The sequence below is a fragment of the Lontra canadensis genome, unplaced genomic scaffold (genome assembly GCF_010015895.1).
Source record: "Lontra canadensis isolate GAN:19392208 unplaced genomic scaffold, GSC_riverotter_1.0 scaffold33, whole genome shotgun sequence".
NCBI lineage: Eukaryota > Metazoa > Chordata > Mammalia > Carnivora > Mustelidae > Lontra > Lontra canadensis.
Window position 1 is genome coordinate 6,330,463 of NW_022631027.1, and position 278,625 is coordinate 6,609,087.

At 37.5% G+C, this 278,625-nt stretch overlaps 2 protein-coding genes across 14 annotated transcripts; both read right to left on the reverse strand.

The window, feature by feature from the left end:
* Nucleotides 1–18,217: 18,217 nt before the first annotated feature.
* GFI1 (growth factor independent 1 transcriptional repressor) lies at nt 18,218–29,359 on the reverse strand. 4 transcript variants are annotated; one of them, XM_032867127.1, is made up of 7 exons: nt 29,288–29,359; nt 26,820–27,026; nt 26,345–26,527; nt 24,094–24,581; nt 23,852–23,989; nt 22,324–22,489; nt 19,673–20,084 (listed from the first exon to the last, which is right to left on the reverse strand). In XM_032867127.1, exons 2-7 carry the CDS (start codon nt 26,932–26,934, stop codon nt 19,846–19,848), a joined length of 1,329 nt encoding a protein of 442 aa, XP_032723018.1. In that variant the 5' UTR covers nt 26,935–27,026; nt 29,288–29,359; the 3' UTR covers nt 19,673–19,845. The 4 variants fall into 4 exon arrangements, with proteins under 4 accessions (XP_032723021.1, XP_032723018.1, XP_032723020.1 ...); XM_032867129.1 differs by lacking the exon at nt 29,288–29,359 and adding an exon at nt 27,870–27,936; XM_032867128.1 differs by lacking the exon at nt 29,288–29,359 and adding an exon at nt 27,174–27,819.
* Nucleotides 29,360–55,146: 25,787 nt separating this feature from the next.
* EVI5 (ecotropic viral integration site 5) lies at nt 55,147–243,410 on the reverse strand. 10 transcript variants are annotated; one of them, XM_032867133.1, is made up of 21 exons: nt 243,092–243,409; nt 226,818–226,891; nt 206,133–206,362; nt 187,012–187,201; nt 186,146–186,370; nt 184,919–184,993; nt 180,699–180,824; nt 178,920–179,063; nt 177,532–177,621; nt 177,222–177,319; nt 165,718–165,778; nt 157,912–157,965; nt 156,039–156,071; nt 155,314–155,460; nt 141,414–141,548; nt 132,305–132,445; nt 131,033–131,191; nt 123,870–124,016; nt 107,797–107,892; nt 82,323–82,418; nt 55,147–55,984 (listed from the first exon to the last, which is right to left on the reverse strand). In XM_032867133.1, the coding sequence occupies exons 3-21, from the start codon at nt 206,279–206,281 to the stop codon at nt 55,673–55,675; spliced, it is 2,478 nt and encodes an 825-aa protein (XP_032723024.1). In that variant the 5' UTR covers nt 206,282–206,362; nt 226,818–226,891; nt 243,092–243,409; the 3' UTR covers nt 55,147–55,672. The 10 variants fall into 10 exon arrangements, with proteins under 10 accessions (XP_032723024.1, XP_032723023.1, XP_032723031.1 ...); XM_032867139.1 differs by lacking the exon at nt 226,818–226,891 and adding an exon at nt 63,425–63,434 and having other exon boundaries at nt 55,817–55,984; nt 243,092–243,410; XM_032867138.1 differs by lacking the exon at nt 226,818–226,891 and adding an exon at nt 63,425–63,437 and having other exon boundaries at nt 55,817–55,984; nt 243,092–243,410.
* Nucleotides 243,411–278,625: the final 35,215 nt, after the last annotated feature.

Below are 278,625 nucleotides of genomic sequence, written 5' to 3' on the forward strand. Positions count from 1 at the left end.
GAAGGACAAGCAGACTCCCTGCTAACATGGAGCCCAATGAATGTATTCATCCTAAGACCCTGAGATCATGACCTGAGAGGAAGTCAGACATATAAGTGACTGAGACAGCCAAGTACCCTGATATCTCTGACTTCTAATTGGGATCTTTGTTTTTTGTGTTTTTTTTTTTCTGTTGTTTTCTTTTTTTAGAAAGAGAGCACAAATGGAGGTGGGGGGGGCAAAGGAAGAAGGAGAGAGGATCTTAAGCAGGCTGGAACCTGATGCAGAGCTTGATCTTATGACCCTGAGATCATGATCTGAGCCAAAATCAAGAGTCAGACACTCAACGAACTGAGCCACCCAGGCTTCCCCTAATTGGGTTTTTTGGAAACGTGCTATTAATACAGTAGCCACTAGCCACTTATCCCTATTAAAATTAATTAAAATTTAAAAATCAGGGCGCCTGGGTGGCTCAGTGGGTTAAGCCGCTGCCTTCGGCTCAGGTCATGATCTCAGGGTTCTGGGATTGAGTCCCGTATCGGGCTCTCTGCTTGGCAGGGAGCCTGCTTCCCTCTCTCTCTCTCTCTCTGCCTGCCTCTCTGTCTACTTGTGATCTCTCTCTGTCAAATAAATAAATAAAAATCTTAAAAAAAAAAAATTTAAAAATCAGTTCCTCAGGCACACTAGCCAAATTTCAATAGCCACATGTGGCTAGTAGCTGGTGTATTGGACAACACTGGTTTAAATCATTCACCTTTACATATAATGGAATTACTGATATGGTTAGGTTGGAGTCTCACATCTTGCTATTTATTTTCTACTTATCCTATCTTTTCTTTGTTCTCTTTTTATTTCTGGAAGTTCTATTTGCTTTCAGATCTGCTTGGTCACTCTTTATTGTCATTATTCTCTGTTCATAATTTCACATAGTCATTTAATTTTCTTAAATATATTAAACATAGATAGTTCATATTTTGTGTCAGTTTGAATATCTGAAATGTTTGTGTGTCTCTATTTGCTGGAATTTGTTTCTGATGGTTCTCATTCATGGTGTCTTATTTCCATTGTATATTTTGTGATTTTTTTTTTTTTCAAGGCTGTCCATTTTCATTGGAATCAACCAGTAGGAATTCTTTTGAGATCTGAACTAAAGTTAAATTCCTCCTGAGAAATTTGCATTTGTTTCTATCCGTTTCCTGGGGTGCTACCAAAGTAGAACTACAATTAGATTAAAATTTTAACTTAAAATCCCCCATTAAATTAAAATGAATCCTGACAAGAGCACATGAATCCTGACAAAAGCACATGTGAGAACCAACTGGCTTTATGAATTCTCAAGGGGGAATTCTGTCCCTTCCACCAGCACCAAGGTCAATATAGGCATTTCTTCATTATCTTCTGTGCAGTGTGATTTCTTATTCAACCTTGCACTGAGGGTGTGATAAGGTAGCTTTCCTATCAGATTCTCCACCTCTGTCTGCCTCCTGTAACTCCTGGCTCCATGCTCTGCTTCATACAGCTGTCAAGGAGGAAAGTCTGGTGATAGCTGGGTTGGCACTTGTTTCCTGACCATATTTCCTACTTTCATTACTGGTTTTGAAATCAACAAATTCTTTACTTTGGATGTATTTACAATTATTAAAAAATATTTTTACCCAGAATTTTAGTTGCTTCAAACTGGAGGGGTTGTTCAGGATATTTAATCCACGATACTACCACAAGAAATGGAAATTTCCAGCTCTATTATTTTTCAAATTGAATGCTAGGTGATAAATTTCAGAGCCAATTGTTAACCCTAATAGCATAATAACTATTACATGTTGAATGCCTGCTGTGGTTCAGGCAGTTTGCACATATAATCTCCGATCTTCACAATAATCCTACAAGTAGGTATTATTCTTTCCATTGAACAGATAAAGCAATGAGGATTGAATTATCCAGTCACAGAACTAGTCAGCAAAGGAATTTGAATTCTGCTCTTTGCAGTCAAACCTGATCTCTCTTTGACTCTGCAGAATCTTTTCTCTTAATATTGAAAATACACGGTGGCTTTTATATTGAACAGCAGGCAGTGGAAGCAGGTTGAGCAGAGAAGAGATTTTAAAGGATACGATTTTCCCAATATGTAGGCTCCTGTCATTTCACCCCATATCCCTGAAACACTTCATCAGATTCCAAATGCTATGCAGTGAAATGGCCATGCAGAAACTTGCTTCATAACATTAAAAGCCAGAATCTCCCCATTCCCCTTCTATTTCCAAAGCTGCAAGTGGTCTTTATTTGTGTGAGACACAAAACCAATTCTTTCATCTGAATTCTGTTTTAGACCCTAATATACTAATGGGACTTTCTCATAACTGCAGCCTATAGATGTCATTTTTCTTCATTTTGGGGGTTGGTGGCTTTTGTCCTTAGCAGCTGTGGCCTTCAACTTTATCTGAGTTTGCAATCAGGAAGCTGTGATACTTCCTGAGACTGCTCAGGGTACAATTTACACAATACAAACTGAGTTTACTTTCTTCACTTTGGAGTTGCTCTGGGGTCCTGAAAGGGTTGACTGTACTTTGTCCAGTTTTCTTTCTACAGGTTGAATCCAGCAGTTGGTGAGAACCAACCTCTGTGGTTTACAACCACTTTTATTTCCTGAGCAACACAAGTAGAGAATTTGGAAAGAAGGCAATGATTAGGATTGGAGTCTAGAAAACCGTTAAGAAGGAGGAAGTTTATCAACTCAGTGGGAGTAAATCTCCAAACCACCTTCAGAATGCTAACACGCACACACTGTTTCTCATTGCCATGACCAATGAGCAGGTTGTTGAAGAAAACCAACCCAATACCAGAGGCAGAGAGAAGTTGGAGAAGAATCATCATTTTTAGATATGCAGATTTCTCGGCCAAAGAGAGCCAGGAATGGCATTGATTGGTGCCACTTATTATATACAAGCTTTTTCATTTGTGAAATGTTCCCAAAACTTGACCACCATTCTGTTTTTAAAGTTGTTTCCTTGATAGCTACACTTTGAAACTCTGTGATGACTTAACCTGTTTTTATATGTATTGATATAATATTTATACCACTTTTAAATACTGTTAAATTTTTTGATTAATTATTCCAATGACTAAAAAGAAAGGATAATTATGCAACATGATAGAAGTACTAAGTATCACTGTAATGGCAATAATAGTACAATATAAAAATGTATCAAATTAACATGTTGTGCACTTCAAATTTATACAAGGTCGTATGTCAAATATATTTAAATTAAACATATCTTTAAAAGCTTATTACTGGGGTGCCTGGATGGCTCAGTGAGTTAAAGCCTCTGCCTTCGGTTCAGGTCATGATCCCAGGGTCCTGGGATCGAGCCCCTAATGGGGCTCCCTGCTGAACAGAGAGCCTGCTTCCCCCTCTCTCTCTCTCTGCCTGTCTCTCTGCCTACTTGTGATCTCTGTCTGTCAAATAAATAAATAAAATCTTTAAAAAATAAAAATAGGGCGCCTGGGTGGCTCAGTGGTTAAAGCCTCTGCCTTCGGCTCAGGTCATGATCTCAGAGTCCTGGGATCGAGTCCCACATCGGGCTCTCTGCTCAGCAGGGAGCCTGCCTCCTCTTCCTGTCTCTCTCTGCCTGCCTCTCTACCTACTTGTGTTCTGTCAAATAAATTAAAAAAAAAAAAATAATAAAAAAAAAATAAAAAATAAAAATAAAAAAACAAAATAAAATAAAATAAAAGCTTATTACTGAGTTTGGGTGCTAAGAGTCTTATTTCTGGGCCTTCCTCCTTAGGGTCCTGTCTTTGTTCATTTTGACGAGAAGACCAGGGTAGGAAAGGGACAAAGGCACAAGTCAGAGTCTCTGTAAGCAGATTTGGTAAAGAGAAATTGGTGAGCACAGGAGTGGCCTGAAATTAGGGATCACGTCTGAATTAGAGAGGTTCAGCTTTGCTGGTCTCCACAAACAATGATGATCCAGAACTCAATGTCCACCACTCACTGCCTGACCACCAGAAAATAACATGGTGTTTTTGATAGCTATAGTGTCTGTCCTCTGAAATCCAAAATATTGCTTCCCTAAACCCCGCAAAGTCCCTGTGAAGTGAATGAGTAGTATTGGTATTACCATTCCCACAGAGAAAGGGGTAGGGGCAGATATGTAGGCATGAGACTACTGATTCTCATTAGGCTGAACTGTCTCCTCACCCATCACAGCCACAGAAGACTAGACTTCAAGTCTTGACTCCAACACTTAGTACCTGTGTGACCTTGGACAACTATCTTTCTGGGTTTCTTTTCTCATCTATAATACAGGCATAATGACAATTACCTAACAGGACTTTTGAATTGGGAAAATACAGGCAAAAACTTGACACATTATTAGCACTTAAGAGATGTATGTCTTTTCCCTTCCCCCACGGTTCACAGAGCCTAAATTGTCATTGCGAGTCTTCTATACTTGGAATGGAACAAAAGTATCTGAGTGTCCCTGAGGCTGGCATATATGCAGTCAAACCACACTCCATTGAAAACGTGCTAAACGAGGTATTTAAGAAAGTGACCACATGGGGGAATAAAAGAGACATTTATTATGGCAACCAAAACAGAAAAACCCACAAGGACACAATGAAAACTGAAACCACAATAATCTCTAAATAGAGAAGTAATAATTGAAGCCTATATTTAAGTGTACGGGAAGCAAGGGTTTGGGGAGGGGGGTGCCTGCTATGGAGATCATGCTTATTTTTTCCAAGTTTGTGGAGAGAACTAGAGCTGATTTTTTTTTTTTTTTAAGTTACAAAATGTTTCAGCTCTTTCTAGTCTTACCTTAAATGTATACAAATAAATGAAGAAATAAAGCATGATGCTGAAGGGAATGGACTAGGGGTAGAAATATACAGGTAGAGTCAATTGTATTAAATTCTAGTTTTTTAGCTTGGGCTGGGATCATAGTTGTTCAATTTAATTATTATACCCACAACTTACAATTTCATTACATATGTTCGTCTTTATGTAACAAATGTTACATAGTAAAAATTTAAAGTGAATTGGAAATGGCTCAGTGAGTTCCACAACAATTAAAGAGAATAATCAGTATCTAAAAGGAGATTTTTTAAAATTTTATTTATTTTTTTGACAGAGAGAGAGATCAAGATCACAAGTAGGCAGAGAGGCAGGCAGAGAGAGAGGGGGAAGCAGGCTCCCCGCTGAGCAGGGAGCCCGATGCAGGGCTGGATCCCAGGACTCTGAGATCATGACCTGAGCCGAAGGCAGAGGCTTAACCCACTGAGCCACCCAGGTGCCCTCTAAAAGGAGATTTTATCTGCAATCAAAATGATACATGTAGCCCCACTTCCCAGATGCTGCCAAAAACATATTAGCTTTTCTGATTTTAGAATCAGTAAGTTAGTGAACAAAGAGAGTGTAGCTTTACCTCTGGACATCAGTAAAGCCCTGGATCGGATGTCTCATACAATTGTACTTATTCAGGGACACAGAGAAGCCTGGGTCTCCATCAGGTAGATGGAAATAACTCAGGTGATGGGATCAAAGGGCACCAAGCAGGGCAATAGTCTCAGGCTGGGGAAGATGTCTAAATTGCAGGCCTCAGAAATGAGTGGCTAATTTTTATATATCCTCGTGAATTGTTTGAAAGAAGAAATACACTTCTGTTAATTGAATATTTGTGATTTAGTAATTCAGATTATCAGGATTTCCAGAATAAAAATTTGTCATGACCTAATTGAGAAATAAAACCAATCAATGACATGAGCTGGCCCCAGAGAAGGGTGCAAATCATCTGAGATCAGCCTTGAGAGCCAGATTGCCTGGTTCTGTCTCTAAACAGCCTGATCAATATAGTACATCATAGGAATATTGTTAGAATTAAATGAGAAAATGTATGCATGCTGAGAACTTAGCGCAGTTTTTGCAGAGAGTATTTTTTATTTTGAGAGAGAGAGGACACATGCATGTGTGTGCATATATGTGCCTATGCTAGGCGGAGGGCAGAGGGAGCGGGGAGAGAGAGAATTTTAAGCAGGCTCCATGTCCAGAGTGGGACTCGATCCCATGACCCTGAGATCATGACCTGAAATGAAACTAAAAGTCAGTTGCCTAACTGACTGAGTCACCCAGCCACACCTCAGACTAATTCTTAATAAGTGGTGGTTACTAATATTAGAACATAACAATAATGATAAAAATGTTAATGATAATAGGGCTATTTATTGAGGCTCTTCCCTGTACCAGACTCTTGACATATACAATGTGATATTTTTGCTCCTTTTTTCTTTTTGCTCTAGATTTATCTTATACAGGTGTTTAATTTGTAAGGTGGGTGGTGAGTAAAGGAAACCAGATTTTTCAAAGAGATAATGATCACAGTGAAACTGAAAGCATAAGCTAAGGAGAGATCAATCACACCATTTTCTCAGGGACCAAAAGAGCTTTTGGATACCCACAGTGTATTTGATACACAAATTAGGAGTAAAGCTAATTCCTATACACCATGGGACTAAAAAAAAGACAAGAGTTACAAGACAGCTGCTTATACTCTGAAACTGGCCATCATCCTGTGTAGGTACAGCTTGGAACATGCTCTACTATGATAACGTGGAGAAAGTGCCGCTCAACTAAATACTGACAGCAGATGCTCTGTGGCCTAGAGAAACAGTACTTGCACTCTTAATGGTAACCTTTCTGGGCCCCCACACTTCAGTTAAACCGTGAGGGATAGTCCGTTACTAGCCTCTTGCTCATTATTCTGAAATTCTTAGTGTCGATAGTAGACTCAGGCAAGATTAAAACACTACTCAGTAGGTAAACATATGATTGTTTCTAACATACTTCCCCCCAAGAAATTCTATTGCCCTGAACTTAGACTAAAACATCAACAAGGTTTAAAATTTTTTCATTCAAAAAATATTTGCTATATGCTAGGCACATTTACAGGCGCTGAGGATGCAGCAGTAAGTAAAACAGACACAATCGCTGACTTCATAGAGTCTAAAATTCAACAGGGAGTCAGGCAATAAACAAGAAAACAAATTGCAAGTCATCAGAAAATGCAGAAAAGAAGAAAAGTTGTGAACATAATTACTTTGACATAGCTCAGCCTTTTGTGAAACCCTCTTCTAGACTGTCTGGGGCTAGGTATATATAGTCTTGATCCTCTGGTACTCTAGAATCCTAGGGAAGAATCCCAAGTGATCATCGCTTTTCAAAGAAGAAGAAGAAGTTTCATGGCCACATTAATATTTGCACAAACACCTGGTAAAACTGGGCTGGCCCCATGGCCCAGGTAAGGCTACACCCTGGGAGAGGTGGTCACCTTGATCTCTGAGAACTTCAGGAAGTGAATAAACTTCTTGGTGAATAAAATCCTTGGGGACAACCCCAATCACTCTTCTTCGCTATTGGACTGTCTGAGATCTTTTCCAAGCTTCATGTTTTCAGGGCCCAGCCAAGGGTTTTGATAGGCTTACAGAAAATAGATGGTCAGAGGTGGAAAGTCCCTTAGAGAGCACTTAGTCCATCCTCCTCACTGTACAGAGAAGGAAACAGGCTCAGAGAGGGGATAAGCCCAAGGTCAGAAGCTAGTTAGGACTCTGGTCCTGCAAGATGCTCACCAGTCCCCATATTCTCTTCCTTGGCACAAAGGAAGATTACATTTTCCAGCCTTCTTTGGAGATAAATTGGAATCATTTGTTGGTATTCTGGCCAAGGGAATGCAAACAGGAGTGACCTATCCCATTGTCCAGTCTGTCTTTATAAAGTCCCCTTATGATTTTCTAAATATTCTCTAGCTTCATCATCAGCCAGCTAAATGCAGGTAATCCAGCAGAGGGTCCCAAGAAATCCTTAGAAGATGGCAGCACCATTCGACCACAGATAGGGGTGGAGGTCTCTCAAACATCTGTGAAAGCACCAATCTGAGCACACCCAAACCAACAAATAAGCTATTGTGTAAGCCACTGATTTTTGGAGCAGTTGTAGCAACTAGTGCTCCTTACTCTGACATACACATACACTGGAAGTTTAGAGACTGTGATGGTTAATTTCATTTGTCAATTTAACTGGCTCACAGGGTGCCCAGACATTTGATCAAACATTGTTCTGGATTGTCTGTGAGAGTTTTCTGGATGAGATTAACATTTGAATCAATTGACTGAGTAAAGCAGATTTTCATTCTTAATACACAAAGGTTTCACCCAATTAGTTGAAGACCAAACCAATTGAATAGAATCAGAAGACTCCAATGGAACTTTGCCTGCCTAACTGATGAGCTGGGACATTGGTCTTCTTCTGCCCTTGCACTAGAATATACATCATCACCTCTCCTGGCTCTCAGGCCTTTGAAATCAGACTGGAACTACAGCAAGGGCTCTCCTTCCTGGGTCTCCACTTTCTGACTGCCAGTCTTAGGACTTTTCAGCATCTATAATCCCATGAGATAATTTCTCATAATAAGTAAGTCTCTCAATCTCTCCCTCTCTCACAGAGAGAGGGAGACAGAGATGGATCTCATTGGTTCCAATTCTCTAGAGAACCCTGTTTCATATAGAGCCTGTACAGCAGACCTCTTGACTCCTGATTCAGTGGTGTTTTTCACAAAACTATACTGTTTCTCCAGGCTAAAAGAGACAAGATTATCCTCAGGAAACTTCATACTCACTTCCCATACTTGGAACCTCCCCATCTTGAACCAAGAGTGACCAGTGAAAAATAAATCTCCATGTGGATGCCAGGGGATCCTTAGGGATATACAAAGTATAAGTTCATGGGTGCCCTGGGATCAGCTATACCTCTGACACTAGTGATTGGACTGCAAGGTGTCTTCCAGTCTACTATCCACTATTTCGTGTGCCTGTAAGGGCACATGTGCCTTCAGTCTGTCAGCTAGAGAACTCTTTTTTTTTTTTTTTTCTCCCAGAGAGAGAGAGAGCAGGGGGCTGGGACAAAGGGAGAAGGAGAGAGAGAATCTCAAGCTCATGCTGGGCATGGAACCTGATGCCAGGCTCAATCCCAGGACTCCAAGATCATGACCTAAACTGAAATCAAGAGTCCAGGGGCACCTGGATGGCTCAGTGGGTTATGCCTCTGCCTTCAGTTCAGGTCATGATCTCAGGGTCCTGGGATCAAGCCCTGCATCAGGCTCCCTGATGAGCAGGGAGCCCTCTCTCTGCCTGCCTCTCTGCCTACTTGTGATCTCTCTCTCTTTGTCAAATAAATAAATAAATAAATAAAATCTTAAAAAAAAAAAAAAAAGGTTGGGTGCTTCATCGACAGAGCCACCCAGGTGCCCCTAGAGAACTCTATCTTAATCAGTACTTCTACATACCAATGATGACCTAAGGCTTGATTTGTGAATCAAGTAAAAATTCAGTAAAGTTTTAGTGTAGTATGACTTTGGTCTAATCTGATTTTACCCATACATGGTACAAACATAGAATCACAGTCCATTAACATAAACTTATAAGCGTCCACTGACTAGAATTGCTTACTCCTGTCCTCTCTGAATCACAGATGAAGAGACAGATTTCCAGATGGAATAGCTAGTCACAAAGCTTCCATCCTTGGTCAACCAGCAACATGGAACAATCTGGATCTCTTTTTCATAGCTCCCTGATATTAACTCTCTAAGGAGTAAAAGGACTTAGCTGGACACTCCTGAACTGTGCCTCTGTAGTTGTTAGTTTAGATTAAACCCTTATAAAAAAAGGAAGGACTTAAAATGAGAGAAACTTCAGATTGGAAAAATTTTAGAGTTCACTTGATTCTATCTTTAGTTTAAAATTTTTATTTTATGGGTTTTTAAATTTCATTTCATTTATATATTTTATATTTTCCTTTTTAAATTTAAATTCAATTAATTAATATATAATGTTATTTTATATAGTACCTAAACATGATACAACCAATGACCATGCAAAGATAAATGAGAAAGATGGTATGTAAAAATATGATACTGTCGTAGGATTCCCTTGGCTGAGTTAAGAACTTGGGGCTCTTGCTTATTGGAGTCCCATGAACAATTTTGGTAAAAGGAAAGAGGAAGTTGAATTTGTGTGAAATCTCTGGGAATGTATGTCCAAGAGATGAACTACTGACAGGCCTTCCAAAAGGTAATGAAAGATTGGTTTCTGACTCTTCCAAAAAGTCATAGGAGAGATCCTGTTAGCCTTCCTTATCCTAAAAACGACTAAGGAATTGAAGTTGCAGCAAAATCTTATAGACGCTAGCCATTCAGTTCTATTTCTCAGAAAGTGCAACCTAGAAGTTGTCTAATTCATGTTAAAAGACAGAATTGAAACTATGCTTCCTATTTCACCAAAAATAAAAAAAATTCTCAATGAAGTTCATAAAACTAACATCAAGAAGCAAATCTAACTTCCTGCTTTCGTTTGTCCTCTACAGTTACCATAAATTCAGGCTTAAAAAACTGAAAATTAGGTTTTTTCCTTGAATACTAGAAAATGAACAGACAGAGTAAAGCAGTTCTCATTCTTTTGCACAAAGTAATTGAGTACTTTTTTCCTCTAAATGTGTGTGTGATCAAAAGGACACATACACACACACACACACACACTAGTGTGCACACACGCGAAATCAAACAGCTACAGAAACCAAAGTTTGTTTACTGGAAAAAAATTACTGGAAATTTTATTTATTTTTTTAAAGATTTTATTTATTTACTTGAGAGAGAGAGAGAATGAGAGAGAGAGCATGAGAAGGGGGAGGGTCAGAGGAAGAAGCAGAGTCCCCACTGAGCAGGGAGCCCCACGAGGCTGGGCTGGATCCCAAGACTCTAAGATCATGACCTGAGCCAAAGGCAGTTGCTTAACCAACTGAGCCACCCAGGTGCCAATGACTGGAAATTTTAAATGCACTTCTAAGTACTCCTTTCAAGTTAAGAAATATTAGATAAAATGTGAAAATAAATGACAAGGAAAATATGCTGTAAAAATTGTTAAAATAGAGAAGTTTGACAAAATTGGCAAGGAAAAGATAATGGCACCAAAAAAATATTACTATGAAGTACTGAACATAATTTTAGGTATAGAAGAGATTTTTTTGAAATCAGGGAATACTCTGATTTTTTATACTATTTCAAACTGTTAGCGTGTTTGGGTTGCTCAGTCGCCATCTGCCTTCAGCTCAGGTCTTGTTTGATCTCAGATGTTAGGATCAAGCCCCACATCGGGCTTCCTGCTCAGTGGGGAGTCTGCTTCTCAGTCTCCCTCTCTCCCTCAAATAAATAAAATCTTTAAAATTTTTTTAAATAATAAAAAATAAAGCATATACTATTTTGTACTGGTTTCATATTGATTTTTAAATATAGTGGCAATTAACTTCTTAAAGGAAACAGAACATTCCCTGAAAGATGTCATTATAGCTGGTTTAAGAAGAAAGCAAAAGCCTAAATAGAACTATTATAATGAAAGCTTAAAATATACCCTCCCCTTTCCCCTTACACACACACACACACACACACACACACACACACACACAGGCCCAAATGAGCTCTATCAAGCATTCGGGGAACATATAATCTCAATCTTTCACAAATTGTTCCAGAAAACAGAAAAAGAGGAAATGCTCTCCTACTCATTTTGAAATGAGTTAAACCTTGATATCAAAACGACTTATGAGTAGTATAAGAAAGAAATGTTAAAAACATAAATGCAACAATCCCAAATAAAGTTCCGCAAACCAAATCAGTAACATAGATTTTCAAAATAACCCAGCTGAGGGGTGCCTGGGTGGCTCAGCGGGTTAAAGTCTCTGCCTTTGGCTCAGGTCATGATCCCAGGGTCCTGGGATTGGGCTTGGCAGGGAGCCTGCTTCCCCACCCCACCCCCCACTCTCTCTCTGCCTGCCTCTCTGCCTACTTGTGATCTCTGTCTGTCAAAAAATAAATAAAATCTTAAAAAAAAAAAAATAACCCAGTTGAGGTTTATTCAGCCCCCCAGAAATACAAGGATAATTTAACATTAGAAAATCTATAAATGTCATTCACCACACTGACAAAGTAAAGAATAAAAGCCATCAGATTTAGAAATTAGAAATTAGAAATTAACACACTTTTCTCAACGGATGCCCCCATATCATAGAATAAAATTAAATACGCAGACACACAAGCAGAAGTTCTTATCAAACAGAAATAGAAATTCTTAACCTGATTTTTAAAAAAGATTTTATTTATTTATTTGACAGAGAGAGATGATAAGTAGACAAAGAGGCAGGCAGAGAGAGAGGGGGAAGCAGGCTCCCTGCTGAGCAGAGACCGCCCCCACACCCCATGCAGGGCTTGATCCCAGGACCCTAAGATCATGGAGCCAAAAGTAAAGGCTTAACCCACTGAGCCACCCAGGCGCCCCCTTAACCTGATTTTTAAAAAGTTGTCTACCAAAACCTACCCAACGTATCAAATGAAATTACGAAAAATTAAAAGAATTTCCCTGGAAGAATAAGACAAGGATGTCTCCTATTCTGTCTTTGTTCAATACAACCTTGTCTTGTGCAGCAAGTCAAGGAGAGTATGTTAGAAAGACCAAACAAGGGGCACCTGGGTGGCTTAGTCATTAGGCATCTACCTTTGGCTCAGGTCGTGATACCAGGGTCCTGGGATCAAGCTCCGCATCAAGATCCCCGCTCCACAGGAAGCCTGCTTCTTCTCCCACTGCTCCGGCTGGTGTTCCTGCTCTCGCTCTCTCTCTCTCTCTCTCTGTCAAATAAATAAAGTAAAATAAAATAAAATAACCAAACAAAGCTATAATCATTTGCGTATTTTATGACTATCTTACATAGAAAATCTGAAATATCCACAACAAGCTACAAAGAAGTTTCGGCAAAGTTACAAGACACAAAGTCAATATACAAAAATAATAATAATAATAATAATTTTGTTCCCATATACCAGCAGCAGATAGTTAGAAAATGCAATTTAAAAAAAACAAAAACAAAACAACAGGGCACCTGGGTGGCTGAGTTGGTTAAAGCCTCTGTCTTCAGCTCAGGTCATGATCTCAGAGTCCTGGGATCAAGTCCCACATCGGGCTCTCTGCTCAGCAGGGAGCCTGCTTCCTCCTCTCTCTCTGCCTGCCTCTGCCTACTTGTGATCTCTTTCTGCCAAATAAATAAATAAAATCTTATACAAAAATAAATAAAAAATAAAACTACAATAGCAATGAACAAATAAAAAAAATTATGCCAAAAATTAGTAAATGTTATTAAAAGATGTAAAAGAAGACCTAAATAAATGAGTAATATACCTTATTTATGGATAGAAAGGATTAATATCAAAACGATTTCCATTCCCCCCAATTAAATAATAAATGAAGTACAAATGAAAAATCCAACAGAGTTTTTCACAAGCAAGAGCCAAGATATTCCTGAAGAGAACAAAATAGGTCAGAGAGAAACCTTCCTTACTAGCTACTGAGTTTATTATAGGTTTAATTAAGATGTTGTGGACAAAAAAAAAAAAGACATGGTGACTTTGGCATACAGATGGACAAATGACCAATGGAGCAGATTACGAAGCCCAGAGATAAAACCATACGGAAATAGAAACTTGACATATGACAGAGGTGGCTTTACAATTAGTGGGAAAAGGATATATCTGTAATAAATAATTTTGGAGTAATTGGTTATCTATGTGGGAAAATCTTTTAAAATTAGATTCTATTCATACCTGTATAAGTAGATTAAAAAGCTGATGAACCTGGGTGGTTCATTCAGTTGAGTGTTCAAATCTTGGTTTCAGCTCAGGTCATGGTCTCAGGGTTGTAGGATCGAGACCTGCATTTTGATATCTGCTTGTGATTCTCTCCCTCTCCCCTTTCCACTCTCACCCAGATGTGTGACCATGCACATACACACACACTCTCTAACATAAATAAATAAATAAATAAATAAAATATTTAATAAAAACCTAATGTTATAAGCCAACATTTTAAAGTTTTTAGAAGAAAATTATAGGGAATGAGCTTATGACCACCAATCTGGGAAGAGTTTTTTATTTAGGATATAAAAAGCATAAACCACAACCAGAAGACTGATGTATTTGACTACAATAACACACACACACAAAAACAAATCTTTCCTTCAACCAAAACAAAAAGGCAAGCTACAGACTGGGAGATGTGGGCAACACATTTAAACTTGAGAACAGTGAGTGCTTAGGACGCATTTTAAAATATAAGTTGATATGAGATGCCTGGGTGGCTCAGGTAATGATCTCAGGGTCATGGGATGAAACTTCATGTTGGGCTCTGTGTTCAGGAGGGAGTCTGCTTCCCCCGCCTGCCACTGCTCTTCCCTTGACCATGCTCTGTCTTTCTCTCAAATAAATAAGTAAAATATTTAAAAAATAAAATATAAATTGATGTAAAACAACCCAACTGAAAATGGATAAAGAACATGAACAGGTATTTCACAGGAAAGGAAAGCTGTAAGGCCATAAACTTATGAAAGGATACTCAACCCCACTAGAAATCAGGAAATGCAAATTACAATAACATTTCACTTCCATCTGATTGGCAAACATTTTTAAAGTCTGACAATACCAAATGTTTGTAAGGTGCAGAGAAATAGGAATTTTCCTACATTATTGGTCAGAATGTAAATTGGTACAACCACTTTGGAAAGCAATTTGATAATATCCATCATTTCCATTCCCAGGAATATACCCTAAAGAATCTTGCTCACAGGAGATATGTGAAAGATTGCTTACTTCAGAATTTTGTGTAATAGGAAAATTGGAAATAACCAAAACTCTCCCAACAGGAGCATACAAAAGTAATCGCCAAGTACTCATACAATGGAATTCTTTATGCAGCAGTTAGATAAATGAACAAAACTGCATGTACCAAATGGACAAATCTCAAAAAGTGTTGAGTGAAAAAAAAGGTAAGGTGGCAGAAGGATACATACACTATGATACAATACAATACAATATGATACAATACAATACTAAATAGTATTATATGTAGTTTACGGTAATATGTGTAAGTAAAGGTATAAAAATAGTCATGGCGATGGTATGTACCTATTTCGGTATAGTGGACGCCTCTGACAAGAGAAGAAAGGGAAAAAAGTTAGGAAGGAACATATTCCACCAAAATATTCAGCCATGTCTGTAATATTTTGTTTAAAAAATAAACCCTGGGGGTGCCTGGGTGACTCAGTGGGTTAAGCCTCTGCCTTCAGCTCTGGTCATGATCTCAGGATCCTGGAATCGAGCCCCACATCAGGCTCTCTGCTCAGTAGGAAGCCTGCTTCCCCCCTCTCTCTCTGCCTGCCTCTATGCCTACTTGGGATCTCTCTCTGTCAAAAACAACAACAACAACAACAACAACAACCAGACTTAAAATAAATAAATAAATAAATAAATAAATAAATAAAAATTAAAAATAAACCCTAAAGTAAACATGGCAGAATTATGTTTATTATATTATTTGTTATTTCTCATATGTTTGAAATGTTTTATTTAAAAAGTGAGTAACTTCAAAGTAAAATCGGGAAATATGTTAATGATTGATAAAATCCTAATAAAAATACATTTCAATAAAATGTAATCATTAGAACTATCAAAATTCTCATTGTAAAATATAGACATTTCAGTTTTAAGTATATGTCCATATTATAAATAAATATGAGTTATCTAGACATAAACTGCAAATTACCCTGATCATGGGGTTTAAAACATAAAATCTAAATATACACACACATGGGTAAAGATTGAAAAGCAGCACTAAAAATAAAATAAACATAAACTTTTAAGCTAGAAGGGTTTGGGGTGAAATTTCTTTAATTTTTAAAATCTGACTTTGTAAAGGAAATGTTGCTAAAATAAGTGTATTATGTACTTTCTGAAAAGTTTTTTCCATAGAAATAATATAGCTGCAGAGATTTAAACAACAGTTCTCTAGAAACGTACAGTACAAAGTAGTCAGGTCCTTTCAGGCCTTCTTCTAAATTCTCTTCTTTCTGTTAAATTATCAGGTTAAACAAACAGGAACACAACAAAATGATGTGGGTCAAATCACTATCGCCACCCAATTTTTCAAGGGTGACGGCAACTCAAGAATTTACCTGGGAGTGGTGATACTTTGCTATGCCTTTAATTAAGGTGGGCCTTTTAAAACTCAACTGTTCTATTCGTGTCTCAAATCAATCAGATGAAATTCACCTTTTACGTGGCCTGAATCCTGATAGCTCGGCACACTTGATAGGTAATTTAATCATCTCTGGTGTAGATGAACGCAAACTCAAATTAGCTAGTGAAAGAGCTGGTCTTCTCTGAGATAGCTGTGCTTTTCCACTTTTATGCAAGAGCTGAGCTTCACCAACTGGCTAGCTGGAGGTGTTATTAAAAATTTAGTGAAAGAAACAAAGGTGTGCTCTGGTGTCTCTTGTTACCCTTTCTACTGTTACTCCGGCAGACAAAAGGCATAGAGCCTGCCTCATGAATAATGTGACACGGAATATTCACGATCTATTTTTAATGGAGTCAGGTAATAACATTAAAAGAGATATTTGCAATCTTCAAATTTCACACGGTAACAGTCACAGTAATTTGTTTTGATTCTGAACTGAGGATATCAGGATGTGGTTTTTTTTCCCCTAAAAAGGCATACTGTTAACATCAAAATTACAACTTCTCATTATAGCATAAACAAGGATTATGAAAATGGCCCAGAAGTTCTATGTCATAAGAGAAGGATAGGACAGATAACTAGATTTCAATCAGTCTACTTACCTCTCGATGCAAGTTCTCTACTTTTCAAACCAGGTCGGAAATAATCAACTAGTGTGCACAGTGAATTCTGTGGGAAGGATGTTTTGTGATCTTTATTCATTGGGAATTTTGTTTTCCAGGACACTAGGAAGAGGTTCATGGATGCTGTACTGGTTCACCCATCAGTTCTGGAAAATTATCTTAAACTGCATTATAAACAAATTTAAATTTTGAATGACAGTAAACTGACATGAAAAGACATGGTGTTGAAAACCAGGTGAACACAACCAAGGACTGAGATTTGAAGAGAATGGAGAAAAGCAGTGTCAAAGCCCCCTTACCCACCAGCTCAAGCGAGTCCTATGTTCATTTGGTTTCCTAAAGTCTCAAGCAATTTCTCTTCCGATTGTGCTCTAGAAAGCAGACATGGGTAAAGACTTGACTGTCAAGATGAAGCAGGATTTTATTTTCTTTGCTTATTTACCCATTATCTCAGCAAATGCCTGCTGATCTCCTATTGTGTGCCAGGCACTGTTCTGGGAGCTAAAGATTCAGCAGTGACCCAATAAATGAACCTCTACAGGACACGGTGCTCACTGCTGTGTCCCCACCACCTAGAACAGTGCCAGGCACATGTTAGGTACTTAGTTAATATGTGTGAAGTTGATTTGAATTGAAATGGACAGTCTACTCATGGTCACCATTGAGCCATGCATAGCTTGGCTGGGAGACATTAGAATGAGCACAGGTAGTCGGCATATAGGACAGGACCTTATTCCTTTATTCTGGTTTCATTCTCATAAAGAACTGATTCATGCAAGAAACTCCCACAGGTGGGATAGAGCCAGAAAAAACCCAAATTCCAATTTTACTGCTCCTGATGGGTCTTTAGATTGAGACTTGCCTTAGGTGAGGCAACTAACCAGTATCACATACTTTCTCTCCCTTTCAGTCTTGACAGAATCAAATAGAGTTGGATTGGAATGACAGAATCATATCCACATTTTACAGTCAAGGAAATTGGAAGCAGGGAGGCCAAAGAAGGTACCTAAGTCACACAACATATTGGTGACAGAGCTTTGACTACCACTCAATTTCTGGACCTAAGTAAGACCTGTGATTTCTTTGTCTGGAGCGGTCTGGCCCATAAAAAAAAAAAAAAAAAAAAACCCCAAACCCACCCACCAACCAACCAACCAACAAAAGCAGCCCTAAGTCCTCAGAAGCACCTGTGTTCATGTGGACCCACTAGTGACTTTATACGGCAGGAGCTTAGTTTTGTATACCTAGTTTTTCTGTTGAGAAAGAAAGGATCTTAGAGGTATAGAAAGAGAAAGCAAATGAAAATCAGAGCAATTGGATTTTACTCTCTTCTGGATATTGGCTTGTCTGCTTTGCTTTTAATACCCCACTGTGGTTTCTTTCAGTGCCAACTCCTGCCACAGACTAAAACAAAGGTCTTTCCCAAATTCCCTGCCTAAAGGAAAAGCAATAGGTCGGAGTCTTAATACTTTATTAACTTAAAACGTCATTCTAATAAATACGTATTAACAAACATAATGAACTCCAGAAGATCTAAAAACATTTACAAACCTCATCGAAGTAAAAACACCACTTTTTTTCTTTATAGTACACATGAAGGGTCACTCCACATGCCTGCTAGCTTAGACATCTTAAAAATACCAGCTTAACAGTAAAAAACTGAATATACACACGCATCTTGGAAGTATCTCTTCAGCTATTTTGTTGTTGTTTATGTTTGATAAAATCCAAACATGTCAGAAAAGAAGAGTCAAGATTTTGTTTGGTCTTCTCTGAATTCCTTAGGAGGGAAAAAACAGATTCAGTCACTTGGGGGTTCAACTGTTAGCTTTTGAGGGCAGGGGCACAGCCGTAACTTTAATCTCTGGCTCCCCAATGCCTAACACAGGCCTGGGACCTGGTGGTCAGTAAACACCTGCTGGGTGAGGGGATGGGATCTTGTCCAGAGGTGGTGTTCTATCCTTCCGCCTCCAGTGATGGAGCCTTCACAAGCCTCCTGCAGAGAGGACTCTCCTCTCCTCTCCTCTCCTCTCACCAACAAGTCCATGTTTCTTCTGCTCCTGCCTGCAGCAGGCTGCCCAGGGTACTTTGTAATTTCAAAAGTATGAAGCTCCTTCCCCACATCATTTCCTGAACCAGTCTTCAAGTAGGAGAATTGATTCCTCCAAGATTGATAGGCAGCACCCAGTAGAAAGGGGTTAACAGACTCCCCAGAAAGAAAAAAAAAAAAAAACAACTCATTTTTCATTCTAGATAAAAGCATTAGCACGTGTCCACCTTGTAAATGATGACTTCTCCTCCACACAAGTATCTGGGGTGGGGCAAGAGGAGGGAAAAAACTCGAAGGACTTTCCTGTCTGTGGAGCAGGGCTGGGAATGGGAAGAACTGCAGGACCCGAGATTTTAGCTGATCCCCTCTTGACTTCGAGGCTTCAGGTGTCCGGGAGCCTATTCGACATGTCCAAAGCCCAGTCAGTCATTTGGTTCCCCCTCTGGGCTTAACTTTGAAAAGGTAATTTATCCCTTCTTGCAGTTTCCGGAAGTGAGGTGAAGGGGCTCACCCTGCTGGGAGCTCTGGACTGGACTGGAGGGTCCGAGAAGTCAGACGTGGACGGTGGCAAGTGGGGAGGCTGCCCTCCGTAGTGTTGTGTAACTGCTGCTTGCAGCCGGCCAGGGCCCTCATTTGAGCCCATGCTGGGTTTCCCGGTGCCGCCTGAGGTCCACCTTCCTCTGGAAGCCCTTCCCACACAGGTCACAGCCAAAGGGCTTGAAGCCTGTGTGCTTACGGCTGTGGGTGATGAGGTTGGAGCTCTGGCTGAACGCCTTCCCACACACCTGGCATTTGTGGGGCTTTTCACCTGCGAGGAATGGGGGGGGAGGGGAGTGTGAGTTTACGTGAAGCTGGAGGGGACTCACTGTGGCCCACATGCTCTTGGCAGCAGCTGGCTGCATCACAGTCTGAGACCTTCAAGCGACTTGGAGGGTGACGCGTGGCAACCAAGTCCTGGGAAGTCACGGGTGCACCAGGTGAAAGGGAGACTTTCTGAGTGTGGGCTCCCAGCAAAAGGCCTCAAACCGTTTCCTGCTAAACGGAAACAGCAAAGGCCACGTGCCCAGACTCACAGCTGAATCCACCCTGGCAAGACACCCCTGACTTTAGAAGCAGAGAGCACCCGCAGCAGATGTTCAATGTGGGGGTGGGGGCCATGTGACTCTGCTCTAATTCAGAGGAAGTTTTCAAATCTGTGTTTCCAAGTGGGTGTTGGTTTGTATGGACCAGTGAGCCTGCACTCTTTCTTGCTCTTGAAGGACAATAGAATGTATCTGAAGCATAGACATATTTCAAAGTCTTATTTTTAAAAATCCACATTTGGGTCACAAAGAATTTCTTAAATAGTGGATCCTTTCCAACTTGATTTTACTTTCTTTTTATAAGGATTCTTTATATCCTAGCAAGACTTCACCATAAATTAATAAGTAACAAAGAGAAAAAGTTTAGGGGGCACCTGGGTGGTTTGGTTGGTTGAGCCTCCAACTCTTGGTTTCAGTTCAGGTCATGATCTTAGGGTCATGAGATCAAGTCCCCTTTCTGGCTCTGTCCTCAGCAAAGAGTCTGCTTGAGATTCTTTCCCTCTTCCTCTTCCTACCTGCCCCCCACCCTCTCTCTCTTTCTCTCCCAAATAAATAAATAAAAATTCTTAAAAAAAAAAAAAAAGGAAAGTTTTTTTCTCCCCCCCCCCCCAATTCATGTGCTGTTTAATATTTGGGTAAATAGCATGAATTTCCAAAAAGCCTCAGCATGGCTTTACTGTCAGAGTTTGGTCTTAGAAAAGTGCACAAAATAGATGAGGTTTGTTTTTGAGGAAACTTCTGTCCCTCTTGCTGTGCCTCTTTCTGTCTTCATGCTTCTGATTTCTTTGATAAGGAACCACCCATCAAAACTTAGCTTATCCCTTTAGGATCAAACAAATCTGAGAAACCAATTCTAGCTATGAGGTAAATGTTTGATAAAAACTTAATGTTTCATTGAGTCATGATCCTAGTTGCATTTTGGTAAGGGTCTTGAACACTTTTACTTAAAAGGAGTGAGTTACAAGGAAATTTCAGGTAAGGGTCATGATTAAAGTAAGATATTTTTCTGGGTTTTCTAAAGGGATATCTACACTGCCCAAACATATTTATAAGCATCAAATTTAGGTGTTTGGAACACACTGAAATTTGTTTTGAATCCTATTCATATTCCGGAATAAAATAAAATTCTGGGTCTCTTGTACTTGTCTTATTTACTATTAAAGAGACTGCTCCTGGCATAAAAACTCCCACTGATATACAATCAAAATGTTAGAGAAAGATCCCAGGATTAGAATACAGAGCATTCCATGGCCCTAATATTTACTCTCAGTCTGATCTTTAGTAAATCATTTCATCATCATGGTTTCATCACCCTAAGGTTACTTACTGGGGTGGGAGTGAAGATCAAAAGAAGGGATGGGGTGCCTAGGTGGCTCAGTGAGTTAAGCGTCTGACTCAGGTCATGATCACAGGGTCCTGGGATCAAGCCACATGTTTGGCTCAGCAGGGAGTCGGCTTGTCCACCTCCCAACCCCACCATGCCCTTTGTCTCTCTCTCAAATAAATGACTAAAATCTTAAAAAGGGGAGGGATAGATTTTTTTAAAAGAAGGAATAGGTTTCAAAGCAGTTTGTAAATTATGAAGTATCATAATAGGTAAAGAATTACCATTATGGCATGAACTTGCTGATATTTCAAAAAAGGCAGTAAGTGAACAGAAGCTTTCTACATCTACCAACCCTAATGACTCTGAAAATAGAAAACAGTAAGTCTTCAAGATAATAGATATTAGAGGTTAGAAAGACCTGAATTTAAGTCCTGGCCCTGCCGCTTGCTGTCAGGGCCAGGGCCCTGGACAGGTTACCTGACCCTTCTGTGCCTCACTTTCCTCAGCTCTAGAATGGGGATAAGGAATAGTCCCTACCTCCCAGAGTTCTTGTGAGCATAAAATGAGATAATACATTTAAAAAATGCTTAGCAGACAGCTTAGTAATATTTACCCTGCTTTTTTCCTCCTCAATCAGAGTAAGCTCTTAGACTGCAAGAAATTCAGCCAGGAGACCACACATAATGCCTCCTGCTCCCCTAAAAGGCTGGGAGGGAGCCCTGGGGAAAGACCTCACTTTCTGGAGCTTAGTATTTCACCCAGAGCAGGCAGCAGTTGGAGCAGCAGCTAAACTAGAGGAAAATAGTCTTTGCAAAGATGGAGAACCTGAGGTTGACCAGCTGAGTGGTTCTTCAAATGCAGTCCCACACCAAGTCCCCTCTGGGGAGAACCTTGTATGTAAATGAATCTAAGAGAATCTGCTCCCTTGTTTTCTTGAACACAATGCAGTGATTAACTCCGTCTAGAAGGCCTCATCTACCATTCACTCTGTAGCCAGAGTATCACAGCAAAAGTGAATTATATTGGCGTCAGGGGGAAGAACAATGCTCTTCCATGCCAGCCTTCACCAGGTGTTTTCAGACAAGCCAAGGGCCTTCAGCTTACCAGTGTGGATGAAGGTGTGTTTTTTCATGTCTGACTTCTGGTGGAACCTCTTGCCACAGTACTGACAAGGGTAGGGTCGGGTGTCTGAGTGGATGAGCAAGTGTGTGGACAACGTAGATGACCTCTTGAAGCTCTTGCCACAGATCTTACAGTCAAAGCTGCGTTCCTGTGGGTAGAAAGATGTGGCATTCCTATTGTAGTCATGAAGGCTGCCATCTTCTTCACCACTACATCAACCACAAAATCCCCCAAACCAGGGCTCTCCCTTTCTTCGGGCTCCCCTTTCACTTAGCCCGCCCCATCTTCCCTCTCCCCAGATTTATTTCCAGCCTTTGCTCTCCCCACCCCAGCCTCTTCCCCTTTAACACTTTTTCTACCCAAACACTTTTCACCCACAACCCTCCACACCGCACAGCAAAAAAGTATCCCCACCCTGCTTTTTTGACACCCATTTACAAACACTTCTCCACCCTCCTCAACAGGGGGTTTAGATCTCAGTCACTTGAGACCACCACCCCCTCCAGCTCCTGTTGAGATGGAAAAATAGTACTCTTTTTAGTAAATAAATCTCTGTAAGTAAGCATTTGCTTGTCATAGTTACTTGTGTACTTAATTGCTTATCTACCCTCTGTCACTCAACTAAACTGAAAAATTCAGGAGTGGCACCCTGTCAGGGACGCGGTGTGTTATAGGAGCCTAGCAGCTGGAAGTTGCACAACAAATACTAATCAAGGACTGCATGAAGTAATGGCAGGACAGATATGCTACTGGACGCTCTAAATGAGCGAACATGCCTTCTTTTCAGTTGGGAGGGGTCAATAAAGATTAAGTGACAGCCATTTAGTGAAAAGACTCGAGACAAAAAAATCCAGAGCTGGGGCGCCTGGATGGCTCAGTGGGTTAAGCATCTCCCTTGGGCTCAGGAGATGATATCTCGGTCCTAAGATCGAGTCCCCCATAGGGCTCTCTGCTCGGGGGAGCCTGCTTCCTCCTCTCTCTCTCTGCCTGCCTCTCTGCCTACCGAGCACTTCGCGGTCCCACAGAGAAAAGCGCGCCAAGCTGTCTGTGCTGCAGAAATGTTCTGAGCTGAGCTAAGCGGGAGAAGGTGGCCACCGTTGTGATCTCTCTCTCTGTCAAATAAATAAATAAATAAGATCTTAAACACACACACACACACACACACACACACACACACACACACAAACCCAGAGCTAATAAATCTGATATATCCGCAGCAAGAGGGCTTAGAAACCCTCCTCAAACCCAGAGTAGAGATCTGGATCACCCTCTGGAGGCTTAACAATGATGCAACACCAAACTCCAGGGCTGCCTCGAAGGCGGATCCGGCCACCTTTCCTTACACACCTACCTCTGGGCAAAGGGACATGGTGGAGGAGACTGGGGGCAGTCCGGGGAAACCCAACGGAAAAGCTGCCAGGAGAGTGGCCGGTGCTGCACAGACAAGCAGAACACCCCCGAATGCGAAAACCTGAACACGGTCGCGCGCGGCCATGCGCGCCGCGCTTACCTGCGAGTGCACGGCTTTATGCTGCTCCAGGCTCACCGCGTGCCCGAAGGTCTTGCCGCACATCTCGCATGCAAAGGGTCTCGTGCCGCTGTGGGACCTGCGCACGTGCACCTCGAGCCCGTGCGGCGTGGAGAACACCTGAGGCGGGTGGGGCCGGGGAGAAGGCCGCTGAGAGGGGCCAAGGGGCGCGGGCCGGGGGCGCGGGCGCGGAGCCGACAAAGCCAGGCGCGCGAGAGCCTCACCTTGCTGCACTTGATGCACTTGTAGGAGCCGCCGCCCAGCAGCAGGCGGGTGCACAGCAGTTCCGACTCCACCTTGACGCCAGCGCCCTTGTCCGCGTGCAGCCCGTGGCCGCGCTCTGAGTACAGCCCTCCTGCCGCCGCCGCCGGCCGCTCGTACAGCCCTGCCGCCGCGGGCCCGAAGTCGCCGTACAGCCCCAGGCCCGCGCCGCCCGCAGCGCCGCCTCTTGCGCTGCCTGCCCCAGGCGCCCCGGCCCCCGCGCCGCCCGCAGCCCGCTCGGGGCCGTAGAGCGCCGCCGGGTGGCCTGGCTCCGGGGCGCGCTCGCAGAAGAGGCCCAGGCCGGCGCCGCGCTCTAGGGCGGCGCACGGCCGGTAGCTGTGCACCAGGTGCCGCAGGTCAGAACCCGCCAGACCGCTCCAGGAGTACGGCTTAAAGGGCAGGGGGAAGGGCTGGGCTTCGTCCAGCGACGGGCACGCCGACTTCTCCGAGGCTGTGGAGGCACAAGGGGGCGTCGGGTTAGTCTTCAGACGGCGGGGCGGAGGCCGCTCGGTGGCGTCTGCCAGTCGCCGGGCACTGGGCGGAGTACTCGGTGCGCCCGGCGCCGCACTAGGTGCCATAACGCCCCCAGGATAAAACGCGCACCGGGCTCTGGGGCCTCGAGGATCACTGGAGGCGGCAGGGCGGCAAACGGATAATTAAAATGACATCGGTCGAGGAGGTGGGTAAATTCGGCGCCAGGGGAGCGGAAGTGTTAGGACGGTCTTTTCTGGCGGGACCCAAGCACTTCGCTGTCCCACAGAGAAAAGCGCGCCAAGCTGTCTGTGCTGCAGAAATGTTCTGAGCTGAGCTAAGCGGGAGAAGGTGGCCACCGTTAGCGTCTGGACAGTGCTCCTACGCAGAGGACTCAGCGTCCAGCACCAACACTCTCCCGGGCCCTACAGGTTCCCACTCCGTCTTTTACTTTCCCGGGTAGATAAGAAGGGAAGGAGAGGACCAGTAAAATACGGCCTGGCCTAGCGAAGACATCTGTTTGAAAAACAAAAAACAAAACGAGAAGGTGTTAACATTCTTAACAGTTATTAAATAGCCAGTGCAGGTAGCAAACAGGCAGAGGGAAGAGGGTTTGGAGCTTGAACTTCCTGCCAAATACTCCTATTCTCATTACTGTCATAGTTATATGGGGGACCCCAAATTTCTCAGAGAATAATAACAATTTACAATTATGGTTTAGCCACCACCTGCCGGGGACATAGCTTTCCCATATTCGTGGCTTCTGCACGCCCTGCCCAGCGTGAATTTTTATAAAACCAAATACCCAAGCTATGCTTTCTGCATTTTGCATACGGATTTACAAATCTGTTTCCACCGCACACTCCAGGCTAGCGGTTAGTGTAACAGGCTGCACCCCAGGTTTCTGTCGGAGAGATTCTGGTGGCATCCAGTCTTGCAGGCCTTGTCCTGAACAGCCAACTAGAATCCTCCAGTCTCAGGCTCCCAGACACACTCCCTGGAGTTACGGCTTTAGCCAAGTCAATGTACTGAGTGTGGGATGGGGTTGGGGTTATCTTTTAAAACTAGTAAATGCAATCTGGAAATAACAGGCACTTGGCAGAATCTGTCTGGTTTGCGTTCTCTTTCCCTGGCCAGAACCCAAGACTTGCTCCCACCCAACGTTTGCTCAAACCTCAGCTGCTGTCTAGAAATTAAGTCAATGGCCTGGTCCCCAAGGCTGGGCCAACCCGGCAGAACGAAAACTGAAACGGGCCCCCAATCCGCACATAGGAAGACTCAGAGAAGGGCAGAGATTTTCGTCCCGACCTGTCCTTCCCGCTTGGCGCCCAGCTCCACCAGGCCCGATGCTGCGGGAGCCAGAAGAAGTTTTAAAGACTGCCCAGTTCTCCGTTTGAGACTCAGGGATCTGGGTTTTGGGATTCCAGCTCTTTCTAAACAGTCAACTGATGAGAAAACGAAATGTCGAGGTTGCTGCCGGTCAAGACGACTTATTTATTTTCTCTCCCCAACGGTCTCCGTCGAACGAATGTTAGGAATGAACAACCCGGGTCCAGCCGCCGCGGATCCAAGCAGCAAATAGTCCCAGAGAAGCCAGATGCCTCCCCCACAGGCCCTTTACCCCATGAACAAGCTCTCTCCGCTCGGAAAGACTCTCCGCCACCCATTTAACATTTCTCCACCCACAGCCTCCTCAGTTTATTCCCTGCTGCCCTGGCCCCAGAGCTCCCAACAGGTTCCTACCTGGAGACACAGAAGGCGATGGAGGCCTCCAGAAATCCTCAAACTCTGAGCTCCGGTCGCAGACGCTGCCCTCACAGCTGCCGGGGGATACGGAGGATCTCTCTGGGGCCTCAGTCAACTGTGACTCGGGGGACAGACGACCCCGGGGCTCCGTCTTCGCCCCGCCTGCGCTCGAGGTGCTGCCTGCGGAGAAGAGGGAAGATAGGAGCTCAGGCTGGGCCTGATTGGGCCCGGTGGTTCTCAAGTGGCCCCCCCCAGACCGTGGCACCCCAGCGTCCTCCTCTTTTCCCAGACCTGGCGGGAGCAAAGAGGCCCTAGCATCTCGGCGACAATCCCGGAAGGCACGCGGACAGTAGAAAACGAAAAGGCAGCAAAGGGGGTGTCAGGGTCTCCCTGCCGGGTTCCTGGGTGATGGTGTGGCGGGGCTCAGAATCTATATCCCTTGGGGGCTCCGTCTGGCCCTCACACTCCGTACCTGCTCCGCCTGGCGCCAGGACATTCTCCAGGAGGAGGGAATAGTCGGGTCCCGGGGAGCGCGGCTGGTGGTAACTGTGAGCCTTCTTGCTCTTGACGAGGAACGAACGCGGCATGGTGGTCGGGCGCGCTCTCCACTCCGCTCCCTGAAGCGGCAGTCAGCCCACTGTTACCCTGAGTGCTTGTTCAGCCCCAGTTCTCCGCAGACCTGCGAGAGGAGAAGAACCGGATGGAAACTCGGGTCCGCACGCCCCGGGGCCCGGGACTGGGCAGCCGGGTGGAGAGAGAGCTCCGGCCGGGAGGAGGGAGGAAGGCCCGCGGGAGGAGGGGCTTGGCCCCGCTGCGCCGCGCTCACCAGGTGGCACTCGGACAGGTGGCGCGAGCCCGCCGCCGCCGCCACAGCTGAGCGGTAAAACCCGTCCCGGGGCCCAGGCTCAGGCCTCTTCCTTCTGCCCTGCCCACACCCCTTTGGCCCCTCCCCTTCCCTAGCAAAACTCGCTCTCACAATCAAAGTCACCGGAGAGCCGATGTCCCCAACTGTCCAGTTACCCTAAACTCGATCACTCACTGCCTGCCTGGCCCTGTTTTCGGCCTGGGGAGGAGGGCAGGGACGCGCTGATCAATTTAGGGCTGGGAGATGTGTTCCTGGTGGAGGACCGAGAAGGGGCTAGGAGGCCAAGCCCTCCAAGAGCCCGCTAGAAACTGGAGGGGGGTGGGATGGGAGGAGCGCACTAGGCCGGCTGAGGAGCAGGGTCGGGTGACAGCAGCAGAGGGGCTGAGGGCAGCAGAGGCTGAAGAAAGAAGCCAGGAGAGAAAAGGAACAGGAAGGTGGTGGGAGGGGGTATGACTGAGGACCGACCCCGGCCCCCGGTGGAGCTCGCATCCCGGTGATCTCCCTCCCTCTTCGCTCGTGCCTTACGCGAGGAAAATGTTGGTTTGGAGACACAAGTGCGGCGGAGGCAGGCAAAGTCTGGGGCAAGACATTCCAGACCATGGAGACCTAACCTCGGAAAACCAAGTCCTAGGAAAATGCACTTTTCGTTCTGCTCACCGAAAACCTTCTTTGGGGGAAGTCGAGCCCTATTCGCGCGCGCCGGCTCTGAACGGCGCGGGGTCTGGAGTCGGAGGAAAACCAACAGTTTAGCGGACCGGGAGAGCGCAGGGTGTTCCGCCGCGGCCAGAGCGCGGGGGTCCAGGCGGGGGCCTGAGAGGGAGCTAGCAGCCTGCGGCGCCGCTCTCATTAACCCCCAATCAGTTCACCTAATCCCGGGGTCGAAACCTGAGCCGGGCGGTTAGGCGGGGCAGCGCCTCCAGCTCAGCGCGGGGCTGCTGGGGGCGGAACCAGACCGGCTCCTAGGTCTGGGGAAAACGAATTTGCCTTCCTCTCGATGGAGGCCGGGTTCACATGGGAGCGCAGGCTCTTCGGGCACAGCGGCTGTCCATGGTCTTGTCTAGTTCAGAAACAAGGGTGCTGGGGTCGCAGCAAGACCCCTCGTCCTTGGCCTTCGCGAGGTTTAGGCTGCCAGATTAGGAGCAGCGCGGCTCTCAGGGCAGGATGCAGGACCTAAGTCTGCCGGTTGGCGCTCCGAGTTCAAAACGAGTTCTCAGGGACTGGTTCCCTAGAGGGCATTCCACGTCCCACTGTGGTGGGGTGCCACCTGTCCCCGTCTGAGTCCGCCCCTAAGGTCAAGGCTTGGAGGTGCTGGGGCTGCCCCAGGACGCCGTTCTACCACCACAGTTTCCCCTGGGCCTCTGCGTGAGCTGCCACTTCGGCCGTATAATTAGACACCACAAATGCAAAAACGAATTCCTTAGACAGCAGTGAAACTCAGCGGTAAAGGAAAATGGGGTGAAACCGTCTCGAGGGCCCTGCTGAGGTGTGGGTCTGCGTCGGCGCGAAGTCGGGCGGAGGGGGGGGGGACGGAGGAGGAACTGTCCCCTCGGGCGCTGAGCCTGTGCTGCCTGGGACCGCGCAGGATCAGGCGGGCACAGAGGCGTCCTCTCCACCCAGGCCTAGCCCCGCGCCCCTCTCTCCTGCTGGCTGGCCAGACCCGATCCTGGGAGAGCGGAATGGATTGGGGGTGGTAGGGACGAGGGCTGAGCGCGTGGGAAGGCTACTTCGCGCAGCAGCTGGCGGAGGGAGGGCGGGGCGGCCCCGGGGCGCACGCGGGCCGAGGCCTCTCTTCACAGTTCGGGCCCGGGAAGGCGGGAGTGGAGGCGCCGAGGGACAGCCTCCCGAGCCCAGCTGCCACCGCCTCCCCACCAGATGTTTCCTTCCCGGATGAATCCTGCTCCCCTGCGCCAAAATCCCTGGCGGATAGGGTTCTCGGGGCTCCCGCACAGTGGCCAGCAGCGGGGGGCAGGGAACCGGCAGCGCCCTCTTGTTGCCCCCGCAGTGGCGGTGCCGGGTTAGTCCCCGCGGCCGCCCCCAGCAGGGGGGCAGGCGCAGAACAGGCGCAGCGGACCTACCTGCGGGGTCAGGGCGCGGGCACTGCGCTCCGAGAGTTTTCAAACTGAGTTGCTTTCGGGAGAGACTGCGCTCTTTTTTTTTTTTTTTTTTTTTTTTAATCTCCTTCCGAGCTCAGCCCCCAAAACCACAAGCTTCACTTCCTGAGCGTTAAGGAGTAGCTCTCTTAGACCTCTCAGACCTGCCCCCCCCAACCCCCAGTCTGGGCGCGCTCCTTTGCGCAAGGGGCTAGGAGGCGGACAGGGGGCCCGGCCTTTTCAGCCGGTCTCCCAGGAGGTCCTCCGCGTTTTTGCTCTGTGGGACTGCGGGGGATGGGGAGACCCGGGGCACTAGAAATGGCTCAAAAGACAATGAACCATTCTTGGCTCTTGGGAGACTTCCGCAGCGAGAAGAAGTCACAGATTCAGGACACAGATTGACTGGAGAACCAGCTCTGAGGAGGTCTCCCCGCCCCTCTGGCCCGGGACCCCCCACCCCCACCCCAACCCCGGCCGCCTGCTTGGGCAGTGCCGCCCCCGGGTCGGGGCCGTGAATCACCCGCGGGTGGTGCCGCCGGCCTGGAGCCCGGCAAGTGGCCGCGGCGTCCGCAGAGCGAAACCTGCCCCGCTGCCCCGAAATAGCTTGTTGTGGAAACACTTCGGGATAAATACGCCCAACAAGGCTGAAAATACCTTGACACCCAATCCGAGAGGTTTGCTCATTTCCCTTCGGATTTAGGTAATGGTTAAATTTGGAAGAGGTGGGCGAGCGCCGAGCCCCCGGAGGAGAGGGCGCTGGCGGCGCGTCCCGCGGGCGCCCGGCTAGGTTGGCGGGCGCGCCCTCCCCACGCGGTGTTCACCCGCGCTCTGCCGCGTCCCCTCCGCCCGCGGCTAATTTCCGGTGGTCGGAGCTGCGAAATTAAAGACTGCGGCGGACGGAGAGAGCGGGGGCAGCAACGCAGGCAGCGATGGCCGAGGCTCGGCTGACCCCGCCCTGCCAGGGCCAGCCCGGGAGAGCGGTACCTCGGGCACCTGGTCCCGAGAGCAGCGATACGGCGCCATAAAGGCACCACCCTGATGACTCTTGAAGAGCAAATCTTCGCTCAGGCTGTGTGTTCCTTGAGGGTAGGCATGGATCTTCTCTATTATTTCCCTGGTACGCTCTTAAGAAACGTCTGTGGACTGAATAAATGAATGAATGCAGTTAGTTCTATTAATAGAACAGGTGAAAATATGTAAACCTCACCCCTAAATAAACAAATGCAGCAACTTCCAACGCTAGGAAGTCTGCCATGATCCAAAAAGGGTGGCCTGCTGTGTATACGTAAACCTGAACCCTTTCCTGACGGGGGTGAATATCGTTGTAATTACGTTACTTACCTAAGTGAATTGAGTTAGCTTTTGGTCACTACGTGCACAGTAAGTCTCCAATGTCAGATCCCGGGAGAAGGGAGTGTTGCTCCTCAGTTCTTGCAAAACAACGTACCATATTTTAGATTAACCCAAAGTTGTCACGGAAAAATAAGATCCTTATAGCCATTTCGCTAGAGAGAAATGTTTTTTAGAATGATTTTTAATTTGTCTTGTAAACCGGAAGATTTACAGAAAATATTTGGTTACCATGGCAGTAGTCCAAGCACGTTTTAATAGATTAGACATTTTATAAAGCAATGGTCCCACACCTACTGTGCGCCAGGCGCTGGATTAGACACATCTTAATAGTCTGCTTAGCTATTTTCCTTACAGGACTGTTCGTTTGTTCAATACCCCTTTCCTTATAAATTGGTTAGCACCCAGAGGTAAACAATCTTAACCATAAGAATTAAAAATACTGAATAAACTGAAGGGAAATTAAGGCATTTTGTACATAAACTTAATTCTTACATGTTTTGTCCTGGTATAAAGTATAAAAATCTCAAAGCAGTCCAAAACAGATCTTTCCCTTATTCCTTCTATCTTACGCAACAGTAGAAAAAGGCAAAATTTCAAAAAAAATTATAAATGGAACAAAAGAAAATGTATTATCAACCAAGTTCTAGAGAAAAGGTTGAACCATTTCCTTTGCACATGAGCAAGTTCAAATTTCTTGAAAAGGCACTGTGACTAGTAGTTTAGTTGAGTGTTGCTATTTGAAGTCTCAGAAAACTTGAGGGAGGCTATGAAGGGAACAAATAATCACCTAAAGTGACACCTATAGTGTCACTTTAGAATAAATCCCTTTCATTCAGATTAAATCTAGTCATCTTGCTTAGTTTGCCATTCACATCCTCTGAATTTGCAAAATAAAACTGAGGACTGGAACAGGGACACCAAGAGAAAAGCAGGCGGGAGTGAGATGGCACAGAATTTCTCTTTCTGCTCTTTTTAAGTTTTGAACCATATGGATGGATGTATTAGTGATTCAAATAAATACACATAAAAATATCTGACTAGAGAGATCAGGTCATTCCCCAGGTATATGGTCCTGACTGCCACACTTAGGGGGAACAGAGGAGAAAAGTAAGAAGAAGCATACCCAGAAAGGTTAAGAAACATGCCAAGGAGTGCTAGCTAACAGCTAGCACTGGAAATGATGATACAATGAACTTGACTTCCCGCTACTTCAAACTACCTCTCATTTACCACTAAATGGAGAATGAAGACAGTTAAGTCACCCCTGCCCCCAGAGTACACATTTTCAAAAGCTAGAAAGAATCCCTCGCCAAGTGTGCTCCTTTGGAACTGAAATAGATGGTAAGCAGAATTAGGCTTGGAGCATAGTTTTTCTATACATACTGGTTTTCCAAAAAGAGGGTGTAAAATTTACTATTTTTGTCAGTAATTTGATTTTATTAAATAATAACATCTGTAGACGACAAAAACCAAATGATGTTCTTTATACCACAAACATTTCCAAGCCCTGGCCAGTGGCCCATTTATTTCAAGTAGCATCTCAAGATCAGAATTCCCCTACAACAAAAGATTTGAGACTTAAGAAGAAGAAGAAGGAAGAAAGGAAGAAAGAAAGTAAGTAAAGTAAAGTAAAGTAAAGTAAATTGTAACAGGCTATTACCAGTGTATTTTTTGTATTTTCACAAAGCTTTACAGTTACCTTCTCTGTTCTATTTGGGATAGGCATAGGAAGTGTGGGGTTCTTGAAACCACAGAGAGGGGCAATGCCTCCATTTTCAGCATACTTTTCTGTAACGTTTGCCTCATTTGATGCTCATAGCAGGGCTACCAGGAGGGGAAAGAGTCTGGGCTTTTTGCAGACAGTCTTTTGTGGAAACAAGTCTCTGTTCTGCCATTGACTAGCCCTGTGAGCTTGGGCAAGTTAGCTCAATCCTCCCAGCCTCAGTTTCTCACCTGGAAATTCAGAATAACTACTTACCTTATAAGACCATGGAGCAGCCCTGTGATACCCAGTCTTCATGAGTTCCTCTGCGCACCAAGAATGGAAGAATTCTCCCAGTGAGGGTGTGCTAGGTTTAGCCTTCTTGTTCCATACCCTTCTTCAATTTATTCAAATTTGCATAAGTAAACTTCATTATAGTAATTTGCAGGGACTTGGATTTTTTTTTAATCAAAGGTTAGAGGAAAATGAATCAAGGATCAATTTCCATTTCTAGATATTCTATAGATTTATTTAGGGGAAGTTAAGGGAGTCACTGTCAGGACTTAGCATGCCCATCTTTAAAATGAGATTCCTCCCATGTGTCAAATACCCTGAGCTATTGGCTGAGATTAGCTATGGTAGACATACTGAAAGTAAAAATCAATGTTTAAGAAACACAGTAAAAAAAAAAATCACAGGATGGGACTGGACATGAAGCTTCTTCACAAGCCAGACAAGAGATTTTGTGTATAAGAAGGCAGTGGTTATGGGGAGTTAGGGGAAGGGAGTTGGGAGAAATTGGAAGGGGAGGTGAACAATGAGAAACTATGGACTCTGAAAAACAATCTGAAGGGTTTGAAGAGGTGGGGGGGGGTGGGAGGTTGGGGGAACCAGGTGGTGGGTATTAGAGAGGGCACGGATTGCATGGAGCACTGGGTGTGGTACAAAAACAATGAATACTGTTATGCTGAAAATAAATTTAAAAAATGATTTAAAAAAAAGAAATAAAAATGCAGTACAGGGGGAAATGTGTACTTAATACTCTCAAAATTAGGAGAAAGTAGTAGAATTTTGGGTTTATCTTAAGTCACCATAAAATCTATTAGCCCCTTTCTGCACTCCTTTTGATTTTGCTACTCTTGTTTATAAACTCATTCAAATGATTGAATAAAATACTGCCTGCTTTTGTTCTGTTAAAAAAATTTAAATAAAATAAATAAATAATATGTACTAAAAATGAAAAAAAAAAGAGAAGGCAGTGGTTTATTTTTTAAAAATAATTTGACTATAAATTATCATATATTTAATTTGATAAAGAAAAAAAGAAGAAACTCCAGTAAAACAACATACTAGTATTTTTGTTCTGCCTTTAAAAATCCACATAATTATAACCATATCATAGCTACAAAAGTGTGTTCTTTTTTCAGTGAATATTATAATCATATTTCTATTCTCTTTATTTTTCAGATTTTCTTTAATAGCAAAAAATAACAAAATTACTGAAATAAAAATCATAGCAATCATTTGCCTTTCTTTAATACTATCTTCCATCATTCTCAATTGCCAAAATAGGATTCTAGCATCTAGATTACTATAATTCATGCAATCACTCCCATCTCAGCATTTAGCTTATTTTCAGTTTTTACTACTTTAAATAATGCAATGGAAAGTTTTCCAGATATAGTTTTGCCCACATTTTAAATTGTTTCTTTAAGCTATATTTTTAGGGGTGGAATTTCGGGGTCTAACAATGAATATTTTTAAGGCTCTTGATACATACCAGAAAAAAAGTGTTTTGGATAGCATATTTATGTAATGCTTATGCCAAAAGAATTCATATCACTTAACAAACAGTTAACAGGTTATAGAAATCAACTATGGAAGAGAGACGGTGGTTAAAGACCAGACATAGAACAGGTCTTTATTTGGTACACAAGAAGCACTTGCTAGACAGTGGTCACACCCTGTCATATTGCCATGGTTTTTCCACTGGGTATTAAAAAATTGTTAATCTCTTGTTTTTGGATTAGCTTTTTGGTGAGTGTAGTCAGATAGAAATACAAGTTTTACATATTTTCTAAATTGTATCAGTTCAAAGAAAATAAATGCAGAGTGATAATTTTGTGATACTTAATTCAAATGTTAGGTAATATAATTGTCTTCCTTCTACTCTTGTTGAGTGGCAGGTTATCAAAATAAAATTCAAATGACACTATAAGTCAAAATAAGATTAGATGGTATCATCATTTATGGAAAATGGGTAATGCTTTTTTATCAACATATGCAAAAATTGGGAAATGGGGTAAAGGAGAAATTTGGAGATAAACAAATTAATGTAAGACTTATGCTATGAGTAAGACCTAATCTCGTATTAATATTTGGAACATTTTCTAACAAAAAGAAAAACACTGTTTTCTTTTAATAAACATTTTGCGACTGATATATTTAAATTTGTCATATTATAAAATATACTCTATTACTATGAAAAATTTAAACTTTTACAGTAAGGATTTCAAACATCTGAAGACATAGAGGTGCTCAGCTTTGGTGTTCAGAGTTCAAATAAGAACGTTGTTAACCTCACCACATATATATTTTTATATTGTTCCTAAGAACAGATTGACTGAATAAAGTGTCATCTTCTGTGTGGGCTGTATGAGATGACTCTTCATAGAAGCATACCCAGCGTGAACTTTTATGGAAAAAAGAAAGGGGGAGTAGATTTTACTGGTGAATGGAAAATGTAACGAGAGAGAAATGTAGAATTATTTTTCTTTTGAGTTTTTCATCATTTCCTCCAGGATGTTTGGTTATCATTTTACCCTACCCCAGATGAAACACTTCCCTTTAAAACAGAAAAGACTCTATCTTGTAATTTTAAAAATTATTGACAGAACACAGCTCCCCTAGAGGCAATGTCTGACCCCATACCTAAAGGGAAGGTAGGAGCTGGGGATCCTGGAAACCTTAGGTAAGTTCTGAGGCTCACATGACTGCCCCAGGCTCACCCTGAGAGGCAGAGCCCTGGGCAGATAGCATGAACCTCTAGTAGGAGGTGCAGCCCACTGGGTGTTCTAACCCAGCTGCTGCTCTGCTGACCTCATGGAGGAGAAGGGAAGGCTGAGAGATCTGTGAAGCAGGCATCAGAGTCTCTCTTATTTCCCACATAAGGACACCAGTGTTTAAGAAGCCCAGGTTCTGATAGCTATCAGCTTTCTAAAACCCAACCAAATCTCTTAATTCCAAATCTTGTCTCTTTCTATCAAACCACATTGAATCAGTAGATTGAGTAAAGAAGATTGCCCTCATCATTGGTTGGCATCATGCAATTTATTCAGGGCCCTAATAGAACAAAAAGGTGGAAAGGAAGGGTGAGCTCTCTCTCTGTCTATATCCATTTTTCTTATCTTGAGTTGGGATGGTCATCTTCTATTGCCCTCCTGGTTCTGGGCCCTCAGGGTCCAGGTCCACCAGCAGTCCTCCAGTTCTCACGTGTAACTGGAGTTACACCATCAGCTACACTGATTTCCAGGCATTTGGACAGAGAATGGGTTATACACTGCTCCCCTGGTTCTCTAGCTGGCAGAATGTGGCACTTCTCAGCTTCCATAATGGTGGGAGCCAATTCCTGTAATAGATCTCTTCTTATATACAGGTATCCCCGCTTTTCAAAAGTTTGCTTTGTGCCTCTTGCTTTTACAAAAGACCTAGTTAGTACCTGTTTTTGCTAACAGAAAGGAATCTGAAGAAGATCTTGCCTTGGGCGTTTATCTATGCAAAAATTAACCACGCTAGAATCTTAAGATTTATGTGTAGTTGGGGGATATTGGAAGGGGAGGTGAACAATGAGAGAATGTGGACTCTGAAAAACAATCTGAAGGGTTTGAAGAGATGGGGGGGTGGGAGGTTGGGGGAACCAGGTGGTGGGTATTAGAGAGGGCACGGATTGCATGGAGCACTGGGTGTGGTACAAAAACAATGAATACTCTTATGTTGAAAATAAATTTTAAAAAATGATTTAAAAAAGATTTATGTGTTTTGTTTGTATATAATTTATACATACAGTAAAATTTTATTTAAAAAAAGAATAAAGCACCAAAGACTTTATTTCTAGGGTTGCTTAAGAGGATATGAAAAAAGGCTAAAAAGCGAAAATTGTATTCAACATATCTTGCATCAAGCACTTACAGAGGCTATGCACACCCTGAGGAGTAAGAGTGGTCCCACCAAGCTCCTTGCTCAGGAGCTGCACTCAGCATCTCAGCATCAAGTTGCCATAGCTGTTTGGTTGTTGTTGTTCATGATTTATTTATTTTAGAGAGAGAGAAAGGGCACTAGTGGGAGGGGCAGAGGGAGAGGAAGAGACAATCTCAAGGCGACTCCCTGCTTAGCCCAGAGCCTGATGCAGAACTCGATCTCACAAACCCCAAGATCACAACCTGAGCCAAAACCAAGAGTCAGAAACTTCACTGACTGAGCCACCCAGGTGTCCCAAGTTGCCATAGCTTCAAGCAGTGTCTGTGAGCATCTGTGCTTTGTCTGGACTTATTTTGTTTATCTGTTAGCAAGATGTCTCCTAAGGTATTAGAAAAGCCTAAGAGAGGTTATTTTGGGGTCTGGGAACACTAAAAAGATGTTCAATATAAATGAATGATAATTGCTTTTTTGCTTTATACCATCTCAGCTTACAAAAGGTTTCATATGAATGTTATACTTCAGGATAGTGGGGGAAACCTGTATGTCTCTAAATATCCTATTGATCCTGCTTCTCTGGAGAACCCTGACTAATTCAACCGGTTGACCCGTTGCAGTTTGTGCTACAGATCTGAGACTTAAGGAATATGAAGCAAGGCTTAGGATTTTGGAGCATCAAAATATTCTGCTGGTTGCAGAAGGATGTGATCTACTTTTTCCATAAAGATATTTATGTGTCTGCTTTGGGAAGTATTTTGCAGTTTGGATTGTAGGAAGGCATCGATTTCAGCATATTCCATACTTCTCTTACCAAAACTTAATGTTTTTGCTAGGATTCTCTGAGGAAGGAGTCAGAGAGGGTAGATGGACAATTTCTTTCTTCCTTTCTTTCTTCCTTCCTTCCTTCCTTCCTTCCTTTCTTTCTTTCTTTTCTTTCTTTGTTTCTTTTTCTTTGTTTCTCTTTCTCTCTTTCCCTCTCATTCTCTCCCCTTCCCTCTCTCTTTCTTTAATTTTCTCTTTCTTTCTTAATTTCTAAATTGAGATTAATACTATTAACTATTTTTGGTACCAAGATCAGATAGAGTTTTCCCTGGGGTCCTAAAAAAATGGTTATTGTGATAGAAATAAACACCATTTTCAGATATCCTTAAAATAGATGCAACAAAAGTTGCTGTGTCTCATAACACTAGATATACATTGTTGACATCACACAAAAGTACAATTAGGTAAAATATATATGCGTTGGGAAACTATGACACTGTCTAGCAAGGTGCCAGCTGTCTATTGATCTGGTTTAATTCATGGATATGTTTTAGCCTAGATTATTTGAAAAAAATGCATAAACTGATGTATACTTTAAATAATCCTCCCTGAAAATTGCTTCTCCCTACTGAGTTTTAAAATAAATATTGGATGACAAAATGAGATTATACTCCCAGCTAAATCCTGGACTATAGCTGTTCTAAGTTGTCAAAATTCAGACACATATGCCTTAATAGACAATTCAGAGTAGAGTATACCCTATTATGAAAGCTGAGGTATAAAGGACAGCTAGCTGTTTTAAAGGTGTTTCTCACCTACAAGGGAAAACTGAAGTCAGGTGTAAGGTTTTCTCAAGGATATTGTTTTGAGTCTGCATAGCACACAAATGAGACCCTAAAACATTACTGCCATAGAACACAGCCAAAATAATATTCTTCCAATTTTATTATATTTTCATACAGAAAAGCTCAAAGAGTAGTATAATGAACATCCAAATAATTTCAGCTGGATTTAGCATCAATATAATCTTAATATAAAAACATCTTTTGGGCGCCTGGTTGGCTCAGTGGGTTAAAGCCTCTGCCTTCGGCTCAGGTCATGATCCCAGGGTCCTGGGATCGAGCCCCGAATTGGGCTCTCTGCTCGGCAGGGAGCCTGCTTCCCTTCCCCTCTCTCTGCCTGCCTCTCTGCCTACTTGTGATCTCTGTCAAATAAATAAATAAAATCTTTAAAAAATATATTTTAAAAAATATTAACACCAAATTAAAATCTTAATTAAACATGCCCAGGAGTCACAGCATGCTATATCCTGCCATATCTTATGGGATCAAGTATTTGTGGTGTGCCCGTAGGTAATTAAACAAATAACTTATATAACATTATTGTATCATCATAAACCAGTGACAAGGTGAGAAATATCTACCAAGTACCTACGAAATGTAAATTTATTTTGCAAATATCTAACTTTTTGGGCAGTGATTAGTCAAGAGAGTTTTATCAGGAGCTCTGAGTTTGAGATAGTAAGAATTATCTTATCTGCACATAGAATAGTGCTTGCCTTTCAGTTTTGACAACGGAAAGAGTAACCTTACTCATCTATAAAAACCATTTCGTTGTTCAGGTTCTTTCAGATTGAATATAAGTGCTAATAGGGGGCAGCAGAATAGATTGTGCCTGTGTTGAACTTGTGTAGTTAGCTCCATAACCAATTTCTGCCAACAGATCCAAAGGCTGAGAAAGTTCAAAGCAATAAATAGTAGAATGTTGGGAGAGAACAGAAAATTCATATCTAAAGTCTGTCTGGGGGGTGCTTGGGTGACTCAGTCGGTTAAGCATCTGCCTTCAGTTCAGATCATGATCCTGGGTCCTAGGATCAAGACCCACACTAGGCTCCTTGCTCCATGGGGAGTCTGTTTCTCCCTCTCCCTCTGCTACTCCCCTTGTTTGTGTGTGTGTTCTCTCTCTCTCTCAAGTAAATAATCTTTTTTAAAAATTAAAAAAAAAAAAAAGTCTGCCTGAGCCCAGCACAGGGCTTGATTCCAGGACTCTAAGATCATGATCTGAGCCAAAGGCAGACACTCAACTGACTGAGCCACTCAGCCACTCCAGTCTGCCTTGTCCTCATGTTCTCAACATTAGCTTGATAAACATGGGTTCGATATTTGCCAGTCAAGCTAGTAACTAATTTGTATTGGTTGTTAACTATGAGAGTGTGCCAAGTTCTTTCACCATATCATCTCATGGAATACAACAACCCTTGAGATAGGCACTGTTATTATTATTATTATTCCTATTTTATGGGTAGGGAAATTTTGCCCAAAGTCACACAGTAATTTAATGGCTTTCAAACCTAAGTGATTTTGACATTAAAGTCCAGATTTCTAACTCTTGTTATGCTGTCCCCCTATAGGAAGCAAACACACTAAATTGTCTTTTATTCAGGCAGGCTTTATAAAAGATGAGATAAATGATGTTATTCTGCTGGGTGTGATCATGCCTGTAGACAGAACAGGTAAGTAATACCACTTGTTTATAAGGATCAGAGCTTGTAATTACAGTAATTCTTAAACAACTCTAGAAATAGTCTTGGGTGCTTTATTCTCTTTTATAGACTTTATTGATGTATAATTTATATACAGTAAAATAGCTTGGTTAATTTTTACATAGATAAACATCTAAGTCAAGATCTAGAAGATTTCCAGCAAATCAGGTACCTCATTGAGTTCATATTTTTAAAAGATGTAGGTATTTGAGAGAGAAAGAGAGTGTGTGGGGAAGAGACAGAGGGAGAGGGAGAGAATCCTCAAGCAGACTCCCTGCTGACCTTGAGACCCTGAGACCATGACCTGAGCCAAAATCAAGAGTCAGGTGCTTAACTGGGTGAGGCACACAGGCACCCTGAATTCATATTTTTTAACCAGCTTCTTCAAGTGGAAGACCATTACTGAATCCAGTTAGAAACTGGCTTGTGAGCTACAAAAATCCAGGCCATTGACTATGGTTTGTAGAGTCAGGTACAATGAGTCTCCCGTGAGCCAACTCACATCTGGGCTACAACTCCATCATCTTGCCTCAGAGATTATGCTTAAATTGCCAAATCTAAGGGCCTAGGGGATATAGCTCAGGGGTAGAGCATTTGACTGCAAATCTAAGGGCCTAAAACACTTTCTCCCACATGTTCACAGAAAAGGAGGTTTTATTTGTGTGCATGTGTGTGTGTGTTTTGTGGGTAATATCAAACATACATAGAGAGAATAGTAAAATGTACCCTCTGTACTCACCATGGGCTTCAATAGTAAATTTACAGCCAGTTTTAAACATACCTCCCCACCCACTGCTCCCCTTCTTCACCTGACTATTTTGAAGTAAATCCCAAATATCATACCATTTCTTCTGTAAATATTTCAGGATGCATCTATAAAGAATAAGGACACTTATTAGCAATAGCTGTTGAGGCAAAGAGAAATTATAGAAGATCTTTACTTTTATAGTGGGGTTAGGTGGTTATTCCAGATTTAGGTGTTTTTTTGTTTTGTTTTGTTTTGTTTTTAATCATCACTAAACCTACTAAGATTTTGTTGGTTATCTTCTAGTCCTTGACAAATCAGGTCTAGGAAGGTGATTCCTTTATTTCTGGTGAACACTGGTTATGAGTTTTCTACAGCCAAAATAGTTTATTTAAAATTCAGCTAATAATCATCAATGGCACAGAATAAAGAGCCCAGAAATATACCCACAATTATATGGTCAATTAATTTTCACAAAGGAGGCAAGAATATGTAATGGTAACAAGTTTCATCAACAAAGGGTTTTGGAAAAATTGGATGGCTACATGCAAAAGAATGAAACTGGACCACTTTCTTACACCATGCACAAAAACAAACTCAAAATGGATTAAGGACCTAAATGTGAGACCTGAAACTATAAAAATCCTGGAAGAGAACACAGGCAGTAATTTCTCTGATATTGGCCATAGCTGCTTTTTTCTAGATATGTCTCCTGAGGCAAGGGAAACAAAAGCAAAAATAAACTATTGGGACTACATCAAGATAAAAAAAACTTCTGCACAGCAAAGTAAACAGTCACTAATAGACTACCTACTGAATAGAAGATATTTGCACATGACATATCTGATAAAGGGGTTGTATCCAGAATATATAAAGAACTTATACAACTCAGAATCCAAAAAACAAATAATCCAATTAAAAAATGGACAGAAGACATGAACAGACATTTCTCCAAAGAACACATCCAGATGGCCAACAACAGATACATGAAAAGATGCTCAACATCACTCATCAGCAGGGAAATGCAAATCAAAAGTACAATGAGGTATCATCTCATATCTGTCAGAATGACTAAAATAAAAAAACACAAGAAACTAGTGCTGGTGAGGATGTGGAGAAAAAGTAACCCTCATGCACTCTTAGTGGGAATGCAAACTGGTGCAGCCACTGTGGAAAAACAGTATAGAGATTCCTCAAAAAGATTAAAATTAGGACTACCTTAAGATCCAGTAATTCCACTACTGGTTACTTACCCAAAGAATATAAAACCACTAATTGGAAAAGATACAGGCACTCCAAAGTTTATTTCAATAGCCAAATTATGGAAGCAGCCCAAGTGTTCATTAATATTTAAATGGATAAGGTTGTGGTATACATCTATACAATGGAATATTACTCAGCCACAAAAAAGAATGAAATCTTGCCATTTGCAACAACATGGATGAAGTCAGAGAGTACAATGCTATGTGAAGTAAGTTCAATCAGAGAAAGACAAATACCATATAATCTCACTGATATATAGAATTTATTTTTAAAGATTTTACTTATGTATTTGACAGAGACAGACACAGTGAGAGAGGGGACACAAGCAGGGGGAGTGAGAGAAGGGGAAGCAGGCTTCCTGCTGAGCAGGGAGCCCGAGGCCGGTCTTGATCCCAGGACCCTGGAATCATGCTCTGAGCTGAAGGCAGATGCTTAACAACTATGCCACCCAGGCACCCCTGATATACGGAATTTAAAAAACAAATGAAAAGAGACAAATTAAAAAAAAGACTTTTTTTTTTTTTAAAGTAGGCTCCATGACCAACATAGGGCTTGAACTCACAACCCTGAGATCAAGCATCACTTGTTGTACCAACTGAGCCAGCCAGGTGCCCCACAAAAAAGCAGACTCTTAACTTTAGAGAACAGACTGATGGTTGTCAGAGGGGAGGTAGGTGGAGCGATGGGGAAACAGATGAAGGAGATTAAGAGTACACTTATGGTGATGAGCGCTGAGTAATCTATAGAATTGTTGAATCACTATACTGTATACCTGAAACTAATATAACACTGTATGTTAACTATACTAGAATTAAAATTCAAAAATAAAAAGTAAAATTCAGCTAATGGGAATCACTAGGTATTTGAAAGCTCTTGGCCACCTTACTCTCAGTGCTTTGGCCACCTTAGTAAAATGCCTCAGTATTACAGCTCTAGGACAAGGATGTTTTTCATTAAGCCAGAGAAAAGATAACTCTATGTGTAATCTGGAGTATTTGTTCTAAGGGTGGTTAGAAGCATAATAGTGTTAATATATGTTATAACTATGGTCTATGAAGCTATCTCTCAGATTAGAGATGGAAATTTCCCTCAAATATGTTTAATACCACAAGCTTTCATTTATAATGAATATGTCTTCAGTTTTAAATTAGCTGATCTGTTTCCAAAAGTATGTTCTATAAGGAAAATAAATATTTCTTCCTTAAAAAAAAAGATTTTATTTATTTGACAGAGATCACAAGTAGACAGAGAGGCAGGCAGAGAGAGGAGGAAGCAGGCTCCCCACTGAGCAGAAAGCCCGATGAGGGCCTTGATTCCAGGACCCTGGGATCATGACCTGAGCCGAAGGCAGAGGCTTTAACACACTGAGCCACCCAGGTGCCCCTATTTCTTCTTTTTTTAATACTTTATTTATTCGAGAGAGAGAGAGAGAGAGAGAATGAACAGGAGGAGGGGCAGAGGGAGAGGGAGAAGCAGAGTCCCTACTGAACAGGGAGCCTGACTCGGGGCTCGATTCCAGGACCTTGGGATCATGACCTGAGCCTACTGAGCCACCCTGGTGCCTGAAAAAATAATCATTCTTTTATATTACTAATGGAAATGTTAATTTGTGGAGGGTAATTGACATAATGTATCACAAAAAAGTATTCAAAATATCTAGGAATTCAGTTTTTAGAAAAGATTTTATTTATCTATTTGACAGAGAGAGAGAGCACAAGTAGGCAGAGAGGCAGGCAGAGAGGCAGGCAGAGAGAGAGGGGGAAGCAGGTTCTCTGCTGAGCCTGATGCAGGGCTCAATCCCAGGACCCTGAAACTATCTCCTGAGTCGAAGGCAGAGGCTTAACCCACTGAGCCACCCAGGTGCCCCAGAATTCAGTTTTTAGTAATATACCATAAAGAAATAATGATGTGTGTTATAAGTTACTTTAAGTAGTTCCATGGCAATAATAGGAACTAATAATAACATGCCCAACAATAAAACATTGGCTAAATAAATTTAAGATTGTTTCAGCCATTAAAATATGTAAAAAAAAAAGTTGTTAAAAAATCGTCACATAACAATGTATACATATATCCCAAATTTTCAAAAATGACTCACTAAATAAGAAAACCAAGAGAGAAAAAGACAGGCAAATTAGAGGATAAATCCAGGAGCCCCAGCATCTCACTAATAGAATGAGAAGGAAAATTATTATAGAAATAAGTTTGGATAAACAAAAAATGTTTCCAAATCTGAAGGACATAAGTCTCTCTATTGAAAGGATCAAGTAAGAGCACAACGCAATGAGTGAAAAAAAAAAAAAAACCCTATACCAAAGGACAGCATTGTGAAAGAATGCAAAGACATTGGGGGACATTGGGCAGTCTCTACCAAACTGCCCAAACTGTCAATCACATAGAATAAAAATGTTTTCAGGCTAGCAACATCCCATTTAACTCCATGCACCTTCCTTGGGATATAACTAGAGGATGTAGTATAATTTATCTACAATTTGGGATTGATGACAAAAATAAGAAAAATTGCATCTCTTATTAGCTATATAACCTTGGGCAAGTGACTTTGGCTCTTTATGCATTAATTTCCTCATCTGCAAAGTGAATTACATTATTGTGATGATTAAATGGTTTAACATAGAAAAAGTACTTAGCTAAATGCAGTGTGGTATCCTGAATTAGATCCTGGAATAGAGAAAAAGGGTACCTGTGGAAAAACTGGTGGGATCTAAAAGCCTACAGTTCAGTTAAAACTATCATACCATTAATAATCTCTTATTTTGATAGATGCACAATATTTATGTTAGACATTACATGAAGGTGGGTAAAGATTATAGGGGAACTCTCTGTACTATCTTTACAACTTTTCTGTAAATCTAAATTATTTCAAAATAAAGGTTTAGATTTTTAAAAAAGTACTCTACCCCTACCTCATATGGTATACAAAATGGATCACCAATCTAAATTTAAGAGCTAAACTCTCGAACTCCTAGAAGAAAATATAAGGACCTTGAATTAGGCAATAGCTTCTTAAGTATGACAGCAAAAGTATAAGCAACCAAAGGAAAAATAGACACAATGGATTTCATCAATACTAAACACTTTTGTGCTTCAAAGGATACCATTTGGAAAGTGAAAAGACAGCTTATGGGATAGGAGACAATATTTGCAAATCAAAACATGAGAAGGGACTTGCAGGCAGAATAAAGAATCTTACAACTCAACAAGAACAAAAAACCCAAACCCAATTTAAAAATGCATAAGGGCTTTGAATAGACATTTCTAAAAAATGATAAGGGTTGGTATCCAAGATCTATAAAGAACTTATCAAATTCAACACCCAAAAAATAAATAATCCAGTCAAGAAATGGACAGAATACATGAACAGATAATTCTCCAAAGAAGACATACACATGGCTAACAGACACATGAAAAAATGTTCAACATTACTAGCCATCAGGGAAAATGCAAAACAAAATCACAATGAGATACCACCTTACACGAGTTAGAATGGAAAAATTAACAAGATAGGAAACAACAAATATTGGAGAGGAGGTGGAGAAGGGGGAACTCTCTTACACTGTTCTTGGGAAAGCAAGCTGGTGTAGCCACTCTTGAAAACAGTACGGAAGTTCCTCGAGACGTTAAAAATAGAGCTACCCTATAACCCAGCAATTGCTCTTTTAGGTATTTATCCCAAAGATACAGATGTAGTGAAAAGAAGGTGCACATGCACCCCAGTGTTCATAGGAACCATGTCCACAATAGCCAAACTGTGGAAGGAGCCGAGATGTCCTTCAACAGATGAATGGTTAAAGAAGATGTGGTTCATATATACATTGGAATATTATTCAGCCATTAGAAAGAATGAATACCCACCATATGTGTCAACATGGATGAGACTAGAGGGGATTATGTTGAGCGAAATAAGTCAAGCAGAGAAAGACAATTATCATATGGTTTCACTCATATATAGAACCTGAGGAATAGCACGGAAGACCACAGGGGAAAGGAAGGACAATTGAATGGGAAGAAATCAGAATGGGGACAAACCATGAGAGACACTGGACTCCGGAAAACAAAAACAAAAACAAAAACAAAAACAAGGGTTACAGAAGGGACGGCGTTGGGGGTAGGGGGAGATGGGTATTAAGAAAGGAATGTGTTGTAATGAGCACTGGGTGTTATATGCAAGTAACGAATTGTTGAACACTACATCAAAAACTAATGTTGTACTATATATTGGCTAACCGAACATAATAAGAAAAAAATCTAGACTCTTCCCCCCCACACACACATAAAGATATACAAAGAGTCATTAAGCACATGAAAAGATGCTCAACATCATTAGTCATCAGGGAAATGCAAATCAAAAGCACTATGAGCTACCACTTCACACCTAGTAGGATGCCTAAAATTAAAAGGACAGACAATAATAAGTGTTGATGAAGGTATAGAGAAATTGGAATCCTCATACATTGTTTGTGGGATTGTAAAATACTGCAGACACTTGAAACAATCTGGTAGTTCTTCAAAATATTACCAAAAAACAGTTACCATATGACCCAGAAATTCCACTTTTAAGTATGTACCCAAGAGAATCGAAAAACCTACATCTACACAGCGGTAGCATCATTCATGATAGCAAAGAATAGTAACAACCTAAATGTTTATCGAGTGATGAAGGGATAAACAAAATGTAGTGTACCCATACACTGGAATGTTGCGGTGGAGGCGAGGAAGGAGATACTGATATATGCTACAACATGAATGAGTCGCAAAAACATTATGCTAAGTGAATCCCACACAAAAGGTCATCTATGTTTTCATTCCATGTATATGAGATGTCTCAAACAGACAAATCTATAGAAACAAAGTAGACCAGTAATTGCCTAGTAATAGTAGGGACTAGGGGAAGGAGAGAATAGAGGGTGACCACTCATGAGTATGGGGTTTCTTTTTGGTGTTATGAAAATATTCTGAAATTGATGTGAATATTCTGAAACTGGTGTGAGCCATTGTCATTAGTGATTGAATAACTGTATATATACTAAAAATTATGTAACTTTATACTTCAAAGGGCCCAATGTTTTGGTGTGTGACTTATGATAAAATTGTTTTTTAAAAAAATGTATTTAGAATAGTTAACAAATTAAGTACCATGTTTCCAAATATTCACCGCTTCTCTCTGGGGGAGTTGGATCATGTGACTTACCTCAGCCAATGAAATGTGGCTGGAAGTGAAGTGTATCACTTCCTGGCAAAAGTTTTGGGAGCATATTGTTTACCATATCACTCTTCCCTCATCCATAACAATCAGCAATGTTCCAAATAGAACTGGCTTCACCAGCTGGAGTCCTAGAATAAAAACAGTGGAGAGAAGAGCAGTGGGCAACTTTTGATGGACATGGGGCATGAATGAGAAAAGATGCTGTAAGCCACTGAGTTTTAGGATATGCAGTAACAACAAAAACAACAAAAACAACAACTGGTATTATTACCACTACTGGCAGAGATAGGAAACAGACGGTCAGGCCAGTTCTTCAAACAACACATTTATGTGGAAATACCCTGTTGATAGTGGGAATACAGAACTGAAAGGCAACGGGGAAGTCAAGGCAGGAGAAGGAACATTCAAATCAATAACTATTTTCTGAGGGGCTTGTATCCATTGGTTCTGGGGATTCAGAGATGTGACGCACAATCTCTTTTAGTTACCATTGATTGATCGCTTACTCACTTACTACGTGCCTAGTCCTTTTGGGTTTTGGCACATGTGTTGTCTCCTGTCTCACCAAAGAGCAGTTTGGTGATGAACAAGAAGCTTCTCCAATTTTGACCCACAAATAGACAATTCTATTTTAGAGAAATTAGTGAAGCAAATGAAAGGCTGTGGGATATGTTTAAAATAGCTACAGATTGTTCAGGGCTGTGAGCCAGACCAAACAGCACCTTCCCACATGCCCCACTTGGCCCTGTGATTACTCAAATCCCAGCATTGGCCCAGGCTGCTGCCCGCCACGAACATCCCTCCAAAGAGCACAACTGGAAGGTAGTTTGCCAGGAAAGGGAAGAGCTGGACTGTACCTGGGAGGGGGGAAATGCATGACATTTTCCTTTATATTTATAAGTTTAGGCTTCACATCTTGACTCCCCGCTGTTTGGTTTTCCACCTCCTCACCTGGCAGTTTGCAGAATGGGCTGGCACTCAGCCAGGCTGAGGAGGGAGAGAGGAGGGACCTGGCTCAGAGACCTCTTTAGGCTAAGCAGCCTAAACCAGACTGGAAGCTTATCTAGGAGCACAGAGGCTGCATAAATGAACATTTATTTATTCACGCACCAAAGGTTTTTAACTCTTTGTAAATGGAGCGTGGTTGGTCCAGTCCTGAGCTCTGGTGACGGACACAGGGACAGAAGCTGGACCTTGAGACATACAACAAAGAAGTGACAATGCAGGGCCGTGGGGAATAGAGGCTGTCTCTTTTCCCCACAGGAAGAATCAGCCTGGTCAAGGATAGGCAGGTCCCCGCACAATTGTGTCTTGAAGGTAGATGTGCAGCAAACACCGAGAGGGGCACCTGATCCATTCATGGGGTGGGAGAGGCAGAGGGGACACCAAAGACCAGAAGGGCCTCTGCCTGAAGAGGAAGAAGAGCCCTAGGCCAGAGAGGAGACTCTAGGTTCAAGGCTCGGTGACTTGACGGGTTGCTGTGCTCCACTCTCTGTGGAGGGCTGTGTGTGGTGGCTGCTGGTCCCACCCCCTGAAGCAGAGGCAAGGAACAGTTAGGGGCTCCCAGGTGCATCTCAACTGCCACAGCATCTTTCAGCCTTGGAGTCTCTCATGTGTACAGTATGCATTTCCTTTAAAAAAAAAATCAGAGAAACAACATCTTTAAAGCCAACTAGTTTTTTTCCAACTAGCCCTGATCTCTCCTGTTACTGAGGACAGCCTCAGAGAAGATCCCTCTCAGTCTCTGACAAGTGGCCAGCCCGGATGACAAGGGGGTGAGGACACTCACAGCCGATAGATCTCACCTGGACATGGTAGCCGCTACCTTGTGAGAGTCCATTCAGGAGGATTTAGAATGGTTCTCTGGGACCTTGTGAGAGTCCATTCAGGAGGATTTAGAATGGTTCTCTGGGCCTGAAATCTCACCTACTGGTTGAAGAGGCTTCATTTCTAGATATCCGTGGTGAAATCTAAAATGCAGGAGGGGTGTGGCCATGCGCTAAAAACAGGAGGTATCAGCACGTAGGTATGAATAGGCCATTAGATAGGAGATCGTGGGGCACCCCAGGCAGTTGTGAGGAATCACAGGCCCAGCCATGGGGCAAGATGGGGCTTCTGGATGAGTGGGGAGCAGGGGAAGGGGTCCTAAGCTGGACATAACCTTTGAATTCTCATGACATTGTATCTGTGTGTGAGGACAGGAGTTGGTCTTCTTCCTCTTTGGCCTCCTCCTCAGAGCCTGCTGGATGTCTTGTGCCAAAGCAGTGTTCAGTAATTAGAGGTCCTGGGAGCTAGGTTGGCTGCTTTGGGATTCTGGGGTTTCCACTGACATTTATGTTTCCAAAGATGTTGTTTAGCACATTTTAATAGTAAAAGTAAACAAACTGAGGTAATGTGATTTATTCAACTATTCATTCATTCAACAAACATTTATTGTGGGCTAAAGCACTATTCTGAGTAACTGGGGATAGAGCTTTCAGTCTTGAGTGGGCCAACGAAAACGAATGAAGACGTAAAATGTATAGGATGTCAGACAGTTGTCAATGCTATAGAGAAAAGTAAGTCGGGAAGAGACTTAAAAACAAATGGTCAGAAAAGGCCTCCTCTGGGGGCGATACCTGAGCAGAAACCAGGAGGAGGTGGGGAGTTAGCCTTTGGGGAACATGATCAAACACCAGTCCAGGACAGGCAAGACTCTGGATGGGAGTGTAGTATTCAAGAAGCAACAAGGAGGCCATAGAATTATGTGATTTGTACAGGTTTCATTAACACAAAGCTTGAGTCCCAGTCTAGTGTTAGAAATCTACATCTAAAAAAATTTTTTTCATGGGCACTGTAAATTTTACAACTATTCAGGTTTTTGTTTTTTCTCCCTTCTATCTTTATTTAAGCATACTTAATTAGAAGCTGGCTTAAAGTTATTAACATGTCTAATTTTTTTTTTACCATTTTAACAATTTTTAAGTGTACAATTCAACAGCATTAAATACATTTGATGTTCTGCAACCATCACCACCAAAGTCCATTTTCAGAACTTTTCATTACCCCAAACAGCAGTTCTGAATCAATTAAACAATAACTCCCCTTCGTCCCACACCCCTCTTCCCTCGTAACAGCTACTGTCTGTCTCTCTGAATGTGCTATGCTAGCTGTTTCTTATCAGTGGAACCATATTATGTATTGACCTTATTTTATTTAGCATGTTTTCAAGGTATATCCCCATTGTGGTATGTTTTAGAATTTCTTTTTTGGGGCGCCTGGGTGGCTCAGTCAGTTAAGCATCTGCATTCGGCCCAGGTCATGGTCCCAGGGTCCTGGGATCGAGCCCCGAGTCAGGCTCCCTGCTCAGCGGGGAGTCTGCTGCTCCCTCTCCCTCTGCCTCTCTCCCTGCTTGTGCTCTGTCTCTCTCTCAAATGAATAAAATTTTAAAAAAATTCTTTTTTATCATTGAGTAATATTCCATGGTATGCATGCCGCTTATTACTTACTCATTCACCTGTTACTAATGGTCATGTTGCTTCTATCCTTTGGCTATTGTGAATAATGCTATAATGAACACTCGTGTACAAATATCTGTTTGAATCTTTTCTGAGTATATACCTACAAGTGGAATTGCTGGATCAAGTGGTAATTAACTATTTTGAGGAACTGCCAAAATTTTTCACAATGGCTGCACCATTTTACATTCCCAACAATGCATTAGTTCCAATTTTTCCATATCCTTGCCAACACTTTTTTTTTTTAATTGCATTCTAATAAGTGTGACTGGCACCTCATTTTGGTTCAGGTTTTGCTTTTCTTACTGACTACTAGAAAGAGTCAAATTTGCAAACTGTATTCAATAGATGCATATATTTTTAGCTTTGGCCCTAGGGGGCTCATTGTTTCTTGACCCACTTCTAAATTTATACCACAGATTCTCAACAAGGGGTAATTTCCATTCTCAATCTTCCTTACTGGGGACATTGGCAACAACTGGAGATCTTCTGGGTCGTCACAACTGAAGGAGGGGTGGTACTGGCATCTGGTGGGTAGAAGCCACATGTGTTGCTGCACAGCCCTACAATGTGTGGGACAGCCTCCCGCCACAATTGGTCTCAAATGCCAATAGTGCCAAGGTGGACAGACCCTGGGTTACAACTATCTATTCACATTTCATTTACCTTTATAAAGTGTCTTCAATCCTTTAGGACCAAAGCAGAATATGTAGTGAACTACTGCTTCTGAAGTAAGCAATGTTAACATTGTGATAAAGATGCAGAAAACATAACTTCCTTCTCACAACAGTGTATTCAAATTATACATCTGAATATACTTATGGGCTTCATTGCTAATCACTTCAATGACCTAAACTACAATGTGAGATAAAACTATCATTATTAATATTTTCAAAAAGTTAGCATGTTCCTGGAGGAAATAGCAAATCTAGATGTCTTGCCTTTTGTTAAACTGAAAAATGTCATGTACCAGGCTCTCTGTCTGGCACTAATTATACATGGGTGGACCAGGTGGATATGGGCCCTTGTACCCACAGAGCACAAACCTCACTAATAAACACGTGGTGTTAGGCCAAGCATTGTTAATAGTGTTTTGATGCCTCCCCCCTTTTAAGTTGAACAGTTTAAGGAAACAAAAATTCTTATAAATTGAAAAACTTTAATAATTGTTTAAAGCAAAGGCACAAGTAAACATTTCAGGTTATCATACAATGTTACAAAAAGAAATTCCAACAGTAAAATGAAAAACATTATAATCTTGCATCTCTATAGTATACCTAATTTAGTATTCTATCATCTTTTCTTTGGAGTGAAAAGACAAGATAGGCAGATCAATGGATGTGCTGTAAAAAGTTGGATTATAAATAGCATCCACTCCACTTTTAACCAGTAATTTTAATTTCAGGAGAATGAATTAAAGTAAACTTAATTAGTTTAAAAAACTGTTTTTTTAATGATGGAGCAGCAATAACCTTCAGGCTAAAGCACACTGTTTTAATAAAGTAAATCACTGATTTCATAAAACATTAGCTGCTGACGTCTGGTACTACATGATAAATAAGCTGGCCATGAAAGGACTTTACTGAAATGCAATTCATATATTTATTTTACTTTAAATCTGAAAATGATAGTGTATTATGTAAAAGATAAAGGAGAATATGGAACCAATCCATTTCTTATGATGTTAGAAATAAAATACTTAAAAAGGTCTAGACCTTGTTTTCAAAGGCACTATCCGGAGAGTAACAGGCTGCACGCTCAGAGCTAAGTTTTTGTTTTTGTTTTTGTTTTTCTTAGGTGAGACTTGACATCTCAATTAGTCATCAAACACTGAGTACCTAATATCTATCAACAGAAAGGACAGAGATTGTGTAATGTGTATCTTTAACCGCTTTTTTCAGGGAGAAAAAAAAAATTTTACCATTGATTCTTAAAAGGCTGTTGAAATATTGGCTTGATCTAAAAGTTCTGTTTCATCACGTCAATGTGATTTCCATTTTATTCAGATCACCCTGTAGCTTCTACTTTTAGCTTTTCAACCTAGATGGCAACACCACCAGGAAGTAACTATCCTAAGAGAGTACTTTTGTGTGTGTGTGTTTGTTATTTATTCACTTATTCCTCCCTGAATATTCTCCAGCTCTAAGTGTTTAACTGAATAACATTTAAATGATACAAAGTAATTGTGTCAGGGATTAAATAAAATCTATCAAGAGGACATTTTCCAATATCTTGTAAATCTTAATTTAAATGTCAAATCAGAGCTTAGTATCCTGTTGCATACTAAAAACCAGGAAGATTCTAAACCCTTCTAGGGAGTATTTGAATCAAAGCTCTTGAATGAGATGATTGTTGTTTCTAGTTTTCCCATTTCCCAAATTACAAGAACATCAGTGGGTTTACGGTTCACTTACCATGATTCTTTTAACACCTAATTCCTAACCAGAAAACAGTACTTAGGAAATTCTCTAAGAATATCTTTCAGATTTAGAATTCAAACATGATTCTAGAAAGATGTTCTTATTTTAAGTCAAATTATAACATCGGCTCATTGACGCATACCTAAAGGCCAACGTGCCTGCTTGAGAGAGCAGTGCTGGGATTCTGGAATTCTTCCCTTTCTCCATTTCCAAAGGTAGAGATGTACTTCCTTTGGCATCAAAGACTTCATCATACAAAACAGCTGGAACATTTTCCATTTAGAATAGTTATGAGTTTAAGATCCACTAGCAAATTTCAGTCTTCAAAACCATTAGTTCAACACCAAAAGCAAATAGTTTGATCTTCTACTGAGACAAACTTAAGATGCAAACCTTCATTTTAGAGGGTCTGCAGACTTTTTCTCTAAAGTGCCAGACAGTAGATATTCGGGGCTGTTTGTGCCCTACGGTCTCTGTTGTAACTACTCAACTCTGCCATGGTACACGAAAGCAGCCACAGACAATATGTATATGGATAAGCATGGGTAAGCTCCAAGAACATTTTATTTATCAATACTGAATTTCATATGATTTTCATGTGATACGAAATGCTATTTTGATTCCCCCCCCACAACTATCTATAAATATTAAAAACTACTCTTAGCTTGTGGGTCATGTAAAAACAAGAAGCTGGCTAGAATAGCCTCATGGCCTATAGTTGCTGACCCTTGGTCTAGATCACTAGATTTCTTATTGTGGGGGTGAAAGCAATGTGGCCATGACTCCATCTCATTTTTCCTGGGCATCAACAGCCCCTAGGCTGACAGTAATGAACCCCAAAAGAGAATTCTAAAAGCACCAGACAATTCTAGTAGACGATTCCAGTAGAGCTGTGCAGAGTTTATGAGTGTTAATACATCTATACACAGATACTGATCTATATATATTCAGGAAACACATTTAAATCACATTAATTGAAGAAAAGCAGAGAATTGAGAAATTCACTAGCTGAACCTTTTCAGCTTGGTGTCAGAGAGATCTTGAGTACAATTTTGGCTCTGCTACTTACTAAACTTGTAACCACAGGTAAATTACTTAACCACTACAATTTGACCTGGTGGTATGGACACAACAGGCATCTGGTCAATATTGTTTCTCAAGCAAATAGCTACAAAGGGCTTGCTGGAAAAGCCTAATCTATCACGTACCATAAAGCCTGACTTTGGGCTTTAGACAAAAAATGATTTTGTCTCTTCTACTCCACTCTGTCATGTAAATTTTTTTTCTGCATGCAACATATTGTGCAAAATTGTACCTCCATACATACTGAATTCTACTTTCCTCTTATCCTTGAAGGCTATTTTTTTTCACAAGCTGCTGATGAAAATGGAAGTGGAAAGGATCCAGTCAACACATGTTTGTTATCTTTACGTCATCTCAGTGTAATTTGGTGTTTCCACCAATTTATCAATGACAGGCATTCAGGTTTCCAGGGAAAAAAGTCTGGATGAGAAAAAGGAAGAACTGGTAGGAAAGAATTCTTATGGCTTTATCTATGGATTAACTAGAGAAGCTGAAGATAATGTTCATAGATTATTTGCAGATATAGTTTTTGTGTATCTTGGACCTCAGTCCATTGCTTAAATTACATTAAGTAGATATTAGCACTAAGTAATATGTGTTATAACCTCTTTAATCATGAAAAATTTATTGTTATATACACATGAAGCAAAATACATCACCAATAGTGTTTTGAACAAGCATTAGTTCACTTATGAATCTGCTAGTGTTGAATGCCAAGCAAAATACTAAAGCTATTAAAATATTAGTGTTTGGTTTTATTTTCAATTTTCTTTTAACCTAGTATTTACAGAAGTCCTGTTAGAATGCTGAAGGCAGTCATTTGCAACATGTACATTCTCCATATAAAATGATTTTCAATGTGGGTGATGTAGATTTATAAATATGTACAAAACCCCCAATTTATTTGTAGTTAACCTACTACTCTGACTAGTAGGCAATACATGGAAGCATCATATGCACATCAAATTAGAAATTAAAACACAAAACTCTCAAGACAGATGATTGTTCATTTGTGTTTGTATAATTATATGGGGGGAAAAAAAGCTTTGTATTTGGGAGCTTTCAGCGGCCCACTACTAAAGCAGTAATTTTAACTGAAAAACAAAAAACCCCAAAAAACCCAGAAACACTCCCCCAACACAAAAACCCAAGATAAATTAGATGTATATCCTGGTCAAATGTTTGTAGACACCTGCCCTGAAAACAAATTGATAAATATGCAATTTGTTAAATGAGCATGAAATATTGCACTAGAGCAGTTTTGTCTGAAGAAAATTCAATTTTCCATAGTCCTGAACTTCAAAATGCTTCCCACATATAAATTGCATTTTCTAAATAAGAAACATTAATATTCAGTAATACTGTTAGAACCTTATTTTTCCCATTAACCATATACCAGTCTATTTTATGGCAATGGTAGTCAGTGGTGAAGATTTGGCAAAGATAAAAAGGCAGATAAGACTGTAAAATATATATATATGTATGTATATACGTATGTACATATGAAACAAGTATGTTCCAAAAACCCTTAATCATATGATAACTGATCCCTTAAAAAACCCCACAGTCTAGGTCACAGTGATGGTCAGACAGTGGTTGAATATGACTCTCTTCTTGGGGGCTGCTCCTTTCGAGCCACTCGGTTGCTGTCTCTGGTCTCCAACGCACTGTCTTCTGTTTCGCTTTCACTACCATCTGCCACAGTGGGGTCCAAAGACATCGGGCCAGACTTTCTGTGCAAAGGAAAACCAACGCCACTTTCCCGTAAGGAATCATCCATAAAATCTTCATCAGAGGAATGGAATGATTCATCATCTCCTATTAAATGGTTGACAATGTGGATTCCATCAAAAGGAGGCTGGCCTGAGAAGACCCTCTGGCCTTTTAGGCACCTGAGCTGTCAAAACAAAACCCATGTTAATATACTCAACTGGGGGAAACACATACACCAAGAAAGCAAACATTTCATGTTTAAAAAAGAAGATAACTTACCTTTTATTTTTTTTTTTTGCCATTTTTAGATAAAATAGTAACTACCAATTTTTATATGCCTCCTATGTGTTATGTAATGGACACATAACTTGTTCTTTTTTTTTTTAAGATTTTATTTATTTATTTGACACAGAGAGAGAGCGATCACAAGTAGGCCGAGAAGCAAGCAGAGAGAGAGGAGGAAGCAGGCTCCCCGCTGAGCAGAGAGTCCGATGTGGGGCTCGATCCCAGGACCCTGAGATCATGACCTGAGCTGAAGGCAGAGGCTTAACCCACTGAGCCACCCAGGCACCCCAGTAACTTGTTATTTTAATTGAATTATCACAACAGTCCTATGTGGTAGATTTTATCATCTTCATTAGAGATTAGAAAATGGAAACTCAGGTAGAGGTACTACTGTGGACACATAGGTAATAGCAAAATTTAGATTCAAATTGAACCTTCATTATATTACAGATAATATAATGAACTCCATGCACCCATCATCAAATTTCAACAACTAACATCATGGACAATCTTATTACATTATACCTCTTCTGTCTCTGGATTACTTTGAGATAAATCCCAGACATTCTATCAGTCTACCTGTAAATATTTCAGCATGCATTTCTAGAAGATGTGGACTTTAAACCATACTCAGAACTATCACACATATTGTCTCAAGAGCATGACCCCATAATAATGAAAATCAGTTACAAATAATGAAAATTTGCTATGAATCTCCATCCTATTATAATATCCCAAAGACCACCAAACCATTGTCACTCACTCACTCACTCAGGGCAGGAATGCTTCTTTCTACTAATGAGATCTCTCTCTGCAAGGAAGGAATGCCAGTAGTATATCATTTTGCCTTCTCTCCCCTACTCCTCCCCAGGGAGAAGGGGCAACTTCCTAATGAGGGAATAGGGGAGAGGAATGCCATGTATTGCTCAGCTATTTCTCTTCTCTTTCCACCTTTCAGAACCAGGTTTTGGCTATCCCAGGAGCTTCCCATGGCCACACCTCCATGGGGACATCATATGCTCCCTGTTACTGGCTGGGCAAGTCTGACTAATTCTAGAGTTCATTTTCTAGACAAAAACCCACTGTTGTCACAAATCTAAATCACATTCTCCAAAACCAGCCTTTTCAGGATTAAAGGTGACTTCTTTCTATCATCTCCCACTTCTTTGCCCCAGTTACCTTAAACTCCCAAACCCACTGCCATGGATACAACCACTTCTACTACCATAGAATTGAGACATCAGCCCTGTCGTCCTCAAGAGCTTATGTCTTAAATAGGAAATCTAATTTTGATATTGTCACTTGTTTCATTTCTCCCATACACCATGAATTTTCTCCTACAATAGAGCAGAAGAGCTGAAAACAAAACAACCAAAACAATAACTGAAAAAAACTAATTACCAAAATCTACCTTGACTTGCAAGAATTTGGCTGAAATAGATCCCATGCCTCCTACCCTTATCACTACTATTAACCTTCAACTTTGTTTCTCAGGGACAAACTCCTGGTCACTCACTATCTTTCAAATCTTAAGATAAAGCCTGTGTGAAATATTCAGGAAATATTACATATACTTTCAAAACTAACGGTTCTGAAAGTAAAGACATTACAGCCTTGCCATACACCTGCCAGCTATCCTGACAGACTTCCAGGAAGAAGTGAAGAAATGTCAGCACTTCCCTGCTGGTGTGTGAACAACGGGAAACAAGAAGGATGCTGAGACTTCAAACAGTGATGTCTGCCTCAGGCCGACCTTCAACCCTGAAGAAATCCCTATGCCCTAGGCCGAGAGAACAAAATTACAGTGATGTGCAATGTAATTTAAGTAACACTGTCTCCCTTGGCAGGGCAGAAAGGATCTAAACTCGAGGGTGAATTTTTAGGGAAAGGGCTCAGAGCACCACAAGGACCTCCCCATAGCTGTGATACCCATGGCAATACTACAACTGCCACGTTCTGATGCAACATCCTATCACCACATTGCAACACATGATTTAGCGCTCCAAGTGTTAGATTAAGTCAGTTAATCTCTTCCTTTCTTTTCTTCCCAAACCCTTTTGAAGAAATAATACAGAACATGTGTCTTCCTTTTCCCTGGCTGTTACCAAAGGAGTACAGCAGGGGAACCACAACTTCCCAATTATCTGGAAAGCTGTAGCTCTAACAAATATTACTGCAGTTAAAAAACTGCAGCCTCTTATCAGATGTCATAAGAGACCTCAAATATTAAATAAAACTAATTCTAGGTGGAGGGGTCATTTCCTCAATGTCAAAGGGGATGCAACAAGACTTTATTTGAGAACTGCTAATAAAGAATAGCAAAAAAAGGAATTTCGGAGGAAAAAAAGGTGAAGGTAAGGGACTCTCTGGTAAAACTGAAGCTGTCCCCTAGTTACCTCTTAGACGAAAGTCTGCATACTGGTTCTGAGGGGAGGGAGGCCTGTGTGTGTCCTGAAAAGGGACATCTGCTCACTGAGTTCCCATCACGTGGTCTAGAAGGGGCTGAACTTCAGGTGAGGATGTCCCGGGGGACTCCTCTTCCTATGGAGAGAGGTTTGGCTAGAGGAAGGCCAGAGCTGGGCCTTCTAATGTATAGTCTTGGGTGTCTGGATCTGAGAGCTGTACTACTGATCCTGTTACTAGACTTTTAAGAGCTAATTATATTTAAACAAACAAAAAAACCCAGACAATTTTCTCAACCTACACCCCTGAAAAAGACTTCCACAGATATTATTGTTGGTAGCACACTTAGATTAGCATATCTCAAAATATGGTCCACTGATTATCTCTATCAGGATAACCAAGGATGATTATTAAAAATTCAGAATCCAGGGGCGCCTGGATGGCTCAGTGGATTAAGCTGCTGCCTTCAGCTCAGGTCATGATCTCAGGGTCCTGGGATCGAGTTCTGCATTGGACTCTCTGCTCAGTGGGGAGCCTGCTTCCCTCTCTCTCTTTGCCTGCCTCTCTGCTTACTTGTGATCTCTCTCTGTCAAATAAATAAATAAAATCTTAAATAAATACATAAATAAATAAATAATTCAGAATCCATACCCCGATCTAAGGAATCAAAATCTGGAGAGTGAAACATTTTTTTTTAAGTTTATTTATTAATTGTTTAAATAATCTCCACTCTCAACGTGGGGCTCAAACTCACAACCCTGAGATCAAGACTGACAGGATCCACTGACTGAACCAGCCAGGTGCCCTGAGAGTGAAACAATTTTACAAGCATCTGAGGAGATAACGATACCTCACAGTTTGAGAATCACTGTGGTAGATCTGTTCAAACCAAATGAGGCTGAGTCAAAAAGGAGTTGATTTACCTGAAATGGAGCTCTTATTCACAGTAAAAGTGCTTCTGAACAGGGAACAACTGCCCGTGTGTCTGGTATACAGAAATGGATACCACCGTTCAGTAGTACAAGCAAGCTGTTCAGACCCAAATCCACTACCTGATGGTTGAAACACGGAGCAGTCTGTTTAAATGCCTTTTCCTGAAACTTTCTCCTGGCATAGGGTAGGATCCAGGAATGCGTATGTTCAAAAGACCTGAATAATTCTGATGTGCATCCCAGAGTACGGACCACTACTACAGGCAACATTTTGTCTGTTTGTTCAGCTTTGTTTGGTGTCTCCTATGAATCAATCATAGGATCAGGAATCTGACAAAAGCTACTGACTCTCTTTCTTGAAAAGTACATATATGTATTTTTGCATACCCCTCTGTAGCCCCTTGTCTTTTCTAAGTTTTGGTTAAAGACTGTTAGAACATTTTTATAAAGCAACAACAAAACAACTAAACTCTGTGAAATGCCAATAACACACTCCTATCATGAAAAAGATTTAAAAGGTATTATTTTCCTAGGTGAAATGAGACATAGGTTTTAAGGGCACTGAATGTGACTGGAAATACTTTTGAGATTCACCAAGGATTGGAATTTTAAGCAAGGGGACTCTTCTCTGGTGGAATCTTGGGATTTCCCCCAAAGAAGGGTCTCAGCTGATCATAGTCAACAAACTCTATCCAGGCATTCAGAACTTCCTGTTAGCTTTTTAAGTTCTCCAGACCTAATGTTTGAGCAGGGAGTCGGGTATTTGAAAAAATCATCTAAGAGATGCTGGGGGTAGGGGTGGGGGGACGACAACTAGGGGGAAACAGACTATTTGTGAAAAGAAAACTCTTTAAAAATCATTTATTTCCTCTGAAGAAACTGCATCCATGTAAAACAAAAAAACAAAACCAAAAACCCAGGACACTCTACAAGAGGTTTCAGACATAATTTTTTCTGACCTGAAAGACATGTGCTTTGAGACTGAAAAAGCCTACCAAGTATCTATCACAATGGATAAAAGTAGACTCATACAATGGTACCTTATAATGAAATTTCAGGACACTGGGAACAAGAAAAGATAAAGCATCCAGCCAAAACAAAAACATATTTTATATAAAAGATTAAGAATCACAATGATAGGGACACCTGGGTGGCTCAGTTGGTTACGCCTGCCTTCGGCTCAGGTCATGATCCTGGCATCCTGGGATGAGTCCCACATTGGGCTCTCTGCTCAGCAGAGTCTCCTTCTCCCTCTCTGCTGCTCCCCCCGCTTGTGCTCTCTCTGGCTCTATCGCAAATAAATTTTAAAAATCTTAAAAAAAAAAAAAAGGAATCACGATATCAGACTTCTCAACTGTAAACAGAATAGAGCAAGGCCTTCAAAATTCTGAGAAAATATTTTCAACGTACATTTAAAAAATTGAAATTATCTTAAAAAACACTTTAAATACATGGGATGATTTAATGGATTCCCATGTTGTCATCATCTAGCTATCTGGAAGCAAATGAAAAAGGATTTTTATTTTTATGGTTTTTTTCTCTTGATAAGTATGATCACATTTATTTTCAATAGATTATATTCTGCCACCAGGAATATTTGAGCATGCCTATTATATCCAGCCTTGGCCAGCATGACCATTACATATTTTTCTCCATCATAATTTGCACACTTATTGTGATTTTGTTTCTTTGATTACTGCTGGGATGATTGAGATTTTCTTTTCTTTTTTTCCAGTATAGTTAACTTATAGTATTATATTAGTTTCGGGTGTACAATATGGTGATTCAACACATTACCCACTGCTTGTCACAAGTGCCCTCCTTAATTCCCATCACTTATTTCACCCATTTCCCCCCACCCCTGTCCAGTAATCATCAGTTTTTTCTCTATAGTTAAGAGTCTGTTTCTTGGCTTGTTTCTCTCTCTTGAAATACAGTTTTTAAATAACGTTAGACTATTGAACTAGATGTTTTAGAAAAATATATAATCTTATTCTGTACTTCAGATTATTTTATTCTCAAACATGAATACATAAAATAGTAAAAACAAGCTTATTGTATGATAAAATGTTTCCTTCTAATGAGTGCCTTCTAGTTGTATAACATTTAAAATTTAGATATTAAGTAGATTTGCCATTTTCCAAATATCAGTTAAAAGACCCACAAACTATCACAGAGATGATCTCACAGACTATTCAACTCAGTAGGTCACTCTGGAGTCCTTACTTTGGGGAGAATGTTGATGTTAACAGCACCCTTTGACTCCCTAATTCTCTAGACCAGTAATTAATAAATTGTGTTATGTACAAGAACCTCCTGGGATTGTTTTAAAAATATATAGACTCTTGGGCTCTCCTCTCAGACACCTGGATTCATCAGGCAGGACTCAGTAATCTATTTTAAACAAGCACACCAGGGAGTTCTGAATAGGATGATCTGTAGATCACGTTCTGAGAGACACTGCTCTAAATGGATCATATTTAGGGATTTACTATATTAGGATCATGTTAAGAAAATTTGGTAAGGATAAATAAATTTGAACTCAAGATGTTCTTGTCAATTTATCACTGCCACACTGGCCATTGTCATATTTTAAAAATACAATGGTCTGATGTGGACACACAACTAACTCGGGGGGAAAAAGCAAATAAAAATACAAAGAACTATAAGGTAAATAAATATTTTAAGATAGGACACCTTCACCATCTAGTTTCAAATCTATTTCTCATGGGGTGTTTCAGGGGATTCATTACTGAGGAACAGCAACCAGTTTTAGACATCTCAACATCTGAGTTTATATCAAAGTGAGAGAACATATGTTTATAAAACAGAGTCAGAGCCTTCTCTTCTCTTATCGAATGTCAACCTTCAAATTCAAACTTTATGCTGAGGATCAGCTTCATATTCAGGTGACAAACTATACCTTTTGAAGGATAACATGCCTAACCTTAGGAGTATAGTTCTAGCTTTAAAACCCTTGATAGAAAAACGATTGCTTTTCTTTTCTTTTTCTTCTTCTTCTTTTTTTTAAAGATTTATTTATTTATCTTATAGGAAGGGGGAGAAAAGAGGGAGAGGGAGAGAGAAACTCAAACAGACTCTGTGCTGAGCCCAGTGCAGGGCTCAATCTCAAGACCCTGAGATCAGGACCCAGTCAAAGCCAAGAGCAGGTTGCTTAACCAACTATGCCACCCAGGTGCCTTTAAGTAGCCTGATATTAAAGAGTCTATTCTGTATGGTTCCATGTAAATAGTTTAAAAAAACAGTTTAAAAACAAGCAAAAAAAGGAGAAAAACTTGGAGTTCAGTGATAGATAACACAAAGTTCATTAAACTTATTCTCCCTGCATTTGTGAACATTTGAAAATTTCCATAATTAAAAACATGTACATTAAAAAAATAAGGTCATCAATAAAATCTCTCAAAAATACTTCCAAATTCATGTGTAGCTGACCATTTTGATAAGGAGTTAGACTCACCATAACAAAACCCCCAAATAATCCAATGGAAGAAAAAAACCCAAAAAGATAACTGCTTCCTTTATATTTGAAAGTATTTCTTTTTTGTTTTCTGGTATTATTTTGATATTAATAGTTTAAAATATTAGCATCTTAATAAATTTTTATAACATATTTAATACATCAATAGGGATAAATATTTTCATAAACTTTAATACTGTATTGATTGACACACATATATATTGGAGTATATTATTTATAGATAAGTTTTTTCTAAGTTAAGATGAATACTTAAAATCAGCATTGTCTGGATGGCTGGTCTACATATATTCTACCACTTCCGTTAGCCTCTGATGATGGTGACTGTTTCTTAATCATTTTTGTATCCTAGAACTCAGCTCTGACTGGACAAGAGTGGGCACGTAAGAAATATAGATGAACTACAGTGAAAAGATAACAGGATTCTTGAGAAAGCCCTCTGGTACTCATTATTCATTTCAGAGGGGAGTGCTAATATACGAGATGCCAATAATGTACTGTTTCTTACCTGATATGGACTGCTTCATCATGTTATGCATGAAGAGACAGAGTAAAGAAATAAAAACATACAGAATTTGTTTAAATAATACTTAAGTTACGCTGACATACTCATTATAGCTTAAAAAGCTAACAAAATCTTAACCTCTCACGAGCTTCAAAGAGATTGGATTTTAAGATTTCTCTGCATGTATTCAACAATGCTGACCCAAAGAAAGTATTTAGTAATTAGAAAAAGAAAGTGTTAAGATATTATACAACTTATAAAGAATATAGCACAAGAGGCAGTATAGCTAATAAGAAAACAGGAAACTGTCATGTTCATAGTCTGATGAACGTAGGTTTTGACAGGAAATAGCAGAGTTTCTAACTGCATGATAGTAAAAATCCAAACACTAAAAACTAGTATTAAAACCTATTACAGCTATTTCACATAAAAATTATCACTAAAATTTGAAAGCAGGGAGAAGAATCTGCAGCAATGAATGTTCTGAAGGCCCAAAGGACTTTATAATCATTAAAGATACACAAGTATTTAAAAAATTGTTCATTAGTCTACTTCATCAGCTAAACCTCTAGAGGTTAAGACAGAAGTTTCTTTTGTAAAACAGGGAAATGATATAGCACTAGAGATTTGTAGCCTTTAAATATAACTTCTCATAAATAACAAAGAAATCTGTGCTGAGAAATTTGATCATCTGGGCCAGTGTCCATGTGGAGAGAGTGTATGTATATGTTCCCTATGTGTTTGCTTTCTTCCAGTAAATTATAAACACTGAGAACTTGAAAAGGTTTGGGTTGATTTTTGCATTTGATTTTAAAGAGACACAACAGGTTATCCTTCCTCAATTTTAATGTGTAGGGGTAATAAAATTAATAATAAACCCTTATAATTATATGAGGTTTTACAGTTAAAGTGCTTCCATGCATATTATTTCAAGTAGTTAAAAAAATTTTTCCCCTGTGTGTGACTGGAGGCTGAATTGTACAGACAACTACCACTTTCTGAGATTCAAAAGAATAAGAAGCGCTGCCACTGAATATTCTGAAAGACAATCAGTCCACAACAAAGTGGAAAAAAGTCATCCACACACCAAAAAAACCCCTAACCAAATGAACTTTGATCACTACTAGACAGGGTTTAAACCATTTAAGTGAGTCATGTGATACCAAGTGAACTGCAAAACAGATGCAGTAAGTTTCCAAGACTGAGTCATATCAGATTATAAAAGCTTCTATTTGTACGTTTGGGTTTATATAATCAATCTTTGTAAAACACTGAACTATCACTGTTAAAGCAACATGTCTGTAAGTGATGTATAAGATATAAAATTTTAAATAACATTATCCTTTACATGAGAAGATGGACATAAAGTTCAATAATCACAAAGATTTGTATTTCTATGTTCTAGAGGCTTTGCTTTCTTCCTCCAAAGTATAATTGGTAATTTTGATGAAATCCTTACATAATAGTTTTAATAGTTTTTTCAGTTTGTGAAATGTAAATGTTTGTAAATATAAAAGGGAAATGATGTGCTAAATTCTCAATTATCAAATTCTTTCAAAAATGAATCGTACACATGACATAAAGATTAAAATTAGCCATAAGCACCCAAACCAAAAGATTTCCAGTGAATCAAAACAGGAAACCAATAAAAGCAATCAATTGGAGGTCATGACTTTTCGATCATTGTATTATATTGACAGGAGCAAAAATTCAGACCTAGAATACTCAAAAGTAGATTAAGTTGAAAAGTTTAAGAGTGTTTTTTCTAAAATAGTACAAAATAGACAATGTTGAAAATGGTTCTGGCTTTAAGCTAAGTAAATTATTTTTAAAAACCTGATAAAGCATTTAAATTTTAAAAACATACGGATTGTAAAAAATGTATAAAATGCAATAGTTAAAACGCATGCTTTTAGAAGCAAAGAAAAAATATGCACCCACAATAAGAAGTGAAATAGGTGGAAAGGAAAGTCTGGCACTGAAGAAATTTATACTGCGTATTTGTTACCAGAGAAGTAGAGAGGGGGAAGAATTAAGTCATTTACAAAGAACTCTAAGTCTTTCTATAGTGTATACTTAAGATTTATCCAGCATACTACGGCAAACAAAATGAAACTGCATCGTACTCTTCCTGGCAGCTGACACATCTTGATAAAATTGAAACCATTAACATTATTTAGAAGGTACTCTAATGTCAATGGTGATGAGGTTAGGAATATGTGAGCTTCTATGTAAATTTATGACCAATTACAGGAAATAAATCACTTCACACTTGTTTCACTCTGTACTTTTAAAGCTACATCAAAGTACATTTCATTTGATTTAACCTTCAGCTGAAGCACTGAAAAAATTCAAATGTTTAGCAAAACATCTCGTCAAAACAAAGTACTTCTTTTCTATCTGGACTGAACCGTTAAGAGGAATCATTCATCTCTAAAGCTAAGTCATGGGTTTTATCAGTCTATCTAATTACCCAAGTTTTAATCATTTATCTGATAAGGGACTTATATCTAAAATATATAAATAACTTCTACAAATCAATTATAAAAAGACAACCCAATTACAAAGTGGGCAAAGGATCTGGGTAAATATTTCTCTAAAGAAGATACAGATGGCTAATAAGCATATGACAAGATGCCCAATATGATTAGCCACCAGAAAAACACAAATCAAAACCAAAATGAGATGACCTTCATAGTTTCTAGAGTTGGCTGTCACAAAAAGGAGAGATAATATCAACTACTGGCAAGCATGTGGAGAAACTGGAACCCTCAGACACAGCTGGTAGAGATGTAAAATGGTACAGTTCCTTTAGAAAACAGTATATGGCAGTTCTTCAAATGATTAAACATACAGTGACAATATGACCCAGCAATTCCACTAGTAAGTAACATTCAAGACAAATGAAAACATATGGTCACAATGAAATTTGTACATAAATGCTCACATCAGCATTATCTATAAGTCAAGAGGTGAAAACAATCCAAATGTCCATCAACCAATAAATGGATAAATACAATGTGGTACCCATTTGATGGAATATTATCAGGCAATAAAAAGGAATGAAGTACTGATACATGCTACAAATAAATGAACCTTGAAAACATGCTAATAAAGAAACCAGTCACATATGACCACATATTGTATAATTCCATTTACACGAAATGTCCAGAATCAGGAAATCTGTAGAGGTAGAAAGTAGATTAGTGGTTGCCTAGGGCTGTGGGAAGGGAGCTTGTGGGAAATGAAGAATGTCTGCTAATGGGAATGGTATTAGCTTTGGAGTGATAAAAACATTCTAAAATTGTGGTAATGGCTGCATAACTCTGTGAATATACTAAAAACCACTGAACTGTACACATTTTATGGGTGAACTGTATTATATGTGAATTATTTCTCAAACCTGTTTTAAATATATATATGTATATAAATCAGATAGCCATTTGGTGGGTATATTTCCAATGGAGATATTGCCATATTGAAAATAAATAATTTCCTATTCAGGAAATGTAGAAAATTTAATTGATTTAAAAAAATTCATCAACAATGAGAATCTTCAACAACCAATTTTTCCTCAACAGAAAAAAGAAGTGGTGGCTACCTTCTCCAGCTTCATTTTAATAGGCAGAAAATATTTGCAGTAGAAAGTTTAATGCTTTAGACAGAAGTATTAAGTGAAAGGAGATTAATGCATTTGTGACATTCAGTTTTTTCCAGAAACTAATTTTAAAAATACATAATATACATATATAGCCACAGACCTACACTCTTTTGTCACTGAACACAAAATGAATTATCAAACAGAAAAGATTAGTATCCCTCTCTTCCTCATTCTGAGGTGCTCATAGGCTGCTTAGTTAAGATTGGGCACTTGTAAACCACATGACCTCATGAATGCTATCTTATCATATCACAGGTTCCTCAGACCGACCACAACAACTTAAATCAGACAGGCAGCAAAGTGTCAGACACATATTACTGGTATGACATTTTAGCTGTCCAGTTCATGGGGAGTGAAAATCTGATTATCTCAAGTCCAACTGCATCTGTGAGATAGGGTCCATAAAAAGCACATGATTTATGGCACTAAAGACTTCCAACCACAATTTAAAATTTTTAGTTTCTGTAAATCTGAGGGAGCTAGTTCATCTTTTATCAATGCTCCTTTTGTTGACACTTAGTAAGTTTGTAAAAGAACACATTTACAAACATTCCTAGTTTGAAAAACTGTCAATACTATGTTACTGTTTTGTTTTTTTTTTAAACTAGCATTTTAAAACTGAATTACTGGATGCAAAAGAAAATAAGGTTTTAAAAATGACTGGCTACATTTCAAGATCTTGGCATAGCTGAAGAAACTGGACTTTTGGATTTAAGAATATATAGCACTAAAAAAATAGGTGTGAAGTATTGGGTAGCTTCGGTAACAGGAAGAGAGTATCTAAATTAAATGGAAAAGACTCAAATTGGCTCTCAAATGCTTTGTTTGGGTCAAGGTCTTAAAGAGAATACAATACAAAACATAATCAGGGAAGAAGACTCTATTTTATGGATTTCCTCTTGTTTGATTAAGAAAGCTTTATCCTCAGCCATCAAATCAATCTCTCTGAATACTATTTTCAGAACCACACATGACGAACTGATCAGGCTAAGTCTCTGGTTTCAGAAGCGCCCCTCTCTACTGATTTCCCTGTTGTCTTTATAGCTGCTGCTTCTCTCTCTCCTGAACTCTTTACTTGCCTCCAGACATTTGTATATGATGCCCTCTCTGCCTAAACACTTTTCTACTCTCCTTTTCCTGGCTATCTTCTACTTCTCCTTCGACACAGTTCAGGTAGCCCCACACCCAGAGGCTTTTGGACGCATTTCTCATGGTTCTACCACAGCGCTGTCCATATAGACTATTCTCCCTACCAGTCTGAATTCCTTCACAAGTGGGACTATGACTTCTAGATACCCAGCGCAGGACTGGGATGGAACGCACTTTAAAGATTTCTTAGCATGACTGCTTTAGGATGCAGTAAATGAGGCAAGGCCTTAGGCATGTGTGGGAGCTAAATGATGTCCAAATGCTCACTGACTGAGTGACTGTATGAAGTAAACCGGCATCCTAAGGGCATACAGTTAACCAGTGATAGAACCAGGCCTAGAATCCAGGTCTCCTGACTCTAAGCCCAGTGTTCCAAAACTGATAGTTTCTCAACCATGTGTAGTAAGTTCTTTTTGGAGAACAAAGACACAAAATTCAGAAACAAAACTAAACATCAAATTAAAAAACAAACAAAAATCCAGAACTGTTATTAAGAATTTGATAAATTACACATATATCTATAATTTTCCCTCTCTTCTCCCTTTTATGGATGCGTTTAGAAATACTGGCATGATAATGAAAGGAGAAAGTAAGAGTTAGATGGAGAGTAGGAATAATTAATTAATTTTTTAAAGTAGGCTCCCCAACCAGTGTGGAGCCCAACACAGGGCTTGAACTCATGACCCTGAGATTAACACCTGAGCTAAGATCAAGAGTTGGGAGCTTAACCAACTGAGCTACCCAGAAGCCCCAGGATAATCAGCTTTTAAACAAATGAAACATTTTAAAAATGAGTACACAAGTCTTAAAACCTGAGTATATGAGTAAGGTCACTGGATTTTCAGACTCTAGCTCATTTGGTTGCCTGAATCAGGCTGAATGAAATCTTTAAGCATAACCTATTAGTTTCACTTAAATGTTAACGAGTACTTCTAATACTGTAGTGACATTAAAATCTTACTGGTATCATACATACTGATGAAATGGTTTCTTTAAAATAATTATATGGGTTATTTTGTGTAGTGTAAGTCAACAGTTAACCATGTAATTCATTGTAGGGGAGAGGGAGAATCTTAAGCAGGATCCACACCCAGTATTGAGCCCAATATGGGGCTTGATCTCACAACCCTGGGATCTTGACCTGAGCTGAAATCGAGAGGGGCTTAACTGACTAAGCCACTCAGGTGTCACTGAAATAGTTTGAGCATTTATATCTTATTTTTCTCATATCTAAGACTGAAGAATATGCTATTAGATGGTGTTTTCAGGGGAATGCTAATGGAATAAGTCTCTCCTATCCTTAGTCAATGAAATCTATTAAAGAACTGCTATAAGCAAACCTGTCACTACAGGTGTTATAGTTACTTCTAGTTCCTTTAAGAAATGCTTATTATTGGGGCATTTAGGTGGTTCAGTTGGTTAAGTGGCTGACTCTTGATTTCAGCTCAAGTCATGATCTCAGGGTCCTGAGATCAAGCCCTGAGTTGGGTTCCATGCTCAGCAAGGAGTCTGCTTGAGGATTTTCTCTCTTCTTCTTCCTCTGCCCCTCCCCTCACTTGCCCTTTCCCACTCTCTGTTTCCCTAAAATCAATCAGTCTTTAAAAAAAAAAAAAAGATGCTTATTATCTGTCTTTACTTTTCATGATCTAGGTGGTATCTGACACCCAGTTTCCCTTAAGTGGTTTTTAAATTTTTTTTTAAGATTTTATTTATTTATTTGACAGAGAGATCACAAGTAGGCAGAGAAGCAGGGAGAGAGAGAGAGAGAGAGAGAGAGAGAGAGAGAGAGAAGTAGGCTCCCCGCCGAGCAGAGAGCCCGATGCGGGGCTTCATCCCAGGACCCTGAGATCAGGGCCTGAGCGGAAAGCAGAGGCTTAACCCACTGAGCCACCCAGGCGCCCCATCCCTTAAGTGGTTTTTTATGACTTACATTTCCAATCTAATTGTTGGAACCACTTATTAAGCAATTTATAGATTAGCACTAATAGGCGTTGTCTCACAATGCATTTGAAAATCTAGCTATTCTTGTTTACTGTAAAGTACTATTTAAAAACTTGCCACTTAGTGGGGCACCTGGGTGGCTCAGTTGGTTAAGCGTCTGCCTTGGGCTGAGGTCATGATCCCAGGGTCCTGGGGAATTGAGTCCTGCATCAGGCTCCCTGCTTGGTGAGGAGACTGCTTCTCCCTCTCCTCCCTGCTCCTACTAGCTTGTGCTCTCTGTCTCTTTCTTCGTGTGTGTGTGTGTGTGTCTCTCTCTCAAATAAATAAAGAAAATCTTAAAACAAAACAAAATCCCCCAAAAAACCAAAAAAACTTGCCACTTAGCACCAGAAAACACAGAAGTGCTCAAAGACTAATGGGATTTTAGAAAGAAAAAAGAAAAGAAAAGAAGAGAAGAGGGGAGGGGAGGAGAGGAAGGGAGGGGTAGAGAGGAGGGGAGGGGAGGGGAAAGAAAGGAAGAACAGAAAAAAAAAAAAAAGGAAAAGAAAAGAGAAAGAGAGAGAGAGATATTTGAAAGACTTTCCACTGGTCAAATTCAGGACAATTTGATTACCAAGAGAACTGATTGGATCCAGGAGTTCATAGTACTGTGTTAGGATTTTTGAAAGACTCTTAGAAATATAAGGCTGACTAAGGCATAGTCTTTGCCTCAAGGAACGCACAGTTTAGCCTGTCCCTAAGCATCAAGGACAGTATAACAACCCTTAATTAAAATAAGCAAAATTGGGGCACCTGGGTGGGTGAGTTAAAGCCTCTGCCTTCAGCTCGGGTCATGGTCCCAGGGTCCTGGGATCAAGCCCCACATCAGGCTCTCTGCTCATCGGGGAGCCTGCTTCCTCCTTTCTTTCTCTCTGCCTGCCTCTGCCTACTTGTGATCTCTGTCTGTCAAATAAATAAATAAAATCTTTAAAAAAATTAAAAAATTTAAAAAAATAAAACAAGCAAAATTATGTGCTATGTTATCTCCCATTTCTGAACTATTAAGTATTCACTATCAGTATTAACCATATAGTCTTTGTTAAATTAAGTGTTCCACTTTCCCCCAGCAGACTGTAAATTCCTTGAGAGTGAGACTACACTGTACTTTGGATAGCACAGTATCAGAAAAATAGCCCACCGGACATAGTCTTGTATACAAGTCTGACTTTACAATTCTAACTGGTTCTGTTCCTTGGCCAGTGGAAGACTGTCTCTTAAGGTTATTTATTTTGTCCTTCAGTTCTGAGTACCAGATTAAAATCCCTCATTTCTGATTGATTCTATATTCTCTAATTTGGCTGCTCACCCAGATTTTACCCTAAAAATCTCTTAACTCTTTTGAGGCTTACCCTTCCCTAGTCAATGCCCCGAAGAAGCTTCTTTCCTGAGTATCTCATCCTCTCTAGGGTCTAATTCCTTCTCTTAGCTTGTTTTTTACTTTTAATTTCCCTTTTTTAAGTGATTTCATTATCTCATCTTACCCTCTTCTACTGGACCTATCTTTTTTGTCATGTTCTGAGGATTCAACTCTAGTTCTTCAATGAAATTATCATCATCAGAAACACATATTTTCATCAGCAAATTTAAACATCTTTTTTGACCTATAGTAGGAATAGGATACATACAGAGAGGCATATAATTGGGTCAAACACTGCCCCCCTTCTATGAATATAGCATAAAACTGGAATGTGGTCTAAAAGTCTTAAATAAAAAGTAGGGCACCCTGTATGGTATTATTATAGTTTTTCCTCTGTGTTTAATATTCTTTTCGGAGGCAAAGAATGAATGGAAAGATATACAGTCTTGGAGATTTTAAGAAATTAACCTAGAAACAACTGCTGAAAGTTTGGTTACAAGTTAAATAATAAACTCTTGCAGCAGAATGTATTGAATAGCTGAGCTAATTTATGTCCTTGGGTAAGCTTGTATTTCTTAAATAATAGGTATATCTGAAATGGGGTAACTATTTTTATTTAGTTCTATGTTTCTGGGAATGTCAAGTTTGGCTAGAAAAACTCAGTTGCCTCTGTTTTCAGAAAATCAACTAATATTTAAAAGTTAAGATTTTAGTAGCACCTACTGAAAACTGAAGCAGAATCTCTAGGGTCAAGTCACACAAATTCCCCAGTTTCAGATGGAAGAGAAACCCAGAACCTGATGCTGGAAGAAAAGTAAAGAATACTAGGTGGTAGTAGAGTTCTACTAAGTAGACGTTAGGTTCCCATCTGAGAGAAGTAATTAATTTAATTCAACCCTTATGAACCCCTACTACATCTAATATGTGACAATTAAATGGGTTGGCAGGACTGTGGTAGGACAGTGGGATGTAGCAGATCAGAAGTCAGAATGCCTGGGCAGTAGTTCGGGCTCTGCCACCAACTAGCTGTGTAACTTTGGGTAAGTCCCGTAACGCTTATGCCCTCAGCTTCCTCATTTATCAAGTGAAAAACCAGATAAACTTTAAGAATGTGCCTGGCTTTAAAAAATATGAATTTGAAATCTCAGCTTTATGTCTTCTACACAGTAATATTATTGCAGACATTAAATATTGTACACTGTACAGTTTTTTAATCTTATGACTTCAAATAAGATAAATTATCTGAGATTAAATGGCACATATAAAAGGAATAGGAATAACAAAACCAATTTAAAGAAGTCATTAAGAATGAATTTTTAGGGGTGCCTGGGTGGCTCAGTAGGTTGTCTGTCTGCCTTCGGCTCAGGTCATGGTCTCAGGGTCCTGGGATTGAGCCTCGCATCAGGCTCACTGCTCAGCCTGCGTCCCCACCTCCCTCTGCCTGCTGCTCTGCCTACTTGTGCTCACTCTTTACCTCTCTCCAATAAATAAAGTCTTAAAACATTTAAAAAAAAAAGAATGAATTTTTAATAGGAAGTTAAATGGAGGTTTTAAGATTTAAAAACAGTACTAAACATTTTTTTAAAGATTCTATTCATTTATTTGCAAGGCAATGCACAAGTAGGGGGAGTAGCAGGCTCCCAGCTGAGCAGGGAGCCTGACATAGGACTCCATCCCAGAACCCTGGGATCATGACCTGAGCAAGAAGGCAGATACTTAAATGACTGAGCCACCCAGGTGGCCAGAACTAAACAGTTAATTTAAAGAGCCTTAAAGCAATTTTCATAGGAGTACAAACACATTCTCTCATTATCTACATAAGACCTTCAGCAGCAAAAAAAACCCCAATTTTCCTACAGAAAGGCTTGTGAGAGCTCCTGTATGATATTTTATATTGCTTTAACTAGAGAAAAAAACAAATTTAAGGGAATACGTTCTTTTATTAAAAAGTTGCCACACTGTGGGGTGCGTGGGTGGCTCAGTGGGTTAAGCCTCTGCCTTTGGCTCAGGTCATGATCTCAGGGTCCTGGGATCGAGCCCTGCTTCGGGCTTTCTGCTCAGCGTGGAGACTGCTTCCCTCTCTCCCTCTGTCTGCCTCTCTGCCTACTTGTGATCTCTCTCTCTGTGTCAAATAAATAAATAAAATCTTTAAAAAATTGCCACACTGGGAAACTGGACACTTTTTACCATAACAATATGCATGAAAGCTTCTAACTCCCATCTATGGAAATTTTTTTAAACAATAATTCTAAAACTAAGATTCAGTTATCAACAGAATACTGTATTTATTCCTTATTTCTGCCTCCACCAGTATACTGTTGCTATCAATACAGTTTATAAAAAATGTCATTCTTATCCTCTGTAAACTAGGTAATGTACTTGGAGTTTTGCAAGATTTAAAAGGAAATAAAGACTGGTAGAAACAGGCAATACAGAATAAGCATACAGTTAAACAAAAATATTATTATTTGGTTTGAAATAAAGAGAAAAAAAATAGCTGCCAATAATTACAGCTGAATTACTAAGTTCCTTTCTACCTTTGATATTCTGATTTTAATGCCTAGATGAAGATCCATGTTAAATTGATCAATGTTATATGAGCCTTTAAGCTTCTTTATTAAAAGTTTGGGGTGCCTGAGTGGCTCAGTGGGTTAGAGCATTAGCCTTGACTCAGGTCATGATCCTGGGATTAAGCCCCGCCTGGAGCTCTACTTCTCCCTCTCCTCCCTGCTCATGCTCCCTCTTGCTGTCTCTGTCTCTCTCTCTCTCAAATAAATAAATAAAATCTTTAAAAAATAAATAAATTCAAGTTCAAGTGATTTTATTAACTACTTTTAAACTGGGAATGTAGAGCAAGGAAAAAAAGATACATAGTTACAGAAGGGTAGTCTGTCATTTGATTATAAAATCTCCTTATTTAAGAAATTCTAGTTTTGGGGCTCCGGGTGGCTCAGTTGGTTAAGCCTCTGCCTTTGGCTCAGGTCATGGTCCCAGGGTCCTGGGATCGAGCCCCACATTGGGCTGCCTGCTCGGTGGGGAGCCTCTTTCTCCCTCTCTCCCACTCCCCATTCTTGCATTCTCTATCTTGCTGTCAAATAAATAAATAAATAAATAAAATCTTTAAAAAAAATTTCTAGTTTAACAAGTGAGTATACACATTAAACATATTAATAATGGACAGGACATTCAAAATACTTTCTGGTAGATACTTTACTAAATCTATAGCTCAAGCACAAACAGTTATCAGAATTGAAAAAAGATTACTCACATATAAACATTTTCTAAGGCAAACTTCAGAATGGGCATTCTTTAGATTTCCTTTTATTTACTCAAACTCTTAATTTTGTACTTGGCTGGTAGAAATAAAAGATTCTTGTAACATACAGTAACTTAAAAAACTGTCTCCTTAACAAAGAAGACAGGATGACAAAAGCCCTGGGTACTGGGAATGAGCACACAGGCTATCCTTTAAATGAAAGTTGGCTTCATCTACCTGGGTTGTATGTTATTTATAGCATCCTATCATCGTGTTTTATGTAGTTTTGTTTCTGGCCAGCTTTGTCCTAAAATAGTTTATATTTCTTCAAGTTCTTCAGGAAGGGGGTCTCAGTAATTGTTCAGTGACAGACAATTCCTCCTGTCAAGTTCTTTCATAAATCATCCTTCATTCTCTAATAAATGGTAAAAAAAAAATGCTGAAGATATCTTTCTTAATATATTCATTCTTTAAGAGGACCAGAGAAGTTTATAATTTAATTAAAATAACTATGTTGAAATACTCTCTTCTTGAAAGTCTCCTTTCTGGGGCTCCTGTATCTACAGTCGCCAGTTTCCCTCCCATCTCACTGGTAGTTTTGATCTCCTTTATTGGCTCTCTTGATTTTATAGGTCAGGAGTACCACAGACTTGCTCCTAGAACCCCTTCCCTTTACCTATGAATAACATTTATAGGCCAATAACTACTATACCTATTTTTAGCCCCAACATCTTTTTAGAACATCATACATACCCATTGCCTACTTCATATTTTCATTTTAATGTTTAATAGTAATCTTAATTTTAACATAAACAAAACAGAGGTCTTGAGAGTCTACCCTTCTGAACCTCAGTAAATGTAACCAACCAATCATTAAGATGTCAAGTAAAGAATCTCTGGAGTCACTGACTGTTTTATCTTATGTCCCTCATACAATCCATCAGCAAGTTCTCAACCTCGAAAACCTATCTTTAATACATTCCACTTCTCCCATCCTTCTAAGGATGTGGCTAACATTTCCACTTCTCTCATCCTTCTAAGCCACCTTTGCTCTTACCTAGACTATATTAACAGCCTCCATTTCCCTGTTTCTATTCTTGCTCTCTTATAATCAATTCACCATACAGCAGGCAGGGCAAATCAGATCACATCACTCTTTGCTTAAAACCATCCAAAGGCTTCCCACTGAACCAAGAATAAAACAGTCTATTTATCCTGGCTTCTAAAGCGTTATTTAGGATTTGATTTCAAGTACCTCTTGAATCTTATCTCATACCATTTTCTTCCCCACCCTCCACTATACTCAAGCCACATTTTAGTATGATTTCTCACGAAGTCCACTACATTTCCCTCAAGGTCTTTGTACTAGTTGTTTCTTCTGCCTGGAATGTTCTTTCCACTGATTTTCTGCACATCAGGAAGCTTCTTTGTATTCCTATCACAACTTTACATTACCCTACTAGCAAAGTCTCCTGAAATAATTTATTAAAATTTTTTCCCCATGGAGTATCCATTACAGGGCAACATTGTACTAGGTACTGACTGGCGACGGGGGTCGAGGGGGGGAGTTACTCAAGTACACATTGAAACCATAATAAGAAACCTCTTCACAGCCAAAGAATGACTAAAATTAGATAAAGACAGACAATCCTACATGTTGATGAGGATGCAGAGTAAGAACTGTTTACACTGCTCATGGAGTATAAAATGGCATAACTGCCTGTAGCAATGTTCTTTCTTTCTTTCTTTTTAAAATATTTTATTTATTTATTTGACAGAGAGAGACACACAGTGAGAGAGGGGAACACAAGCAGGGGGAGTGGGAGAGGGAGAAGCAGGCTTCCTGCTGATCAGGGAGCCCAATATAGGGCTCGATCCCAGGACTCTGAGATCACCACCTGAGCTGAAGGCAGATGCTTAACTGACTGAGCCACCCAGACACCCCTGCAGCAATGTTCTTAACAGACCAAATTGGAAATAATTCAAATGTTCACCAACAAAAAAATAAATTGTAGTATATTTATACAAAGAAAAACTACACAGTGATGAGAATGAATAATCTATAGCTACATTTTAAAATAACATGGTTGAATTTCCCAACTTTAAGCCAAAGAGGCAAGACACAAAAAATATATATACTCTATGCAGCTATTTATATAAAGTTCAAAAACTTAAACTATTGTATGAAAGTTGAGATCATGGTTATCTTTGAAGAGGATGGAGTGAGTAGTGGTTGCAAGAGAGTATGAATGGGGCTTTGGGTCTATTTCTTGGACCTAGGGGGGTAGTTACATGGGTGTGATCACTTTGTGATAATTTATTGAGCTCTAAACTTGTCACCTGGGCACTTTCCTCCATGTTGTACTTCTATAAGAGGTCTTCAAAGAGTCTGTTCTTTAAACTGTTCAATTTTTATGATTATGAACCCATTCTATTATAGAATGTTAAGGATAACAGCTGGTCTATAATAGCTGATCATACTAGAAGGTTTCGTTCACAGATAAGCAATGAAGAAACTGTGGTTTGATCTTGCCATCAGAAATAGTTGTGTCTATCCTAACGATTGGTCTGTTTTCATTATACATTCACTCTGACATGTTTAAAGTGACCAGGTTTCCCATTTTTTGTGTGTAGTCTCCTGAAAACTTTAGAGCCAAGTTTAAGGTCCATTTATAAGAAATAAATAGACACTCCTGTGGTATGCGTTTTTGTATGGGTCTTATTCATGCCTCCCACATTATATTCCTATAGTTTTCTTTACTCTGTCTCACAAAATTGTAGTCTGCTATTTTGCATCATTTACAAACTTGCTTCATTATGTCTCGAACAAGGCAGGGTATTTATTAATGAACAAAAATGCTCTAAAGATTTTTTCTTTCTTTTTAAAAAGATATGGCTTGTTTTGTTTGCCTTCATATTCTAAGTTTAGTACATTGCAGTCAAATGAAAGTCCTGCTTCAAGCTTCTGCTACTTACTGATAGGTGGCTGTGGACATGTTATTTGGCCTCTCTGAGACTATATATAAAATGGGAATAATAATTTTCACAAGATAATTGTGAAGATTAAAATAATCAGCCAAAGTATTTACACCCAGTCAAGCAACTACCACTAGCAAGCTTAATGAAAAAAGGGAAAACTTGCTCTATGTATAAAACTTACTAAGCAAATATGACTAGAATTAATTTTTTGAGATTTTAAGGACATAAAGCACATTAAAACTATTATGACACAAAAATTCAGCAAAGCAGGGTCACCTGGGTGCCTCAGTCATTATTAAGCGACTGCCTTCAGCTCATCCCAGGTTCCTGGGATTGAGCCTGCATCAGGCTCCCAGCTCAGCAGGAGGCCTGCTTTCCCTCTCCCACTTCCCTTGCTTATGTTCCTGCTGTCACTGTCTCTCTCTCTGTGTCAAATAAATATATAAAATCTTTTTTTAAAAACTCAGCAAATTTTTATTAAACAAAAATCTTTTTGTTTAATAAAAAAAGATTTAATTTTTAGCATAAGTGAATTATCTTTAGACTGGAATAAATTTACCTATTCCTACAACATCTACCAGAATATATCACATCAAGAACAAGTAAAAACATAATTTATATCCAAAAACGTATTTAAATCAGCTGTTTGTATGCATTTTCCTATAAAATTGTACTGTAAAAGGCAGCAAGGCTCCAAAGGGCCCATTGAACCCCAGTCAACTGGTAATAGTTGGGTGAACAATAAGATTATACTTCTCAGTATGTCTATACCTACATGAGTCCTGAGTGTATTTCTTTTAGCTTCTAAATGAGAATAACTTTCTACCTTCTTCTATCTCCCCTTCCTGGCATTTAGAAAATATTCTTTGTCTTCAGTGGTCAGTAACCATAAGAAGACAGACCTATGTTGCAAAAGTACATGGCTTATTCATTCCTGGAACCTACAATTTTGGTTTATGTATCTGACTTACATGTTCCTGATGCTCAATCTGTGTGACAAATTTCTTCTCATTTTTCAAAACCCAACCCAGATGCTGTTACCATTTTATTCCTATATGTTTCAAAGGAGGCATAGCATATGGTAGTTAAGTGCATGAACGGGCTTGGAGTCCTATAGTCTGAACTAACCTCCTACTTCTATCACTAACTACTGTATGACCATGGGGAGTTATTTAATACCCTAGAACCTTAGTTTTATTACATTTGCAAAACACAAAAAATGACGATGCTTCCTATTTCATAGGAATGTCGTGAAGAAACGATATAAATATAACATTTAGGACAGTGTCTGGTACAGAGTGACTATTAAATGAATGATAACTACTATAATGCAGTATTTTTCATTACATATTATAATTTATTTGAATACTGATCTCTGTTGTAAGGCTGTGAGCCCCTTGGGGGATAGGAGTTGTGTTTCAATCTGTATCTTTAGTTCTAAACATAGGGCCTAATAGGTGCTATAATGATAGATGGTTGGGAGGGCAGGAGGTGGGGAAGATGGAATAAGGAAAGACTTGAACTGGGATCCAGGTTCTTGTCTATGTATGCCATGAGGACAGGATGTACAGATAGGGGAAGATTTAACCAAAGCTCTTGCCAGATCTGGGGCAGCAAGCATTTCTACAGTGGCTTCTAGGAGGGTCTTCGCAGGGTGTAAGAGGCTCCAAGTTAAAATATCCTTAAGTGAAGTAGGCAAAATTAAGAGCATTATTAGCTAGGTGGTGACAGTAGGAACTGCTGGGTCGGAAGTCAGAGTAGGCACTCGGATGGATCACAGTACACTGCAGTAAGTGAAGATAAACCTCCATTTGCAACACTGACAGGGAGGGAGAGGGAGCTTTGGGCACTAGGTCAACTGCAGAATTCACTTCTAATGTTTCAGGGAGGAACAACACAGTTAAAATATTGTCATTAAGTGCCATTCTTTAGATTTTTAAATATTGATGACATGTTTTCTAATCTAATGTCTGTAAACAGCACAGAAAAGTACAGGCCAAACTCGATTCAATCCTGGCTCAACCATTTACTACTTGTATAACCGGGTCAAGTTACTTAATTATTGTGACTCTGTTTTCCTATTTATTCAACTGAGAATACTACCATCATGTGGGAATATGATGAGGGTTAGTAATAATATATGTGAAGTATCTGACATAATGCCTGACCAATAGAGAGTATTCAATAAACAGTAACTACTATTGTTATATTATAGACCTGCAAAGTTTCTCTCAACATTTCCTTCAACAGTTTAAGAAGTATAATAGAGTGACTACTAAACAGTCACATGTTCACATATAACCTTAATATCTGAAAGTTAATTTTTTGCTGAAAGCTAAAGGTTCTGGCAAATTCTAACACAGAAGGCAAAAGTTAAGTTGGAGAGATTAGACTGTCTTTGGTTATGGGCTTTTTTCTCCAGTGTGAAGTGCTATAGCACAAGAATGAAAATCACTAGAATGAAAAAGTGATACCTTATGTAACCCTCTTAAGAAGCTGGTCTAACCAATAATATATGTATAGTTAGTGCACTTACAACCATTACCTTGATTTAAAATTTCATTTGTTTTCACTTAACCTTTCTTTAGTTGTAAAACTTTGAAACAAGTCAATGTACTAAAACCTGCTCTGAAAACATAATGAAAAGGAACCCATAACTGAAGACCTATAATGATTTTATTTTATCTAGTAAATTTAATTTTGTCTAGCTTTGAAGATTCACCATAAACTGGTTCTATTCACTCTGCCCTCACTTCCCACCACCTAATCACGTTAATTTTTAATCGAGTCTGGCCTCTAAATCCCATACCCATGCTGGCTTACTCTCACCTCTGCACTCTTGTGTGGTCCCCAGCTGCACTGTACTTAGCCTTTTCTCTACACATTTTTTCACCGGGGTCTACTTAAGCCCAGGACCTGCGTACTTTGAATAACACAACTAGCATCTCATCACAAACTGTTCTAGTTTTTACTTTACACAATCTAGCTCTTTACTTTAACAGTAGAAAATTCTACTCAGTTAATTTTCTTTCCATGTTCATGCAACACAAAAGATTACTTTCACAGCCCACACATACAGAAGTGATATTAGAGTGAGACCTCTCATAAACTGTTTTCTGCCAGTCCTGATGAGATTATCCTTATTTTTAGTTAGGGTACATAACAGGCAAAATTAATGTTGGCTTATTTTTAGACGAGTCTTGGAAATAAGGTCAATCCCCATACAATTTTCTTAATTCAGCAACATTAAAGCTTTCTAACCACTCTAAGTCAAAATCATAAAGGGAAGATGGCTTTATTATAGTCAAAAATTCCTTTGAGAAAAGCTTTTGAACACAAGGAATAATTCCTAGGGTTCTCAAAACAATAAGAATTTCTAGAACATCTTATTTATAATTTGTTCTTTTATGCATGGTTATTAGATCAGAACAGATTATAAAGACTGCACACAAATAAGTAAAGATTATACATAATCCTGATCCCTTAAATGCTATCATAGTTGAAAAATCACAGGAATGACCCCCAAAATTTCAGGATAAGTCACATTAAACTACATTTAGGATTTATCATTTTTGTTAATGTTTTGTTTCTCCATTCAGAACTTAACTTAGATTGACTACCTCCGGGAGGTATTACCCAAAACACCCAGCTTTAACTGAAGGGTGTAATACCAGGAAAGAGTAATGTCCAAACTTTTTCCTTTGAGGTTTAAATTAATTTAGGGGTCAAAATGAGTTTCTTTCTTAACAAATGAGGTTGTATTGCCCACTCAAATCTTATCATTGTGAATAAACCTTATTGTACAAATAATTCAAGATAAGAAAATGCTTTTATATTAATGTTTGGATAAGTCCTTATCATTAGAAAATAATAAAGGACAAGGAAACTGACCTAGAACCACATTAACAAAAAGTATCTCTCTAATCAAACACATTAATTTGAATTACTTGGAGTACTTAATAATAGTATTTGACAATTTCATGAGTTGAATCTCACAGATTCAAGGTAGTGCCAGTTTAAAAAGTGTTTAGATACTAAGAAATCTGTTAACTGATATTAGGCAAGTATCCTTTTTTGCAATCTCAGTAATACCACCATAAGGGAATAAGAAGACAAGAGTAAAAAGACTTCCCTCTATCCACAACGGTGAATAACACAAATCTATTTTAAAAGTATAAAGAAAACTTAAGTTTAATTGAAGTAACTTAATGACACCTGGACAAACTATCAAAGATTTTTAGATCACAATTAAAAAAATTATTTGCTATGCAAATATTAATTGAGTACTTTTAGATCATGAAAAGGTTTGAGAAAAATTAATTCTCAATATTGGAACAAAACAATTCTTACTAAAAAGACAAATTTCTAAAATATTATTATTTAATTATAATCAGTGATCCACAGATAATATTTATCATAAAAGAGTCAGTCATAACCAGTAATAAACCAGTAATACAGTGTTGTTACAATACAGAGGAAGGAAGAAAGAAATATGTGAAGATCAAAATTTATCACTTACCTCATGATTCAGCTCTGCTATCTGATCTTTCAGTTCCCTAATATACTGGTTAGAATCAGACTTGTTAAGCTGTCCTTGAAGCTTTCCTTCTTCTTTCTGTTTTGTGACAATAAAACAAACCAAAAACAAAAGACAAATTTCACAGCATGTACTCAAATATTTGAAGATATACGACAGGATAAGGGCATATCCTTTAAATGGCTAAATTCTGAACTAATCTGTTCTCAAACTATCTCTGAAAAGTAATTTATAGTAAACTATACCAAGTACTTCTAAATAATGCTTAGTGGAAGCTGTTTACAACACATACAACTTATAAAATGTACTTTTGGAGACACTTCTAGAAACCGACAATTGAATGAGTCTAGAGTGAAAAAACTACCCTAGAATTTCAAAGGCATTCTAGTTACCTTGAGCACAAATGATTTTCTATCCATACCATAAGGTATTCAACGTTTAGTTGAGAAGGTAGTAAGCTTCCCACAGCTACACTGGGAATCAGCTTTTGCTTGGTGAACACAGAAGAGAAAAAAGAAAGGTTCTGCAAACCACTCTTAAAAGGGGAAGGAGAGCTCTGAATCTCTTCTATTTAATTAAACTTAGGAATGTATATTGGGAGTCCTAGATATAGCTAATTAAAAGGTGCTCCAATACTAACAGCTAGATCCAGAACCATAATGTGATCATTTTCCAGGCATACAGATTGGGAGGGAAGAAGCTGCCTTTTCCTTTACCATTTGAAAACAAATGTGAATTTTAAGACATAGGGCTGGCACCCAGGTGGCTCAGTTGGTTAAGCATTTGTCTTTCGCCCAGGTCATGATCTCAGGGTTCTGGGATTGAGTCTGCCCAGGACTCCCTGCTCACCCAGCAGTCTACTTCTCTCTCTCCATCTGATGCTCCCCCTACTTGTGCTCTCTCTCTCTCTCCTTCCCTCTCTCGTTCTCAAAAAAAAAAAAAAAACCAAAACCCAAAAAACAAAAAAAAGACATAGGGCTTATTAGAGGATGAAATTGAATTGTTTTTGACATCTCCAGATTCTTTTTTTTTAAAGATTTGTTTTTTATTAAAATAAATTTATTTTTATTTAAAGATTTATTATTTATTTATTTGACAGACAGAGATCACAAGTAGCCAGAGAGGCAGGCAGGGGGTGGGGGAGGAGCAGGCTCCCTGCTGAGCAGAGAGCCCTTTGCGGGGCTTGATTCCAGGAACCTGAGATCATGACCTGAGCCAAAGGCAGAGGACCAACCCACTGAGCCATCCAGGCACTCCAAAGGAAGCCATTATTTTTAAAGAATGTATTTTCCAAATCCCATATGTGACGTGAGGAAACAGCCACAACTGAGTAGGTAGATATATTTCCAAAGGGGACTAATTTGATGAGAATCACTCCTTTGGGTATGTGTTCAGCTGTCTTCTTTGATGGTCTTTGAGTCTAATTTTAGCATCATGCCATATTAATTGCCTTGAAATCGTTAATTAAATGGAAAGTGCAATCAACTACTAGGAAGAAATCCTTGTGGATGAGATGGAAAGGCCAGATATTTGTGGGCTGAAATCAGATTTACAAAAGTTGCCTTTAAATCTGGTTCCCAGTGAAGGTGAAGTTCTGAAGGATTTTGGATATCCCATAGCATGAATATCATGCAGGACAAAATAAAATTCTCAGGGTGAATAAAATTATAAAGTCCAAGGTAAGTTCTAATGTGGTGAGACAGTCATTCAAGAATGCAAAATACTTTAGGTTTGAAAGGCTGTCAACTGACCATAACCAGAATTAATACCAATTCTTTCCTGGGACGCCTGGGTGGCTCAGTTGGTTGAGTGGCTGCCTTCAGCTCAGGTCATGATCCCAGAGTCCTGGGATTGAGTCCCGCATCGGGCTCCTTGCTCAGCAGGGAGCCTGCTTCTCGCTCTGCCTCTGCCTGCCACTCTGTCTGCCTGTGCTCACTCTCACGCTCTCTCTCTCTCTCTCTCTCTCTCTGACAAAAATATAAATAAAATCTTTAAAAAAAAAAATTCTTTCCTTTAAGGAAACGTGTATGAAATAAAAATTTGGTATGATAGGAATCACTAAACCTGTTTTACAAAAAGGTTAGTGACTCCAAAGATCTGTTTTCTCCAAAGGTGGATCGTAGTAAGGTTTAGCCAAAAATTTTACACCTTGATTCCTTTAGAGGAAAGGCAGTATTTAACAAAAAACAGAGCAATTGAGAAATTTTACAATAAAGTAAAGGAATGTTTTAACTTAGGGGGAACAAAAAGACTCCTGAAAGGTATTTGTGAAAATCAAAGAAGCCCTCTTTAAGAATTTATGACTAAAAAACCCAGGTGTTCCTTGAATTTCTATTCATTGTAGGAAAAAAGGCAGAATTTCAAAGAGAAAAACTTTATATATTTGACTAACATGACTGCATATAATTGTTCCTTTAAATTTAAATATAACCGTATATAATGTTAATAAAAGGGTTCTTCTGGAAACCTTTTACATACAGAAAGTCAAAAGTTTACAAAAAAAAATCTCTGATGCCCATTAAACCATTATTTCTGTAGACACACAGAAACACACACATACCCAAGTAACAATTTGTAAGGACAAACTGAAGGCAAAGGAAGGATAATTAAGCAGCTCTGGGCTCTAGCAGTGACCCCATCCCTGCACAGTTGTCACACATTAGTAGCAAGCATACCAGTGTGACAGACACACCAGTTGGAAAGCTCTGCATACGGTATTCTGATTTAAGTCTACTTTAAGGGAATATAGCTGGTATTTCAAAAACTAAAGTAATCTGAGAGATGTCCTAAATGCTATTTAATAAATTAAAATATATAAATAACATTTTATCTAAAAGTCCATGGTTTTTATGTTCTGCAAATGGGCTCTCATTTAAATATATTGATTCGAAGCTCTTTAGGGTCCTTGATAAAGATAACTAAACACATTTACAATGCCAAAAAAATACCCAGTTAACTATTATATTCTAAAAAGTGGGCAACTGAATTTCACTTTTGAGACAGTTTATTTAATTACCTAATGTTTAAGATTCTTTTTTGCAAACATTTTTATAGCTTCTATTTTCAAGCAAGTCCACATGGTTCTTTCTGATAAGCAGGTGGGAAAATGTCAGCTATCCTAATAAATTTACCAGTAACCTGGATTTTCTTGGATGTTTTCTTTTGGTCTAGCTGATAACAACAACAGATTGCCCGTTAAGTGGTTTCCTAAGCAAAACTAATTAGGTAAGTGACAAACTTAAAGAGCTCCAACACATCAACAAGTTTGGTAATTCTGTAATTTCAGTGAACAGACCTTAAATATATACCTTTTTGTCTTGCAATAAAAGAAAACTCTGTATTAAGAGAACATAAAGTAATACTTATAAAAGGCTTAAATTCACTTTCACTCTTGGATCTTTCAGTAATTATTTTAGCAATTACCTTCATGATGTTTATAATAATCTAATTCATATTAAAGCCTTATGCTATAGAGTTCCATGTATGCGTTCTCTTAGTCAAAAGGTCATCAAAAACCTAAAGATGTGCATGTTTAAGTGATTAGGGACAGAGTATAACTACGTTACTTTAACTTACTCTAAAATGCACCAAAAAAATAAGACACCTTCAGTGGTAGATGGGTAAGTATTTAATAAAGCTACAATAAAAGAAATATATAAAAATATTAATTCCAGAATGGAGGTGGTGGATGTTCACTGTACAACTCAACTTTGGTATTCTTGAAGACTTTTATAGTAAAATACTGGAAGAGGTCATCAATAAGAAAACAATACACGCCTGACCCTCCCACCACTAGAAAGCAAGCATTTAGTCCATACCATAGTTCATTTACATATGTGAGAGGTATTTATCTCCCACAGGTTATTTACTGATTTGTCGTCTAAAAATCTACCTTTTGCTCTAAGATTAGTACTTTCTTCATATTTTACTAGAAATGTAAGAAACTGAAAAATATTAAATCATAAATTAGTACCTCATTAAAACAATATAATTTTAGACCAGGCTGAGTTACAGTTCATCTCTCTAATACTTTAGAGTAGATTTTATGGTTGTTACATTGAGATCTATTTTCTCTCCTTCATTACATAGTGGTCATACAATAGGAATTATCCCCATCCTTAACCCCACAGGTAAGGCCCTGATTGGTAGGGTTTAAGCCAAACAGGACAATCACATGTTTGCGCTGTGGTGGCTGGTTCAGGTTTTGCTCAAATAGTGTGACTCTCAAAACTTTTACTGGAAATTATGGGTTATAGCTTCTTATTCTGGATATTATAAGTAGGTACAAGGCTCATTTGTTAGCCATTTTAACACAATGAGAAAAACCTCCTAAGGCTAAAAAATGAGAAGCAGAAGGGTGCCTGGGGTCGCTCAGTCAGTTTAGTGGCTGAATCTTGATTTTTGACTCAGGTCATGATCTCAGGATCTCATCCAGCTTTGTGGTCAGCGAGGAGCCTGCCTGAGGATTTTCTCTCCCCCCACTCTGCCCCTTCCCCTACTACTCACATGCGATCGTTCTCTAAAATGAATAGATTTTTATTTATTTTAGATTTTTGACTTTTTAAAAAAATGAATAAATCTTTTTAAAAAATGACAAGCAGAGAACCTTCAGACTCATGCCTAATGCAACAAGTTGGAACCCAAATCAAACTTTTCCTGAAATATATCCTATTTCTGGACTTTTCAGGTACCTGAGCCAATAAATCCCCTTTATTATTTAAGCCATAAATAAACGCAGAATGTAGTTTTCTATTATCTGCAATAAAAAACATCCTAACAGATATTTTTAAAAATATGGCTAAGTAAATGAATACAATAATATAAACAACATTAACCTAGGAAATGCTTAAAACTGTAATTCCCAAAGATGACTATGGTTGGGAGTTTTGTAAACACACCAATTAAGACAATCTATTTCTGGCCTAATGAATTCTAAATATCTGTGAATGGGGTTTGAAAAATCTGCACACTTTGAAAGCTACACGAGTGGTGGTCCTGATACAGCCAGTGTGTAGACCTATACTTGAAAGACACTAGTTTGTACCACCTTTGAAAATGAACTATTTCTTAAACAGAAATTCAAAATGTATTTATATGCCAGTTATAAAGTACTTTTATATTTTAAGAATCCCAAATAATATTTTACAAGTCTATACTCATTATAGAATTTACTCAGTATACTTTTACACATAAAAAAGAGGTAAATATTTCTTTTAACTACCACCACAATGGCAAATGTGGTAAATGACCAAGACTCATAAACAAATAGTCTTTATATTCCCAGAGTGAATATATTTTTAAAACAAAGGAAAACTGATAAGGGCTCTTAAATTAATTTCTTTTCAATTCTGCTACCAGTTTCACTTCATATTATTTCTGTTAGTTTCAGCCGGTCAGTTCCCTGTCTACAGAGGGTGGTTCATTTTGAACTCTAATCCCTTTCTTGGTTAACCTAGCTCTCAAACAGATGATATTACTATTTTAAAGCTTAGTAATATATGATGAGGAACTAAATAATGTTTAAGATCAGGAAAAAAATCTCATATATATGACCTCTATGACTGAATAGTAAGATAACTGTTCAAAAGAATAAAGAAAAACCAAAGATTTGAGGACCAGCAGAATAATTACTGAAAAACATAAAAGTATCAGCATCTATGAGGACAATGCCAATAAATAAGGGATCCAAAATTTTCTATAGTTTTTATTAGGTAACGGGTTGATACAGTCAAAAAACTTAATTTTTTTCAGTGCTCCAGAATTCACTGTTTATGCACCACACCCAGTGCTCCATGCAATACGTGCCCTCCACAGTACCCACCCCCAGGCTCACCCAATCTCCCACCCCACTCCCTTCAAAACCCTCAGTTTGTTTCTGAGAGTCCACAGTCTCTCATGGTTCGTCTCCCCCTCCAATTTCCCCCAACTCCCTTCTCTTCTCCATCTCCCCATGTCCTCCATGTTATGTTCTTTAATATAACCATAAATGTGTGTAGAGGAATATTTAGCAAAATACTTAGCAAAAAAGAGCAGTGATTCTGGTGTTTGACTACCTGCACTGTTTTTAATAACCTTAGGTATACACATTCATCTGTTTTATCCCTGCAACCACGGGGAGCTGTAATCCAGGAAAGGATGCGGTAGAGATGGAACACGCCCAAGATGTGTCCCATATTCTGTTACAGTTGATTGGAAAATCAGTACATGGTATAGTCAGCAGAAAAGAAATGAGTATTTATCCACACAATGTGTGTTTAGTCACAGTAGAAAGTGGACATTTTAATCAGAGTGATCATTGCCTACATCTGCTGTACTCCAACCTACTCTTTAAGAAGTTGAATAATCAAATGTGTTGGTGGATCAAGCTAGAAGAATTAAGTAAAAATGTGAAACGTTTTCTCTATAGCTCTAAGCAGCTTGTTTTTCATGTGTCATATTGTAGCAAAACTGAGACAAATATGATGTTAACTTGCTTTAAAAAACTGGGGGAAAAAGTGGGGTTGAGTAGCATATAATATTGAAAAATACTGCGGAAGTGAGAGAAGAGGAGGCAGAGGCTCAGGTTTGTTTAAACTCACAAATTAAGCCTCAATTTTTAAAGTGACATTGTAATAGGCATGTCTAAGAGTCCATTCGTGTTTGTTTCTTTATCTATGCTTTTAATGCTGGGTATAATTTACCCTATCTTGCCACAGGAAGGACACTTCCTTAGAGACAGGAAGATAGCAGATTTTAAAAGCTGTGTTCAAGCCATAGGCTTTTTAATACTCTGTGTGACTGAATAATTTGCTTAGAAGTTTTTGGGTTTTCTTAGAGAATTTAACCAGTTAATACCCAGTTAATGTGCTAGATGCATATTTGAGACAGTTGAAAATACAAAACATAAAAGCACCTAGTCTATCATATACATCCTTCAAAAGTTTCCTTTAGCTTTTCAGTTTTCAGAATTTTCAAATCTACAGAGGAGCTGAAATAGTATGATTTCAGCTATATTCACTTATCACTATTTTGCCACATTTGCTTTCGTTCCTTCTCTCTGGATATACAGATATCTTCTGAACCATCTGAATGTAGATTGCAGACATGACATTTCAGTACTATATATTTCAGCATGCATTTCCTGAGAATAAGGAACTGTTACACGTAAATAAATGCCATTATCACGCTTAAATAGTTTAATTCCACAGTATCATTGAATATGTAGCTCCCATTCAAATTCCCTTAAAAGGGCCCCAAATGGATTACTACTGTCCAGAATCAAACTCAGGTTTATGGTTACATTTGGTTATTATATCTCTTTGCCCTCTTTTACTCTGTAATAGTCCCTCTGCTTTTTTTTTTTTTGTCATGACTCTGTTAATATTTTTAAAAGTCCAAGTCTAGAGACTATATTATGCAAGGTAAAATACAAAAATCTCCCATTCCAACCAAACTCCAAGTACAATTCTGTTTTTATTCCTTCTTTTCAAACCAACTAGGCAGCAGGATAAACCTAATATAGTGTATATTTAATGGTTGGTTAAGGGAGGAAGCATAGAAGATAGAAGCACAGAAACTTAGGTAACTGAAGTCAAAGACTAAGAAATATGTAGGAACAGCACTAGAAGATAGCATTTTATTTATTATTCCAGTAAACATTTACTTATTATATTATTTATTATATTATTATTATTAATAGCATATTATATAATTATATTTTATTAGATACTTGATAAATGAGAAACATAATAAATATTAGTAGTTATATTTTTTGCCTCTTATTAAGAAGCAAACCAATAAGTTTAACTCTTCAATTCTTCTGAGATCCAAAGAACTCTCTCCATACCTCACAACACACAAAAGCCCTTTAGCCTTGCTTTGTGAAAATATTCTATGTTGTAGACAGATGACTTCAAATTCTGGGAAGAGCACAGGGATAGTGACAGAGAAATCACTGAGAGAGAAGACTTGTCATAAAAGGAAAGCAACAGCCACTTATTAAGCTTTACCTCATTCAGTGAGACAGTGCTCACAGCTGGAGAAAATGATAGCTGAAAAAAATGTCATGCATCTGCTGGATGGCTGGAACATCTTATTTTAATATTCTCATATTCCATTATGAGGGTTTATCATCTCAGTGAGAGATTCATCTCTGCTTTTGTTTCTTGGCTTAGTGTTTTGTTTTTGGTTTTTGTTTTGTTAAAGATTTATTTATTTATTTGACAGAGACAGAGGGATCACAAATAGGCAGAGAAGGAGGCAGAGAGAGAGGAGGAAGCAGGCTCCCCACTGAGCAGAGAGCCCGATGTGGGGCCAGATCCCCGGGCGCCGAGATCATGACCTGAGCCGAAGGCAGAGGCCCCAAACCACAGAGCCACCCAGGTGCCCCTTGTTTTTGTTTTTAATACCACAAAGTTAAACACCAAAGAGGTGTGCACCATACAGCAGCTTTTGTCTTGCTCCTTTGCCTATGAGGAAAGGATAGATGATGATACCCTGTTTACTTCAGGCTAGGCTGGGTTAAGACCTGCCAAGTCCTTTTGGAGTGCTGTCTTGGGATACTGAGACTTTTGAAGAATTAGTTTCAAAAAGCCTTTCTAAATCTAAGTATACATCATTTCATCTTCTTGCCATTCTACTACCCAGCACTGTTATTTCTCAAGATCCTCTTCTGTTAGCTTAAAGACCATTTGCCCTAGACTATTGTTTTCATACTCTGGATTCTTACCATTTATAAGAATTATAATTCTTACCACTTCTTTCTCTTAGCAGCATTTTCTCCAGCCTGATAAATTAATAAGCTGTCCTCTTTTTTGGCATGGCCCCTGTACCTGTGCATTACCCTCACAGGTGGCTTTACCTAAGTATGGCCTAGACCCAACAGCACTAGAGGACTAAACAGACTCACTGGCTAACATATCAAGGATCACATGGAAAAAGCTGGTAGAAATCAGGTTTTGCTCCTACGTCCATATTTGTGAGACAAACCTCGGCAGGATTATGTGTTAGAATTGTTTTTCTAAAAATGGTGTTGATAATTTTGTTTGATTCATAGATCTTTTCCTAGACCCTCCATAAAGAATGACACTCAGCCAAAGTTGGGGAGTACAATCCTTAGCTGTCAAAGTTTGTCATGTGTTCCTTAGCATTGAATGACTAGACAGCTTCCTATATATTCATCTCACTGATACCAGATGCTCTTCTCTCATTTTTTCCCCCAAATGCTTACTTAAATTCCAGTTAGTTAACATATAGTGCTATACTTGCTTCAGGAGTATAATTTATGACGTGATTCATCACTTACGCATAACACCCAGTGCTCATCATAACGAGTGCCCTTCTTAATGCCCATCACCCATTTATTTTTTAAAAAATTTTTAAATTAACATATATTACCTACCACCCATTTTAATGCATCCCCACCTACCTTCCTCCATCAACCCTGTTTGTTCTCTATCATTAAGAGTCTCATGGCTTGCTTCCCTCTTTCCTTCCTATATGTTTATCCATTTTGTTTCTTAAATTCCACATATGAGTGAAATCATATGGTTGTCTTTCTCTGACTTATTTCACTTAGCATAATACACTTTAGCTTCATCCACGTTGTTGCAAATAGCAAGATTTTTTTGATAGCTGAGTAATATTTCATTGTATTTGCAGTGATTATTGTTAGATATGAATTTAGTGCCATTGTAAAGCTGGTGTTTCTGGTGATGTTCTCTGTTCCTTTCTAGTCTTTATTGCATTTGGTCTTTTTTCCCCAAAGAGTCCCCTTTAATATTTCTTGTAGGGCTGGTTTAGTGGTCATAAACTCCCATAGTTTTTGTCTGGAAAGTCTTTCTCTCACTTTCTATTGTGAATGACAGCTTTGCTGGATAGAGTATTCTTGGCTGCACATTTCTTTTCTCATTTGTTTAAAAGAAACATAAAGAGCTGATTTTGCCAACAATAAGTTTTATCAACTTATTACATAATTATAATACTAGAATTTGACAGGGAGCCAGCCATTTTTATCATGTAGAGGAGAAGGCCAATATGAAAAACCAAATTATAATTATTTATCAATTTGGTAACTCCTTCCCTTATTAAGTCAAGGGAGAACAAGGTATAAAATCAAAGACAGCCCATATAAAGATAGTATCAATAATATTTTATATATTTGAGATTATTAACTAGTACTACAAAATTAATTTCCTCTCAACAATTTCAATGAGATGGTTTGGCTTGGCTGTGAATAGTACAGTTATTGAGTCATTTTTTCCCCCTGCATATGCTCCTCCATCAAACATTCATCACCTTTAGCTTATGATTTGGAGTTCACCTGTTATACAGAGGAATTTAAATCCTGAGGGGAAAAATGTAAAGAAAAACAATTTCAATGATCAATGTTAACATCTTAGAGTATGTACACCCAGCTTTTCTTTTAAAAAGAGAAATAATTGTTTCTGTAAAGTTAAACAGGTTTACCTTAAATAATTCACACAAAAGAAAAAATAAGATGAAAATTAAATCTTAAACTTTAGCTAAAATTGATAGAAAATACAAGGAACATGAGTCAGGTTTCTATCTAAATCTGTGTCCCTTGAATTGCAATTCTAATTTTCCAAATAAATGTCCAAACATGAGGTTACTGAGCTTATATGACTGAGAGACTGATTTTAATTTTGTTTAACTTAAATCAATTTAAATTTAAATCACCATTATGTGGCTAGTGCCTATCAATGCAGCAGAGCCACTGCTTCATTGGTTTCTGGCATTGAATATGCTATGAGAGATGTGGACAAGTCTTAATATTCCTTACCACTTTGTGCATAATCTGCTTTAAGTGTTTATGGAGTATTCTGTCAAATTTTCCTAGAACACAGGGTATTCTTTTGATTTGTGTATTTGAATCTTTCTGAATTTCAGGGATGACTTCTTGTCTCTATATTTTTTTAACTGAAGTATAATTAGCATACAGTGTTATATTATTTTCAGGTGTATAATACAGTGATTCAACAAGTCTATACATTACACAGTGCTCATGAAGGTAAGTATACTCTTAGTCCTCTTTATTTCATCCATTCCCCTACCCTTCTCTCCACCGGTAATCATCAGTTTGCTCTCTGTATTTAAGTCTGGGTTTGTCTCTTTTTTCTTTCTTTGGTTTATTTATTTATTTACATAATCCCTACAGCCAACATGAGGCTTGAATTTATGACCCCAAGATCAAGAGTTGCACACTCTTCTGACTGAGCCAGCCAGGTCTCCCTGTGTTGGTCTTAATTCCACATATGTGAGAAATCATGTGGTTACATATACCCAGTGGAATATTACTCAGTCATAAAAAAAGAGAATGAGATCCTGCCAATGTACCCAAAGAGTAGAACGCTAAGTGAAATAAGTCCGTTAAGGGAAGACAAGTACCACAATCTTACTCAAATATGGAATTGTTCATATTTTTTAATATATCTTCTTTCCACTTGTTGTGGGACACCAGTTATCTTTATGTGTTAGATTATCTACCTTTCATCCATACCTGCTAGCTTTACTTGTTTTACATTCTTAATCTCTGCATTCACTATGATTATCTCAAGCTTTTCAGCATTATATATTGAACAGACTATTCTTTTATTGTTTCCGTAATGATATATTGGGTTTCAATTTGTTTCCTTAGCAGTAAATCTTATCTGGGTTTTTTAAAAAAAATCATTTTTTCTTTTGATTTCTTAATTTTATTGAATTCATGGTTGTTTTATAGTGGGCAGCAACTGTAATTCCTCTCTTATCCTTGACTTACCTTTCTTCTTGGCTGGGATCTTTTTAAAATGGTATTTCTTTCACTTTCTCTGCTATAATAATATAAATCAAGTTGCCATGCCATTTCTTCTTCTCATAGCTAGGTGACTACCCAGATATTCCTAATGATTTAAGAATATGGGTTACTTATTAACTCCCCTTCTACGATATTTAAAATCTATTTTCTTTGCCCTCCAAGTTCAAGTTTGTTTTGACTTTTCTATAGTCTGAGGGATAGCACAGGGAGGGAAGAACCTGGCTAAACAAGGGCTCTGTTTATTCCTCTAAAATTTTGTTAAATATCTGTATTACCTAACTGGGGGATTGTATGTCAAAACCTGGATTTAGGATTCATATAGTTCCCCAAATTCAGTGTGTTGTCCCCAAGTTCTTCATATAAGTTAAAAATCAGATGTTCACTTTTTAATATCTTTGACTGGGTTGTACCCTCCAGAAATTTTTACAATTCCTCAGTCAGAAAATTACATACTCATTTTCTTTCTCTCCACGTTTGGGATATGATGAATCGATATTTCTGGGGATTTTGCTGACTTACCTATATAGCTTGGTGAGGGAAAGGAGAAGGAGACAGTTCAGGTTAGAAGCCAAGCCCTGCTGGGCCTCTTTGCTCTAGTCTAGTCTATTTCTTTCTTAAGCTGTCATGTTTAAAGTTTATCGTACTAGGTTTTGCTCTTTTTCCTCTCAGGCTGCTTTTAGTAGAAAAGTATTTGCCTTTAAAAAAAAAACCCTATTATTTACTATTTTGTTAGATGGTTGGATAGGAAATTATAGGATCAATTTCAATCTACTTCTGGGGCACCATCATTTAAATAAATAAATCTTTACATATACAGTTCTTAGAACATTCTACCACCTCTTATGGCATAGAATATCAAACTCCCTTACACATGGCTGTTTTCTGTCCTAAGATTCATCCTGCAATTATTTTTTTAAAGGTTTTATTTATTTATTTGATAGAGATCACAAGTAGGCAGAGAGGCAGGCAGAGAGAGGGGGGAAGCAGGCTCCCTGCTAAGCAGAGAGCCCACTGCGGGGCTCGATCGATCGCAGGACCCTGCGACCATGACCTGAGCCAAAGGCAGAGGCTTAACCCACTGAGCCACCCAGGCGCCCTCATCCTGCAATTATTTTTTGAGCTCCTGTTATATGCCAGCCAAAAGGCAAACTGCAGTAGATAAGATAAACAAGGTTCTAATATATTATATGTGGGAGTGATTTAATTCTTAAGGTGAAGATAATTAAAGACCCTGAGAAGAGTCGTAAATAATATAAAATATGATGATGAAATAGAGAGTAACGGTGTGAGGGGCCAATTTTACAAAGGTGGTCAGGAAAACTCTGAGTGGGTGACTTTTACACTGAGATAAAAACAATGAGAGGGAACCACCAGAGGAAGCTCAGGGAGTGTAATGTTCCAAATGTAGGGTAGAGCAAGAACAAAAGCCTTAAATTAGGATGAATAACCTTGGTTCAGGAAATGAAAAGAAGGATGAGGTTGCTAGAACATAATATGTGAAGCAGAATGTGATGATACTGTAGTCAGAAAAGTAGGCAGGAGCTAGAAAACTCAGGGATGTCAAGGCCGCAGAATGAGTGTGGCACTTTTGCTAGGTGGATCAAGTTGTCTTTGTTGCTATTTTCCTATGATTATTTGGAAGTTCTAATTCTTATCTCCTTTCTAGCAATGATTACTTTAAAAGTTAGTTAAATGTATATTCATTTTAAAAATTAACATAGTAATAAGTTCATATAGTGTAAAAAGTGAATTCCGGTCCCTTACTCTTTTGCACCAAGCCCTCTACTCTCCCCAGAGGGAACATTGTTAACATCTTTGATAGGAATCACACCAGACACCCTGACGTATTTAAGTATGTGTAAAACAAGTAATACACACACATATACTTTTAAAAACACACATGGAATTATGATCTACATTCTGTCTATAATTTGTTGTTCTCATTTACTATGTCTTGCAGATGTTTATTCTTTTGTAGTGGATTTATTATGGCTTAATAATTCTCCTATTGATGAGTAATTACCAGTATTTTTAAATAATAAAAATGATGTTGGATTTAGGCATCCATCTTAAGAAGTTATATAAAGAACACAAAGTAAGTCTAAAATGGAAGGAAATAGTAAAAACAAGAACAGCAATAAAACAGAAAAAAAAGTGGCTTATCATTAAATTTGCATTTCCTTATTAGTATTCTTCTAGCCAGTGATATCAGAAGTATTGGCTACTGGAAGTAATAGCATTTTTTCTTTTTTTGAATGCTCTACAGATGTTTAATATATCACCCAATTCTCAATTGAAATGTATAGTTACTACATTTTTATAACTTTAGGAAATCAATACTTAATATAGTTTAACATTTTAAGCCTCACATGTTAAAACTTAAAACAGTTTACAAATAGACATCACACCCTTAAAGGAAATAACAGAAACAATTAGTAATCTCTCTATGCTCTCTTCATAGAGATTTCAAAATAAATCTAAGGTTATACATAGGATGTGGGTTTTTCACTGGGAGTAGTATTACAGAAAGTTTGTGGTATTAGAAGGGTCATGACACAATGCAGGTTGCTTAGTCTCAAATGCAAGTGTAAAGCTTGCGTTTTAAAAATATTTTAAATTATACTCACAGATGAAAAATGTAACACAAAGACTATGCTAAAAATATATCAAGTTCTCTCTCTCCTTTGTAAAAGTTAAACTATTTCAGAGACCATAAGAAGGCATTATCTTGACTGTTTTTAAGGTTAAATAATACTTTTTTCAAGGCTATATTATGAAACTATGTTCAACGGTCACAGAAGCAACCATATTAACTTGTAGCAGGGGGACAATTTTTAAGTCCTAATTTGATATTTTCAATGCATATATTAAAGCAAAATGTATTAAGCAAATTATAACTGCATATGAAATTACTATAGTAGAAGAAAACCAATGATTTGAGTAAATCCCTGACAGTTGATAAGTAATCACTGTGATTAATCAACATAACCTTACTGAAACATCAATAGCAACCACTAAGCTCTAGTAAGTTATTACTGATTTGTACTTTGCCCTAAGAAAAATTAATCATAATAGTAAATGTGGTAAATGGTAGCCTCCCTGTGACTTCAAGGTGACTCATTTGAAACATGTAAAGACAAATCATACTCATATCATGTACCATTCTAAGTTTCTAAAACAGATTCCGGTAATTTAAAGTCATGGACAAAAAGGTTTGAATATTTTTTATGGTTTAGTAACTAGGGGAAAAAAAGTACATATAAATACTTTTAAGAAAATAATAAGGTAATTTGTAAAAGTATGGAAGAGAGAGAATAAATTCAAAATTTTATTAATGTTAAGACTGATTAATTCTATTTGAGAAGAGAAACATACAAATACACACATATTTTAAAGTGATCTTTCTTACAGGATCAACTACATGCCCACATGAAAAATAAGCATTTGCACAAGGTCCAAAAGCTAGAAAATATTTCTTTAAGTCATATTTTAATTAAAAGCAAAGCAATTTTGTGACAAATACTTAAATTTATATAATTCCAGGGGTCCCTAAAAACCATGAAATTACATAAAATATATTTTTTTAAAGATTTATTTATTTATTTGACAGACAGAAATCACAAGGAGGCAGAGAGGCAGGCAGAGAGAGAGGAGGAAGCAGGCTCCCCGCTGAGCAGAGAGCCTGATGCGGGACTTGATCCCAGGACCCTGGGATCATGACCTGAGCCGAAGGCAGAGGCTTTTAACCCACTGAGTCACCCAGGCGCCCCACATAAAATATTTTTTACAACAGACTTCTTAAAGAATAGTTTTGGGTTTACAGAAAAAATGAGAAGACAGTTTCCATATACCTCATGCACTCAATTTCCCCTATCAATAATATCTTCCATTAGTATGGTAAATTTGTTACAATTAATGAACCAATATTGATGCCTTATTACTAACCAAAGTCTATGGTTTGTTCAAATTTTCTTAGTTTTTTGTTTGTTTGTTTTTAAGCTAATGTCCTTCTTCTGTCCTAGATCCTATGGAGAATACCATATTACATTACATTTTGCTGTCATGTCTCCTTAGGTTCCTCTCCTTAGGTTCCTCCACTCCTTAGGTTCCTCTTTTTTTTTTTTTTTTTAAAGATTTTATTTATTTATTTATTTGTCAGAGACAGAGGGAGAGAGAGAGCGAGCGAGCACAGGCAGACAGAGGCAGAGGGAGAAGCAGGCTCCCTGCCGAGCAAGGAGCCCGATGTGGGACTCGATCCCAGGACGCTGGGATCATGACCTGAGCCGAAGGCAGCCGCTTAACCAACTGAGCCACCCAGGCGTCCCCCTTAGGTTCCTCTTGATAGTTTCTCAGACTTCACCTCTTTTTGATGAGCTTTGAGGAGTCTTGGTCAAGTATTTTGTAGGATGCCCCACCATTGAAATTTGTCAGGTATTTCTTCTCATGTTAAGACTGGGATTTAAAGGTTACTGGAAGACTACAGAAGCACTATTTTCATCACACCATAGTACATACTATCAATATGATAGATAACTACTGATGTTGACCTTGATTATCTGTGTGAGGCAGTGTTTGTCAAGTTTCTCCACTGTAAAGTTACTCTTTTTTTCCTTCCCTTTCCATACTATACCCTTTGAGGGAGTCATTGTACACAGTCCACACTTAAGGAAAAGGACTTCTTCTTCCTCTCCTTCAGAATACAATATCTACAACAATTATTTGGAATTCTTCTGCATAGAAATTTATCTCTTCTTTCCCACTTGTTAATTTATTTAATCATTATTTATATCAATGGACTCATGGGTATTTATTTTATACTGTGAATTAAAATCTACTATGATTTTAAACATTTTTTCCTCATTTGTTCTATCTTTGGCCATCAGGAACTCTTTCTGTTGGTTCTTCTGTCCTTTTAAGATACTCCTATTAATGTAGGGTTTTGTTTTGTTTTGTTTTTAAGCCCTTCCTTTCTCTAGTATTACAAGGGGTCTAGGCTCATCTTTGTCCTTACTGTATTTCCTCTCCCAGTATTGGAATCAGCTATTTCTCTGAGGAGCCTTGGTTTCCTTCATTAGATAATGGTATGAGAAACCAAGATGTGTATGCTAGGTGTACACAAATGAACTTTTACTAACACCAAGATGATTGCTGATATTATGGTCTTTAAGAGTCTAATCCTCCATCACTAATTCTTCAGTTGCTACAATGAGCTCATCTTGGGTATCTGAATGATATTCTTCATTTCTAAATACAGCAATACCTTAAAAGCTTCTAGGTACCTAATTTCTTTATATTTAACTGTATACTAAATTTGGGTACCAAAGAATCTGAGCACTTAAGTAAAATTTTAACTGAATTTTAGAATCCTTAATGACTACATAGCAAGCTGAATCAAATATCTTACATAACTAACTTCTTCTGTTGAGAATTACTGCTAAAACTAGATAAAATTAGAGAATAGCTAATTTTTTAAATTTAAAAGTGTTTAAAATTTTGAGAAAATCATTTAAGAAAAATGAAAAATACTTCAAGCAAGTTGCTCAAAATGGAAACCATTGTACTTAAAGGGGAAAAAAAATCTTCCAAAAAGAAGTTTGTTAGCCAAGAGTTGGCATATCAACTACCACCTGTTGTGAAACTATTAACAAATTAGCTCAGGAAATTGAAAAGCACAAACTGATCACAAAACTTTATGATAAACTCCATCACTTAGTAATGTCACTGTAATTTAACATTTATTAAAACATGTATTTTAAAGTACAGTGATAAAGATTTTATCACTTCCTCTCCATCTCTGCCAAAACTGCATACTGATCTGGGCACACTGATTTAAACCTAACTCATTCATTTTAGGTCAGAACAGAATTTTGAGTGGGTGTTTCTTAAGCCTAGAGTGGTTGGGGTATTGCCCATCTGAGGCATCCCTAGAGGTTATCTGCTGGGCAAACTAACGAAAGTGGGTAAATGTTACTGGGTACCAGGAAAAGAAAAAAAGTTGGATTTGAGTAGAACTATACAGTTTTAGATTAAAAATTTTCCATTACTTATAACAAAGCAGCATTAATTTTATAGATGCGCTTGACCCACAGAAACTTTTAATATGGTTATGACAAATTAATATGCTTATCTTTATAATAACCAAAATACAAACTCAATTCTGGGTAAAATATCAGAAAGCTTGAGTTCAATTCCCACGTGTTTTCTTCAACTATGAGCAAAAATTAATTTTTCTGTGTTTTGTTCCACCACCCGCAAAGCAGATCAAGTTTTATTCAGTGTGAACATAAAAATTAAGCCTTGGACTAAAAAATAACGTTTGGATCAATAGAATAAAGGTGGAAAATTCCACCAAGAGGAGGAAACACTTTTTAACCACCATTTCCTCCCTCCTAAATACTATGAATTACTCTTACAAGAATTTTTTTTCTGAATCAAGCTCAATTAAATTATCTTAATAGGTTAAATATCTACTAATTGATCACTCCTATGCTCAAAACCCTCTAATGACTTTCCATCTTACTCAGAGAAAGGCCAAAATTCTTAGGCCCTATATAATCTGCCCTATTTACCTCTCAGACTTCCTCTACTTCCTCTCTTACTTCATGCAGGGACTCTACTCAGACATGCTCCTGGCCTTAGGCTCTTTGCCCTTACTAGTACCTTAGCAGACAATTCTTTCCCCAAATCTGCATGACTTACAAACGCTTTCTCATTTAATACCAACAGCTCTAAAGCAGAAAACTTTCAGATTCTCTGTTCTGAATGAATAAATAAGATAGGTTAAGTAACTTAGTAAGTAGTTTGACTTCAAAATCTTATATTCTTAAATACTAAATCTCTAGCAATTATGAGAAAACAAAAAGACAAAAAGTTGTGACCACAGAGTCATTTAGAATTTAAAATCTGCTTATTCTTATTAATAATTAAATTTCTTGAAGCTTTTTATTCTGATCAGTTTCTATCATATTTATTTTTGTAGGCTATTTAAATAGAGAAACAAGAAAATCAGCTTGTAAAGTATATGTGCAGATAAGAAAAAAACAAAATTCTCCCTTAAAAGGTAACAACTCGCATCACCTCAGAGTAACTCAGATGTAACTGAAGCCACTGGCGCCAACAATAAACATACGTGAATTTTCAGAGGTTTAAATTCTATTCAACAACCTTTCAAAGAAGAGACCCACATTCAGTCCCTCCTTCTATAAGATGACAAATACATTTAGACAGAGTCTTGAGATCATTCTATCATCCTCACCAGTGACCTAATAATAAAAAATGTATGCAAATTGATGCATGTGTGAAAACAGTGATAATCTCTGAACTTTAAAAATTGGAATACTCAAAGTATATACAGTAAAAGTCACTTGTAGAAACAGCAGATGAGCGAATTATTGTATCACTTTAACATCTAATACAAATAGTTGAGCGATGGCTATGTACCAAGCATTATATACCAAGTGCTGAGATATACAGCAACTGAATGACTGGCTAGAAATTTCTCATACTGAGCTTCCACTGGTGGAGAATGTGGACAACAAGAATAACAAGAAATGTATATTTTATGGCAAGAAATAATTGATTTAATGAAAAATGAAGTGGCAGAAGAGCACAGTCATCAGAATAGTAGTATTATTTTGGATAGAAATATAGCCAAAGGAGTTTTATCTAATAAAATCATAGAGATCTGAATGAAAGGATTATATAGTATTTAAAATTCATAATGGTAATTCTGAATGGTCAAAAGATATTAAAATGACATACATGGTATAATTTTTATGTTTAATGAAAACTTAGAGTTTAACCTCTTAATTTTATAGGTGCATATCTGCTTGAAACAAGCATTATAATAGAATGATGACTAAAATCCATCATTTTGATGTAAAGTGGCATTTTGTTTGTGAAGGAGGAAACCTAGCTAATAACTTTCTCAAATAGTTCTAAGAAAATGACTAAAATTTGAAAATTGCTACACTTAAAGGTTAAATCCATTGTGAGACACTAATATAAAACAGCTCCTCCAAAGACAAGGAGGAAAAGATTATAAAAATCTTAAGTATATTACAGATACAGATACCTCAAATAATAACATAGGGAAAAATTATAAACTTTAAATCAGAATGAAGGTTTCAAGATGACTAAAGAATCTTTGAAATCAAATTTAATAAACTTTAGCCTCACAAGTGTGTCTACCACTGAATGCTAGTGTTTATAAAAATGAATATTTGTTCATCTAATGTATTTCCTTATCTAAATAGGATACTTTTAAAAGTATAATTTTCATAAATACTTTAAAAAGCAGATCTTAATCATATCAACTGATTACATAATAACATAATTTATTAAATGAAGAGTTGGAGAGAAATTGGTTTACAGGGAAAAATTTATTCACAAGAGAGTAACATTAATTGGAAGAGTTGATCTGAAGAGATATGAAGTACAAAATATTTGACAGAGTTCTCCCCCTAGTGGAACTTGAAAATGATCTAAAGTATTTCCATACTTCCATACTAAGAATAACCTAAAATGTACTATTCTTATAATTGAGAAAGGAGTTTCAGATTTTAGCAAGAGATCTATTATGGATCTGCATGTAATAAGTAAATAAATGCATGAAAGTTGAATCATCAAGACATTTACTGAAAACACATTTACTAAATGTATTAATAGTAAGGTAGCAAAGCACAACTCAGTAAAAAGAAATACCTTAAAAGCAGAGGACTAGGGATACAGAGAAACACAATTTAGGAAGATACAGCAGCTTGCACAATGGTACAGAATTCTGAAAATATGTGAAATTTTTGAAAAGTGTGTGTGTGTGCGTGGGTGTGTGTGTAAGGGGTAAGGAAGGAGTATGAAGAGATAATGCTGAAAGATGAGATGGGCAATGCAGGTTTGGGAAGCAATGAAAAGGTAAGCCATTTTAGGCTGAGAAATTCTGAGATGATTTGCTAGGTAAAAGGCAGTCAGTAAAAATTCTTATTTTATAGAAAGCTAACTCAGGATAGCTCTGTGGAAGAGCTGAGGCTGGAGAAGTGAAACTGACTAGGAAGTTACTACAATAGTTCAGGTAAGGTTGTGGACAAAATAATTCAGGGAATGGCCAGGGGAACAGAAAGGCTAAGAGAGATTAAAAGAAAAGTTTCTGAAATTAAAATCACCTTTGATTTAGTTTTAGATTTATTCCAGACTTTCCTCTTTTGAAGGAACTGAGGAGTTGGGCAAGACACTTCAGTCTTCATGAGTTATTAAAAATTATCTGAAAGTGGGACACCTGGGTGGCTCAGGTGGTTAAGCAGCTGCCTTTGGCTCAGGTCATGATCCCAGAGTCCTGGGTTCGAGTCCCACAGTGGGCTCCTTGCTTAGAGGGGAACCTGCTTCTCTCTGCTTCTGCCTGCCACTCTGCCTGCTTGTGCTCTCTCTCTGACAAATAAATAAATAAAATCTTTAAAAAATTATCTGAAAGCAAAACTACAAGAGTATGTGAGAAGGTAAAATGTTGGTTATGTTAACTAGCACAAGCACTTTGTAAAAGAATTTGATATTATCTAGTAAAGTTGAAAGTTTACATATTCTCTATATAGCCTTCATGTAGAGGGTTAAGAAAGGACTAAGTGAAGTTCTCACTAGGTTGAACAATCCGTTAAGAGATGCTACCACTGATCAAGACTAGAGATACAGAAAGAAAAACAAAAATTGGATGAAACAGGATCACATAATTTTAAACATGTTGAATTTGAAGTGCCTGTGCAACTTCCAGGTGGAGTGGTCTAGAGTCCATTAAAACTACTGGTCGACTCATCAAAAGACACAATAAGTTAAAGAACAACAAAAGACCAGTCAGAGCGGAAACAGGTATTTACAAAACATAACAGCAATAAGTAAATAACTATATATCCAAAGAAAAAGACAAAAACCTACCAGAAAAATACATATAAAAAGACTTTAGCAGACCTTTACAAAAGAGGAAATCCAAATGGCCAGCCTCATTAATAATCAGGTAAATGGAAATTAAAACCACAACAAAATATCACTGCATACCCACCAGAATGGCACAAGTTAAGACATCTGACACCACCAAGTGTTAAGAAGGATATGGAATAAGCAAGAACTTTCATACTTTCAAGAACTTTCAAACTCTTGGGAGTTTAAACTGGTACAAGCACTTTGGAAAATAAAGTTGAAGATTAGCATGCTCTGTGACACAAACATTCCACACTAGAGAAACATGTACATGTAGTCAGTATAGTGCACACGATTGCTTATAATCACAGCACTGTTCCAAACAGTCCCAATCCACAAACTCCCAAATGACCAATAATATTAGAGTGGATACATTGTGATACAGTCATAAAATGGGAACACATGACAATAAAAATGATTACTCTTACTAAAATAATGTTGAACAAAGAAAGAAGAGACAAAGATATTCAAGAACACTCTATTCAAAGTTCAGAAACAGGGAAAACTAAACTGTACAAATCAGAGAGGCATATGCAGATGACACAATTATAAGGAAAAGCAAAGGAGAGACTACCACAAAACTCAGGACAAAGGGAGTCAGATGTGATTGGGCAGACTTCTGGATACAGGCAATATTCTGTATCTTGACCTCCACCGTGATTATATGGGTAATGTTTATCCATATTATAATGTAGCTTTGTATTACAAACTTCTTGGTATATTGTGCTAATAATTTTTTAAAAGGTTTAAAAATTATTGGTTGGGGGAAACATGTAAGGGCTGGAGTTACATTAGGATCTGTTGTACAGATGGTTCCTTAAAGCCTTGTAAGTGAGATCCTTCATTTGAATACAGCCTTTAAAAAGCCAAAACCTTGGGATTCTCAGAGGAATAAAAACATTCAGAGATGATAAGAAGACTAAAACAAAAAACAAGAAAGAAGTAAGGCAAAAGTGAGTGGTGGTGGGAAAGCTATGGGAGGAGAGAATGTAAAGAGGACAACTGGTCAACAACGATAAATGAGATAAACTCAAGCAGGATAAATACCGAAAAAATACCAATGAATTTACCAATTAGGATTCCAGGGATTATTTAATCAAGAGCCATTTGATGCCAACATATTCCTGATAGTAAAAATTTCATGCATTTTCTATTTTCAGAAATGATGTAACATGCTGCATTCCACTTTAAATAAAACTTGTAGCATATCAGGCTCTTCACTTTCATAAGTATTTCAGAATAAATAAAAACAATGATATAAATCTTCCTGTTTGTGACTAACATGCATAGAAATGTAGAAAAATTTCATAATTTTCTAGATGTTAGAAAACTCCAGGCTTAAACTAGAACTGAATATGATAGCATGATTTTATTTTATTTTTTTTTATTTTTTTTTTAAAGATTTTATTTATTTATTTGACAGAGAGATCACAAGCAGGCAGAGAGGCAGGCAGAGAGAGAGGGGGAAGCAGGCTCCCTGCTGAGCAGAGAGCCCGATGCGGGCCTCGATCCCAGGACCCTGAGATCATGACCTGAGCTGAAGGCAGAGGCTTTAACCCACTGAGCCACCCAGGTGCCCGATAGCATGATTTTAAATCACTGATTACAAATATGTCATGAGGTCAGTTCATGTTTGAAGTTTTTCTGAGTATGTGCTACTTTACAGGGAATATTAGCAACAGAACATAAAGGCTAATTTTTTAATAAACTTATACAAATCATAATGTATCATGATTACTTTTGACCCAGATCAAAAGATGAAGCTGTAATACATGTAAGTCTTAGAAATTAACCAAATTTTGAATTGAAATTTAGTTCAAAAGATATTTTAAGTGGGAAGAAAATTCTAGATGTTGCAGCAAAAACTGTATTTTGGCTTGGAATAGAATATAACACATTTTGAAAGAAATAAGATTTTAAACACAGTATTTTTCCCATATGAGAAATTTACTACCTTATAAATACAATAAGAAATAGGACATAGAGTGACAAAATATTTAGTTTTGAATCTTCGTTCAAAAATTGCTTTGGCAATGTACAAATATGGTATCAAACTATCAAACGTGGACTTAGAGGCAAAAAAAGAACAGGACTAAGTTAAGTTGGACTTCAACAAAAATAAAAACTTTTGTGCATCAAAAAACAGTAACAGAACCAAAAGGCAACCCAAAGAAAGGGAGAAAACATTTGAAAACTATCTGATAAGGGATTGACCCTAAGGATACATAAGGAACTTCGATAACTCAAAAACCTGATTAAAAAAATGAGCAAAGGACTCATACAGACATTTCTGTAAAGAAGATATACAAATAGCAAAAAGCAAATGGTAAGATGGTCAACATCACTAATTAGGGAAATGCTAATCAAAACCACTATGAGCTACGACTTCATTCTGATTAGGATGGCTACCATAAAAAAAACAAACAACAACAAAAACCCCAGAAAATTAACAAGTATTGGTAAGGACATGGAGAAATAAGAGCCCTTGTGCACTGGCTAGCAAGAATGTAAAATGGTGCAGCTGCTGTGGAAAACAGTATAGCAATTACTCAAATAATTAAAAACAGGATTATCGTATGATCTATCAATCCCACTTCTGGGTAAATCCCAAAGAAATGAAAGCAGGGATTCAAAGAGATCTATACAACATCTGTACAACCATGTTCACAGAAGCATTATTCACAATAGCCAAAAGGTGGATGCAACCCAAGTGTTTACCAATGGATAAACAACAAAATGTGGTATACAGATACAATGGAATATTACTCAGTCTTATAAAGGAAGGAAATTTTTTCATATATTATTTTTCACATATTATCCATTACACATGGATAAACCTTAATGACATTATGCTAAGTGAAAAGACCCAGTCATAAAAAGACAAATACTGGGGCAACTGGTGGCTCAGTTAAAGTGGCCAAGTGTTGATTTTGGCTTAGGTCATGATCTCAGCATCCTGGGATTGAGCCCTACAGTCTGTAGGTGGGTCGGTTTGTAGGTTGATCTGTCGGGCTTCTTGCTTAGTGGGGAGTCTGCTTTCCCTCTCTCTTTCTCCCTCAGCCCCTCCCCTGACTTGTGTACTCTCTTTCTCTAGAATGAATAAATAAATCTTAAAAAAAAAAAAAAAAAAAAAGACAGGGACCCCTGGGTGGCTCAGTCACTTAAGTGTCTGCCTTCGGCTCAGGTCATGATCCCGGAGTCCTGGAATGGAGTCTTGCATGGGGCTCCTTGTTCAGCAGAGAGAGTACTTCTCCCTCTGCCTGCCGCTCTCCCTTTTTGTGTGTGCTCTTTTTATCTTTCTCTGACAATAAATAAAATCTTAAAAAAAGGAAGATAAATACTATATCATCTTACTTACATGCAGTACCGAGAGTAGTCTAATTCAGAGATAAAAAATGGAATGGTGGTATCCAGGGGTTCGGGGAAGATGGGCATGAGATGTTCAATAGGCAGATTTTCAGTTTTGCAAGATGAAAAGAGTTCTGGAGACTGGTTGTACAATGTGAATGTTCTTAATGTCATAGAGCTTATACTTTAAAATGGTCAATTTTATGTTATATGTTATGTTACCACCAAAAAAAGGACGTGGAAATGAATATGTGTTGAAAATAGAATCATACTCATTAAGAGGAAAATACAAGTCACTCTTCAGGTACAGAGTGAAATTATTTTTATGTGTACTTTATTATTTTCATATGGTACCTGGATTTCCAGCTCAGCAATGTGCTGCTGTAATTCAGCCACAGCAGCTATGCTATCTGCTTCCCGGAGTCTCACAGCCATCACTTCTTCCTTGTTCTAGGGTGGCAAACAAAACAAACCAAAAATAAACCATGTGATAAAAGTAAAATATGCTTCAAATTTTGAAAACAAATAGATTAATGATTAGATGAAAAAAAAAGTGCCATTATTTCCTGAACTTGATATAAAATGAAGACCAAATATATAGAATAACATTCTATCTTTAAGCATTCAGAAACAACACTCATATAAACAAGTGCTGCATAAAAAGTTAAAATTAAAAATGAACTTAACTTTAAAAGAATTCAAATCACTGGTGACTCTGAAAGCTGTTCATTTTTATGCAAGAACAAAAATTGAGAACTTTCAAACACTTAATTTGGACAACAGATTAACAGAGAATATGGATACTGAGAGAGTATATTAACTAGATAATATTTAACAATTCTATTCTTTCTGAAGCAATAAATGTTAAAGAACATTTACATTACACTACAAAAGAGAATAGAAGTTCAATTATATAATAATTCTAATCTTCCCAGGAAAAGCATAGTACTTAACTTTACCACCTCAAAATTGCACAAAGAAAACCCCCATACTGTATTCTACAATACCATAGCCAATTAATACTGATCCAGAAACAACAAAATATGAAGAAAATATGTTACAGAAAAGTAGGGTATGCAAAATATTTTTCTCCTCCATTAACTCCAGCTGAAATATAGCAATCATTTGTATCAAAAATTTACAGCATGGTGATCGTCAGAGAAATTTAGCATCTGACAGTACTATAATACCAAAATTTCTAAATATAACAAATTTAGAAGTGTAATAATTAAACTACTTATTCTTGTATCTTAGATACTTCTGCTTCATGTTAAGCAGATACTGCTTTAAATATTTTGCCAGTCTGCATATGGTCACATGTGTACCCTGTGCTGTGCTAATAAATGTCTAAAAATCAGGGGCACCTGGGTGGCTCAGAGGTTAAGAATCTGCCTTCGGCTCAGGTCATGATCCCAGGTTCCTGGGACTGAGCCCCATGTCAGGCTCCCTGCTTGGTGGAGAACCTGCTTCTCCCTCTGCCTCCCTCCCACTCCCCCTCCTTATGCCCCCACCCCCAACCAAATAAATAAATTCCTTAAAAAAAGTGTCTAGGGAGAGAAGCAAGATGGCAGAGGAGTAGCAGACTGAAATGACATCAGGTCCCAGGAGTTCAGCTAGGTAGTTATCAAACCATTCCAAACACCTACAAACTCAACAGGAGATAGAAGAGAAGAAGAACAGCAATTCTAGGAACAGAAAACCAAACACTTTCTGGAAGGTACGATGTGTGGAGAAATGAATCTGAAATGACAGGAAGAAAGACCACGGGAGAGGGGAGGGGTTGGCTCCCGGCAAGCAGTGGAGCAGCGGAGCACAAAATCAGAACTTTTAGAAGTCTGCTCCTCTGAGGGACATCGCTCCAGAGGCTAAGCAGGGGTGGTCCTCGCGGGGATAGTGTGGTCTCAGGTCCCGCGGGGTCACGGAAAGATCTGGGGTGTCTGTGTGTGGTAGAGCTCCCAGGTATCGGAGCGGGTAAGCCAATACAGAGACAGAGCCGAGGAGTGAGGTATCAAATCGGGGTTACCTTAAACCATGATCCAAGGCACAGTTGGGCCATTGCTCTTCCAGCAGGGACCCCACAAGTGGCGGATCCAGAAAGATCCCCTCCTTCCTTCTCCAGGAGGAGTGGCACAGAAACGTGCAGCAGGAATCTGCTGGGTTTGGAGACTTCAAATGGGGCCATGCGCCAGAGATAGAAATGCTCAGTCACAGGCCAGGTGAGTACAGAGTGTAGCTGGAGACATGGGAGATGGGAGGGATTGACTGCTTTTCTCTGAAGGCACACTGAGGAGTGGGGTCCTGAGCTCTCAGTTCCTCTAGGCCTGGAGATTGGGAGGCCGCCATTTCCATTCCCATCCTCCAAAGCTCTATGGAAAGCATTCAGGGAAAAAAAAGCTCCCCAGAGCAAACCTGAGCAGATTACTTAGCCTGGCCCCTGGCAAAGGCAGTGCAATTCCACCTCGGGGAGACATTTGAGAATCACGGCAACAGGCCCCTTCCCCAAAAGATCAACAAGAACATCCAGCCAAGACCAAGTTCACTAATGAGAACTGTGGAACTCCAGAGCTAGGGGAATGCAACACATGGAATTCATGGCTTTCCCCCCATGATCCTTCAGTCTTGCGAAGTTAAATTTTTTTTAATTTTATTTTTTTTCTTATTCTCTCTTTTTTAACTTTTCCTCTTTCCTCTTTTTTTATTTCCTTTTGGAAGATTTTTTATTTCCTTATGTTAACAGAGAGAGAGATCACAAGTAGGCAGAGAGGCAGGCAGAGAGAGAGGAGGAAGCAGGCTCCCTGCTGAGCAGAGAGACCAATGCGGGGCTCGATCCCAGAACCCTGAGTTCATGACCTGAGCCGAAAGCAGAGGCTTAACCCACTGAGCCACCCAGGCGCCCTTCCTCTTTCCTTTAAATAGTTTATCTTAATAATACCTTTCTAAAATATATATATATATTTAAACCTTCATTTTTATAGTCATATTTTATCTCTTCATTGTATTTAACCTTATTTTTGTATATGTACTTTTTTTTTTCTTTAAAATTCTGGGATACAATTCCTTCTAATAGATCAAAATATACCCTAAATCTAGCACATGGCTTTGTTCTAGTCTCCAGTCTGAACACATTCCCTCCTCTTTTTTTTCCTCTTTTTCCAACCAACTTATCAATTCCTTTTTTATAATTTTTTTTTAAAATTTCAACATTACAGTCATATTCTATCCCTTCATTGTGTTTACTCTTATTTTTATAGATATATAAGTTTTTCTTTCTTTAAAACGTTGGGAGGTAGTGGGGCGCCTGGGTGGCTCAGTGGGTTAAGCCTCTGCCTTCAGCTCAGGTCATGATCTCAGGGTTCTGGGATCGAGCCCCGCATTGGGCTCTCTGCTCAGCAGGGAGCCTGCTTCCTCCTCTCTCTCTGCCTGCCTCTCTGCCTACTTGTGATCTCTATCTGTCAAATAAATAAATAAAATCTTTAAAACAAAACAAAACAAAACAAAAAAACGTTGGGAGGTAGTTTGTTCTAAGAGACCAAAATACACCCAAAATCAAGTGGGTGGCTCTGTTCTATCCACCAGATACACACACACACACACACACACACACACACACACACACATAAATAAATAAATAAATAAAAATTAACATCCCCCTTTCTTCTCCCCCCAGACTTGGGTCTCTTCTGATTTCATTAGCATACGTTTTTCTAGGGTCTTTGCCAACCTTTTAGTATTTTATTCTGTCGTTCATATATTCTTATCTGGATAAAATGACAAGGCAGAAAAACTCACCACAAAAAAAAAAAAAAAAGAACAAGAGGCAGTACCAAAGGCTAGGCACCTAACCAATGCAAATATTGCTAATATGTCAGAACTACAGTTCAGAATGATGATTCTCAAGGTGCTAGCAGGGCTCGAAAAAGGCATGGAAGATATTACAGAAACGCTTTTTGGAGAAATAAAATCCCTTTCTGGAGAAATAAAAGAACTAAAATCTAACCAACTTGAAGTTAAAAAAAAAGCTATTAATAAGGTGTAATAAAAAATGGAGGCTCTTACTGCTAGGACAAATGAGGCAGAAGAGAGAATTAGTGATACAGAAGACCAAAAAATGGGGAATAAAGAAGCTGAGCAAAAAAGAGACAAACAACTACTGGACCATGAGGGGAGAATTCGAGAAATAAGTGATACCATAAAATGAAACAATATTAGAATAATTGGGATTCCAGAAGGAGGAGAGGGGAAGAAGGTTTATTGGAGCAAATTATAGTAGAGAATTTTCCTAATATGGCAAAGGGAACAAGCATCAAAATCCAGGAGGCACAGAGAATCAACCTCAAAATCAATAAAAAAAGGTCTACATCCCATCTTCTAATAGTAAAACTTACTAGTCTTAGTGACAAAGAAAAAAGCCTGAAAGCAGCTTGGTACAGGAAGTCTGTAACATACAATGGCAGAAATATTAGATTGGCAGCAGATTTATCCACAGAGACCTACAAGTCCAGAAAGAACTGGCATGATATATTCAGAGCACTAAATGAGGAAAAATATGCAGCCAAGAATACTATATCCAGCTAGGCTATCACTGAAAACAGAAGGAGAGATAAAAAGCTTCCAGGACAAACAAAAACTGAAAGAATTGTAAACACCAACCAGCCCTCAGGAAATACTGAAAGGGGTCCTTTAAGCAAAGAGAGAGCCTAAAAGTAGTAGATCAGAAAGGAACAGAGACAATACACAATAACTGTCACCTTACAGGCAACACAATGGCACTAAATTCAGATCTTTCAATAGTTACTCTGAATATAAATGGGTAAATGCCCCAATCAAAAGACACTAGAATTTCAGAATGGATAAAAAACAGAACCCATCAATATGCTATCTACAAGGAACTCATTTTACACCCAAAGACATCTCCATATTTAAAGTGAGGCGGTGGAAAACAATTTACCATGCTAATGGACATCAAAAGAAAGCTGGGGTGGCAATCCTTATAACAGATCAATTAGATTTTAAGCCAAAGAATATAATAAGAGATGAGGAAGAACACTATATCATACTCAAAGGGTCTGTCCAACAAGAAGATCTAACAATCTTAAATATCTATGCCCCTAACATGGGAGCAGCCAACTATATAAACCAACTAATAACAAAATCAAAGAAACACATCGACAATAATACAATAATAATAGGGATTTTAACAGCCCTCTCACTGAATTGGACAGGTCATCCAAGCAAAAGATCAACAAGGAAATAAAGGCCTTAAATGACACACTGGACCAGATGGACATCACAGATATATTCAGAATATTCCATCCCAAAGAAACAGAATACACATTCTTCTCTAGAGCACAAGGAACAGTCTCCAGAATAGATCACATCCTGGGTCACAAATCAGGTCTCAACTGGTACCAAAAAACTGGGATCATTCCCTGCATATTTTCAGACCACAATGCTCTGAAGCTAGAACTCAATCACAAGAGGAAAGATGGAAAGAACTCAAATACATGGAGGTTAAAGAGCATCCTACTAAAGAATGAATGGGTCAACCAGGAAATTAAAGAAGGATTGAAAAAAGTCATGGAAATAAATGAAAATGAAAACAAAACTGTTCAAAATCTGTGGGACACAGAAAAGATGGTCCTTAGAGGAAAGTATATAGCAATACAAGCCTTTCTCAAAAAAGAAGAAAGGTCTTAAGTACACATCCTAACCCTATACATAGAGAAGCTACAGAAAGAATAGCAAAGAAAGCCTAAACCCAGCAGAAGAGAAATCATAAAGATCAGAGCAGAAGTCAATGAAACAGAAATGAAAAATAACAGTAGAACAGATCAACGAAACTAGGAGCCGGGGTTTTGAAAGAAATAATAAGACTGATAAAGCCCTGGACAAACTTATCAAAAAGAAAAGAGAAAGGACTCAAATAAATAAAATCATGAATGAAAGAGGAGAGATCACAACCAACACCAAAGAAATACAAACAATTATAAGAACATATTATGAGCAACTATACGCCAGCAAATTTGACAATCTGGAAGAAATGAATGCATTCCTAGAGACATATAAATTACCAAAACTGAACTGGGAAGAACTAGAAAATGTGAACAGACCCATAACCAGTAAGGAGACTGATGCAGTCATCAGAAATCTCCCAAAAACAAAAGTCCATGGCCAGAGGGCTTCCCAGGGGAATTCTACCAAACATTTAAAGAAGAATTAATTTCTATTCTCCTGAAACTGTTCCAAAAAACAGAAATGGAAGGGAAAGTGTCAAACTCATTTTAGGAGGCTAGCATTATCTTGATCCCAAAACCAGACAAAGATCCCATCAAAAAGGAGACTTACAGACCAATATCCTTGATGAACACAGATGTAAAAATTCTCATCAAAATACTAGCCAATAGGATACAACAGTATATTAAAAGGATTATTTACCACGACCAAGCAGGATTTATTCCAGGGCTGCAAGGTTGGTTCAACATCCACAAATCAATGTGATACAATACATTAATAATAAAAAAAAAAAGAACAAGAATCATATGATACTCTCAACAGATGCTGAAAAAGCATTTGACAAAGCGCAGCATCCTTTCTTCATCAAACTTTTCAAAGTGTAGGGAGAGAGGGTACATATCTTAGTATCATCAAAGCCATCTATGGAAAACCCACAGCCAATATCATTCTCAATGGGGAAAAACTGAGAGCTTTTCTCCTAGGGTCAGGAACATGGGAGGGATGTCCACTATCACTACTGCTATTCAACATAGTACTAGAAGTTCTAGCCTCAGGAATCAGACAACAAAAAGAAATAAAAGGCATCCAAATCAGCAAAGAAGAGGTCAAACTCTCACTCTTTGCAGCTGATATGATACTTTATGTGGAAAACCCAAGACTCCACTCCAAAACTGCTAGAACTCATACAGGAATTCAGTAAAGTGTGAGGATATAAAATCAATGTACAGAAATCAGTTGCATTTCTATACACCAACAGCAAGACAGAAGAAAGAAAAATTAAGGAATCAATCCCATTTACAATTGCACCCAAAACCATATGATACCTAGGAATAAGCCTAATCAAAGAGGCAAAGAATCTGTACTCAGAAAACTATAAAGTACTCATGAAAGAAATTGAGGAAGACACAAAGAAATGGAAAAATGTTCCATGCTCATGGATTAGAAGAACAAATATTGTGAAAATGTCTATGCTACCTAAAGCAATCTACACATTTAATGCAATCCCTATCAAAATACCATTAATTTTTTTTAAAGAAATGGAACAAATAATCTTAAAATTTATATGGAACCAGAAAAGACCCCAAATAGCCAGAGGTATGTTGAAAAAGAAAGCCAAAGTTGGTGGCATCACAATTCCAGACTTCAAGCTCTATTATAAAGCTATAATCCTCAAGACTGGTACTGGCACAAAAACAGACACATAGATCAATGGAACAGAACAGAGAGCCCAGAAATGGACCCTCAACTATACGGTCAACTAATCTTCGACAAAGAGGAAAGAATGTCCAATGGAAAAAAGACAGTCTCTTCAACAAATCGTGTTGGGAAAGTTGGAGAGCCACATGCAGAAGAATGAAACTGGACCATTTCCTTACACCACACACAAAAATAGACTCAAAATGGATGAAAGACCTCAATGTGAGACAGGGATCCATCAAAACCCTTGAGGAGAACACAGGCAGCAACCTCTTCAACCTCAGCCACAGCAACTTCTTCCTACAAACATTGCCAAAGGCAGGGGAAGCAAGGGCAAAAATGAACTACTGGGACTTCATCACAATCAAAAGCTTTTGCACAGCAAAGGAAACAGTCAACAAAACTAAAAGGCAACCAACAGAATGGGAGAAGATATTCGCAAATGACATATCAGATGAAGGGCTAATATCCAAAATTTATAAAGAACTTATCAAATTCAACACCCAAAGAACAAACAATCCAATCAAGAAATGGGCAGAGGACATGAACAGACATTTCTGCAAAGAAGACATCCAGATGGCTAACAGACACATGAAAAAGTACTCCACATCACTCGGCATCAGGGAAATACAAATCAAAACCACACTGAGATACCACCTCACACCAGTCAGAATGGCTAAAATTAACAAGTGAGGAAACAACAGATGTTGGCAAGGATGAGGAAAAAAGGGGAACCCTCCTACACTGTTGGTGGGCATGCAACCTGGTGATGCCACTCTGAAAAACAGCATGGAGGTTCCTCAAAAAGTTAAAAATAGAGCTACCCTATGACCCAGCAATCATACTACTGGGTATTTACCCTAAACATACAAATGTAGTGATCCGAAGGGGCATGTTCACCCAAATGTTTATAGCAGCAATGTCCACAATAGCCAAACTATGGAAAGAACTTAGATGTCCATCAACAGATGAATGGATAAAGAAGATGTAGTATATATACACAATGGAATACTATGCAGCCATCAAAAGAAATGAAATTTTGCCATTTGCAATGATGTGGATGGAACAAGAGGGTATTATGCTTAGCGAAATAAATCAATCAGAGAAAGACAATTATCATATGATCTCCCTGACATGAGGAATTTGAGAGGCAAGGCGGGGAGTTTGGAGGGTAGGGAAGGAAAAAACGAAACAAGATGGGATCCAGAGGGAGAGAAACCATAGGAGGCTCTTAATCTCACAAAACAAACTGTGGGTGGGGGGAGGAGGGGTGTATGGAGAGGGTGGTTGGGTGATGGACATTGGGGAGGGTATAGGATATGTGAATGCTGTGAAATGTGTAAGCTGGACAATTCACAGACCTGTAACCTGGGGCAAATAATACATTATATGTTAATTAAAAAAATTGTCTAGCAATCAGCTTTGCCCATTCTGTGCAGTCACTGTATTCTCACAGAATGCTTTCACTGATTTTTTTCTAAACTACTGCATCCATGAGCCATCAATAGTTGAAACTGGGGAAAAAGTAAAGTTTTGATATAAAGGTTGACTGAATATTTTTGTTAGAGAAAAGATGAAAGTGAAACAAAGAAGACTTATGTTACAATTTCACTCATTTGTTAATAATGTGAGCAAGTTTTTTGTTGATTCTGGTAACAGTAATCAAATACTGAAGGAAAATTTCCTTAAAAATTTTGTGCTAGTCATAATGTATAGGCTGAAGATACAACATATTTTTAAACTTTTATCTGCATTAAAAATCAAGCACAGGCATCAAATGCCTTTCCTTAAAAGGCCAGATAGTAAATATTTTAGGTTTATGGGCCATATAATGTATCACAAATATTGTACCTGTCACTGCTGCAGTGTGAAAGTGGCCACGGACAATACATAAAGAAATAGGCAAGGCTGTATTCCGATAAAACTTTAATTCTAAAAACAGGCAACCAGACAGATTTGGGCTATGGGCTACAGTCTGCTAACATCTGGTCTAGATAGTCAACAAAAAATCCAGTCCTGATTTGTAGTTTGACAACTAATGTGATGTAAATCCTCCCACCATGGCTCCTTTCAAGCTATCAACGTTAACATTACTGAACACTGAGTTGGGAAGAAATGTACAGTGGAACACTATTATATGGTATTTCCACCGTACAAATACAAGGGGTCTAAATAACCTCAAAAGCACATATAGTAGTAAAATATAAGTAGGAAATGTTAAAGTTTGATTACTTATTACCTTTGTCCTATCACAATTTAATTATGCTATATGACTTAATTGTTCATATGGCTGTTTTAACAAGCAAGTCACAAAATTCCTAAAAATTTAACAACTGGTTCTTGGAAGCCTTTACTGGCTGGCACCAGCACAGCACTGTGTCTCTATTTCATAAAATTCAAATCTCATTTTGTCACTCCTTAGTTTAAATACTTTATGGCATTCCACAGATCTTGAGATAATGACTCAAGTCCTTATACTGGTGTCCTAGATTGTACATGATTTCACTCCCTATTCACTGCTCCAGCCTCATATCTTACCAGTATTCCTTATGATAATTACCTCCAGCTACAATGAACTTCTTTTAGTTCAAGCAATCTCTTCTTTCTTCTTAGTTTTATTCTTCACATATGCCATTCCCTCTGTCCAGTGAACTCTATTTATTGTCTTTCCTTAACTCCTACATAGCTTTAATGTCTTAGCTCAATCATTCCTCAGTTAGCCTTTCTTGAAGCATTATCCTAACACTAAACTCCCATTATAGTGTCCTATATACCTCCTCAATCACAGCACTACTCATCTGCATTGTGCTTGTTTCTGTACTTGTCTAAATCCTTTACTAAGAGAAATCCCCTCAAGGGCAGTGATGTCTCCAACAGTCAGCACCAACTTCCAACCTTGTGAGAGGGCCACCTAAAACACCTCATCCTTTAGCTCCAGTTAAGCCTTCAGATGACTGCAGCCTCGTAAGAGACTCTAAACCAGAACCACTTGGTTAAACTGCTCCTGAATTTCTGACCCACAAAAACTCTAGGATACTGGTGCTTATTGCTATTTTAAGCCATTAAGTTTTAGAGGTAATTTTAAAAACAGTAATAGATAACTAATACACTTATAGTCTTCTAATTTTAGTTAACAGTGTATAAAAATTATATTAATCAAATAAATTATATTATTTATAATATGACATATATAATATAAAATACTTATAAGTGTATATATTATATGCAACATATATATGTAATACTTACAAATGTAAATATTATAAATTATACAAAATTACGTTAATCACGTAAAAAATAAAAATTCCCCTTAATCTTCTCCCTCTCCAATCTAATCACCAAGACTTGTTGGTTCTGTACAAAAAATAGATTGTGAATTTATCTACTTCTCTTTATTTAAATGTCAATACCTGAGCCCAAGCTAGTACCTGTATTGTACTATCTCCTGAGGATCTCATAACAAATTTATCTCCAACCCCAGCCAAACCTATCTCTACACACAGTGGTATGTGTGTTCTTTTGAAAAATAATTACGTTAATTGTTATAAGCAATATCCCCTAACAAATGCTAAAATTAGTTGCTGAAACTTTTTTTTTTAAGATTTTATTTATTTATTTGACAGAGAGAGATCACAAGTAGGCAGAGAGGCAGGCAGAGAGAGAGAGAGAGGAAAGCAGGCTCCTTGCTGAGCAGAGAGCCCGATGCGGGACTCGATCCCAGGACCCTGAGATCGTGACCTGAGCCGAAGGCAGCAGCTCAACCCACTGAGCCATCCAGGCGCCCATAAAGATTTTATTTATTTGACAGAGAGAGATCACAAGTGGGCAGAGAGGCAGGCAGAGAGAGAGAGGAGGAAGCAGGCTCCCCGCAGAGCAGAGTCCGATGCGGGACTCGATCCCAGGACCCCAAGACCACGACCTGAGCCGAAGGCAGAGGCTCAACCCACTGAGCCACCCAGGCACCCCAGTTGCTGAAACTTTAAGGATATTTTCATGACCTCAAAACAGTTCCCCCCAAATATTTATTAATTACTGTGGTGGTTTTAATATATGTCCACAAGTTTTTTTGACACTCTTTCCTTGAGAGGGTGTAGCTTAACATCCCTGCCGGTTGTCAGACTGGGCTGGACTTGGTAACTTACTTGTAATGAACAGAGTATGAGAGGAAAAAAGCTCTGTAGTGGAGAAAACTTGGCAGACACCAACTTAAATGATCAAGGTTAACAGCATTAACATATTAATACAAAATGCCTTCTAACATGATGTGCTAAGAAGGACACTTCTATTCTGTATTCTTTCCTAAAATACATTATCTCAGTCTAGTCATGAGAAAACATACAATTCCAAGCTGAGGGATATTCTACAAAATAACTGACCAGTATTTTTCAATAATAAAGGTCTAAGGAAAGATAACAAAGCATTAAGAAACTGTCACAGATTAGAGGAGACAGAGATCTAATGGGGAGATCTGAATAAAGTCTGTAGTTTCATTCATTTCTTAGTAGTGATAAATGTATCATGGTTATATAAAATGTTAACATTAGGAGAAGCTGATTAAAAGTTATATGGTAACTGTCCTATTTATGCTGCTTTTCTGTAAACAAACAAAAAATGTCAAAATTAAACGTAAAAAAAAAAACCTGAAGGAAATATAGCCAGAAACCAGAAAAAGTCATAGTTGCTTTTCTATTTAAAACCTTTCAATGGCTTCCCACAGCACTTAAGAGTAAAACCCAAACTCATTAGTATGGGAAGTAAAATTTTGTATGATAAGACGTGGACTCCCAACCTACTTCCCTGGTTTTTATGTCATTGGCTTTTTACTTTATACAAGACTCAGCAACCAACTTTTCTGCTTTTGGATCTTGAACTCTGCGACCCTTTCATGGTGAGGATCCTTCCCCTGGCTCTTCACATGGCTGCTGCTTTCCTATTCTTCACATCCCACCTTCGATACCACCTCCTGGCACTCCATCTTAATCACCACTTCCTCTTACCTCCCACTTTACAGTACATCATTAGTAATGATCTTGTGTATTTTGTATTTATTGTTTCAATAAACATTGTGCTCACTTTCTTCACTACTGAGTCCCCAGTGCCTATAATACTAACAAATAAAGGTCGCCCAAGTATTTGATGAATATGTAAACAGATGCAGTAATTCTGTGAAGTCTCATAAGCTCACCTCCTCCCACCCTTACTTGAGAATCACTGTCCCGAAATATGCAAGTCACATCTACTTAAAATGAAAAGGTTTGGCTATACACTTTGTAAGTACCTTTGTAAGTAACATAATGGAGAAACAAGTACTATCATGCCCTCTTGGTCAGAGTACAAAAAGGTTCAACCCAAGAAGTGTCATCTGACAAAATTTTACCAAAGTACAAATGCATTTACCCACTGACCAATCTAAAGGAACATGTGGATATACCTCATAGGTATAGAATGTGGATATAACTCTGTATATCTGAAATTATATATGTACAAGAGGTTATTAACTACACTGCTTGTGGCAGCAAAAACACTGGGGACAATCCATGTGCCCATCAACAAGAATCTAGTTAAGTATACTACAATACATCCATGCAATGGAAAACAATGTACCTTAGAAACTAATAAGGCTCTTGAAGTACTGATATTGAAAGCTCTATAAAACATAATGACGTTAAAAAAAAACTATAGTGACAAAAAAAAAGGAGAAGAACACACAATATGTTAACCTTTATGTAAAAAAGTGAAAAGAAAAATTATGTACTTTTACTTGCTTGTATTTGCCTAAAAGAAACTCTGAAAGAGGGGCACCTGGATGGCTCAGTCAGTTAAACATCTGTCTTCTGCTCAGGTTATGATCCCAGGTTCCTAGAATGGATCCCCACATCAGGCTTCCTGCTCAGTGGCGAATCTGCTTCCCTATCTCCCCTGCTACTCTTCTCACACACTCTCTCTCTCTCTCTCACTCACTCTCTCTCGAATAAATAAAATCTTTAAAAAAAAAAACTCTCAAAGGACATATCAGAAAATAAAAGCAGTCACCTAGCAAAAATATAAAAGAAAGGGTATATGGTAGAGTCAGGAAGAGAATGAGATAAAAGGGGAAAGAGTATGAGCAATGCTTTCACTTATACTGTTAAAAAATCAAAGCATTATGAAAAAATGCATATGTATTAAGCTATTAAAGTTCATATTTGGGACAGCTGGGTGGCTCAATCAGTTGAGCATCTCTTTCATGATCTCAGGGTCCTGGGTTGAGTCCTGCATCAGGCTCCTTACTCAGTGGGGAGTCTCCTTCTCCCTCTGTCTGCCACTCCACCCGTTTGTACTCTCTCTCTCTGACAAAGAAATATATAAAATTTTTTAAAAAAGGTTTATATTATATATAAGCACCAGGTTTATTTTCTTCCTGTTTCCTTCTTGTCATTACTACAACTATGTACAATGTTATAATCATAGTAAAATACTCTGACTTTCCTACTTAAAATTACTTATCACATAATTTTACAAGTTTATATATGAATTACTGTACTATACCTTTTCCATGGATATATACATATCTATATTGGTATCTCTCTTTATATATGTAGAACTAGAGAATATAAAATCCTTCTATACTCTTCAAATTTAGATTTACGTAGGAAATTCCACAATCTCATTACTAAAATCTTGGGAACTAAATATATCATAGAATTTTTTATTTTTTAGATTTTAGAAAAATAATAAGATACATGAACCATACATTAGTATTATCCACAAGGTTGCATCCATAATGAAATACCTTGCTCAGTACTAAACACGATGAAACTGTAAAGTATAAATATTCATACCAAGTAGGATAAAACAAAAATTATAAATGGCCACCCAAATGAATTTCTGTGAAATTTATGAGAAAATGTTTGGGTTTCAGAGTGTTTTGAATTTTCATATTGGAGATTACAGACTTATACTATTTTCATCTTTAAGCAGGAACATTCAAATTCAGTTGTAGAAGGAAAATAACATTAATACTAAAAACAGTATCCTGATATATTACATAAATGAAAAATAAAATGAAATTTAATAGTTATTTATCAATAAATTACAAGCTATAATCATACATAACTAAATGAGGGGTGGGCACCTAGGTGACTCAATCAGTTAAGTGTCTGCCCTCAGCTCAGGTCATGATCTCAGGGTCCTGGGATGGAGCCCAGAGTCCGGCTCCCAGCTCAGTGGAGAGTGTGCTTCTTCCCCTCCCTCTAACTCTCTGCCCAACTTGTGTGCATACCTATATGTATGCTCTCTTGCTCTCAAATAAATAAAATCTAAAAAAACCAACTAAATGAAAATGAACCAGATTTCCATAATTGAAGGACTAGCTTCCTTGAAAAAGTTAGGGTTTATTCCTGAAGTGTTCCAGTATAACGAGGTAAAATATATACACTTAATTACAATGTACTAGGTGCTACGGTAATGACACACTGGGCATTCTCAAAATCTACAGAAGGTATTACAAAACATTGAATAAGTCAATATACAGGCTAAACACACACATAGATATAAGAATCAGCATCTGTAACAAATTTCACAGATTTATTACTGAACAGTTAAAAATAAATAAAATATTGGTTCTTAAAATTTTCTAAAATTCTGAATCTAAGTCTATTACTTAAATTTTAAAAAAAATATATATTTTTTTTTCATCAGCAAATCCCAAAAATTATTTCCAAAGAACACCTTACTTTCCTTAAAAGGTGCTAAGGCATTTGAGGAACAATATTAAATCCAGTAACAATGTTATCAACCTATGTTTAAGAAAAACCCCAATAATTTGAAAAGAGATTAAGTTTAGCTCTTTATTAAAAATAAGTCAGCACAGACTATATGGCATCATAAAAATTTAATCACATATTAGAAAGACAAATCAAACTGATATAACCTCATGTCACATCATTTTATTTTTAAATTAGTCTAGTCACATCCTTCTAGAGGGACTAATTTTAAGTTAGCACAAATTTCAGTACTGCCTACAGATTTCTGTCAGTGTAAATTGCAACAGCCATGCATATTTATTAGGATGTAATTTCATCTCTGGATTTCAGTGACACTGATAAACCACTCAAGCTTCACTCCGGGTTTTTAATGACACCAGAACAAGTTGATGGAATTACAGCTTCATATGTACCCATGAAAGTCTTATTTCTTATCATAGAATAATAAGGCTAGAATCTTAAAGGGCATCATTCCTGCTGTATCACCATGGAAAGATGGATGCCTACTTTATTTTTAAAATTCCATAACTTGTCCTTAGTAATCTATTCTAATGCTGAGACCACAGTCATATCTTTAGTTATTTCTCTTTCTCTCACACTCACTCTCTCTTGTTCTACCCCCCTCCTTGTCCTACCCCACTCCTCATCCCCTCACTCTCTCACCACAGCTGCACTGGCAACTGACTTCAGGAAAACATTTACTTGCATTCAAATACTTTTTGAAGCTTTATAAATCCAAATACTTCATGCATAAAAAATAGAAAAACTGATTAAAATAATAATGGGAAATGTACACAATTTTCCCAAACCATGGGCAAACACACTTCTTCTGCTCTCTACCCAGAAAACATATATCAATATTGAGTGCATACTATACCATACCAATCAAAGCAGAGTTGACCTAATCTCCCTAAATTACCTATCTATTTGGTTGTGATTTTAAAAGCTTTGGTTTTAAAGAGCTACAAGTCAAAAGAAAAATTATAAAGAGATACCAATTTTCAGCCACTTGGTTAACTTAATTTCCTAAACTGGCATTTAACCGAGTGGGTGAAATGAGGTTTCCTGCCTGAAATCCACCTCACAGCAAGATGAGCTAACCCTGTCTGAAAGCAGCCACCAAACCAAATCCAGGAAAAATGGGAAATCAAACTAGCTCTTTTTGGTTTTATTGCCTTTAAAATAATGAAGAGACAAAACAGAAAAGGCATTATTACATTGACAAAAACATTAGGTAGCCAATATATTTACCTTGCATTCAATCTCTGCTTGTTTGCGCTTTGCTTCACTTAATTGAGTAAGTAGTCCTTTGTTCTGTGCAGAAAGATACTGCACTTTCTCATGCAGACTAATCACCTCTTGTTCCGCTCTTCGAAGATGGTTACTGTTGATTTGATTCTAATAATTAAAAATATAAATATTCAGACTTTAAAGACCCCCAAAAAATCTACAAATTTTTACCTCCCCATTATATCTCAATAACATTATGTAAAATGTTATCAGTTACAGGTGATTTTATTCAACATATAATAGTTAAATGCTAAAAAAAATTATAAATATGCTTTAAAAAATCGAGTCATCCAGAAGATACTTAAGGTCTATATTAGAAACTCTTCAACTTTCTGTTTATACAATAACTATCTACAAACTTAAAGAATGTTTACACAGACCCTGAAGTATTAATTTCTGAAATAGGCAGTATCATACAAATGAGTAGGTACAGAAATATGATGAATTTAACTCCTCTTTCCCATTCCCAAAAGGACAAACTGAAAAGTACCATCACCATTTACTAGACTGTAAAATCCTTTATGTCATGAAATGTGTCATATGCACTTCTATATTCCAATGTACAGCACAGTCATTTTAAGGAACATGAACTGGTTTTGAATTCTGACTTGTTATTTGGTGATTAGGCAAACTAGTTATAATATTTCTATTTTTTTATTTGAAAAATGTATATAAAAATACTCCCTATTTCTCATTCGGGTCTCTTCAGTATTAAATGAGAGATTACATGGAACAGCACTTAATATATAGAAATAACTCAATAAATGTTGGTGTTTAATGTATTAAAACTATAGAACATGCTAAAAAATATATAGAGACTTTAATTTGACTGACATGAAGTAGTTTCCCCATGCAGGCTCCACATAGCCTGATTTCTTTCAACCCTAAGATTCTATTAGGGGTCTGAAAGAAACAGTAGGGATTTTATAATCGAAGACAGAAGAATCTGGTTCCTTATTTTACAGTTTTTCAACCTTGCTAAATTTACCTAATCCCATCAAATCCAGTACACTAGTACAAGCATAGATATTATGACTAGACTTCAAAGGCTGTGTTGTAAGAATCACATGAGTAAAGTTTATGAAAGGAATCTCACATAATGTCTGAAATTAAACAGATACTTAATAAATCCTTGGTTGTTACTATTATTACACCTATTCTACCTCACTCAATAAAAACAACCCAGCCTCCAGTTTTATTAAAAAATCTGCATCATGTAACAGTTTTAAGCTCCAAAACTTTCTACCATTTCTGAGTTTCTTCATTTTTACTTTTACTCTTCTTCCTATTTGTCTACAAAATAGTGATCTTCTTAGTACTTAGATTCAGTACTTAATCTAAGTACTCAGTACTTAGATTCAAAATGTTCTACAACTTTTTACTGTCTTCGCTTCTACCACTGAACAAATAACTACACTTCAGAAGACATAAATTCAACATAAGCTGCAAAGAATTCCCACAGATAGAATCCCTCCCTTGACCCCTCACTACAAGTCCATGATCCAAAATTATAAAACTCCACACATAAAACCGAAAATTGAAGTGAGAAATTGTAGACAAAAGGATAACAAGAAGAAATTCTTTAAAAACTCTAGATAATAATCATGTAAGGACTTTGTATAAAATAGTTTATTTAAAATGATAAGACATAAAAAGAGGGAGCAAAAACATAAGCAAAGAATAAGTAACTATCAAAAAACATTTAGCAAATTTGGGGGTGCCTGGATAGCTCAGTTGGTTAAGCATCCAATTCTTGATTTTGGCTCAGCTCATGAGCTCAGGGTCATGGCATGGAGTCCAGTGCCCGGCTCCCCGCTCAGCACAGTCTGCTTGTCCCTCTCCTTCTGCTCTTCCCCCCACTCATATATGTGTTCTCTCTCTCAAATAAATAAATGAATAATCTTTAAAAAAAAAAACAGATTTAGCAAATTTGAAAAACAACGAAATACAACTTCTAGAAGTTAATATAGTCAGTAATGTTAAAAATCAATTAAAGGGTTAAACAGAGAATTAGCTACACTGAAGAAACAGTGTTCCAGAAGAGGTCAAGAAACATAGATGAGAATAAGGAGGTACAAAATACAACTAATAGAGGTCAGAATAAAACAGAACACAAAGGAAATAGTGAGCTATGATAGTCTAGGAGATGACAATACTTAAGAATTTTTACAACTGGAAAAATTATATATATGAATCCACATTCTGGGAAACACAACTAGTTTTAGACAGGATAAATACAAATAAACCCTCACTAAGAAACATTTTAACAAAATAGAATGCTCACAAAAAGAAGAGATAAATCAAGGGCAAAACTGAGTATCTGGTAAGGGGGGAAGTGAAATACTCAGCAGACATCTCAAAAGGAAAAGTTTGTAGTGCTTAAAAAAATAAATTTCATCCTACAATAACATATTCAGCTAAACTATCATACCAGAGTGAGGAAAAAAAATACATTTACCTTTAGGAAAGTGAGAGTTTGATTGAAATCGGAAAGAAACTATTAAATAAAAGTAACAGAGAGCAAAAAGTTAGCAAATAGATAGACAAATCCAAATAAGCACTGACTCCATAAAACAACAATGGAAGAGCAATGAAGATCTTCCAAGGCCTTTATTCAGTTTAGAAGGAAGACAGAGATGATTATCAACATCAAACTTTGTTCAGTCAGGTGAGCATTTTTTATTTTTTTCAGGTAATAAACACTAACAGAAAAGGAATCATAAAAGTCAAACCAGTAGTAGAAAAAGAAACATCTAAATTAACCCAATAAAAAAGGAAGAAAAGAGGGGGAAAAAATAGAAAAAAGGGAAGAAATAAATTGAAAAAAGAAAATAATTTTAAATAGATACATCATAATAAAGAGTTTTGGTTCCTGATGGGGTTGTAGAATATAAAGAGCATTACTCCTATTCTTTTAAAAAAAAAAAAAAAAAAGCCAAACTCTAAATTCATGATTCTTGTTAAAACCAGAGAGGAAAGGTTACAAGGCAACCAACTATCCCCAAATCTAAAAACAGACAGGGCAGATGAAGCCAGAAATTGTTAGAATAATTCACCCGGAGTATTATTAAATATTAAATATTATTAAATTATTAATATTAAATATTAAATATTATTAAATTGGTTGTGGCCAAGTGTTGGCTGGCTAGAGACTGTGGAGCCCAACGGGAACAGCAGAGTTCACAAGCTCTTATACACTTTTTCTTCATGGACCCTAAAAGGTACACACAAAAAAGACTGATGAGAGTCTTAAGAAAGAGATCTCCACAGCATAGGCTTGAGGGAGAATAGCAGGCAATGGAGAAGGAGCACTAAACCTTCCCTCCTCTAGGGAATAAAAGGTTTCACAGGCTTCACAGGCCAAGAAACACTGTTGCCCCTGGAGCACTGGGGAAACCACTATACCTGAGAATGGGACAGGTCTATATTGTGGGCCTAGGACTATGCTGGTGGTCAGGCGGAGCACTAAGAAAGTCAAACACTCCAGATCCAGGGACACAATACAGCTTTATCAGAAAAATGGGGAAGACTTCTGCCCCTCCAACTTCTTGCAACAAGTAACAGTGGAACACCCTGGAGACTCTCTCTGAAATGCTGTGTAAATGGAAGACCTAAAGACACTGAGAAAACCCGCTGGCAAACCAGCCCCCAATCTAAAAATAAGATAGTGCTAGAGGAATTTGAAGGCTGTGGTGCAATGAGGGTAACCACAGAAACAACAAACCTCAAACCCAGCCCAACTCCTGACTATATTAACTCAAATCCCCCACATTAAAGGCCTAGCAGAGGAGAAGGTATGCCCATTTCCAGGCATTAAAAACTACTTACCTTAGTCTATTGTCCTACTCAAGATATTCAATTTTCAGCAAAAAATTACAAAGCATAGGAACAGGTAAGAAAAAACAAAACACTACCAAGAGACAAAGCAATCCACAGAATCAGCCTCACATATGACACAGATATTAAATTACCTGACAGGGAATTTACAGTAACACTGATTAATATGCTAAAGGCTCTAACAGAAACGTGAAAACCATGCAAGATCACATAGTTAGTATTGACACAGAAATAAAAACTGAAAGAATCAAATGGAAATGCTAGAAATGAAAAACACAGTAATATATTTGAAGAATGCCTTCAATGGCTCATCAGACAACTCACAAAGTGGAAGAAAGAATCAGTGAACTTAATAGTAAGTCAACAGAAATATTTAAGTCAAGAGAAACTGAAACACAAAGGGAACAAATAATGAGGGGGAAAAAAGAAGAGAACATTCAAGAGTTACTATCAATATCAAATAATCTAATGTATGTGTAATGAGAATCCCAGGAGAAGAAAAGAGTATGGGTGGACAGAATATATATTTGAAGAAGAAACAACCAAGAATTTTCCAAATTTCATGGTAGACACAAAGCCAGAGGGCCAAGAAACTCAGAGGAAAAAAAACAAAGCAAAAAAGTACATCAAATCGTTTCATCTTCAGACCGCTAAAAATAAGACAAATCAAGGGTGAGCAGAGGGACAAACACATTACATGCAGAAGAACAAAAACAGAATGACAACAGAATACGAAAAATCCAAAATATCAGAAACCTGAATCAAGCCATCTGAACATGCTGTGTATGTCTCTGTATGTGTGCTCTATCATACACTTGTTTGTTTTTCAGTATTTTGATAACCGTACCTCAATATAACTGGTTTGCTTTGCAATCCTATGTATTTTACTTTATGCATTAAAAAACATTATTTTGAGAAAGGGCCCAGAGGGTTCAGACTGCCAAAGGAGTTTATAGTATAAAAAAGAGATAAGGATCCCTGTCCTGAAGAAACTCTCAGAGCTATCCACAAGGAAACATGTACAAGAATGTTCAGAGCAGCACTATCTGTAAGAGCAAAAACTGGTACACAGGAAGAAGAGTGGGGCTCAGTAAACTAAGGTGGACTCCCTAGGTGGTATTTCCTAAAAGGCACTGCAATGAAGGAGCTGAAATGTATCAACAAGGACAAATCTCTTAATCTGGATGCTCGATATGGACCATCATCAGTTCAAGCACTGGCATTTAGGAAAAAGTACTTTATGTGATTCTTCTTCCAGCAAAATCGATCCAAAATCACACTTAATCAGGTACAATTCAAAATACAAATCCTTAGGAAGCCTTTTCCTAAGCCATCTAATAGGAATTAATTTTGCCCTCCTATTTTCCACAGCAGTTTTCATCAAACTCTTTAATTACCAAATTTCTGAATTATACATTTTTTTAGATTTTATTGAGATATAATTGATACAGAGCGCTGCGTAAGTCTAAGATGTACAGCATAATGACTCGACTTACATTAATCAGAAATGATTAACCATCATGTCATATAGTGAATTATATTAAACATAGTTTTGTGCATGCCTGATTTCTTAGGTGTTAAGTTCTCTGATGGCTGGACAGTGTTTTGTATTCAAAAGTTCTCAAAACGATGTTTATGAATTTGATTCATTTATCACTCTTAAATAAAATCTGGGGTGGCTGGGTGGCTCTGTCTGTTAAGCGTCTGCCTTCCACTCTGAGCCCCTTGTTGGGCTCACTGCTCAGCAGGGATCCTGCTTCTCCTTCTCCCTATACCCCTCCTCCTGCCTGTTGCTCTCTCATGCTCTCTCACAAATAAGTAGATAAAGTCTTAGAAAGAAAGAAAGCAAGCAAGAAAGAAAGAAAACCTGAACAATGGCTTAAAAGCTGTGCTTGCATCTTTAATATGTACATGAAGATAAAATCTGTTATAAAAATAAAACTTCCCATCACAAAAGCTAGATTTCTAATTTTCATAATCTTACTGTTATTTTTAATTTTAATGAAAAATACAAGAAAATAACTTTGAACATGTAAAACAAGATATATTTAACCCAAAGGATTTACAGATTCTTGTTATCATGTTCAAGTTCGGATGATCATTTTGCACATAGGTATGCAGAATGATACCTGAGTTAACGATGCCCCCTACTGACTAGATATTTTGAAAACCAAATAACATTACAGAGAATACAGAATACGGTCCACACAAATGTACCACATAAATATCACAAGTGGTTTATAATGCAAATGAATTCCATAAAAAGGATTTTGCAGATCTTAAATCAAGTATATTTAAGGTAGAATTTATTACAGAAAGGGAAGATCTGAGAAGAAGTATAACTTTGGAATTAATGCTCAGAGTCACCAAATTACACATAAGGAAGAATCATTCACATTATAGTATATACCAATTGTTCTCAACCAGGGGAAATTCTGCCCCAAGGGGACATCTGGCAATGTGTAGAGATGCTTTTGGTCATCACAACCTGGAGTGGGAGGTACAGTGATAGTGGGATCGAGTTGGTAGAGGGATGCTGGTAAACATCCTACAATGCACAGGCCAGTCCCCCAAATGAAGGATTACCTGGTTCAAAACCCATTTTAATAGTCAAGGTTGAGAAATTTTGCTCTACATGACTATTGCCTCTCAAGTTGTGCAACAAGGGAACAAAGTTAAATGTAGTTTTATGACTTGTTCAAACTTTGCAGACTAGGTCAAAGAAGACCCTAAATCTCTGATATCAAAGACTATAATTTTTATCCCTTTTTCTTTGGGCTAAGAAATTAGTCTAGACGGTTTCATATATCCATCTTTTAGCTCTATTTTAAGGATGATAAAACCCGTGCATAAACTTTTGATCTGCTAATAGTTTTTGTTTTTGCTTTTAGAGAGAGAGCGAGAACATGTGAGGGGATGCAGGAGGGGCAGAGAGAGGGAGAGAGAGAACCTTAAGCAGACTTCACAATCTGTCTGGAACCCAGTGTGGGGCTTGATCTCATGACCTGAGTCAAAAATCAAGAATCCAGTATTTAACCAATTGACCCACGCAGGCACCCCATGCTAATGGTATTTTTAAGATTTTATTTATTTATTTGACAGAGATCACAAGTAGGCAGAGAAAGAGGAGGAAGCAGGCTCCCTGCTGAGAAGAGAGCCCAATGCGGAACTAGATCCCAGAGCCCTGGGATCATGACCTGAGCTGAAGGCAAAGGCTTTAACCCACTGAGACACCCAGGCACCCTGCTAATGGTATTTTTTAAAGCTACCAGGTTTTCCCATCATACCTGTGTTTCCATTTCCATCATCCTTTGTTTTATTTCTCTTATTTCTGCCTGAGTTTCAGCTTCTCGAAGTCGAATGGTCATCAGTTCATCCTGTAACTCATTCACAGCATTTTTCTTAGGTGGGTCTTTCCACCTCCCAGTAGTACGAGCTAAGTGGCGCTAAAAAACAAAAAAAAATTATATTGCAACAAATATTCCCACTATCAAAATAAGAGCTGACTTTCCTGGCACTTATTTCATGCCCACTACTATATTTAGCACTGTGTATACATTATTTTATTTAATCCCCAGAAAACCTTAATAGTTAGGCACTATTATAGTCATTATCCAGGTCAGATGATGGAAATGGTGGTGATTAAGTAACTTGAAAAGGTCAGAATAGCCAACAAGTGGCAAATCTGGAATACAAGCTCAGATATAGTTCAAATCTGTTTATACTGTGGCAAATTGTAAAGAATACAATTTTTACCCTAAATTTATTTTAAGAGAGATTTCCACATTTTTAATGAAATCCCAAGAAAAAAAAATGGGGCCATTCATGAATTAAGGAAGGAATATTAGGAGTGTTCTCAAAATATCCATGGTGAAGCATTAGTTTTCTTTTGTTTTTAATTTCCAGTTTATTGCTGCCTGACATTTCTGGGGAAAGAAAAAAGCTGTGGCAATGTTAAGGACTAATTTCAGTCTTTGCTAGATGTAACCCCACCCCAAATTCAAACTGAAGTCACTATTCTGAAATGGTATATAGTGTTTTTTTTCCATCCCTCTCTCCCTTCTTGCTCTGTCTTCTAGACTCATTTTTTGTTTGTTTGTTTGTTCCTTGTCAACACTTTCCCTCATATGTGAATAAATCTGCAGGCATATAAATGCCTGATTTTGTTAGATAACCAATTTTCAAAAGTTTACAAAGGTATAGACAAATTTATGTTAGTGTTACCCTCTGTTGTTTCATACTAATGGATTTAATATCAACAGAAGAAAGATGTCCTATATAAAGGAAATTTTTTTTGATTCTTTAGAGAAGTTATATAAATCACAATGATATAAGACTTGATCTCTATTTTATCTGTTTTTTAATTAAATGAATTAAAAAGGGAGAAACAGCTTAAAGGTACCTTCAACTTATAAGTGCTCTCAGATTTTACACTGAAAGAGTCCTTCTCATTTTAAACTCAAATACCAGTGTTGATCATCAGCTACTTCAAATTCACACAAACTGGGTATTCAGGTTTCACCTGCTTTTTAAAAAACATACAAAATATAATGATATACCTGCCAGTGTTCCTCTAAATCCTTGACTTGTTGTCTAAGTTCTTTCAATCCCATAATAGCTTCTGCTTCTCTCAGTTTCACAGCAATGAGCTCTTCCTGAAGTCTTGCAATATTATTCTCATCAGGAAAGGAGTTGTTTCTCTGAAGCAAGAGAAAATACAATATGGAATTTTTAAATTTAAAGAATAAAATTAAACATATGTAGTAAGAGCTATTTTGTCCCATATGTAACTATACTTAATTTTATACACTTTTACTGAGATATAAATCACAAACCATAAAACTTACCCTTTTAATGTGCACCAGTCAGTGGTTTTAACCCAATATTCACAGGGTTGTACAACCATCACCACAATCTAATTTCAGAACATTTTAATTACCCCAAAATGAAACCCTATACCCATTAGCAGTCACTCCACATTTCCCCTCCCCACAGCCTCTGACAACCACTAGTCTACTTTCTGTCTCTATGGATTTGTCTATTCTGGACGTTTCATATCAATGGAATCACACAATATGTGGTCATTTATGACTAGCTTCTTTCACCTAAGAGTGTTTTCAAGGTTCATTCCTTTTTACTGACAAATAATATTCCATCGTGTGTATATGCTACATTTTATTTATCCATTCACAGCTGACAGAAATTTGAGTTGTTTCCACTTACTGACTATTATGAAAATGTTAGGAACATTTGTGTAAAAGTGTGTGGACCTATATTTTTAATTCTCTTGAGTTTATACTAAGGAGCAGAACTGCTACTTTTAAGAAACTGTCAAGCTTTTCCAAAGCAGATTTACTGTTTTACATTTCCACAGGGAATGTATGAGGGTAACTGTACTGAATTTTGAGGACACAAAAAGTCTAACTTGCTTTGTTTAATAAAACAGTAATCAAAGTTTTAAAGCAACATGAGCAAAATGTTTTTCAACATATCAATAAGCTTACTAATCCCTGATTAGGACTCCAAACAAAGCATGGACATCATTCATACTTTAAAGATCTATGGAAACAAATTGTCCAAAGCCTGTTTTGTTGTATTTTCTCAGCATGTCACTTTGGAAAGGAGTATAAAATCTTTAAACTTTAGTTATTATTTATATTTAAGAAGTTAATACTGGGTCATCTAAATATTTGCTTAAAGAGTACAAGATTTAGGGGCACCTGGGCGGCTCAGTGGGTTAAAGCCTCTGATTTCGGCTCAGGTCACGATCCCAGGATTCTGGGATTGAGCCCCGCATTGGGCTCTCTGCTCAGCAGGGAGCCTGCTTCCTCCTCTCTCTCTGCCTGCCTCTCTGACTACATGTGATCTCTGTCTCTGTAAAATAAATAAATAAATAAATAAAATCTTAAAAAAAAAAAAAAGAGTACAAGATTTAGACTAATCTCCTGCTCTACTGAAAGACCCACCTTAGGATACAGGATAGCACTTATTACTCTGAGCCATGACCAAGAGATCCTAAATTAGGCCCTAGTAAAATCTCCTTGAGTCAACTGAGGCACTACTGAGATTTCAAGTACTGAATCTATGAAATTTTATAACTCTAAAATATTTCTAAAATATGACTATAAAATAGGACATGAAAAATTTAGCCCACAGAGATCATGAATAAAGCTATCCTTGCCAACTATACAATTTTATGATGGACTAAATATTTTCTCAATTGCTTATCAGAAATTTACTATATACGCATAAAAAGAGAATCCTACATGAAGAAATTAACCATAGGAAGTATGAAGCCTTCTAATTTCCTTTCCACTATATAACACGAATACCAACAATGCTATTTAAGAAATTCATTTTTAAACTGGATCCAAGGGCATTTTTTTCTACCTAATATTCAAAACTGAAAGGTCAAGATTCTTATCTACATTATAGTACCCACAGTACTCCTAACTTAGAAACCTAATATTTTATTATAGATTTTTTTATGGCATTCTTGGTGTCTTTTTCTCAACAAATAGGAGAATAAATTCTCCAAAAATTATATAAAAATAGCAAGAATATTTCTAGCAAAATTATTTCACTATTACTTATAGGTAGCTGGACCCTGCTTTATTTCAATTTGAGGCTATCATGTTCATTATGTATAAAGCTTTGATTCAATAGCTAGATACTACCTAATAGTGAGAAGAACAAACTTAACATAAAGCCCAAGCCATCAATAATTTTACAGATGACAAAAAAGAGATACAGGGTTTGTGATGTAGAACACAGACTTTCAAGTCTGAGAATTTTAAGAAACCTAAAAGCATTTCTGTTTCTTATCTAATCCTTAAAGTTCTTTAGTCACCTTGAAAAGAGGAAATTATCTTCTGTAAGTACACCTTAGGCTAAGATCTTCCCACATATCCTGAGGTGGCTTACAGTAACTTGGAAAGTTTTTTTGTTTTTTTTTTTTAATTAATTAATTTATTTTTTTAATAAACATATAATGTATTTTTATCCCCAGGGGTACAGGTCTGTGAATCGCCAGGTTTACACACTTCACAGCACTCACCATAGCACATACCCTCCCCAATGTCCATAACCCCACCCCCCTTTCCCGACCCCCCTCCCCCCAGCAACCCTCAGTTTGTTTTGTGAGTTTAAGAGTCACTTATGGTTTGCCTCCCTCCCAATCCCATCTTGTTTCATTTATTCTTCTCCTACCCCCCTAACCCCCCATGTTGCATCTCCACTTCCTCTTATCAGGGAGATCATATGGTAGTTGTCTTTCTCCGACTGACTTATGGTAGTAGTTTTTCTCCGACTGACTTATTTTAGTAAGCATGATACCCTCTAGTTCCATCCACATCATCGCAAATGGCAAGATTTGATTTCCTTTGATGCCTGCATAGTATTCCATTGTGTATATATACCACTTCTTCTTTATCCATTCATCTGTTGATGGACATCTAAGTTCTTTCCATAGTTTGGCTATTGTGGACATTGCTGCTATAAACATTCAGGTGCACGTGCCCCTTCAGATCACTACGTTTGTATCTTTAGAGTAAATACCCAGTAGTGCAATTGCTGGGTCATAGGGTAGTTCTATTTTCAACTTTTTGAGGAACCTCCATGCTGTTTTCCAGAGTGGTTGCACCAGCTTGCGTTCCCACCAACAGTGTAGGAGGGTTCCCCTTTCTCTGCATCCTCGCCAGCATGTCATTTCCTGACTTGTTAATTTTAGCCATTCTGACTGGTGTGAGGTGGTATCTCAGTGTGGTTTTGATTTGTATTTCCCTGATGCCGAGTGATGTAGAGCACTTTTTCATGTGTCTGTTGGCCATCTGGATGTCTTCTTTGCAGAAATGATTGTTCATGTCTTCTGCCCATTTCTTGATTGCATTATTTGTTCTTTGGGTGTTGAGTTTGCTAAATTCTTTATAGATTTGGGACACTAGCCCTTTATCTGATATGTTGTTTGCAAATATCTTCTCCCATTCTGTCAGTTATCTTTTGGTTGTTAACTGTTTCCTTTGCTGTGCAAAAGCTTTTGATGTTGATGAAATCCCAATAGTTCATTTTTGCCCTTGCTTCCCTTGCCTTTGGCGATGTTCCTAGGAAGATGTTGCTGCGGCTGAGGTCGAAGAGGTTGCTGCCTGTGTTCTCCTCAAGGATTTTGATAAATTCCTTTCTCACATTGAGGTCCTTTATCCATTTTGTGTCTATTTTCATGTGTGGTGTAAGGAAATGGTCCAATTTCATTTTTCTGCATGTGGCTGTCCAATTTTCCCAACACCATTTATTGAAGAGGCTGTCTTTTTTCCATTGGACATTCTTTCCTGCTTTGTCAAAGATTAGTTGACCGCAGAGTGGAGGGTCTACTTCTGGGCTCTCTATTCTGTTCCATTGATCTATGTGTCTGTTTTTGTGCCAGAACCATACTGTCTTCATGATGACAGCTTTGTAATAGAGCTTGAAGTCCGGAATTGTGATGCCACCAACTTTGGCTTTCTTTTTCAATATTCCTTTGGCTATTCGAGGTCTTTTCTGGTTCCATATAAATTTTAGGATTATTTGTTCCATTTCTTTGAAAAAAATGGATGGGATTTTGATAGGGATTGCATTAAATGTGTAGATTGTTTTAGGTAGCACAGACATTTTCACAATATTTGTTCTTCCAATCCAGGAGCATGGAACATTTTTCCATTTCTTTGTGTCTTCCTTAATTTCTTTCATGAGTACTTTATAGTTTTCTGAGTATAGATTCTTAGGCTCTTTGGTTAGGTTTATTCCTAGGTATCTTATAGTTTTGGGTGCAATTGTAAATGGGATTGACTCCTTAATGTCTCTTTCTTATGTCTTGTTGTAGGTGTACAGAAATGCAACTGATTTCCGTGCATTGATTTTATATCCTGACACTTTACTAAATTCCTGTACAAGTTCTAGCAGTTTTCGAGTGGAGTGTTTTGGGTTTTCCACATATAGTATCATATCATCTGCAAAGAGTGATAGTTTGACTTCTTCTTTGCCAATTTGGATGCCTTTAATTTCTTTTTGTTGTCTGATTGCTGAGGCTAGGACTTCTAGTACTATGTTGAATAGCAGTGGTGAAAATGGACATCCCTGCCGTGTTCCTGACCTTAGTGGAAAAGCTTTCAGTTTTTTCCATTGAGAATGATATTTGCGGTGGGTTTTTCACGGATGGCTTTGATAATATTGAGGTATGTGCCCTCTATCCCTACACTTTGAAGAGTTTTGATTAGGAAGGGATGCTGCACTTTGTCAAATGCTTTTTCTACATCTATTGAGAGTATCATATGGTTCTTGTTCTTTCTTTTATTAATGTGTTGTATCACATCGATTGATTTGTGGATGTTGAGCCAACCGTGCAGCCCTGGAATAAATCCCGCTTGGTCGTGGTGAATAATCCTTTTAATGTACTGTTGGATCCTATTGGCTAGTATTTTGGTGAGAATTTTTGCATCTGTGTTCATCAAGGATATTAGTCTGTAATTCTTTTTTATGGGATCCTTGTCTGATTTTGGGATCAAGGTGATGCTGGCCTCATAAAATGAGTTTGGAAGTTTTCCTTCCATTTCTATTTTTTGGAACAGTTTCAGGAGAATAGGAATTAGTTCTCCTTTAAATGTTTGGTTGAATTCCCCCGGGAAGCCATCTGGCCCTGGACTTTTGTTTGTTTGGAGATTTTTGATGACTGTTTCAATCTCCTTACTGGTTATGGGTCTGTTCAGGTTTTATATTTCTTCCTGGTTCAGTTGTGGTAGTTTACATGCCTCTAGGAATGCATCCATTTCTTCCAGATTGCCAAATTTGTTGGCATAGAGTTGCTCATAGTATGTTCTTATAATTGTCTGTATTTCTTTGGTGTTAGTTGTGATCTCTCCTCTTTATTCATGATTTTATTTATTTGGGTCCTTTCTCTTTTCTTTTGGATAAGTCTGGCCAGGGGGTTATCAATCTTACTAAATCTTTCAAAGAACCAGCTCCTAGTTTCGTTGATTTGTTCTATTGTTTTTTTAGTTTCTATTTCATTGAGTTCTGCTCTGATCTTTATGATTTCTCTTCTCCTGCTGGGTTTAGGGTTTCTTTCTTGTTCTCTCTCCAGCTCCTTTAGGTGTAGGGTTAGGTTGTGTATTTGAGACCTCTCTTGTTTCTTGAGAAAGGCTTGTATCTCTATATATTTTCCTCTCAGGACTGCCTTTGCTGTGTCCCACAGATTTTGAACAGTTTTGTTTTCATTATCATTTGTTTCCATCAATTTTTTCAATTCTTCTTTAATTTCTTGGTTGACCCATTCATTCTTTAGAAGGATGCTGTTTAGTTTCCATGTATTTGGGTTCTTTCCAAATTTCCTCTTGTGATTGAGTTCTAGCTTCAGAGCATTGCGGTCTGAAAATATGCACGGAATGATCCCAATCTTTTGATAACAGTTGAGACCTGATTTATGACCCAGGATGTGATCTATTCTGGAGAATGTTCCATGCGCACTAGAGAAGAATGTGTATTCTGTTGCTTTGGGATGAAATGTTCTAAATATATCTGTGATGTCCATCTGGTCCAGTGTGTCATTTAAGGCCTTTAGTTCCTTGTTGATCTTTTGCTTGGATGATCTGTCCATTTCAGTGAGGGGACTGTTAAAGTCCCCTACGATTATTGCATTATTGTTGATGTGTTTCCTTGATTTTGTTAGTAGTTGGTTTATATAGTTGGCTGCTCCCACCTTAGGGACATAGATATTTAAAACTGTTACACCTTCTTGTTGGACAGACACTTTGGGTATGATATAGTGTCCTCCCTTGTCTCTTATTATAGTCTTTGGCTTAAAATCTAATTGATCTGATAGAAGGATTGCCACCGCAGCTTTCTTCTGATGTCCATTAGCATGGTAAATTGTTTTCCACCGCCTCACTTTAAATCTGGAGGTGTCTTCGGGTCTAAAATGAGTTTCTTGTAGGCAGCATATTGATGGGTTTTGTTTTTTTTTATCCATTCTGATACCCTGTGTCTTTTGACTGGGGCATTTAAACCATTAACATTCAGAGTAACTATTGAGAGATCTGAATTTAGTGCCATTGTATTGCCTGTAAGGTGACTGTTACTGTATATTGTCTCTGTTCCTTTCTGGTCTACTACTTTTAGGCTCTCTCTTTGCTTAGAGGACCCCTTTCAATATTTCCTGTAGGGCTGGTTTGGTGTTTGCAAATTCTTTCAGTTTTTGTTTGTCCTGGAAGCTTTTTATCTCTTCTTCTATTTTCAATGATAGCCTAGCTGGATATAGTATTCTTGGCTGCATGTTTTTCTCGTTTAGTGCTCTGAATATATCATGCCAGTTCTTTCTGGCCTGCCAGGTCTCTGTGGATAAGTCTGCTGCCAGTCTAATATTTTTACCATTGTATGTTTCAGACTTCTTTTCCCAGGCTGCTTTCAGGATTTTCTCTTTGTTGCTAAGACTTGTACATTTTACTATTAGGTGACAGGGTGTGGACCTATTCTTGTTGATTTTGAGGTGGGTTCTCTGCGCCTCCTGGATTTTGATGCTTGTTCCCTTTGCCACATTAGGGAAATTCTCTACAATAAATTCTCTCCAATATACCTTCTGCTCCCCTCTCTCTTTCTTCTTCTTCTGGAATCCCAATTATTCTAATGTTGTTTCTTCGTATGGTGTCACTTATCTCTCAAATTCTCTCCTCGTGGTCCAGTAGCTGTTTGTCCCTCTTTTGCTCAGCTTCTTTATTCTCTGTCTTTTGGTCTTCTATATCACTAATTCTTTCTTCTGCCTCATTTATTCCAGCAGTAAGAGCCTGCCTTTTTTATTGCACCTCATTAATACCTTTTTTGATTTCAACTTGGTTAGATTTTAGTTCTTCTATTTCTCCAGAAAGGGCTTTTATCTCTCCAGAGAGGGCTTCTCTAATATCCTCCATGCCTTTTTCATGCTGGGCTAGAAACTTGAGAATCGTCATTCTGAACTCTAGATCTGACATATTACCAATGTCTGTACTGATTAGGTCCCTAGCCTTTGGTACTGCCTCTTGTTCTTTTTTTTGTGGTAAGTTTTTCCGCCTTGTCATTTTGTCCAGGTAAGAGTATATGAAGGAGCAAATAAAATACTAAAAGGGTGGCAAAGACCCCAGGAAAATGTGCTTTAACCAAATCAGAAGAGATCCCAAATCATGGGGGGAGAAAGGGGATAAAAAGAAATTCAGAAAGAAAAAAATATTAAAAAAAGAAAACAAAGAGAAAATATGAAAAAGAAAAAAAATATATATATATATAGTAGATAAACTAGTTAAAATGTTAAAAAAGAAAAGGGTAAAAGTTAAAAAAAATTAGAAGAAAAAAAAATTAAGAAAAAATTAAATTAACCTCAAGACTAAAGAATCATGGGGAGAAAGCCATGAGTTCCGTGCTTTGCTTTCTCCTCCTCTGGAATTCCGCTGCTCTCCTTGGTAAGCAAAATTGGTCTTGCCTGGATTTCTTGTTGATCTTCTGGGGGAGGGGCCTGTTGTAGTGATTCTCAAGTGTCTCTGCCCAAGGCGGAATTGCTCTGCCCTTACCAGGGGCCGGGTTCCACTCGGGTTCCCTTTTGGGAGCTTTTGTTCCCTGAACGCTTTTCGTAGAGTTCTAGAGGACGGGAATGAAGATGGCGGCCTCCCTCTCAGGAGGAGCCAAGAGCCCGGGGCCCCACTCCTCAGTGCTCCCTCAGAGAACAGCTCCCAATTACTCCCGTCACCCTGGCCTCTGGCCATGCTCCGAGCTCACTGAGCCTGTGACCGGTTCAAGGTAACCCCGAGCTGAGAGCTCACTCCTCAGCTCTGTCTCTGTAGCCGGCTTCCCCATTCTGATACCTGCAAGCTCTGCAACACTCAGACACCCCCGATCCTTCTGTGACCCTGCAGGACCTGAGGCCACACTGACCCCACGTGGGCTTCACCCCGGTTAAGCCTCTGGAGCAATGTCCCTCAGTGGAGCAGACCTTTAAATGTCCTGATTTTGTGCTCCGTTACTCCACCGTTTGCCGGGAGCCGGCCCCTCCCACCATGGTCTATTTTCCCGTCGCTTTGGATTCACTTCTCCGCCAGTCCCACCTTTCAGAAAGTGGTCGATTTTCTGTTTCAAGAATTGCTGTTCTTCTCTTCGATCTCCCGTTGGATTTGTAGGTGTTTGCAACGGTTTGATAAGCTATCTAGCTGATCTCCCGCTACCTGATGTAGTCTCAGCCTGCTACTTCTCTGCCATCTTGACTCCTTCCAGCTTGGAAAGTTTTAACAGTAACACTCATCTGAGATTTTTTTCTGAAATGTTTATGTATTAGTCATATCCTACCTCTTGCAGATGAAAGTATAATATTTGAAGACAACCGTTATTATGTATACCTTAAGTTTCTCTTCTTCAATAATTAAATATTCATATCAAATTACCCTGGTTATCTTCCTTTAAAAGGGCTCTACTCTTTTTTTTAACCCTTAAGAAAGGGGCTTTGAGTAGTATAGCAACAACAAATAATTAAGAATCTTATTTTCTTTCTCCTTTCCTCTCTTAGTTACTAATATATAAGGTTTCCAATGCATAAAAACACCAAGTCCAATTTAACTGTTTAATAAGTACATCTATCACATGTCCCTTCTAATTTGGGAGTGACGGTATTTATGTTGTTCTTACCTTCTCTATATCCAGGACTTTATCCTGCATCTCCTTTAGTGCACACTGAGACTCAGCTTCACTCAGACGGGCTTGGACCAATTCCTTCTCCAGTTGCAGCACAAAATCTTCATTGTAGTTGGAATTGCACTTATGCTATAAGTTACAGACATATAATGAAATTTTGTAGCAATAGGAACATGTACATATAATATAAATAAATGCAGTTACACAATACAGTTATTATGAGCAACCAAATGTAAAAGTTCCAACTACCCACAGCTTCTAGCTTATCTACTCCAAATAACTTTCCAAGGAATAAAAAAGTCCAGGTTTGGTATCTACTGATGCCACACATTATTCGATGTTGGTAACTGGTTATTATACAAATCAAATCCAATTCATGGAAGATAAAATCCCCTCTGGTCTGTCCATACATCCAGATACTAAGAATTTTTCCGACTATACAGACATACCCTGGACAACAGTGTAGCCATTAGCCACATGTGGCTACCCAGCACTCGAAATGTTGCTAGTGCAAATGAAAAAGGATGTAATTGTAAATATAAACTAAATTTTGAAGACTTCATATGAAATAAAAAGGCAAAATACCTCAATAATTTTTATATTGATTACAGGCCAAAATAATATTTTACACACATTGAGTTTAAGAATATTAATTTTGTCTGTAATTATTACTCCTTTTAACACAGTATTTTAAAATACATATGTGGCTCACATGATATTCCTATGGAACAGCACTGCCATACACCACAGAAATACACATTTACTGAAAATTCTATTTTCAAATAAAAGTGTTTAAATAAAAGTAAGGCATCTACAATAATGTGAACCATCCTAAATCCCAACAGAATAAAAATGTCTTTACTCTTAGAATGTAGAGCTCTTCAAAGATATGCATGAAAATCACTGCTGGAAACAGAGATAAAGAAGATGGCGTACAAAGAAATTAACCACGGAAGCACGAAACCTTTCCATTTCCTTTCCTGCTCTTTAATGTGAATACCAATGCAGCCACTTAAGAAATCCCTTTCTAAACTAGTTTCTATAAAAAGCTATTCCAAAAAAAGCAAAAAGAGATCAATTCATCTTTATGTAAGACTTCCTAAAAGAAACTATCAGTTCACATTTAATTCACACAGTAAAGAAAAGAAACAACTCAAATTCCAAAATAGTCACAGAGAGTCATCTCCTATTAAACTAGCTTGAGTAAAGAATAGTTCCTCTCACTCTTTAATACATTAGGAGTAAGACTGATGTCAAAATAAAACTTTATTTAAAAACTATGAAATGTTTAATTAAAATACGATACTCCCTTTTCCCAGCTACCCAAAAAGATGATTTTTTAAATGAATAGTTTACTTATTTTAAAAATGAGGACTTTTTGATTCAATGTATTACAGATTATTTCTCCTAGGAATTTTCTGTTACTATTAAAACAGTAATTCTATGCAAGGAGTACATCTACAACACGGATATCACTTTAGTAAATACTTACCTTACTAAATAGGGAAAAGGCACTCTCTCTTTTGGAATGACCACATCCAAAAGGCTGGTGCCATAATTTTTGTTTAATGAGATCATGGTTATTTCATGAGTAATACTAGAATTTTTTGCCCTAATGTAAAGCCTGACACCTATAGTCCACATTTGTTTGCCAAGATCCTGTATCAGGGAATCCCCAGGAAAACACCAAGCCCAGGCAGCCCATATGAGAATGGAATCACAGGATCTGGTATAAATCAGCTGCTATAACCAAGCACCCCCCAAGCCCCTCAAAAACAGTACACATTTTTACCATGAAAATTTACAAAATTTCTAATTGCCCTCTATTATTCAAGGGATAAATTCTAAATTCCATAGTTTACACACGTTATTTCTCCTTTCATACTTCCCACTGAGTGGAGGTTTGTTCCTCAATCCACTGTAAACTAGCTTTAGTTCTCAACCTTATTGAAACTGTTCTCATCACTAACAACATCAATATGCAGTAATGATATAAAAACTCAACGGTAAATAAGCCCTTTTATTCAGCTCTTACTTTACTATATTACTATATTAATAATATATTAAATAAATTAAGTAAATTAATGAATAAATAATTAAACTATATTAATACTCTATTTACTATGTTACTTACTTTACTATACTAGACAGTCTATGGAATTTAACACAATTGACCACCCTTAAAACTTTTACTTAGATTTTGAGGTGCTACTCTTCCATAGTTCTACTACCTATCTTCTCTGAGGTCTCTGCCAATTCTACTACTTGACATAGGTATGTATGACTATATGTACATGTGTATGTGTCTATCAGTCCCCAGGGTTTCAATATTGTGTTTTCTGTCAATCTTCAGTTTTCGTATTTTGTAGATTCATCCTATGTGATTTTGTCTACTATCTAATATAGTCTATATGCATAGGCATAGAGGGCATACACTAAATATTCAGAATGAATCTAACTCCACTAAGTCAGTTTCATCCAATTATCAATTTTCTAAATGGCAATGAGCCCTGTCCAATTATATTCATGTGCATTTTTACTGGACAAAAAGTACTTTCATGGGAATCAGTTCTTAATAAGCATACAGGCTCACTATGCAGAGATTCTGCATTAGTGTTGTAACTTGGGAATTAGAGAAGGTTCTAGCATTTGTTTGGTTGGCTGAAACATGGACCAGAAGATGGCCATTGTGAGTGAACTAGAAATGCCTGATATGCCTTGGTTTAATGTGGAGGAAGGGAAAAGTGATGACAAAGAAATCCACAGAAGATGTAGAGAGACCTCTCTGAATGGGCTAAAAAACATGAAGATATTTACTTGTGCCCCATGGGGAATGCTCATCAAAGGGTGACCTCCACAGAGGATTTAAAAAATCAATTGGATAGGATGACCTATTTTATGGATACCAGTCAGCCTCTTTCCTCAGCCATCCATCACTGTCCAATAGGCTTATGAACAAAGCAGCCATAGTGGGAGGGATGGAGGTTATGCATGGGTTCAGCAACACAGACTTCCATTCACTGAGGTTATGGCCACTGCTGAGAGTCTAATCTGCCAGCAGCAAAGATTAACCCCGAGCACCTGATATGACATCATTCCCTGGGGTGACTAGCCAGCTATCATGGCATGTTGCTCACACTGGACTGCTTTCATCATGGAAGGGGCAGCATTTTGATTTTACTGTTAAAAATACTTTGGATATGGATTTGCCCTCCCTGCACATGAATGCTCTTGTCAAAACTACTACCTATGGACTTATAGAATGTCTTATTCATTGTCATGGTATTCCACAAAGCATTGCTTCTGATCAAAAAATTCACCTATTATCAAAAAAAAGTGCAACAATAGGCCCATGCTCATGGAATTCACTAGTCTTGCCATATTTCCTAACATTCTGAAGCAGCTGACTTGACAGAATGGTGGAACGACCTTTTGAAAACTAAATATCTTAGAGGTCTGGGGCAAGGTTCTCCAGAATGACGAATGTGCTCTGAATCAGCATCCAATATATGGTGCCTTTTCTCCCACAATCAAAATTCACAAATCCAGGAATCAAGAGGTAGAAATGAAGAAAATATGTGGAACACAGAAGATCCTTTAGGGTCTCTCTTAGTATTATCATGCCCTGTGATTAAGGTCAATGAAAAATTAGGAAGGATTACTAATGGCCTAGACTCCTCAGGAATGAAGGTCTGGGTTATCTCACCAGACAAAGAATTACAATCAGCTGAAGTGCTTGTTGAAAGCAAAGGGAATAGAGCGGATAGTGGAAGATGGCAGTTATAAATAGTAGCTATGACCACATGACAGAAATGTGGACTGTAACTGTCACGAGTATTCCCTTCTAATTTTGCTATGAATATGTGTATGTGTGTTTTCATTCCTCTTTTACTTCCTTACAAAGATGAAAGGATTTTATATCAAAGTATTTAAGAATTGTTAATTTTACATCATAGTATTTAAGATATCAAGAAAACAGCACTGAAAGACTTTTATTTCTCTTCTGGGGAAGGAATTAGTGCATTTTCAGCTGTGCACAGGCTAATCGTGTCATGTTAGGCAGAATTATGACCTTGTTGTCTTTATGTGGAGACTAAGTATGGTTGTCAAGTTGACAAAGGTTGGACTTATGATGGTTAATTTTGTGTGTCAACTTGACTAGGCCACGGGGCCCAGATTAAACATTACTTCTGGGTGTGTCTGAGGGTGTTTCCAGGTGACTCAGTAGATTGCCCTCCCAATGTGGGTGGGCATCATCCAAACCACTAAGGGCCAGAAGAGAACAAAAAGCGACGAGAGGATGAAGGGAAGATTCACTTCCTGCCCGCCTGCCTGAGCTGGGACATGGGTCTTCTCCTACCCCTGGACCGGAATTTATACCATCAGCTTCCCTGGTTCTTAGGCCTTTGAACTGTAACTAGAATTATGCCACTTGCCTTGGATAATAGTTTTTTCAAGTGCTTTATTTTTTTAAAGATTTTATTCATTTATTTTTTGACAGACAGAGATCACAAGTAGGCAAAGAGGCAGGCAGAGAGAGAGAAAGGGGGAAGCTGACTCCCTGCTGAGCAGAGAGCCTGATACATGGCTAGATTCCAGGACCCTAGGATCATGACCTGAGCTGAAGGCAGAGGCTTAACCCACTGAGCCACCCAAGCGCCCCTTTTCGAATGCTTTAAATGTGACAGTAGATATGTACCATATTTCCATACTATTACAAATTTTATTTATTTTTGAAACAAATTGATTTTATAGGTTATTTTTGCAACATTCAGTTACCCTATGCTTAACATACAGTAAAGAGGGATATAATAATAATAGTAATGGAGGGGTGTTATTTAATCAAAGCACAGTTGACATATTAGTTTCAGGTGTACAACATAGTGATTCAAAATTTCTATGCATTATGAAATGCCCATTACAGTAAGTGTAGTTATCATCTGTCACCATACAAAGTTACTATGATTGACTGTATACCCTGTACTGTTCTTTTCATGTTGATTTTTCCTTCCCTTTTTTTGGTGGGGGAGGGACAGAGGGAAAGGGAGAATCTTAAGCAGGCTCCAGGCCTAGCATGGAGCCTGACATGGGACTCAATCTCATGACCCTGAGATCACGACCTGAGCCAAAATCAAGAGTCAGATGCTTAACTGACTACACCACCCAGACATCCCATATTGTTGTTTTTGAACCAAGAGTTGACTACTTTATTCAGCAAATATTGCTTGCTCATTTACTATGAAAAGCACAGTTTAGTTCTGACAGTACAGTAGCAAATAAGCCAAACTTTCTGGTATTGCTTGTATATATAGAGATAGATATTTTACAAATGAATTGCACAGTTATTTAATTAGAACTGTGATATATACTACAAAAGAGAATATAGAGTTCCATGAAATGTGTGGGTTCCCAAACAGGACCTATAATTATCAGGTTTTGAACTTAATTACTTAATTTATAATTAAATTCAGGGAATATTTGATATATTTGTGTAGACAATCTTTTTTCCAGTTGGAATTTTTTTTTCACTTCATAATATAAGAAACCTCTCCAAATACAAATATTTGCTTTTCACTGTATCACTCATATATCCTTCAAATATTGAATGTGAGAATTTATTTTTTTGTTTTACTCAAAACACAAGCAAAAAAGATAACTAAGGGTTTTACTGTAACTCATCTTACCTTTGTAACTTTTTAACACCAAAAAAACATATGGGATTGAAAGGCAGAGACTTCACCTACTAGAAACAATTTCTATTTCATTGGAGAGGGATTGCTGGTATCATAGAAACATAAAGAGATTCATTGACTCAAGTGAACTTGATGTTAAGAATAGGGAAGTCATTCATTAATTATAGACTTTTGAATAAATTGTTCCTTGTTGGCTTATTAGCTATCATAATTGTAGCAGTTTTCATTTGATAAGTCACATATTTGTCCAGGTTACGAATGTCAATATGAAATAAACTTTTCTAAGAATTTATTATAGGGGCACCTGGTGGCTCAGTAGTTAAGTGTCTGCCTTCGACTCAGGTCATGATTCCAGGGTTCTGGGATTGAGCCCCACGTTGGGCTCCCTGCTCAGTGGGGAGCCTGCTTCTGCCTCTCCATCTCCCCTGTGCTTGTGTTCCTTTTCTCACTGTCTCTCTCTGTGTCATAAATAAAGATCTTTAAAAAAAAAAAAAAAAGAATTTATTGTAAGAATGTTACATGAAATGTTTAGATTATTTTTAGATGCTTAGATTTTTAAATTTTATTATTTTAAAGGTTTTTTTTTTTCTTTTTATCCATTTGTGAGAGAGAGGGTGAGAGAGAACATGAGAAGGGAGAAGGTCAGAGGGAGAAGCAGACTCCCCATGGAGCTGGGAGCCTAATGCGGGACTCGATTCTGGGACTCTGGGATTGTGACCCGAGCCGAAGGCAGTCACTCAACAACTGAGCTACCCAAGTGCCGAGGTGCTTAGATTTTTAATATTATGTCATTAATTCTTAAGATAATATATATTAGAACAGTAATATTAATTTCTTAAAAATAGTATTTCAATCCTTAAATAGCTTAAAAGTTTAAAAACATGGGCCCTATAGCCCATACTCCAATTAACAGAGGTGGCAATTCCTGTATGACTTTGCTAGGTTTTTTTAGTTTTCTTCATAAAAACAAACAAACAAACAAACAAAGCACCCTGTCTTATAAATAACTTTCTGTCACTACCAATTCTACCTAGTTCTAAAACATTTCCATCAGCCCAAGTAAAACGTCTTACATATTAAGCGGTTTCTCACCCTTTCCCACCCCAACCTTTTGGCAAACACCAATCTGCTCTCTGTCTGCATGGATTTACGTGTTCTGGTTACTTCATATAAATGAAATCATGTAATATGTGATCTTTGTGTCTGGCTTCTTTCACTTAGCTTAAGGTTTTGGAGGTTCATCCATAGTAAAGCATGTGTAAGCACTTCAATCCTTTTTGTACTTGAATATTTCATTGTATGCATATACCACAATTTGTTTATCTATTCTTCCACTGAAAGACTTTTGGGCTATGTCCACTTTTTTGTGGATAATGCTGCTACAAACGTGTACACATACTTGTTTGAATACCAGTTTTCCACTCTTTTGGGGTACACACCCAGAAGATGAATTGCAGATCATGTGATAATTCTATGTTTAACTTTTTGAGGAGCCACTAATTTCCATAGCAGCTAACCATTTTATATTTCCACCAGCAGTATACAGGGTCCCAATCTCTCTATCTCCTTGCCAACCGGGTTTTTTTTAATTGCTATTCTAAGTGAGTGTGAATTGGTACCTCATTGTGGTCTGCATTTCCCTAGTGACTAATGATGTTAAGTGTTTTTTCATATACCTGTTGTCCACTTGTATATCCTCTTTGGAGAAAGGGCTATTCAAGTCCTTTCTTCATTTAAAAAAAACGTTTGAGTCCAACTTACATACAATATATTAGTTTCAGGTACAAAATGTAAAGATTCAATATTTGTCTATATTGTGAAATGATCTCCACAGTAAGTCTACTTAACGTATCACCGTAAGTTTACAAAATTTCTCGTGATGAGAACTGTAAGATCAAGTCTCTTATTAAATATGCAATACAGTAACTACAGTCATCATGCTGTACATTAAATCTCCATGACTTTAACTGGTACTATGTACCTTTTGACTCCTCTTCATCTCATTTCACCTCCCACACCCCATCTCTGGCAACCATCAACCTGTTCTCAAAGAGTTTTTTGTTTGTTTGTTTTAAGATTTCACCTAAAAGTGAGATCACATGCTATTTGTTTTTCTCTGATTTATTTCACTTAGCATAATGCTCTCAAGGCTCACCCATGTTGTTGCAAATGGCAAGATTTCACTCCTTTTAGTGGCTGAGTAATATTCCTGTGTGTGTGTGTGTGTGTGTTTATCCATCATCATTAGACACTCAGGTTGTTTCCATGTCTTGGTTTCCATAAATAATGCAGGAATCCTTTGCACATTTTAAAATTGTGTTGTCTTTTTGTTGAGTTTTTAAGAGTTCTTTATATATTCTGGATGCTAAACTCCCTATCAAATATGTAATACACAAATATTTTCTACCATTCTGTAAGTTGCCTTTTCATCTTCTGGATAATGCCCTTCAATGCCCAAAAGGTTTTAAATGAAGTCCAATCTACTGGTTCCTTTTTGTTGTACATGCTTTTGGTGTGAAAGAACCTGTATCTACGAATCCATTGCCAAATCCAAGGTCATGAAGATTTATCCATATGTGTTTTAAGAACATTATATGACTTTAAAACCATAAAAGTTATATTAAGACAGTAAAATCTCTAATTAGATCACTGATTTTATTTTAAAACTATAAAATCTCTATTTAGATCCATTTTGAGTTAATTTTTATATATGGTAGTATGTGGTAGGGGTCCCAGTTATTTGTCATGAGGATATACAGTTTTCCCAGCACCATTTGTCAGAGATTATTCTTCCTTCATTGAATGGTCTTGGCACCCACATCAAAAATCAACTGGCCATAGATATATGGGTTTATTTCTGGACTCTCAAAATTTCTACTCCACTGATCTGTTTGTCTATCTTTCTAACAGTATCATATTGTTTTGATTACTCTAGCATTGTAGTAAGTTTTCAAATTGGGAGTGTGAGTTCTGCAACTCTGTTCTTCTCTTTTAAGACTGTTTTTAATATTTAGGGCTCCTTGCAATTCCATATGAATTTCATAAGGACAAAAACCAGATTTTTGCAAAAGACAGAATTTTGTAGATCATATTGGGTAGTGTTGATATCTTATCAATATTAAGTCTTCTAATCCATAAACATAGGCTTTTTCATAGCTTTCAGTGCAAGTCTTTCATCTTCTTGGTTAAATGTATTCCTAGGTACCACAATGAATTATCACCTCCAATTACTGGATGGCTATTACTAAAAAGCAAGATATAAAACCCCCCAAAACAGAAAATAACAAGAGTTGGTGAGGAAGTAAAGAAATTTATTAGAACTCTTGTACACTGCTGGTGGGAATGTAAAATGGTGCAGCCATTGTGGAAAGCAGTTTAGTGGTTCCTCAAAAAGTTAAACAGAATTACCATATGATCCAGCAACTCCACTTCTAGTGATATATACCAAAGAATTAAAAACAGGATTAAAACAGATCCTTGTATGTTAATGATCACAGCAGCATTATTCATAATAGTCAAAAGGCAGAAAACCAAAATGACCATCAACTGATGGATAAACAAAATGTATAAACATATGTATATATATAAACATAAAGCTGAGTATTATGCAACTACCATAAAAACTAATTAAATTAGTATACATGCTACAAAAGGGATGACCCTGAAGATATTATGCTAAGTGAAATAAACTAGCTACAAAAGGACAAATACTATATGATTCTACTTGTATCAGTTACCTAGAAGAGGCAAATTCATATGAGTAACAGAAAGTAGAATAGAGATTATCAGGGGAAGGAGAAAGGGAAACTATTTTTTAATAGGTACAAACCTTCTGTTTGGGTTGATAAAAAAAGTTCAAGAAATAAATGGTGGTTATTGTTCAGAGCACTTAGTACTTCAGATGTACTTAGTGCCACTGAACTGTGCACTTCAATGGTAAATTTATGTTTTATCTGTTTTACCACAATAAAGAATAAAATTGCCAAAAAGAGTGAATATGCTAACTGAAAGAAGCCTGACACAAAAGCCTCATACCTTAATGATTCCATTTATATGAAATTCTTAAAAAGGCAAAACTACAGTGACAGCAGAATGGTTGCTAGAAGTGGAGAGATGAACTGCAAAGAGAATGATGAAAATTTGGGGGATGATAGAAATAATTTTAATTGTGGTGATGGTTATACAACTAGATACAGTTGTTAAAATACATCAAACTATACATTTAAATCTGATGAATTTTATTGCATGTGAATTATACTTCAATAAAGTTCATTTAAATAGTCAGAGACCTGAGGTGGTCTAGCCCTATGTAATCATTTTAGAGAAAAAAAAACAAAAAACAAAAACTGAGTCCTTGAATATCAAAAGTCACACAATTAGCGAAACAGTCTGACTAGAATTCAGTCCCATAAATGAAATCCAAAGCTCTTTAGATCATATAAAATGACACTACTGTAATAGAGGGTGATGGTGGTGGATGACTATATTGGTAATTCAATACCTCCTCCTGGAATAAAGGTTTCAAACATTTCAAACTCAGAATAAAGGTTTCAAACCTTTATCTGAAGAATTCATGAGATTATATTGGAAGGTTGAAATCAAAACATATAGCAACGTATGTTCACTTCCTACCACTCGTATGCTCACTACTTTGCAAAGCAACTACTCCTTTTGTCAAAATTCCAATGAGTAAGATTTTGTATCCATGGACCTTAAACACATTCTGCCCTCTGAAGCAATATCAAAAAAGGCTAATCACATTTCCATAAGATCACTCCTCAAATACTTGTAAATGACTCTATCTATGATGTTCTCATAAAGTCTTCTTTAGTACAGTCTAAAAATATCCAGAGCTGCCATAGTCTTTCCTACACTGGCCACAATGCAGTGTGTAGACAATGCACATGAGTTTTGGTTTTCTTTTACTTTTTTTTTTAAAGATTTTATTTATTTATTTGACAGAGATCACAAGTAGGCAGAGAGGCAGGCAGAGAGAGAGAGAAAGGGGGAAGTAGGCTCCCCGCTGAGCAGAGAGCTCAATGCCAGGACCCTGGGATCATGACTGAGCTGAAGGCAGAGGCTTTAACCCACTGAGCCACCCAGGCACCCCGAGTTTTGGTTTTCAAATGAAAAACAACACTACAAATTTTTTTTCTGCAAGTTACTTAGAATTAAATTGGATCTTCCAGGAAGACTACTTTGGATGGGGATGGGGAGGGTAAACTGTATTGCATTACTGGCCAATTCCTGATTTCCTATCACTTAAAATTCCTAGGTCTTTGTTATATAAAGCATCACTAAGACATCTCTCTGAATTTGAAAATTAAGGGCAAGGCTATAGATTTATTTCTGTAAAATAACCTTTTATTTTTGTTTCTTATTCTGAATATACTTTTTTTTTTTTTAAGATTTCATTTATTTATTCATGAGAGACAGAACGAGAGGCCTCTAGAGGCAGAGGCAGTGGGAGAAGCAGGCTCTCTACACCAGGACTCGATCCCATGGGATCATGACCTGAGCTAAAGGCAGATGCTTAACCACTCAGGTGCCCCTGAATATACTTTAAACATATTTTGGAATCTTTATTCACTGTGTAACATATTAGCTACATTTCTGAAATATTTCATGTATAAAATTATTAAACATACCTTGAATGTAAGGGTTTAATAACATTAAAATACTTGGAAGCATAGGTTTAGGAGACAAAGACATCTCTGATGTATTTTTGCTTCAACGTGGATAACCTCTTGACATAGTTAATCATATATAAAACCAATTAAGTTTACTATTTTCATCTATATTTCTCTACCTTAACCAGAAAGAAACCATGAGAGTACCTAACAAATTACTTTAAACTTACACTTATGGCGTTTTAAAGTTTTTCTTTACTGCAGAAACAAAGTCAGTTTTGACTTATACATAGTAAATTCCCTTTTAAAGAGTAAAAGTCACTTTTCCAATTGTTTATAAACCAGATGTTCTAGGAATTTTTTTTTTTTTTTGACAGACAGAGATCACAAGTAGGTAGAGAAGCAGGCAGAGAGAGAGAGAGAGAGAGGAGGAAGCAGGTTCTCCGCTGCACGGAGAGCCCGATGTGGGGCTCGATCCCAGGACCCTGGGATCATGACCTGAACTAAAGGCAGAGGCTTTAACCCACTGAGCCACTCAGGCGCCCCTGTTCTAGGAATTTTTAATGAAGCATCATCAAAGTCACTGGTTCTTTTTTCAGATATCTAAACATTATTACTTAAGAGCTATGTTTTACCCACCTCAAAGTCTTCAGTATCTCTTATTTTCTAAAATCCTTTAAAGACAATAATATTCTTGTATTCCTGTATTTTGCAAATTATTTTATTATCTAGAAATATGCATTTGCTTTGAAGTTAGAAATTTAACCAAGGCTCTGTTATTTTTGCCTGTTTTGTATATCACTGCTTTATATGTTTGTTTTACATTTTATTCCAGTCTAGAAGAATGTCTGCCAAGTGAGGAAAAAAAAAATGTAAACAAAATCAAAGTAGAGATCTGCACTCTACTTGTTGTATTTGAGCTCCACAATGTGAGTCTATCTTGTCTCTGAAACAGCACAGAGATTCTTTTGTTATATTTTATTTTCTAAAGCTTTATTTAGTTCATTCTGGCCATTTTTGCTTCCCCGTTTTACTTTTTTCATCATAAACAAGCTTTCTTATTTTTATGTCCTATATGTCTCAATATTTGAAAAAGCATGCAAAAAAAGCTAGTAATTCGTGATTCTAATGGATTATGACTGTAGCTTCTGCTAAATGAAAACATAACACTTACTATCTTTCCCTATAACAAAAGCACATTACATTGATAACTCAGTTTAACCTAAACCCAAACAGAAACTCCCAATTCTGTTTCTTCTATTTTTTATGCTTTGATATTGACACTTCATACAAAGGCAGGACAAAACATTTGCGTTCCCAACTTTTTTTTTTTTAAGATTTTATTTATTTATTTGACAGATAGAGATCAAAAGTAGACAGAGAGGCAGACAGAGAAAGAGGAGGAAGTAGGCTCCCTGCTGAGCAGAGAGCCCGATGCGGGGCTTGATGCGGGGCTCGATCCCAGGACCCTGGGATCATTACCCGAGCCGAAGGCAGAGGCTTTAACCCACTCAGCCACCCAGGCGCCTGCGTTCCCAACTTTTTAATATTCTTTCACCACCTTTCTATTCATTTTTCTTAATGATCTTCATTAACATTATAGAAAAAAAAATTTTTTTTCAATTGTTAATTTCTTCTTGCTTTCAGTTTTCTGATATCTATAGCCAGATTATGATGGTGTTTCTTAATTTTACTGAATAAAAGTAATGTCCAACTTTGAAGTAATTCTATTTGCCTTCCTGACCCACGTAGAGTTCTAGATTTAACATAACCTTTTCTGCCTACTCCTGTTACAGTCTAACTCCTGAGAACAGAAAACTGAAACAAGAAACAATATCTTTTTAAAAATAAACAGCTGGCTTTTCTTTTTAGCCCTCATATCCTTGATTAAGATTACACTAGTCTGAATTTGCCAATGGAAAATGCTGTCTAAGCTGCAAAATACCTGAGAATAGCTGTTTAGTAACCTAAATTAGTTAACATAACTTTTTAAAAGTTCCTTTTTTCATTTTGAAATTTCTCTCCTCTTGAAAAAATGTAAACATATATTTTAAACCATAACTTGAGGTCTTGATGTAGGAAGTTAAGGCTGTAGTTTTTCATAAGACATAAATCCCCACATTATCAAACTTTAGTGAGATAATTACATATATTCTTCATGTTGGATAATATTTCATCTGCACAATTAACAAGAACTAGCTGGAGTTAAGAATCAAAAATAACCCATGGTAAAATACCAATATGAAAAAGATTTCTAAAACCTAAGAAGCAGGTCTGATTAACATCACTTATTTTCTGTTACTTAAAATATAATGTAAGAAAAGAAAATATTACCTATTTCTAACAAAACTGTGTGGACAGAGAAAGAATGTTAGAATGAAGAGTCCTTAGACAACAATAAGACCCCTAAGTATTACAGAATATAAAACTGATTAAGAATTCAATTAAAGTAGAAAACAAAATTACTTAAAAACAAGAGCACAGAAGTTGTGCTTAAAAAAAAAAAAAAAAAAAAAGGCTTAAAGGGAAGGGGGATGAGAAAGGTGAGAAAAAGCACTACCGACTCCTTACCCATTGTTGTTGGTGCTGGAGCTTCCTGATGGTATTTTCAGCTTGCTCCAGTTTAGCACTGGCCTCATCACTCTGCTGTTTGATGGTGGCCAACTCCCGTTTTATGAGGTAGTTTTCCTCAGCCTCCTGGGCTCTTGTCACTTGTCCCTTAGGACATAATTTGTGTGTGTGTAAAGCAATTTAGGATAGATTCAAGAAAGACTGCCTTTGTGAGGTTTAGTTATTTACTGTGATATGTTAAAAAAAAAAAAAAAACCCTCAGAGAACAGAACAACCTAAGTAATTATTAACCAGCAGCTCATTATTGCTCCAGCAAATTTTGGGAAGCTAAATTTAAAAAATTACCTGATAATCTTAAGAACAATTCTTCGTTCAGTCAATAAAAATTCAATTCATGCAATATTACTGAGTTGTACATGCAGGACTAAAATTTTCAATGTACAGTAGTTAATTTCGCAGAATCCACTGATTGACATTTTGGAATAAATACTTTAAGGTTAGCTTTAAAACGTGCAAAAGGTGTTTAATAAACCAAGATAACACACTGTTATCAAAAATTAAGTTTACACACATATATACCAGCCCAAAAAATTATTTCTAGGAAAATGCATGTAAAAATCATGCATTAAAATGTGAATTTCTAGGTTTAGGACTTTCCTTAGAAGTAAAGTTAGAGAAAATGCTAAAAAAACAAAAACAAAAACAAAACAAAACAAAAACTATACCTGTATCAATCTATCTGCCAAGGAAGCACTTTCCTACAAAAGGAAAAATTCAGATAGAAATTTAAGAGAAAGAAATAAAATAAAGGTGCACAAAATTAGGAATAAGAAGAAACAAAGCATACCCAAATTCCATCTACTTTTCATTGTAATTAAGATAGATATTTAGATTTGATTTTAAGGCTATTTACTGTGTTTATTATTCTTAACCTTTAAGAAAAATGTATCAAAATAAGGATAGACTACAGAAAATCATATGCTTCTAGAAGACCAAACACAAATTCCAAGATGTTTTTCATCATTGAGACAAGCAAATAGCTTCTTTTTAAAGCATACTTTTAAGTCTTCATGTTTGGAATCAGCCATATTGTCAAACAACTTATAGGAAAGGGAGAAGGAATTTGAGTAAGCAATTCCACTTATAAAGTGTGACAGCAATTTGTACAACAGCAACTTCCAAAGAAGCGAAGCAAGGAAAATATGACAAATGAAAATAATGAGCTCAACATAATAAACTATAGCAATAACTCAATAATTAAACATTTTGGTTACAGGATTTAACTAATACATAAGTATTTATAGAATTCGAAGCGCTACAGGACAGACCTAGGCTATGTAAGCCTGTAGAAAGGTACTTAATTTTCTAGAAGTAAAATCCAAACTTAACACTTTCCTACAACACCTTTATCTTTCTGACGGTTCAGTGAAATAAAAACATTTTCTCTGTGAAAATAGCTCATTCCAAAGATAAAAGACTACCTAAGAAGACAGATATTATAAATTGAATATTGAGTGGAAAAAACAATATGCAATTAGAACAACTTAACTAAAATAAGCTCAACGTTTTTAGAGTCACCAAAAGAGTAAAATTATTCTCAAAGCAACTCTAATAAGATGAAGGAAATACAGGAAAACTATTTTTGACTTAATATAATGTACCTGAAATTATTATACAACCAAAAGACATGAAATAAACATCCTATCCTTGTGTGTGGTGTGATGCTTTCAAACAAAAGACAAATAACCAAACTATCCATATCTTCATGTTTTCTCTCTTGGATATTGATCTGTAGATTTTCAAGGAAGATTTTAACCATATCATTTATTAACCTACTTACTCTCATCTTTTGTTTAAAAAAAAAAAAAAGCCCTTCCAAACGCCAAAAGACTTTGTGAATTCAGGTTTTTCTTTTAATAAACCAAAACTCTTAGACTATACTTTTATTACTCTGTATTTTCTTATAGCATCAGAACAAGACTATAATAGACATTACATCAAAAGCACAATATTAAAAATAATGCAAAACTTTCCACATTTGCCCAGTTATTTATTTTATATGAAACAGAAAGGAAGAAAGAGGTAATAAGTAGTATCAAAAAAAGTCTGAGAACCAAATGTTTAATTTAATTTTAATTGAAAATCAACACTATGGTGAATTTATATATGAGAAATCAGTCAGTCATTCTGACTAAACTAAAAGGAATCCTAGGCCTTAAAGGAATCACTGACACATTTAATACATGGCTAGAAAGTCAGGGTAACATTTGAAAGTCATTTTTAAAATACTATATAGAATGAATTCTCAATTAGGTTACCTCTAAAGAATGTACTTTTTAGAGATTATATGTAAAGAAAACAAATCAATATGTTACTCTAACAATAACCTTAATTAAAACTTTAACCTTAAAGCTCAAGGACTCATAGTGATCAATTTTTATTAATGACAAGTTATTTAGTTAAGTAGTAAGCTAGGCAAGCTAAGCAGTTAATATCACAACTTTGGAGACGTGATAGATTTCTTGTAACTTTATTCAAATAAATAGAAAAAAGTACTGTGCATTCAACAGAAACTTGCATAAGTAGTTATTTACTTACTTTTTCTAATGTTTCAATGCGCTGTTTTAAAAGTCTATTTTCTGTGCGTAACCTCTGCAAAAAAAAAAAAAAAAGAAAAGAAAAAAAAAGAAACAACAAAAAAAGAGGTTTGTTTGCAAGCATTCCTAAGGAAAAGATACTTAAATCGTAATTCTTAAATATACCACCTTTTATAAATAGGAAAGCTAAGGAATGGTTGGTTACATTATTGTCTGTCAAACTCCTATAGGCTCAGAGTAGGAAATATATAGTAAAGGAAATGAAACTTATCAGTCCAGCTGTGAATGAATTTTAGATATATGCTACAGTACATGTAGAAATAACCCCTTTCTTTAAAGTACCTACCATGACTCATAATCAACATTTTATCTGACTTAACATCCCCATTAGATAGAAAAGACTCTAACTCATTTACCTCCTACAGATACTATCTACACGAACAGTACTCAAATGTTTAATAAATAAGAAATCTGAAAAATGCAGCTCATAGGATATTCAGAACTAGACCAGCCTTCATCTATGCCTTATATATGCAAAGCTACAAAATTCCTTACATTCTGAAAATAAAAAGATTGAGTTGTTTTCATTGAATTAATTATTTATAAGTTGTTGTGACCTTAAAAAAAAAATGGAGGCACCTTGCTGACTCAGTCGGTAGAGTAGGGGACTTAATCTCAAGGTCATGAGATCAAAGCTCCATGTTGGACATGGAGCCTACTCAAAAAGAGAGTAAAAATTTTTTTAAAAATACCAAACTTAAAAAAATGAACAGTTCTGATTACTAGTATTTTCTTATAGTTCAAAAAGCAAAACCAGATTTGGGGTATCTGGGTAGCGCAGTTGGTTAAGAGACTGACTCTTGGTTTCAGCTCAGGACCTGATCTCAGGGTCCTGAGATCAAACACCGTGTTAGGCTCTGCACTCAGCACAGAGTCTGCTTAAGACTCTCTTCTTCCTCTCCCCTTTCCCCTCTTCCCACACACTCTCTCTCTCAAATACAATAAATCTTTAAATGACAAAAGGAAAGTAAAACCAGATTAAAAAAAAAATCTTCACCTAACCATTCAATATCTGACTCCCAAACCCTATCAAATTACTATTAAGTATTAAAACTAAAACACTCTACATAAAAAGTCATCTTCTTGCATATTCCATTAACATTTTCATATAAATCCTGATATAACTTCATTTTAGAATCCTTGGAGTTACTTCTCCATTTTGCCATCATTGAAATTTCAAATTTCCCTTACCTTTTGTACAAATTTACCCCAGAACTTAATCCAGCCTTCTTCCAACCCTACCATCCTCTAAATTCCTGCTTTTAAAAATGTTTTCATCGAGGGCCCCTGGGTGGCTCAGTTGGTTAAGTGACTGCCTTCAACTCAGGTCATGATCCTAGACCCAGGATGGAGTCCCTCGTCGGGCTCCCTGCTCAGCAGGGAGTTTGCTTCTCCCACTTACCCTCCCCCCTCTCCTGCTCTCTCATGCTCTCTCTCAAAGAAATAAAATCTTAAAAATCATAAATTTAACACAGAGTTCTTTTTGTCTCTCCCCTTCATTCATCCTTCTTAAATGCCTTTATGCCAAGTTTTTCAGTGATAATTTATTAGGTTCTATCCTATTTCCCAGATGTTTTTATTCCTATTTTAAGTGGAATTTCTTTTTCTAAGATATATTTTTAAGTTAAATTTATTTATTTTTTAAGATTTTATTTATTTATTACAGTGAGAGAGAGAGCACAAGCTGGGGGAGTGGCAGGCAGAGGGAAAGGGAGAGGGAGAAGCAGGCTTCTTGCAGAGCAGAGGGAACCTGATGTGGGGCTCAGTCCTAGGACCCTGGGGGGTCATCATTGGACCCTGAGATCATGACCTGAGCTGAAGACAGTCGCTTAACCAACTGACACTCAGGCACCCTTTTTCTAAGATATTTTGATACATAGGAAAATTGATGACTAAAATCTATCATTTGATTGAATTCTCATTAACTTTTGACTATCTTTTTAATTACATTTGCCAGAGTAAATGAAGAGTGTTTTCTAAACTTTAAAGTGAAAACCATAAAGAGGAAGACAGATACATATTTAAAAAAAAAAAAGAGGGAGAGACTTTTGACCTATCTAATTAGAAAAGAGAAAAAAAAATTAGAAAAGAGAAAATGAAGAGCGAGAGCAAAAATGAAATACCTAATATAAGCAAGGTGTTAGTGGAATGGAAACTCGCTGCCAAAAAGAACATACCCTGGAAATACTCTTTAGGAAATTTACTGAAAAATACTAATATCCTCTAATTCAATAATTCTACTCTTCACAACTGGCTAAGAAAACATAAGGTGCCAATAACTTTATATACAAACATGCTAACTATACGTGCTATTTTTAATGGCAAAAAATGATTTAAAAAAAAAAAAACAAAACAGAATATCCCCAAATGGGGAAATTTCAGTTTCTAACAACTCACTTTATTCTTGCCGTTTTATTCTTATTCATTTTATGAAATAACCCAAAGTCAATAATCTTCCTCATTGAGACAATCCATTGATCCTACCAACTTTCCATTGCCCCTCACTCTGATGTGCTCTCTTCCCTCTTTATAAAATTTAATTTCCTATCATTACAGATGTTCCATTTCTTTTATCCTCCCCTCTGCCCTCTCTTCCTTAGGAGATAGCATACTTGCCTGATAAAACCACCACTCTGGGTTAACATACTGACAACTCTGTGTCTGCGCCTATGTTGGTAAATATAATTGAAGGAAAATAAAACAATGAAGTTTGTTTAAATTAATTCAGTTTAATTAAATTCAGTTGGACTACTAATGTGCCCTAGCAGCAATAATGTGTTTTCTTAGACCATGCCTTCTCTCACCCTCTCAGACCCCTAATTCATACTTGTTCCTCTTTATTCAAATCAGGATCCCTTCACCCCACTGTCACTCTCAAATCACAATCTTGTTTCCGATTCCACTGAAAGAACCAAAGCAGTAAGAACAAAACTTTGCAAGCTCCCACAACTACATCCTACCTCTTACCTACATTTTTCCCATTTATTTTAGGTTCTCTCTTGTTCTTATGGATTAACTATACACACTAGGAGACCTCATCTCCTACTATGGGGTAAATCAAAACCGTGCTGACCCTAGCAATTACCCCCTGCCATTCACACACCACCAGTTTTTCCTACATGGTTATCACCATGAAAACGTTGCTATTTTTCCCATCTTAATGAAAAGTAAAGAAAAATCAAAATCCCCTTAACATCATGACCCTTTCTAAGGTACTGTTCCATTTCTCTCTTCTCTATAGCAAATTCCCTGAAAGATATCTATACTCCCTATCTCCATTTTTTTCTAGTTTCAATCAAGTTTTAGTTCCCACTATTTCTCTGCTCTTTTCCAGCTTACCTCCACGCTGACAAATTCAATGATTATTTCTCCATCCTCAACTCACAAGAATACTCTTTAGCACTGACAGAAAAATCCTTCTCTTTCTAAAACTCTCTTTTCTCGTGCCTTTAGGACACTTAGACTTCGTGTTCTCCTGCTTTGCTCTCATCTTTCTAACTTAAATGTTGGCTTATGATCAGGCTCAATTCTTTGAACTCTCTTCTCTCATCTACACTCATTCCCCCAAGTAATGTCATCCACTCTAAGGCTTTTACTATCATCATTCTGCCAATAACTTCCAAATTTATATTTTGAGCCTGCCCTATCTTAAATTCAACTCAGAATATTCAAGAAGCTACTCTGAATATCTCCTTGGCATCTGATTCTTAAATTATCTCAAACTAGGCTCTTAATACTCCTTCCCAAAGCAGAACCTCCTGCAGACTCCCCCATCTCAGGTACTGAGAACTCCGACTGTCCCCTACTAAAGCCAAAATGCTTAATTCTTATTTCTCTCATACCTCCACAATCAACTTGTCAGCTTTATCTTTAAAGTCTACTCAGAATCCAATCACTTCTAACCACCTCAGTCCAAGCCACCATCATCTGTTGCCTGTAGTACTTCATCAGCCTTCCTGTCCCCTGCAATCTACTCTCAACATACCTTCTCCTCCATTGAAAACCCAAATGGCTTTCTAGGTTCAAAGTCAACATCTTCACATGTTCAACAACAGCCAACTCCTGTTACTTTCCTGATCATGTATACTGTCCCATCTACAATGGTTTCCTTACTATTTCTCCCTGGGCACATTCTTAACTGTCCATCAGGCACATTCCTAATCTCTGTCCAGATATCTATTTATCTAGCTCGCTCACTTCCTTCAGCTATTTATTCAAAAGTAATCCAGTCAACTTCTCTAAATTTTCAATCCAAACACCACCATTTTACTCTCCCTTCCCAGATGTATTCTTTTCTCTGTTTAACACTTAACCTCATCAAAATATTATATATTTTACTTTTCTGTTTATTGTCTGATTCCCATACTAGAATGTAAGCTCCATGAGGGCAGAAACTGGTCTATTTCAGCAAAATGTTTCAAGTGCCTAGAATAGTGTTTGGACATATAGTAGGTTCTACAAATACCTAAAATGGATGACTTGAATAAATTACGTTACTGTATCACCCCCATTGGATATTATTATACAGCCATTCTTTTTTTATTGAAAGTTTATGATGCCACAGAAAAATTGGCATCTGAATCTTTCTTACATCACAATATATTAAGTCTTTTTTGGAAAGCAGCACAGTGTATATATACATTGAAGAATATGTATGGGTCTTAGAAAAACATAAATCAGATTTCAAATCCTTGACTTTCACCATTTTCTAGCAATGTGACCACTAGCATATTTTTTGAGCTTTTTGAAGAAAGAACCCTCTCATAAGGTTATTAAAAGCATAAAAGTAGATGATACATGTAAATGACCCCTTACATATTAAGTGTTAAATAAATGTGTCAGTACTAACACTTCATACTGATTGTTAAATGTAACACCTGGATGACTCATATAACATTTCTCATGTTTTCCTTTTTTACACCAGGCAGTGAATACACAAGTGTTTTTATTTTATTCTCTCTTTTTCAGCATATCTGGAACACTTCATAATTTTTAAATTAAAAAAAAAAATTGAACTTCTGACTAAAAACCAGTCAGAATCTCTAACTGTTCCCATTTGCAGGGCTTAAATCTCTGCATCCCAAAGCACAAAATTTAAATAATGAATGTTAGATTATCAGCTCAACTGTCAGTCTTAAATAGAATGGGGGAATAAAGGTTTTCTTTAAAGATTTGTGAGGTACCCTAATATAAACTAGAATTTTAATTTTTCTTACCTCCTCCCCCTCACCTGAAAGATCAATAGATTGGAAAAGGATACTGAGAAAGCTGCTTCTATTAATAAAAAATTTCACACAATAAAATGTAAGATTCTCCATATAAAACAATTACTATCAAAATCTTTCTGTAACACTTTCAGAAAAGGGTTGGAAAATACTTAAAAGTTACACCTTCATCACAGAGCCTCCAGATAGAATTCTTAGACAAAAAGGTCCACAACCCAAACGTCTTAGAATTTTAAGTGTAAAAAAAAAAAAAAAAAAAGGAAACTTTATCAATGGCAGATTTTTTACTTCCACACCAAAACATCAAATAATTTGTTAATCATACCATTTGCCTGTATAAAAAACAGTTTAAGATTATCTCTCTGAAGGCTCTGAGGAGGACTAAGGCAAGAAAGCATTAGTTTAAGAGAGCTCATCCCCTTGTTTTTATAAGGGACCCTAGAAAGAAGGGAAGAGAGTGTGACTAAGGAAGTGGCATTTCCCATTTTAGAGAAAGCCTTCAATAATACATAGCTAACTATCTGTAATGCAGTGGTCATCTGATTATGACTGAGATGAGCTGCCAGGTCCGAGTCAAAAATCAGACATACGCAAGCTTATATAAAGTAAAAAAAAGAAAGTGCAGTCCCACAAAAATGGTCATGGCTTTGCCCTTTTTTAGGTGGCAGAAGGAATAAAGAAGGAGATGAAAATGGTTTGAGAATAAGAAAAAACTATGTGGAAACAAAATTTTGTAAAAATAACAAACTACCTTTGAGATCAGATTTTATTTACCCAATGTGATACTAACTTTTTGAACTTTCATTCTCCCCCACCCCCCAGTTTCATTTCTATGAACACTTTGTGCCATCTGTTTTTTCCCAAGACACATGGAGCTAGCATTCAGAAGGATTCTGTGAGGTATATTAACCATAAATTTCTCCCAAAACTGAAGTTTGAGAAAAACTGCAAATACAAGCTAAATTGTGCTAAAGATCTTTCTGAAAAGGCCTCTTGGTATTCCTACTCTTCGTGTGATTTAATTTTAGAAGAAACTTCTTTAAGAGCAAAGATTGTTCACAGAACTGTGTGTTTTGTTTTGTTTTTTTACAATGACATAGCATGGTGACATGAACAGGATGGCTTCCCATCCTCAGATTCTTGATTTGCAGTTCCGAATATTCGTGGTATGCGATAACCCATACTCTCTCCCCACTCATCAGGATGACGTACTTTTCTACTTTCAGTAGGTTGAAGTGGAGGGTATGATTTAATGTTACTCTTACTCATGATACCTAAAAGAAAAGCAAATAGTAGAGCAGCAGTTGGGTGACATAATTTTTAAAAAGAAGGGACAAATATCCACAAGGGTCTTTTCTTTCTCTCTGAAAAATGTAGAAGTATCTATTTCCATTTAATAGGGAATACTGATAGAAATGAAAATAAAACATCTAGAAAAGGGAAATAGATGAGAGAAAGGTCACACAGAAACAAAGAAGAGGTTTCTCTGAGGAGGCTTGAGGCTTTTGAGAAGAACCATGGCAAGAAAGAATACCAATTTCATAAAACTCATTCCCTTACTTGTAAAAAGGGCCCGTAGATGTGAGTAGTGAAGAGGTACTTTATAGCAAAAGTGATTAAGTCACGGCTAAATAATCATAAGTAAGGTGGTCATCTAATGTCTTTCCAGGTTCAAGTCAAAACTCAGACACATCCAAATGTAGAGTTTAAAAAAAAAAGGGGGAGAGTCACTCAAAACTTGTTCCTTTATGTTTTTTGTAGGGTTTTGTTTTTGTTTTTTTTTTGGAAGGGGGAGATTACAGACAAAGAGATAAGAATTAGGATCAGCGAGTCACTGAGTTTCTTCACTAACTCCTGCTTCTACTCATTATCTCCATCCTGAAATGTCAACATAAAACCTATAGAACTTTCCTTAACTTCCAGCTGAATAATGCCAAAGATCCTCAACTTAAGAACTTCTGACTTACAGGGGGTACAAATAAAAATTTTAAGGTATACACAGGAATTTATATATCCCTCACAATTGGCAATATGCCTGGTTCCTATAGAGAGTTCAAAAGTATAACCTTTGCTTAGAGATTAGAAAATTGAATTAGTCCAAGTTTCCTGAAGCTCTAAGGCAGCCGTAATTAGTTCTGGTGCAATGATTTGCTCTATTTGGTGTACCTCAGACTACACTGCTGCTAGTCTATGTACATTATAGATAGACTTCTCCATATTTTTAAAAGCATGCTTAAATGAAGTGGTCATTATCTTCCCCACAGCAGTATTTTCTCTTGACGACCCACCAACAAATCTAGAAACAGCTGTTCTCACACTAGAATGAAAACCACTTGTTGCATTATTCTGGATTTTGAAGTGTCTATTTTTAACTATAACATAGTGGGATGATAAATTCATCAGTAAGTAATGACAAACATCGCTGTTAAATGTGTTACAGGAAATAGATATATCAACATAACCAAATGACTGACTTTAATAAGTTTATGTTTGGCACTTTAAAAAAGTCCTGAGATGCTTACTTTAATTTCAACTTGCTCTTCCATTTCTTTAGTTTTTATTGTAGTGTATTCCTTTTCAAGCCTAAGAAGGAAAAAGAAATTAACAATATGTTTTTATTTAGTTACTAAATTATAAAATTTTAACCTATTTATTAACACAAAATATAATTCCAGTAGGTACCCACAACTTATAAATTGAGATACTTGATATTAGAAAAATAATCTGAATAATTACATGGATTCTTACCTAAAAAACTATTTCACAAATAACAAAAATGAAAACCACACACAAATAAACTTTAGAAAGTGAAATATATAAGGCATTTAAGAACTGAGTATACAGATTCTATTTAGCCCTAAACTTATAAAAAGAACTATCATTCTTCCTCAGATTAAAATACAATGGTTAAAATCCACTTTAACTAAAAAAAAAAAAAAAAGTACTAAAAATGGTATTAAAGTTATAATGGGGAAAGAGGAACAATTCTTTTTTAAATATTTTATTTATGAAAAAAAAAAAAAAGATTTTATTTATGTATTTGAGACAGTGAAACAGAACAAGTAGGAGGAGCAGCATAGGGAGAGGGAGAAGCAGGCTTCCCAATGAGCAGGGAGCTTAATGTGGGGCTTAATCCCAGGACCCTGAAATCATGACCTGAGCCAAAGGCAGACATTTAACTGACTGAGCCACCTGGGTGTCCCGGAACAGCTCTTTCCAATAAAAGGATTCCTGAACACAGAAAGAGTGAGGAAATAAAAAATCACCATGAAAAAATAGTAATAATAAAAATAAATTAAATAAATTAAAAATCACCATTAGAATTCTCCCAGAAGCAAGAAAACCCCCACAGGCAAGGAAAACCAGTGGAAGCTAAAATTAGTAGGTAAAAAGTGTAAGCACAGTCTTAAAGTATCTCTCAAAAGATTTAGATATTACCAAGGGAAAAACAGTAGATTTGTACTACAGTATCTTGACAGCACCTGAGTTAACTGATCAAGGTTAATACTACTAATAATACATGTTGATATCAAGCACCCCTTGTTAAGATGTACTGAGAAGGGCACCTCACCTCCATGATATCCTTCCCAAGAACATATATCCTCAATCTAATCAAAAGAAATCATCAAACTCAAATCAGCAAACCCACTGACAGGCTCACTTCAGAAATATCAAGGTCATGAAAGATAAAACTAAAGAACTGAAGAACTGTCACTAACTATAGAAGAGTAAGAAATGACAAATGCAATGTACTACATTTATACTACTGTAAGTATAAAATTATCTTTACAAAAATTTATAGGCCATAGAAAAGTTATTCCCACCAAGTTATTTTTAGATCTTACTCTGGGCCAAAAATGTTAATAACAAGTTTAACTACTCCTAATACTAAAAACCTAGGCCCCCAAAACTTAGAGCTGTCAAAAATCAAATTCTCCCTCAAAGGAGAAAAACCTATTATTTACCATATATAAAATTTAACTCACAATAACTTTTTTTACTGTGATAAAATACACATAGCAAATTTTACCATCATAACCATTTTTAGCTACACAGTTCAGTGGTATTAAATACATTTATAATGTTGTACAGCCATCACCATCATGTGCATTGTTTTGTTCTTTTTATCAACTGAAATTCTATACCCTTAAATAAGAAAACCCATTCCTCTCACCAGGTCCTGGCAACAACCATTTTACATTCTGTCTCTATAATTCTGACATTAAGTATATCATATATATGGAATCACACAGTATTTGTACCATTGTGAGGAGCTTATTTTACCCAGCTTAAAGTCCCCCGGGTTCATCTATATTATACCTATGTTGAGCATCTTTTTATGTACTTATTGTCATTTGTATTTCTTCTTTGGAGAAATGTCTATTCAAGTCCTTTGCCAATTTTTGAATCCACTTGTGTTTTTTGCTGCTGAGTTTTAGGAGTTCTCAGTACACTGTGAATATTAATCATTTATCCAATATATGCTTTGCAAGTATCTTCTCCCACTTTGAGAGTGTCTTTGGATGTGCAAAATTTTTAAATTTTCACAAAGTTCAATTTGTCTATTTTGTATTTTGTTACTTAAACCTTTAGTGTCAAATCCAAAAAGTCATTGTCAAATCTAATTCCAAGCTTTTTGTCCAATGTTTTCATCTAAGAGTTTTACTGTTTTAGTTCTTACATTTAAATGTTTGATCCATTCTGACTTATATTGTGCATATGATATTAAAAAGGGTCCAACTTTGTTTTTCTGCATGTGACTATCCAGTTTTCCCAGCATCATTTGTTGAAAAGACAGACCTTTCCCTACTGAATGGTCTTAGCACCCGTCAAAAATCATCTTGGGAGATTTCTTGGGAGTGCTATTCTCTTCCATTGGTCTAGATGTCTATCTTTATTCTAGTACCCTGTTTTGATTATGATAGCTTTATAGTAAGCTTGGAAATCAGGAAGTATGAGTTCTCCAGGTTTTTGGTTCTTTTTCAAGATGGTTTTAACTATTTGGGTCCTTTCACTTTACTAATGAAGTTTAGGATGGAGTTTTCTATTTTTGCAAAAAATATCATTTTAAGAGAGACTTCAGTTCACTCCATAGATCATATTGGGTAATACTGACGTGTTAACAATATTACATTGTCTTCCAATCAATGAACATAGAACATGCTTTTATTTATGTCTTAATATCTTTCAGAAATGTCTGCAGTTTTCATTGTATACATCTTTCACTTCCTTGGTTAATTATCCGTATTTTATTCTTTTTGATGCTATTGTAAATGGAATAGTTTTCTTAATTCCTTCTATGTTATTCATTGTTAAGGTATAGAAATGCAACTAACTTTTTGTGGGTTGACTTTGTAACCTACTATTTTGCTGCATTCATTAGCTGTTTTTTGTAGAAGGGTTTTTCTACATAAAAGATCATGTTGTCTGTCAACTGAGATAATCTTAATTTTTCTTTTCCAATTTGGATTTTTATTTCTTTTCCTCTTTATTTCTTTTGCTAATTCCAGTACTATGTTGAACAGAAATGGCAATATCAAGGATCCTTGCCTTGTTTCTGACCTTAGAGGGAAAGTTTTTAGTCTTTCACCATTGAGTAAAATGCTCACTGTGCGTTTTTCATATATGGATGGCTTTTATTATGTTGAGGTAAGTTGCCTTCTTTTCCTTCTCTGTTGAGTGTTTCAATCATCAAAGGATACTGAATTTTGACAAATACATTTTATCTGTCAATTGAGATGATCCTCTTTTCTTTCCCTTTGTTCTGTTAATGTGGTATATTACATTGATCAATTTTTGTATGTTGAATTATCCCTGCATTCTAAGAATAAATCCCATTTGGTAGTGGTATATAGTCTTTTTAGTACACTGCTGAATTTGGTTTACCAATATTTTGTTGAGGACTTTTGCATCAGTGTTTTTAGGGATATTTATGTATAGTTTTCTTATAGTGTCCTTATCTTTCCTTATCTGGTTTTCGTATCAGGGTCATAACGCTGGCCTCCTAGAATGAGTTAGGAAATATTCCCTTGTATTTTTGAAAAAGTTTAAAAAGATATTAGTTCTTTAAATGTGTAGTAGAATTCACCAGTAAACCAACAAATCCAGGGATTTTCTTCTTAAAAGACCTTTGATTATAGATTCAGTCACCTTACTAGTTATAGATCTACTCTGATTTTCCATTCCTTTGTGATTTAGTCTTTGTGTGCATGTGCACTGGCCATAATCACTTTTTAAGATATTTTTAAATGTTTAAAATTTTAACTCCAGTGTAGTTAACACAAAGTGTTATATTAGCTTCACGTATACAGTATCTACTCTTAAATTATGTAGAAAACAAGCTTTGGAGTTACAAACAAAAATTACATTAATACTAGCTTTGAGACCAGTAATTGTTCTTTTTTTAAGATTTCATTTATTTATTTGAGAGGGAGAGATAGGAAGAGAGCAAGCAAGCAGGGAGAGGGACAGAGGGGGAGAAGAAAGGAGAGGGAGAGCATCTCAAGTAAACTCTGTGCCAGAGCACACAATCCAATATGGGCCTCAGTCCCATGACCCTGGGATCATGACCTGAGCCAAAATTAAGAGTCAGACACTCAACCAAGTCACCCAGACACTCCAGTTTTCTTTAACATATTAGCCTTAATTCATGTAGAAAACAAAAAGTGGAGTTACAACCCACTGTTAAAATAATAACTTTTATAATTGCCCATGTGTTTACCTTAATTAGGATCTTTTTATTATTTTAAGATTTTATTTATTTATTTGACAGAGACAGACACAGTGAGAGAGGGAGCACAAGCAGGAGGAGTGGGAGAGGGAGAAGCAGGCTTCCCACCAAGCAGACAGCCTGATATTCTCTCTGACTCTTCCTCTCTTCTGGGACTCCCACAATGTGTATGTTGGTCCCCTTAGGCTCTGTTCAGTTTTCTTTTATCTTTTTTCTTTTTGTTCCTCAAATTCAGTAATTTCTAATATTTTGTCTTCAAGTTCACTTATTCTTCTGCCTGCTCAAATCTGCTTTTTAATCACTCTATGAATTTTTCATTTCAGTTACTGAACTTCTCAGATCCAGAATTTTTGTTTCCTTTTAAGTTTTCTATCTCTTTACTGGTATTTCCATTTTGTTTGTCTTTTTCTCAATCTTCCCCACATCTTCCTTTAGTTCTTTGAGCTTCTTCTAAAGTCTCTGTCTACTTTATCTACCATCAAGTCTCTTTCAGAGAGACCTGAACTTGAACAACATGAGAATCAGAAGTGCTGACACCCCTGGACAGTTGAAAATCTGTGTATAAATTTTGATACTCTAAAAAGTTCACTACAGTTGACTGGAGCCCTTACCAATAGCACAGTCAACATATGTTTTCTATATATTATATACAGTAATCTTATGATGAATATAAGTATAGAAAAGAAAATGTTACTAAGAAAATTATAAGAGAAAATACATTTGCAATACTGTACTGCATTTATCAAAAACAATCTGCATATAAGTGGATGAGTGCAGTTCAAATCCATGTTGTTCAAGGGTTAATATTCTTTTCCTTTGGGGCATACTTTTCTTTTTTTCCATATGCCTGTGATTTTTGTTAAAAACTAGACATTTGTGGGGCTCCTGGGTGGCTCAGTGGGTTAAAGCCTCTGCCTTCAGCTCAGGTCATGATCCCAGGGTCCTGGATCAAGCCCCGCGCATCATCGGGTTCTCTGCTCAGCAGGGAGCCTGCTTCCCCCTCTCTCCCTCTCTCTGCCTGCCTCTCTGCCTACTTGTGATCTCTGCCTGTCAAATAAATAAAATCTTAGAAAAAAAAAAAAAACTAGACATTTGAAACTAGTAATGTAGTAACTCGAAAAATCAGTCTCCCCTCTCCTCAGAGCTCGCTGTTTTTTGTTACTGATTTTGTCTTGTTGATTGTTATAGGCTACCTTTGTGCTGAAGATGAACCTGATAGTTCAGGTTCTGAGCTGTAAACTGTCTCGGGACTTTTCTGAGACTTTCCCTGGGCATGCACAGTTACTTTCCCATTTCCCTCAAATACGCAGTTTTTTTAATGTTCCAGTCTTTCCTGTCCGTCTCCCAAAAGGGCAAAGAAAGAAAAATAAAGGGAAGAGAAAGGATAATGTCCTTTAAATCTCTTGGCAGTTATGTCAGCTGGAGGAAGAGGGGACTTGCAACAATGGGGAGTGGTGCAACACCAATGGCTGCTCACTTCCTTGCACCTACGATCAGCAACAGCACTGCAACCACCGATCAGAGCACACAGATCCCTGATATCTACAAGACAAGGTCATTTTTGCCCACCCTGGTTCCCACAACTGCATGAAGGTTGCTCAAAAAATACTAGCACAGCTGCCTACCATGAGGCTGAAGGGTAGAGGAGAGTGCTAAGGGGTGCTAATGTGCTAAGAGTTAAAACTGACCAAATTAACCACAATTCACCATCGAAGGCTTCCCCTAAAAGTTCAAAGGTTTATAGTAAGCCCCAGGGTTCCAAAACAGTCCCATCAGATTCTGCTACTGCAACTGTTTTTTTGTGGGAGACAGATTCCTGGTGCCCTCTACTCCGTCTTCCCACAATCCTCCCTCAAATCTGACTTTTTAATGCAGGTTGTTATGCCCATTTGGAGGCTAAGAACAATTGAGAAACTTGCTTAAGGTCACACCCTTGACTGCTGTACTACTATGTCTCTTACTTTAGTATACCTACAAGGATAGCACATCCTAAAAAGTTTATAGAAGACTCTAAAGAGGTACAAAATGTTTTGAACAATGGCTACACTGCTGGAAGTTTACAGTCTTCACTAGTGCCTACTTTGAAGTGAATATTTTGTTATGTGTAGGTGATAAATGTTATCATTACTCACTCATACGCCTAAAACAAAATACTAGAAATCATCATTTAATCCTTGCTTCCCAATTCAGTCAACAACCACATTCAATTTAACTTTCTTAACAATGCTCTAAAATATATTATTCCGGGCGCCTGGGTGGCTCAGTGGGTTAAGCCGCTGCCTTCGGCTCAGGTCATGATCTCAGGGTCCTGGGATCGAGTCCCGCATCGGGCTCTCTGCTCGGCGGGGAGCCTGCTTCCCTTCCTCTCTCTCTGCCTGCCTCTCTGCCTACTTGTGATCTCTGTCTGTCAAATAGATAAATAAAATCTTTAAAAAAAAAAATAAATAACTAAATAAATAAAATATATTATTCCTCCTTCAACTGTACTGATAGAGGTTTTTTAATAAACTTTGTTTTTTGAGAAGAGTTTTACACCGACAAAATAAGTAAAAAGAGTAAAGAGTTCCCATATACCTTGTCCCCAATTTCTCCTATGTTTAACATTTTACATTAGTACATTTGTAACAATTAATAAACTAATATTGATACACTGTTAACTAAAGTCCATACTAAATTCATATCTCTAAATTTTTGTCTAATGTCCTTTTCCTATTCTAGGGTTCCATCCAGGGAATCACATTACATTAAGTTGCCACGTCTTCTTAGGCTCCTCTTGGCTGTGATAATTTCTAAGACTTTCCAGGTTTTTGATGAACTTGATTGTTTGAGGAATACTGATCAGATATTTTGAAAAATATTCCTCAGCTGGGATTTCTCTTATGTTTGTTTGTGACTGTACTGAGGTTATGGGTTTGGAGGAAGACCACAGAAGTCAGTCCCATTTTCAGTCCCATTTTCATTTGATCATTTGTATCAAGGTACAAATTATCACCAGGATATCACTATTGATATATTGACCTTGATCAGTGGGCCAAGGTGTGCTTATAAGGTTTCTACAAAGTGACTTCAAAGTAGCTATAGAGCTACACCATTCTTTTATTGGCAGCATTTTTAGGCCTTCATTATACCTTGCCTTAATTACCAGAGGATACTCCTAATTGTTCTCTCTGCTGCCAGTTTCATAATTCAATCTTTTCTGCACACTATTGCCAGGATGACATTTTTACAATGTTGATTTGGATCATGCCACTCCCAGAGGCCAACTGCTTCAGTGTCTACCCATTACCTTCAGGCTGCATTTTAAAGGCTTACTAAAAGAAATCAAGGCTCTTTGGAGAAATGATTTGCTCCTGTGCAGAAGCAGGTAAGGCATAAGATGATCCTAGAGCTTTTTGTTGTCTTAAAATAAGGAAATTCTCAAAGAATCATGGGGATATGTCAAAAGGACAAAACAGTCAGCTTGAAAGGACTCCTACTGGACAAAGCAGGGACAAATGGAAAGTAATGAATTATACTTCACCAAATAAAAAAAGAGCCTACAAATTCACACTTATATAAATAAATGAATAAATATATTAGCAAAAAGGAAAAGCTCTTCCTTACAGTAGAATGCCAATTAAGAAAGAAAGAATGAGAGAGTGAGAAAATCATAAGTGGATGTAAATCTGGTGAGGGAAGGTGTGGTAAGGAACAAGATATTATATAATCTCAAAGCATCTGGAAACAAACAATAATAGACAAAGTAATAAGTTACAGTAGTTAAGCTTGGCAGACATCACCTTATTAACCCAGTGATTATAGAGATATTATCATCAATTCTGAGATTAACCAGTGGCACATACCTACTGCATGGTTAATTGAGAAGATACATCATTGGTGTACCTGCCAAAAAAGTACAACCTAAATCTACTCACAAGGAAATGTCAGAAAAACCCAAACTACAGGATCTTCCACAAAATAACTAGCTTATACTCTTCAAATATATCAAGACATACAAGAAGAGTGGAGGGAGTGCTTGAGATTAAAGGAGATTGATCTGACACAATTAATGCAATACATGATCCTGGAGTACTTAAAGTGGATCCAAAACCCAGGAGGTGAGAGGTAGGGAGTGGACAAAAGAGAGGATTCGGCGGGGGTCTGAAAGTAGATGAAGTAAATGACAAAATATTAATGTAGAATCACTATACTGCATACCTGGAACTAACACTGTGTGTTAACTATATCAGAATTAAAACTTTAGGGGCAGCCTGGGTGGCTCAGTGGGTTAGGCCTCTGCCTTTGGCTCAGGTCATGATCCCAAGGTCCTGGGATCGAGTCCCGCATCAGGCTCTCTGCTTGGCAGGGAGCCTGCTTCCTCCTCTCTCTCTCTCTCTCTCTCTGCCTACTTGTGATCTCTCTCTGTCAAATAAATAAACAAAATCTTAAAAAAAAAGAAATAAAACTTTAAAAAGATGAATATTAACTGTTTAATCTGATGATATATGGATATTTATGGATATTATTCCAGTGTCTCTCTGTATATTTGAAAAATGTCCTGAATGAAAAAAAAAAAAATAGCAGATGGAATATGATGTGGAGCTAATGAGTAAACCATTCTTTCCTTCACAAATGAGTTTCATAAAAGAAGAATGAAATGCTATGTTGAGGTAGGTTTTATTTTGTTGTTTTTAAGTCAGAACTCAAAAATACCTTTGTACACTGAAGAAAATGAAACAGAAAGAAGGGATGAAGATAGAAGTAGAAACAGCGAGTATAGGAAAGACCTGCAAGAGATGGAAACAACATCCTGAATTAACCCTGTAAAGGCATAGATATACTATATTCTGAAAAGGGAAAAAAAAAGAAATATGGCTAACTCTGTAAGCTGGAAGTCATAGGAGAAGTTCAGAGTGCTTGAAAAATGATGGCTGATGAATTAAGAAGCAAAATAACAAAAAAAAATAAAAATTTAAAAAAAAAAATAACCTGCCAAAGAGTTGGATAGGGCAAAATGGGACAGAATCTGGGAAAAATGACAAAGTTTGAAATAATCCCCATGGGGAATGGGAGAATTAACCAAGGTCAATAAAAATATACATGAAGTGGCAATGGAGATAGAACTTAATGCCAGCAATTTGTTTATGCAATTTTCTCCAGCACCTGGCTACATGAACACAGGGTGCAAGACATCAGACAAGGTATACTTATTTGGATCAGAGGAAGGCTATTTAACACCAGAGTAGAGATCATAAACTGGAACAGAGACACTGCATGAGAATGAAAGTGAAAGAACTAGAGAGTCATAAGTTTGAAAAGTAAATAGAATAACTAAAATTTCAGAAATGGAATTATATTAGTGATAAATAAAATCCAAAAGGAAAATCAGTTATGTTGTTCTCTGTAATTGAAGTGAAATAAATTCTTTTTTTTGCTAGTGTGATTTAAATGTGGTTTTACCAAGAGCTGGAAGTTGACATGGCTCCTAAAAGTTTTATCAATTATAGAACAGAATTGCTGGGGCGCCTGGGTGGCTCAGTGGTTAAAGCCTCTGCCTTCGGCTCAGGTCATGATCCCAGGGTCCTGGGATCAAGCCCTGCATCGGGCTCTCTGCTCAGTGCAGAGCCTGCTTCTCTCTCTCTCTCTGCTTGCTTCTCTGCCTACTTGTGTTCTCTGTCTGTCAAATAAATAAATAAAATCTTTAAAAAACAAAACAAAAAAAAAAAGAACAGAATTGCTTTTTGGTCAATAATGTCTCAAAATCATAGTGTAATGTAATTTAAAGAGTTCACAAGTAATTCATTAATAATAGTGAAAGCCCATAAATTGGCTTGCTTTTGCAAATTAGAGCTAATTTTATTTATTTATTTTTAAGATTCTATTTATTTATTTGAAAGAGAGCTAGACAGCAAGCACAAGTGGGGAGGAGGATCAGAGGGAGAAGCAAACTCCCTGCTGAGCAGAGAGCCTGATGCAGGGCACAACCCCAGGACCCCAAGATCAGGAGCTGAGCCAGAGGCAGATGCTTAACCTCAGAATGAGCCACCCAGGTCCTGCTAGAGCTAATTTTAATAACATAATTATCACTCATATTCTAATATACTTCCTTGGGTAGGAACATCCATGGGGGTATGTGTTACACTTGAATGGAATTTTATGTTACAGCAGTGAAGATACTGAGAAATATTAGCATATAGTATTGCTATCATTTTAAAGTATCTTGTACCACAGAAAGTAGTGTCAGGAATAGTAATTATGACCTCTGGCTAAGATTTGTTTAAATACTGGAAACTGGAGGAACAAGAGCTGTCATTCTTAATACCTTTTTCACATTTCGAAAAATTAATCTTTGGGAGCCAAGACTGGTTACCTTAAACTTTGATTAAATATGTATCAAGAAAAGTTTCATTAGAAAATAATACACAGGGGCACCTGGGTGGCTCAGTGGGTTAAAGCCTCTGCCTTTGGCTCAGGTCATGGTCCCAGGTCCTGGGATCGAGCCCCGCATCGGGCTCTCAACTTAACGGGGAGCCTGCTTCCTCCTCTCTCTCTGCCTGCCTCTCTGCCTGCCTCTCTGCCTACTTGTGATCTCTGTCAAATAAATAAATAAAATCTTAAAAAAAAGAAAGAAAGAAAGAAAGAAAGAAAATAATACACAATAAAATAAAAACTTAAACTTTCAATCTATGCTTCATGCTTATCTTGTTGGTTAGGCTAATCCTGAACTTAAGTGACACTCTGGGGCTGAGCAGAAAAGAATGTCAGTGAAGTTAGATCACACCACAGAAGTGGTTTTCAAAATAATAGCACAATCGGGGCACCGGGGTGGCTCAGTGGGTTAAAGCCTCTGCCTTCTGCTCAGGTCATGATCCCAGGGTCCTGGGATCAAGCCCCACATCAGGCTCTCTCCTCAGTGGGGAGCCTGCTTCCTCCTCTCTCTCTCTGCCTGCCTGCCTACCTATGATCTCTGTCTGTCAAATAAATAAAATCTTTTTAAAAAATAAATAAATAAATAAATAACAGTACAATCATAGCTATACATTTACCAGATGCCTAATTCCAGTCAATGTAGAATGGGAAAGAGAAGTTTCACAGGTAATACATAATGGTCCCAAGCACCACTACTAAGAGACGTGCGAAATTCCAACATTAAATTTATGTTATATTGAAACCAGTACCACCAAATAAAGTTCTACTGTTCTATAAACTGAGGAAGAATACTGTACTTATCACTGGACTATTTTGATACTTCTATTTATTCTTCTATATGCTTCAACAAATAACCATGACTAAACACCAAAATTATAAAATACTTACTTTTTCATTTTTTTTGAGTTATATTTGACTTGGTAAGCTGCCTGGATTAATTTGTCTGGACCACCATCAAACTGATGTGGAATGACCTTCTGAAAGTGCTAATAAAACACAATCAAAGAAAAGTACAAGAACTACTTAGTGTTTTAGTTATTTATTATTAACTATAAACTTAGTTATTTATATAACCATAAATTTATATAAATACATTTACATAAATACATAAAGTTATTTATATAATTATAAACTTATTTATTATTAACTAATTAACAGTAAAATCTGAAGACACTCAAGGAACTATGAACTGACCTACCTGTAACATCCCTTCCATGTCAAGTTGCATCAGTTCTGCCTGATTCATCTGAAGAAGTGCTAATCCTACTCGAAACACTATTTCTAAACCCTGCGGAAACACATTTTTATAAAGCCAAATTTATTTTACTCTTCCATTGACAAAAATTAATCATTCAAAAGAATACTAAGGTAAACATTTAGGGATCTTACTAGAAACTGGCAAACTTTTTTTATAAAGAGTCAGATAGCAAATATTAAAGGCTTTGTGGGTTATGTGGTTACTGTCATAAACATCCAACTAAGACCAAAAGCAGATAGAGAGAACACAAAAAAATCAGCGTGGCTATGTTCCAAGAAAACTACAAAAATAAGTCGAAGGACAGATTTGGTACCTGAGCCAGATGGTCAGTACACAAATCACAGTTTGCTGGCTCCAAACTAAACTAATTTAACTAGTTAATATAAACTAATCTTCCCAAGATGTGATTAACAAAATTAACAGTGGGTTTGATTAAGATGTTCTATTTATGTGTTTGTGTATTTATGTATTTACTTATTTTTTTTAAGTAAGCTCTAAGACCCTGAGATCAAGAGTCACATGCTCTCCTGGCTGAGCCAACCAGCCATTAGTAGTAATAATTAATAACACTTTCAAATGCTATCTACCGTTTGTCACCTAACCTTACCTGCCTACCTTCTCATCCAAAATACAGAATAAAAGACAAAGGATGATCACAACATGACAATGACAATTAAAAGGACTACCTGCAATATAATTAAGTAGAAGAAACTTAATTATATTCCATACTTCTTGCTCTTTTGGTAACAGATGCAGAGCAATCATATTAGCTGTAAGGCAAATTTCACTTTTTACTAATTCTCACTGAACCAATCAGGAGGTGATACAGACGTTTAAGAGTGTAGGTTCCAGGGATGCCTGGGTGGCTCAGTGGGTTAAAGCCTCTCTCTGCCTTCGGCTCAGGTCATGATCTCAGGGTCCTGGGATCAAGCCCCGCATTGGGCTCTCTGCTTGGCAGGGAGCCTGCTTCCCTTCCTCTCCCTCTGCCTGCCTCTCTGCCTACTTGTGATCTCTCTGTCAAAAAAAAAAAAAAAAAAAAAAAGAGTGTAGGCTCCAGGTTTTGACTGCCTGTATTTGAACAATGGTTACTACACTATTTACGTGCTGTGTGTCCACAGACAAGCTATTCAACCTTCCTCTAAGTCTCAGCTTCCTCATTTTTCATTAAATGTACTAACAGTACTTGATAGCGTCGTTACAGGTTTAAAGGAGAATATCCAGTAAGTAGTTTAGTATGGAACACATGGATAGCCTTTATTGCTCTCCTCACTGCCCTGCACTAATGATTAACCCAATGATTCCTTTGCTCAGCCTAACCATTAGCTTACCTCAGACATAAAGATATCAAATATCCTTGTTGCAACTGGTAATGGAAAAGTCGTAAGAAAGATCGTTAGAAACCAGGATGATGCGTACATTGAGGTATGAAAACTCTGAGACTGAAAATGCACAAAGAGCTCTGGAAGATGCTCCTAAAGAGAAGAAAAGAATTAATTAAAACACAGTAAGATTGACCATTTTAAACCAGATTACTCTGTGTACACTAGATAAGCCTATACCAAACACGAAGATCAGGCATCACTTGGAAAAGTTAAGATGCAGAAATTGATACATTCGGGATGATGGTTAGTATCAGGGGAAGGGAAGGGGAGTTAGAACTTAGTCTGTACCTGTAACATTTATTAATAAAAATAACAAAACAAGTAAATAAAACTTTAATATTTGTTTGATCATGTTGGTAAGAACATGGGTGCTTGATATTTTCAATACTTTTCTATAAACTATAATTATTCCAAAAAAATTTTTAAAGGAAGGAAATGCTATGCTCAAATACTTTCAGGTACTATCTACCTACCTTTGATTACCTATCCTTACCCTCCTACCCTCTCACCTGAAATACAGATGCTTCCTCAATTCTAATGATTCAAAACAAAAATGACACATTAACTGAAAATAAACCAAGAGAGGTTAAGGTTGGTTAAAAATGAGCCTACGTGGGTGCCTGGATAGCTCAGGTCAGGTCTGAACTCCCAGTCCCACAATGAGCTCCCTGCTGAGCAGGGAGTCCGCTTCTCCCTTTCCCTCTACTCCTCCCCACTCCTCATGCGCACTCGCACGCTCTCTCAAATAAGTAAATAAAATCTTTTTTAAAAAAGTCCTACCATTTCAGAAAGAAAAACTTAATTAAGAATCATCTCAAGACCTACTTTGTCATTTTCTTTAAAATGTGCCAACATTTTGCATATCCCTTTTTTCCCCCCGACACATACAGAAGTAAGGATTTTGAAATTCTTATAGGTAAGGCTGCCCCGGGAAAGGAGACTTGCAAAATGTAAAAAGCTCTTATGTCAGCTGAATCATTAACCAAATTCTTAAAGTTCTGCTTATCTAACTGAAATTTAAGTAAATGAAAATATTTATACCACTATATTACCAGATAATACAGTAACCTAATTTATATAATATATATGTATTAGTTAATAATATATATATCTTAGTCTACTACATATATATGTAAATTAACTCCAGAAGGGCAAAATATTGCAAAAAATATTTTTCACTTGATTTTGATTCCTCTCCTCCTCTTCTATACACCCTCACACAGTCACTAGACTCTCGGTCTTAAACTAGCAACGTAAAAGCCTTAAGAAAAGATTACAGGCTAGCAAAAGAGTGAGATAAAAAGGGAAAGGCAGGAGAAATGACTGAAAGAACCAGAACAGACAAGTCTCAAAGGAAATTAAGGGATGTCAGTGTCATGTCATGAGTTCCTATGACAGCACAGTCTACGTAACAATAGAATACAATAGGGCATAAAAAGGAAACTCATGCATTTAGGCAATGTGGTTGTGACAGATTTGGCACAAATGCTTAAAGTCTGAATATGAAAACTGCAGTCAAGTTCCAGACTGTGATCTACTTGCAAACAGCATCTAACTAGAAAGTAGGCCTACTGTGTTAACCAATCAACAAATGATCACATGATTAAAACACTAATTTTTCAATTGCTATAATGCTTTTAACATTAAATTTGCTTAGTTGTCACTCAAACCAGGATGATGCAAATATAAAGGCAATATGCCTTTTTGTTAACACTACAATTTTACCTGTATCATGCATTCAAACTGGTACATACAAAGCCCCAATTCTGCCATACTTGGTTTAAAAAGTTCACGAAGTCTATAATCTTGCATTAATTTAACAAATACACAGAAAGCTTCTTCTTCTGGCATCTACATTAGGAGGGGAAAAAAAGGCAAACAGGTTAATGTTCTGTGATACACAAATAAGCTAAATTCTATTTAAACTAAGTACCCCTCATCTTTATATAAACACTGTTTTCAGGGGCCATGTGATACAATGTTAAGAACAATGAAGGAGGAATCAAAAGGTTCTAATCTCCCATTCTTAGAATGAGAAGTCAAATAAATCTTATATCCTGTGAGACTAACTGCCTCACTTGCCCAACTCATGAATTCAATCAACCAATATTCATTTAGAGCCAGATACTTCTGTTGTTCTGGGTACAGACCAGTGAACAAAATAAACACTTTACCCTCATGGAACTTGAACATCCTACTGGGGGTAGAGAGACAATATATGTAATAAATCAATTAATATGTAAGCCAGATGGTTTTGAGTGCTACAGAAATAAAACAGAGTAGGGTAACAGGAAATGCTGGAAAATACACTGCTACTTATTTAGGCAGATTAAGGAAAGCCCCTTGATAAGAAAGCACTTGAACAGAATAATGAAGAAATAAGGGAGCAACTGAGGAAAGAGGGAGCAACTAAGGAAAGAACAGTGCTGGGAGAATGAATAACACAAGACCTTGAAGTAGAATCACAATTGGCATGTTCAAGGAACAGAAAATAGGAGACTACTAATTAGGAGGAATTCTACAAGTGGCGGTTAGGTTATGAAGGAGAAATACAGGGAACCAAATTACATAGGGTTTTAGAAGCCACTGAAAGGATGTGGACATTTGAGATGTGAGATGTGAAAACTTTCAACAAGCTAGCCCCCTCAAGGTTCTGGAAACCTTATTTCCAAAATTCCTTAGAGACTTACACTATCCCTAACCCCTCCCAACTTGAAAGTATACAATGCGCCACTCCTCATGACCCCAGTGCAACTCTTTCTGCCCATGGGTCCCGTTCCTGTGTTTTAATAAAACCATCTTTTGTACCAAAGACATCTCAACAATTCTTTCCTGGCCATTGGCTCTGAACCCAGTTATTTTTCCTACATTATTCATGGGGCACGCTGCCACCTCCCTGTGCTTCCTTCCTAACTGTCTATTCCCCATACAGCGTGGAGCTGCCAGAGTGATCCTTTCAAAGCATGAATTAGATCATTTCACTCTACTGCTCAAAATACTCCAGTGGCTTATATCCTCAGTAAAAGCCAAAATCCTTACAAGATCCTACATTACATGACCCCTTACTACTTCTCTAACCTCTTCTCCTCCCACTATCTTCCCCTTAGCATTCTGCCCCTACCACCCCTCATTCTAGTCACAGTGGGAATATAAATTTTTTTGTCTTATAAGAATTTTTTCTTTTCAGAACATACCAAAAAAAGTTTCATTCTCTTCCTCCTCTGCAATAGTACTGATATGGGAACTGACAGTGTGTTTTAAAAAGTAAAGCTGAATTAATTGAATAAAAGCCCAAAAAAGAAAAAAAATCAGTGGGCCATTCTCAAAAAGACTGAAACAATGGTCGCAAAATGAAAAAGTGTGATACCAAGTAAAATATAAATATGAAGAACAATCACCTAGTTGTTTTATAGCCACTCATTTCTTTTAGAATCTGGGCCCTTGAATCTCACATCAATTGCACTACTACATACTTTCTCCAAGACGCTGACTTAACAAGAACCCACGCCTTTTGCAAAGGTCTAACAGGGACAAAAATATACCTAATTTTATAGGAGTATTAAAATATACACAAAGCAGGCATCTGAATGGCTCAGTTGGTTGAGAAACTGCTTCTGGCTCAGGTCATGATCCTGGAGTCCTGGGCTCCCTGCTCAGCGGGGAGTCTGCTTCTCCCTCTGACCTCTCCTCTCTTATGCGCTCTCTCTCCCTCTGCCACACCTCTCCTAGCTCTAAATAAACAAATGAACCTTAAAATATATATATATATGTATATATATACACACACACACACACACACACACAAAGCATATATCCAGCAATTTTAGCTATTTTATTTTTTTTAAAGATTTTATTTATTTATTTGACAGAGATCACAAGTAGGCAGAGAGAGAGGAAGGGAAGCAGGCTCCCCATTGAGCAGAGAGCCCAATGCAGGGCTCAATCCCAGGACCCTGAGATCATACCTGAGCTGAAGGCAGAGGCTTTAGCCCACTGAGCCATCCAGGTACCCCCACTTTTAGCTATTTTAAAACAACGTGTACTAATTACGCTAACTTCGCAAAAAAATTTTCTCAGACTCCAAGTTGTGTAGCCAAGCTGTTAGAGGCAATACAGCAAAGGGTATAACAGAATAAGCTTTAGAAACAAAGACGGCGTGCTTTTGAATCTGGCTGCACCATGCTTTCTAGCTTATAACCCTGGGCTAGAAAATTATTACTATGGTAATGTATTAGCTGCCACTGACAATACTAGCTAAGTAAATTCATCACTAAATAAAAGTACCACTACCAGCCTACAGTATCCTGAAGGAAAATGTGATCGCTCCTGAGGATTCCTACAGAGCAAGGTCTGCTGATTTGAGATTCCTAACTCAGGTAGGAAAGGCTGCTATTATTTTTTTTTTTTAAAGATTTATTCATTCATTTGACAGACAGAGGTCACAAGTAGGCAGAGAGGCAGGCAGAGACAGAGAGAAAGGGAAGCAGGCTCCCCACCGAGCAGAGAGCCTGATGCGGGGCTTGATCCCAAGACCCTGGGATCATGACCCGAGCCAAAGGCAGAGGCTTTAACCCACGGAGCCACCCAAGCGCCCCAAAAACTGCTCTTTAAATCCTCAATAGAAATGACTACAGAAAGATTATTTTGGAGCTAATATGAAAGTAAAAGGCATAGAATTATGAAAAAAAAAATCACTGGAATGATAATAGGAATGCTTGAGTTCAACAGTAAAAATCCTACCAATATTAACAATTCCAAATTAGGAAAAATCACAATTGTACAAAACCTTTATACCTCGATATTAACAAATCTAGTTTTGTTTTTATTATTTACAATCCAGTGTCACCTAGAAATGGACATCTGACATCAGTGTCTCTAACATCAGGTTTTTTTACTCAGAAAAGTAGTGTGACAATTACAGACCTTTAAAACTCAGGCAGAACTGTTGGGAAATTGAAGAAAGTATAAGGGAAGAGTTTCAGATTCCTACTCTGCTTTTATCTACTAAGAAAAGTGATCTTGGGCAAGTCCCTGAACTTTTATTGAATGTCTACTATGTGGCAAACATCATAATGGGTTTTTATATTTATTATCTCATGAGACCTCACAATGAATCTTAAAGTAGACAGTATTACCTAATTAAAGCTCAGAGAGAGATTAAATAATCTAGTCCACATTCAAAGAATTCAGGGCAGTATTGAGATGCAAAAACCAGCACGTATATATATACATGACTCAAATCAAGCTATCTCCAAGGTTTCTCTTCAGATTACATTTTAGTGTGAGAATAATATAGAATATGATGGACTTGAGAAAAAAATTTCAACAAAGGTGAAAAGAAAACACTACTTGCCATTTCCCTTCTACGAAATAAACTGATGACCCTGTCCCTAACTCTGAAAACAACCCACCCAAACCCACTCCAAAATTATTCGCCTGTAATGGAAATATAGGTTATATCTCCGGGACAGTAAGAGTAACTAAGGATCTCTATTTTAGAGCCTATAACAAGATAGGCATAACAAGCTCTCAACTCTATGACAACCAAAATTTCTGTGTAAATTTGCAAAGATGAATGATACTAGTAAGATTTTTATACCAACACTTCAGTCATGTCCTCCTTGGTTCAGAAAAGATGAGTTTTTATTAAATATTGACATATAAGTTAAGATTTAAAAGTAGATACAGGCTTTAGTGGAATATTATGGTCCAAATGTAGATACCAAGAAGCTGAAATTTTGTTTAGTAGCAGGATATTATTGTTTATATGTTATTTTCAACACTTTTAATATTTTAAACGGCAAACTAAATATTCCTATTTAAATTATGCCTAGGGAAAAATTCCCACTATCTAATGCTAAATAAAAACAAGGATGATTTTTAAATTCTCTACTCCAATTTCAATAAAGAACTTAATCAGACATTTAATACTTGTACTAACTTACCTGCATAAGCAACAATCCAACTATAAAAGCGCTTCCTTGACAGTAACCAACCTCACGATCCACTAAAGAATAGGCCTAAAAAGTAAAAAACGTTCAGAATACTTTAACATATCTTCCTTCTCTAAAAACCAAAAAATCATGACATAGTGGAGTAAAGACCATTTTTCTTTTTCTTTTTTTTTTTAAAGATTTTATTTATTTATTTGACAGACAGAAATCACAAGTAGACAGAGAGGCAGACAGAGAGAGAAAGAGGAGGAAGCAGGCTTCCAGCTGAGCAGAGAGCCCGATGCGGGGCTCGATCCCAGGACCCTGAGATCATGACCTGAGCTGAAGGCAGAGGCTTTAACCCACTGAGCCACCCAGGCGCCCCAAGACCATTTTTCTTAGAAAAGCTTTTGCTTGCTGTTATACAGGCTATCCTACAATTGTTTATAAAGTAGATGATTTATTATATAAATTTATAAATATTTATAAATATTATATTAAATATATTTAATTAAATATTTAAATATTTGTTAAATAGTTAATAATAAAAATTAAATATTTATATTTAATTAAATATTAAATATTTATAAAGTATTACATAAATATATAAATATAAAAGTAAATGATTATATAAAATTTTCTTTTGACAATTTCCCAATTAGAAATTGACGGGTCCTAAGGACAAGAAAATAAAGGAATCTGTACTCAGTGAAGTAACAAAGTTTAAAAAATGTTTATCTGAGATAAAACCAGAGTAAGGTTATGGTAAAGCACTGGAAAAACTGAAATGGTTTAAGAAGAAATCAGTATTTTACAGAGGTAGTTGAAAGGGAAAGGATTATGAGAAGAAAAAGGGCAATATTGAAAGAAAAAATTACAATGGCAAACACTTTTAAGGGCTAAGAAATTTTAACAGTGCTGGCCACAGTAAGCAGAAAATTTTGTTCTGGATTGTAAAACTCACAGAAGATAAATTATTTATTTCACAGATGATCTTTCTATGGTGTATAGTGATTTACAGGTTATTTGATTTCAACCAACTAGTACTAAGTAAAGTGATGGATTTCCTAAGTTCTCCAAACTAGACAGTAATGTAGCATCAAAAATAAAGCAAAAATTAGGCTAGCAACAAATTTTTGCAAAAGAAACTCCTTATTGTGCTGAAGGTTTATGCTTCATTATACGTATAATTTCAATCTTCTGAGAATTCATTTCAAAAAATGAATAAATAGAACTTACCTTCATTACATTAAATAAAACCTCCTGTCCAAGGCTATCTTTTTCCTTAAAAAAGTTGTGTTCAGGGTAAGTTCTAGCAATGTCCCTTCTGATCAATTTTTCACACGGTGAGGTCATTTTCAGGAGTTCTGAATACTGATCCTTAATTGGCATACTTTGTGCACTGCACAAAAGTTGCCAAACTATTGCTCTAAAGTGGTGGGGTATCCCTTTACGAACAAGCTCCTAAAAATAAAAAAGTAAAATAAAAATTTTTAAATGAACCATTTAAGTCTCCTACCTTAAAAGCCAAAGAAGATTTACAGGGGGTTGGAATGGGGTGGAACACTTTATCAAATTTATAATTCACAAAGCTACTCTTAAGACTAAGGAACCTTTTACCCAAGGCTAAGACTTGGCCCTTGGGTGTGTCCTATTCTGGTCAGAGAGCTACGATCCCATGGATAAATTCTTGACATTTCTCCCAAAGTATGGCCTCTAAAGCTATTAAGGAAGTAACTGATAATCTGCAGAGCTGTGAATGAAAGCACAGTAACCATTACCTTTCAAAGAGGTGTTTTAGGCAAAAAAAAGTAAAATAACAATAATTCAAAGATGTCAGATGGTACAACTTCATTCCTGAATGTATAAAATGCAAGGATTTAATCTCCAAAATAATTTTCAGTTATATATTTCTACCATTAGGAGACATCTATAAAAACTGATATCTGTAAGTTAAAACTTTAATATGAAAACATATAAAGTAGAGCTCTTTATTACAGCACTTGCAAAGTACTAGAATCTGATTTTTTTTAAATCTTCTATTAATCCATGCCATCATGCCCCTTTGGAATAAGAGGAAGAACTTCAACAAGGAATATGAATACCTTAACTTGCTTTTCCTTCTTTTTGCGTACATCTTCCCATTCATTAACAATTCTTCCCCAAAGAATCCAAGAATCTTCTTCAAGGTGGCTGAGGTTGCTAGAGGCTGATGAACTTGATACAAGGGAGGAGCCACTGTTTCTTCTTGACCCATTTACAGATCTTAAAGACTTACTATCCGTCTCTAATAATCTAAAACATAATTAAAAACTGCTCAAGATCTAATTTCACAGTGACACTAGATGAAGCAATGATGATACTTAGAGCTTCACTATAGCCATGGTTTTAGAATATGCATAATTTCAATAATATCTGATTGGCATCAGTAAAATTACTGCTATATTTTTTTTTCATCTAAGCATAGCAATTTCAAAAAAATTTTAAAGACTATTTATTTATCTGAGAGACAGAGAGAGAGAGCCGGGGTGAGGCAGCAAGGTAGGGAGAGGAAGGACGTTAAGACTTTTTTTTTTTAAGATTTTATTTATTTATTTGACAGAGAGAGATCGCCAAGTAGGCAGAGGCAGGCAGAGAGAGAAGGGAAGCAGGCTCCCTGCTGAGCAGAGAGCCCGATGCGATGCGGGGCTCGATTCCTGGACCCTGGGATCATGCCCTGAGCTGAAGACAGAGGTTTTAATCCACTGAGCCACCCAGGTGCCCCAGGACATAAGACTCTTGAGCTGACTCTACACTCTCACTGAGCACAGAGACTGATGTGAGGCTTGATCTCACATCCCTGAAATCATGAGCTGAGCCGAAACCAACAGTTGGATGCATAACTGACTGAGTCACTAGGCGCCCCACAATTTCAGAACTTGATAATAAATTATGTTAAATATTTTAGTGCTATTAGTCCCATCATAATTTCCCTTCATCTCCACTAAAAATACAAATTAGGAGAAATCTGGTAAGAAATATAGTTGGGGAAAGGGGCTTCAGGAAAAAAGAAACTACAGTTGGAACAGGTATAAAAATTCTATGAAAGAACTAATTCTAACATGTTTAGAATATGTCCTGGGCTAGAAAAAAGCAAGGCAGAGCCATACAAATCATACAAATCCCTTCTCTCTTTTTATTTTTCTCTACCCACATATAAATCTGCCCAAAGTGTTTTGTTTGGCCATGCAGTGTTTGTATAAATTCAACAATTATTAATAATAAAATTAGAAGATTTCACTTATTTGTTTATATACATATATATTTATATTTATTTACAATTCTGGGGATTCTCTTGAAAAATAAAAAGACAGGGCAAAACCAGACCCATATTTCTGCATAGGAACAACAAGGTATAGCAAAGTAAGAGCTTCTTCCTTTAGATGGAAAACTTTAATCCACTCCATCTCCACAATCCCTGCTCTCTCTCAAAAACTCAGGCCTCTAACAGCTGTTATTTATCACTGGGTTCGCACTCTCAAACTAAGACTTCTTCACTCTTAAGGCCCTATCACCTTTGTGTTTTCTTATCTGTTGAAAGATGAATTAAGATAATTTCAGAGACCAATTTCATGACTCACCACAACATCAAACCCATTATTTCTTTCATAAAGAAACAGTCTATAAAGAAAGGTTGGAAAATGTGGCTCCATCACTATAAAGATGTAAATTACATGTCATTCAAATAAGGGTCCTAAAAGATCTATTTGTTTTTAACATGGCTACTATTTACTTTCAGTAATTTCTTCAGAAAGTCATCTGCTTAGGATATAAGAAATGCTCCCAGTAGTAATTTAAGATAAATAAAAACCAATAAAGAAAAGATACGTATGTGCCAAACCCTACTAAACAGACTACAGAAACACCCTTTGTATGGGAGAGTTATAACTTACTCATCCTTATATCCCTGAGACATTTAACTTTATTCAAAGTAAATAAATATTGACTGAGTTGAAATAAAATCAAAATTCCCATATTAAAAACTTCAAATCCCAAATATGTCATATTCAATAATACAACATAGTAACACAAACTGAACAAATTCTAACCTTATTGATGGGATAATTTAATACATTTCCATTTCAATAATAATTTATTAAAAAATGTCCAAAATATTGATAGAAATAGAAACATTTTTACAACCAAGCTACTTACGGGCCAACTATTTGCTATATTCTTTATTAGAAAAAAATAATGATGTTTACTAAAACACTGTTTTTTCCCTAGATACTATTTCAGTAAGTCCACAATATATCCTATGGAAAAATTAGTATATATATGTAAATACTTTTATGTATGAGTCTAATCCCTCAGAACTCTAAATGGGATAGAGAAATAAACTTTACTGAAACAACTTGAACCTAAGTCCTGTATTTCAGTTCATTATTCATTGAGTGCTTGCTATATGCCAAGTAATTAAACTACAGTACTACCATCAATAGAGAGACATGCAGTTAAAAAGAAAATAATATTTCCTAAGCTAAATATAACTTTGAGATATAATGGAAGTATAGATGAAAAAGTGCTTAAAACAGAAGGCTTTTAGAGTCTGAAAGGTCTCAGAGATTGCCAAGCTGTAACTTCTGGTAAAAGCAGGAATGCCAAGTACAATCATGAATGAGTTAAAGAAGAGAGTAAAGTAGTTTATCTTCAGAGGACAGTGAAATAACACTAAAAAAATACACAGAACTGTAAGAAAAATGTATAAATGAAGTATAACAAATAAAGATATGTTATTTAAAATACTGTCCCTGCCTTAACTCATAGGACATACAAAAATGACTCAAATGAACAACAGCCATGAATATAAAAGTTAAAACTACTAAAACTCCTTGAAGAAAACAGGAAAAAGCCTTTACAACCCTGAAGGAGACAAAATGTGTTAATGAGACACAAGGAAACACTAACCATAAAAGAGAAAACTGATTAAAAAATAAAGTGGACTTTATCAAACTTAAAAACTCTGCTCTTCAGATGATACCCCTGAGAAAATGAAAAGGTAAGCCACTTTTTTTTCCACTGGGGAAAAAAATGTTCTCAACATATATATCTAACAAAAGATTAGTATCCAGAATATACAAAGAACTCTTAAAATCAATAATTCAGAAGGCAAAAAACATAGCTGTTTAAATGAGTAAGAGACTGAAAGTGATACTTTACAAAACAAGATAATCAAGTGGCCAATAAGCAATGGGACATCGTTAGTCAGAAAAATGCAAGTTAAAATCAAACTATGTACACAGTAGAATGACTACAATTTTATAGATTGACCATAACAAGTGTTGCCTAGGATGGGAGTAATCATAAGTGTCATATACTGATGTCATACTTCAACCACCTTTTAGAACTAAATACATTTTCACATGATCCAACAAGAGAAAGACTTGAAGTTCACAGAAGCTTTATTCATAATAGTTAAAACCCAGAAACAACCAAATATCCAGAAAAAATAAGCGATCAAATTATGATGTATTTATTCATTGCAATATTACTCCGTGATAAAAAGAAACAAACTGCTGATACATATAATAACACAGACGAATCTTATAAATGTTAGGTTGAGTGAAATAAGCCAGATGCAAAAAAGCATATACTACATGATTCTGCATATATTAAGTTCAAGAACAGTGTAGTATAGAAGAAAAAACAGGAGTAAGTCCTCATGACTCTGGGTTAGGTAAAGCCTTCTTAAATATGACACCAAAAGCACAAGTGACTAAATAAATCAATACACACACACACATACACACACACAAACTGAACTTAACAAAATTAAAAAATGTTTCCCACCTTCCTGGATGCCATCAAGAAAGTGAAAAGAAAACTCACAGAATGGGAAAAAATATTTGCAACCCAGAAGACTTATATCTAGAACATATAAGAAACTTTTAACTCAGTGATAAAGACAAACAGCCCAACTAAAAAATGGGCAAAGAACCAGTATAGACATTTTTCCCAAAAAAGATACACAAATGGCCAATAAGCACATAAAAAATTGTTCAACATCACTAGTCATTTGGGAAATACAAACTGAAACCATAATAATACACCTTTCACAACCACTAGAATGGTTGTAATCAATAAGACATAATAACAAGTGTTGGTGAAGAAATGGAGACATAGGAACCCTTAGATACCACTTATGGGAATGTAAAATGGTAAAACCACTTTGGAAAACAGTATGGTAATTCTTCAAATAATTAAACAAAGAATTATCATGTGAACCAGCAATTCCACTCCTATGTATATAACCAAGAGAAATGAAAATCTGTGCCCAGGAAGGGATAGGGGGGTGACTGCTAATGGACGTGCAGTTTCCTGGGGTGACAGGTACACAACTTATACAACAAATGTTCAGGTTTATTCATACTAGCCAATAAAGTGGAAATAATCCAAATGTCCATCAACTGTTAAATGGATTAAAAAACACTTATAGAGCCATATAAAGGAATATTATTTGGTCATGAAAAGGAGTAAAATATTGGTACATGCAACAACATGAACAAATCTTGAAAACATTATGCTAAGTGAAAAAGTCACAAAAGGAAACATATTCTATGTTCCCTATATAAAATATCTAGAACTAAAAAAGTAGATTAGCTTTTGCTGAGAACTAGAGTAGAAGCAAGAGGACCAAGAAGGAAAGGACAGTGACAGCTAATAGACATGTGCTCTCTTTTAGTGATGATTATACAACTCTGAATATGTGAAAAAACACTGAATTGTGTACTTTAAACTGGTGAAAAGTATGTATATCAGTTATACCTCAAAAAAGTGTTATATTAAAAAAGAACAGGTAAAATATATCGATGACAATAAAAATCAGAAGAGAAATTTCAGTGGGGTGAAGTTGCTAGAAAGGGCACAAGAGAATTTTCTGGGATGATAGGAATTTTCTAACATGATAGAAATCATCTATGTGTTAATGGGCATGTGGGTTATATACAAATTTGTCAAAACTCAAACTATACTTAAGAACTGAGCATTTCTGGGGTGCCTGGGTGGCTCAGTTGGTTAAGCAGCTGCCTTCAGCTCAGATCATGATTCCGGGGTCCTGGGATTGAGCCCCACATCGGGCTCCCTGCTCAGCAGAGAGCCTGCTTCTCTCTCTCCTCTGCCTGCCACTCTGCTTACCTGTGCTCTTTCTCTATCTCTCTGTCAATTAAATAATTAAATCTTAAAAAAAAAAAAAAAGAACTGAGCATTTCTCTGATTGCATATTATATATCAACTTTATAAAAATTTACAGAAAATACCACCTGTGGTTAATGACACTAAAAGCAGTGACAATTAGGTGAGAAACTACTGCTTTCTACTGTTGAAAGCCCTTTAAAACTTTTTTTTAATAATTACTATTATTTTGAAAAGGACCTTTTTAAATAAATTATATGTATTTGTTTTGTTTTGTTTTTTAAGATTTATTTATTTGAGAGACAGAGAGAGACAGCATGAGCCGGAGGGGTACAGGGAGAGGAAAAGAGAGAATCCCAAGCAGACTCCATGCTGAGCACAGAGCCCAACATGGGGCTGGATCCCAGGACCCCAACATCATGACCTGAGCTGAAACCAAGAGTCAGACTCTTAACCGATTACACCACCAGGTGCCCCTAAATGTATCTATTGTGTAAAGAAAAGAAAATATGACCATTATTCCATTTTTTTCCTTTTCTAAATAGTTGGTCATTCTAACAAATTTCAGATTTTTCTAAAGATAAAATTTAGAATTTTTTTCAATGCTATAGTTATAATGAAGAAGTCTTCTGTTAGAGAGTTGTAACATTTTCCAGAACTAATACTTGAATTGATGCTGTCAAGACTCTCCCCACTGAGCTTCCAAGTCATGATACACAGGAAAAGAATTTACACATTCATTAAGAAAATGTAGACATAGGGCACCTGGGTGGCTCAGTTGGTTAAGCATCTGCCTTCAGCTCAGGTCAAGATCTTAGGGTTCTGGGATTAAGCCCCACATCAGGCTCCCTGCTCAGTGGGAGTCTACTTCTCCCTCTACCTCAGCCTCTTCCCCACTGCTCATGCTCTGTCTCTCTCTCTCAAATAAATAAAATCTTGGGGGAAAAAAGAAAAGAAAGAAAATGTAGACTTTATAGAATGTGTAGTTAGAATCAAGTATTTTTATTCCTTTTTGCTAAGTACAGTGATGAAACAACTCAGGAAGACTCCTAAGCTGGTTGCCACGTAGTTTCAATATAACTGAAATATTCTGACATGGTAGCAGAGGGTGCGTACTACCTGAAAATGTCAACAATTTCCAAAGACTTCAGGCCAGCAACTAGAAAAATGGTAATACTGCATTACTCATAGGTCCTTGGACTACTGAGAAGTCTATTCAAAACGTACTTGCTTTCCTCTTTCCAGAGCAAGTGGGTTCACGGCTTTGCACGGATTTATTGCAAAAAAAGACACTACCTTTCCATCCCATCGTAACTTCCATATGACTAACAGAAGAAGAAATTTATCAGATTCAAGGAAAAGAATACTGGCCCAGCAGGAATATTGTATGCTACAATCAAAGGCATTATCCACAGGTCTGCGTGGCCTCCTGACATTTTTTAACCTGCCACTGCTATACAGTCATTCACAAGCCCAAATCTATTCATCTCTCAGAATGCTGCCAGACTAAGACATTAGAGGTTGGATCTTCACTGCCTGGAGAACACATAACCCTCAGTCTAAGTAAGCAACTCCAAGTTTTTGTTAAAGTAGCTCCAGCTCTAAGGACAGCATTCAAAATGGCTATAGCCTCACATTATCTGAGATGGGGGTGCTAAAGCTAATTTTCAGTTAGACTTCACTTCAAGTAGCATCAAAGATAGAGAAAGACTAGGTTTGGCTGCTTCCAGAAGCTTAGAAGACTTGGCAGAGAAAAAGCATTTCCAGTTCCTAATGTACAGAACTCGTGACTAAACTGAGAACAAGGGAATATTCCAACACAGAGTTTTATTTTTGGGGGCAGATTACTTCACCATATCTTTGCTACTGAAAACTGAACCTTATCCTTACCAGGGGTCACCTATCTAAGGAAAACCGCAGAGTGTGTACTTCATGATAGGCATATGGAGTAGCTTGTGTGTGGCAGTGTACATTTGATGAACATCAAAGAAAACGCCTCTCACGATAACACTATGACTGAAAAATACAGTAGAGGAGAAGGAAAACAATGGGTTCTCTTTTGGGTATTTGAGAGTATGAAGTACTTGGGGGACATCAGTATAGGTAAGAAGCACAGCAATGGAAAAGACAAGTGTGAACCTGAGAAGAGAGGTGAAGCCACAAATGGAAATCTGGCAATTACTGTAGGGTCCCACCCCCCGCCTTTATCCGTAGCTTCACTTTCCTGCAGTTTCAGTTACCCACGATCAACTAGGGTTCATTAGCAGATGATTCTCCTTCTGACATATGGTCAGAAGGTTAACACTGACCTAATGCTATGTCACAATGCCTAGGTCACTCACCTCACTTCCTCGGTAGGCATCTTAGCATCTCACAGCACCACAAGAGAACAGTACATTAAGATATTTTGAGGGAAACCTTATTCACACAACTTTTATTACACTATATTGCTGTAATTGTTCTATTGTATTATTAGTTATTGTTGCTAATCTCTTACTGTGCCCAATTTATAAATTAAACCTTATCACAGGTACGTATGTATAGAAAAAACAGTATATACATAGTTCAGTACTATCTGCAGTCGCAGACATCCACTGCCATTCTTGGAAACGTATCCTCCACAGACAATGGGGAACTACCCCACTTGTGAAGAGTTGATAGTAAACTTTGTTAATTCCCTTTTTTACTCAGCATAATACTTTCCTATGGATACCAGAACTAAAAGATCAGGATACAACAGCAACAGGTCATCATACCATTTGGAAATGTGTAAACTGCTAAGATAATTTACAAAGACCCAAGGAAAGATCTAAGAAAAGCTAAGGTAAAAATTGCTATATAAGAAAAACACTTGGAAAGCTAAATACACTGGCACTTACTGAAGGGAATCAGCTTTCCAAACATGGGATTCAAATATCTCTTGTAATGTTACATCAAAGAAACAGGATATGAATGTACTGGGAGAAAAACAGCAACTAGCAAGCAAAAAGAACAGCAGATCAGCAGCAACAAAATACTTGCCTGACTCACAGGGTAGTCATACCCTTTCACATCAACATCATCAAGCACAAATTCAAGTCTCAGAGGAAGAAAAACAAAAAGGGGAGAATTAAGAGAAAGCACAAGGAATTAGCACAGGAAACAATTCAGAGACAACTCTCAGTGGGGTGCCTACAGGACAGGATCTCTCTAGTTCTGAAAGCATGAGGGTTTTTCTTTTGCTTCTGTTTCTTTTAGATGAGGTCTCAGAGAAGGCAAACACTGGAGACTTGCACCTCCCTCCCAAATATCCTGACCAGAAATTGATGGTTTGGGGATTACTTTTATGTAGACATTACAGACAGACAAGCATAGCGGATTTAACTTCTAAGATATCTTAATTTAAGAACACCATGTGAAGCTAAGATAGCTGCAACAGAAAATGTAGTTCAATAAATTTTCTTAATTACATCATCAAATTCCTTAGGAAATCAGACAACTGATACAAAATGCAAAACAATCCTCAATGAAAAGAAAAAGAATAAAGAATTTGTGTGAAGATCTTAAAGGCCTCTCCTATGATTGAAAATATATGAACTTTTTAACAGAGAGACTTGGAAAGATCGATTTTGCTTCCAAGCTTTTTAATTCCTTAATATTCTTGGTTGTGTTATAGAGAGTATCCTCTGGAAAACAAAATAATGCTTTAGTAGTAAAATTATAAACATAAGATAAAAGTTAGATCATCTAGATCAGCCCTGCCCAACAGAAATGTACTGCAAGCCCCTTCTATCAGTTTAAATGTTCTATAAGCCACATATAAAGTATAAAAAAAAGTGTAGTTAATTTTAATAATTTTGCCAAATATAGCCAAAATACCATTTTAGCATGTAATAAAAATTTAATTAACGAGACATTCTTTTTCTCACATCAACTTTTCAAAATCTGGTATACATTTTACTTTTCTAGCACATAACAATTCAGACCAGCCACATTTCAGGTGCTCAACTGCCACATCTGGCTTATGGCTACCAACCGGACAGTACAGATTCAGATGTTGGTAGGATAAAGATATATAAATTAAGGTTTCAAAGATCCCTGCTTACTATATATATTTTCTTTAAAGATTTTATTTATTATTTGTCAGAGAGAGAGCGAGCGCGCGCCAGCGGGAGAACACAAGCAGGCAGAGCTGCAAGCAGAGACAGAGAGAGAAGCAGGCTCCCCACGGAGCAAGGAGCCCGATGCGGGACTCGATCCCAGCACCCTGGGATCATGACCTGAGCTGAAGGCAGCGGCTTAACCAACTGAGCCACCCAGGCGTCCCCCTGCTTACTATATTTAAACGTACATAAAATACATTTACTTTAGTTTAAAACAACACCTCCATTTCCTTAATCTCATATCCTCACCTCCAAAAATCTGTTAAAAAACAAAGAATGTAAAAGGAAATAAACATGGTTGTAATGCCAAACTTTTAAACCACACAAATAATGGCCCGTTAAAAATTTAAATTAGCCTGTGAAGTGTGTAAACCTGGCAATTCACAGACCGGTACCCCTGGGGCTAATAATACATTATATGTTTATTAAAAAATTATTTAAAAATTTTTTTAATTTTTAAATTAGCAACATTTCCCCTCCTTAATTAAAATGCACTGCTATCACACTTGAAACTTACCTTCCTAAATTCATCTCTGCCAAAGCCTTTGTATTTTTAAAATGAAAAACAGATTTAACACATAGGAAAAAAATAGGTATCCTGTTTCAACTTTAAGGCTATCAATTATTAACTTTCATCAAACAAGATCTTTGATATTGTACTGAACCATTTCTTCACATCCTTCTGGTGTTGCCACATGCACCGATATTTTAAAAGTTATAATTGCAGTAAAACTATGAGAAAGAAAAACAGTTTGTTGGAGTTTTGATATTTTCATGTTTCTTAAGTTATCATTTTCTAAAATATTACCATTTTTATACTTTCTGAAATTAAAGAGTTAAGTAACAGAACCAGAGATTCATCTATATCTGGAGAAAAGAACAAAAAATCCTAAATAAAAGTGTTTTCCTTATATCCCTTGTTACAAGTAGTAATTGAGTCTCATAATTTTTACTTTAGTTATGTAACTTGCATACCTACATCATAAACCACAGAAGTGGTCAGAGAAAATATAAGTTATTATTCTTATAATTTGCCTTGGACTTAATAGGTTGGCAGAACAGAGGGAGGAAAAGCTGGACCTAGTGTTTGCCATTTTATTTTTTGTTTGAGTCAGAGATATGTTTTTCCACCAGGATTGTTCTAAAGCAAAACAAGATGTCATTACATTCGAACATTCTCTACACATAAATTTTTCCCATGGATTTTAAGTTTTAATGACAGAAAAAAAAAGGGAAAAGAAAAGAAAGAGAAAAAACCTGAAAGCCTCAAAATGTGAACTTGAAAAGAGTACAGATTTTGAGTAATCCACACAAGAACAAGGGTGACAACCTTCTGCTCCTTCTATTTCTTCAAATTTACTTGTCAAAACCTCTTTTCTAAGCATCTTTTTTTTTTAAGATTTTATTTATTTATTTGACAGACAGAGATCATGAACAGGTAGAGAGGCAGGCAGAGAGAGAGGAAGGGAAGCAAGCTCCCCGCCAAGCAGAGAGCCTGATGAGGGCTCGATCCCAGGCTCCTGGGATCATGACCTGAACCAAAAGCAAAGGCTTTAACCCACTGAGCCACCCAGGTACCCCTTTCCTAAGCATCTTCAAACTCCAGTAATTATTCTTTCGATATTAACATATACACAAGGCACATCTGGTATTCCCAAATAAACTGTGAATTACTTGGAAAAAAGTTCATCTATATTCATACTTCAGTCACAATAATTTTTAATATAGTGATTTATATATTTTAGTTGTACAATAATTATTGATCACAACCATAAAAATAAATTCAACTCTGGTCACTTAAAACTCAGCACCAAAAATTATCTTTTTGCAAACTATTTTTCCATATAAGAACCAATTCAAAACTTACAAATACTTCATTCCCTTTAGCGCTATCTGTAAGTGCTTATTAGGCCATTAAAATTTACTGTGACTCTATTTCTGTACGTTTGAAATTTAAGTACTTAAGACATACAAATAACACTTGGTTCCAGCTTCTAGAGATAAGCCACAATGTGAGAGATGAAAAACACACTGGATGGGATTAATGGCAAATTAGACATGGCAGAAAGCAGTATCAGTGAACTTGAATACACAGCAGTAGAAATTTTCCCAAAAAATGAACAATTCTCACTGAGCTGTGGAACATCAAGGAAGTTAGTATTTGTGCAATTAGAATCTCTGAAGAGGAGGAAAGCAACAAAAACTTTTGAAGAAAAAAATGGTCAAAAGTTCCCAAATTTGAAGAAAACTCTAAGTATACAAGAAGTTCAACAAAACTCCAATACAAGAAACAAGAAGAAAAGTACAGGAGTGCCTGGGTTGCTCAGTCAGTTGAATATCCAACTCTTGGTTTTGGCTCAGGTCATGATCTCAGGGTCCTGGGACTGAGCCCTGCTTTGGGCTCCCTGCTCAGTGGGCAGTCTTCTTGTCTCCCTCTCCCTCTGCTCCCTCCCTCACCCACATACTCTCTCACAACTTAATTTTTTTAAAAAAGCACAATAAGGCACCTCAGAATTAAAGTGCATGAACCAGAGATAAAGAAAAAAGAAACTTAAAAAAAGATGGGGGGGTGGGGAGATACACAAGAACAAAAATAAGGAAAGGATCAGATTTCCCAATGAAAACAATGCAAGATAGAAATCAATGAAACATCGGGGCGCCTGGGTGGCTCAGTGGGTTAAAGCCTCTGCCTTCAGCTCAGGTCATGATCTCAGGGTCCTGGGATCGAGCCCCGCATCGGGCTCTCTGCTCAGCAGGAAGCCTGCTTCCTCCTCTCTCTCTCTCTGTCTGCCTCTCTGTCTACTTGTGATTTCTGTCTGTCAAATAAATAAATAAAATCTTTAAAAAAAAAAAAAAAAATCAATGAAACATCATTAAAATACTGTGCGGGGAAAAGAACTATCAACCGTTACAGAGAAAATATTTTTAAAAATCGAAAGAAAAACAAAACAAAGACTCAAACATGTAACAGCAGTCCCACACTAAACGAACTTTTAAAGAAAGTCCTTCAGACAGAAGGAAAATTTTATCAGTTGGAAATCTAGAGCTAAAGAAAGAACCAAAGAGCTCCAGAGATGGAAACCATATATGCAAATATATGAGACTTTTTCTTATTATTTCAATCTCTTCAAAAAGTAATTGGCTTGAAGCAAGTATCGTAATATTGCATGGGGTTTGCAACATATATAAAAGTAAAATGCTTGACAAAACTAACACGAAGGACTGGAGAGGAGAAATGGAAATGTACTATTCTAAGTACTTACACAACATGTGAAATACTATGAGATCCCTTTAAGGCAGAAAGTGGTAAATTAAAGATATCTACTACTGATCTTAAAGCAACCAGTTTAAAAAAAAAAAACAGTTATAGCTAATAAATCAAAAAATAAAATAAATAGAATCATTAAAAAATATTCCATTAAGGGGCACCTGGGTGCTCAGTGGGTTAAGCCTCTGCCTTCGGCTCAGGTCATGATCCCACAGTCCTGGGATCAAGCCCAGCATCGGGCTCTCTGCTCAGCAGGGAGCCTGCTTCTCCCTCTCTCTCTGCCTACCTCTCTGCCTACTTGTGATCTGTCAAATAAATAAATTAAAAAAAAATCTTTAAAAAAAAAATATTCCATTAAGTCAAAAAGTAGGAAGAAAAATCAAAAGGAAACAATATAAAACAAAATGACGGATATAAACATAAGCCTATCAATAGTCACATTAAATAAAAATGACCTATTTTCCTCAAAATCTAGAAAGCACTATGTTACATGAAAGGAGCCAGTCACAAAAGACCACCTATTGAATGATTCCATAATGAAATGTCCAGAAAAGGTAAACCCAGAGATAAAAAGTAGATTAGTAATTACCAGTGTCTGGAGGAAGGTAAAAAGGTGATACCAATGGATACTTTCTTCTGGGGAATGGGTGTGTGTGTGTGTGTGTGCGTGTGTGTGATTAAAGTGTCCTTAAATAGGATAGTAGTAATGGATGCACAACTTTGTAAATACACCCAAAAACCACTGTAGCTATACACTTTAAAACGATGGATTTTACAGTGTGTGAATAAATTAAAAATACAGTAACACTATGGAAGCAGATGAAATATTAATAATAAAGTACATATCTTCGGGGCACCCGGTGGCTCAGTGGGTTAAGCCTCTGCCTTCAGCCCAGGTCATGATCTTGGGGTCCTGGGATGGAGTCCCATATCGGGCTCTCTGCTCAGTGGGGAGCCTACTTCCTCCTTTCTCATTGCCTGCCTCTCTGCCTACTTGTGATTTCTCTGTGTCAAATAAATAAATAAAATTAAAAAAAAAAAAAGTACATATCTTCTTGGATCCATCCCTGCAAGAAGATTGTAATTCCCACTTCACTCCATTATGTATGGGTACGTGATTTCCTTTGGCCAATAAAATCTAAGCAGAAGTTATGTGGATCACTCCCTAATAGATACTTTGAGGTATTTCCACTCTATCTCTTTTCCATTTGCTACAAGTCCCATTGTTTGTGGACAGGGGTGGGTCATTGATCCTTGAATGAAGAAGTGTGGAACAAAGATGTACTCAATCTGCAGCTTGAGATGAACATGAAATGTAAGGAAGAAATAAAACTTTGTTGGTGTAATTTTTTTAAAAATAAATGGTCTAAATATTCCAATTAAAAAGGCAAAGATTGTTGGTTTATATTTTAAAAAGTAACATCCAACTATGTGCTGCCTCTCAGGAAAACCTGAAGGATAAAGAAAAAAGAGAAGGATAGAAAAATATATAAAATTTTAACACTATTCAAAAGAGGGCTACAATGACTATATGAGATAAAGCAGATTTCTTTTTTAAGATTTATTTATCTTTTAGAGAGAGAGAGAGAGAGAGGATCATGCAAATGAGAACATGGGTGGGGTAGGGGTAGGAAGAGAGAGAGAGGCTCAAGCCGACTCCCTGCTCAGTCTAACACAAGGCTCGATCTCACTACCCCAAGATCACAACCTGAGACAAAACCAAGACCCCCCCCCCCCCCGCCAAATGACTATGCCATCCAGGTGCACCAAGTTTATCTTGGACAATTTCTTTTTCTTTTTTTTTTTTTTTTTAGGATTTCCTGTGAGGAATTTAATTTTTTTAATTTAAATTCAATTACTTAACATATAGTGTATTACTAGTTTCAGAGGTAGAGGTCAGGGAATCATTAGTCCTATATAATCATTAGTCCTATATAATACCCAGTGCTCATTACATCACATGCCCTCCTTGACATCCATCACCCAGTTACCCCATCCCCCAGCCCTTTCCCCTCCAGCAACCTTCGATTTGTTTCCTATTAATAAGAGTCTCTTATGGTTGAACACAGCTTTTGGGAAGATGGCAAAGCAGGAGGACCCTGGCTCACCTCTTGACACATGGGCACCAAGAAACACCTACATTGGCATAAATAACCCAAAAAGCAACCCTTGCCAATTTGGATGCCTTTTATTTCTTTTCATTGTTACCTGATTGCCAAGGCTGGGACTTCTGGTAGTATGCTGAGCAACAGTGGTGATAGAAGACATTCCTGCAGTGTTCCTGACCTTACAGGAAAAGCTCTCAGTTTTTCCCCATTGAGAATGATATTCGCTGTGGGCTTTTTGTACATGGCTTTTAAATACTGAGGTATGTTCCCTTTATCCCTACATTGTGAAGCATTTTAATCAAGAAAGAATGCTGTACTTTGTCAAATGCTTTTTCTGCATCTATTGGGAGGATCATATGTTTCTTGTCCTTTTCTTCTTTCTTTTATTAATGTAGTGCATTACACTGATTGATTTGCAGATGGTGAATCACCCTTGAAGCCCAGGAATAAATCCCACTTGCTTATGTTAAATAATCCTTTTAATGTACTGTAGGGTCCTATTGGCTAGTATCTTGGTGAGAATTTTTGCATCCATGTTCCTCAGGGATATTGGTCTGTAGTTCTCCCTTTGGGTGGGGTCTTTGTCCAGTTTTGGGATCAAGGTAATACTGGCCTCACAGAAAGAGTCTGGAAGTTTCCTTCCATTTCTATTTTTTGAAACAGCTTCAAAAGAACAGGTATTAATTCTACAAAGTCGATTTCTAAGCAAACAATATTACCAGGGATAAAAAAGGCATTTCACAAGAGGGCATAACAAATCCAAATGTTTATATACTTAGTAATACAACTTCAAATTATATGAAACAAAGACTAAAGGAATTTAAAGAGAAATAGACCAATCCAGAATTATAGTTGGAGGTTTCAGTACTCCTCTGTCAATATCTGATATCACAAGTAAACAGAAAACCAGCAAAGATACAGTAGATTTAAACATCATCAATCAAACTTATTTGATCAATGTTAACAGAATTACTCCACTGAACAACAGCTGAATATACCTTCTTCTCAAATTCACATAAAATGTTTAACAAAATAATATTGTATTCAGGACCATAAAACAAGTCTCAATAAATTTAAACAGCTATTGCTAAAGCAGAGCTTGAAAATAAATGTACAACATCAAACATTTATATTAGAAAAGATAATATAAGGACAGAGACAGTACATAAAACGTCAAAAATCCCAAGACAACTACAGATCAATATCCACCATGAACATAGATGCAAAAATTCTAAATACAATTTCAGCAGATCAAATCCAACAATATTTTATAAAGACAATGTATCATGACCAAGAGGGTTTATACCAGGAATGCAAAGTTGGTTAAACATTCAAAAATCAATATAATTCATAAAAAATTTTTTTAAAAAAAGTACTTCATTATATTAAACTATAAGAGGAATACCACATGACCATTTCAGTAAATGCAAGAAAAGCATTTGACAAAATCCAAAACCTATTTCTTTTAAACTCTAAGCAAACAAGGAAGAAAAACAAACTTCCTCAATCTGATAAAAGCCATCTACAGAAATCTACAGTTAACATATTTAATGCTTTATCCCTAAGATCAGGAAAACAACAATGCATGGTCACCACTTATACTAAAATTTGTAACTGAAGTGCTAGCAAGTTGCAGTAAGGCAAGAAAGAGAAACAAAGGCACCCAGATTGTAAAGGAAGAAGTAAAAGTGCCTTATTCACAGATGACAGGCTCATCTACATACAAAAATCTCATGGAATTGAAAAACAACAACAACATAACCTACTAGAGCAAGTTTAGCAAGGCAGCAAGATACATGAGGCAACAGAGTTCCAATCAAAATCTCAGCAAGTATTTTTGTGGAAATTAACAACTTGATACAAAATTCACAGGGGAATGCTAAGTTCCAGTAATAGTCAAATCGGAGAACTATTCGGAGGATTAACACTATCTGATTTCAAGACATAAAGTCACAGTAATCAAAACAGTAGTGTTTTGGCATTAAGATAGAAAACAGATCAATGGAACAGAATAAGTCTAGAAATAGGCCTACACATACAGTAACAATTTTTGACCGAAGCTCAAAAGTACCTAAGTGAAGTAAAGGATAGGCTTTTCAACAAATGGTACATGAACAATTAAATATGTATATTCAAAAAATGAATTTTGATCTATACTTTGTTCCATATACAAAACTAACTCAAAACGGACCAGACCTAAGCATAAAACTTAAAACTATAAAACTTGTGTAAGAAATTATGAGTCAAGCTGTGTGACCTTGAGTGTCCCAAAAGCGCAATCCATAAAAGAACAATTTCAAATTGGACTTCATCAAAATTTAAAACTTACATTCTTCAAAAGATACTATTTAAGAGAATGATAAGCTATAGATCGGGAAAAAATATTTTAAAAGCATATATCTGATAAAAGCATATATCTGATAAAGAACTCATATCCTAAATATACAAAGAACTCTTAAAATACAATGATAAGAAAGGAAACAACAACAACAACAAAAAGAAAGCAAATAACCTAATTTTTAATGGGCAAAAATTTCAAACAGAGAAGACACATGAATGGCAAATAAGCACATGAAAAGATGCTCAACACCATTAGAAATACAAATTAAAAATACAAGATATCAATAACTGTTAGAATGGCTAAGATTAAAGCCTAACCATACCAAGTATCAGCAAGGATGTAAACAAACTAAAAATTTCATACACTGATGGTGGGAATGTGAGAAAAGTATAGGCCCTTCAGAAACCGTTTGACAGTTAAATGTGCACCTATTATATAAACCAGTCATTCCAAATCTAGGTATCTGCCCAGGAGAAATGAAGCATACATCTATATATACAAAGGCTTATATACATAAATAATGTTCACAGCATTTCATAACAAAAAGTAAATAAACATGATATATCCATACAATAGAATATTACTAAGCAATGAAAAAATGAACTATACATGGACACTACAACATGGATGAATCTCAAAATAATTACTCTGAGTAAAATACTCCATTTTAAAAAAGTACACACTATATTATTCCATTTCTATAAAATTCTAGAAAATACAAACTAATCTATAGTAACTAAAAGCCAATTAATGGCTGCCTGGGGATGAGAAAGGAGATAGTGGATATGTTCATTTTCTTGAGTTTGGTGATTATTTCGCAGATAAATACATATGTCAAAACCTGTCAAACTGCACACCTTAAATATGTGTACTTTACTATGTCAATTATATATGAAAAAAGCTGTTAGAAGTTGTCTCTGTGGGGCGCCTGGGTGGCTCAGTTGGTTAAGTGTCTGCCTTTGGCTCAAGTCATGATCCCAGAGTCTTGGGATCAAGCCCCACATTGGGGTCCCTGCTCAGTAGGGAATCTGCTTCTCCCTCTCCCTCTGTCTGTTGCTCCCCCTGTTGTGCTCTCTCTATTATTAGAAAAAAATAAGTAGTCTACGGCCATACCACCCTGAATGCACCCGATCTCGTCTGATCTTGGAAGCTAAGCAGGGTCGGGCCTGGTTAGTACTTGGATGGGAGAAAAAAATAAGTAAAAAAATCTTTAAAAAAAAAAAAAAGAAGTAGTTGTCTCTGTTATTACCCTTAAAGCCAGTGGTAGTATATATCCTGACTGAACACAAAAGGGCTCTTCCAATAATTCTTTTGTAGCAGATGGCCAAAAGAGCTTCTGATAATAATATAGTGAAGGGCACACAGGATTCAGAGTATACATTCTCTGTGTATATATGTATATGTGTGTATACATTCTCTGTGTATATATGTGTATGTACATATATATATGTATATATGAAATAGAATAGTTGTTATATATATTTGATTCCATAGAATAGTTGTTATATATAACAACTATTCTATTTCATTCCCTTTAAGAGAGAAGGATACTTTGTCTTCCTTAAATAAATTAAGAGATTTCCCACTCTAAACCATAAATTAGGTATCTACCCTAAATTAAATTACTTTACAAAGTAACCAAAGGGGACTAGTTTGAGAGTTTAAATCAAAAATGGTAGTGTTAGGGGCACCTGGGTAGCTCAGTCAGTTAAGCATCTATTTGCCTTCAGCCAAGGTCATGATTCCAGGGTCCTAGGATCAAGCCCCATGTCTCATCAGGCCCCCTGCTCAGCAGGCAGTCTGCTTCTCTCTCTTCCTCTGTCCTTCCCGCTCCCACTCCCCCGGATTATGCTCTCTCTCAAATAAATAAATAAAGTCTTAAAAAAAGAAAAGAAATGGTAGTTTTATTCCTTAAAAAAATTATAAAATTCAGAAACAATTTAGGGAATTTGCCATCTTAAGAAAAATCTCTAAAGCTATCTGAGCCAGAAGAAAATTTTAGTACAACTTTAGTTTTACGACCAACTCCTCCAAAAAAGACGTGAATACTTCTGTTACGTAATTTTCATAAACAAGGAGCCAAAGACTAGAAAATAAACACTCAATATGAGTACATTTTGATTATGGCATATATATATAAATGGATGGTTGAGCTCATATAACTGCAAAGGAAGAAAAGCCAAGCAACTTCACTCACCTATTTTGTTCCTCCAGTTTAGCCAGGAGTTCTAAGTCGTCTGGACTCAACTGTGAAGGGGAAGTTGGTGAAAGGGCTGGTGTAGATAGTGTGGTAGATGAGGATGTAGTGTGTAATGAGGCAGATGGACTTGCCACCTGACTGGCCATCTGACTGACTGTATGTGATACTGTGTTCTTCACCCATGAGAGAGTAGAACTCAGCTTTTCTGCAACCTTGTCTGTCGCCACCTACGGATAAAAATGAAAGTTGAATATATTTTAGTTTTATTGCATTCATTACCAAGAACATGATAACCCTGTTAAGTTTTACTTAATAATGACCATCACAATATTTTCTTTGAGGTGATAAAGGTAAAACCTACTTTAGCAATGATTATTCTAACACCTGGCTTTTTTGGAAAATATTTCAGTTCTGTAACATGAACAAACTAGAACAGTGTTTTCCAAACTATAGGATAAAATCCATCAGGGAGTAATAAAATCAATATGACAGGTAACACCCGCATTTTTAAAAATGAAAAAGAACATAAAATATCAGTGATACATTGCCTTATGAAATTGTTGTTAGCTTACATGTATGTATTAAAACTATGTACTACCTGTACATATATTTATGGGTATATTTAGTTGGGATGTAAAATGTATTCTTTAGTCAAAAACATTTAAAAGCAAAGGAATTAAAACATGTCCACTGGGTGATGAGGATGGGGAAATGCTGTAACATGACCAATAAGTCAACAAAAACTGGGGTTGCTTAGCCTAAATAAGATGTAAGGAGACCAGTGGTACCTGTCTCCAAACAGCCTAAGAGTATTTTTGTAGAAAAGGGACTCTTTCTAGAGGAACAAAATTATGATAAATGGTTGAGTGAGCAGAGTGGGAGAGATGCAAGACACAATTTTCACATAGAACTATTCTGAAATAGAATGGGACGCCTATGAAGAGTAGACATCCCCACCGATGGCTATAATAAAGCAGCTATTATAAGAACCGAATATCGGAAGCTCAAGATAACTTTCTGTTTTAAATGGGCAATCAGAATTTAAAAAATACTTAAGATCCCTATTTCTAAGATTAACTGAATTACACATATGTCCATAAAGTTACCATAAATTATGCCCATCTCCTAAGCAGATATGTATACAAACATGTACACAAATACAGCTGAAAAACAAAATATACATAAATAATATCTGAACATGGCATTATCACTTCACTAATAAAAAAATAGCCATATTTGAATACCTATATAAAACTAAACATTCTTAAAATGAGTTTACAAAATAAGGTGTTAATAGGCTTTTTAAAGGACTGTATTTTCTAAAAACTATCACAAAAAGGGCTCCTTGATTGTGAAGTACTTAGATATTTAAAGCTAAAAACTTTAACATGCTTTCATGTGCTTTGAGAAGATCTTAAATTTTATGTCATAGGTAAATGGCTAAAGCACTGCAAATTATTTTCGGATTCAGCATAGTCTCAGCTAATCTTAATTATATATAGCAATTCATACACACAGAAATTAAAATACCAAGGCATATAATCCCCACTGAGACAATTTTAGCAATCACTATTCTCCTCATGGGTTGCCCAAAGCTTTTTTCCTCACGTCAATACACAGATGACTCTCTATCCCTCTGTCCCCCACTTCCTCCCCTCAAACCAGCAGGATACTTTGAGGTAAGGAAAGGATAAAATGGAAAAGGGATTCTAAGGTCAAAGTTAAGCAACTCAATATGAGGCTGGAACTTGAACAAAAATTTGATTACAAGTGCTGAAAGGGCCAGAAGTTTTATTAACCTTAGAATACCTCTCATTTTCAGGAACACATTTTAGAATTTACTTCTCTTGGAAACAGTATTATAGAAGGGACAAGGGGACTCTTACTGTTGAGGGAAGAATCCCCAAGAAAGACAAGCAGGATACAGCATGGGGCCCAAGGAAAAGGAGAAATGGGCAGATCTTTTAGGCTTCCAGGCAAAAGAAATCCTCACCAATGCAGAGACCAGCAGCACAGCTCCTCAGGGCAAAAAGCCAGACAGGAACCAAAGAAAGGAGCCATGGTATCCACAAGATAGCCTATTGTGATTTGTTACCCTATTGATCTTTTCTACATAATTACAGCCACAAATTCAATTATCAGGATTGCACTAATTTGCATCTCTGAATCACAGTAAACAGAATACCTAACACATAAATTTAGAGAAAAATGTTACCCCTTATTAATACCAACCATTAATTTCAAATATGCTTACAACTTTTAAAAATTAATATTTCATATTTCCATTATATACAAGTTCTCTACTAGAATTAACTGTAGGAAAGGCAAAAGTTTCCTACTTTGCTTTCGTTTATTAAAACAAATAAATTTATCCTACCCCTTCTGCACACTGTAGAAACAGGCTTCCATTTAAAGAGTCTGGAATAATGAAGAGCTCGATCCTGACATCCTTTCAACTTTGCTGAAATTCAGCTGATATGAGATTCAATCTAGAACTACTGAAGGCTCAGTAACTCATCTTCATATGTTAAATACTGAAATATAACTGAAGTATTTCATTGCAGTTGCATTTTAATAAAGTTTAATACACATGGTTCTAGAAATCCCACAGGACTGATTCATTTTTCATATACCATCATGTTCTATTTTTCCTTTAACTCTACAGTACTTTTCCAAATCTTCACCCTGTCACCTCTAAATCTCCTATGGTAAACTGAGGTCATGAAGACATAGTACATCTGACAGTGCCATTACATCACAAAGTTCCTGTCTACCTCATAGAGGGGTTATGCATTTATTTTTAAAATATGAACATATTTTGGAAAGGTTGAAACTATCATTAAAAATGCTTAGTAATCAGGCACAAATGACCACATATTGCAGGGCTCCATTTACATAAAATGTCCAGAATAGGCAAATCCAGAAACAGAAAGTAGATCAGTGGCTTCAAGGGCCCTGGGGAAAGACTGCTAACAGGCATGGGATTTCTTTTTGGAGTGACAAAAACGTTCTAGGATTGAACTGTGGTCATGGTTACACAACCTTGTGAATAGACTAAATGCCACTGAACTGCACACTTTAAGTGAATGGATGGATTTATGGTATGTGAATTATTATCTCAGTTGTAAAAGGGCTTAGTCAATCTCAGGAAACTTCATATATATTATTCGAACGATACAAAAAAGGCAAAACAATGGAGACAGTAAAAAGATCAGTAGTTGCTAAGAGTTGGGAATAGGGGAGAGATGAACAGGCAGAGCACAGAGGATTTTTAGGATAGTAAAAATAGTCTGTGTAATACCATCATGATGGATATGTGTCATTACACATTTGACCAAATCCATACAATGCACAACAAACACTAAGAGTGAACACTAATGTAAAGTAAGGATTTTGGGTGATTATGATGTGTCAATGTAGGTACATCACTGATAACACACGTACCACTCTGGTGGAGAATGCGTGTTGGGGGGGGGGGGGGGGGGAGTATATGGGAAATCTCTGTACTTTCCACTCAATCTTGTTATGAATCTAAAACTGTTCTAAAAAAGCAAAATCTTAATAAAATAATAAAGTTTAGTAGGAATCTTAGACATCACTACAATATCTTAATAGGATCTCCAACGAAAAACAATCATGGTTCCTCTATTGCTTTGTATTTTAAGTTATACGGATGCTCTTAACTCCCAAAAATGACTATTTTTATTTCTTTTCTAATTTTTAATTTTTATTTTAATTCCAGTGTACTTATCACAGAGTGATATATTAGTTTCAGGTGTACACTATAGTGGCTTAACAATTCTGTATATTAGTGCTTTTCAAGACAAGTATACTCTTATTAATCACCTTTACCTATTTCACCCAACCCTCAACTACCTCCCCTCTGGTAACTATCAGTTTGTTCTCGACAGTTAAGAGTCTGTTTTGGGGGGTTGCCTGGCTGGTTCACTCAGTAGAGCATATAACAATCTCAGGGTCCTGAGTTCAGGCCCCATGTTGGGCACAGAGCCCTACTTAAAGATCTGTTTTTTGTTTTGTCTCCCTTTTTCCCTCTGTTCATTTGTTTCTTAAATTCCACATATGAGTAAAATCATATGCTACTTGTCTTTCTCTGACTTATTTCACTTTCTCTGACTTATTTCCAATCCCAGAACGTTTTTGTCACTCCAAAAAGAAATCCCATGCACGTTAGCAGTCTTTCCCCAGGGCCCTTGAAGCCACTGATCTACTTTCTGTTTCTGGATTTGCCTATTCTGGACATTTTATGTAAATGGAGCCCTGCAATATGTGGTCATTTGTGCCTGATTACTAAGCATTTTTAATGATAGTGTCAACCTTTCCAAAATATATTCATATTTTTAAAATAAATGCATAACCCCTCTATGAGGTAGACATATTCTCTAGCTCCATCCATGTTGTTGCAAATGGCAAGTCTTCCTTTTATGGCTGATAATATTATATATATCCTATATAGTGAATATATAGGATATATATAACCTATATAATGTGTGTATATATATGATATATGTGTGTATAATATAATGTGTATATATATATGAGAGATATCATATATATGATATATCTCACCTCTACTTTATCCATTTATCTATCAATGGACACTTGGGCTGCTTCCATAATTTAGCTACTGTAAATAATGCTGCAATCAATATAAGGATGCATATATCCTTTTCGGTGTTTTCATATTCTTTGGGTAAATACTCATTAGTGCGATTACTGCAGCATATGGGAATTCTATTTTTAATTTTTGGAGGAAGCTCCATACACTTTTCCACTGTGGCTATGACAGTTTGCATTCCCATCCACCCTGCAAAAGGACTCCTTTTTCTCCAAATCCTTGCTAACACTTGTTTCTTGTATTTTTGATGTTAGCCATTGTTAGGTATGAGGTGGTTTTGATCTGCATTGTGATCTCATTGTGGTTTTGATCTGCATTTCCCTGATGATGGGTGATGTTGAGGACCTTTCAATCTGTCTGCTGGCCATCTGTATGCCTTCCTTGGAGAAATGTCTTTTCATGTCTTCCACTCATTTTTAATTGTATTACAGGTTATTTGTGTGCTAGTTTGTGTAAGTTCTTTATATATTTTGGATACTAACCCTTTATTGGATATGTCATTTGCAAATATCTTCTCCCATTCTGTCAGTTGTCTTTAAGTTTTGTTGACTGGATCCTTTGCAGTGCAGAAGTTTTTATTTTTATATATTTCCAATAGCTTATTCTTGCTTTTGCTTCCCTTGCCTCAGGAGACATATCTAGAAAAATATTGCTATGGCCACTGTCAGAGAAGTTACTGCCTGTGCTCTCTCCTAGGATTTTTATGGTTTTAGGTCTCCCATTTAGATCCTTAATTCTATTTTTGTGTGTGGTGTAAGAAAGTGGTCCAGTTTCCCCAACATTATTTGCTGAAGAGACTGTCTTTTTCTTACTACATATTCTTGCGTCCTTTGTCAAGGATTAATTGACCACATAATCATGGGTTTATTTCTGGGCTCTTCGTTCTATTCCATTGTTCTGTGTGACTGCATTTTGTGCCAATGCCATACTATTTTGATTACTGTAACTTTGTAGTATATCTTGAAATCTGGGATTGTGACACATCTAGCTTTTCTTTTTCAAGACTGCTGTGGCTATTTGGTTTCTTTCGTGGTTCCAAATTTTAATATTGTTTATTCTAGTTCTGTGAAAAATGCTGTTGGTATCCTGATAGAGACTGCAAATATCTAGATCGCTTTGGGTAATACGGACATTTATCGGTATCTTCCAATTCATGAGTATGGAATGCCTTTCCATTTGTTTATCTCATCTTTAATTTCTTTCATCGATATTTTATAGTTCTCAGGGTACAGGTCATTCACCTCCTTGGTTAAATTTATTCCTAAGCATTTTATTATTATTGGTACAATTACAGATGGGATTGTTTTCCTAATTTCTCTTTCTGCTGCTTCATTATTTGTGTATAGAAATGCAAAGGATTTCTGAATATTGGTCTTGTTGTATCCTGCAGCCTTATGGAATTCCTTCAACAGTTCTAGTAGTTTTTTGGTGGAGTCTTTAGGGTTTTCTATATATAGTATCATGTCTTCTACAAATAGTGACAGTTTTACTTCTTCCTTACCAATGTGAATGCCTTTCATTCCTTTCTTCATGTCTGATGTTGCAGCTACAACTTCCAGTACTATGCTGAATAAAAGTGCTGAGAGTGGGGGTGCCTGGCTGGCTCAGGCCATAGAGCATGCAACTCTTTATCTCAGGGTTGTGAGTTCAAGCCCCACATTGGTTCTGTTCAAACTTTCTATTTCTTCCTGATTCAGTTTTGAGAAGTTGTAGGTTTCTAGAAATTTATCCATTTCTTCTAGGTTGTCCAATATGTTGGCATATAATTTTTCATAACACTCCCTTATGATTCTTTCTATTTCTGTGATATTGGTTATTTCTCCTCTTTCATTCCTGATTTTTTTTTTATGAGTCTAGCTAAAGGCTTATAAATTTTGTTGCTCTTTTCAAAGAACCAGCTCCTGGTTTCATTGATCTGTTCTACTGTTTTGTTTTTTAATCCATTCCATCACCCTGTATCTTTTGATTGGAGCATTAAGTCCATTTACATTCAGAGTAATTATTGATAGTTATGTATATTTATTGCCATTTTGTTGTTTGCTTCATGGTTGTTTTCTGTAGTTCTTCTCTGTTCCTCTCTTCCCTTACTCTCTCCTCTCATGATCAGTTGGCTTTCTTTAATGATATACTTGGGTTCCTTTCTCTTCTTTTTTCCATACCTATAACTGGTTTTTAATTTGTGAATACCAGTTTGAATATAACATCTTCTGCATATAGTGGTCTATATTAAGTTGGTGATCACTTAAGTTTGAAACCATTCTTTACTCTTCTCCTTCCCAACCCCCACCATGTTTCAGGTATATGGTGTCATACTGTATATCCTTTTATTTTGTAAATCCTTTACTGGTTTTTATAGACATACTTATTTTTACTGCTTTTGTGCTTCCTACTTTTCTTACTCTTACTTATGGTCTTTCCTTCCCACTCAAAGAGTCCCATTTAACATTTCTTGTAGAACTGGTTTAGTGATCAGGAACCCCTTAGTTTTTGTTTGCCTGGGAAACTCTTGATTTCTCCTCCTATTTCGAATGATAGCCTTGCTGGATAGAGTGTTTTTGGCTGCAGATTTTCTCCTTTCAGCACTTTGAATATATAATGCCACTTCCATTGGCCCTGCAAAGTTTTTCCTGAAAAATCTGATAGGATTATGGGGTTTCCCTTGTATGTAACTGTTTTCTTTTGCAAATTTTAGAACTCTCTCTTTATCACTATTTTTTTGCCATTTTAAATATGTGTCTTGGTTTGGACCTCCTTGGATTGATTTTTGACTGCCTCAATTAATAATGTATATCAAAAATGATTACTGAAACTTACTCTTGGAACCCAGACACCAAGCTGTTGAGAAACCTAAACTGGCCCACACAGGGACCACATGGAGAGGTCAAGTACAGGCAATCTGGCTAATAGCCCAGCTGGGGTCCCAGCATCAACCACTGGACAGGAATGTGAATATACCATCAAATGATTCCAGACCCTAGATGAAGAATCAACCCCAGCCTCTGAGTCCTCTCAGCTTCTCTGCTTCACAGCATTTTTGAAGCAGAGACAAGCCCTTCTCCTAATGTTCTGTCCAAATTCCTGACCTGCAGAATCCACGGAATACTAAAGCAATTATTTTAAGCTATTAAGCTTTATGGTGGTTTGGTATACAGCTACAGTACCTGGAATAATATCATACTATCTCACAAAATTAAAATATTTAACAGTACTTGAAATGAAATGAAACCAGGAAATTAAAGTATAATTAGCAAAGACACCATTCTGAACTTGTTTTTGAGGAGATCAAGGGCTCAGATGGTTGAGAAAAAACATCTTTTTACATACCTGTAGTGTGATATAAATAGATACAAGCACAGTACACTAAGAAATATAAGTAGACATTAGAACCAGAGAATTAGATTAATACTTCAGAGGCCTGAGAGAAACAGCATTTAATTCAGTTAGGAAAATTTATCACTGATTTGTGGCTCAGAGTCAAATGCATTTAAACCACATCATTACTTTTCCACTGCTATTAAAATGGCATTTTGATTAGCATGCTAAAGCAATGCCAAGAAATCAGAATTTCAAGGAAGCCTTTTGTTGAACAAGTAGGCTATTTTCTTAAAGTAAGAATCTTATTTTTGGGGACATGTGGTTAAGCATCTGCCTTGGGCTCAGGTCATAATCCCAGGGTCCTGGGATCAAGCCCCACATGGGGTTCTCTGCTCAGTGGGGCACCTGCTTCTTCCTCTCCCTCTGTCTGCTGCTTTACCTACTGTGCTCTGTCTCTGTCAAATAAATAAAATCTTTTTTTTTTTTAAATCTTGTTTTCGGGGCACCTGGGTGGCTCAGCGGGTTAGGCCTCTGCCTTCGGCTCAGGTCATGATCTCAGGGTCCTGGGATCGAGCCCCACATCAGGCTCTCTGCTCAGCGGGGAGCCTGCTTCCCCCTCTCTCTCTGCCTGCCTCTCCGCCTACTTGTGATTTCTGTCAAATAAAATCTTTAAAAAAAAATCTTGTTTTCTGAGTGATACAATTAATTCATTATAAATATTTTATTATAAAATAAATCATAAATATAATTTATATTTTATTATAAATAAGTTATTTATTTATTATAAATATTTGTATTCTCACTAAGAGACTAGAAATAGAAACATTTTCAGTAAAGATATACAAAAGAGCTTAGTTCAATGGCAAAGCAGTTTGTAATTAAATATACATTTTAAAAACTTGGGTCACAGCTATAAAAAGGAAGGAAGTGCTCATAGATTTAACATGGATAATCTTGAAAACATTATGCTAAGTCAAAGAAGCCAGGCACGAAATACCAGATATGATTCTGTTTATAAGAAATGTCCAGAATAGGCATTATCTATAGAAAGAAAGTTGATTAGTGATTGCTTAGGACTGCAGAGAGTGGAGGGGCAGTGAGCTACAGCCAAAGAGTTCAAGGTTTCTTTTTGAGGTAATGAAAACCACTGACTTATGTACACTTTAAATGGGAAATTGTATAGTGTCTGAATTATATATTAAGAAAGCTGCTCTGAAAAATTTAGGTATGAACAAATTGCTCCAGAAAATAACAGAGCAGATTCTGATGCAGGGAATCCTTGACAACCCTCTTCATTATGAATCAAGTTTGTATTTTGAACATGACCACTTTAAAACCCTCCGACCTTCTCTATTCTGGACTGGTTGCCTTCTACTCCTAGTGTTCGGCTGTCACTGGGGGTCTCCCTTCACTGTGATCCAGGTATTTCCTTCATTCCTCTTTGGACTGGATAATGTTTCCAAAACCCCTTCTCTTTCTTCCTTTTTCTTGATACAATCTCTCATTTTGGTGAGATACCTTCTCTCATGCTTCCTGAAAGGTAATGTGAAAATATTTATTCTCCTGTAACACTTAAAAATTCAGCTGTATTATAAACCAAATTGGAAATAATTTTCCCTCAGATTTTTGAAGATACTGCCTTCAGTTGTCTTTTACCTTCCATTATTTTTGATGAAGAGTCTGAAACCACTCTTACATTAATTATCCTATTTCCCTTCACTTCTCAGAACTTCTCCCTCTTCTCTTTGGTCCCTTAGTTGAAGTTTGCAATGAAATGCCTTAATGCAAATTTTTTTAATTTTATTTAGCATGTTGATGGGCTCTTTTAACTTAGAAACTCATGACTTCAGTTCTGGGAAGTTTTCCTGATTTATTTATTTGATGATATATTTCCTTGATTTCTTCTCTTTCTTAGATTCTACTTCCAGCATGTCTACTTCCTGCTGATATTAAGCCTCAGCTTCTTACTTGTAAAATAGAGATAATAATAATAAAATGTAGACAAAGTATTTGGCATATACCTAGCACTCAATAAATGCAGCTATTTTCCTACTTTCATTTTTTCTTCTCTTTTCCCTGGCTTTTACAACAACATGTTCTGAGGGTTTTCCTTCTACTTCTCAGGACTCTCCTTTGTTGGATCCTTTCTATGCTCTATCAGATGTTGTCCCCACAAATCTATCTTTGGCCACTTTTTCTTTTATTCTGGGCTGGGTCAATACGAACTCCATACCCAGGTTCTAGGCATTTCTGCCACTTACTAGCTGTCTGACCTTAGGCAATTTACTTCAACCAGCTGATGCCTCAATCCCTCTTCTGACAAAAGTAGGTTAATAAGCATATCAATTGGGATGCCTATGTGGCTCAATGGGTTAATTGTCTCCCTTGGCTCAGATCAAGATCCCAGCATCCTGGGAATAGAGCCCCCGCCTTCTGCTTCTCTCTCACCCTCTGTTCCTCCCCACCCCTCTAGTGAGGCGCGCACACTCTCTCTCCCTCTAAGACTCTCTCTCTCAAATGAATACACTCAAAAAAGCGTATCAATCCTATATGCTTTCCATGAAAATTAAACATTTTATGACACTTAGAACACTACCTGGCATAGTAAGTACTCAAATGTTTGCCATTATTATACTACTACCTCCACTACCTCTGTTATTACTACTATTACTACTACTACTACAATTACTACTAAAAAGGCCCATCCATGTCTTCCCAACAGATCTCCTAAGCTGCTTCTTACAGACACGTAAACTAACTACACATTTCAGAACTATATTTGGAATCTTGCTTGTTTCTTGTCCCCATCTCTAACAGTTTACAAAGAATCATCTTCCTACTCCTCCTCCAGACCTCTGCTGTTACTGATGGTCTCAAAATCAGTATGTTACTATTTCTTAAAGAATTTCACTCATAACTTAAGCAAGAGAGATACCTGAATACTGACTAGCATAATGAGCTGTATTCTGATAACCTCAGCACATTAAGGAATTGCCAAGAAAAATATACTGCCAAAACTGAAGGGAACAAGGGTTCATTTACAAATATTTTAGCACCTGTTATTTCTGAGGTCTGATGCTATTTAAAATACCTAACTAACCCTACAAAGAAAAAAAGTATAATATAGGAAAAAACTCCTGAAGGAAAGAAATAGAAGTAATGCTTTTTAAAAATTATTTACAAAACATGACAACTCTCAAAAACTCTAGGCGATATAATACATGAGTAGTACATCCAACTATTAGACACAAAGTTTGAAGAACACACTGAAATGCAGGCTAAATTCACAGATTTTGCTTCATCCAATTAAATCTTAATTTCCAAGGGTATACAACCAATTTATTCAGCTTTTCTGAATACAAATAAACTTGGTACAGACCTTTGTAGTTTATAAAATAGTTTCACACAGCTGATCCTTAAAACAGATCTGAGAGGAAAACAGTCCAGCGTTACTCATTTAACAAGTATTTCTTTATTCAGAACCTCCTCTAAAAGAGTACTTTACTGGGTGTTGAATACATATGAACATATAGTCAAAAACAAAACAAACAAGTTCTTTCTCCTCATGGAGCTACTTAAAAGTAAAAGACTAGGGGCACCTGGGTGGCTCAGTGGGTTAAGCCTCTGCCATAGGCTCAGGTCATGATCTCAGGGTCCTGGGAACGAGTCCCGCATTGGGCTCTCTGCTCAGCAGGAGCCTGCTTCCCCCTCTCTCTCTGCTGGCCTCTCTGCCTACTTGTGATCTCCCTCTCTGTCAAATAAATAAATAAAATCTTTAAAAAAAAAAAAAGTAAAAGACTGAACAAACAAATGCAGAGAAAGATATATGACATAAGGGCAACAAACAATAACTTAATTGGATAGAATGGTTAAGGACTTTCTCAAGAGGCAATATTCAACTTAAGATCTAGAAGATGAGCAAGCAGCAGCCACCTGTACAAAAAGCTAGGCAAAAAAAAAAAAAAAAAGGGGGGGTGGGGGGATGACATGTAAAAGTCCATGAGGAATTTAAAAGCTTGGTGGGTTAGAGAAGGGCTCTCCAATACAAACACGAGGTTAACCACAAATGCAAACCACATTAGTTATTTTAAATTTTCTAGGAGCCATACTTGAGAAAGTAAAAAGGAAGTGAAGTTATATCTTTTATTTAACCCAAACATATCCAAAACATTATTTTAACAAATATCTAATGAAATATTTTACATTCTTTAATACTGTCTGAAATTCAGTGTGTATTTTACATTTACAGCATATCTCAATTTAGACTAGCTACAGCTCAAGTGTTCAATAGTTATGGCTAGTGGCCTCCATGTCGAACAACACAAGTTAGAAGAACCTAGAGGAGACCATTATGCTAACACATAGTAATTTAAATGGAAGTGTAAAAAGATGAAAAATCAATGGGTGCCCAATCATTAAGTGTCTTATAAGAAAGTAATTTGGAATCTATTTGGAGTAGAATTGGCAGTCACAAGGGTTTTAAACATGCAAAGAAAATTTTTCTTTTCTGTTTTACAAAAAGAGTACTCTGGGACACCTGGATGGCTCAGTCAGTTAAGCATCTGCCTTTGGCACAGGTCCTAGAGTCCTGGGATCCAGTCCCACATGGATCTCCTTACTCAGCAGGGAGCTTGCTCTTCCATCTGCCTACCACTCCCCCTGCGTGTGCGCGCTTCCACGCTCTCCCCCTCTCTCTCTCGCTCTCGCTCTGACAAATAAAAAGAAAAAAAAAGAGTACTCTCCTTTTTAAACAACAAATTACAGAGGAAAAAACAGAAGTAGGGAGACTAGCGAGAAGACTATTACAGAAGTATGGGTGAGATATAATTAAGGTTTAGGCTATTGTGGGGGCAGGAGAGACAAAGAAAATAGATGCAGACAAAGAAAACAGATGCATGCAAGATATCATGGAAGTCAACACAAATTAACTTTTTGGTTAAGTGAATGTAAAGAATGAAGGAGAAAGAAAAATCATGAGTGTAATCCACCCTGACTTGTGCTCAAGTCGGGCTGGGCTGACTTGGGCTCCAGTGGGGCCACTCCTGTGACTGAAGAGACTAGCATTCTGTTGTTATTTGGCAGGGGGTGCTATAGTTGATGGAACGGAATCAAGAATTTTTCCAAATAGAAACAAGTTCGGAGAGGCTCACACTTACTAATAAATGCTAAAAGTAAGGCTAACCCAGGTATTCTAAAATTAGATATAATACCCTCTGCTGGTAATATATTATTCTTCCATAGTTCAAAAATAAAAATAATCCATTAGAATGTGGGTAAGTAATGCCTCCTGTACATATACCAGCAAAGTCCTCAATTAAAAAGCCTATAGGTCTCTTAATAATTCTTTTGTATTTTGAAAAATGAAAAGAAAAAATTTAACTTCAGTTAATATGCCTAGGAGTCTAAAATTAAAATCTACAGATAACATTCTTGAACCCAAGCTCCAAAGAACAATAGCATATTAAAGTCAAATACTGGAGTGCCTGGGTGCATCAACTGGTTAAGGCACACTCTTTATTTCGGCTCAGATCATGATCTTAGGATTGTGATAATGAGCTGTACATAGGGCTCTGCATGAAGCCTCCTTAAGATTCTCTCTCCTTCTCCCTCTGTTGCTCCAACACCCTCTCTTCCTTTCTTAAAAAAAAAGTAGCCAAATATCATGACTTCAAAATCAGTGCCAAATTCCTACAGCCAAAGTAGAAGTAGTAGTTCAGAAGTTAACCATGACTACTCTTCAGAAGAAACAACGTGACCTTACATGCTATCTATCTGACAATGACTCAAAAATCTGGCTACCTCAGCTTCAGGGATTTAATATTCCCTCTCGGTGCTTCACTTCCAATACAACTCTATCAATTTCACTCAACAAATACTTAATAAGGGTAAGTACAGGGCCGGGCATTGAGTGGGATGATGAGTAAGACACACGGTTCCTGTCTTGTTCTATCCTCAAGTTGCTCACCACTAATGGAGTATAAGGAGAAAAACATGGAAACAATTACAATATGACAAATGCCACAGAAAAGTATATACAGTTGACACTTGAACAACACAGGGGCTAGGAGTGCCAACCCTCACACTACCTATGCTGTCAAAAATCCATTTACAGTGGACCCTTGAACAACTTGGGTTTGAACTGTATATGTCTACTTTATACAGACTTTTTATAATACAGTACTATATATTTTCTCTTCCTTATGATGTTCTTAAAACCATCTTTCCTCCAAATTACTTTATGTAGTATATAATATACATAACAGAAAATGTTAATCAACTGTTTAAGTTATCAGTAAGGTTTCCGGTCAACAGTAGGCTATCAGTAGTTAAGTTTTGGGGGAGTCAAAAGTAATACATGGATTTTCAACAGTGCAGGGGTTCAGCACTCCCTAGGCCCCATGTTGTTCAAGGGTCAACTGTACATCTTTCTTTCTGGCCACACACAACATCTGAATCCCCATTAGTGTTCTAGGATTTCCCATGTAAATCTAAAAAGTACCATATACTCGTCCTCCTGGTCTCCCTCGAAAATAATTCACAAGCATGGGACCAAGTGTCCCACATCTACCTATATATTTCTCTCTTTCTTTCATCTGTTACCCTCTAATCTAGTAGCTTAATACACCAAGTATTTATCAAGTCACAGCTTCTGCAAGTCAGGATAATTAAGCTATAGTTTAACTGAGTGATGCTACTCAGGACCCATCATAAAGTTGCAGACAAGATCTTGGCCAGTGCTATCATCTCTGAAGGTTTGACTAGGGCTGGAAGATCTGCTTCAAGATGTCTCCTTCACATGGTTATTGGCAGAATGCTTCAGTTCCTCACATGAGAACCTCTCCAGAAAGCTGGTGAGTATCCTCACAATGTGGCAGCTGGCTTCCCCCAGAACAAATGAGCAAAACAGATGTAATAACTTAAATGACCTTGCATTTTAAGTCACACTCATTTTTGCAATAACCTAATGATTCCACAAATCAGTTCTATTTAGTACGGAAGGAAACTACACAGAATGTAAATCAGGAGCTAGGGTTATCAGGAACCATGCTAAGTACCTTATGTACCATATTATGGCTATATGTTGCATTGTTTATAAATACATACACATTCATGAGTGTAAAAACGTTATGTTTGGAAAGCAAGGAGGCACCATGGTTACAAGTGCATTTGTAATTGCATTTGTTTTCTTTGTTAAGGTGGGTGATGGGAATATAGGCATTTATTACACTTTTCTTTATACCTTCTGAGTTTGAATACTTCATTACAAAAAAACAAATCAATGCTCTGCATAAAGTAAAAGAGTATTTTCAAACGTATTACTTTGAGCACATATATTAGTAGAGCTGTTTTGAAGGACTATTTGTAAGTATATATAACAAAATTTACATAAGCTAACTCAGGAATCTGTCCAAAAGAATTATTTACCCAAATAAACAAGGATGTATGTACTAAAATTAATCACAGAACTATTTCTAATAGCAAACAACCAGTGATAACCCCAATGTCCATCAAAGAATGAGCAAATAAATTAGGACACCACCATACAACAGAATGCAGCCATTAAAAAAAAAAAGAAATTCCCAATATGATGGAAGACCGATCAGTTATTGGTGAAGAAAAGGATATGCTGTATAATTCCATTTTTTGATAGGCTACATATCAAACTATTTACAACCACCTCAAGAGAATGAAAATTAAGGGAAATAAAAGCAGAGAGAGAAAACTTTCCTCTTGTGTTTTAAAGACCCCCATTCTCAGGGCGCCTGGGTGGCTTAGTGGGTTAAGCCTCTGCCTTCAGCTCAGGTCATGGTCCCAGGGTCCTGGAATCGAGCCCTGCCATCAGGATCTCTGCTCAGCGGGGAGCCTGCTTCTCCCTCTCTCTGCCTGCCTCTCTGCCTACTTGTGATCTGTCTGTCAAATAATTAAATAAAATCTTAAAAAAAATAAAGACCTCCATTCTCAAAATTTTTTACTATCCTCTACAGGCATACCTCAGAGATATCAGTTCCAGACCAGTGCAATAAAGTGAAGGCAGCAATAAAGAGTCGAATGAATTTTTTGGTTTCCCAGGGCATATAAAAGTTGTTTACACTGTAACTGTAGTCTATTAAGTGTGTAAAAGCATGTCTGAGAAAACAATGCACATACCTAATTAAAAAATATTTTATTGCTAAAAAATGCTCACCATCTGAAATTTCAGCAAGTTGTAATCACTGATCACAGTTCACCATGACAAATAATAATGAAAAGGTTTGAAATATTGTGACAATCACCAAAATGTGACAGATACACAAAGTAATAAGCAAATGCTGTTGGACAAAATGGTGCCAAAACTTGCTTAGCCACGGTTACCACAAACCTTCCGTTTGTAAAAAAAAACAGTACCTGCAAACACAATGAAGCAAAGCACAATAAAATGAGGTATGCCTATACTTCTGTAATTTCTGTGGTTGTTTTGGTTTTGTGTTAAATAGACTTTATTTTTTAGAATAGTTTTAGGTTCACACCAAAACTGAGCAGAAGGTACAGAGATTTCCCAAATCCCTTTGCCCTCACACATACATAGCCTTCAATACCAATATACCCCACCAGATAGAGTATTTGCTACCACTGATGAAACTAATGAATGACACACCATTATCACCCAAAGTCCATCATTTACATTAGGGTACACTCTTGTGCTGTACATTCTATAGTTTTGGACAAATGTGTAATGACAAGTATTCCTCATCATAGTACCACAGAGAGTAGCTGTACTGCCCAGAAAATCCTTCTGTGCTCTGTTTTGCCCCACTCCCCCCAACTCCTGGCAACCACTTACCTTTTCACTGTCTCCATAGTTTCACCTTTTTCAGAATGTCATAAATGGAATCACCTTGTGTGTAACCTTTTCAGACTAGCTTCTATCACTTAGAAATAAGCATATAAGGTGAACCCGGGTGGCTCAGTTAAGTGTCTGACTCCTGATCTCAGGGCTGTGAGTTCAAGCCCTGCACTGGGCTCCAAACTCAGTGTGGAGCCTACTTTAAAAAAAAAAAAAATAATAAGTAGAGGAAGGAATGGAGAATTTAAGTATCCTCCATGTCTTTTCACGGCTTGATGGCTCATTCTGTCTTATCACTGAATATTATTACATTGTCTTGATGTACCAGTGTATTTATCCATTCAATTGCTGAAAGGTATCTTGAGTTCAAGTTTCAGCAATTAGGAATAAAGCAGGTTTTTGTGTGGACATAGTTTTTCAAATCCTTTAGGTAAACACCAAGAAGCAGGACTTCTGAACTACAGTCATATAAACTTCAGAATTTAGTTTTATAAGAAATTGCCAAACTGTATTCCAAACTGGGTGTAGCATTTTGCATTCTCACCAATGATGAATGAGAGTTGCTGTGGCTCTACAGCCTTACCAGCATTTGGTGTTTTCAGTGTTCTAGATTTTGGCCATTCATTCCACTAGGAGTATAGTGGTATCTCATCATTGTTTTAATCTGGATTTCCCTCATGACACATTATGTAGAGCATCTTTTCATGTGCTTATTTGCCATCTATAGATCTTCTTTGGTGAGGTTATCTGTTAAGATCTTTGGTCTATTTTTTTTTTATTTTATTTTTTATAAACATATATTTTTTCCCCCAGGGGTACAGGTCTGTGAATCGCCAGGTTTACACACTTCACAGCACTCACCATAGCACATACCCTCCCCAATATCCATAACCCCACCCCCTCTCTCCCAACCCCCCTCCCCCCTGCAACCCTCAGTTTGTTTTGTGAGATTAAGAGTCACTTATGGTTTATCTCCCTCCCAATCCCATCTTGCTTCATTTACTCTTCTCTTACCCCCTTAACCCCCCATGTTGCATCTCCTCTCCCTCATATCAGGGAGATCATATGATAGTTGTCTTTCTCCGATTGACTTATTTCGCTAAGCATGATACCCTCTAGTTCCATCCACGTCGTCACAAATGGCAAGATTTCATTTCTTTTGATGGCTGCATAGTATTCCATTGTGTATATATACCACATCTTCTTTATCCATTCGTCTGTTGATGGCCATCTAGGTTCTTTCCATAGTTTGGCTATTGTAGACATTGCTACTATAAACATTCGGGTGCACGTGCCCCTTCGGATCACTACGTTTGTATCTTTAGGGTAAATACCCAGCAGTGCAATTGCTGGGTCATAGGGTAGCTTCTTTGTTCTATTTTTAAATCATGTTGTGTTCTCAATGTTGAGTTTTAAAAGTTCTCTGAATATTTTGGATAACAGTATGCTATCAGATACGTCTTCTGAAAATATTTTCTCCCAGTCTGCAGCTTGAGAGAAATTTTTAATTTTAGTGTAGTCTAAGTATCAATTCTTTTACGAATGTCTTTGATGTTGCATCTAGTAAGTCATCACCAACCTAAGGTCACCTAGATTTTCTACTGTTATCTCCTAGGAGTTTTACAGTTTTGCATTTTACATTTTTGCGTTGGATCCATTTTGAATTAATTTTTGTGAAGGATGTAAAGTCTAAACTTAGATTCATTTTTATGGCATGTGGAAGCCTAATTGCTCCAGTGCCATTTGTTGAAAAGACAGTCTTAGCCACTGTATTGCCTTTGCTCCTTTGTTGAAAATCAGTTGACTATAATTATATGGGTCTATTTCTGGGCTTTCTACTCTGTTCCATTGATCCATCTGCCTATTCTTTCACCAAATCCTATTGATCCTTGATTACTGTAGCTTAAGAATGTATCTTGAAATCAAGTAGTATCAGCCTTCCACCTTTCTTCTTCTCCTTCAAAACTGTATTGATTATTCTGCGTCTTCTGCCTCTCCATATGTTTTTGAATCAGTTTGTCAATAGCCACAAAATAATTAGCTGGGATTTTGACTGGGACTATATTGAATCTACATAGATGGGAAGAACTGACTTTTTCTATATATTGAGTATTCCTATCTATAAACATGGAATATCTCTCCATTTATTTAGTAGTTCTTTGATTTCATTCACCAGAGTTCTATAGTTTTCCTCATGTAGACCTTGTACCTATTTCATTAGATTTATATCATGCCTTGAATAAATTTCATTAGATTTATATATAGGTATTTCATTTTTTGCGATACTATTATAAGTGGTATTGTGTTTTTAACTTCAAATTCCACTTGTTCATTCCTATATACGTAGGAAATCAGTTGACTTTGTGTGTTAACATTTTTTTCCTGTAACTCTACTATACAAACAGTCCCTGACTTACAATGACTTGGCTTATAATTTTTCAACTTTCTGATGATGTGAAAGCGATACACATTCAGTTGAAACTGTACCTTGAATTTTAAATTTTGATCTTTTCCCAGGCTACCAACATGTGGTACAAATGCTCTTGTGAGCAGTGGCAGTGAACCACAGCTGCCCGTCATATGCACAGTCGTAAGAGTAAGTAACAACAACTGATACACTTAAAACCATTCGACACCCATACAACGGTTCTGTTTTTCACTTTCACTACAGTATTCAATAAACTACACAAAATATTCAACACTTTATTATAAGATAGGCTTTGTGTCATTATGCATATGCTACACCTTTTGTAGTTGTCCCAGAGTTATTGAATATTCTGTTTTTTCCACCTTTTTTTTTCTCTTTCCAGTTTTAGCAGTTTCTATTGATATTCTCACACTCAGAGATTCTTTCCTCAGCCTTTAGTAGTCCAGTCTACTAATAATTCCACCAAATGGTTATAATGTTTTTCTGTTACAATATTACAATATATGGGGCGCCTGGGTGATCAGTGGGTTAAAGCCTCTGCCTTCGGCTCAGGTCATGATCCCGTGGTCCTGGGATCGGGCCCTGCATCAGGCTCTCTGCTCCATGGGGAGCCTGCTTCCTCCTCTCTCTCTTTGCCTACCTCTCAGCCTACCTGCGATCTATGTCTGTCAAATAAATGAATAAAATCTTTAAAAATATATATTACAATGTATTTGATCTCTAGCATTTCTTTTTGGATCTTAGAATTTCTCTAACATTCCTTATCTTTTCTTATATGCTGTCTACTTTATCCATGTAGAGCCTTTAGCATTTTCATCAGTTATTTTAAATTATTTCTTGGTCTGATAATTCCAATATCCCTGCCATACCTAAGTCTAGATTTGATGCTTGCTCTAGCTCTTCAAACTGTCCTTTTTGTCTTTTAGTATATCTTGTAATTTTTCTTGATAATTGGATACGATGTACTAAGTAAAAAGAACTGCTGAAAATTGGCTTTCATTATGTGGCGGTAAGATGTGGGGGGAAGAGAAAATACACCAAAATTAAAACCTGATCTGACCAAAGAGAAGGAAAAATCTATAGATAGCCAAGCTCTTCCGTCTACATCTTATATTATCTACTATACTTCCAGTCTGAAATTGATAATTTCAAGCATCTCAATTTTCACCCTAAGTTTCATAAGAGTCCATAAATTAACAGGGAAACTGGCAGGTAGGTAAATGACAGGATATTGTATTTCTGGGATCATTACTTAAACTACAACCCTGCTTATACAGGATTACAAATCGCAGAGCTCATACTTTTCTAGCAGGTTTTCATATAACTGTTTATAATGCCAAATGGATCCAGGGAAGTCTTTTCTTATTTGCTTCCAAAATAAACAGCAATGTATCCAACTTAGAAGTACATTCTAAAATGTTTGCTCAAATTTCAAAATAGTCTATGTCAATGTAAACATAAAAAATCATTAACTTTTACCTGTATACATTGTTACTTCTCTTCATTCTTCAAAGTTCTGGAAATTCTGAGCCCATGAAAAACTTGATATTCAACTGAATAAATGTGTGAAAAGAAAAAAAATTATTTATACTCAACCTTGTTCCAGTAGGATTTGAGGCTGGTACAAATGTAATACATATCGTCAATTTTTTAAGCAGGTTATAAGAAAGTATTGTTCCAGGGGCACCTGGGTGGCTCAGTCAGTTAAACATCTGAGTCTTGATTTTGGCTCAGGTCATGATCTGGGGGTCCTCAGATCAAGCCCCATGTAGGGCTCCATGCTCAGTGCGGAGTTTGCTTGGGGTTCTCTCTCCCCTTCCCTCCACCCTTTCCCCCTGCTTGCGTTCTCTATCGCTCTCTAAAATAAATAAAATTAAATCTTTATTTAAGATTTTTTTCATTTATTTGTCAGAGAGAGAGAGCGCACAAGCAGGGGGAACAGCAGACAGAGGGAGAAGCAGGTTCCCTGCTGAGCAAGGACCCCGGTGCTGGACTCAATCCCAAGACCCTAAGATCATGACCTGAGCTGAAGGCAGATGCTTAACTGACTGAGGCACCTAGGCATCCCTAAAATAAAATCTTTAAAAAATAAAAATCAGATGTCATAAAAAGAAAGTACTCTTCCAATTCTTTAAACATGGGAATAAATATTATAAATAGCAATGTCTTGCACATTTTGAGTATTATCAATAAATATAGGGCACAGATTTTAAAACATAGCCTGTAAATATCCACAAAGAATATCAAACTATGTCCTTCATTTATGTAAGTTAGCAGCTGTTAAAGAGCGATGGAAGAAGGGAAGATATAGAGCACTAGTTTCAACAGGAATCAAAAAATAAGGCAGATATTACAGTGAAAGGGGGAAAAAAAAAACAGGAAATAAGAGCAACACTGCTAACAAGTCTCCTTCCTTTAAATGTCTACATGACAAATTTCCAAGTTAATTTATTTTCTGTAGGCATATGGTGCATTTCCTTCTCTCTCTAATCCCTCCTACCTCTAGAGCTAAATTTCAAAAAAGTAAAATTTGTATACAATGATACACTACTTACTACTACTGCCACCACCATCATCTACTATATACTTTACTATGTACCAAGCACCGTGAGAAGATTTACATCCATTAGCTTATTCAATCCTCACAATCACCCTACTACAGGTTTTACTGATGCTTGTGGAGGTTAAACAACTTGTCCAAGATCTATTAACTAATAAATGATAGAGCCAGGATACTAGCCATTTGGTCCCCAAACAAAAATATCTTGAGTATAAATCACTGATAGGAAAGTGAGCTAAAACTAACTACAGAATATAAAAGGTAATAAACTAGTACATCTGAACATGTCATGAGCCTAAGGATTTTGACAGAATAGAACCTACCCAAAACCAATATGATTACCAATTTAAGAAGTTAACTAAAATACTGAGATGGAAATAATATTTGAAAATGAAATTGTTCATATAAAACATGAAAATTCCTACCTCCTTTGTAAATACCCTATTACAGACTGTATGTAATCTTTTTTTTTTTAAGACTTTATTTATTTATTTGACAGAGAGATCACAAGTAGGCAGAGAGGCAGGCAGAGAGAGAGGGGAAGGGAAGCAGGCTCCCTGCTGAGCAGAGAGCCTGATGTGGGCTCCATCCTAGGACCCTGGGATCATGACCTGAGCTGAAGGCAGAGGCTTTAACCCACTGAGCCACCCAGGCGCCTCTCTTTTTTTAATCCATGTAATACTAGCATAAAAAGTATCAAATATATCAATAAAAACCTCTTCTTTAATTTTTTATATTAACTGGACAGATCTGCATGACAGACCTGGAGAAACATTTGACATTTACCTGACTTTAATACTACAGACAAAAGAAAACCTTCCCATTTTGTAAACTATGGCAATAGTGTCTAAAGAAAAAAGAAGAAAATGAACAGAAAAATAGAAGAAATGGAATTTTACCAAGGCTAAAGTCCAACTAACCTGTTTACCAGACTTAAGTTTTTTTCAAAAAATCTTCTTAATATAAAATGTCAGGTCACTTCTAATGTTTTATATTTAATGTTCCAACTATATGAGTTTATGGTTCAGTAGTTGCAAATCTGTATTTATAGTCACTGTTAAAGGACTTTACTAAAGGGTACCACGTGCACTGCTCTCTAAATTCCCTTAATTCTACTGTAGAGAGACAACTCAGAAATACCTTAAGCTACATATAAAGTTACCACACACACACACCCATTCTTCCAACCCATTCGAAACATCTGAGTATTGCTGATATAGATTATGTGACTGGAACATTTCAAGTGAAGGAAGTAGTTCCATTGTTACAAACACAAAACCACTCAATTTTAGCATTTTAAATGTTTAAAGTATCCGAAACTGCACTAGATATAACAGCATGCAATTACCCTGAGGAATTAGCTTCATTTAGCATTTAAAAACTAAGAGCTATACAAGTTTACTTATATTCAAAAATTTAGGGGCACCTGGGTGGCTCACTGGGTTAAGCCTCTGCCTTCAGCTCAGGTCATGATCTCAGGGTCCTGGGATAGAGCCCTGAGGGCTCTCTGCTCAGCAGGGAGCCTGCTTCCCTTCCTCTCTCTCTGCTTGCCTCTCTGCCTACTTGTGATCTCTCTCTGTCAAATAAATAAATAAAATCTTTTAAAAAAATTTAATAAAGTATTTTTACTGGCCATTTCAACTACTACCCCATATTAAAATATCTTTTGTTTATAAATTCATATATTACTAGGTTACACTTATTTCTTAAGAAATAGTGCCCCTTTAAACCATCTTGATCAAATAACAAAAATTACCATGAGTTATAGATCTGAATTAAGTTCTGTTCATGCCAAAAAAAATGAAGTCTTATTTAATGCTATACGCTTCAGCAAAGAATCCATAAAAGATATTACACAAACCTAGAATCTCTCCTGCTACTATGCCAATCCTAACCATCCAAAGAATAAGATAGTATTTTTAAGCACACACAATATATCAAACAACAATCATTAGGTAGATATTATCATTAATCACACTAACATATTAGGAAATGATCTTATAAGTAGTTTTAGTAATCCACCTAGCTATTTTGCTAATTCAAAATTGAATACAAAACTGAAACTAATCTTGCTATCAGACAGATCTTTCTTATATATTTACTGTGCATGAGCATGAGGAATGCAAATAACAGATGTAAAGAACTTGGAGCAGTAGCTGGCATGGGTTTTATGTTCAATATAAATAGCAGCTGTTATTTTGTGATTGTGATGTTATTAAAGGAAGACTAAAAAAATGCCAAAAGGACAAATGGAATTTATATGGAAGTATTGTAATATATAAGGATGATCAGATCTATAGATCTGATCTACACATTTTCTGGTAAAGAAACAGACCAAGATAGGTTAAGTAGCAATGAAAATGACAAAGCAAAATGCTTGTTTACTACATCATGCCACATTTTTTTTTCCAGTCATCAACTCTTAAAATGAAATCATTTACAATACAGAATTGTATTAGATTCTCAGGGCACATGGGTGGCTCAGTGGGTTAAACCTCTGCCTTCCGCTCAGGTCATGATCTCAGGGTCCTGGGACTCGGCTTAGCAGGGAGCCTGCTTGCCCCCATCCCCTGCCTGCCTCTCTGCCTTCTTGTGATCTCTTTCTCTCTGTGTCAAATATATAAATACATAAATATAAATATAAATATATAAATGTCAAATATATAAATAATACCTTTAACAACAACAACAAAAAAAGAATTGTACTGGATTCTCAACAAAAACTAAGGCTGCTTTTCTTAACAGAAGGGGAAATTATTCTGTAAAATATTTTATTGTACCATTGTACATTGTACCATATTACTAATGTAATTTCCTCAAAAATACTTTTGTATTAAGACTGGGAGGAGAGGATGCTGTCTAAAGTACACTGAGTAAGAGTACTAGCTAACTAAAATTGGATCCTCAGAGCTGCATCTAAAATTGCTACAGCTGAGGTCCTGAAATTCATGGGTAAGGAACTTAGTCTGTTCCCTGACCTCAACCTTCCATTGTTACAAACACAAAACTATATAAAAAAAAAAAAAAAAGATATATCCGCATACACAACTTTTTCCTGGCAGCAGCAAGAGTATGTACTAAAATACCAGTTTTCCTATGTTTCAATGAAGTCTGAAAAAAACACAAATTCAGAACAAGTACCTCCTAAAATATATATTACATGAATTTTTTATTTAGTATACACAATATAGAAGCACTGTGTCAAGAAGTACGTTAAGGGGTGGTTCAGTTGCTTAGTGTCTGACTCTTGATTTCAGCTCAGATCATGGTCTCAGAGTTGTGAGGCTGAGCACTGTGTGGGCTCCACAATGGGCATGGAACCTGAGATTCTCTCTCCACCCCCCAGTTCGTCCCCCCCAACCTGCTCATGTACTCTCTCACTCTCTCTTAAAAAAAGTGTGTTAATGACAGGAAACAACATGTGTTGGAGAGGATGTGGAGAAAGGAGAACCCTCTTACACTGTTGGTGGGAATGCAAGTTGGTGCAGCCACTTTGGAGAACAGTGTGGAGATTCCTCAAGAAATTAAAAATAGAGCTTCCCTATGACCCTGCCATTGCACTACTGGGTATTTACCCCAAAGATACAGATGTAGTAAAAAGAAGGGCCATCTGTACCCCATTGTTTATAGCAGCAATGGCCATGGTCGCCAAACTGTGGAAAGAACCAAGATGCCCTTCAACGGATGAATGGATAAGGAAGATGTGGTCCATATACACTATGGAGTATTATGCCTCTATCAGAAGGGATGAATACCCAACTTTTGTAGCAACATGGATGGGACTGGAAGAGATTATGTTGAGTGAAATAAGTCAAACAGAGAGAGTCAATTATCATATGGTTTCACTTATTTGTAGAGCATAACAAATAACATGGAGGACATGGGGATATGGAGAGGAGAAGGGAGTTGAGGGAAATTGGAAGGGGAGGTGAACCATGAGACCATAGAAACTTCCAGTTCTACTTTTATTACTTGGACATATAAGCTTTCATAGACCACCGAATAGTTTTCTTGCTTTTAAACATGATTATATAGCTCAACTTTATTGGCTCATGTCTGAAATAAAACTTTGTACCCTCCTGCAGTACTTTCCAGCTGCATCTACATTTTACTCCTTAAAAAACACTAGGAACCTATAATGGTTCCTGGATCCCTCACCTAGGTAGCAAAGCTTAGTTAAACTTTAAACACTCATATTTGGTTTCAAAAAAAATAGATTCAGAATAGGTTTGATGAACAACACAATGATGAAGTGTTATACACGCCAAGTGCCGAAGATGAATGAGCATTTTACCATCAGTATGTTTGTTTCTTTCAATCTTTTGGTTCGTTGTTTCTTTCTTGTAGAATGTGGTAGTCATAAATAAGATCATGATAAATGATTATTACTGGAAAAAAAAAAAAAAAAAAAGAGTCTGCCTTCAGCTCAGATCATGATCCCAGGTCCTGAGAATGAGTCCTATGTCAGGGTTGGGGTCATGGTCCCTAATCAGTGAGGAGCCTACTTCTCCCTCTCCCTCTGCCCTTCCCCCTGCCTGTGCCCTCTTGATCTCTGTCAAATATGTAAATAATATTTTTATAAAGATGAATATACTTAATGAAAAAAAAAGTATGTTAAGCGCTGTCACTCCATACCCAGTGTGAAATAAAAATGAATTACCACCATTCTGAAAAATCCTAAAATGACGATAAGAATCTTCAAAATAATTCTCCAAATGGGTTAATACACAGATCACAGCCAAGTCCTAAAACTTTTACTTTAATGCTAGCCATGTTAATTAATTTAATTACACTAATATTAATAAAGGAAGAGTGATCAAATTATGAGGGGGAATATATGTCAATCAAAACTGGACAGAAGAATACATATAAAAATCAGGAAATCCTGGCACAAATATAGTATCAATGAAATAATAATTTTTAAAAAGATCCTCAGCATCTTAGCTAGGTAAAAGTACCAGGCTCTATTTATAAGATACATGTGGCCTCTACACGTTACTTAAGTGCCTCCAAAGTTATTTAAGCTCTTTTTCCTTGTTAGGAACTTGAAAAAACGTTGAAGTGAATGCTATCTCCAATGCTTTCCTGTTGTAACATTCTAGAGTCAACAGAAAATTGATACAAGCTTATATAAAGCAGGTTTTTTTTAATGCAATAGTTTCAATAACAGAAAAAAATCCCAAAATGTTGCACCTAGAAAACTAAGATCTTACTCTCTGAAACTCATATGCTAGGCTACAGAAACAAACAGAAGTTTTGGGGACAAGCCAAAACAATGAGAGTATATTAGTAGGACTAAATTTACATAGTTACACAATAACCTTAGACTTTCAGAAGATGACAAAGAAGCATGTAGGATTTTTTAAAAATCTGATAATACTGAATAAAACTAAAATATTATAAACTTAACTACTATGCATAGCCACACCTCTCTAAGTCTCACCTGCCATAAGCAAGTGGGTCTTCTGCTTCATCAACTCAGAAGACCTCAGGCTCTTCCAATTATCCTGGAATTCAGGCAATCTGTCTCTCCCTCCCAGTTTAAGCTCTCAACTTTCAAACATGCTGCTCTGTGATATTTAAAAATCTCACTGGATCTTATTTATCCCTCTAAGTATCTCTGGTCTCACAGCATCCTGCCATCCCTCATAATTAAGCAACTGGAAAGATGTTTAGCTTTTCATTCTTCCCTTTCTCACCTCCCACTTTTTCACTGCAATCTGGCTTCTACCCTACCATTTTACTGAAACCACACTTACCAAAGTCGCTCACCAAGAGCCTCTTTGTTTCTCTCTCTGGAACATGTGACCCAGTATAATACTCTATCCTTTTATTGTGATTTTTCTGATTAGAAAATACATGTTAATTAAGAATTGAAATATCACAGAAAAAAAACAAAAAGTTTAAATACTCTGTAATCCTATTCTCAAAGACTGCCTGTTAGCAGTACAGTCTATCTTCATTAAGATTTCTTTTCTCAAAAAAAATACATATACTAACATATAAGAATGTATGTATTTTTTAACTTAACAAAAATTTAGATCATACTATACATATTTTTCTTTGAGAATTTTTTTAATGCACCTTGATCTTCTATCCTTGTTCCTATTTAGTAGCTTGATTAATGGCCTCCTGGAGAGCTCTTCATCATAATACCCAGAACCTATGAATGTTACCTTAAATGGCAAAAGAGGCTTGGTGGATTAAGTTAAGGATTTTGTGATGAGAAGGTTATCCGGATTATCTGGATTGGGCCCATGTGAAGATACAAAACTGTTGACTTAGAAAATGGAGGAAGGGGCCACAGAATGCAAAGCAGAGAATACAAGGAATGCAATTCTAACAGCTGGAAAAAGCAAGAAAACAGATTCTATCCTTAAAAACAGCCCTGCCAATACCTTGACTTTAGCCCAGTGAAACACTTCAGACTTCTGGCCTCCATCACTGTAAGAGACTAAATTGTTGTTTTAAGCTGCTAAGTCTGTTAATTTATTACAGCAGCAATAGGAAAATAACATATATACAAACCATATTACATTAGTTGTATAACATTCTATCGTAAAAATTATCTTTTTTTTATAGCAACCCTTTATTGATGGCTATTTAGGTTGTTTTCAACTTTTTATTATTATATACTAGGTGCCATGAATACCTCTGAAACACATCTTCACATTTGTTTTTCTCTAGGAGTTAGTCCATAAAGTATACCTATAAGACCAAGAAATGTGAAATTTCATAATGCCTGGCTGGTTCATTCGGTAGAATGTGCAGTTCTTGATCTCGGGGTTGTGAGTTAGAGCTCCACATTAGGTGTAAAGGTTGCTTAAAAAAGAAAAAGAAAAAAAAATAAAAGAAGAAGAAGAAGAAATGTAGGGTACCTGGGTGGCTCAGTGAATTAAGCATCTGACTCTTGATTTCGGCTGAGACCACAATCTCAGGTCTGTGAAATCAAGTCCTGTATCAGGCTCCACACTAGGCAGGGAGCCTACTTGATATTCCTTCTCTCCCTCTCCCCCTCACTATCCCTCCTGCCTCCCCACCCTCACTGCCACCCTCCGACCCCACTGTGCATGGGCACACATGCACTCTCTCCAAAAAAAAAGTGATATTTTAAATTTTAACAGATAATTATATATATATATATATTTTTTATATATATATATTATATATATATTATATATATATTTATATATAATATATATATAAAATTAACCTCCAAAAAGGCTATACTTATTTTTTCCTCACAGTAACAACAGTCAAGCCCTTTTCTCCTTCTTCAAAGTCCTCAACTTCTGTTAAATCAGTTTCCTGACTTATAGTTTCTGTTAAATCAGTTTCCTGATTTATATTGTTTGTTAAATCAGCTTCCTGATTTGTATTTCCTTCTGTAGTGGCTACTCCTGTTCTTTTGCAGACTCCTCTTCATCAGCTCATTTCTCTAATGTCAAAGGCTCCCCAAATTCCCATTCCAACCTGGGTCTTTCCTCACTACACACACATCCAGAGCTATCTCATCTACCTCCTTCTACCCCCAATTACTACTTACAAACGAAACAGAATTATTGCCCTCTTTTCCCTCCAAAATCTACTCTTCAACTGTATTCCCTCTATTAATGACTGCCACACTGATATTTAGCAGCCTATGACAGATACATGGAGGTCATCTGATTCCTCTCTTATCCTCACCCCACAGACCAGAGCTCTAGAATCCCTAAGATTCTCTCCTACCCTATCAATTTCTTGAAACAGGAAGACATTTAATTTTCAACTATATTATTTACTGTGTGTTTTCCCTATCTTAAGTCCTGTGCTCCACTGTACCAGAATAATCTTTCTGAAGCTCAATTCTGATTTGTCACTTAAGTAGACCTTTCACAAACTGCTTATTGGATTGTAGAATGATATAACCACTTGTGAAAATTGTACGGCAATGTCTTCTAAAGTTAAACATATATGTGCCCCATGACCCAGTAATTTCACCCCTAGTTAGTTATCCAAGAGAAATTAAAATGGATGTCTATAAAGAGACCAGTAATCAAGCATTCATGGCACCTTTATTCATAATAGCCAAATGGGAGAATGGATTAACTATGTTATAGTAATACAATGGAATACACACCAACTAAAAAGAACAAACGACTGGTATGTACAAAAACTGTTACATCAGCTAAAATCAAAATGTTAAAACAGCTAAATTTCAGAAATATTATGTTGAACAAAAGAAGCCAGACAGAAAAGAACACACATTAATTTATTCTATTCTTATGTTAAGTTCAAGAACAAGCAAAACTAATCTGGGGTAAAAGAAAAAAAAAGTAAATAACAGAACAATAGGAAATGACTAAAAGAATCCTGAGGGATTGGGGGGGTGGGGGGGTGGGGGGGGACGGTCACTAAGGCATATACATTTATCAAAACTCACTGCATTGCATATGTAAGGTCTATGCGTTTCACTCTATATAAATTTACCCCAAAAACTTTTAAAGCAAATATTAAGATTTAAAACCTACTTCACTTAGCATTTTCCCTTATAAAAAGCCTCAAGATTTAAGACAAATTAATTACCTAATTACCTTTTTTTTTACACCTCACTCAGAAACAATATATCAACTGTGCCTTCCCATAGTTTGTAAATTTTGTGAGAGCAAGGATTTTATCTCTGTAGAAAAGATTACCATTACCTTCCCAATACCAATCATTATGTTTGACACATAGGAGATGCTCAATATGTGTTATCTTTGGTGGTTCTTAATGGCTTATTGATAATTTTGTAACTTCTTTAAAATTCTAGATCACTTACTGATTCATTTTTCCAATCCTGTAGAGGTTACATTGAAATGTACTATCATGCTTGACAACCTTTATAAACCTTACTCATCTGACATTAGAAAAGCAGCTTCTCCACATTTTCAGAAAGGCAGTAGAATATTTAACTCTGTGCTCATCTGTTACATGTATTTCAGATAAATATTCAAAGGCATAAGACTTCTCATGGGCTTACTCCCTAAAATTCATTTTCAATTTACTTAAAGCTCTATCTTCTCACCACCATGTCTTCTAAACTATCCTGATTTCTGGTACACCTGAAGATAATAAATTTTTCTTCTTTCTCTTATGTATCTCATTTAAACATCATATTACACAATTGTTCATTGAAAGTTTCCTTTTATCCAGTATCTATTAACATTAATCTAATAAACCTACTACCATAATCATGAGGATGCTGGATTCATTTCTGACATAATAAAAGATCTGTATCAGGCCAAAAAAGACAGCTATTAATCTTTTCTTTTTTTAAGATTTTATTTATTTATTTGACAGACAGAGATCACAAGTAGGCAGAGAGGCAGGCAGAGAGGCAGGCAGAGAGAGTGGAGGAAGCAGGCTCCCCATGGAGCAGAGAGACCGATGCGGGGCTTGATCCCAGGACCCTGGGATCATGACCTGAGCCGAAGGCAGAGGCTTTAACCCACTGAGCCACCCAGGCGCCCCAGCTATTAATCATTTAAACACCAACTCAAAGTTAGACAAAATCCCCATCTTCACTTTTACATCAGTGCTTGCACTTTCCTATGAAAAACAAAAAAGAGCAATGATTGCTAATAAAGCCAGCTCTGTTCCTATCTCTCATCAAGGTCCCTTCCAAGAACACAGGAACCATCAGTTCCTCAAGAAGACAGTCCTAATCATGAACCCACAAAACAATGAATAACAAAACCAACAATGAAGAGCCAGATAATAGCCAGTTTGACCAGCTTCAGGGAACACTTTTCAGAGTACAACTGTGAGGGCTGGATTAGTACAAAGAACAATTAACAAGCACTAAACTCACATTATCTTTGGCCACTTAAGGGATAAACTGCAAACTGCACAGGCAGCGGAAAGCTCTCTTCAAGTACAGATACTATTAAAACAAGAGCTGGAAATGGCAACAAATACAACACCAGGCAATCTTAAATAATGAGAAATGGGAGGATCCTTTCTGAGCAAACACGTATGGGGCCCACAGTCAAGAGGTTCTATCTACAAAACATTAATTAACCTACATGTTTCCAAGAGGAAGGACTAGCAAATCACCAAGATAGATAGTAATAACTGATAATGTTATCTTTTATTTATATTTTAATCTTATATGCAAACAAAAGGAAAATAATTGGTGGAGGAGCAAAAAGGCCACTGGGAATTGTGGGCAATGTTAAGCAGACTTTCGTATTTCACAAAACTTGTCAAAAATTAAAGAGCAAAATGGGTCTGGCAGCTTTTTATGTTGCCAAATAAGGACATTACAGAAAACAAACACACACCACAAATTTCTTATGGAAAAGGACATTTTAGCACAGAAAAGGATGGACATAATTTTAAGGGAAATACTTTAAACTGTATAACTTTAGCCTAAGAGAAAACAAGGAGATTTAAAAGATATAACCCTCCAAGCAGGATACAACAGTGAACAGCAGATGGCAACACATTTTTGGATAAAGAAAAGCAGACGATGGACTTCCAGGTTAAGTTGGCAGATTGAACACATACAACTAATTTTCCTCCCTCCCCAAAACTCTACTAAAACAAGGATAAAGAAAATGCTGTTATTGTGTTCTGTTTTTAGCTCATAAACCACAAGGACAGGAGAATGGAGGAAGAGATGATGGCAATAAAATTTTGGAAGCTGAAAAGATGGGAGGAGTTGTAACTGATTTTGTCAAAGACAGCCAAATTATAAACCAGCAGTGCTGGCAACTTAGAACAAGCCCAATTTATACCATACAATCCTCAAAAGGCTCAGGGACACCAGAACAAGTGGGGAGAGTAAAGTAAGAAAGGTTCAGGTGAAAGCTGTGAACAGTTAGAAACCTAGACCCCATTTCTCCTCTAAGCTACTAAGTGGCCCTTCCTCAATGCAGCAGCTGAGGGGAGATTTATTCTCTCAAAAGGATAAACCATACATGGTAGAAGACACAGGTATCCCAAGAAAAAGAGGCAAATTATGTGACGTTATATACTAAATGTTGTACAGCTCATTACTCAGCCCTCCTTCTTGAGTTCTCAGATCATTGGCAACCAAACCTCTATCCTCCAAGCAAAAATTGGAAGAGACTCACCAGGAAATCCCACCAGACCAAAAGACAGGGACACTGAAATAGCTTCAAACAGTCCACCTGAACCAATGGCTTCAATCTCGGCCACACAAGGGAATCACCTGGACAACTTTAGAAAATACTGATGTTAATCTATGGAGATAGGAATCAGAATAGTGGTTGCCTCTGGGCAGGGGGTGGGGAAGACAAAAACAAAGGGATGTAAACAATTTTCTAAGGTTTTCACAATAATCTGTAGCCTGTGCTGGTAACACTGGTGTATACATGACAAAAATCAAACTGCAATGCAATCTTACCTAATTGTTTAAAAAATATTGCTACCTGGGTCCTAACCTCAGAGATTCTGCTCTATTTGGTTTAGCTGTGTGTGTGTGTGTGTGTGTGTGTGTGTGTGTGTGAGAGTGAGAGAGAGAGGGAGAGAGAGTGCGCGCGCGAGCGCACGAGCACACAACAGAGAATTTTTAACCCCCCCACCCCACCCCCCCGCCATGTGATTCTAATTGAGAACCACTGTTCTATGCAGATTCTAGAGTAAAACTTAAAGTCAATAAACCCAACCTACAAACTCAGGGCTTCCTATCAACTTTTAGATGCCCACTCTCACTCGTAAACAACCAACCAAGGATTATCAAAACTCTGAGGAGGGCCTTAATTGCTGAGGCTACACCAAACAGAAAAAAAGTAACTTGGAGGAAACAATCCATGCAAGGAAAAGAAAGCTTAAAGAAACTATCTTTAACATTCTCAGACAGATAAGATATGGCATCCATGAAACGAGAAAGAGAAGAACATGTAATTGGGTAGAGGAGATGAAGCCAAACTTACAGGCCTGCATAAGGAATATGGTCAAGTAGCTGATATGCCTCAATCACAGAACCCCAGGAAGGCTCAAGAGTTGGGAGTCTCCAGATGGTATGTGGTCAGTGGGAGAGATCTATGGGGCTGAAAAGCAGGTTAGTAATGTAAAGTCTGCATCAATCTGTTATTATAAAGACCCTATAGTTTCCTTCATTTATACCATCTCATAAATTTATTCCCTAGAAACACTGACGTGGAGAGACTCCAGACTCCAAAGAGTGGAATGAGGCTAAGGCTGAAAGCCAAAGAATTAAGCAGAAGCACGTATAGTGATTAGCAGCCCCTACCTACCCTCAGCCACATTCTCTGCTCAGCCCTCAGAACAAGTGGGAGCCAGTCCATTACCTTCCCGACTCCCACCACTGCCCAGTTTGATTAAAATGTCCTTTTTGTATGCTACCAAACCAATTTTCATAACAGCACTTACAGTGGAGGATAAAGGTCTCTTCTTGAATTTCCACTTATCCCTCCTAGACTCTAAACCCCTTAAGGGCAGGAGCTGCATTTTAATCAGCTTTGTATCAGCAAAGGCCCAACACAGAGATTGTCAATATACTAAACACTCTATAACTCCTTAATTGGTCCTAGACACCACACCAAAAAAAAAAAAAAAAAGAAAGAAAGAAGGAATGAACCAACTTGGAAAAGTAGAACATACAAGGTATAATTTGCTTTAGGTCCTGAATGAAGATTAAACACATGGATCGATTGCACTTCTCTGAATGAAGATTAAACACATGGATCGATTGTACTTCTACATACTGGCCACAAATATTTTAAAATATCATTCACGATAACACCAAAAAATTTCAAATACCTAAGGATAAATAAAAGATGTCCAAAACTTTTACACAGAAAACTACAAATTATTGAAATTTAAAAAGGCCTTAAATAAATACAGGTATATGCCATGCTCATAAACTGGAAAACCCAATATTAAGATACTCTCCAAATTGATATATGTATAGATTCAATTCCAATTTCCAAAATTTGTTCAAATTGACAAGAAGATTCTGAAATTTATACAGAAACGCTAAGAGCCAAGAACTGCCGGGTATTAAAAAAGTTGGAGGCCTTATACTATCACATATCAAAGTTTATTATACAGTTACATTAATTAATACAATGATACTGGTGCAAGGATAACAGACCAATAGAATAGAGTATCCAGAAACAGAGCCACACTTAAACAGTCATCTGATTTATGAAAGTGCCACATAGTACAGAAGGACAAGTATGGCATTTTCCAAAAATGGTGCTGGGTCAAAAAGATGTCCACCTGGTTAAAAGTGAATATTGACCCCTTACAATCCATCTGAAATTTACTGTAAATTGTACATCTTAAATGTGGAAAGTAAAACAAAATAAAACTTCTGCAAGAAACATACGAAAATATCTTCATATTCTTAGGCTAGGCAAAATGTCTTAAATAGGCCACAGAAAGCAGTACTCATAAAGAAAAACAGTAAATATATTTCATTAAAATTAAAGTTGTTCGTCCATCAAAAAAAGGGGCACCTGGCTGGCTCAGTGGGTTAAAGCCTCTGCCTTCTGCTCAGGTCAGGGTCTCGGGTCCTGGGATCAAGTCCCACATCAGGCTCTCTGCTCCGTGGGGAGCCTGCTTCCTCCTCTCTCTCTCTCTGCCTGCCTCTCTGCCTAGTTGTGATCTCTGTCAAATAAATAAATATTAAAAAAAAACAAAAACATTAAAAGAGTGAAAAGAGTGGAATAAGATAAATTATGTATAGTTTATAGATAGGGGTGTGTGTGTGCATACCTTCCAGAAAGAACTCTTATCCATAAAACTGTAAATAAAAAAATAAGACTCAGACATCTCACAAAAGAAGATATATAAATGGCCAATAAAAGATAAAACTACAATCATCAGGAAAATGCAAAATAAAACCACACTAATATATTACTGCCAGAATAACAAAAATGTTTCCAACTGACAAGCATCAGCAAGAATGTGGAGTAATTGAATTATCATTCCCTGCTAATTAGCTCAACCACTTTGGAAAATGTTCAACAGTAACTAATACTAAAGTTTTGTCATTCACACATCTCACAAACCAACAATTCCACTCCTAGGTATAAATCCCAACCTAGAAATATTCTGTGTCTTGATCTGTGACGGTAAAAATTCTTTACCTGCACTCAGGATTGTGCACTTTTTCTATATATTATACTTCAATAAGTTTTCTAAGTTTCCTTGACACAAAGTTCTCGGAGACCTTGGGCCAGCACTTTAGAACAGAAAAGGAGCCTCAGGTAAACTCAAGGAAGTTTACTAATAAAATTAAAAACCAAAAAGAAACTAAGAAAAGAAAAAAGCTACTAACACGTATCAGTCCAGAACAAAGGTAAAAACTACCAACCCACAGTTTTTCTTGAACTTCAAGCACTGATTTCTTTCACAGAAGAAAGGAGTTTATTGTTCTACACTGTAAACCAAAGAAAAGATTATCTTTGCAAGAAAATGCCTTTCGAAGTCACCTCTAACAGCAACGGATAGGAGAAAAGCAAAGGTACCATTGCAAAAGTTTTGGTTAACTCTTCGGGTCAAAGGATGACAACAGGCTTGATCTAAGATGCCCCAAAACAGACAGACACAAAGAAATCACGGCAATTCTAAAGCAAACACCAACACCACACTCCAATCTACCGGAAATTCTGCGGTTAATTTGAGGCTTGCCCCGCTAGTCATAAGGTGATTCAGTGATGGTTACAAACGCTCTCCAAGTGCATCCTTGGGAGTCACCTAGCACACCTGGCTAGCCCATCACCTGCCTGGAGGCGCTGCCCTGCGCAAATCCCGGGGGCCAAATCAAGACGCCAACTTTCCAAGTAAGGGGAGCGGGCGGTCTCACTCCATCAGGATACCCAGAGAGAACGAACTTCTGGCCTCGAGGGTGGGGGTGAAAGGTCAGTATCCCCCCCACACACAGGATTAGTGAGGAAGCACCCCCGAAGCTGCCCGGCCTCTCCACCTCCCGGGAACTCTCCTGGAAACCCGCTGGCGAGTTTCCTCCCCAGCGCCCACGGGAGGAGGGTCCCGGGCCGCCGCGGCCTCAGGGAACTTAGGCCCCGGCGGGGCCGGGCACGCCCGCCCCGCTCGTGCCGCAAGTTTGGTGGCGGCCCCACTCGCCGCGCCCCGGCCCCGTCGTGCGCCCCGCAGAACCCGAGCTCGAAGCTCGTCTGGCCTCCCGGCCCGCCCGGCCTGGCGCGGCGCCCCTCACCTTGGAAACGTTGGGTGGACTCCGCCGTAAACATTAACTTCCCATCCAGCCGGCAGCCTTGCCGCCGCGTCTCAGCGCCTCGGCCCCGCTCCGGCTCCGCGGGCCGTCTTCCCCGCCCGCTCCGGAGCACCGCGCTCACTCGAGAGCTCAGAGTCGCCACCGACCCTCACGCACGCCTCCGGGCGCCGCAACTGCTTTAACTACTACCCGACCCCTACCCTGCCCGCCCGCTGGCTCCTCCAGGGTCCGGCCCGCCGCGTCAGGAAAGCTCAAGGCGCAGGCGCGGCAGGGCCTTAAAGAGACCGGCCGCCTTTACCGCATAATGGGTTCGAGCAGGTTAGGGGCCGGGCGGCCGGTCGAGAAAAGGAGAAGCCGAAGGGATTGGGCCGTGGGGATCGGGGGCGGGGAAATCCCGCTCCCTCCTCCGCCTCTCTTTCAAAGCGCCAGCCCTCGGCCTTACAAATTGCAGACTTCCCCAGTCTCTTGGACCGCCCCTGGCATAGAAAAGCTGCTCAGGACACGCCCCCTCAGGGGCCCGAGAAGACCCCTAGCTCAGAGCTGAGGGCCTCGAGCTTCCGCGTCGCACACGGGCCTCCCAGGCCGCGGGCACGCGACGCCGACGCTCAGGCTTCCGAAAGGCCTTCCAAGCTCCCCAAGAGGTGACCTAGGTCACTCTCAAAAACAATAATCAAGGTGCAAATCCCTCTACCTTCAGTCGTCTCGACTCACTGGGTTTGTGCAGAGTCCGACAGGGGGCAGAGCATAGGCACAAACGTATGAGGTCCAGCCGGGCAACCATCCAATACCAACGAAGAAATTCTTAGAAGTACTTAGTTTGGGACAGAAACTATCTACTAATTCCGGTCCAACTCCAAGAAAAACGGGGAAGAAAAATAATGAAGATAGTATAAATTACTTTCATTATACATTTATAAATTACAAAATGACAGTAATTATCAGCACACACACAAAAAAATTAATCTCCAAATTGTTTGCTTAGAAATTAGATAGCCCGTGGTTATTTTCTGATATAAATTTGCAGTCTCCGGAAGGGATTCCACTGTAGTAAGCATTTCAGAAAAAGAAAAACTCTCCATTTTTTAAAAACAGGCTTAGGAAATACTAAAATAGAGGAAGTAGAGCCATGCCCTCCACCTAGCTAAAAAAAACTTTGAAATCTTGAAATTTTATGAGGCAAAATTTTTCATAACTTTTAGGTCAGGCCGTTATTTAAAGTTAACTTCAACAATTTTATTGAAACGGAATACATTTTGTATAAGAAAGTTAAAAGATAGCTTGAAAATCTACTTTTCCCTCCTATAGTACATCTATCAGCAAATCCTGTTGATTTTAGCTCTGAAATTTTCCTTGAATCTATTCTCTTGTATCTCCTCCATCACCACCCTAGTCCAAGCTACATGGGTGAGGGTAAAGGAGTGCCTAACCTACTCTTCTCAATGGCTTACCCATATGTGCCCTAGTTCCCCTCTCATCTCTTCACCACACAGAAGGCTATGTGACCCTGTCACTTCCTAGGTAAACCAATCACTAGCTTCCCATTCTCTTAGACAAAACCCTTAACTACCCAAGCCCTACATGGTCAGGAGCCTTGCGACTCTTCTCTCCACCTCTTCTCAATTCTCAAACTACTGCTGTCTCTTCCATCCTGCTGTCTCTCTTCCAGCCATAGTGGCCTCTTCTGATCCTTCAAATCTTCTTCCCTCCACAGAGCTTGTGCATATGTTTTCCTCAGTGCCTGGAGAGCTGCTCCAATTTTCAACCTTCTGACTTCAGTCAGCTCTTGTCTCTACCTATACACACACACACACACACACACACACACACACACATGATGTACATACTTACATGTATATGTAAGTATACAAGATATCTACTTCCTATTTTTATATGTGTGTGTATATGTATATGTATATATATATACATATATATATAATGTACACACACATATTCCAAATAACCTAAATAACCACTGCTGTGTTAAATGCCCGAGATATTTTATCTTAAATGACCTGAGGAGAGAAGCTTATACCACTAGCTCTGACCCTCTAGCAATCTCCCTGGTTTACTCCTTTCCTTTTCTCACTCAATTTATTTGATGAAAGAGCTTACACTTGAACTTTTCACTGAAATAGCTCAATCCAACAGAGAAATAGCTAATTCTGATCTCTCACAAGAGCTTGAGCACTTGCGTAAGCGAAATTCTACCGTGTGAATTTCACACCAACACCACTTCTGCTCCAGCTCTCCACCTCTCCGCTGTTCACACTCTGAAACTTCAAAAGAGAGGAAGCATGGGTGCAGTGGGCAGTGGCACCCTGCTTGGAGAAAGTTAAATTAGAGGGAAATTCTGTTAGCAATTCAAAAGTTTTCTATGTTCTAATGCTGTACTCCCTTGGCATTGATTTGTGTCAACCGTACAGGAGAGGGCCTGAACTCAATTCTCTCTAAACCTGGCAAGGGTTAAATCTCAGAACACCATGCTTTCAAGTGCCAAAGGTGTTTTATAAGTCACCCATGTGAGTCATTGCTCACAGAAATAAAAAGCAAAAGAGGTATTCTCCTGAGAGGCAAAAACTACCCAGTATATGGAAGAGGAAGTCACCAGTGGAGTCAACCCCGTTTGTGAACAACACCCACCCTCATCCTGGGCATCTGGCATTTGGGGTTTCCTTAGAGAACCAGGGCATCTCAGTTACATTCTAGGATTGCACTGTCCCAAACAGCAGCCATCAGGCTCTGTGATTGTTTACATTTCAACTTAAATTAAAATTTCAGTTTCCCCTTTGCATTCACACGTTTGAAGGACTCAGTAGTAGCCATATGTGGCTACTGGCTACTATCTTGGACAGCACAGATATAGAACATTTCCATCTCTCAGAAAGTTCTCCTGGCATCACTCTTCTAGAAAAACGAGAAACAACACTCCATTGAGACTCCCAGCTAATGTTCAAAATATCTTGCTTTGGAAAAATAAAGGCTCATGATGAAATAGGGAAGCCCTATTTCACTTGGCTTATTGCTTTCCACAACATGAATCCAAATTCAATGAAACACCAAAGTTGTGGCCTCTCAGTGTAATGAGGTTATAAGAATGGCTTTAACCTCATATCTAACACATTTCATTTGTTTGCTAGACTTGTTATCTTAGAAAAGAACGTTGTTAACAGGAGCACAATTCTATTGCCATCTCTTGACTCTTTGTGCATAGATAGAGATTATATCTGCCACAGCTATGGTAAAGAACCAGCTCTCTGGCTCGAAAGTTTGGAATAATTTTTAAGATTTAATTTATTCATTTATTTGACAGAGAGATCACAAGTAGGCAGAAAGGCAGGCAGAGAGAGAGGAGGAAGCAGGCTCCCCGCTGAGCAGAGAGCCAAGATGCCAGGCTCAATCCCAGGACCCTGAGATCATGACCTGAACCCAAGGCAGAGGCTTAAACACACTGAGCCAACCAGGTGCCCCTAATTTAGATTTTATTATGAACTGTGCTCCCCTAACAACAGGGAAGCAATGGTTGCTGAAGTCATCACTGAAAGACCACACAACCTTCAACATTGCCACCAGATGGAATTTGTGAATGAATACCATGGTGACCCAGTCATTTTCTCAGCTATCCTTTCTCTCCACATGAGAAATTTGAAGCCCTTATGGATTCCTCAGGTCTCCTCTGAGAATGTACCCTCAAAAAAGATAACCAGTAGCCAATTACAGCAACGTAAAGAAACAGTATTGAATTACAAAAAGTCAGTTACTAAAATACCTTTCCTATGGTGTGAAATTAAACCTAATGTTCCATAAATTCTTGTTAATCCCTCGAATGGCCATAATACAATAACATTCTTAAAATAAAACTGAGGAAGTGTTAACAAGCTGTTCCTGTGTTTCGAAGACTAAGCAAAGTATATAAACCCTAACTCAGTAGCAAAATACTTCCTGTTGCAGTGCTTACATTTTTATATGATTTGATATAAAATCAAACATTGTGGGCAGTTAACCTGTTTCCCATTAGCATTTCTAAAGGCAGCCGTCATTTTGGTGGTAACCATGATAAGCAGAGAAGATGAGGAGCCTGGGGATTTGAATTGAATTTATAGCTGACTCACAGGGAGTGTTTACAATGGTATTGCCACTGGGATCCACCCATTTAACACCCTTTCAGTTCCACCTTATACATTTGTTAGGTAGGACCTTAAAGGGAAGCTGGGAATGTGGGGGACTAGAAATGCAGTAACCAACACTTTTTGGTCTTTTGAGAAACTAATCAATTTGGGGTTTTTTTTTTTCACCTTTCCTTCCTTTCTCCTTTCCTCCCCACCTTCCCTCTGTCCTTTCTTCCTTTCTCCCTCCTTCCTTAAATGATTTGACTCGTCTCAGGATGACAGCTGTCTATAAACTGTTGTATTTGGGGTGCTGATTCTGAGGCATGGGCTAGAAGTTGCTAAATATTAAGTAGTTTCAGCTCCTAGAATTCGACACTAGACAATGTTCTTAATCTGGTAGAATTTATCTTTTGGGTTGTTTTTTTTAACTCTTTGGCTCTTGAAATACTTCAGGCTATTGTGTCCTATTAATGGATATTGCATTTGTATTACTTAGGACTATTAATTGAGATTTTACTGTGAAATACAGAAGCAAGTGATATGTTTTGTGAGAAATAGCTAAATGGACATATTCTATTCTCCATTATTCTCCCATTCTCTTGAAAGAGATCCAATAAGATATGTTAATTTTAGAAGATTGCCTCTCTAATAATGATAGCTTACTTTTTAGAAGTCTACCATGAGTTGGGCTTTAGAAGCACTTTTCGTCTATCCTCTCACTTAATCTTCACCATAATCCTATTATGATCTTCATTTACAAGTGAATCCCAAGCAAGTCACTAGTAATGTTTCATTTATTTACTCTCATTCATTCATTCATTCACCGCAAACATATTAAGTATCTACAGTTGTGTCAAGTACTTTCCTAAGAAGAGGAAATATAACTAAAACTCTCACTTACTACAACATGTCAGCAATAACATTATGTGCTTTCCAGTGAGGCAGCCATCATTAGGCCCATTCACAAGTTGAGGAAACTAAGACTGATCCAAAGTCACAATGACAATAAAAAGAAAAACAAAAATGCAAGATAAGTCTCTCTTCACTACAAAGCCTATATTGTTTAGAGTTACAAAAATGTAGTACCGGTGTTCAGGCTCTAATGTAAGAACATATAGTCTGATGTAGAAAACAGACATAACAAATAAATAGACAATAACAATATATTCTATCATACGGAGATATGTTATGGTGGAAACATACAAAATGGGAGTATCTAACCCTGTCGAAGGAGTTGTACTATTTTTATTTGCTCACACCCCCTTCCATGTTCTATTAATAGGTGTAGGTACCTGACACAAGCTAAACCAATCATATTACTCCAAGACCACACGGACTGTGTTAAGGGGGTAGGCCTGAGAGACTTGTGCCCTGGGATTTTTCAAACCAGACCTGCACAAGTAAAGGCCCTTTCTTTGCCTTCTAATTATGAAACTCTAAAGGTATGAACACAGAGACCCAGGCTATACTCAGAGAAACAAAAATGAGATGGAGAACATCCTGATGTTATTAGAATCCCTGATTACAGTCAGTCCTGCTTTTCCCAAGCCTCATATACATTATATAATACTTATTAAAGCTAATTATTTTGGGGGCCTGGGTGGCTCAGTCGTTGAGCATCTGCCTTCGGCTCAGGTCATGATCCCAGGGTCCTGGGATGAGCCCCACATCAGGCTCCCTGCTCAGCAGGAGGTCTGCTTCTCCTTCTCCCACTCCCCCTGCTTGTGTTCCCTCTCTCACTATGTCTCTCTCTGTCAAATAAATAAATAAAAACTTCAAAAAAAAAAAAAAACCTGGTCATTTTGATAGGCGCTATTCTAGGTACATGTGATAGCCATCCTCTACTTTGGCCCAGTGATTTTTGCTGCCTGTTCTCCATGCACTTGTACAGACCCTCGCACGTTGAATGAGGGCTGGTCTGTGTAACCAATAAAATAGTGCAAAAGAGACAGAGTACAACCTCGGAGGCTAGTTCATCAGGACACTGGAGTTTTTGCCTTGTTCTCTTAGAATGAAAGCTTTGGGGGAAGCCAGCCACCATGTGTGTGGAACTCTTTGAAGAAAAAATTCCATTAGCACCAAGGACAAACCTGATGGCTACTCACTGAGCCACAGTGGAAGTGGATTGTTCAGTCACCCCAGAGAACATCTTCAAAAGACATATGTCTAAATCTCATGTGAAACCCTAAGCCAGCACCTGTCAGAAAGCTGTTCCCAAATTCCTAACTCATAGAAACTGTAAGAGAGGGACACCTGGCTGGCTCAGTTGGTGGAGCGTGGGACTTTTAATCTCAGGGCTGTGAGTTTGAACCCCACATTGGGTGTAGAGATTAGTTAAAAATAAAATCTTTAAAAAAAAAGAAGAAATTTTAAGAGATAATAAATATTTACTGTTGCTTTATGGCACTAAATTTTGGGGTGGGTTTTTTTTTTTTAACCACAAATAGCAATAAATAAAATAGCAATAGATAATCAGCCTATCATTGACAAAAACAAACATAAACCCTACATGATGGAGCTTAAATTATAGTGGGAATAAGCAGACAATAAACAGATATGTACTATAAGTAAGAAATATGTAGTAGGAAAACTGAATATCTACAAGCAAAAAAATAAAGTTGGATCCTCACCCTATACCACATTGAAAAATTATACCAAAATATCAAAGACTTAAACTCAGGAGCTGAAACTATTAAACTCTTATTTTAAAAATAGGGAAAAATCTTTGTAACATTGAATTTGGCAATGATTTTTAAGTATAACACCAAAAACATAAAGAACAAAAGAAAATACACATAAATTGGACATAATCGAAATTTAAAACGTTTGCGGGGCACCTGGGTGGCTCAGCCATTAAGCGTCTGCCTTCAGCTCAGGTCATGATCCTGGGGTCCTGAGATCAAGCCCTGAATTGGGCTCCCTGCTCCACAGGAGGCCTGCTTCTCCCTCTCCCACTCCCTCAGCTGTGTTCCCTCTCTCACTGTGTCTCTCTCTGCCAAATAAATAAATAAAATCTTTTTAAGATTTTTAAATGTTTGTACATCAAAAGACACTATCAAGAGAGTTAAAAAATAACCCATGGAATGGGAGAAATATTTTCGAATTATATTTCTGATAAAGGATCAATACCTAGATTATATAAAGAACTGCTACAAATCAACAAAAACAAAAATAAGCCAATTTAAAAATGGGCAAAAAACTTAAATAGACATTTCTCTGAAGAAGGTATACTAAGCACATGAAAGGATGCACAATATTATCAATCATTAGGAAAAGGCAAATCAAAACCATAATGAAATGTCACATACCCACTGTGATTGCCATTGTGAAAAAAGCAAAAAAATCACAAATGTTGGCAAGGATGTGTAAAAACTTGGAGTCCTTGTGCATTGCTGGTGGGAATGTAAAAACTGATGCAACTGGGGAAAACAGTTGGCAGTTCCTCCAAAAGTTATACCTAAAATTACCATATGACCCTGCAATTCTACTCCAAGCCACTTAAAGGAATTCGAAACAGGAACTCAAACAGATACACCAATGTTCACAGCAGTACTTTTTATAATAGCCAAAAGGTAAAACAACCCTAGAGACCAAACCAAAAATGATATATCCATACAGTTGAATATTATTCAGCCATAAAAGGGGATAAAATTTGGATACATGCTAGAATGCAGAAGAACCTTGAAAATATTATGCTAAATGAAGTAAGCCAGACATAAAAGAATAACTGTTGTATGATTCCACCGGTATGAGGTATCTAGAATAGTCATTTATAGAGACAGAAGGAAGACTGGAGTTTAGTAGAGCCCAGGGAAGGGATAAGTAAAGAGTTACTGCTAAATGGACACAAAATTTCTGGTTGGGGTGATGAAAGGGTTTTGGAACTAGATAATCATGATCATTATACCATATTATGAAGCTACTCAATGTCTCTGAATTATATGCTGAAAAATGGCTAAAATGGCAAACTTCATGTTATGTCTATTTTTCTACAACAACAACAACAAAAAAGAAAACTTCTTAGGAATTTAGATCATCTTGGAAGAGAAGAATGGAGAATGAAGAGAAAGGATCTTGATTTGACTTAGTTGAAATGATAAATTGAACACATAAATAGCAATAAAAAATGTGTATGAGTTGGTGTAAGTGTATGGAGAAAACTGAAACAGGGAAGGGGAAAGGGAATGTGGAGAAGGGTTATGTTAAGGAGGATACTCAGGGACGCCTGGGTGGCTCAGTTGGTTAAGCAGCTGCCTTCGGCTCAGGTCGTGATCCCAGCGTCCTGGGATCGAGTCCCACATCGGGCTCCTTGCTCTGCAGGGAGCCTGCTTCTCCCTCTGCCTCTGCCTGCCATTCTGTCTGCCTGTGCTCGCTCTCTCTCTCTCTCTCATAAATAAATAAAATCTTAAAAAAAAAAAAAAAAAATTGCTTAAAAAAAAAAAAAAAAAAAAAAAAAAAAGGAGGATACTCAGGGAAGACCTCATAAAGAAGGTGGTTAGAGAGCAAGCCATCTGGCAACAAACATCCCAGGCAGAGAAAAAAGCAAGTACAAAAGCTTTGAGGGAGGAATGTGCCTAGTGAAGCCGAGGAATGACAAGGAGGCTGGTGGTGTGGTTAGAATGGCATGAACCAGATAGAAAATTCTAGGATATGAAATCAGGAAGAGAGCAGAACCAGACAACATAAGGGGCCTAACTGTCCATCTTTTACTCTAAATGGGACAAATAAGCAGAGTGACACGATCTGACTCATGTTTTCTGTTTCAAAACATCATCTGGCTCCTGTACAATGAATCAACTCTAAGGAAAGGTAGAAATGGGGTGACCAGTCAGAAGCTATTGAGATATGATGATGGCATGGACTGGAGTGGGAAGAGCAAGAGGATGAGAAGTGAGCAAATGTGGATATGTTTTCAGCCAACATAATTCCCCTTCAGATTGGCTATGGGATAAAGAGAGAGAAATCAGAGATGACGCTGGGATTTGGGGGCTGGGCAACTAAAAGTTTAGAGTTGCCATTTACTATGACAGGGAAGACTGAGGGAGGAGCAAGGAGATGTGGTTGGGGGGGGGTAGCTGGAGTTGGGTTTCCGTCATACTCGATCAAGAGTCTTGAATAATACCATGGTGGTCAAAGAAGTTTTCACAAAGTAAGTGATATGTGAGGCAGATTGTAGTGAACAAGAATTCCATGAATTTCTAAAGGGAATTCTTTGGAGCAGTGCTTCTTAAACTTTCATGTGTATACAAATCACCAAGGGATTTTCATAAAATACAGATATTGTAGACTGAGTAAATCTACACAGGGAGCCTAAGAGTCTGCATTTCTCATAATTACCAGGTGATGCCAATGCTGCTGGTCTCAGATCAGGAACAGGAAAAGGGATGAAAAATAATCCTTTGCTGGAAGGTGGGAGATGAACTAATGAGCAAAGATATAGGTAAATATGTAGTTAGATCTAAAGAAATATTTGTTTAATGCTAATTTGGAAGATTAAGAAAAGGACGAAACGATATAATAATAATAATAATAGTAGCATTTAGGTTGGGATGACCAGAGTTAAAGTATTCAAAGTTCACTATGTTGTTATGGAAAGAAGATATTAACTTTGGATATTGTTAAGAATGCTTTAAGGGTGATCCTTGAAAGAACAGAAATAGACTATGCTATTTCCAAGCTAGTAAAGGGGAGAAGTGGAATATGATAATATACAAGTTAACAACAATTTTTTAAAACCTTAATGTAAAAAACGAAAGGCGACAAAGAAGAAAAATAGCATTTGAGAAAAGAAAAAGAAAAAATAGAAATTGGAAACGAGTAAAAATGTTACTAATTTAGTAAATGTAAATGTGTTGAACTAGCCTGTTATAGATTAGATTATAAAATAGAAATAAAATCTGAGATAAACTATTTGCAAGAGATACACCTGAAATATAAGAACATGAAAAGGCTTAAAGTGATAGAAAAAGGCAAATTATCAATATTAGTAACCTGGTTGTGATATACTACAGTATTGCAAAATGTTATTATTATGAGAAACTGGGCAAACATAGAAGGGATTTCTCTGCATTATTTCTTACAATTGCATATGCAATTATCTCAATAAAATTATACTCTAAAGCAAATTCATTTCACTTTTAAGTATTTTTAAAGATATATTTAGGGGTTCCTCAGTGGCTCAGTCAGTTAAGCATCTGACTCTTGGTTTCAGTGCAGGTCATGATCTGAGGGTTGTGAGATCAAGCCCCACACCAGGTTCCAAGCTCAGCATGAAGTCTCCTAGAGATTCTTGCTCTCCCTCTCCTTCTGCCCCTCCCCCTGCTCTCTCTCTCAAATAAATAAATAAAATCTTAAAAATATACTTAAACAGGGGTGCATGGGTGGCTCAGTCAGTTGGGTGAGTGGCTCTTGGTTTTGGCTCAGGTCATGATTTTGGGGTCCACAGATCAAGTCCCATGATGGGCTCCAAACTCAGTGGGGAGTCCACTGGAGATTCCTTCTCCTTCGCCTTCTGCTTCTCCCCCCACTCCGTACACCACACACACACTCTCTCAAATAAATCTTTAAAAATATGTGTATATCTCTATTTAAGCAAATTAATTAAGAACCTTGATTTATTACCTAAAGATAGAAACTTATATCCAATAATTTGAGAATACTCATCATCTCAAGCACACATGGACCACATTTCTAAAACCTGACCACTTTTCAGTCAATAAGGTATGACTCAATAAGTTTCAAACAATTGGAATTATATGGAATATTTTCTTTGGATAAAATGCAGTTAAATTAGAAGTCAACAACAAAAATTTTTTTTATCTATCTTAAAGATAAAAAGAGAAATCAATTTTAATCCCCAGAGATCTCAGTATTTGAATATAAACTTCTCAGTGCCTCTGAGAGGCAACTCTCAGCACATAACTCTACAGCACAGAAGCATAGGAACAGCGAGCCATCTGTGCCATACAGGTATACTGAATTACTGAGTAAAATGTACTCATTACTTGGATTGCAATGAAAAAAGCACAAAAGCTATTGGCCTAGAATAACTTGTACGCATGTGTATTGGGAGACAGGTTTGAGAAAGTTCATAGTAGTATTGTTAGTAATAGAAAAAACTGAAAACAGACCAAATATTCCCTGATAAGTTAATGTATATGGAATGTTAACACATAGGATATTATGTAACAATGCAAATTACAGCTCCGTACAACAATGTGGATGAACCTTAGAAACATGATTTTGAGTTACAGAAGAAACTTATAGAAAGCATGATAAGGTATGATGTTATTTTTAGGAAGTTCCAGAAAGAACTAAATAATACATTGTTTAAGAAAATATGCATACCCAATAATATGATATTGTTATATTATTAATTATTATTATAACATAATAATATCCACTATTAAAATAGATATGGAAATGATAAATTTAGGTTAGTGTTCTTTTTCTCTGGGGAGACAGGCAGGTGAACAGGACAGGAAAGGAGTGGCACAAATATGTGCAAAGGTACTGGTAACATTTAGTAATCAAGTGAAGTTCCAGGTTCAAGTCTGTTGTTTTAATCATTGAATTTCATTACACACAGATGTTTTCTTTTTTTCATTATATCATATATATAATAAATAATATAATATTTTATATAAAATAAATATATAAAACAATTATATTTTATATACTATAATATAAAATATAATAAATATATTTAATAAATATATAATAAAATAATAAAAATTTTTAAAGAAAAACTCTGATTTTGTAAATAAGAATGCTATTGAAATTCCAATTTTAGGGAACAGAAAAGCATTCAGTGAATTTTGATTCTACTTCAAAGAAAATTCCAGAGCCTAAGATCCTTGATAGGATGGAATCCTTGAGCATTTCAAACTTCTCATTGTCCTTCCCCAGGAAAATGTCCCTCTCAATCATTCAGCACTTATAAAATATAATTAGGTCCCCTCCTGGATAATGCAAGTCAGTTGGCATAATTTTGATGTCCAAGGCTTCTTCTCTCCCACCCATAAGAGATTGCTTCTTCTTCTCTTTTTTTTTTTTTTTTTAAGATTTTATGTATTTATTTGACAGAGAGAGAGGCTGTGAGAGAGTGAACACAAGCAGGGGGAGTGAGAGAGGGAGAAGCAGGCTTCCCGCTGAGCAGGGAGCCCAATGCGGGACTCCATCCCAGGACCCTAGGATCATGACCTAAGCTGAAGGCAGATGCTAAACGACTGAACCACACAGGCGGCCCAAGAGATTGCTTCAAATCTGCGGGCTTCTCATTATTTTCAAAATGTTCCAATGCTTTGGGTAGGAGAAGACTGTTTTAATGTTTATTGGATACGGCACCTGGCTGGCTCAGTTGGTAGAGCATGATCTTGGGGTTGTGACTTTGAGCACATTGTGTGTAAAGATTACTTAAAAATAAAACCTTTAAATAATAATAACAATAATTCCAAAATACAATTAAAAAATAATAATAGAGTTTATTGGTAAGTCTGTATCCCTCCAGCCATGAATACTTTTTTACCTGATTACAGAAACATTACACATTAATTGTGGTAAAATGTGATTACAGAAAAGCAAAGATTAAAAACACTTGTAATCTCATGATCAAATGATATCCACCATTTTTTTTTTTTCTTTTTAAAGATTTTATTTATTTATTTGACTGACAGAGATCTCAAGTAGGAAGAGAGGCCGGCAGAGAAAGAGGAGGAAGCAGGCTCCCTGCCGAGCAGAGAGCCCGATGTGGGGCTCCATCCCAGGACCCTGAGATCATGACCTGAGCCGAAGGCAGAGGCTTTAACCCACTGAGCCACCCAGGCACCCCCACCATTGGTTTTTTTGGCCTATTTCCTTTCTATCTCATTTCTGAGTGTATGATTACTTAACCTTTGTTTGTTTTTAAAAATGAGATCAGACTTACTGATACTTTTAAAGCCATGAAATTGAATTAAGGAAGTGAGTATAAATGAAAATGAGGAGAGGATCAATGACCAACTCTTTGCTAGGGGAAAATTAAAGGTTGGGCAGAAGAGGAACTAATGAGAGAGACTGAGAAAGAGCAGCTGGTAAAGTGGAAGGGAAGCCAGGACAGCATAGTGTCTGGGAAGCCAAGAGGGAAAAAAAAGTGTTTCAAGCATACTGAGTCAATTGCTATTGATGGGTCAAGAGAAATGACCATAGGATTTAGCAACATAGAACTCATTGCTGATCATAAGCTGGAACAGTGTAGGCAAAAGTCTGACTGAAGTGGGTCCAAGAAAAAATTAAGGAAACAAAGTAGAATCAGAAAAACAGACAAAACTTTGGAATGGTTTTGGTATAAAGGAAAGGTGAAAAATGGAAGAGTAGTTGAGAAAGTATTTTTTCCTTGTTATTAATACCACTGTGTTTGAATGCTGATGGGAAAGATTTCTCAGAGAAGGCAAACTGAGAGTGCAGTGGAGAAGAGGGAGAATTCTGGGATCAACATCATGGCATAGGTGAGAAGGAATGGAATCTAGTGCCAGAGGGGAAGAATTAGCCTCAAACGGAATCCTGGACAGCACAACCACTGTTAAAAGATAGAAAGCACGGAGATGGATGGCTCATGGGAATTTGTGGACATTCTTTTCCGGTTGTGCTTATTTCCTGGTGAAATAAGAAATGTCATCATCTGAGAGTGAGGGTGGAAAAAATATTGGCAGTTTAAGGAGACAAGAAAAGGTATACAAGAGTTGTCCAGGGGAGTGAAAAAATGAATTCACTAGAGAAATATAGTATGACTACCAGGCATCATCAATAACCTACTTGAGTTCACAGTCATGAATTTAAAATGAGGGCATTTGGCATGGTTGTGTGTTTTATCCCAGCGCTGTTGAATCACCTGGATGTAGATACAGAGTGGGTAGTGACATAAATAAGATCAAAACTCAGATTTTGATCAAATGAACTACAATTTTCAACAGTTTTACAGCTCCATTCTTCCTCAAATTATTTCTTTCATGGAAAATAGGATGGAACAGAGTTCTAGCCCAGAAGTACCGACAATGCTACTCCATCTTTGGCCCTCCATCTTGTTCATGTCCATGCAATGCTCTCCCTCGGGGCTACGTGTTCCAGGCCCCTTGCAGGTGGATGTATGCCCTGAATGGAATGAAGGAAGACTTGTTCTGATCTTCCCTAAAGTTGCTTAGATAACTAGCAGAGATACCGTTGTCTTTTCTCTTCTTTCCCCTCGGGCCCTCAGATGGTGCACGAGGTCTGTTAAATGTTAAACCCTTGACCTCACCACAATGACCTCTGCACATCACTTCCTCTATAAAATCTGTGGATTAAGTTCCAGACTTTGAGCAGAGTAGCTGCACAGTACCTGCATGGTTGTCTGCCTGATCTCTCTGCCCCCTCCTCCCATCAGTAAGTTACCCTCAATAAAACTGTAAATGTATGAAGTGGCTTCCTTAGCTCCTATCCACTGGCATTATAATGATCTTCTTGCTCCATTTTTGGAAACAATTTCTAAATGAGAAGAAAGTTTCATTGAGTTTTAATTAGAAAATATAAGTAGATACTACTGATTATTTTCTTGAATTTTTGTAAGATTTATTTATTTATTTTAGATTGGGAAGGAGAGTGTGGTGGGGAAGGGCAGAGACAGAGGAAGAGAAAAATTTAAGCAGGCTGCATGCTGAGCAGAGAGCCCCATGGGATCCTCAATCTAAGAACCCTGAGATCAGGACCTGAGCTGAAACAAAGAGTTGGACACTTAAACAACTGTACCACCTACGTGCCCCTATGTACTTGTATTTAAATCAGAGAAGCCCATTATTTTGTTTTTAAGTTTAGTTATATTTTTAAAAATAATCTCTATATCCAAAGTGGGCTTTGAACTCACAACCCTGAGATCAACAGTTGCATGCTCTTCTGACTGAGCCAGCCAGGCACCCCAGATGAAGCTCATTATTAATCACGATCTGTTAAAACTGGAATTTCAGGAAGGTAAAACTTAATGGCAGAACAGAAAGAGGGAAAAAAAGTGCTCGTGGTAGGTTAGAATGTGACCCATGGTACAAGAAACTTAAGGGAGTTAAATTGGCATATTTAATCACCTATGCATTTAATATTTATAATGCAAAAAAAAAAATGTTTCTCCTCAAGACAGTCCACAATGGTAGACTGCCTCTTAGGTTTCCGTTTGTTCAAATGGCTTCCAAAGCTCAATAATGTCTTGATTTTTAAGTAATCTTAAGCAATGTGTGAAACAAGTGGTTTTTATAAACAATTTTTTTTTTTAAGATTTTATTTATTTATTTGAGAGAGAGACAGTGAGAGAGAGCATGAGCGAGGAGAAAGTCAGAGGGAGAAGCAGACTCCCCATGGAGCTGGGAGCCCGATGTGGGACTCGATCCCGGGACTCCGGGATCATGACCTGAGCCGAAGGCAGTCGTCCAACCAACTGAGCCACCCAGGCGTCCCGAAACAAGTGGTTTTTAAGTCATCTAAGCTGAATTTTTACAACCTGAATCATCAATATGAGTAATGTCTAAGCAAAATCTGAAGTAACTGCTTCATCGCCCAGGTACAGCAAATAGTTTATTTGAGGTTTAATTAACAGTTTGGCACCCTTTGGGACCCTAAAACAGCAAATTCCAACTCTGATCCCAATCACTATGTTATATCTGTATTCATTTTGGAAACATATAACAGCTAGTACATGACATAAACCAGGGAAGAATCCATCCTTGGAATCCTGGTGTTGGAGGAGAATTTTGTTCCCAGGCATTTTGTTGCCAGTTACTTTGTGTCCAGAGCCACTCAGAAATAGGAGTTAGGGAGGGCCAGACTACCTGCAGTGATTCTCTCTCTCTCTCTCTCTCTCTCTCTTTTTTTCTTAAGTAGCCTCCATACCCAGCATGGAGTCCAACACAGGGTTTGAACTCATAACCATGAAACTGAGACCTAAGATTAAGAGTCTACACTTAAGGCACTTAACCAACTGAGCCATTGAGGCACCTGATTCTTAAACAGCGTCATTCAGTCTTCAGTCTAACTGTAAAGTCCCTGAACTACGAAAACAGAGGCAAGTCTGATAGCTCCTTCCGGGGATCCCAGAGGGCCACAGTGGAAGGGGCATGGTAGAGCAAGCAATTCACACTGGAAGAAGATCCTCAGTAATAGTGAAGTGAAAGTTCAAAAGTTCTCCAGAGGGACAAGACCAGCTTTATGTAAATACTTTGGGTTACACACTAGTTGAGGGACTCCCACTTTGTGTGGAAGTTTTAATTGGGTATAGTAAGCTGTATAGAGGATCTTAGTTTTCTTAGAACTTCTCTTGCCCTCTTTCCTTCTTCCACTGTATCTAGTGGATTTTCTGAAATTCTTGTGTTGATCTATGGCCAAACTATACTAAATACATTTATTACACTAACTGTATCAGTCAGGGTTCTTCAGAGAAACAGGACCCATAGGACACACACACGCACACACACTTCCTTTATTTTAAGGAGTTGGCTTATGTGATTGGGGGGATAGCATAGGCTGATATCGGTAGGGCAGACTGGCAGGCTGGAGATTCAGGAAGGAGTTGATGTTGCAGTCTTGAGCCCAAAATTTGTAGGGCAGGCTGGCAGACGAAAAACTCAAGCAGAATTTTATGCTGCATACTTGAGGCAGAATTTCTTCTCCAAGAAGCCTCGGTTTTTGCTCTTTTTTAAAATTTTCTTTCTTTCTTTTTTATTTTTTTAAGATTTTATTTATTGTTTGACAAAGGGAGAGGGAAACAAGAAGCAGGGGAAGCAGCAGGCAGAGGAAGAAGCAAGCTCCCTGTGGAGTGGGGAGCCTGATGTGGGACTTGATCCCAGGACCCTGGGATCATGACCTGAGCCAAAGGCAGACATTTAACCAACTGAGCCACCCAAGTGTTCCTCAGTTTTTGCTCTTAAGACATCCAACTGATTAGATGAGGCCTACTCACATTATCAATGGTAGTCTCCTTTACTTAAAGCCAACCGACTATAGATGTTAACCACATCTACAAAATACTGTCACAGCAAGACCTACGTCAGCATTTGATTAAATATTTGGATACCATAGCCTAGCCATGTCGACACATGAAATAAACCATCATACCCCCATCATAAAAATAATTACAAAAATAGCTATATTGTATTTATTATGTGCCAAGTATAATGCTAAGCACTTTACATGAACTTACATATATTTTTTATTGGAGTATAATTAACATACAGTGTTTTGTTAGTTTCAGGTGTCCAGCATAATGATTCGACAATTCTGTCATTACTCATGGCTCTCCAAGATAACTGTAGACACCATCTGTCACCAAGTAATGTTATTATAATATTGACTATATTCCCTATGCTATACTCTTCATCTCTGACTTACTTATTTTATAACTATAAGTTTGTACCTCTTTATCTCCCTTATCTATTTCACCCATTCCCCCCAACCATCTTCCCTTTGACAACCACAGTTTATTCTCTGTATTTAAGAATTTGGGTTTTTTGTTTGTCTCTTTGTTTCTTTGTTTGTTCATCTGCTTTGTGAACTGTATTATTTAATAGTCACAACTCCATGAGGTATTATTAATCTTTCTTTTACAGATTAAAAAAACTGAGGTTTAGAGCGGTTAGGCAATTTGCCAAAGTCACACAATGAGTAAGCCGTTGAGTCAGGACTCAAACCTAAGCCTAACTCCTGACAAGCCCATGATTTAGAAAATCCCTTTGGTCTCCAGCAGATCTCCTGTGCTTGCTCAGTCCCCAAGTCTCCAGTGAAATCACGGAAACTACATCTAAGGCCCCACAAGTCTGAGTGGGCCACCATACTCACTGTGAGCCTCAGTTCTAACCTTCAGTTTCCAAGACCACATGAATTTGCAGAGAAATTAGCCAGATAATTCCAACAGTGTGGGTAAGCAAGCTAAGAGAGACACGTAGGCAAGCCTAACCACTCTCTGTCTTCTAAGACCACACCCACAGACCGAAGCTTCCCCTCTCCGTGTCAGCTCATCTAATATTGCCCAGATTCATAATCTGCTACAATATCAGGATTTTGCAGATGGACTCTCTGAACTCTGACATTTTAATCACTAAATCTTTTCATTTGTCTTTGGAACACTCTCTTCTCAATATTCTAATTGTTTTCTCTTCTTATGATTATCAGAAGTCCATTGCCCTCCATATTTTCTCCTTCATAATAATCTCATTCAAAACCCCTCTTTTTTGGAAAAGAGTATGTAAGAATTATTCACTCCAGAGTTATGTTTCCCAGCAGTGTTTGTTTTTAGATACGAGCAAAATCTTTACCTAAGCAACTAGAATTCTGATCATGGAATATTACCCATCAGTTGAGGAGGCATTCGATAGCTATGGAGCCTTCCAGTTGCAGTCCTTGTAAAGAATCCTTTTTACCACTAGCCCTACTCAATAGAAACTCCCTTTGTGTTTAGGCCCTAACACTTTCCCCATATTCATTCAGGAGATAAACCTGAAAACCAAGAAGATGATGAAATAACAGTCTAAAAATTAGGCATATGTGTTTTTCCATCAATAACTATTAATAAGCGGGTGCCTGGGTGGCTCAGTGGGTTAAGCCCCTGCCTTTGGCTTAGGTCATGATCTCAGGGTTCTGGGACTGAGTCCCTGCTTAGCAGGGAGCCCCCTTCCCCTCTGTCTCTGCCTGTCTCTCTGCCTACTTGTGATCTCTCTCTCTCTCTCTCTCTGTAAGTAAATAAATAAATAAAATCTTTTTAAAAAATAACTATTAATAAGAAAGAACAGAGAATATTTCTCTAACCCTTTCAGTCCTCCAGGAGGTACGTACTATTATTATTGCCATTTTCCAGATAAAGAATTTAAGGTTCAGAGAGGTAGTGAGTGGAGAAGCCATGTCAAAATTGAGAAACTGCTCACTCTAAAACCCAGGACTTAACAAGAACAGCTAAACATCAATCCCGGAGAACAGGATGCAAAAGAATAGATCATGAAAGCCACACAAATGAGCTTTCATACATTAAAAAAAAAGTTTTCAACATAAATCTGGGGAGTTGTTTTTTTTTTTTTAATATGAGGAGATTTATCAAAATTAATTCTTAGGTACATCAAAATTCCAGTCTTCCATCCCATTTTCTAATAGTTACATACTTTATTTTTTAAATTCTTTATTTAAATTTAATTTAGTTAACATATACTGTATTATTAGTTACTGGGGTAGAATTTAGTGATTCATCAGTTGCTTATAATGCCCAGTGCTCATTACATCAAACTGCCCTCCTTAAATCCCATCATCCAATTATCCTATCCCCCCCGCCGAGCAGCCCTGTTTGTTTCCTTGAGCCCAGTGTTTCTTATGGTTTGCCTTCCTATTTTCTTTCTTTTTTTTTCTTTACGAGTTTATATGTCAGAGACAGAGAGAGCACACAAGCAAAGGGAGTGACAGAGGAAAAAGCAGGCCCCTCACTGGGCTAGGAAGAGGCCAATGCAGAACTTGATCCCAGGATCCTGGGATCATGACCTAAGCTGAATGCAGATGTTTAACCGACTGAGCCACCCAGGTGTCCCAATGCCCCTCTATTTTCATCTTACTTTCTTTTTCCTCCATTCCCCTTTATTCATGTTTTCTTTTTTTCTTAAATTTCATGTATGAGTGAACTCATATGGTATGTCTTTCTCTGACTTATTTCGCTTAGCACAACACCCTCCAGCTCCAACCATGTTGTTGCAAATAGTAGGATTTCATTCTTTTTGATGTCTGAGTAATATTTCATTGTATATATAATATACAATAAATACATATAATACATATATTTTATATATATAAAATATACTATATATACCACTTCTTCTTTATCCATTCATCTGTTAATGGATGCTTGAGCTCTTCCCATGGTTTGGCTATCGTGGACCTTGCTGCTATAAACATTGGGATGCAGGTGTCCCTTTGAATCACTGTTTGTACCTTTGGATAAATACCTAGTAGTGCAGTTGCTGGGTCATAGGGTAGCTCTATTTTTAACTTTTTGAGGAACCTCCATACTGTTTTCCAGAGTGGCTGCACCAGCTTGCATTCCCACCAAAAGTGTAAGAGGGTTCCCCTTTCTCTGCATCCCCACCAACATCTGTTGTTTTGAGTTGTTAATTTTAGCTATTCTGACTTGTGTGAGGTAGTATCTCATTGTGGTTTTGGTTTCAATTCCCCTGATGCCAAGTGATATTGAGCATTTTTCATGTGTTTGTTGGCCATTTGAATGTCTTTGGAGAAATGTCTGTTCATGTCTTCTGCCCATTTCTTTTTTTTTTTTTAAGATTTTATTTATTTATTTAACAGACAGATCACAGGTGGGCAGAGAGGCAGGCAGAGAGTCAGGCAGAGAGAAAGGGGGAAACAGGTCCATCCCAGGATCCTGGGATCATGACCCAAGCCAAAGGCAGAGGCTTAACCCACTGAGACACCCAGGTGGCCCTGCCCATTTCTTGACTGGATTATTTGCTTTTTGGGTGTTGAGTTTGAGAACTTCTTAATAGATTTTGGATACTAGCTCTTTATCTAATAAGACATTTACAAATATCAGGGATGTCTGAGTGGCTCAATCAGTTAAGCCTCTGCCTTCCGCTTAGGTCATGATTCCGGGGTCCTGGGATTGACTCCTGTATCAGGTTCCTTGCTCAGTGGGGAACCTGCTTCTCCCTCGGCCTGCTGTTCCCTCTGCTTGCGCTCTCTCTCTCTCTCTCTCTCTCTGACAAATAAACAAATAAAACCTTAAAAAAAAAAAGACATTTGCAAATATCTTCTCCCATTCCATATTGCCTTTTACTTTTGTTGACTATTTCCTTTACTGTGCAAAAGCTTTTTATCTTGATGAAATCCCAGTAGTTCATTTTTGCCTTTGTTTTCCTTGCCTCCAGAGAAGTGTCTAGTAAAATGTTGCTACAGCCAAGATCAAAGAGGTTGCTGCCTGTGTTCACCTCGAGGATTTTGATAGATTTCTGTCTTGCATTTTGGTCGTTCATCCATTTTGAATTTATACTTGTGTGTGGTGTAAGAAAATGGTCCAGTTTCATTCTTCCATATGTGGCTGTCCAATTTTCCCAACACCATTTGTTGAAGAGACTATCTTTTTTCTATTGGATATTCTTTCCTGCTTTGTTGAAGATTAGTTGATCACAGAGCTAAGGGACTGTTTCTGGTTTCTCTATTCTGTTCCACTGATCTATGTGTCTGTTTTTGTGCCAGCACCAAACTGTCTTGTTAATTACAGCTTTGTAGTAGAGCTTGACGTCTGGTGTTGTGATGCTGCCAGCTTTGGTTTTCTTCTTCAACATTCTTTTGGCTGTTTGGGGTCTTTTCTGGTACAAATTTTAGGATTATTTGTTCCAGTTCTGTGAAAAAAGTTGATGGTATTTTGACAGGGATTGCATTGAATGTGTAGATTGCTCTAGGTAGTATAGACATTTTAACAATATTTGTTCTTCCAATCCATGAGCATGGAATGTTTTTCCATTTTATTGAGTCTTCCTCAATGCCTTTTATGAGTGATCTATAGGTTCTTTAGCACAGATCCTTTACCTCTCTGATTAGGTTTATTTATTTATTTTTTATTTATTTTAGATTTTATTTTCTTCAAATAAACTCTACATCCAGTGTGGGGCTCAAACTCACAATCCTGAGGTCAAGAGTCACACTCTCTATCAACTGAGGCAGCCAGGTATTCCTGCTTACCTACTTTAAAGTAAGATATATTGGGGCACCTGAGTGGCTCAGTGGGTTAAAGCCTCTGCCTTTGGCTCAGGTCATGATCCCAGGGTCCTGGGATCAAGCCCCGCATTGGGCTCTCTGCTCAGCGGGGAGCCTGCTTCTCCCTATCTCTCTCTCTCTCTGCCGCCTCTCTGCCTATTTGTGATCTCTGTCTGAAATAAATAAATAAAATCTTTAAAAAAAATAAGATATATTTCTGCAAAATTTGGGGGATGGGAAAAAAATGGGGGAATGGGAGAGGGAGTGTTAAAAAACAGAACCAGTAGGTTCTTTAAGGTAATACATAAAAAGCTATTCTTATTACATGGGTTTAAAATTTCCAAATTATAAAGTTAAGCAATTGTTTTCCTTCCTTTTAATTTGAACTGTAAGGCTTGAAGATTTGTGTCAGGTAGTGCTCTACCTTCCCAAAATAATTATCTTTGAGGATTATTTCAGATTCAACTGTGAAACTTCCTTGACCCTCAGAGAGCTCAATCCCTCCATTTCTGAGATCTATAAAATCCAATGTCTTAATCAGGATTTCTGTTAATTCCCAGTGAGTTATGATTCCATAGTCATCTCTGTCTTTGGCTCATATTTTGGGGCTTGCTGTTTTTGTTCCTCTTTCTTTAATACTTTCCCAGAACTCAGCCCTTCATGAGTTGCCACAAGAAATTCACTTCCAACAACTTCTTGTGAATTTTGGTAGCCTTCAGTGAAGATATGTGGAGCCATGTAGAGGGGTCAACCCATAGAAAGCCAGGACAATGGCTTCACTCTCCTCTGTCTCCCTCCCCCTCTCTCTTATCCACCCTACTCCTTCTCAGAAAAAAACAAATTCTTCACCTGGCTTTCTGCATAGCAATTTAGCAAGCTTGCTGTTTGAACATGTCTTTAGGTCTCACCCTTCACCAGCATCTTTACCAAGTATTTCCTCCAGTAAATACTGAGCTCTACCTGAGAGGAATTCTCATAGAGTGAGAGAGAAAAGAAAAAGTATATAGTCTCTCATAGAAAAAAGCAAAACAAAACTGAGTTTGTTTTGAGCATAATAGTTTATTTTCTGATTCTCTGACAAATATGTAACGTAATGGTAACAACAAAATGTAAAAAGTCTGTCATCTAGAAAGTCATATTAATTTTACACTCTTGGTTGTCAGAGTTATTCTAAATTGATTGGTTTTAAAGTAAAGAACCATTTTAGAAATTTTTTTACCTGGGCCTTTACTTTATCTATGATTTAATGTTTTAATGATCACTGCCATAATTAAACAACCAAAGAAAGAACACACAGTAAAATAAAGACAAACATTCCAGTTTAGTAGAGAAGTTAACACTATACCTACTTGTGCCCTAGTATGGTGTTATGCTGATCAGAACCTGTTATTCCAATGTAAACATTGAGACTTAAAGTTGGGCAAAGTTCAAAAGGCTCTCAATTGCATTACTCAAAAACTGAAGATAAGACTGTAACCATCAAGCCAAGACAGGAAGCCAAATGTTGTGGGTCACTGCAGATAATGAACTAGCAATGGCTTTAGGATTTCTACATAGCAGGGGCATGGGACAGACAGTTTTCTGGGTGGGGAAAGTAGGGTGGGGGAAAAGATCTTGAAGCTGTGTTTACATGGACTAGAGAAACTGAGAAAATATTAAATGTTTATATCAATTACTGTGGTGCTAATGAAGATTTTGTGCATGCTAAACCCCATTCTCCCTCTTTGATGCTCCCTGGGTCTGGGGCCCAAAAGGGTGTTTCTGGTTTGTTGGTTTCAAACTTGAAGCCATCTCAAAATTGATTCAGTCCCTTAAGGTCCTCAAAATATACAATTCACAGCTACTGAGCCTCAGAAAGTCTTGAAAGGGCGTCCCACCCTGAGTTGGTCTTTGCCTTAACCAAAGACTGGTAGCAGGCGTTAATGCCTTAAAGAGAGGGACAAAAATTAGGAGACAGTGGGGCCAGGAAATATAATCAATTTCATGCTAAAGGGAGTATGTCCATCCTTGTGTTATAGAAGAGTGAAATACATGGGGCACCTGGGTGGCTCAGTAGGTTAAAGTCTCTGCCTTCGGCTCAGGTCATGATCCCAGGGTCCTGGGATGCCCTGCATCGGGCTCTCTGCTTAGCGGGGAGCCTGCTTCCTCCTCTTTCTCTCCCTCTGTCTGCCTTTCTGCCTACTTGTGATCTCTGTCTGTCAAATAAATAAATAAGATCTTTAAAAAAAAAAAAAAGAAGAAGAAGATTGAAATAACAAAGGACATTTGTGGCACACGTAGAGATTGTTTTCATATTTTAGGACTAAACTCACAAATGTATGTGAGTATGACCTGTATAATGTCCATAAAGTCTTGTTCTAATTCCTGGTTTTAAGAGAACAGCACTTTGAATTGTAAAGTCATTTACTGACACCTACTGAGTCTATCATTAACCACCTTCTCTTCCTGAGGCATTCATCCCATCCCCTGAAACACACACACACACACACACACACACATACACACTAACTTGCTCCTGCCCTTCTGTAACAGAAGGAATCTTGACAAGCTTCTCCCAGTCTTTCATCTATATTCTCCTCAAATATCTCACAATTTGGGGGCCAGTAGCCAGTAGCTGCCCTCTTCTTCAGGTACAGTTGGACGTAGAAGAGTTGGTCATTTGTTCATTTTCCTATTTGCCTTTTGCTTCTTGAAATAGTTTTATGGTCTGACAGCTTTCTGATTGCACTCCCCCTTCTGGTTCATAGAGGCACTGCAAGCAATGCCAAACTAACCATAATCAGCTGTAAACTTACATACGTCAACAAATAATACACATAAAATTGAAAAGTGAACAACAACCCAGGAGGGAAAGAAATAATGTCCTTATTACATAAAGAACACTTACAGATCAACAGGGGAAGACACTAACAAGCCAATAGAAAAATTGGCAAAGACTGCAAACAAGTAGTTCAGAAAGGTTGTTCAGGCAGTATTTGCAGAAGCCATGACTTTAACCCAAGTCTCTTCAGCTGCACAGAAGGAGGAATATTTGAAAGAGAAGTCAATTAAGAATTAGAACACTTAAGGGGCACCTGGGTGGCTCCGTTGTCAAGCGTCTGCCTTCAACTCCGGTCATAATCCCAAGGTCCTGGGATTGAGCCCCGCCCACACCAGGCTCCCTGTTGGGTGGGAAGCCTGCTTCTCTCTCCCCACTCCCCCTGCTTGTGTTCCCTCTCTTGCTGTATCTCTGTCAAATAAATAAATAAAATCTTAAAAAAAAAGATTAAAACACTTTTGATGTGTGGTCAAAATACACTTACTGACCTTTTTATTGATATTTTAATTTTTATTTAATATAACTATTTAATAACAGAGGAGAAAAGAGCAAGAATTTAGTCCTAGTGAAAGTCCATTTGAAGGGATTTTTATGAAAGCTGGAGAAGAGCCACAGGAGGCAGCACCAGAAGTCAAGTCCAGAGAGAAATGGATTTTTTTTTTTTAAGCATAACTAAGCATAACTTTTTTTTTTTTTTAAAGATTTTATTTATTTATTTGTCAGAGGGAGAGAGAGCGAGCGAGCACAGGCAGACAGAGAGGCAGGCAGAGGCAGAGGGAGAAGCAGGCTCCCTGCCGAGCAAGGAGCCCAATGTGGGACTCGATCCCAGGACGCCGGGATCATGACCTGAGCCGAAGGCAGCCGCTTAACCAACTGAGCCACCCAGGCGTCCCTAAGCATAACTTTTTAACACGAGCCCAAGAAAAGTGCAGCTATTATATAGGACCGTTTCGTACATACCAATGTTTTTGTTGTTATAATTATTTTACAATTTCTCAAAGACTGGCTTTAATTAGCACAGATTATATTTTTAGTTATTTATTTATTTTTAAGATTTTATTTATTTATTTGACAGAGAGAGAGATCACAAGTAGGTAGAGAGGCAGGCAGAGAGAGAGGAAGCAGACTCCCTGCTGAGCAGGGAACCCGATGCAGGGCTCGATCCCAGGACCCTGAGATCATGACCTGAGCCGAAGGCAGAGGCTTAACCCACTGAGCCACCCAGATATCCCCAGATTATATTTTTAAAAGATAGCTACAACAACATCACCCATTCTGCATGTGCTTCTAGAGCCATGCCACTTCCCCATTAAGAGGCAAAATCCATGTCTCTTTTCCTCTTGGATAGGCCTTTGTGACTGCCTTGACTAGTAGGGTACTAGAGAAATCAAACTATGCCATGTACTTCTACTTTGTTCTCTTAGAACACTCAGTCTTAGAACTTGGCCATCATTCTGCAAAGTAGCCCAAGAAGTCACAGAGAGCCCACATGGAGAGGAACCAAGCTGCTAGCCAATACTGAGCTCCAACTTACCAGCCGTGTGAATGAGCCATTTTGAATATGGATCCTTCCAGTCCCAGCTAAGCTGCTTTAGCAGTTGCCAAAGGGAGCCAAAATAAGACTTCCAAACTGAATTCTGCCCAAATTGTAGATTCACAAGCAAAACATAGGCCTCTATGTTTTGAGGTAGATTATTACATACCAATTGGTATATATGTATGGAATAATTAGAATAAATGATCAGAGGTTATAGTGAGCCTAACATAATATCATACCATTTCATTTACTCAGTGTTATTTCGTGACAAGCTCTGTTCTTCATGCTGAGAATACAGCAGTGATCGCAACAAATAATGTCTCTTTTCTCCGTTCAGGGAGTAGGAAGGACAGACAGACTATAAACAAATAAACAGATTTATAATTGGTAGGTGGTAATAAATGCTATGGAGAAAAAATAGGAAATGGGAAATAGAGAACAATGGAGAGTTCTAATTTAGATAGACCTTTATGAAAAAAAAAAAAGTCAATTGAGCAGAGAAAGAAGTAAATGAAAGAAGGAAGGCAGCACACCAAATGAATATCTGGGGGATATATAGTCAAGGCAGAGGGAATAGTTAGTGCAAAGGCTCTGAGAAAGGAGCGGCTTAGAGGCCAGTAAGTTGGAGTCAAATAAGAAAGGGATGGAAAGAGTAGAGATGAAGTCAGAGAAACATGAGGGGAAGGCGGAGCATTTAGGGCTTCATAGGCTGTAGTGAGGACTTTGGTCATTGGAAGGGTTTGAGGACAAAGGTGACATATTCTTTTTTCTTTTCTTTTCTTTTTTCATCATGATAAATGTACCCTTTTATCCCCATCTCCTCTTTCTCCCATCCTCCCAACCACCTCCTTGCTGGTAACCATTGGTTTGTTTTCTATAGATAAGAATCTGCTTCTTGGTTTCTCTCTCTCTCTTTTTACCTGTATTCATTTGTTTTGTTTTTTAAGTTCCAACCAAGTGAGATCATATGGTATTTGTCTTTTTCTAATGGATTTATTTCACTTAGCATTATCCTCTCTAGATCCATCCATGTCATTGCAAATGGCAAGATCTCATTCTTCTATATGGCTAAAGGATATTCTATCACATCTTCTTTATTAAGTCATCTTCTTTATTAAGTCATCTACCAATGGACATTTGGGCTGGTCCCATAACTTAGCTATTGTAACAATGCTGCAATAAACATAGAAGTGCACGTATCCCTTTGAATTAGGGTTTTTGCATTTTAGGGGTGAATACCCAATACTGTGATTCCTAGAGTAGTTCTATTTTTATTTTTTGAGGAACCTCCATACTGTTTTCCACAGTGGCTACCCCAATTTGCATTCCCACAAACAGTGCATGTGTTCCTTTTTCTCCACACACTTGCCAACACTTGTTTCTTATGTTTTTGATGTTAGCTATTCTGTCAGGTGTGAAATGATAGCTCGTTGTAGTTTCTATTTGCATTTCCCTGAAAATGGGAAATGTTGTGGGTCTGTTGCGACATATTCTGACTTATATTTTTAAAAAGTCAGTGTGGAGAATAGGTTATAGGAGTACAAAATTTGAAGCAGAGAGACCTCTTAAGAGGTTAATGCAATGATCCAGGTAATAGATAATGGTAGCTTGGACTAGGACACGAGTAGTTGTATTATTTTGTGTGTATATCTAAAGTGCAGCCATGTACTTGGACTTGAGTAAAAGAGTGGCATCAAGTATGACTCTAAGATGGGATGCCTGGAGGGCTCAGCTGACTAAATGGCTACCTTTGGCTCAGGTCATCATCCTAAGGTCCTGGGATCCAGTCCCGTATTGGGCTCCTTGCTCAGCAGGGAGTCTGCTTCTCCCTCTGCCTGCCACTTCCCCTGCTTGTGTGTGCTCTCTTTCTCTCTGATTTTTTTTTTTTTTAAGTATGACTCTAAGGTTTGTGGTATTCTCTGCTCTATAGCAAATGCATCTTAGGTGCTTATTTTGTTTCCTCCATTAGAGGAGGAAAGAGAGAGTAGTTCTTTGTATTCAAACACTCATTTAATGACTATGATGTCAATACCAAGTGCCTTTCAAGACACTGTGCCTTTAAGCACAGACTCTCCAAGATGCTGACCATATACAGAAATGCAGGAATGACTCAGAGCATTATGACCATCACTTTGAAGTTGTCTGTAACAGATATAATTACACCTTTTTTGTTTGCAATCTTTTCTTAAAGAAGTTGACCTGGGAGACAGGAAGAATCCAGAAATTGGCTTTACTGTCATGTGCTATGGGGAGAATCAGCCACAATAATTCATGATGTTTCTCCCAAAGTACTTGGTGGGCTCTCATTGGGCCCAAAGTAACTGAAGAGGGACACATATTACTAGTGTCATTTAACAAGTGGAATCTCAAAAGGATTTATGAAGTTAGTCATTAGTTATATATTGTTAGCTTTGAAGAACAGGCAAAATAAGACTATCACTTATGATGATTCCAGGAATCATGTAGACACATACTTTTAATTCCCAGGTAAGTTTCTTACCACCTAAAACACTCCTAGCCAGCTGCTTCTTCCCCCTTATTTCATACCTCACTTCAATCCTGTGGCAAGAAGATTTTTTTAGGCAAATAGGATATAGGATAACTGCCCTTCTACCAGCATTTCGAAAGTTTAGCAATCCCTAGACATATCTAACTTTTTATTAATGACTTATAATAACCTAATCTACAGGAAACCATCTAAATATTACTGAATCATTCCAAAAAATTAAAAAAAAATTATTACTGAATCATTATATATTCTGACTTTCATAGATCAGCTAACCATCTAATAAAATGGTACCGAACTTCCCAGATTTCTCTTGAGACTGCCTTCTTTAGGCTTCTCTCTTAGACTGCCTTCTTTAGATTTCCCTCTTAATTCTAATACTATGGGCTTTGTCTGGTGAACAAGACTAATGTCTCTAGTTCATACTCATCAGAGCTTTAAAAGACTTCATTTTCTGGAATTTAATAATCTTCCAGGTTCAGAAGATAAGCAGTTTACAAGCTGAAGTTTCACCTTTATTCTAAACAAAATTTATTGTTGTTAGTCTAAGCCAAAGAATGTTTATATCTTTGTCAAACAAACAGACTTTGGAATATGTTCTAAAGTCAAATATACAGACTTGTGAATATTGAGAGCCCTTCTTTTAGCACAGTTTAAAGGCAGGCTCATATCCGAAAATTACACTGATGATAGCCACCTGTGTTCCACTCTGGTTGGCTGTGGCAGCCACTGCTTCATTTATAAAATGTGGGAAATGATACTATCTATTGGAATAGTTTTGAGATTACATGAGATAATGTAAGAAATCCTCAGCATAGGCTCTGGCATACAGTAAGTTCTCAATAAATGTTTGTTATTTGTATTATATACAAACCCTATTGCCCCCTCCCTTATCCCTGTAAGGGCCTACTTGGGCAGAGCAACCCCATCGCGGTAGAACAGCCATTTTGTTGTTTATGCAGTGAACTTAGATTGACCCTGCCCACCCCCTCAGAGGAACTTACTTAGAAACAAGTCTGGGAAACCAGGGAGCCCAATGCGGGGCTCCATCCCAGTCCCTGATAAAAGAGCCCAGATCCCAGGGTGTCAGGCCAGGCGGAGATAACAGAGCCCAGATGCAAGGATGAGTCAGGCCAGGTGGAGGCATCTAATCAATAAAGCACACCTACTATCTCCCTAACCACCAAAGAATGTAAACCCCGCCTTTTGGGTGCCAATTCTGACCAGAGTGATAGGCTAGTTCAAACAGCTACTATAGGGTAAATTGTAATTCACCTGCCTGTGACTTAACATGACTATGCAACTTTCTTGGTGTGTTACAATCTCATTGGCCGCCTGTGTGTGGCCAGGCTCAACCACATGGCCTTTGCTCTATAAAAGTTAGTCTGTGAGGCTGGGAGGGGTCGCTCTCTCCATAAGGGATGGCCCTGGCTGGTCGGTTTGATTCTTGGTGCTGGTGCGAAATAAAGCTTTGCTTGACCTTTGCTTTCTATCAGTCTCGCTCCTTTGATCACAGACCCCATCAATCCCCACTCACTAATCCCCCAATCAAGTCTGAGTCACTGAGATGATTCCAGTAGAAAAGTACAACAGGAGAGGCTCAGACATTTCAGATCCTAATGATCTTTGGTGGGCATGAAGCTTTCTAAAGTTCTTGCCTTTGACCCAGCAAGAGGGACCCTGACCCAAGCCGTTGCCCAGGCCCTGCACTTTATAATATCCTACACATCAAAAAACACAAAGAGAAGTAAATTTATTTTATGAAAAAGCATATTTATGAAAGAATGCCGGGCTATGTCTGCCTCTGTCACATAGGACTTGACATTCACCACTGACCAGAAACCCTAAGCATCTGTCTTGGTAATCAACACCTTCCAGGCCACAGGGAAATACTATTCCATTTTTCTTGTGCTGTGTCCTTGGAACAAAAGGCAATTGTATCTGAATGTCATGAAGGTTCTGGGTTTGTGCTGCTGTTGACAGTTGAAATAGACACTGCTTTGCAGTGCAGGAGGATTTGAGTAATAGAAAACATTTTAGGAAAGAGGAAGAAAACAAATTAACTTTTCAAATCCTTTCTTTGTGATAACAGGAACCCCTCGAATTCTACTATAACAAAGTTTCATGTCTGAATAGAGCCCAAACTCCATTTGCTTGTTTACCTTTATGTTCCATTTCCTGGTTCCAGAGGTATTCGTCATGTTAAAAAGATTTGATTTAGATAAGACATGAGATGCTGTAGAAGAGTTAAGTGAAAGAAGAGAAGGTACTCAAATAAAGAGCAAATCAGAGTCTGGAAGAAAAATGAATTTTGAATTTGTGCTATCTAGTTATACACATAGTATTGCTTGCTTTTAATAATAATATAGGTGTTCAAAAAATACATCTAATTATTATTTTTTTTAATTTGTTATTTGATAGAGAGAGAGACAGTAAGAGAGGGAACACAAGCAGGGGGAGTGGGAGAGGGAGAAGCAGGCTTCCCGCTAAGCAGGGAGCCCAATGCAGGGCTCCATCCCAGGACCCTAGGATCATGACCTGAGTGGAAGGCAGATGCTTAACCAACTGAGCCACCAAGGCACCCACGACAAGATCTAATTCTTAAGAGGATTAAACTTTTAGACAACTTTTTTCTAAATTGAATAAAACTGCATGAGAAATATTCAACAAATGTGACATTCCAATTAAATATAAAGAAATTAGAAGAAAACAAAAAAAATTGCATGACTGTGAAGAAGAAAATTCATGTACAAATAAACCTGAAACCAATTTCTATAGAGATTATTTTCTGACCTTGATAGATCAGTGTATAGTCTGGTTGAAAAGACATTTGAACAAACTGAACAATATAATATTTTTATTGTTCTTTATCACACCACAGAATTGAAATATTGGAAGAAGAATAACAAAACCTGTGTGGATGTGGATACTCCATAAGAAAGTAAAAATCACAATAAAAGTAAGTTATAGGGGCACCTGGGTGGCTCAGTGGGTTGAAGCCTTTGCCTTCGACTCAGGTCATGATCCTGGAGTCCTGGGATCCAGCCCTGCATTGGGCTCCCTGCTCAGCGGGAATCCTGCTTCCCCTCTCTCTCTGCCTGCCTCTCTGCCTACTTGTGATCTCTGTCAAATAAATAAATAAAATCTTTAAGAAAATTAAATAAATAAAAGTGAGCTATATGACATGGCAAAATATCTAGTAAGTGTCTATTATATTCTATTAAAAACAATAATTTATCATATATAACACCATTACATTATTGGAATGTGATATGTAAAAATCATGATTCATTTCCAAATCTAAATAGTGTATTGCTTCAGCATAACAAAATTTCTCCTAAATGAAATTAATAAAAATTAAGTAAGAACTTCAATGACCCAAGAAAGACTGTCCAATTTGGCTTTATTGTCTGTAGAACACAAATGATGTAATATCTTAGTGGTAACAATGTAGAAATTTTGCTGAAATGAAGATATGAAAAAGAACTTTTTAAAAAAAATTTTTTTTATTTATTTGGCAGATAGAGAGAGAGACAGCCAGAGAGGGAACACAAGCAGTGGGTGAGAGGGAGAAGCAGGCTTCCTGCTGAGCAGGGAGCCAGTTGCGGGGCTCGATTCCAGGACCCCGGGATCATGACCTAGCTAAAGGTAGACGCTTAAGGACTAAGCCACCCAGGTGCCCCATGATAAAGAACTTTAATGGGATAAATATAATTTATTAATTTTGTATATCTTTGTTTCATTAGTCATTCAAATACCAATATCTTATCAATAGAACATCCAGACATAACTATGGTGGCAATCATAATTATGTTTGGTTGTCTTTGATATTTTGCTGACTTTCGGTTCTGTAAAAACCACAGATTTACACATTTTTAAAGTTTATTCTTTCATTGAGGGAGGATAATTATTTTTTCCTAGATAAAAGTAGAAGTTTAAAATATTTCTAATGGATTAATATCAATGAAGAAATCCAACCATAAAGTAGTCCATACTATTTGCACAATATCCTCAGTGTATAACCATAAATTCAAATAAAGCAAAAATCAATTGCAAAGAAAAAAAATTGAAATAACATAGGATGCTTTTTTATCATAATTATTAAAGTTGGTGATTTGAGTACAGAATCAGCTGATTAGGGCAGTAAATAGTTATCTCAAAATCATAATACATAGGTAATATCCCAGAAATCTTTTCATATTTTGGTGTGAAACCATCAGAACAATGAAAGAATCACTGATTTATTTCCTATTTTGAATATGTTTGACATATTTGAATTTGACAAAATTGAATTCACTTTCATTTCAAATAATAATAAATATTTCCCACTCCAGGGCGCCTGGGTGGCTCAGTTGGTTAAGCAACTGCCTTCGGCTCAGGTCACCGTCCGGGTGTCCCGGGATAGAGTCCTGCATCAGGCTCCCAGCTCCATGGGGAGTCTGCTTCTCCCTCTGACCTTCTCGCCTCTCATGCTCTCTTTCACTGTCTCTCTCTCAAATAAATAAATAAAATCTTTTAAAAAAAAATTTCCCACTCCAGCAAGAATTGATGTTTTCTTTTTATTTTGAAATAATTTCAAAATCACACATTTGTTTTAAAAATAGTACAAAGAATTTCCATATACACTTTTCCCAGATTCCCCATTGTTAACATTTTAATACATTTGCTTTATTATTTTCTTTCTCTTTACAAACACACATACATATGTGTGTATGTGTATACACATACATATGTAATTTTTTCCTGAGCCATATGTTGAGAGCAAGTCACAGAAATAACGCCTATTACTCCAAAATAGCTCAGAGTATATTTTCTAAAAAACAAGAACAGCTACACATAACCATAGTATATCTATCAAAGTAAAATTAACATTGATCTATTATTACCATCTAATCCACAGATTCTTTTTTTTTTTTTTCAGATTTTATTTATTTGAGAGAGAGAGAGCATGAGCAGAGGGGAGGGGCAGAGGGAGAAGCCAGCTCCCTGCTGAGCAGGGAGCCCAAAGTGGGACTTGATTCCAGGACCCTGAGATCATGACCTGAGGCAAAGGCAGATGCTTAACTGATTGAGCCAGCCAGGCACCCTAATCCACAGAGTCTATTCATATTTCATTGATTGTTCTGAGAATGTCCTTTGTACAAAGGAAATTAGTCTTCCTTTTTATCTTTTTCGTTTCCTGTCCAGGATGTAATCCAGGATTACACACTGCATTCAACTGTCGTGTCACTTTGGTCTCTTTCAATCTGGAATAGTTCTTTTTTGTTGTTGTTTAAAGATTTTATTTTTATGTAGTCTCTACACCCAACATGGGGCTAACACTCATGACCCCAAGATCAAGAGTCACATGCTCTACTGACTGAGCCAGCCAGGCACCCCTGGAATAGTTCTTTAGTCTTATCCATCATGATTTTGTCATTTTTGAGAAATAGAGACCAGTTACTTTGTAGAATGTCACTCACTTTGAGTTTGTTTGTGGTTCATCAGGTATCAGAATAGTTAAATTATGTAATTAGATCAAATTACATAGATTTAGTAGGAAGTACTTTTGTGTTCTTCTCAGTGCATTATATCAGGAGGCACACAAAGTTGACTTGTTCCATCACTGGTGATTTTTAACTTTTACCACTTGAACAAGATTATGTTCTTCAAGGGTGCTAGACAAGTTTCCCTGGCTCCCAGTGTCACCAACTGCACTGGCTGAGCCAGCCAATGCTAGCCACAAACCCCTCGCCCCGCCGAATGCAACCAAGGGGAATAGATACATATGTTTTTAATTTTGTTGAAAGATTTATAAGTAAGAGGAAGAAGGATAAGGAGGATAAATATGTTTAATTCAACAATGTGTTAGGTTGCTTCGTAACTTCTAGATATTCAGATGCCTCTATGTGGGCCTTCATACATACTCTTGCCCTAAAACATGCAAAAGTTAGGGGTGGACATATTTCCAGGGAGACTTTCCTTCTGGTGCTTCCACCCTCCAGGGTAAGCAGGATCTGACAAAGACATGTGGCATCTTTCACGGCTAATAAATTAATGAGCCACCAAAACAAAGAACTTTAAGTATTTTCTATAAATACAAATTACACAGATCTTTCCTTATGCTTTTCTTTTTTTCCTTTTAAAGATTTCATTTGTCAGAGAGAGAGATAAGCATGAGCACAAGCAGGGGGAGCTTCCGGCAGAGGGAGAAGCAGGCTCCCCACTGAGCAAGGAGCCCAAAACAGAACTTGATCCCAGGACCCTGAGACCATGACCTGAGCCGAAGGCAGACACTTCATCAACTAAGCCACCCATGCGACCTCTTCTTTCCTTATACTTTTGATGGTTACTCAACAAAGATTGAACCACACTTGCTTATGAGGAGTGTTTTAACATTTCTCCTTGAGAGCTCTGTTGATAATGGCCAGAGTGGACTCCATGTACATTTTCCCCATTATATAAGAAGTTCCAAATTGAAGCTAGAGGAAATTGGCATCCTAATTCTAATTTATTCTAGTGGCAGTTTTCTGGAGCCCACTTAACCTTGTCATCCTGTATGACAGACCCGTCTTTCTGCTCTAACATTGAGCAGTTGATACAATGACTTTTTCCTGCTAAGTTAAACATATGCATACTCATCTCCCAAGAGTAAGTTTAAATCTTTGAAGGATGGGAGTACAGAGTTAACATTCATTCTAAGGATGGTACTATTTTAAACGGCTCTGCGGGTAATTGGTCTTCTTTTCCTGGTAGAGTCAGTATATTCCATTACTGGGTAAAACAGAATTTGTTTTCTGCTTTCCTTTTTTTTTTTTTTTTTTTTTTTTTTTTTTA

Excerpts from the sequence above, each read along its gene's own strand:
- GFI1 (XM_032867127.1), bottom strand. The coding sequence starts at position 26,934 with ATGCCGCGTTCGTTCCTCGTCAAGAGCAAGAAGGCTCACAGTTACCAC. Across the intron at positions 24,582-26,344 it reads ATCGCCTTCTGTGTCTCCAG|CCTCGGAGAAGTCGGCGTGC; the intron begins GTAGGAACCTGT and ends GTGCCTCCACAG. Across the intron at positions 23,990-24,093 it reads AGTGCATCAAGTGCAGCAAG|GTGTTCTCCACGCCGCACGG; the intron begins GTGAGGCTCTCG and ends CACCCGCCTCAG.
- EVI5 (XM_032867132.1), bottom strand. The coding sequence starts at position 206,281 with ATGGCCAGTCAGGTGGCAAGTCCATCTGCCTCATTACACACTACATCC. Across the intron at positions 187,202-206,132 it reads AAACTGGAGGAACAAAATAG|ATTATTAGAGACGGATAGTA; the intron begins GTGAGTGAAGTT and ends ATTATGTTTTAG. Across the intron at positions 177,320-177,531 it reads ACATGGAAGGGATGTTACAG|CACTTTCAGAAGGTCATTCC; the intron begins GTAGGTCAGTTC and ends GTGTTTTATTAG.